Below are 271,514 nucleotides of genomic sequence, written 5' to 3' on the forward strand. Positions count from 1 at the left end.
GATGTATATCAAATGTTTCTTTTAATTTTTAATGATTATAACTGACAACTAATGAAAGTCCCAAATTCAGTATCTCGGAAAATTAGAATATTGTGAAAAGGTTCAATATTGAAGACACCTGGTGCTACACTCTAATCAGCTAATTAACTCAAAACACAAGCAAAAGCCTTTAAATGGTCTCTCAGTCTAGTTCTGTAGGCTACACAATCATGGGGAAGACTGCTGACTTGACAGTTGTCCAAAAGACGACCATTGACACCTTGCACAAGGAGGGCAAGACAGAAAAGGTCATTGCTAAAGAGGCTGGCTGTTCACAGAGCTCTGTGTCCAAGCACATTAATAGAGAGGCGAAGGGAAGGACAAGATGTGGTAGAAAAAAGTGTACAAGCAATAGGGATAACCGCACCCTGGAGAGGATTTTGAAACAAAACCCATTCAAAACTGTGGGGGAGATTCAGAAAGAGTGGACTGCAGCTGGAGTCAGTGCTTCAAGAACCACCACGCACAGACGTATGCAAGACGTGGGTTTCAGCTGTCGCATACCTTGTGTCAAGCCACTCTTGAACAAGAGACAGCGTCAGAAGCGTCTCGACTGAACTGCTGCTGTGTGGTCCAAAGTTATGTTCTCTGATGAAAGTAAATTTTGCATTTCCTTTGGAAATCAAGGTCCTAGAGTCTGGAGGAAGAGAGGAGAGGCACAGAATCCACGTTGCTTGTGTTCCAGTGTAAAGTTTCCACAGTCAGTGATGGTTTGGAGTGCCATGTCATCTGCTGGTGTTGGTCCATTATGTTTTCTGAGGTCCAAGGTCAACGCAGCCGTCTACCAGGAAGTTTTAGAGCACTTCATGCTTCCTGCTGCTGATGAACTTTATGGAGATGCAGATTTCATTTTCCAACAGGGTCTGGCACCTGCACAAAGTGCCAAAACTACCAGTACCTGGTTTAAGGACCATGGTATCCCTGTTCTTGATTGGCCAGCAAACTCGCCTGACCTTAACCCCATAGAAAATCTATGGGGTATTGTGAAGAGGAAGATGCAATACACCAGACCCAACAATTCAGAAGAGCTGAAGGCCACTATCAGAGCAACAATGGCTCTCATAACACCTGAGCAGTGCCACAGACTGATCGACTCCATGCCATGCCGCATTGCTGCAGTAATCCAGGCCAAAAAAGCCCCAACTAAATATTGAGTGCTGTAAATGCTCATACTTTTCATGTTCATACCTTTCAGTTGGCCAACATTTCTAAAAATCCTTTTTTTGCATTGGTCTTAATTGATATTCTAATTTTCTGAGATAATTAATTTGGGACTTTCATTAGTTGTCTGTTATAATCATCAAAATTAAAAGAAATAAACATTTGAAATACATCAGTCTGTGTGTAATGAATGAATCTAATATACAAGTTTCACTTTTGAATGGAATTGCTGAAACAAATCAACTTTGTCATGATTCTAATTTTATGACCGGCACCTGTATTTGGACAGAGACAACTTTTATCTAATTTTGGTTCTGTACATTACAACAATAAATTTTAAATGAAACAACTCAGATGCAGTTGAAGTGCAGACTTTCAGCTTTAATTCAGACTTGGATATCGATACGCCTACACCCTGGAGAGTGTTGTTCACTTGGTTGGCTGTTGCGAAGGGGTTTCTCTTCACCATGGAAATGATTCTGCGATCATCCACCACTGTTGTCTGCTGTGGACTTCCAGGTCTTTTTGCGTTGCTGAGTTCACCAGTGCTTGCTTTCTTTCTCAGGATGTACCAAACTGTAGATTTTGCCACTCGTAATATTGTAGCAATTTCTCGGATTGGGTTTTTTCTGTTTTCTCAGGTTAAGGGTGGCTTCTTTCACTTGCATGGAGAGCTCCTTTGACCGCATATTGTCTGTTCACAGCAAAATCTTCCACATGCAAGCACCACATCTCAAATCAACTCCAGGCCTTTTATCTGTTTAATTGATAATGACATAATGACAGACTTGCCCACACCTGCCCATGAAATAGCCTTTGAGTCAATTGTCCAATTACGTTTGAGCCCTTGACATGAAGGGATTGTGTTTAAAAAATGCTTTAGTTGCCTCACATTTTTATGCAATGGTTTAGTTCAACCCACTGAATTAAAGCTGAAAGTCTGCACTTCAACTGCATCGGAGTTGTTTCATTTAAAATTCATTGTGATAATGTACAGAACCAAAATTAGAAAAAAGTTGTCTCTGTCCAAATATTTATGTACCTAATTGTAATTAATATTATGGCTTACTGAACCAAAGTAAATGTTCAAAATACACAAAGTAATAATTGGACACAAAAGAAAGTGCAAATTCACAACACATGCAAAGAGTGACTGCAAATGTTCAGTTTGTGAATTGGAAAAACCAGATACAAAAAAGGGATTCTCAACTAGTGGCAGAAGATTTTTAACATTGGTGAGAAGCTTGGGTGCAACCCTTGCAATTCAAATATAACCTTGAAAAGGGTCAGTGACTTGCATTAATAAGAGTAGGGATGACGTCTTCCGATGGGAGGACTGACACCTACTGTTCAGCACAGATACTGCCTGTCTTTAGTGGAAAAGTATAGACTACAGCTTGTTATAAATCAGGACGATTTTAGGGATGCAAACTTGAAGATGTAAACATTGTTGATTGTATGAGGATTCCATATCTAGTCATTCTTAATGATGTCATTAGCAACATTAGTATCTTTTCAAGTTTTTTTAATACATACTAGAGCTATCTGTGTTGCCATGAACAGTACTTATTGAATGGTCTAATCCTAGACGAAATGCAGGTCTGAGTACATACTAGTGCTGTAAACCTAATATAGCTAAAATGTATTGGATAAGAAGGAAATCCAGTAATTACTCCAATACAGAAAATAATATTACATTGATCAGGTAGTTGTTGATAATGTTTAATAACCATTTTTAGGACTTCTAAAGCTGTTTACATTTCACATTCACATTTCTGAGATTTATAGAAGGGTAAAAATGTAGTTAATACCAATATAATACATATGATTATACAATTAGAAGCAGACAGGATTAAACTAGAAAATTAGATCAAATTTAAGTCATATTTAGTGGGACTTCTATGAAATCTAGTCACCCTTTGTTAATTTAACTACATGAACAACCACTGTTACCTTTTTATAAACTCTTCCAAAATAGCCCAAGCTCCTTAGATGATTTCTTTCACACTGGGCATAAACCCATTTACTCTTTAATAGTCCTTACCTTGCCTGCAGATAAAATATTTGTCCAGATTTGTCCAAAGGGTGGTGTGGGACTTTTTATTTTGGCCTTTGTTAACTGTTTACTCCAGACTTCTACAGCTACCCTGTTGCAGAAGATAAAGGGCAACAACAATTCATGCTCACATTAAAATGCTGATTCCAAATTAGGGTACATCTTATCAAAGTGATATAAGAGCACTGTTCTTTAACAATTATCACAATTATTTTTCTAGTTGGTAACAGGACTTACTCATAACAGCATCTGGGGTTCTTATTATTGTTGCTTTTATTTTAAAGAGGCTAAACTATATTTAATGAAATCTCTTTTTAAACCTAGACTTGGAATGCATCTGATAACTTTTATGATGATGTTAAAAACTTAGTTAAACACTGTGATTGGCTAAATGTTCTGAGAAAAGGAAGGAATTGTTGGAAAAACAGAAGAAAAAGTTTAAAACTGCCTGCCTATTTAACTATGACATCCTGACATGATTTGTACCATCACATTAAAATTAGAAAATAAGATCATATAAAATAACATTTTAATTTTATATTTTGATAATAGTTTACATATCAAAAGTCTTATTTCTTTGAATCAGGTATTTATCTGTGACTCTTAACAATTAACTATTTTGGACTTCACATAATACTCAATGACAGAAATGTGTTCCTAGATGTACCATTTGTTTGTATGCTGCTTGGTGTAATTGAAATGTTTCCTAGTTATTTAATATAAATGAACCTACATATAAGAGGAGCTGTTCTCTTAAAATGAACCAGTCATGCTATAGACAACTCTACTGTTCAAATGGCTGGGCTTCACTAGACAGCTGTAATAAAGGATGTCCATTTTGTTAATTTATAACAATTTTTTATTTTTTAATTCCTGAGTATCTTCCTCAACACCATGAGCCTCATGTATAATGCTGTGCATAGAATTCACACTATAACATGGCGTAAGCACAAAAGCCGAAATGTGCTTACGCACAGAACAATCCAGATGCAGGAATCTATGCGTACGCCAACTGCCACGTTCTTCCACTACATAAATCCCGATCAGCGTGAAAAGTAACGCTCGTGCACGCGCTTTATGTAACAACTCCTCCCAGAATTACGCCTCTTTGAATATGCAAATCAATATAAATTGCCCTTAAGCTCAGCCTTCTGTGAAAAGACAATGGGAAAAGCACAGGGGAAAATACAGTATAAGAATTTTAGGCAATACCAAGTGGAGGCAAAGGAAAAACATACTATTTGTTTAATTAAACCGTGGTATAATCAACAAAAGGAAGTTGATCGAGTGACATAGCGTGTTGGAGAAACTTGAAAGCTCACGTTCACAAAATCGCACTGTCCCGGAAATAAAAAAGAAGTCAAAGTCGCTGTGAAAAGGCGAGTTGTAGCCCACTGTCTGAGTGTCATATAAAAGCTTAATAGGGTACAGAGAAAAAAAAGGCACACAGTGGGGAAAAAGCACGAAATGTCAACTTCAATCTCGAAATTTCCACTTTAATCATGTAGTTTATTTTGTAATTAAAGTAGAACATCATAAACTTCATCTTAAAATCGTTTAATTAACCAGTTTCTCAAATCACATTGTAATTAAAGTAGCACGTTAAATGCTTTGTTTTGTATGTGATCTTCTATGTGTGTGAATCACTACTTGCTTCTTAAACGGGCTCTCTTCCTCCAACTGGACACAGAATCCATTACATTCGTGATATTACAGCTCTCTGAATAACTAAAAGACTGAGATGTATACATGATATCATTTTCATGATGATAGGAGTTAAAGCACGTTATTAAACATGGGTTTGACGGCGCAGTGATTGTGTGCGACCTTCGATGAAATAATTTATTGCAGCAGTACTCAGGGACGGCTCTAGGCTTGTGCCGGCCCTGGACAGAGGAAGAATCGGTGGCCCCTTCACCCGCGATGTCTTAGACATACTGTACTAGTACTGCAGCAGCTTGGATATATAATAACTGATAAAGCCTTTAAGGAGCACTACTTAAAGATAAGAATTTGCAGTATAGAACATTTAGAACCATCATTATTTAACCAAGACTCCCTCTAGCATTGGGAAATACTTGCAATGATGCTGTAGAGGGAAGAATGTATGAACCATTAAACATCTCTAAAGTGGCCGTTCTAGGACATGATCATCACAGTTCCTGGTTTCTCTGTCCGTCTGCTCTGATTAAAAAAGAAGTCAAAGACAGGTAACTGACAGATATGAGGTTGTAGATGATAACAACAGAGAGTGTTAGCAGTGTAGCTCTCTGCTTTGGTAGTTGAGGAGTCTTGATGCATCTCCTAGAATTCCACAAAATTATATCGGCTGTCTCGCTTCTGCTTTTGGCCTGCTTGGAGAGAGGGGCCTTTTTATCAACAATAAGGCTAAGCTAAGACACATAATCTGCACTGTGCCCTCTGTGGAAAATCATCAATGGTTGTGGCAACATAAAATATTTCTAGAAACAATGGAGTGATAAAAATGTGTTTAGTTTCTTCTTAAGGACTTGCAGTGTATTTGAGTATTATATTTTAGCACATGTTCCAACTTTGAATGTTTTACTATATCTTTTATAATATTTTATTTATTAGTTAAATGGGTAAATCCGCATCTGAAAGTGTGTACAGTATGCTGATCAATTTTACTACATTAAATGGATCAGATGGATGTACAGTGTCTATAAAATGAGCCCCTTGGAAGTTTTCACATTTTATTATTTTTATCCAACATTGAATCACAGTGGATTCTTTTGGCTTTTTTAACTCTGGTCAGCAGAAAAAATACTTTGTAATGTCAAAGTGAGAACAGATCTCTGCAAAATGCTCTAGATTAATTACAAATATTAAACACAAAATAATAAATCACATAACTTTTCAACCCCCTTTAAGTGAGTATTAGTAGATGCATCTTTGATATCTTTTAAAAAATATATTAAACCTAACTAGAAGATTGGGAATTCTGATACAGTCAGAGCAAAAGAATATAATGCAAGTTCTGAGAACTCTTTATGCAATTTTCTCATTTCTATATTTATAAAATCCAATATCTGTATGTCTGTCCGCTTTTCACAAGAGAACTACTTAATGGATTTAGATATTTTTTTTCTATAATTTGCTTGAACATTCTGATTGATTTTGCAACTTCTCTCATCATGCTAAGTATCATAGTTCGTGGTAGCATGAATCCAAGAGACAGGCTGCGGGGTGAGGGAAGGGGGAAGCATGATGTCAGGAGTGGAGAGCCAGGCAGGGCCCTCCTCACTCACTCACGCTCTAGCCTCCGTTCAAGTTGATGTACGTCTTGCCACGTGTTCGAGTGTACCCTTCCTCTGCTTAGCTAGGAATACCTGTTTGTTTAGCGGACATTATCATCTAGAGATTGTTAACACTAGAATTACCAGAGCCTACGAAAAAACTCGTAATTCTGTCCCACCTTAAATTGCTTCTTAAATCCCTTCACACCTCTCTGCCAGTGTCCTTTGTCATCTAAATGTGCTGATAAAGAGAATCTAGAAGCAGCCGGCTATTCCATCCCCCCACCAATTTAGAACGTGCACGAACTTCTCCCAGCTCATGCCTTGATTGAGTATCTGGGAGTGAAGTGGAGTTTTAGAGTGGAAATAATAGATTGTTGTTTGGAACACACGCATTTCATGTCTGTTCCGTTTCTACAGTAATCTGTGTACACACATTGTTAAAACAGAAACGTTTTTTATATTCTAGTAGTAGATGACAAAATGTAGACATAAACTATATAATGTATGAAGCCTGAAGTCCAAATATCAAAGAAACATTTTCACAAGAGGTACAAATATAACACAATAATTGCGCTTTTATTCAAAAATATAACTGCAGAAACAAAAAGCCGCCTTAACATGCGACATTGACACCTGACACCCTTTATTGTAATTGCCTCCGTGGTGCAATAGAATCAGTTCCTGCCTGGGAATCAAAAGTTCGTTAGTTCGATCCTGGACCACTCTGTTTTGAGAAGTAAACTGCTCTTACTCTTACTATTTTAGAATAAAAGCATACATTTGATTTCAGTCTGTAACAGCCGGTGCAATTTATGATCCTTGTAAAGGTTAGCTTTGTTTTTTTTTAAATTCACTTTTTATTCTCTCAGTCGCGTTCAGAATCAATCCATACAACCCCATCTGACACAGCTGGTTTCACAAGACGCTTCAAAGAAAACCATAGCTGATATGTTTGCAAAAAGACATGTACCTACTAAGTGATAAAATTATAAGGGACATAAATCCATAAAGTTCCGCCTGAAATTACATTAAATGCTCTTTGAGAGAAGTTTAACCATGTGCTATGAAAACAGCCCAGGCACATTAACTTTTTGGACAACGAGGGAGGTTTATCTTACTGGAAAAATTAACAAAATGTCAAATAGTAATAGGAATCAATTTTAACAATTTCTCAAAAGGCCAAGTACAACCACTATTAAGGTAGTAGTATTACGGGTAATTAATTATATTAGTTTGCTTACCAGTACCAAATGCTGCTGGAAACAAGGATGAGAGATGGCCGGTTAGATAATTTACTGTATAGGACACAGCTAAAGGGCCTGAATAAATGTAATACTACACCAGACCAGGGGGTGGCAGAGTGTGCTGACTGTCTCTCTCAGTTTCTTGCAGATCATTCCCGGGAATTCTTGCCAGGTTCCGGCATTCCGATCATTTCCGGCTCCAGCTCCTCTGATGATGTCACTTCTGGCTCCGGCACCTCTGATGACGTCACTTCCAGTTCTGGCATAGATTACACCATTTCCTTCCCCAGCGCTTAAAACCGCCATCTTACCTCCAAATATGCAGTTCTGTTTTGGACTCAGTCTTGTGAACATCTCTGTTCACTTACAAAACCGGATTCCAAAAAAGTTGGGACACTATACAAATCGTGAATAAAAACTGAATGCAATGATGTGGAGGTGCCAACTTCTAATATTTTATTCAGAATAGAACATAAATCACGGAACAAAAGTTTAAACTGAGAAAATGTATCATTTTAAGGGAAAAATATGTTGATTCAGAATTTCATGGTGTCAACAAATCCCAAAAAAGTTGGGACAAGGCCATTTTCACCACCCGGATCCTTCTCCTACGCAGCCATGATGTTGTGATTGATGCAGAATGTGGTCTGGCATTATCTTGTTAATAAATGCAGGGTCTTCCCTGAAAGAGATGACGTCTGGATGGGAGCATATGTTATTCTAGAACCTGAATATATTTTTCTGCATTGATGGTGCCTTTCCAGACATGCAAGCTGCCCATGCCACACGCACTCATGCAATCCCATACCATCAGAGATGCAGGCTTCTGAACTGAGCGTTGATAACAACTTGGGTTGTCCTTGTCCTCTTTGGTCCGGATGACATGGCGTCCCAGATTTCCAAAAAGAACTTCGAATCGTGACTCGTCTGACCACAGAACAGTCTTCCATTTTGCCACACTCCATTTTAAATGATCCCTGGCCCAGTGACAACGCCTGAGCTTGTGGATCTTGTTTAGAAATGGCTTCTTCTTTGCACTGTAGAGTTTCACCTGGCAACGGCGGATGGCACGGTGGATTGTGTTCACTGACAATGGTTTCTGGAAGTATTCCTGAGCCCATTCTGTGATTTTCTTTACAGTAGCATTCCTGTTTGTGGTGCAGTGTCGTTTAAGGGCCCAGAGATCACGGGCATCCAGTATGGTTTTACGGCTTTGACCCTTAAGCACAGAAATTGTTCCAGATTCTCTGAATCTTCGGATGATGTTATGCATAGTTGATGATGATAGATGCAAAGTCTTTGCAATTTTTCGCTGGGTAACACCTTTCTGATATTGCTCCACTATCTTTCTGCGCAACATTGTGGGAATTGGTGATCCTCTACCCATCTTGGCTTCTGAGAGACACTGCCACTCTGAGAAGCTCTTTTTATACCCAATCATGTTGTCAATTGACCTAATTAGTGTTTATTGGTCTTCCAGCTCTTCGTTATGCTCAAATTTACTTTTTCCAGCCTCTTATTGCTACTTGTCCCAACTTTTTTGGGATTTGTTGACACTGTGAAATTTTGAATCAACATATTTTTCCTTTAAAATGATACATTTACTCGGATTAAACGTTTGATCTGTCATCTACGTTCTATTCCAAATAAAATATTGACATTTGCCATCTCCACATCATTGCATTCAGTTTTTATTCACAATTTGTTTAGTGTCCCAACTTTTTTGGAATCCGGTTTTGTATTTCAAAACTTTTGCAGTTGGGGTATAATATATGGGTGGCTGCCCCAAACCTTTATAATGTCTGGAGACTCATTCTTGTTACAACACCTACAAGTATAATGGAGAAATTGCCCCCCCACAATATCAAAAAAACATTTCTGAAAAATAAGACTTGAATAGAATATAAAAGTAAGATTCAGTTCCATTGTACAAACCTAAATATTATGGTTTAAATCAATATCTTGCATGTTAAGTACATCTAATGCATATGTCCATAATAGATGAGATTATTGAGAAATTACAAGATTCTTAATTAATGTAGGGACATTATACTGTAAGAAATTAATGTGTTAAGTTTTACAAAGGAATTGAGCCTATTCAGTACACCAAGTGAATTTGCTTTTGAACATAGTTAAGCTGTTCCGGTATATCATCTACATATTTTTTTAATGGGTTCTGCTTTGATTTAGTAGTGTTTTCCAGATTCTCACAACTGTTTCTTTGAAGAAGTGCATCCAGGTTTACTTTGGTATTGATACTTTTAAGTATTAAGGCCTGGATTTGTTCCCCACTTGGCCTTTATTATTCAAGACTAAAGAGGTTTAATTCCCTTACCCGTTCATAGTATGTTGTGTGATTACCTGTAAACATACACTTTGGTTGCACCTCTCTACACAGCCCCTAATGCTGCTGTACATTTTTCTTTTAATAATGACTGAAACTATATTAAGCACTTCAGAAACAGTCTCAGGAGCATATTATATATTCTGAGGACAATGTTCCTTGATTTATATTGAACAGTCTATTTTTTTCAGTTTTCATTTGCTTCCGAGCTTGGTGGTAGAGAATATTGCAACAATATTAATCCCTAAATCCTTTTCAAATAGGTCCTGATGATCAACTATAGCTCAAGTCTTCTTCTATATATTGTATAACTAAGGTTCCATTTACCGACATCTGGCTGTTTGAATTTGTATGTATTTATTGGCCATTATCTTAAACATGTGTTCTTATTTGTGGGGCTCCAGCAGATGTGGTATAGATTGGTTAAGCTCCATAATTAATATAGCACAGATTATTTTCCACACACTAAAGGAGAGTAACCGCCACATTATTTTTTTATTCATTAAAGGGATCTTGGAAGCACTTGGTCAACAACAGAAAGAGGAAACTTGACATTTGAAAGATTGATACAATACTGAATTAGTCAAGAGTCATCAATAAGTAACAACTGTAAGTTTCAAAACAAGTTTAATTCTCAGTGGGAGCTTTTAATTTACCAGTCAATGTACATTTTCATCTTCATCTGCAGTCACAAGCTCTGGATGATGCCCAGCATAATGAAATTGTGAGCACAAGTAGCCAAAATTAGACTGGATCTCCAAGATAGCATAAGGAGCTTGGGAATATGGGGGACCTCAGAGAAAATACACTGCTTCATTGGATTAAGGTGGGTTACACATTTGATTAGTATGTCCCATGGGCAAACCTAGGCCACACTGAAGACATTACAGTCTGGAAGTTCCTGGAAATTCTCTGGGAAAATCGTTGGGTTAATTGAGCGCACTATGCTGTCACTGAAACCTTCACCATGAAAAACAGAATGAAAAGAGTTATGATGTCATATTTGTTAGGTTTCCTGAAATATTATGAGAAGACCATATTATACTTCTTTAGAGAGCTGTACAGTGAACAAAATTAATGTCACAACACACTATCATAGCTATATTATGGTTCCTTCAAACCAATCCTTTATAACACTTTCTTTCTTTATATCTTCCCAGGCAGATGTGTCAAAGGTGTACAGCTCAATTTAAGCCATTGAGAAAACAAAACATCCCATTCTGCTCCTGAATTATAGCAAGGTAAGTATGGTGTACTGTGAAAATTCACAGTAGTCACCCACTGCACGACAGGTTGCTGGAAATAACTAAATTTACCCACTGTTGATCTGAAATTTTCTTCATGACCTATATTACTAATAAACATAAAATCCTATATCTTGGTTGACCCATAAAATACACACATATTACCCCAAGTTTTACATTTTATTTTACCTAATTTAGATTATTTTTGGTAAGGAATCAGACTTATTATCTGCTTTAAGTCTTTTCAATCCTTTTCGTAGTAATAGCAGAGTGCATCGTTAAAGTGTGTTTGAAACTAATTTTTATCAATTTTATTGAGAATGTCTTTGGAATCTGCTTTCACTGCTTTCCATATTGTTTTTTCTTATTTGCTGGATATTAGTGCATTTCAAATTGCTCTTTTTATTACCTTTACACATAAGCCTTTTTTATCAAGATGAAAACCATGTCTTTTTCAAAAACAGTATTTCACATATGTCTATTTAGCAGCTAAGTAAATTATTTTTCTGCATATTTGCAATAGAAATTTTATTTAATTATATGAGATAAAAGAATCTAAAAGTTGTTAATTTTTGAACATCTTTAAGGAAATGAAAGAAAAAACTGACAATTGAACAGGAAAGATTCTAAATGTGTCACAGATAGTAGAATCTTTAAATGTATGAAATGATGAGCAGGGCAAGTGGAACAGTGAGCTAAATTTCCTGACAAGCAGAATGATTTTTTCATCTGTAATTAAAATGGCATCTGCATGAAAAAGAAGTGGAAGTGAAGAAACAGAGTAATTAAATTTAGAGTGCTGTCAGGGGCTTTTTGTTTTCAAGGAGTTTTTGAATTCATGAACCTTTAACAAGTGATCTGATTGATTTAAAAGTGTGTATCTGCATAAAGTTAAAATAACAGAAGAAAAACTAAAAAGATACAAACAGCTTTGTATCAGGGTTATGTGGCTTTAGAAAACATTGTTTATTATTAGTGCAAAGTCATATAGTAGGTGTATATTGTACTCAAAGACATAGCAATTACTGCTTAATAATGTCATTTACATATATACTTTCAAATAATCAAACTTTAGCAAAACCCACAGAGTATAGAATCATACGTGAACTAGAAAGACCAGGCACTGTATGGCCTACCTTTCACCCTGTCTGATTCAGTGGATGTCCTACCTTCATTTCTCGTCTGTGTCTCTTCTTCTCTAATCTAACAGATGATCTCCTGTTTTTACCATTCCTTTTTGACCACACTTTCTTACCTGACATAAAGTTTTCATCCTCTACCTCCCAAATGTCCTCTCATGTTTGCCAAGCAGGAATCCAATACTTGCTGTTCACTTTGGAGCTGCCACCCAAACTCACTTTCAGGGTCAGGGATAGTCCTCCAAAGCTATAACACTATTGGGTCACAGCATCCTCTTGTCAGATGTCTGACTGACTGGAGATTGACAAAGCAATGTTTATTAAATTTTAATGAACTTTGATGCTTTCTTGGGAAACTGATTGTTGCATTCATATCTTCTCCAGGGACCAGAGCCAAAAATACTGTAGCCACTAATGTAATTAATTTCTTATCTACTATAATCAACAGTGAAAACAATATTTTACTTCCTTGAAACCTATATCCTGAACGGATATAAGCACCAGCAAACTCACAATTATTCAGAATATATGCAAATCCTGCATTTCGAAGTTAGAAGACATGCAGATGATCCCATCATTTAATGTCACTTAACAAAACGTAATGTGAGCACATATTTCTAACTTCTTTAGCAATGACTTTCCCAGAATTTTGTCTAATTACTCTGCACTAAAGTTCAGTCATCTGGTTGTTACATTCCCATTAGTTTTTTCAATGGAAGATCTTTGTGTTATGGTTTGGTGTTCTGTATTTATATACAACTTTTCTAGGACAACATTTGAAGAAGGAATATAAACCCAATTGTTCCTGCAGAATGTGCATGTTAGAGAACAGCAGCCAAAACATAGCCATAGTGGTGTATGGCAGTGGTTCTCAAGTTCAGTCCTGGAGGCCCCCTTGGTAGCATATTTTCATCCCAACCAGTTTAGTTTTTAATTTTACTCCTACCATAGTTAAGCTGTTATTCCCAGTCTCTATGTTTTGTTTCAGTCCAGCAATTTGGTTTTTTTAAATGTATGCTGAATGGAGCAAGAATTTATGTGTCAGATGGGTAAGAATTCATCCTTTTTGCATTTCAATAATTTGTTCTTTTTAATGTTCTGCTTTTGTTAGACAAAATTTAATAATAAGAACATAAGTGGGTAACACAGAAATAGCTGCCCTTTAGCATTAGGTTTCATTTGCCTCGGTGCCTGCTCTGCAGGTTAATAACTGTCAGCATTCAGATGCAATTAAGCAAGCGAAATACACTGAACAAGTGTGAATTAAAAGAAAATGTCAAAACAGATTTAGGAAATTAAAGACATTGCAAAAAATATGAATATTTCTTATAAATATAATTCTCATGATAATTAAACAATTAGCTGTACTTTTACAATTACAATTTAAGGTATAAATAACTGATTATGGAGTCAGTAAAAAAAAACCCTGCAGCCACAGGGTGCCCCCAGGACTGAACTTGAGGACCATCTGCATATGGGATTAGGGATCATGACAATCTTTTATTACTTCTTTAATTTTTTGCTACATTGATGAACAAAAGGAGAAATTCTTTTCTTCTTCAGGCTTTTTAGAGTGCAGAGTTTTTTTTAGCTGTTTCAGCTTCAGTAGGACATGACTAGAAGTCATGGAGATTTATCTTTTTCTATACTTTTTGACTGCTTTCCTAATGGCCTTCATAGTGAATGGTAGATGACTGTGTGCCTTTTACTGCTGTTAATTCACTATTATCTCCAACTAAAAGAAGTCTATTGACATTTGAAGCCTAATTTATCATGACTTGTAAAAAAACAATCAAAAATGTTTTAATTTTTAATTTAAATTTTGGTAACCATTTCATGACCAACTAGCAATGTGATTTTGATTCTGCATATCTAATATCTAATTTGTGTATTGCAGGTACCATAAAGAACTTTTAATACAGTTTATACTCACTACTTGCCTTTTGGTAGACGAGGCAGAAGGATATAGGATCATAAATTACTGCAATTACTTAAGTGATCCATCTTTTTAATTAAACTACATCCTTAAACTAATTGGAAAATGCACACATGCATGCAAACAGAAAGCAAAGGTCACAATATAGGAAAATAAAAAACAAAACAACTAGAATTATCGCAGTGCTCTATATTGTTGTAAATGCTACCAACACCAACATTAAAATTGAGAAGGAACTGAAAGAAATATGTAGAATTGACAGGGAAAGAGACAGGGCTACAAATGATATCCATCACATGAATGCAATAAAAGAGAGCAAAGATATAAGAAAAGACATGTCAAACTATTAAAATTAAAAAACTATTTCAGACTGTTGATGAACAACGAATATTGGCAAGTGCAGCAAGTGCAATGGCAGGATATCGGTAGAGGAAATGTAAGAAGGGCGAAAAAAATATAGAGGAAAGGGTTAAAAAAGTATTAAAAACATGAATGATCAAAAAGCTAGGATACACAATATACAATATATTAACTTTCCTATATTATATTATATATATATATATATATATATATAGGGAGGTAGGATTTGATTACCTTATTAAGCTGCTATGTTATATGAGGGCGCACACTGGTGTACAAGGGAAATATCTAGAATTGCAACAACTATGGAAAAATAAAACTAAAAAAAGTCACACCATGAAACTGTGGAAAAAGCATTTGAGTGCCACAATAATTGTGGTGTTTTGCACATGAAAGGGACATCTGAAAAAGACATTTGATGGGAAAGCAGACCTGGGGCCTCATGCATAGCGGCATGCGTTGAATTCGCACTATAACTTGACTTAAGCACAAAAGCTGAAATGTGCTTACGCACAGAAAAATCCAGATGCAGGAACTGGTGCGTACTCCAACTTCCACATTCTTCCGCTACATAAATCCCGATCAGCGTGAAAAGTAACGCACGTGCATGCGCCTGCTGTCCCGCCCCATTTCCTCCCAGGATTACACCTCTTTGAATATGCAAATCAATATAAATAGCCCTTAAGCGCAGCGTTCTGTGAAAAGACAATGGGAAAAGCACGGGGGAAAATATAAGAATTTCAGCGAATACCAAGTGGAGACAAAGGAAAAACATACTATTTGTTGATTTAAATAGTGGTATAATCAACAAAAGGAAGTTGATCGAGTGACAGAGAAACTCGAAAGCTCAAGTTCACAAAGTCGCACAGTGCCAAAATAAAAAAGAAGTCACATATCAAAGAAAAGGCGAGTTGTAGCCCACTGTCTGAGCTTATTAGGGTACAGACAAAAAAAAATAGGCACACGGTGGGAAAAAAAGCACAAAATGTCAACTTTAATCTTGAAATTTCCACTTTAATCACATAGTTTATTTTGTCATTAAAATAGAACATGATAAAACTAGTTTTTAAATCCCATCGTAACTAAAGTAGCATGTTAAATGGTTTGTTTTGTATTTGATCTTCATTGTGCTCTATGTGTATGAATCACTACGTGCTTCTGTTCTTTCTCTTCCTCCGACATTACATTTGTGATATTACAGCTCTCTGAATAATTAAAATACTGAGATGTATACGTGATATCATTTTCATGAACATTGGCACAATGAATGTTCATGTTTCACACAAGATGCTGCTGCGCCATGCGCAACCTATGATGAAATAATTTATTGTAGCAGTACTGTCTCTTTCAAACGTACTAACCTCAAATTCCTGTCCTTACTTTTCTTTCCCCAAATACCCAATCGCCACACAATCAGCTCTGTAATAGACGTTAAGCCATCTGCAAGCTTACAACGACGATTCTTCAAAACTTTTAAGGAACATTGAAATATCTTCATTGTAAGTGTTCAATTATTCTATCTGTCTATCCTTCCAGTGTCATGCCAGCCTCAGTAAATATACAGCGCAAGGCAGGAACAATACGTGAACTTGCTGGCGCTGCAGCACCGTGCCCTCACATGTTTAATTATTAACAATACAGATTATTTAAATGAAGTTAAAGTTTTATCTGTATAATATAATCAACATATTTTTCTGCATTTCATTTTAAAAATGATATTGTCATCATATGTAAATACGCAGTTTATAAAGTGGCGCAGGTTGTGCAATATTATAACTGTAGTGCAAGTTTACAGTGTGGTGATTGTACTTATAAGTACAAACAGTTCTAGAAGGAGGAATTGATTGAGTGTATTTATAGTTCTTGGGATGAAACTGTTTCTGAACAGCGAGGTCCGTACAGGAAAGGTTTTGAAACGTTTTGCCATGGCTGAGGCAGCGTGTGCTAGATGCTGTATACCGATAATTCTCTTTGAGATCAGCTGCTGCTGTGATTCCCCAGTCAGATACAGTGATATAAATACTCCGAGTGGTGCAGTGAGAGTAATATGGAAAAAGGTGATACGCTGTGGCAACCCTTAAAGGGAGCAGCTGAAAGAAGAAAAAGAAGAAGAAGGTGCAGTGAGAGTAACACTAAAGCAGTTATGGTATTTGGAATACTATGGCTATTCCCTGTGCCATTATATTGTTACAGGTTAATCACAATCTGATGCATTACATTAATAAACACTATGCGGTTAGTTTCAGTGTATTTATAAAGCCGCGTCAGGAATGTGATTCTAAGAAATAAAGGGTAACCACACAGGAACAGTAGCACTGCTTTCACGCTGGGTGTCACCAGTCTGCAAAACCGAGCGGAGAACTTGCGTACGACAGGGTATGAGGTACCGTGGAAATGTGCGTGGCATTACGGCAAGTTTAGGTTTTATACATCGCAATTGAACGTGGAAACGTTCTTACGCAACATTTTTGTGCGTATGCACCGTTTATACATGAGGCCTCTGGTGTTCATTGTGCAGTAGGCATAAGCCCCATGTAGTTGAATTTGAATTAATAAACATCCAGGATCATAAACCACTTCCTGTCTGCGACTGTCATGTATAAGTTCATAGATGAGACAGCTGCTGATGAAATGTGATATGGTGATGGGGTGTTGGTAAATGAAAGCAAAGATGTGAACAATGAGTTGAAAAAATGGACTTCAGACTTGGAGAGAAGAGTTATGAAAGTCAGCATAACTAAGGCTACATATTTGTGTGTAAATGATTTAGAGAGAGAGGAGAGAGGATAGGAGCATGCACTGATGCAGGGCATTGCCGCACTCATCACACGACAAACCAACTCAGGATCCAGATTAGGACCCAAGAGCAGCCATGCAACAGGTGACAACTCAGCACCACACTAGTTCAGATGGAGAAGGGAACAGTGTGAGGTTTTTTATGGTGGCTGGAATTTTTCCTTGCAGGTTGGAGGGCCTACACGCTGGGCTTAATGCAGATTAATGTTAAGGGCTTTGCTCAAGGGCCCAACAGAGCAGAGTCCTTTTTGGCATTTACAGGATTCGAAATGGCAACCTTCTAATTCCCAGTGTAGATCCCTAGACTCAGAGCCACCACTCCACCCATTAAATGATTTAGAGGGAGAAAATTTCATAAGATTAACCATCACAGAAATAACTAAAGAACAGCAGTTTAAATACCTGGGCTTGACAGAAAGGGATGGAGACTGTTATAGGAAATAAAAACAACATATAAAGTAAGCAAAAATCTGGGAAAATATAACAGTAATGATTTGAGATAGAAAATATCACTGAGAAGGGAAAAGTCATTAATGAGACCAGTAATTATGTATCATTTAGACACATTAGCCACTCGTAAGATGTAGGTTACCAAGGGTTATGAAAAATTAACTCTAAATAAAATGATAAAAGTACTGACTCAAGCCCAACCCAAATTTGTCTGTTAGTAATGACACCACTCATTTGAATATTGATTAATTTTTACTAAATTAATTTAGGTTAATCCTAAGCCTATCCCTAACACTACCCCTAACCACAATCCAAATGAGGCTAATTTAGCTTAAAATTCCTGATGTAATGGGCAAGTCTTTACAATTCATTTAATGAAACAGAAAACAAGGGAGAAAATGCAATCATATAATCTTTGGTGCTTCTTTACATGAAAGTATTTTTGAATTAAATAGATTAAACTCTGTTACTGAGGCCTAAATAAACATGTCTTGTATTTGCTTTCAATTTACCGTTGATTTTTCACATTTTGCGGGATTCTTGCCAATACTGTAAACATAATAGTCCATGGTACTAGGATTCAGTCAGTTGCTTGTTGACTCAATAACATGACCCTCTTAGCTGAAGTTATGCTCTGTGCTAGCACTTGTTGCAGGAATGCCAGGAATTGCTTTCACAGGTTTGTATAGGTGGGAGAAAACTGTATGCTGCTTTTCTGAAAAAACAAGAAGATTGACCCATACACAGTCTTTGAGGGTAAGCCTGTCTCAGAAGCAGGCTACACTGCTGTCAATTTGCTTACTGCTTAAAATAAGTTTTTTTTTTCTTGGATATTGTATTGCATTTAATCATTCAATCATCATATTCTTTTAATTCTTCTTCTTCTTTCGGCTGATCCCGTTAGGTGTCGCCACAGCGGATCATCTTCTTCCATATCTTTCTGTCCTCTGCATTCTGTTCTTTTGCACCTGTCACCTGCATGTCCCCTCTCACCACATTTATAAACCTTCTCTTAGACCTTCCTCTTTTTCTCTTGCCTGGCAGCTCTATCTTTAACATCCTCCCAATATACTCAGCATCTCTCTTCTGCACATGTTCAAACCAATGCAATCTTGCCTCTCTGACTTTGTCTCCCAAGCGTCCAAATTGAGCTGTCCCTCTAATGAACTCATTTCTAATCCTATCCAATCTTGTCACACCCAGTGCAAATCTTAGCATCTTTAACTGTGCTGCCTCCAGCTCTGTCTCCTGCTTTCTGGTCAGTGCCACCGTTTCCAGCCCATATACCATAGCTTGTCTCACTACCATCCTGTACATCTTTCCTTTCACTCTTGCTGATACCCGTCTCACAAATCACTCCTCACACTCTTCTCCACCCATTCAACCCTGCCTGCACTCTCTTTTTCCCCTGTCTTCCACAATCCCCAATACTCTGTACTGTTGATCCCAAGTATTTAAACTCATCCACCTTTGCCAACTCTACTCCTTGCATCCTCACCATTCCACTGACCTCCCTCTCATTCACACACATTTATTCTGTCTTGTTTCTACTGACCTTCATTCCTCTCCTCTCTAGAGCCTATCTCCACATCTCCAGGGTCTCCTCAACCTGCTCCCTACTATCGCTACTGATCACAATGTCATAAGCAAACATCATAGTCCACGGGGACTCCTGTCTAATCTCGTCTGTCAACCTGTCCATCACCATTGCAAATAAGAAAGGGCTCAGAGCTGATCCCTGATGTAATCCCACCTCCAACTTAAAGGACATTTTTAGTAGAGAGTGGTTTACACCAGCACAGTTTTTTTTTTATTTTCATTTATTTTCAAGTGTCATCTGGTTGTTTGGCTGTCTCTATAATGTGTCACTCAGAGTTTATAGAGATGACTGCTGCTTCACACTTCAGCAATTAGTCTCTCTTTAAGTTCTCTATTTTTTATATTGTCTGTGCAAATAGTAAGATCATGACAGATGTTTGTGGTTCAGTGAAAGAGAGTCGCTTACATCCTTTGCTCAAGGATGTGTTAGCTCATATCGCAGTCCTCAAAACCCTTGTGGGAACATTGAGTATAAATCAACACTTTCATAGACCAAGCAAATTTTATTGCACCTAATAAAACTTCCCCATTTCTACAGGCTACAGGGGATATCTCCAAAACAAGAAATATGCATCCATGCACCAGGATAAGGCATGACTCACTTTGCTTTGCTCTCCTTTCCACATGCACTTGTGATGATTAGTGGTCACACTTATACCTAAAGACTTCTAACCAGCTTGCCTTGATCCTGTCTCCAGCATGTGTATTCTCATTGCTCCTCACTCTTTATTTAAACAGCTCATTTCCATACACAACAATAGCTGAATTGCTTTACAATAACAGATAAATCACAAGAGATAAAGACGTGGAAAAACAAAGAAATATTATTTATAATGTATTGTTTTTTAGCACTGTAAAAATTAAAAACTAAATAGCCAGGGTTGAATAAACAAATATGGTCAGATGGCCAGAGAGGAGAAGAAAAGAAAAACTCCAGCTTGTTTGGATGCTGGAGAAAATAATCCTCTAAGGCGGTGCTTCCCAAACTCGGTCCTGGGGATCCCCTGTGGCTACAGGTTTTTGTTCCAACCAGATTCACAATCAGTGATAAAAATCGATAACAACTGATCTCATTTAATTAGCTGGTCTATTTTTCTTCTCTTATTCTGCATACATAAAAATCACAGCAATGTTTTTTTTACATTTATAAGACATTTAGAGATATTTACATTTTTTCTAAAGTAAGAAATGCATACCTCTCTTTTGTTGTTTTCCTATTATTTTCCCTTGCAGTGCAGATATCCGGGATCATGGATGCTGTAACTATTTCAGAATCAGAATCGCTAATTAGAAAATAATTAATTAAATAACCAGAACATCTAGAAAAGCAGAATGAAAATCAGGATGATGAATATATAACCATATAACTGCTTAGTACATTTTAATAAAAATGTACTAAACTTAGTTTTGTAATTTCTACATTGACCCCAAAACATAGAAACTGGGAAGTAAGAGCTCACTTAATTAGGCTAGGAGTGCAATGAAAAATGGAAGTTGGCTGAAACAAAAACCTGCAGCCACAAGGGGTTCCCAGGACCAAGCTTGGGAACCATTGCTCTAAGGGTTTCGCGGCCAAAAGACTGCCCAGCCTCTTCCAGGCATTCTAACAAATGTAAATACAGTAATGTCAATGATTACTGATTATGAAGGCAGTTTCACACACACGTACATCGGGATCATCTAACTGCCTCTGGTAAGTCCACAAATAGTGTGATGGCTAGTAGTATCTCCTACTATCTTCACAGCTTCAAGCAGTCCCTGCTTGAGGCCTATAAATATGGAAGAATGGAGCTGGGATGTTCAATTTTTGATCCTGGAAAAGCCAAGAAAGAGAAAGAGAGTCAGAGATCTCAGTGCTACAGTGTTATTTGTTAGAAGCACATCACCAGGACAGAACACACTCATTTACATTTGTTTTGGACCTTTTTATTTTGAAAATTCCAATTAAAAGAAGAACTGCTGGCTTGGCACTCCAACAGTTGCACCAATGTCCAGAAACTTCATCATGGTAGTATTTTGTAGCTATCTTCGTTCTTACCACTGCCATAGGTGGCGCAATATAGTTTCACTTAGTAGCAGACTATCACTGAATACCCGAAAAGGAAGACACACAAAAGTAGTGATTAGTGTCTAATCTATAAAATGATAGCATGTTAAGACAGAGCCAATCATCGCCTCTCTTCTCCCAACTGGGTACATTAAAAAAGAAATTGAGGAAAGACTTTGGTTTTTAATAGCTTTTCAAAATGGTCAATCATGCTCACCATTAAGCAAAATAATATGTTTAAACAGTCACTGTAAAGGTGGTACCTGAAAAAGACATCATCCTTAGATTACATTAAATTCCAATTAAAAATGGAAGTTGGAGTAAAAAATTTAAGCCTCTGAGAACCTACAAAAACAGGATTAAGCACACCTGTGGGTTATTATAACATTCACACCCATAGATATTTATGCGTATGTGTAAAAAGAAATCGGAACACTCAGCGAAACATCTGTGTGGACATGGTGAGGACATCCAGACTCTATATAGTGTCTGGGCCACGATTTAAACCCAGGCCACTTGGAACTCTGAGACAGCAGCACTATCCACTGTGCCACCATCCCAGTCATATGTAGTGTTTTCTACATGCAGAATTACATGCAGTAGAGTAATTTTGGCAATACGATCTGAAGAACAACATTCAACATCTGTCTTCTGTAGTTTAAAAGGCAAGTAAGCATTTACAATTACTAAAAAGCAAAATTAGCTCTTACTTCTCCAAATCTCATGCAGTCCTTTCTAAAGGGAGCTGACCAGGTTGAGTACATTTCTAAGAGTAAGTAACCCTGATTGCCCCTTGCATTCAAAAACAACTATTCATATGAAGGTCACTTCAACCCTAAGATGAGCACCCTAACTGCAACCTTAATGTTTTCCAATTGTGAAACAACTAACCACAATAGTTTAGTTGTCCTTATTAGATGTAAAACACCAGATTTGTGAAAGTACCCCTAGATCTCTTTAATTAGCTGAGCAAACAAAAGTCTGTACATGGTATTTTAAACAAAAGTTGACTTTTTTGCTACATTATTGTTAATGTTTGGAATCTATAATATCATTCTAATTATTTGTTATTATATGGTTAAGAATAATTATCTTCGATACGATAATATTTAAGTTATACTGTTGTAGCTGTAACAGGGCACTTAACCAATGGAATATCTCTTGCTCCAGTCATTTTGTGGTTTTATTTAAAGAAGGTGTTTTATATTCATAGCCTCAGAATGCAAAGGTCTTAAAGGATTGTACAAAATATTGTACAAAGTAATCCATGCATACTGTAAGTGCCAAACTGTTGATTGAACCCTGAAGTCTTACTTTGTGATGAAGGAATGTATAATTAGCTATGCAGAGTGCTATAACTCAGAATATTCATATATTAAACAGATGAATCACTTCCTACATGGACACATATGCCCCCTTGTGCTCTTGCCCAACATAACACAGAACACCCACTTTCCTTTTGTTTCTTCATTCCGGCCATAAAACACCACCAAAATTTATACTAAGATAGAAGTACAAATGACATCTTTACTAAGACTGTATTAGGATACCTGTTGTATTGTGACCACACAATCATATCTATGCCAATTATATTTCCCCACAGACTAGCCAGTTATATTAACATGGGATTATGAAGAATGTTTTTATTTAATCCATTGAGCCAGATCCATTTAACCACAGCAAAGGTCACTTGCTGCCTTTCCTTCATAAGAAGAAGCTTCCCCATGTGAGACACCCCTCTGTAAGTGTACAGTTGTGTATAAAACTGTTAGCACTACCCATCTACCCCCACTTGCACAAGCACTCAGCAGAAGTCGGTAGTACGTAAAAACTCAAAATACTATATTATGGTGCATACGTGGTCTTTTGTTGCTGGTTTGTTAAGAGCTCAGACAAGTAAATCAACCAACAAAATAGCCATAAGCTATTACATTAGCTTAACCCATTAAACTCAGCCTCATTGTTTAGAACCCAAACAATGATGCTAAACTTTTTAAAAACTGCTTAAAATTATTCATTTTCTCATTGTTATAATTAAAGTATCATGTTTTTGCTGTTAAAATGCCATGTTGCATGCCACGCAATGTTTTTCTTTTCTTTTTTTTGCTACATCAAAACAACATTTGGACCAATTGTCTCCCATCACCCCAACCTTCTGATTCAAATGTGTACAATTTGATTATCTACTAAATAAGAGGGGTGTTTCAGCTTTCAAATGACACCACAATCCACTTTTTCAGTTTTTTTAAAGATGTTTTTAACTCTTGCAACTATTAGTGTTGTAATTTTATAATTTGTTTACCAACTATATATACTATGACAGTACGATCTGCTGTTCAAAATGATATAATGCAATTGGTCATCAATAATTGATTTGTATGTTATGGACACCTATTTGAAAACAGAAAAAGCAGAGAAAACAAAATCGGTTGTTTTTACAGTTTTATAGTAAAATTAGACACGTTACTTCTAGATAATTAATAACAATTCATTTTTGGGTGTTACTGACACCTTTATAGTATTTGGAAGCTTATTCTAACATGTATGGAAATAAGAACAACATTAGAAGTGCATATTTTGGTAAAAACATTACTGAATTTTGCAAATTATTCTGCTGCAGCTCACTTATAGAGCCCAGCATGGGCAGGCTCCTCAATAAAGTGTGGATCTCCTGCCCCTTTATACCACTAGTCGAGGCCAGCAAGGCATTCTTTCTGTCCCCCACTTCAGGCTAAAGACAAGTGGGGTGGAGTATTTCAATCTGTTGCTTCCAGACTGTGGAACCGTCTTCCTCCTGCACTGAGATTGGTGCAATCGATCGAACAGTTTAAATCCTAGCTTAAGGCTTAACCCTTTTTAGACAAGCTTTTGGGTAGTTTTTGTTAGGGTATTTTTACTTTATTTTATTTTTATTATAACTTCTTTGTACTTTTATTTTATTGTACAGCACTTTGTGATGCCTGTCTGAGAAAAGAGCTTTATAAATACATTTTACTCCAGCATACGTGTACATCGTAACTATATTCTCAAGTGTAAAAATTCTGAAAGACAAATGTCTGAACATGAATACTGAGTGAAGCATGATAAGGCTATATCCAGTTAAATCAAAGTAGCAGAAAACAGAAAAAAAATAAGGCGAAGTTTAAAGGGTTAATATCATCTTGCAAAGCATTTACATATTTAAATAGAATACAAAGCTGATAAAGCAGACAGACACACACAGGACCACCAAACAACAGCAGTCTTATACCTTCCTGTCCTGCTTCCAAAGTTTTGACTGGGAGATCAGACTGATGGAATCTTCTGGTGCAAATGAAGATTGCTCATCTATTTCTCTACACATTTAATTGAATGGATGCCTGTGCGTACCCTATTAAATAGGCTCAGAATTACTGTATTTTACGTTTCATGGTATTTATAATTGTTTAGAACATTCTTTATACTGTATTAGAAGCCAGTATCCATTATCCATGCCTCCATTTGATGACTTGTTTCCCATCCATATACCAGGGATGACATAGTTTGTTACCCATCTGTTTTCAAGGTCAGTGTCACTTGTGGCCTGTTCATATACCAAGGATGTTGTGATTTCTTATCTATCCATAGCCTCCTACTTATTATGCTGTTTTAGGATTAAGGTGGAATAACAAGGATACACACACAGCATTGCTTGATTCCATTGCACTACACTATAAATGTGGCCTTTCATTGTATGAATGTTGTGGAAGATCAGCCCGACAACAGACAGATACCTGGAGTCCAAAAGCATATGCTTTTAATTTCTTTTCTTTACCACACACAATACAGTGCACAAATTGCCTCAATTAGGCTATCTCGTTTTTACTTTTACTTCTTCTTCACTTCTGCCACCTCCACTCCGCTTCTGTCCTTCTCCTCCTGTCTCCGGCTCCCTGAATGGAGTGAGGCAGCCTCTTTTATACTGCACCTGAAAATGCTTCAGGTGCTCCTGATCATCTTCCGGCAGCACCTCTTGGTGTGGCGGAAGTGCTGCATGGGAACCCAGATCCTCATCTGACAGCAACTCTTGGTGTGGCGGAAGTGCTGTAGACCAAGGATCCAGAGCTGTCCAGGTGCTCCCTAGCAGTGGCCACGGGCCCCTGCAGGGTTGAGATTCTAAGCTCCAAGCCCATGGCCCGAGTGCAAACCAGGGAGGCTGCCCTTTCGTGTCCTGGGGGAGGTACTGCTGTTGACATGTTCTCTCCCCTGGTCCTCTCCTCAGATGGGCGTCCTGACCGGGAAGGACCCCCGGCTGCCTGCCACAATGTATAAATGCTGTTATTGTCACTGAGAAATCATATATAAGCACCTTCCTCTTCATAGCAAAATCACTTGTGTAGCCCATCCTGGATTAACCCAGGAAAACACAATCCATTCAAAGAAAATGTATACAAAATGTCATGATGTTAACATAAAAGAAGGAAATGATCACATATTGTACCACACCATACAGTCAAAAAAAATATTAATTCTGGGCTGACATGTTTCAGTAGGAATAAAAAGATTAGACAAAGAGAATTGAAAAGTGATATCTTTATTTGCTATTTCTTTCTTATATTAACTGACATTATTACTTAGAAATAAAGGGAAATGCTTTGTTAGTGAGAGGGAACAGGTAGAATATGTCATTTAGAGTGCCAATATGACACTAGACAACAGTACCTTTTTTATATGTATTTCTTATTTTATTGACAAAGTTTGGAAAATATTGCAAAAGAATCCTTGTTTTGTAAAAGTGAATTCTTCAGATTTCCCTTAATTCAAATAGATGAATTGCTCTGTCACTAGTATGCAGATACATAGAGTTAATAATGAAATATAAAATAATTAAAAATGTATAACAAATATCTACTTTTTAGAATAAGACAAAAGGGTCATTTGAATTAAATTAAAAGGCCATCAGCAATATGCCAGTATATAATATCAAGTATGCACACACCACAAAAGTGTAAAAACACAAGAAATTTTTACCGACAAAAGCAGGTCATTCAAGACTGACTAGTCAGCTTATAATTAAAATATTTCATGCAGATATCATTTTAAAAGCCATCAAATATCTCTGCTTCAACTGCATGACTTGGTACTTTGTTACTTCCTTTGTATGAAACAGCCTCTCCATGGCCATGTTTTATAATGTACATCTCATCCACAAGTACTTTATGTAACTTACTGTTTAACTATGTGATTTCTGAGGGATTACTTTAGCTGATGACTTGGAGAATTTTTAAGACCTGAGTTAGGCCTAGAGTAGGTCTCCAAAAAACTTCAGCTCCATTAACCTTTATCAGAGTTGGTTACCCATTACTCAAGGGATTAGAATCTTTCCTTTTCTCTGTCACCTACTGCTATGTCTTTTATAAATATGGTTATATCCAAAGCTTTCCAGTGTTAACAATGCACTCTTATTTGTGCATTTTAGACTTTCAACATAATGTGCCTTAATTTGTATTCAGTAGTTTTTATGTAAATTAACAAAATAACACACATCGAACAGATTCTACAGATTTCTCCTCTTATCTGTACTCTGTCCACTGGCCATTATCCAGCTCCAAATCAAATTTTGTAAATTACTGCTTATGCCAATGGCTTTTAGCATCAAGATTAATCTCTAGTGAAGAACAATATCAAATGCTTTTAGTAACTCTAAGTAAATTAGGCCATGTACAAATGCTTTCTCTACAACTGCCTGTCCAGAATTGTGTAACAATTATTTTGTCAGCATCTTCTCTTCAAAAACCATTTCTAATTGTTATTTAGAATATGTTAAATAAATATTCTAATGTCTTTTTGACTGTATTTTCCCTAATTTCCTTTGAGTAAACTTAATGGCCTATAATTATTACTGAGATTATTTCTATTTCCATTCTTGAGGAGAGTAGACCTCCTTGGCATTTTTCTGCCATCAAGTACTTCTTGCCAAATAATGAAATTGCAGGAATATATTTTTTTCACATTTTATAAATATTTTAAACATTTTGTTTAAGTAGTAAGTATAACATAACTTTGGAGACATTGGCCACTGTGCCACATACTTTCTAGCAGCAGATACCAATCTAAGCCAGTTCTGTTTTGTTGTAATTTTCCATAGGTTTCTAGAGCCAACTGGCTACTTTTTAATACAGTTTGTTCTTTGTGGAACCTGTAATGATTTGGATAATACGATGAGGCAGCACTGGTGACGTGATCGCTTACTGACTGTTTCTGGCTATGCCGTCATGTAGAGGAGAAGACTAAACTAGAAGCATTAAAATATTTTAACAATTTTAACGAGAACGGGACATTCAGCCCAAGAAAGCTCGTTGATCCTATACAACTAATTTCTCTAAAAGGTCACATATTTCGGAGTCGACGGATCCCAACATAGAACTATGTGCCACACTACCAGACACCTTTTCTTATTTGTCTATGCTTCAAATAATTTTTTAATGTTATGGAGAAATGTAGCCTTAAGCAGTTTCCATCTGTGTCCCCATAGTCATGTTACAAACTCATTTTAAAGTGAATGTTGCAATCTTCCATACTAATTCCCTTCAAACTTTAAACCCTTCAATGATGTCACCTCTTAATGTCTGTACCCTTGATATGAAAAAGTTAATCAATTTCAGTACTTCTTCATACCTCACAGACCTGGAATCAGCCAGCTAGTTGTTCTTTTCTTGACTTTCTCTAGACACTGCAATATCTGTTTTTGTAATATGAAGTATAAATCTGCACAGAGTATTTCAGATGAAGCCTCTCAAGTTCTTAAGTATACTGTAAGTGCTAAAGTGTATATCCCTTGACTTGCACTACATACATCATGTTATGTAGCCTAACATCCTTTTTGCCTTTTTAACTAAATGGATGTTAGTAGTGTTAGTAGTGATGAGTTCATTATTCATAACTTTACTTTCCTTCTTACAAGTTGTATGTGGAAGTTTTAGACCCTCCTCTCATTAAGTATTCAAATTTATTTTTTACTTCCTATGTGTAATATTTCATGTTTGCTTACATTAAGTATCACATGGCACACATGTTCCCAAGTCTGAATTCTGTCCAGGTCAGATTTATCTGATTTTAGATTATATGTCATTACATCCATCCATCCATCCATTTTCCAACCCATTGAATTCGAACACAGGGTCACGGGGGTCTGCTGGAGCCAATCCCAGCCAACACAGGGAACAAGGCAGGAACCAATCCTGGGCAGGGCGCCAACCCACCTCAGATGTCATTACATTTTTAATATTATCTTTATAACAATTTAACCAGCTTACTATTTGTACTTTTATTAAGATAATTGTGATAATTGCCACTTTTAAAATCACCCAATTAGGAAAAAGGTCCTTACATAAAAATAATTTTCTTCCTGTGTTTAAGCTATCTTTGCCCCCATGTACACACTGCCTCAATTTCCTCTTCTTTTAGTTTAATTACAAGCCTCTCATGTTCAACCTTATCAAAGGCTTTCCCGAAAATCACCATAAACAATATTATATTCACCTCTTTTAGTGTATGTTTGTGTTGTTTCCCCATAGAATTTCTGCATATTTTTGAAACATGACACCATTTCATCTAAACCCATTGGGGCTATTCACTAATATACCTGTTTTTGACATGTATTACTTGATTTTTTTTTTCTTAATAATTTCTTCTTTTAATTTTTCTGTGATGCATGTTAAGCTTACTAGCCTCCAATCTCTTGGATTAATCTAATCACATTTTTTATATTCAATGAGACAATATTTTCTAAAATTCAGTTTATAGGAATTTCTACCCAGTGTACTCCGATTTGTGAAAAATATGTATTAATGGTTGTAGTCACTAACGTCCTTAAGGAACTTCCCCATCCAAAAGAGATATTTTTTTTATATATTACTTGCCTTAAGTAGTTTTTAGTGCTGGCTACATGTTTTCATGGAGAATTGAATGAGACCCAATAGCGACTAACTCTGGACAACAGTAAGAGATGTGAAAAACGTTCATGGAAAAAAGAAAACAAAATTCTCACATACTTTGTGCCACATAAACCACATCTGTTATCTATTCATATGCTTAAAAGGTGCAAAATCAATGCATTTTTGCTAAATTATTATTAATACTTCTGGAAAAATCAGTGTAGAAGATAAACAGGAAAGACATTTTCCCATAATACTGTGCTTTTCCATGGATGTTTTTCACATTGTTTGCTGTTGTCCAGAATTGCATCTCTTTCTTTCACGGGGCGGGTGACATTCAGTTTACGCTGATCACTTGCAGTACGATTACATATTATCTGAGGGATGCAGCTACGCGTAATTTAACTACGTAATTTAATTCAGATTTTAACCCAAATGTGTTAAAGTTGTGTTTAAAATGCCGAAAAGAAATTGCAAATTTACGAATGAACTGCAAGAGGACTATCCATTTATAAAAAAGCTTTGTGGTGAGGATAGCAGAGTGAAGTGCCAGCAATTTCTCAGAATTTTCTATTGCACACAGTGGGTGAGCGGACATTAAGGATCACTTGAAGTGTACGAAACACAAGGCTGGTGTTACAGCGACTTGCAAGCACTTCATCTATAAAAACATTTTTTTAAAAACGATGATCCCATTCAAGATTATTTAGTTATTGCGGCCAAAGAGGCCACATTTGCTTTTCACACAGCAATGCATGGTATGAGCTTCAAAACTTCTGACTGTACCTCCAAATTGATGTCAAAGTTCTTTGAACCCAAATTTGGTGCCGCGAGAACCAAATGCGAAGTGATAATTTTAAATGTTCTGGCACCATTGTCTGTGGAAGAATTACATGCTGACTTACAGAAAAAAAGCTGCATTTTGTGGTGACAAATGTAACACAAATTTTGGAGGCGTACATAGAATAGGACAAAATAATGTTTACAGTCGGCTCAAACAAGAACTTGGAATTAATATTGTCGGCATTGGATGTGGCGCACATATTGTGCACAATACACTTCAAACTGCTGTGGATAGTCTGCCAATCAAAATTGAAGGTCTTGTGAAAATATACAAATATTTTCACAGTTACACCGTTAGAGTGACTCAATTAAAGGAATTCTGCGAATTTGCAGATGTAGAATACAAAAAACTAGTCCAGCATGGAAGTACAAGATTTCTTTCTCTGTTGCCAGCAGTCAAAAGAATTTTAAATATATTCGAAGGACTGAAATCATATTTCCTTGTGCAAGAGAACTATAAACGTGCAATGCGAGATTTTTTTGAAAGTGACACAGGTGAATTATATTTTTGGTTTGTGCATGGACAACTGAATAATTTTAACAAGACTGTGCTACTCATGGAAAAAAGTAAAGCAAGTGCAACAGACATTATTTTAGAGCTAAAACGATTGAAATATAATCTTCAGGAAAGGATGGATAGTAACTTTGTCTCACTAGGAGCGAAACAGTTGTTGAGACAACTCGGTAGCCAGGATGTTAATAGATTTATGATGGAGGTAACTGTATTTTACAGACGATGCATTTCTTACATTGAATTGTGATAAAACAGTTTCGGTGGCATTGAGATCTTCACATGGGTTGGATTGCAAAATTTTCTGAATAGGGATAAGATTGAACGATCTTCTGAAGCTATAAATGCAATACACGGTTCAGATGATCGACAAAAAATTAATACTGATAATCTTTTTGACAAGTTTTCACTCACAAAATCTTTTTTTGCGTCAAAAAATGAAGAGTGGAGTTCAACGACGACCCAAATTAAGTATGTTGACAAATGGGTCCAGTTATTCAAACATTTTCAAGATAAACCTATCGATGCACCTAATCTGGTTAAAATGATCCAATATATTTTATGTCTGCCAGGAACGTCCACACCTTTGGAGCGTGTTTTCTCGATAATGAAACACATTTGGTCGGATGACCGAAGCCACATGCTGGAGTCTACCATATGAGCGTTACTGTGCTGTAAATTAAACTTTGGCATAACATGCAACGACTTTTATGAAAAAATAAAAAAAAAATTATAAGGTATTGAAAAAAGTTCACTCCGGCGAGAAGTACGACTGGTACAATAAATAAACAAAATAATTTAAACTTCTGCTCTAGGCAGACTTTCTATATAAGTTATGTAATATGTAAAAAGATTTATAGGTACTTTTAATAAACAATTTTTGGTAGTTTTTGTTTCTTTTTTCTCTAGCGTCCGCTCCTGTCCCAGTTTAAAGCATCATGATTATGGTAAGCCTATGAATGGTGTACCATGAGTGGCATATCTTATTTTGATGGAAAGCCAAATACCTTACAGTGATTCTAAACCAATTATGCTCCCCTAAGTAACATGTACCCATTAGTTCCCGTTATAGTCAGTTTGTTAAATTTATACAACTTTGCTTTTATCTGCTTTTATGAAAATCATTTCAATGAGCATATTCATAAACATACATACATAGAAAAGGTAATTTTATATGTTGATATAATAATATACATTTTTACAAAGGGACATCCAATGCTTTCTCATTATTAAATACCTTGGACAAATACTGTACATATTTATAGAGTTAATATGCCATTTTTTGTATACTTCTTTATAGTTAATTGATAACTTAACACACAGCCTCTTAAGTGGAAAACAGTTTGTGATTATTCATTATTAAAAAATTAATAATAATGGTTATATCTATACTCAACAAAAATATGTTATAGCTCTTCTGTGATATTCTTTAACCATTTAGATTAAGTTCCATTTTGCCATCTTTTTCCAGAACCACTCACGGGCATCAAATCATTGTGATTTTTCTGTATAAATCATGCTGCAAGAGAGAACCCCTCATTGAACCGTCACCTTATCGTGGTGGAGGGGTTTGCGTGTTCCAATGATCCTAGGAGCTATGTTGTCCGGGGCTTTATGCCCCTGGTAGGGTCACCCAAGGCAAACTGGTCCTAGGTGAGGGATGAGACAAAGAGCGGTTCAACAAACCTCCGATGAAGAACAAAAACCTTGGACGACGTTTTCCCTTGCCCGTACACAGGTCAACGGGGCCCCCCTCTGGAGCCAGGCCATCGAGCTGGGGCTCGATGGTGAGCGCCTGGTGTCCGGGCCTGCACCCATGGGGTTCGGCTGGGCACAGCCCGAAGAGGTAACGTGGGTCCTCCTTCCCATGGGCTCACCACCTATGGGAGGGGCCAAGGAGGTTGGGTGCAGTGTGAGTTGGGTGGTGGCCGAAGACGGGGACCTTGGCAGTCTGATCCTCGGCTTCAGAAACTGGCTCTTGGGACGTGGAATGTCACCTCTCTGAAGGGGAAGGAGCCTGAGCTAGTGCGCGAGGTTGAGAGGTTCCGGCTAGATACAGTCGGACTCACCTCGACACACAGCTTGGACTCTGGAACCAATCGCCTTGAGAGGGGCTGGACTCTCTACCACTCTGGAGTTGTTCCCCAGTGAGAGGTGCCGAGCAGGTGTGGGCATGCCTATTGCCGCCCGACTTGGAGCCTGTGCATTGGGTTTTACCCCGGTGGACAAGAGGGTGGCCTCCCTTGTTGTTTGTGCGTATGCGCCGAACAGCAGTTTGGAGTACCCACCCTTTTTGGAGTCTCTGGAGGGGGTGCTAGAGGGCGTACCTTCTAGGGACTCCCTCGTTCTGCTGGGAGACTTCAGTGCTCACGTGGGCAATGACAGTGAGACCTGGAAGGGCGTGATTGGGAGGAATGGCCCCCCCGATGTGAACCCGAGCGGTGTTTTATTATTGGACTTCTGTGCTCGTCACGGATTGTCCGTAACGAACACCCTGTTCAAGCATAAGGGTGTTCATATGTGCACTTGGCACCAGGACACTCTAGGCCACAGTTCGATGATCGACTTTGTGGTCATGTCGTCGGACTTGCGGCCATATGTCTTGGACACTCGGGTGAAAAGAGGGGCGGAGCTGTCAACTGATCACCACCTGGTGGTGAGTTGGCTTCGATGGTGGGGGAAGATGCCGGTCAGGTCTGGTAGGCCCAAACGTGTTGTGAGGGTCTGCTGGGAACGGCTGGCGGAGTCCCCTGTAAGAAGTAGCTTCAACTCCCACCTTCAGCAGAACTTCGACCACGTCCCGAGGGAGGTGGGGGACATTGAGTCTGAGCTGTGGCTGTAAGGTGGTCGGTGCCTGTCATGGCGGCAATCCCCGAACCCGATGGTGGACACCGGCGGTGCGGGATGCTGTCGAGCTGAAGAAGGAATCCTATAGGACCTTTTTTGTCCTGTGGGTCTCTGGAGGCAGCTGACAGGTACCGGCAGGCCAAGCGGAATGCGGCTTCGGTGGTTGCTGAGGCAAAAACTCGAGCACGGGAGGAGTTTGGAGAGGACATGGAGAACGACTTTCGGACGGCTTCGAGGAGATTCTGGTGCACCTTCCGGCGTCTCAGGAGGGGGAAGCAGTGCAGTGTCAACACCGTATATGGTGGGGATTGTGCGCTGCAGACCTCGACTCGGGACGTTGTGGGTCGGTGGGGGGAGTACTTCGAAGACCTCCTCAATCCCACTAACATACCTTCCAATGAGGAAGCAGAGCCTGGGGACTCTGAGGTGGGCTCTCCCATCTCTTGGACTGAGGTCACTGAGGTGGTCAAAAAACTCCTTGGTGGCAGGGCCCCGGGGGTGGATGAGATACGCCCGGAGTTCCTTAAGGCTCTGGATGTTGTAGGACTGTCTTGGTTGACAAGTCTCTGCAACATTGCATGGATGGATTGGCAGACTGGGGTGGTGGTCCCCCTCTTTAAAAAGGAGGACCGGAGGGTGTGTTCCAACTATAGAGGGATCACACTCCTCAGCCTCCCTGGAAAAGTCTATTCGGGGGTTCTGGAGAGGAGGGTCCGTCGGATAGTCGAACCTCGGATTCAGGAGGAACAGTGTGGTTTTCGTCCTGGTCGCAGAACAGTGGACCAGCTCTACACCCTTAGCAGAGTCCTGGAGGGTGCATGGGAGTTTGCCCAACCAGTCTACATGTGTTTTGTGGACTTGGAAAAGGCGTTCGACCGTGTCGCTCGGGGAATCCTGTGGGGGGGTGCTCCGGGAGTATGGGGTACTGGACCCCCTGATAAGAGCTGTTCGGTTCCTGTACAAAAGGTGTCAGAGCTTGGTCCGCATTGCCGGCAGAAGTTGAGCCCATTTCCAGTGAGAGTTGTACTCCGCCAGGGCTGCCCTTTGTCACTGATTCTGTTCATAACTTTTATGGACAAAATTTCTAGGCGCAGCCAAAGTGTTGAAGGGGTCCGGTTTGGTGGACTCAGAATTGGGTCACTGCTTTTTGCAGATGATGTTGTCCTGTTTGCTTCATTAGGCCGTGATCTTCAGCTCTCTCTGGAGCGGTTCACAGCTGAGTGTGAAGCGGCTGGGATGAGAATCAGCACCTCCAAGTCCGAGACCATGGTCCTCAGCCGGAAAAGGGTGGAGTGCCTTCTCAGGGTTGGGAGAGAGATCCTGCCCCAAGTGGAGGAGTTCAAGTATCTCGGGGTCTTGTTCACGAGTGAGGGAAGAATGGACCGTGAGATCGACAGGCGGGCTCTGCATCGGTCTGTCGTGGTGAAAAAAGAGCTGAGCCGTAAGGCAAAGCTCTCAATTTTCCAGTCGATCTACGTTCCTACCCTCACCTATGGTCATGAGCTATGGGTAGTGACCGAAAGAACTAGATCGTGAATACAAGCGGCTGAAATGAGTTTCCTCCTCAGAGTGTCTGGGCTTTCCCTTAAAGATAGGGTGAGAAGCTCAGTCCTCCGGGAGGGGCTCAGAGTAGAGCCTCTACTCCTCCGCATCGAGAGGAGTCAGATGAGGTGGCTCGGGCATCTGATCAGGATGCCTCCTGGATGCCTCCCTGGTGAGGTGTTCCGGGCACGTCCAACCGGGAGGAGGCCCCGGGGAAGACCCAGGACACGCTGGAGGGACTATGTCTCCCGGCTGTCCTGGGAACGCCTTGGGATTCTCCCGGAAGAGCTGAAAGAAGTGGCCGGTGAGAGGGAAGTCTGGGCCTCTCTGCTTAAGCTGCTGCCCCCGCGACCCAACCCCAGATAAGCGGAAGAGGATGGATGGATGCAAGAGAGAATTCCTTGGGAAGCAGGGAATTGTCTAGCAGTAACAATTTACGTGGTCAGTGTCAAATAGTATTTGGATCTTCCCAAACTACCTCCATCCATTCATTGTCTAACCCGCTGAATCCGAATACAGGGTCACGGGGGTCTGCTGGAGCCAATCCCAGCCAACACAGGGCACAAGGCAGGAACCAATCCTGGGCAGGGTACCAACCCACCACAGGACACACACACACACCAAGCACACACTAGGGCCAATTTAGAATCGCCAATCCACCTAACCTGCATGTTTTTGGATTGTGAGAGGAAACCGGAGCACCCAGAGGAAACCCATGCAGACACAGGGAGAACATGCAAACTCCACACAGGGAGGATCTGGGAAGTGAACCCGGGTCTCCTAACTGCGAGGCAGCAGCACTACCACTGCGCCACCGTGCCACCCCTTCCCAAACTACCTGCTTTTTAAAATTTATTGAATAAATATATTCTTGATACAACAGATACATTGTAATTCTTTCTTTCACAAGTCTCAGAAATTGAAATTCAAACACTGAAACTTGTTCTTAATAAAAAATGAAATTTATACATTGGAAAAAAATCAGATGAATTAGGGCTTGGGAAAGGTGACTGGCATTTCATCCTGATAAAAAAAAGAAAAAAAACAGTGTTTCCAAATCATCTGTAAACTTTCTCTGACAAGTAAAGTAACAAATAATGTGATTAAAATGTTTAGTAATGTGGTAGCACATCTAATATGTAAAACTGAGTGTGTGTGTGTGAATATGTCCTGTATATAAATCCACAACATTGAATCTATCTTTGCCAAATTTTGCACACATTTCTCATTTGCACAGAGGAGTGCCATAGGCTACATTTAATTTGAAAATTTGACTGCACCTGAGCTTCATTTTCGAAATGCCTCTAGGAGGCATTTTTGGGAACTGGTGCAAGTATCTAAAGTTTTTCCCATGATGGGTTTACTCAGTGAAAGTGATTCAGGTCTAAATATTTTTCCCTCTGTGGAATTTACGTACCTCCACTTTATTCTACTCTGGGCAGCACTGAGTACCTTTGTTATTAAAATATTAAAATGAATAAATGTGTAATTTGAACAATCTAGACAAGAACAAACCATTCAGCCGTCCTGTCTACCATGCTACTTGGTAGATTAATCCATGTGTTTGTGGTTCTCTGTGTAAAGAAAAACTTTCTAATGTTTGTACGAAACTTACCCTCAACAAGTTTCCAACTGTGTCCACGTGTTCTTGATGAACTAATTTTAAAATGACAGTCTTTATCCACGGTACTAGTTTCCTTCATAATTTTAAACATTTCAATCATGCCTCCTCTTCATCTCATTTTGCTTAAACTTTAAAGGCTCAGCTCTTTTAATTCTTCCTCATAATTAATCCCCTGTAGCCCTGGAATCAGCCTAGTCGCTCTTTTCTGGACTTTTTCCTGCACTTCTATGTCCTTTTTGTAGCCCGGAGACCAAAACTGCACACAGTACTCCGATGAGGCCACACCAGTATGATATAAAGCCTGAGCATAACCTCCTTGGACTTGCCACTCCACACATCACGGCGCTATATAACCTAACACTCTGTTAGCCTTGTTAATGGATTCTAAACACTATCTGGAAAGCTCGACAGAGCCCCGCCCGCCAACTCTAACCCTCCTACCGTGTCATGGGATACGCACGACAGAGCCACGCACGCCAACTGTAACCGTCCTCCCGAGTCCAGCGTCGCTCTCGAGGCACGCAACAACTCACCAAACACAGCCTCAGTCACTTTTGTCTATGCACCTCTGAGCCACATTGACTTTACACCACACGCAAGACAGACAGCCACAATCGCCAACTCACAGAGCCCGGCCCGCCAACTCTAAGACCATGGGATACGCACGCATTTAGTGTATAAATAGCACGTAAACGATTCGCCAAAATCTGTTGTATGTAAACGATACTGTTTAAAACGTTATTGTTTTTTCATCAGAAAACCTGGTTTCCACGTCTGCCTGTATTAGTTTAAATGGCACTTTTACCACTCGCAATAGGGTGGACGCGCTGACTTATCGTGTCGACTGGGCAACACAGTGAATGCGGCGTCTATCTATATATGTCTATGTTTTCCATAGCCTGCTACAGGAAGGTACTCTCTCGACCATTGGAATTGGTTTCACCCCTTGCTATTTTCGTTATACTGTGACGGTGGTTTCCTAAGCCTTTGCTATACTGAATTCCTTTCTCACCCTTTTCTGTTCCTATTCTTATACCACCGTATGCTACGGCGGGCTTCGGCTAGTACATTATATTTGCTTACATTAAATTTCATCTAAAACAAATTTGACCAAATTTGTATGATGTCCATGTCCCTCTGTAATGATTCAAAAGATTCAAGATTATCTGCCACTTTATCTAGAATAAGAATCATTGTTGTTCCAGAGGTAAAATACCTGTTTAGATCTTCTACAAGCCATTGGCGCAGTGGTGTATTTGCATATAAGCCTCCTTCTAAACATTTATTCTCACCTGACATGAAACTAAAAGTTTGTAGGAATTCTGGAGCACAACACCATCAATATCTAAGACCCTTCAGTGTAAGCACTTTGCTACAGAAATGTGCAATATTGCATTCTATATATGATAAGTGGCTACCCTCTTTGAAATTTTAATAAGAATCAGCTATTAGGCAAATCTAAAGCCATAATACTGTGTTTTATCACTTTTGTTAAAATAACCAGTTATTGAAAGAAGATCAGAAAAGAATTCCAAAGGTCTCTTTGTTTGGAAAAAATTGCCTTTCTTTTTCTATGTGCCTGTTACCTACAATATATACAAAATACATTTATGCATGTGGTTACAGTACAGTATTTACCAAGTACATGAATGCATACATATATCTTGTTTTATATCAATAAAATAATTTAGTAAGTAAAATTGATTACTAGTTTATATCTTTATCTTAATAAGACTTTACCCTATCTGCAAAATGACTGACTACTTGTCAAAATACACCATTACTAAACACCCGGACAACAGAGCACTTTAATTTACACATTCATGATTTAATATAAATTGGCAATTCTGACAGGCAATACAGTGACATTATTGAAACACTTCTAAAATTGATTACCAATACGGTTTTGTTTTTGCTTCCACGTTTTCTTCACATTAATAACACAGCACAATTAAAAAATAGTTTGTAACAGTAGTTATCATTGACTATAAACAGACAACAGTTGATATCTGCAATTTGCATAACTAAGAAAACTATACATGAACCTTATTTCTTCTGTTTGTCATCTGTAGATAATACTTTTGCTGAGGTATACAAAGTTATTCTTATCAGTTCTACGTCTGCACAAGAATGAATTAATTGGATTTTTTATAACAATCCACTGGAAAGATTTTGACATGAGGATTTTCTATTTGAATATTCCCTCTCTTTCAGAAACTGAGTAGTGAACATTTTTGCACATTTTATTGGGCTCATGGTGTCTAACCATCAATTCTTTAATTATGAGTGATTTACTTCTTAAAATTCCATTACTTGATTTGCATTGACCTGTGTCAGTTCCATAACCATTTAATTTTTCCACTTTAGGCTTGACTAAACTCATTTCCTAAACCTATTATGATCAAACCATGGTCAAATACATTAAAAGCTGTATGCTGATTGACTGGTAAACCATTAACTTAATCTCTAGGGTCTGAGAATTTCTCAGAGTCCATACTTTTTTAAAAGTTCATTTTGCCACTGACGTTTACGTTGTGGAAATTCTTCTGGTATTTTGATCTTTTTAAAATCCTGAATGCACTGTTTCATTTCTTCCTCTGCACTTAATTTTTCATTGACTTTTTTTTTGTTTAGATTTGTCTCTCTAGGGGCACTTATTAGTGTCTGAAAAAGTTCACTGTTCCTACGCTTGTCTGGCGGTTGCATCCACTGAACAGACGCTTTCTTTGAAGGCCTGTCCAAGGTAAGTGTGCTTGGCTGGTGTGGAGGAAGCTGTGGTGTACAGGGGGCATTGTCTTGTGGAGTGGAGATTTCTGAATGAGTTTCGGAGCTAGAGGTAGAGAGCTCATTAAGTGAAGTTCCACTTTCGCTTCCTTTGTCTGGAATTTTCTCTGGTTTTCTTTCTTCACAATCTTGTTTTGGAGATACCATCCTTTGGGCTGGCCCTGTCAAGTAAGATAAAAGAAAAAAAATGTACAGTTGTGACTCATGACATAGTATTTAACATAAGGAGAAGTGTATTATAAGAAAAGAAGAGGAAAAACACAAGTTAAAAATCAGACTTATCACTGCATTATTTTTCACATTTACAGTATTTAAGGTATTTAATTGTATATTGTATCATTTGAAATAAAGGTAACATTTTACTTTAGGTACTGTAAAAATGTATCTGTTCCTCATTTATTTAAAAAGACCTCAACAAAGACTTCTTTTGGTGTTAATGACACTTACAAAGCATAATACAAAGCCCAGAGGAATAACTTTCACCATCCTTATGTATTCTAATTTGTTTAGAGGTGGAGTCCAAAAACAACCACTTTATTATGTATGCCCTTTCATCCTGTATAAGTGACTTAATCAATGACAGCATCATAGTGGTTTTACAAAAATGCTGCTTAAACAGGCACGTATTAGTAGATGGGGAGCTTTAATACACAGTAGTATCAATATTGTATTGAAAATGAACACAAAAAACCCATAAGGTCAGTGTGAATGCTGTGTTTGGAAGTAGATCATTTATGAAATCTAGCTGGCACCAATGCAATTGTGAACATTAAAAGTTATTTGGCTAAAAACATTGTAGTAGGTGGGAAAAGTGAAAAATCAAACATCTATCATTTCAAGGAATTAATATGAAAAGCTAAAGTTTAACAGCTATCAGCAAGCAACAAAGAGATGCAGTTGCTTTGAGTAACGTAACTCAAGCTCCCTGTGTTTTGAGGAAAGACTGAGCAAGTCTGATTAGTGTCAATGGCCATGATGGCCTTTTTCATCAGACAGTACAACATACATGGATGCTTAGACCCTCTAAAATTATGGTGATAAATCTATATTCATAATAAACAAACTGATTGGCTATGTATATACAGTATATTGTATGTATTGTATTTTGGGTTCATAGGTCTGAATCGCATGCTGGGCAGCAGTGATCTCTAACCCTCTCTCTCTTTCCCTTACAGACAACCTGAAGGAAATCCTGCCTGAACCTAACAACGTGAGCAATGCCATCCATAATCACATCACCTCTTCTAACCTGCCTATATAAACGCTATCTTGCCTTCAAAGAACTGTTATTGTTGATGACATGTTGTTAGGTCACTTTAAAGATGAAAAGAATGCAGCACGTGTGGGAAAACAAAACTGGCAAACTTTGACATTAGTTCAAAAACAGAAATTAAGAGAGGAAAATGTGAATCATGTCATATTTTAAAAATATGTATAGCACTCCTATGCAGTGATATATAGAGTTAATTTTAATTTTTTTATGGTATGCATTACATATTTGCACAGCTGCAAAAAGGAACACAGGTAAACGTGGAAGTGTGAATGACGTTTCAGGGAGCAGTATTCCTTTTTTTCACCTAAAAAAGCTTTTAAACCCCCCTCTACATTGATTTTCATGTTTAACAATTGGGAATTGCCTGCAAAACAAATTTTAGTGTCTTTTTTGTCTTGTCTGTGTGTGATCTGAAACTTGCCTGTTTCTCTAATCACAAATTTTAAGGTGATCATTTTTTACTTAATTTTATAAATTACTTTGAGATAATGGCTATTATTAAAAAATAAATGTATTTACTAAAGCAAGATTGTCTACATAGACAGTAGCTTTCAGCAGGAAAACTGTGAGCCTAAAGCAGTAATGAAAAAAAAATACAAAGAAAATGCACCCGTTTTACTGTATATTAAGCAGAACTTTATTTGTCCCCAAGAGGAAATTTGGCTTTTTTCAGAAACTTTTTAAATAAATAAATTCATAAATAGTTCATAAATAAATACTCAGTATCATCCCCATGAGACTAACACATCATTTCCCAGTCTGTCATTTGGAAGCAGTCATTCAGAGCAATTTCAGTCTCCAGGCTCCACTTTTCCACTGTTCTGGTGTTAACAGGTTGATGTCTAATAGCAGGCTTGTATTTCGGGATAAGATGAATCAGGTTGTGATCAGATTTGCCTAAAGGTGCCAATAGTTTACACTTAAAGGCAGCTTTAACATTTGAATACAGCAGGTCCCTCTTATTATTTCCTGGCATGGAACTCATCAAAAAGTGATAGAAATGTATCAATGTCCCTTCCTAAATCACATATTATAAATAATATAAACCACATATTATAACTTCAGGGTTGAAGTGAGTCATCATTTAAGTGTTTGTAACAGGATGAATCATTTCTGTTGCTAGGTTTCCATTTGCAGAAGTAGGAACATAAACCTTATAAAGGATGATGTAATTTATCTCCCTGGGCAAATGACCTGGACGAATTCCGACAGCCAGAAGTTCAACGTCTAAATTACAAACTGTATTTTAACTGTTATATGCTTACTTTTACACCATTACTCATTCACATAGATGACCATGTCCATCTCCAGTCTTTTTTTCCGCTCCACAGCATTAAACTAGCGTCAGGCACTGTATATCAGGTTTAAGCCTGCTCTCCATAAAGCACAAAATGCCGCTGTACTTGTCTGCTCAGTGACCTGCTATATGCACAGACAGTTTATCCATCTTATTTGATAGAAATCTAACATTCCCATTATAACAGATAGTAGACCAGTTCTAAAACCTTTTCACTTTGCTTTTAGTCTTAGCGTTAGCACGTTGCCCTCTCAGCCTGTGGACAGTCTTCGGTAAAGTGTAATAGAGCTGCTTAGGCATTCATGATCACAGTGCGAGTAGCTGTTTACCAGAGTGTTTAATATAAACCTTCTGTCATTTTCTCAATGTCTCTTACTGTTTCAGGTGTAGACATACAGTAAGGCAGCCTTCAGGTCCTCTTATGACTCCATCTAAGTTCGTAGTCCATTTGAAGTGCAGTCATGCCAAGTTGACACCTGGGTTTGCATGCATTGCCAAATGTCAGTAAATTTAAAAACCATTTATCTGATTTCTAGTGGTTACCATCAGTAGCAAGCATGAAGCAAGTTCAATTGTAACTTTAAATAAAATTATTGGTGCAGCATCAAGCCCTGTGCACATACCTACATTTACTTATATTGACTAAATTATATTCACTCATAAACCTAACATGAACATTTTTAGAATGTGGAAAAAACCCAAGTAGACATGGAGAGAATATGCAAACTACATACAGACAGTAACGGGGCTGGGATTTGTTCCCATTTTTTATTGCGTTATAGTTTGCCAAAGTTTTTCAGAGAAAGGGCATTTAGCAAGTGGTACAACACCATATATTTTCTAATCCATGCAGAAATACTCAATTTAAAAAAAATTCGGACATGAGCATCAGTAGCCTTTGCACCCTAGGAACCAAGTTACCTGAACTATTCCATAACATTTCAGTAATTATTTACTGCTCTGATGCTGATCTTTATGATCATAAAATAAGTCATTACAATAGCAAATGACAATAAGAATTCATAATTAATTGCAGAATTATGGTATTTGAGGGTTTCTCTAGAGTAGGGTTCCCAGTGGCTGGAGGTTTTCATTCTAACCTTTTTCTTAATTAGTAGCCTGTTTTTACTGATAATTAACTTCTTTTGAATTCTTTTCACTTGAGTAAAGGTGCTTTAGGGCTGCTTTGCCCAAACAGACTGGTGTGCATTCAAAACAGCCACCACCATCATACATGAGTGCACAAATACTATTACTTAATAAGTTAGTTTTTGTGAAGATTTTTGCATTCCAACAAAAACAATTGTGAAGTTTAGCAATGAGTAGCCTTAGTTCACCCCACAGCTCAGATGACTGCTTCAGGACAAAGATGTATGCTCTCAGATTTGACAGTCATGAGGAATACAGAAAGTCAAGTATATCTTGAAAAAAATGGATTAAAGGTGCCAAATGAATGCTGTAAGATAAGTTCCAGGAGCAAGTGACTGAAAACAACAGCACATAAATTTGGAGAGACCTTAAACAGCGCACTAACTACAAGAAAAAATACCAAACAACTCTATTGATCACGGTCTGGTTGCTTTGGAAGAAAACAGGATATAAATCAACCTGATGGCCTCACTGTTACCATGTCACAGTCTTCTTCATCCTCTTCCTTCTGTCATCACTGCAAAAGATGTCTGTAGCTTATTCAAGAAGAAAAAAGAAGCAAAAATGCTCCAAAAGACATCCCGGATAAGCCAGGTGCATTTGTGAGGAGCTTCTTTGTAGACTTATTTCTGCTTTCAATATTATTATACCAGAGCTTCTACACAAGAAATTCACCCAGTTCAACCTGTCAAGTTCAATCTGCCATTGGATTACAGATGTTCTTACAGAAAGGAAACAGTATGCGCAGTTGGGTAAAAACGGTAAATACATGTCTGACCCTTTAACCCCTAGTACTGGTGTGCTGCATGGCTGTGCCCTTTCCCCACTACTCATCTCACTATATACAAATGACTCTGTCTCTGGTGATACATCTGTCGAAATTGTTATATTTGCGGATGACATCACACTAATGGGCCTCATTTCAAACAATGCAGATGTAATAATTTGGATCTTAGTATTCATCAGATTTCAGAACACAGCCACCTGCTCTACTACCCTTTTGGTATAAATGGCTCAGCCATTTGAAATAGCAGTGTCATTTACGTTTCTGAGCACTGTGCTGTCTCAAAACCTGAAGTGACACAAAAAAATATTGAATGTATTATCAAGAAAGCCTGTCAGAGATTTTTTTTGTGCCAAATGAGAAAATTTGATCTCCACCAAGCAATACTGGTCTAGTTCTACACTACCATCATCGAGTCCATTCTGACCTCATCAATTAATGTCTGAGTTGACGCTGTCTCTGCTCAGGCTAAGGCCTATTTGTAGCATATCATTAGAGCCTGTGAAAAGCCTTTAGGCTGTAACTAACTACTCATTCAAGTTGTACATGTGTCCAGTGTAAGAAAGCAAGCTGCAAAGATCATTGCTGATCAGACACACTGAGGGTACCATCTATTTCAAATACTATACATTCCAGTAGCCAGCTCTGTCCGGTGAAAGCTACAAGACCATGTCAACTAAACAGTTTTTTTCTTTTGTAGTTATTCTGACTAATAGGCAGAATAACTTACACAACATGGACTTTTTTCCAACATATTTTATTCCATTTTATCTCTTTATATTTTGTGTTGTCCTTGTATGTGGTATCATATTTTATATTTTTATGTTTTATCTTTTTATATTTTGTATTGTCCTTATATGTAGCATCAATACTACCAAGATAAATTCTTAGTATAAGTTAGTGTACCTGGCCTAAAAGTGAATTTTGATTCTGATGTACAATATCTATAGGTACAACCAAGTTTAAAATATGCTTGTGGCAAGTAGACATTTTATAGATCTATAATTTGATAAGACGATTCTGCCATTGTGCTATGACAGCAAAACAGAGTAATGATTGACCATTGACATGGGGACAATTAGGAATAATCAGTTAACTTAACATGTGTTCCTTCAGGTTTATGAAGACAAAATCCTATATCTAAATTCACTTTGAAAAAATAAATTAACATCCTGCATTACATCAGAGTTAGCTAAATAGAAAACATTAATAGTAAGACACATGTTTAGCTTTATTATGTTAATTACTAAAGGCACAAGTTCCAGACTTTAAAGAGGGTTTTTTATATTCCAGAGAATAATTCAATTGTTAATGAATAACATTAGTTTGTAAGATCAGTTCTTAACTATGATAGTCCTTCTTGTCTTAAAATGCTAAATAAAGTTTTAATCAGAGTTGTCGCAAACAATAGTGGTGTTAAAATGATGTGGTGAAAAATACCACCATTATCAGTAAACTGTCCAACAGTCTGCTGCAGTTAGCGCATATAAACATAAATGTCAAATATATAAACCTGTACAGTGATAGGATCAAATCAATTATAACATATTGCTTTCTTAAGGAGGCATTGTCTCTCCCACATATTGCTTCTCCACACAATGTACTGTAATTTCTCCTTCCTGTGTACTTGACTATTTTATTTATTTTTGATAATAATACTTTACTTAATTTTATAAAGTACTTTGAGATAATGACCACTGTAGTGATTGCCTGCATATATTTGTGAGTAGGGAAATGTTGTGTTAATCCAAAGCAGTCATAAAAATGCATACAAGGAAAATGAACAGTATAGAAGTGCAGGTGTAATTTAATAATACATCCACAACAGCAAATAAGTCATTATTACAATTGCTGCACAGAAAGCGCACAGTAAAATCAACAGTTTTAAATTAAAAGTTTAAATATATATATGGGTCCAATCTTTCCATATACACACTTTGAGGGCGTACTTTATTACTGTATAAGTCCATTTAACTTTGAGGATGCTGCTGTGTGCAGATGTAGTTTAATAAAGAACTCATAGTAACAAATACATCTCTAGTTTAAGTATTATAAGTACACTCTTAATGCTATTGTAAGACAATACATTTTCCAATTTAAAATACATTTCTCAATTCTGCATAAAACTACCATGAACAGAGCTGTTTTTTTTTAATTCAAAATATATAACTTGACGCATAGCTCTAGTAATGCAGTATTATGCTATGTTCTGTTCTGTACTTAGGGGTGTTACACTTTTAAACAATATGAAAAATAATTTTAGTTTTTTGCTGGTTCCTTCTTTGTGAATACAGGTTGCAGTTCTTGATCTGTGATATGCTCCATGGTCCAACTTTTTAGTTTAAACATGATAGGCTATTGTGGCCATGATGCACTCAATTTATATGCAAACACTGCTCACTTCACACAAGACAGCAGACATTACATTATGCTAATTAAAAAAAAAACACTTTTTAGCCTAATTTGTACTGCAATACAGCATTTGCCCATGAAAAAGGCAAGCAAACACGCATTATACTATTAAAGTTTCTACCTAAGGTATGTGTGTTTCTGTGTTGCAAATATGTGTGTGGTTTAGCCCAAAGACTGCCTATGACTGACAGGCATCATATACATCTGGAATATCATGGCAATGTGGACCAATTATAATAAAGGTACTGGTTAAGGATGCAGAACACACTATCACTGGCAGACAGTGTTCAGAAGCCATTAAGAAGGCTAACAGAATGTTAGGTTATATAGTGCCCTGATGTGTGGAGTACAAATACAAGAGAGGTTATGCTCAAGCTTTATAATGCATTGGTGTGGCCTCATCTGGGGTACTGTCTGCAGTTTTGGTCTCTAGACTACAAAAAGGACATAGCAGCGCTAGAAAAGGTCCAGAGAAGAGCGATTAGGCTGATTTCAGGGCTAAAGGGGATGATTTATGAGGAAAAATTAAAACAGCTGAGCCCATACAGTTTAAGCAAAAGAAGTCTAAGAGGTGACATGATTGAAGTGTTTAAAATTATGAAGGAAATTAGTCCAGTGGATTGAGACTATTATTTTAAAATGAGTTCGTCAAGAACACAGTTTGAAACTTGTTAAGGGTAAATTTCACACAAACATTAGGAAGTTTTTCTTTGCACAGAGAACCATAGACAGATGGAATAAGCTACCAAGTAGTGTGGTAGACAGTAAGACTTTCAAAGCTAGACTTGATGTTTTTTTAGAAGAATTAAGTGGATAGGACTGGGGAGCTTTGTAGGGCTGAATGGCCTGTTCTCGTTTACATTATTCTAATGACATTGTCCCAATTCAGAGAGTGTACAGCATCAATTAACAAGGATAACTTAATCTGTACAGACAAAACAAAAACTATAAAGAATGTGCAATCTGCAAATAAAGACTAGGCGCAAACTACTCACAGGCTAGAATTTGTATCAGAGGCTGTTCACGTATGAGGAAGCAGCAATGAATATTTTTCCTAGTTTTCCTATAAGTACCCTAAACCCATAACAGTTAAGTACCATTAAATAAAAAGGAACAAATCAGAGATTATACCGAAACCCAGTATTCTCTTTTCAAATAAATGATTTACAGGAAATGTTCTACTCAAAAGTGAATTATTTAATACAACTGTTCCTTCTCTTCCAAGAATGAAACATGATAAACTAATTTTGTATTCCTTGCAGTATCTGCTATGCAAATACTAGAATTTAAGCACATCCTCTCAACAGAGCTTTAAGTTTATTTCAAAAATGTAAAACCAAAATTAACTAACACATGCATAGGATTAAATGTAGCTAGAGATCCTGGCCATTTCTTCATTCTGTATTAGAAAAACCGTATTACATAATATGGTCAATTTTCTAAGGAAAGTATTAGAAACGTCAGTGACATTTTTCATACACCAACAAATTTTATCTTATATTTCTCTTGTGATGTGTGTGTCTGAGACTTGCACAAGAGAGAAAGAGGTGAGCCCAGTTTCAATAAATTCACCTCCCCTCCACTCAAATGTGTTCATACTGGTGCGAATAAAGCAACAGTCTAAGCTGGGCTTGGCCAGACTCAAGAGGATGTCAGTATTGAGGTATGCAGACCCGAGATGATGGCGAATATCATAACCAAGTGGCTGCAAACTAATAAACCACCGAGTGAGCCAGGAGTTCATATCTTCCTGCCTGTAGAGCCACTGGAGTGGAACATGGTCACTCACCAGGGTAAACCACTTACCCCAGTCCTGGTACCACGTGTGAAGCGTGGGTCACAGACTTGAGAGAAGGAGGCGAGTCCAGGTTTCCAAAAAAGTCAGCTTTATTGTTGTGAGGACAAGAACAATTGAAAGAATTTTTAAACGGGAGCTGTTATTTCACCACAAGCAAACACAGCAAGCAAGCAGTCCTGTATTATCTGCCTTCGTCAGATTAAAAGAAATGATAGCCGTCCTTGGAGAGAAGACAGAAAGAACTGCACAAGGCCAGGACAGTGACCAGTTTTAAATGTTCCCTGTATCACCCATTGTGCGACAGATGCATTACGCAGTGAGCCTGAGAAACTGCTGTTGTACCAGTGGCGGACAACCAATACCTGCCTACATTAACAGAGTTGGGGGGTTGTCAGGGTCTCAAAAATCACACTCTTAACAACAAAAATGTTTAGCCTCTTCAGGAATGGAAAGAAATGCTGGTACTGTGATGAAGTAATGGCATACCTAAAACAGCCCTGATATACGAACATGCTGCAACAATCCATCCAGTAATTTTCTTATTTCTGGTGCTTCGGATGCTGATCTTAAGTTTCCAACTAAACACAAACAATTGATTTTGGATCACTTATGACATGAAATTATATTGCTTTAAAATTTTATTTTCTTGTCTAAAAATGTTTTTAAATAAGTTAACAGATGTTTTCTGCAGTTCGTCAGTCCCAGATTGTATACTAAGCATTTTTCAGAGTGAAAATATTTATTTATAGTTAGATTTTAATTCTCTGTAATCAGTTTTTAGATAATAAAAGATTTAAATAAATGATATCATTATTATAATATAAAATATTATTTTCTTTCCATCCCCTCCAGGAGGCGCTCTTTTGGAGCAATTTTAGCCACAGGCTCATTCCACCATGGTGTACTAAAAAGTGTCTCTGGGGGTCTTTTCTGTCCACTGCTATCAGGCAATTCAACGCTACCACCCAATGTACTTGTTAAGTTTGTTTACTGATTGATTGGCAATATTATCTGTCCTGTGAGACTGTATCCTTGTTTTGTATATTACTGCTGTTGTATGCATTTGAATTTACTTTGGGATTAATAAAGTTTATCTAATATCTAATCTAATCTGTATTAAGTGCATCTCCTCAGTGAGTAACATGTTAGAAAGTACTGTGTGAAAATCCATCCATCCATTATCCAACCCGCTATATCCTAACTACAGGGTCACGGGGGTCTGCTGGAGCCAATCACAGCCAACACAGGGCGCAAGGCAGGAAACAAACCCTGGGCAGGGCGCCAGCCCACCACTGGGCACACACACCCACACACCAAGCCCACACTAGGAACAATTTAGGATCGCTAATGCACCTAACCTGCATGTCTTTGGACTGTGGGAGGAAACCCATGCAGACACTGGGAGAACATGCAAACTCCACGCAGGGAGGACCCAGGAAGTGAACTGGGTCCCCTAACTGCGAGGCAGCAGTGCTACCACTGTGCCACCGCGCCACCCTCTATGTGAAAATGTAAGGGCAAAAATCCAAGATTGTCCTGAGGTTGAAAAAGAATAGCTGTACCCATGAAAGATCACTTTTGAGTCAATATTATTTTCTTACTTTTATGTCAAAGAAACATTACATTCTAGGTGCATACCATTTTAATTAACTGACACCTACACACACAGTACTGCACTTGGTATTTTGTTCATCTTATATACATTATATCTATCCTAATAAAGTCATAAAGAAATAATAAAAAAACACATTATGGAATAAGTGAGTTGGATGAATGTATAGATTAAAAGACATTTTCTTCAAAGGAATAATGTAAGAAAGTCCAAAAGATATCTGAAGCTGCAAATTATTTTCAAGTTTGTGCTGAACATGCATAGAGTTATTATGACAGAAAAGGATTTCAACAAAAATGCATAGTATTAAAAATTAATGAGCAACATATCGTCAGTGCATAACTGTATAAATTGAAAACTTTAGCAAATCTAAACAAATTGCAATCTCCTTGTAAACCCTGGGTCATTTCAATTTGTCTGCATTAATGTTCGGTCACCAAATGGCCATGCTTTCTTTTTCTGCCATAGGCTTAAAATTGACAGTATGTTACACTAGACCAGCATTCTATTCTGGATTTGATCCTGCAGGGTGCTGTTGCTATTTATTTCAATCGCCTTCACTACTTATTTTAAATGAAAGTCAACAAACTTTCATTAACGTCTTAGTTCAATTTCAGTGAAAAAATAACAGAATATGTAGAAAGATTACATATATGGCTGGTTCTTTCGAGGTTTCATGTGTGTAATCTGCAATTATTGATTTTTCATAGATAATGAATAATATGACACTGTGATTTTGTTTGATTTAAAGAAAAACACCACAGAAAGTGCAGCAATAAAAATTCTAAATTGCACAATCTTGCTAATAATTCAGATTCCCTTATTGATACCATAAATAAATGGCAAAACATTTCAGAAGACCAGGAATTCCCAAGTAAAAATTTGAATTTGGACACACGATTGAAATGCTTTACTAACTGTGAATGCGTATATGGATAGTAAAATAATTTTAGATTTAACATCAGCATGAACTTTTTAATGGATGTTTAAAATAATGCATTTGGTTCTTAAAAATGAGTGCATGTAAAATTAAAGTTTATCCTGATAGCACTATAAAATTCTTACTTGCATTGGGTTTTAGACATGTAAATTCAAACTTTACCAATGTCAGTTAGGTTATGAATCAAAAGTATATCAACAAATAGAAACATTATATAAGTTAAAACAAAAAATAATATATCAAAGAGCATCTTTGGGTACACACCCAACTATTTTAAATGAGCCAAAAAATATTTGAACAAATTCAGGAGATTGACACACTCGTGGTAGTAACACTAATTTCTGTAAATTTAATAATGCATCCCTGCATCCCTCAGCTTGATTAAATGGTTAGCAAACGAAAATAACTGCATTCTACTCTGAGAAAGGGGAAAAGTGGCATTGCTTCCTTTCTCCTGTAGTATGAGTGATATTGACAGGCAATACCTAAGCATGCCAAATAAGCCAAAAACAAAAGTGTCTCAAATACATACTGTATATTTCTACAGCTTAGGCCAGTTATTTAGTGCAGAGTCAGGTCAGTGGGAGGCAACTGAAGGTCATATGACATGGACAGAATAGCCACTGCCTCCCACAGTCCTACCCATGTCAGTCAGTCACATTTCTAACAAGCTTAGTTCAGAAAAGGGTTGAGTGGGTACTGCAGCCTATGCCAGCTTGTATATGGTGTAATGCAGAAACAAACCCTGCATAGGGTACCAGTCAAATCTCAGGTTGAGTGCACTCACACACACATACACACACACGCTCACACACATCCCAGCCACACACAGGGGCCAATTTAGTATCGTCTGTCCACCTAGCCTGCCTGTCTTTGAACTGTGGGAGGAAACCTACACATACATGGAGAGAACATGAAGATTTCACCCTCGGAGGACCTGGTATGCAAACTCCTGTCTCCTAACTGGGCAGCAGTGCCTACCACTGTATTGTCATGCTGCCCAGTCCTACCCATGTGTTAAACATTTTCATCTTATGTGTTAGCATACAGTGGTGGCTAATCCAGAAGTCCTGCAGAATTTTATGAAGGGGATTCAACCTTCAGCTCTTACTCTACGTAATGTTAACTTCACTGTTATAACCCCCTCTGATTTGTTTGATCACCATAATCTTCCCTATACAGTTTTCACTGCCCATGGGTGGTAGCCTATCTGACACATTAACATTTCCTGCACAAGGGTTGTTGTGATGAATTACTTACTTTCTTGCAGATCTAACTCTGGGATAATTTCATAGCACCATTAACAAATGCCACTGCTTACTTTACAGTATATATGTTACTGACCTAAATGTTTTTATAATTATTTTTTGTTTTGCATTCAGGTAGATATGAAAAGTCTGCAGTGGGTTGGCACCCTGCCCAGGATTGGTTCCTGCCTTGTGCCCTGTGTTGGCTGGGATTGGCTCCAGCAGACCCCCGTGACCCTGTATTCGGATTCAGCGGGTTGGAAAATGGATGGATGGATAGATATGAAAAGTATTTTAGGCTAGTAAATAAAGTGAATATTTGAAAAATGTTATCAACACCCGGAGCATTTCCAGGTGTCTTTTAAAGGAGCCAGCAGCCACCACTGAGCGGTCAGAGTCAGTAGGAGGAGGACGAGGTTGCCTGGGAGGAGTGGTGGAAGAAGAAGAGTGTGCTTTACTTTGTGTGGTGATTTACTTTAGTTTTGGGACTATGTTAGGGCTGAAGGACACGGGGAAGATGTGGACCTCAGCTGAAGAAAATAAAAATCATTTTGTTGATTTTAGCATGCCTCCATTGTCAGTCTGTGCCGGGTCGGGTGCATATATAGCGTCTTTTATCACAGAAGCTTTACAGGAACTGCTAGGAAGAACAGAATAAACTGCCAAATTCCAGGTGTGGAAAGCTTGTAGAGACTAACCTGAGAAGTCTCAGAGCTGTAATTTCTGCCAAAGGGGCTTCTATAAAGTTCTGAATTAAAGGTCTTAGTACTTATATGAAAGAGCAATTTCCTTTTATGATTTTTAATAAATTTACAAACCTTTCACTTTGTTACAATGGACTACTGAATCTATATTGATGGGCAAAAATGGCAAATTTATCCATTTAAAATTAAATCTACAATGCAATAAAGTGTGCAGAAGATGAAGGGGTCTGAATCCTTTCTGACTCTAATATTTTAAGACTGTTACAGTTGTGCTGTTTAGGGTGCTGCTGTTTCCATTGCCTCTTCTATCTTGTGACTACTGCCAAACTGTTAGATACAATAAAAATTGGCAAGGTCAGAAAGTAAAGCCAAACAAATGGATACGGCAGGGCTAGAGTAGTACCTTTATCAGGCCCATCGCGACAAGGCAGGCAAACCAAGCAATTGCTTGGGGCCCCGAGCTGGCCTGGGGCCCCAAGACAACGACTGGTTAAGAATAAAATGTAGCGACAAACTGTGTGAGCGCCCCATTGATAGTGAATGCAGTAAAGTGCAATGACACTGTTATCGGGATCCCCCTCAAAGGGGCCCCCCTCGCTGACAGCAGCCAGCCAACCATGCGATCTTTGCTGCCAGCAAAATACAAAACTTCCTCCTTTTAAACTGTATGGCTATGCTGTGGTTCCTTTGCGTGCGTGCGTGCGTGCGGGGGGCCTCCATGTCCATTTTGCTTGGGGCCCCCAAATTCCTTCAAACGGCCCTGACCTTTATCCATGGTGACATATAACATTAGAGACACAATTGGTTACATTACTTTTGCTATTTACAATAGAAGCACAGGCAGGAGAAGTGACTTGCTCATGGTCACACAGTGTCAGTAAGGGGATATGAACCCACCTTCCCTGGGTTTGAAGGCTTGAACTTCATAAAAAATCCATGGAGAGACCTGAAGATGGCAGTTTACAGATGCATAATGAGCTTCATAATTAGTATTGCTATATAATAACTTTACATTGTGTACATCAAGAAAGATACTAAGTAAGCTGAAATTAAAAAGACAAAATGGTCATTTCACCTAATGATGGTCTGATGCTTTCATGGTATATTAAATATGCTTTTCCTTTTTTTATGTTTAAGTTGTTAATAATATTCACATCTTAGATGCAAGCACAATTCAAACTGCCAGAACTGAAAACCTACGCACAAATGCAAAGTAAGCAAGCTAGCATTATATTTTCAAGATTACAAACACTAAATCATTTGAAAACTAAATATATTAAAATCCTTTCTTCACACTTTAATAGATGTAACATACATGTTTTTATTGTTGTCTAAAGTATGATTTGTTACATTTGTTAGAGGCTGGACTGAGACAGTCTTATACTGTTCTCTTTTAGGAAAACATCATTTTCCAAAGAGTACCTGTGGAGCCAACCACAAAAATTAAGTTGTTTAAAGAATATCTGTTATGACATGTGTCTATTGTAATTATTTCAGGAACATTGTTTTTTCCACACTGATAAGGAACACAAATTTTCAATGAGATCTAAAACCTTCAATTTGAAATGTGCCATTTATCCAGCATTAATAATATCAAAGCAAAGGAGTGAGGGACAAACAGTGTAAAATGCCATGATATTGAGAAAATATAAATTTTTTGATTATTGTATGCGTGGTGTGTAGGACAGTCAGGTCCCATGCCTAGCAGGGACGCCCCTGCTGCTTATGTTCCGGGGGAGCCACCATGGGCAGTCCAGTACCTCTCCCGAGATGCTTGGTGGCAGCCTCCCTGGCTGACGGTGATTCCCCAACCACCTGCAGGGCTCCATGGGAGATGGAGTCCTCCATAGCCTGGTTGGGCGCTCGGATGGCCGCTAGGGGGAGCTGCATGGACTCAGCAGCCTGGCTGGACGAATCTTCAGCCCCACCCAGAGGTGCAATTAGGACCAGGTGGTCAAGCACCTGGAACACTTTCGGGTGGGTTATAAAAAGGGCCAGCCACCACCACTCAAGGAGCCAGGGTCGGGAGGAGGAGGACTACGCTCGTGGAGGAGTGGTGGTAAAGGACAAGAGTGTTTGGTGCTGTTGTGATTGCTGCTTGGGACTGTGTATTGAATGTGGATCACGGGGAAGACGTGTGCCCATGGGTGAAGAAAAATAAAAGTTTGTGTTGATTTTATATGTGCCTCTGTGTCCTTCTGTGTCAGGTCAGGCACCTATATAGCACCTTTTTGTTACAGTGGTTTTCCTCCGGGTGCTCCGGTTTCCTCCTACAGTCCAAAGACATGCAGGTTAGGTGCATTGGTGTTTCTAAATTGTCCCTAGTGTGTGCTTGGTGTGTGTGTGTGTGTGTGTGTGTGCGCCCTGCGGTGGGCTGGCGCCCTGCCCAGGGTTTGTTTCCTGCCTTGCTCCCTGTATTGGCTGGGATTGGCTCCAGCAGACCCCCGTGACCCTGTAGTTAGGATATAGCGGGTTGAATAATGGATGGATGGATGGATGATTATTGTATTGCCTCTATTTAATAGAAGTACTCTTTAAACCAGTGTGTAATCCCAAGACAACTCTACTTTACAGAATATAAAAATAAAATAGTTTGCAATACTACGGTCCTAGTTAGCCATCTACTGTCTACTGGTGCTTTACTAATACCTAAAAGCTATAGTTGTGTACACAGTTTAAGATACGGTATGTATATTAAATCAATTTACATTTTACAAGATATTTCTTAGATATTTTTTGTGACCACATTTTTATTGAAGTTTGGCAAAACTGATGCAAGAGTCACAAAAATAAAAAATAAAAAATAAAGCCTAAACTGTGAACAAAGAAAGAGCAAAAAGAAGCAAATAAAATTAAGATCAGATCCCATCCTGCCTTACAAAGCCCCCAAGCAAGCCTCTCGCACCCCACCCATATGACAACTCTGAACAGTTTTAATAGGAAACATATAGGCCAGTAATGTCATTAACAATTAACAATGAGAATGGAAGAAAGGATCACAAGCTGCCCATCCCCAGGGTAACTGTACCATAAGATGCTATTTAGCCATGTTAGGGTATGTTAGGGCAAGATGAAATGGATTTTGACTGAAAGCACAACTGATAGAAAACTGGAAAAGAAAAATCCAAAATCCAAAAACCAGCCAGAAAATATGCAAAAATGTGCCAGGGACATTTGCCTATGAGAAGTGGCAGTTTGACTCCTAAGTCAGACCCAATGTAAAGTGCTTGTGGAGGGTAAAGATAAAGGTTATGAATGAACTTTACTTGAATGTTTTGAAGCAAATTGGAGGAGGCACAAGCATTCTTGAGGATCTATCCATATGAAAGATAGTTTGTGGTTAGGAGATCACAATGCCAGAAAGATCGAATGGGAAAGATTTATAAGATGGTTTGTGTAAAAGACTGTACATTGCTGTCACTGACTTTTAAGAGAAGGTTACCATTTGTTAGACAAGCCCCATTGCAGGTTGAGCATCCCTAATCCGAAATGTCTGGGATTTTGGTTTTCAGATATATTGGTATTTTAAAATATTTTCCACTTGTGGCATTATTTCGGTGATCAAAAAGTTTGGGATTTTGGAACATTTTGGATTTTTAAATTTTGGATTAAGGATGCTCAACTTGTATTTTGTATTTGGAGTTATAATTCAATCATTTGCATCCAAGTTACAGTTTGTTAATTAGCGGTACTGCAGATAGCTATATAATATTATTATTCATTGCCTTTTTTTATTTTACTTTGTTTATCATAATGGTGGAGAGTGGCAATCTGTTGCAGGCTGGTCAGATATGCAAGTAAGAATTTTACTGTATTCTGTAAAAGTGACAATATTATTACTGCTACTAATATTAATAAAAACTACTGGAACACTCTGGTCTTCAAATAAAAGGGGATGGAAAACAATTGAATTGACATGAGGGCTTAAAATGGATAGGGGTCAGTGTTTGTCTTCTTTGTAATACTGTAAATGACTACATTTTTTTGTGATGGTATTCAAGTTGTACTTCTTGAATATGTCTGCCCTGTCTTTGTGCTTTTTGTTTTTCTTCTTCTTGCTTGTCTCAGGCTTTAGGATCATTAGCATCCTGTAGTTTTCTGTTTTTACTGTCAGGTTTTGAACGTCTTTTTGTAAGCGTTTACTTATCTATAATACAAAAATTGGCATAGGTTGAAGGCTAATGTTTGCAGGATTGTAGTTCACTTATATAATGATAAACCTTGATTATGAATTTTGACTTGATTTTGAATTCTGAATACATAGGCACCATGTCGTGGGGGATTACCAACAGAAGCTCCCATATATGCAAAAGACGAGGAGCGGCTCATACTGTGTATGTGCTGTAAATAGTGGTGCCATGCACTTCTTGTGTAAGTTAGGACATCTTTTAGTATTTAGGCAGTTCTTATCAAATGTGCAAAGTACTGTGCATTATAATGGCATTGTTCTTTATTTTGTAAAGTGGTAAGGAAGTATTTTTTTTAACTTCTTGTACCTGTCTACCATCTGTCTGGGTCTGTAGTATTACATCTTCTCCAACATGCCTTTTATTTCAAAAGGTTTGGGCATAACAGTTGTTCGCATTAATGAAATCCTGTGAGGAGAGATGTCTATATATTCAGGCCATGAAAGTGTATGCTTAACCACTTCCACTGAACAGGAAGGTACATGATAAATTATTGAACACAGTCAGGCGTCTGTGTGTTTTTTTTTAGTCTCAACTTATGTTAACACGGTATGCATTGCATCCTGGGGGATTTATAACAGAGACTCTCATGGGTGCAAAATATAAAGAGCTGTTGATATTGTGTACATGCTGTAAATTATTTTTTCTTCAAACTTCCTATGAAAGTTGAGGATGATATATTACTTTGCTAAGTGTAGCAGGTTCCCATCTTTTCATCATTTGTCATCAGTGAAATGGCTCAACGGTGAGCTAAGATCACGAATCGTGTTGTTTTTGTTGGACAGTGTGTGTGACTTTGCTTTGCAATATGAGTTTTCAGTTTGCAGAAGTAGTTGTCAGTGTCTGTTGTGCCTGCATTCCATTTCCTGCAGTTTATGAACGTGTTACTGGTTTGTGCAATGTGCCTCTCTGTTAGCAGTGGTTGAGGGTATAGTTTCTTCTCAAAGTATGACAGTGTTTCTCTTTACTTTGCAATGAAGTTCATATTCTGTACTTGATGCTTGTATCAACACAGCTACTTGCAGTGAGAATGACTGAAAATTGCCTGTGCAATGTACTTCACAGTACCCAAGCCTCTGTTCTATTTTCATGCCAGTGGTGTGATCGCTTGGCCAATGTTTTTGTGTCAGCTAAGCTCAGTCTCTGTCACTTGAGGCCCACGGCTGTGAGAAGGAGTTGCAGTCCAATTTTGGAGCTTTTTTGGGCTGGGCTGGATGTCCAATTCGTTAGTTGTGTTGTGTGTGTCACGGCATAAACTGCCGATTAAGACCAAGATAGAGCTTCAAGGGTGCACTTCTTTGTGAAACCGACAGACAGTCGTTATTATTTTGTATATATATAGCTTATCAATATGCTACTTTGGCTTCTTAGAGATAGCGTACACAGCTTGGCATGAATTTTATTGACTATGCCAAATAATTGAAGACTGAATAGAAGATTTTCATTGCCAACATATATTGATTTTTAAAAGCAGAATAAGCTTTTTAAAAGAAAAAAAACACAAAAACACTGATCTGATGACTTTCCTCCTCACTTATATTTCTAATAAAAGCTTCATTCTTTTTTCTATTTTAATATAATAAGAAAACTATTTTACTGCATATATAAACCTGTAAATTATGTAGATGGGTTGCACCCTGATTTGCTTACATAAAGCTGCTAAGTGTTGTCAAAAAGGTGTCTAAAGCTCACAAAGAGGCCCTTACAAACAATAAGATATCACACAATAATGAAATAGAAATTTTTACAGGAGCAATAACATTTCAGGAAAAATCTGATGTATCCTTGAACTTGTAGCTGCCCTCACTAATGAAATCAAGACGACAGTTTAGAAACATGAGGTGGTTGCACCTGTCCTTGTTGACCTGAAAGCAACCTTTGTCACCAACATCTGGCATCAGTGCCTTTGGCATAAGCTATTTAAAACTAAACCAGATGCATGCCATTTTAGCTTCATTATGGAGATGATCTCCAACTGGTCTTTCACTCTGAGAACATCAGGCAGTAAATGATCTGTTGCGAGCTTCTAAAATAACAGAGTACCACTAGTTTCTGCCTTGGCTCCCACAATGTTTAATATTAACAACTCTGACTTTCCAGAGAAAGCATCAGCTGTTGAGATGTATTTATCTACCAACTGCAGAAATCTCACAGCTTTATCAGACATCCTCATGCATAATGTGACTGTCATGAACAACTGCCTCACACAATGGTCCCTAAAGCTCAGGTTATTGAGAAACATCACCATTATTTTACATTTGAAAAACAAAGCTGCTAACATAGTAATATGCATAGACATTTTAATGAACACATTTATCCTAAAGTTTGATTGTATCAAACTGGCTGTGGCGTGAAATTAAAAAATTCAAGAACATTGCATTTCTAATGATGCTAAAGGTAATAATTGAAACTGTAACAAGTATAAACCTAATAATAGTAATTATACTTGCATTCTGTTATTTGAGATCTACAATATGAAGTACAGAGAATAGAAATGTATTTAAGCAACAAAAATAAAATAAAAATGAGGAAGAATATGTCCCAGTAGTTTGCTTGTTTGTAATTTATTGTATAAGATGTTCTATAATATAGTTTGGTTTAATTTATTTTGTTACTCTTTCACAATATTAAGCAAAACTTTACTGTAGCCTTGAGGTCTGCAGACAATATTAGTCAGTTGTTCACTGCCCAAGTATGTTACATTATTATAATAAATCTCAATTAGGGCATTCTGAAGAGAATAATTATTATAATCATTAGGGGGAATGTAACATTTACAATTAGAAAACATAAGTATGTTTATTTGTGTGTACATATTGCATGTTTAATGTGTTTTGCTGCAACAAATAAAGTTCTATCTATCTATCTATCTATCTATCTATACTGTACTGTGTTATAATACTATATGTGGTAACTTTATTTTATGTGCATAAAGAGCTAAACCTGTTAATAAGGCACAAAGTTTATAAAAAATAGATTAACTTGAATAGTATTGTGTGTGACTAAGGAGAGCCCTTAATGTGCAAAGAGTTCAAGGGGCCAGCATGGGTTCTTTATAATTATAGCAGGGTGTCTAATGATTGGCATTAAAAATGTGCAGTGTAGATTCATTAACTGCATGTAATGTGTGAGCAATAATTATATGTCTAGAACTGTTTTTTCGCAGTGCTGTGGACTTATTTTTAAATGTTAGAGTGGGGCCTAATCTGTATGTTAAACTCATTTAGTTAGTTAATTGATGACAATTATAATGTTAATAAGAAAAGGTAAAGAAATTCGGGCATAGCTTTCCTTATTTACACTGCACATAATTTTTCTGTCATGTGTCAATTCAGTAATTATTTAGTGAATAACTAAAGTCAGACCCTATAAACCTACGTAATTATATATCACTTTATTTCATTAAATATGCCATATATTACTGAGAATTGATTAACATCTTTGCTAGGGAGAAAAAGATTACTTATACATCGAACAGTTTCATTTACTATACTTAAAGCCGTACATTCAGTTTTATTCAGATTTACCAATGTGGAAAAAAAATTTAGAAAGCAAAACTTTGAAATATAAGAAATTGTCAATCAAATTAAAATACTTTTTTAGGATCCTATATCATTTTTATTTCATTATTTTTTTTAGAAAATGACTCAATGGCAAGAAATGCACTGCCTGGTGTATATTGCTTCTAAGTCAAATGGTGATGTAAGAATATTCTACCATGTACTGTAAATAGAAACATTATAGGAGGTTTGACTTTATTTTTGCTACTTCTATATCTTATAAGGGATAGTTTTGACTGGATATTCTAATAAATTTGTAAAGAAAGCACTTAATAAAATTTTAAATGGTGAATTGGTATAGTTGTAGTTTTGTTAATTATAAGATTTATCCATCACCACATAAAGAAAGTATTGCTTTAGTGAGTCTGACCGCTTCTTTATGTCTTCCTTAAACACCATATGCATTAAAAGTTTTAATGCGATTAAAAATGCCTAATAAAAATATTGACTAATCTTGATGCTTGGGGCTTATAGGGAGGAACTCAGTTTCGTTAATTTATTATAAAAGCGCAATGAAACATAAATTTGAAATCCAATGTTGTCACCCAAATGAAGGAAGATATCTCAGTTTGAACAGGTGAAGTCCTTCAAATGTCACCAAGGACTATAAATGAAACATAAAGATCTACTCAAAACCTGGTGCCTACAAGAACAACCATCAGGTCTCTAACTCCCCTGTGGAAGCACCAGGCATTCAGCAGATACATCAAAGTGTGACCATTAGGTCAATGGTATAGTTGGTGGCAACTCTGGACCCTGATAATGGAAACCATCAACAAGATACTGAGTTGCACAAATATAGAAGAATACTCAGAGTTAGTTGGTAAGTGCAGCGTAGAAATATGTCCATCTTTGAAGATCTAAGGATTGAATGCCAACACCTGACCCTCATGAAATGACAACAGCTGCAGTACTTTGGCTATAAAATCCATGTAGAGAAACTATCCACCCTGCAGTTCCAAGGGAAAGTAGATGTTTAGGAATAGTAAGGAAGACAGAGAGGATGGTGGCAAGACAATGTGAAAGACTTAGCATGTTTGCTGCTGGAGGAATCCACCATGGTGGCCATAAACGGAAGCCATGGTTTCTGACTCGCAAATAATGAGGTAGGACACAGACTGAACTCACATATTATTGTATTAAAAATAAATCAACTTATTTTGTTTATTTTTTTTAAAACAAGGTTGGAAATGCACTAAAACTAAATAATGTACAGGAGACACAAGCATACTTAACATATCTGTATGTGAGTGTGACCTTGGATTTGTCATAATGATTGAGCCGCCTCTTGGCTCATGGAAAAAAATGAAAAAAAAAAAACATATTTCATTATACACGAGGTAATAATGAAAACTAAGAAAGCTTTTGAGTTGGTGGAATATTTAATTTCTCTTTTGTCATAATCTATGGAGTCGTTCTCAATAGTTACCTCAGCTTTGACTTTCACATATGAGTTTCATTTGAAACATCATTTTTGGTCTGTAAGACAATGATGCAGAAATTGAGTCTCACATTTGGATAACTGCCATGTCTCTTCAAAGTAACCTCTCTACTAGAACAATAGACTCGAGCTGGTCCAAAAGTTTTTGTTTGATCCTAATGCTAATCAGTTATCAGTATTTCATTACATAAGCTGATGTCCATTTCTTTGTTATTTCCAAGAACTTGTTAATCAGCGCCGGAAATTAACCACCCAGTATACCTCTGTATTCATCTACTTTCAGCAAAACCGCCACTCACTTTCTAGAGCTTCTTGTCAATGTCTGTCTTTGAAGCACATAGGTTCAACTCAGTAAGATGTATGAGATGTAAGATACCTTTATTGTCACTGTACAATACAATGAAATATCAATTGGAGGAAGCCTGTAGATGCCTTATATAAAGATGTATAAGAGTAGGCATTAAACTTCAAGAAGCACAAATGTAAAAGTAAGCATTAAACTATGTAAAGCAAAGTTACTATTAATAGTTCCAAATATAAATAGAGTAGAAAGTAAAGGTAAATATACAAGCATACTGCAAATAGATAAATAATCAATGAAGTCACAATTAAAATTACAATCAGTATAATGGTCATGATTTCCACATGGCTAATGTATAAGTATGTAAGTCTGGGTGGTTAATGCCGATGTTTAGTTCAATCAGTGGTGGTTTCAGTTATATGAAGGGGCCGTGATTGCTGTGCATTTAATGGACTGATTTGCCTGCAGGGTTCTTCAGCCTGGTAGTGCAGGCATGGAGGGCTCTGAAGTTCCTGCCAAAGGACAAAGGAGTAGCTGGGGTGAGTTGGTTCTTTACAAATGTTCTTTATTTTTCTGCAGCATTAGGTAGTGAAGGTATCATTCAGAAATGGTAGCTGAGTGTCAGTAATTCTCTGAGCCATTTTGATAATATGCTGGAGGGTCTTCCTGTTCTCAGAAGGTGCAGCCAGAGTACCATGCTGTAATGCAGTATGTGATAAAAGACTCTGTGGTGCACCTGTAGAAGTTAACCAGCAGCTTTTGTGGGAGTTGTGCTTTCTTTAGGAGAAAGTGAAGCCTCTGAAGATCTTTATTGTCCATTGCTGTTGTGTTTATTGTCCAAGACAGGTCCTGGCTAATCTAAAACTCTGGACTGTCTCCACCCCCTCACTGTTTTTTTTGTTTTTTTTTATTAATTTTATTGCAATCCATACAAAGCAATCAAGTTTTTACAAAAAGAAAAATTGAGTTAAGAACAGATCGATCCCCACCCTGAGAGAGAGAGCAAGCCAAACGGCGTAAAATTTAAGGCTTGTAAACATACCTAAATTAATAAATACTCTGTGCTTTATGAACTTATTTTAAAATATTACTGATTAGATCCTGCCATGTTTTGAAAAAATCTGTACGGATCCTCTAACTGAGTATTTGATTTTTCCCATTTCAAATAATATACTGTAACACATCGGTTTCCCACTGACTTAAAAGAGGAGAGTTTCGGTTCTTCCAGTTTATCAGAATAAGTCTGCGTGCCAACAGTGTAGTGAATGCAATCACAATTTGTTTGTCTTTCTCCACTTTAAGCCCCTCTGGAAGAACCCCAAACACAGCTGTTAATGGGTTAGGAGGGATTGTGAGTCCAAGGCTGTCTGAAGGTAATTAAAAATTTTTGTCCAGAATAATGCTAATTTGGTGCAGGCCCAGAACATGTGACCCAGTGAGGCTGGGACTTGGTTGCAACGTTCGCAGGTTGTATCATGCCCTGGAAACATTTTGAGAGTTTTAGTCGAGACAGATGTGCTCGATATATAATTTTGAGTTGTATAATTGTATGCTTTGCATATGGAGCTAGTGAATTCTCTGCATTGCTACTTTCCACTCCTTTTCTGATATATTAATTGAGAGATCTTTTCCCAGTGTCCTCTTGGATCTTTGAAAGGAAGGGATTGTAAAATGATTTTATATATTGTAGAGATGGAGTCTAAATCCTTGAGATTGAGCAATATTTTTCCAGCATGGATGAGGGTGCAAGATGAGGAAAATCTGGAAGGTTCTGTTTAACAAAGTTCCTGATTTGAAGATAGTGAAAGAAATGTGTAGCTGGAATGTTAAATTTGGAATGTAATTGTTCATAGGATGCAAAGACGTTGTCTATATAAAGATCTCTAAGCAAGTTAATTCCAAATTTTTCCAGATATTAAAACTGCATATGTTTGTGAAGGTTGAAAGAGGTGGTTCTCTTGCAGAGGTGCCACAGATAGAAGCTTCTCCGTCTTAAAATGCTTTCTACATTGGTTCCAGATTCTAAGTGAGTGGAGCACAATTGGGTTATTAGTGTATTGCCGATAACGTGTGTTTATTGGAGCACAGAGCAAGGAATACAAAGAAGTACTGCAGGATTTTACTTCTATTGCGGTCCAAGCCTGTGTATGTTCTTCTATTTGTGTCCAGGTTCTTATCGCCTGTATATTTGCTGCCCAGTAATAAAACTGGAAGTTAGGTAGAGCCATGCCGCCTTCTGCCTTTTGTCTTTGTAGGGTCGCTCTTTTGATGCGTGGATGTTTTGAATTCCAAATAAATGAGGTTATTGTTGAATCTAATTGCTTAAAGAATGATTTATTAATGTATATTGGATGTTTTGAAATAAAAAGGAGCTTAGGAAGAATATTCATCTTAACAGTGTTAATTCTTCCAGCTAGTGTGAGATGAAGGGTTGACCATCTATGCAAGTCTTGTTTAATTTTTTCCATGCAGACGAAATTTTGTTGATAAAGAGCTTTATGTTTACTTGTGATGTTTACCCTAGGTATTTAAACTGTTCTGCAATGATAAAAGGTAGGGTGTCTAATCTAATATTATATGCTTGAGAATTCACTGGAAAGAGTACACTTTTATTCAGATTAATTCTGAGACCAGAGATCTTTTGAAATTCTGTGAGTGCTGCTAAGACTGCAGGCACAGAATTTTCTGGGTCCGATATATACAGTACCATGTCATCTGCATATAATGAGATTTTCTGTTCCAGTCCTTCTCTGCTAATCCCCTTTATCTGATCAGTATTTCGACAATGTATTGCCAGTGGTTCAATGGCAATTGCAAACAGCAGCGGTGACAAGGGCATCCTTGTCTAGTGCCACGTTCTAGTTTAAAGTAGTCTGAGCAAATGTTATTGATGCAAACTGAAGCTTCTGGGTTAGTATACAGTAATTTAATCCATGCACAAATGTTCGGGCCAAACCCAAACTTCTCCAATGTAGTAAAAGGTATTTCCATTCAATCATGTGAATGCTTTTCTGCATCCAATGATAATAATATTTCTGGGGTGTTTGATTTAGTTGGTGAGTATATTACATTAAACAGGTGAAGATTTGAAGATAAGTGTGGCCCCTAATAAATCCAGTTTGGTCTTGTGATATTACAGGGAGCACTTTCTCCATCCTTCTAGCTATGATTTTAGAGAGTATTTTAACGTCGTTATTCAGAAGTGAAATTGGTCTGTATGATGCACATTGTAATAAGTCCTTATTTTGTTTTGGAAAGACAGTGATTAGTGCTTGGCGAAAGGTTTGTGGAAGAGATTGGTTATCTCTGGCTTCTGTAAATGTTGCTAATAGGAGGGAGCTAGCTGAGCGAGAATTTCTTGTAAAACTCTGCAGGGTAGCCATCAGGGCCTGCTGCTTTTCCACCTTGGAGTGACTTTATAGCATCTAGTAATTCTGATAATGCAGAGGTTTATCAAGTTCCTCCACACTAAAAGCGTCTATTTCTGGTATCTGTAATGTATCCAGAAATGCATTAGATTGTGTATTGTCTTCTTTAAACTCAGTAGTATATAGGGATTTATAGTAGTCTCTGAAAGTGTGCATTATATTTTTGTGTTCGATTTTATCTCCGTTAGTGTTAGTGATTACGAGATTGCGTTGCACTTCTTGCTTGTGAATTTGTTGAGCTAAAAGCTTATTAGCTTTCTCTCCATGTTCATAATAATGATGTCTGGATTTGTAAATTAGTTGTTCAGTTTCTTTAGTTGTCAAGAGGTTTAATTCTGAATGTAGAGCCTGCCTCCTCCTATGTAGAGTCTCGCTTGGTAGTCTGGCATGTTCTTCATCTATTTTAGTAATTTCGCTTTTTATCTCTGCTACTTTCTTGGCTTCGGATTTATTTCTGTGGGAAAGATATGAGATAATCTGTCCTCTTAAGAAGGCCTTAAGAGTTTCCCAGAGTATTCCTGCAGAGATCTCAGGGGATGTATTTGTCTCTAGAAAGAATTTGATTTGTTTGGATATAAATTCAGTACAATTCTCGTCAGCTAATAGAAGCGGGTTGAGGCCATCTGCGGGGTGAGTGTATGGGGCTTAGTAATTTCAGCTCCAAGATCATAGGTGCATGGTCAGAAATAACAATAGCATCGTATTTACAAGATTTAATCTTAGGCAAGAAGTTATTGTCTATAAAGAAGTAATCAATCCTTGAGTAGCAATGATGTACTGGTGAGTAGAAAGAATATGTTCTTGAATTTGGGTTTAAAAACCTCCAGGGATCTGATAAGTTGTGATCAGTTATAAACTTTGTAATTATCTTTGCGGTGTTAGATGCGTTCCCCTGTGGAGGAAGTCTTATCTAAAAGTGGATTTAGAACACAATTAAAGTCCCCAGCCATTATAACTTTATGAGTGTTCAGATTGGGAATGGATGCAAATAAATTTTGTATAAATTCCTTATCATCAACATTAGGTGCATAAACATTTATCAAAATCATTTTACAGTTAGATAAGTCTCCCATGACCATTACATATCTCCCTTCAGGATCCAATACTACATCTGATGCTACAAATGGTACTGTTCTATGTATGAGAATTCCCACACCTCTAGTTTTCTTTGTAAAACTAGAATGGAACATTTGGCCAGTCCAGTCTTTTGCAGCGGAACTGATCCTTGCTTAGTAAGTGGGTTTCCTGTAAAAATACTATTTTAGCATTTAGACCTGTTAGGTGAGAAGTACTTTCTTTCTCTTTAATTCGTGATTCAGGCCTTTAACATTCCAGCTTACGAAGTTAACTGTCCCATCATGGAGACACTGATTCTGAGTTTTTGATGTCATTTTATAGTCTTAACTGGAAGTGAAACAGTTTAGGTCTTAATTTCCTATTTCCCCCAAGAGTTGTTGCCATGCAGCTTATTATTACGTTGATAGTTATAATTATAAAGATTGAGATGATAGATTAGGTATAGATCAAGCCTGCTCTCTTTCTCTCCCCTTAACCCCCACCCTCCCTTTTGCCTCCCCAAGTGAGGCTAAAACCCACTTCACACAGTCCCAGTCCTCTGACATACCCAGAGACAGAGCACGTCCAAAGCAAAACAAGCCCCATGCAGCAGGGCTTTAGGGTTAAAAGATAGAGATATCTATTACCAATATAGTCTTAAAAAAATAAAAAAAGAATTTTGCACTTAAAAAAAAAGTCTTAATGCAGTAATAGCAATAACAATAAACCAAGGGTATGATATTGAACAGTCTCGTTTAGGGTAGAGATGAAATAATTAGAAAAGAAAAAAAGGAGAAAAAAGAATAATTAAGCACAATAAAACATAAACAGATAGCGCCCTAGTAATACTAAATAATAATGAGAATATATGCTGATAAAAACCTGTATGTTAAAACGAATAGATTAGACAGTAGATTATTAATCCTTGCTTTATCATTAACCGCCATGACTCACTATTATTTATGTATCAGAATAGTCCCAGGATCAGCTTTCTTAATTCCTTTTCTCCTTCTTTCTTGCTAGCGAAGACATAGAATTGACCCTGCCATTCCACTTTCAGTTTTGCCGGATACAAGAGGCTGTATTTGACGGTGGCTTGCCGTAACCGCTGTTTAATGTTGTAGAAGGCTGCGCGTTTAGTAGCTGTTGCTGGAGAGAAGTCAGGGAAGATACAAATGTTGTTATTTTCATATATAATATCTTCCTTGTTTCTGAGGAGTGCCATCACCTCTAGCTTAAATGATAATCGTTCAAAACGAACTATAAAAGATCTGGGTCTGGGTCTAACGGTGTTTGATCCGCGTACGCAGTAAGCCGCTGCTATCTCAGATTCTGCTTTAAAGTCGTCCCCGATTATTTTAGAAAAAAGTTCAGCTGTGAATTTCACAGGGTTTGAACTTTCTCGATTCTCAGGCAGACCTTCAATTCTGACATTATACCTTCTACTTCCATCTTCCAAAGCAGCCAGTCTGTCTCCGAGTTTTTTGCATTCGGAGCTGACATTTACTGCCTTTTCCTTGGCACTGGCAGCTAAATTTTCGGCCATTTCAATCTGATTCGTGAGATCTTCCAATTGATCAGTAAGAGTGCCCAGTTTAACCGAGTTTTCCTGAATGCGCTCTTCAATTTTACCCAGCACCTGTTGAAGCTCAAGTTGCACCTCTTGACGCTGCTTTTTGTTTGCCTGTTGGAATTCCTGTCGCAGCCATTCATTTGCCTGTTTCAACTCCTGTCTCACCTCCTGTCTCATTTTTTCGCTTACCCTTGCCCTTTGTTTTCTCATTAGCCTTCTCGCTTTTCTTTATATCTTGCATTAGCTCAGTGAGCAACGCCTTCAATTCAGACAGTTCAATTGTGCTTTCTTGTACCGTAGATGAAGCAGCAGACTCTGCTGTAGCCGGTGTCCCCGCTGCTCCCGGCTCGCGTGGAGTAATTGAAGCCGCGGACTCCAAGGCCTTTTCCAGTTTAAGGTGATCTTCTCTGATCGGCGAGCTATCCAGATCTACACTCACAATCGCACCTTCGCTCCCTTTTTAACTCTCAGCCGGCGACGATGTAATGGACCGTGGTCCCGAGGAGTCTGTACTTTTGCCCATCTGATCCAGGTCTGTCTCTGAAAGGCCGTATCTTGAACTAGGGCTTGCTGATCTTAGCTTAGCTTTCAATTCTTTCTGACCCCCCTTCTTGTTGGCCATGTTTATATGTGCTTACATATACTGTAGCAGTCCCTCTCGGGTTGAATAAATACAGGATATCTCAGGATAATAAGCAAATAATATGAAAAATAACACCGCTGCTAGTGGAGCTCCACTTCAAACATCCATCTCTCGCATCGGACGAGACCACCCCCTCACTGTTAATGCTGATGGGATGGTGGCTGCTGTATTTCAGTCTCCTGAAGTCCGGAATTAGTTCCTTTGATTTCTTGGAATTGAGTAAAAGGTAGTCGGCTTCTCATTATTGGAGATCAAGCCTATTGTAATGGTGTCATTTACAAACTTTATTATGATGTTAGTATCATGGGTAGCTTTGCAGTTGTTTGTGAAGGGGGAGTAAAGGAGAGGGTTCAGCATACAGCTCTGCAGTACCTCAGTGTTCAGTATTATTGTGTAAAAGACCTGAATAATTTGTAAAGCCTACATTGTTTCATGTTTTTTTTCAATTATTGGACCTTCAAGATGAACTCAAAAATGTTTCATTAAAGTATTCCTGCAATTCAGCAATCATTTTATAATCAATGCTGGCACAAAATGAATCTCTCAGTCATTGTGTAGTACAATATTAGGCACCACCACTGGCACATCACATTTAACTTGCAATAATAGTCACAAAGTAGGTCCTGAAAAGTGTATATTGTATGATAAAATTATTTTTCTGTGGGAAGAGAAAAGTAGCACATGCTGGGAGTGAACATTATATACTGTTGTGACACGAGAGGGCGCTGACGCTCCTCAGACCTCGCAGATAAATGTCCAGGACACCAAGTAAAAGTACTAGAAATATTTTTAATTTCTTCTCCCTTTGAAATGGTGCCACAATGCATCACAATCACCCCAATTAACAATAATCACACTACAATAAATCCATCCTCCTCTCCTCTCAGCAGCTCCGTCACTCTACCTCCCAACTCCGGCTCTGCTGAGTCTTCACCAGTCCTTTAAATAGTCCTTGACTCGGAAATGCTTCTGTTCTTCTGTCCATGTGATTCAATAGCACTTCCGGGTCAGAAGAAAACTTATATATTTTCTTCAGCCCGGAAGTACTTCTGTTCTTTCGTCCCTGTGACTTGGGAGTACTTCCGGGCTACAGGGAAAATAAAAATCCCTGCGTCTCCCTGCAGCGTCACACGATGGCACCCAGCAGGGCTGTGATGCCGAACTCCATCTCCCATGTTGCCCTGCAGGAATCCAAGGCACCTCCATGCTGCAGGGAAGACGCCATCTAGAATCTTGGATGCGTCAGCCGGGATGAGCTGCCAGCCGTCCATCACACTGTATAAAGAAGACTTACTTTATAATGTTTGTGTGTAGGTCTCACCCCAATCCAAAACTTTTAATTCTATTAACATAGTGATGTTAAGCCATAAACACAAAGCAAGTGAAATGTGTAAAGAGCAGGAAGTGTCAGCTTTAAATCTGTATGGTTCAACTATGGGTTCAGCTAGACCAATGTACTTTAGCAGCCTCTTCCATCCACATGGTTTTTAAAGATTACATGGAGGTTGTGAGAGTTTTCTGTGTTTCTAAAGACCGAGGGTTGGTCTTATTCAATTGGCAATGCAGATGAAGACTCAGGGAACATCCTCTTCATTCAAAAGAGATTAAAGGTGTAACCAAGCAAAACAGCAGAAGAAATTAGTCTGTGCAACTGTAATTAGAATAGCACAACTTCTCAAAGCAAGACAGAAGGGAGAAGATAAGTTGGAGAGGTATGCCAAAAAAAGAAGAAAGCATTAAGCGTTATGGTTCAATATGCTTTTTTAATTGTCCAGGTGTTCTCTTGGCTTGTGCCTGTAAGAAGAATATAAAAGCCTTTTCTACTTGTCTTTATTAAAATATAACAAATAAACACACTAATACCAATTCAAACAACATAATAATAAAACATAAAAAAACATTATATTTCCTAGTTATTCCTGAATATTTTTTACTAAAGCTTATTGTAAAATTGTAGCTTTCTGAACCATTAATGTATAATTCTTTTGAGGGAATTGCTGGGATTTATTATTCTCAATGATTAATGAAGGATAAATTGTTTAGCATGCTATTGTGGACTACAGAAGAATTTCAAGAATAAATTAGCATAAAAGATACAAAGAAAATAATCAGAAATCAAAAGCAGATTGTATGCAGAGATAAATCATGTGCTCCAAATAAAACTGCAAAGGATTTAATGATGATAAACTAGATCAAATGTAGTGCTGACTAATAGCAATAAATTTAAAAAATATATTAAGCTGCCAGATTTACATTTGATGCAGTTATGGCCAGTGATTTTTTGGCAAGCTGTTATTTATTTTGTGGATTTGTCTAATTTCATTATAGACAATGATTTAAACTGCTAGCAACAGTATTAATCTTTAATCGTACACCAACAGGTTTAGTTCACATTATGTCATTGAAGATCACAGGTTCATTTTTCCTTACACAGCAAAGGTTAATATATCAAAATTATTAATAATACATTGAGTTTTAATAATTTATTGATTCTTATTTATTTATACGGAAAAAATGTAACATGTTCCTTATTGCAGACGATGCAATCAAAATAAATTCTCAAGTTAAAAAGTATTTATCAGACCATATACTGGAAATGCAGGACATCATTAACATAGAACTTTATTTTTTCTTCTTCCACTGACATTCTGGATGCATTATGAGTTACACAAATTAGACTGGCCAATAATGTTAATCATATGAACACCAAAGACTGAAATATAATTTGTGCTCTCAGTCATTTACTACAGATGACATTTATATTTTCATATGGTGTTGTCTATTGTGAGTTCTTTGTAAGTTATTTAGTATAATGTAATCAGATTTTTAAGTAGTTGTTATTTGAAATATGCTAGAAAACACTATTAAAATAAGTGCTTAGTGGAACAACTGACGGTAAATATTGTGCATTATGCACTTATTATGACACCTACTCACTTCTCATCTATTGAGTCTGTTTGAAACCTTAATTTTTGCCTTTGGTAAAAAGGAGCCCTAATTGCATTTTTTAACACACTTCTGCTTAATTATTTTTTAGCTAAAAGTATGGGATGATTGTAAGGTACTCAGTTTTGTTTTATTCTCTCCTTCACAGCTACCTCCAGTGTGTCCAGACTGCATCCCATAACTGACCCTGCCCTTTTAATCATCCTGTTGATTCCATGGGACTTTCTTTAAAGTGATGTTTCTGGCCTAGCATACCGCAGCAAAGAAAACTGCACTGGCCATCACACACAACTGAGGATGTCACTTCTCACATTAAAGGAGCAAAGTCTAATAATAAAAAAAAGAGTTTGCTCTGCACTTTATTATATAGTTCCTCTGTCTTATTTGTTTTGATTTGACACCAGTTAGCCTGTGTGGATTTGTAGGTTTAAAAAGATGAGGTTCAGAATTACTCAGATTGTATTACAGACTTATTTTTAAATTCATAATCTTTTAAATAGAGGAGTTCATGCTTGTAGTATCCATTAATGGATCATGCTGATGGAAATCTGTTTATTTCCTTGAAGTCAACAACATTCACAATGATCGATCATTAAGATATTGGTACAGATTGAATCTTTTCTGTTTCTGCGTCAGCCAGGATGATGAACATATTTTCCTGGGCAGTAATATGTATGAACTTAGTCTGCATTTCAATGTCTGGATGTATGGAACACATTTAGTTTTAAATGTACTGTTCTCCATTTTTCACCATTGCTCATTCAACATAAATCTATAGTCCACCTTTTTCCACACTGATGAAACCCATTTAACATTAAAATAGCACCTGAAATATTAGGTTTAATCCAGTTCCCCACAGTACCCACAATTTTAGAGTATCTTGAACGTGCTATAACTTGCTTTGAGATGTAACAGTTGTGGTGGACGGTAGGCACCCTTGCCCGGCCATGACACCTTCTTAAAGTAAGGACTGGGGAAGAGAGCGTGCTCAGGTCATAATCTCCCACTCAGGGGCAGTCCCCCTGGGTAGCAGCTGTGCCTTGGATTCCCAGGTGGCACCATGGGACATGGATTTTTGCAACTCAGCCTTGATGGGCTCTGTGGGTGCCACCAGAGGGTGCTGCAGGGATCTACTTTGTGCTTCCGGATCATGCTATTGTAAAACTAGAAGTACTCCTGGGTGCAGCATAAAAGGATCCTGCTGCCTGCACTCCATGAGCCAGAGTTGGGAGGGAAAACAACATTTATTTATATAGCACATTTTCATGAAGTTTGTTTGAGGAGAAGTGAAGGCAGAGAGACAGAGACAAACAGAATGAAAGACAAATAGAAGAAGAGAAAGGCATTGCTATGTGCTTTACTGTGCTTGGTTCTGTGCTGTGGGAAGCAATTGAAAAGCATTTCCCACAAATAAAAATCCTGTGTGTGTTGCTGAAGTTGTGTTTATGTCTGTCTGTATTGGGTTTGGGGAGCTGGTGTGCTCCCTGCAGGCCACAAGTGGTGTAGGCAGAATTCCTGACTGTCTGGATGGCAGGAACCTGCAATTAAATTTCTTGTGGCAAAATCCTAACACAGTAGCACAGCAGCATGCACAGGGCTGGCTGATGAAGCTCGGCAGAAGAATCATCCCATCCACAATGGGAAGGAAAGGGAAATGGCAGACTAGAAAAATAGAGAGGAGCCATGCACACGCTATCGTCATCAGCAAGGGAGATGACGTGGGGAGCAACAAGGCCACCCGAGAGAACAGAACTTTGGAGGACAGGTTCCAAGCAGATGGATAATATGCCCTGGAAGTGTTTTCCTTGTCTGCCGTGCTCATGCCTCCTAGATGGTGAATGCCTGGATACTCACCTGTGGACGAAACATAACCCTAGGGAGTGTCGATGGAGGTTCAAACTTGGACAGGTCAAGTGATGAGGACCTCACCCAGTCTCTTTAAGGTTTCCCGATGAGGGTCACGAGCATGAGAAGACCGGAGTGGAGTCCAGCGGAGGAAAGCCCACAGAAGGGGAAGGTGATTGACAGATGGGCTGCCTCAGAAAAAGATAAGGAGGTACGGGAGTGTCTGAGGTGTCTGCCGACAATTCAATACATATGGAACCTAGGCAGCAATTAGTCAGCCCCCAAAACTCTCCTGTGAGCCTCTGGGACACCTGACTGAGCATGTGCCGGGGAGGTGCTTGCCCAATAACTCAAAGCCAACAGACAGGCATAACTGAAGCCTGAGTCCACCACTGGCAGAACTAACTAATGGTGGTTTGAGCATGCAGAAGCTGCAAACCATATACAATCTATTGCAGATCGTCAAGACCCTCAGGAACACAACAAGAGTTACGTCTGGAGAGAATGGCTGAAGGGCCATTGAAGATGGTGCAAGACAACCGAAGGAAGTTCGGCGCAGGACTCTCCAATAAGGAAGATGTGGCCGTACCGTACAGTAAAAGGGAACCCAATGTGAATAGGCCCTGGATGGTACAGAAGGGATACAAATAGCAGGAGTTCTGATAGTGGACATACACATGATGACCAACCACCCAGCTGTGGGAGAGAAATGGAGCAAATTTTGTTTTTAACCATTTCCCACAAATAAAAAGCCCTTGTGTGTTGCTGAACTTGCGTCTGCATCTGTTTGTGTCAGATTTGGGGAGCTAGTGCACTCCCTGCAGGCCACATAGGTCATATAGCTTATTTAAAAGCAATCGAGCATTTCTCATTCTGAAATCTTTTCACCTTACTTTTATGCCTGCTTCAGATCTTTGCCCTTTTGCCCTTTCCATCTTCAGACAAGCAGCTTCTCCAATAGATCATATTGGAGCTCTTTAGGAAAAAGTGATCAAAGATATACCAGGTAAATATGGGAATATTTAATATATCTATCTATCCTTCAGAGTCTCTTATATTCTCAGATTTTATAGATGTAGTCAGCCATCAGGTCCTTTACACTCATCCTGTGACATCTGTCAGATTTTCAGCTTGTCCCAAAGGCAGTTGAGATGAACTGGTATCCAGAAGTACCATTCCAGTCTTTGTCAGATAGGTTAACTGCAGTGTGTCCACGCAATCTTTCAAAAGAGGACTCAAATAATCCAGGACCAGTCTCTTTAAGGTCTTCAAGAAGGATCACAGTTCTATAATCATTAGGTGAACAGGTACCTGCCTTCTTTGAAACTGACATAATACTGGACAATACACTTATTGGAGCCTTACTGACACATGGGACTAGTAACAAAGATATCACAAAATTGATAAGCACAGACCTTAAGAACTTGAGGATTGACTCCATCTGGTTCAACGGCTTTTCCTATGCGTAGCCTTCTCATTTGTCTCCTCACTTTATCATCAGCTATAGACATCCCATACGGATGGCCAGAGGGAGACTCATCACCGCCCATGCAAGTTGAAGAGTTAGGGGTTGTTGATGCAGTAGGGATGTCATTGGCTGGATGGGTCATTGAAAGAAGGTGGTGGTGGAAGGAGGGAAAATCTAGGTTCAGGGCCTTAACTATGTGTGGTTCCTTTCTAGCTCCTTTCTGAGAACTAAATTACTTGACTCCAATAATTATGCCGTTTATTCCAGACATTGTCCATTATATTCTGAGTGAGTATCTTTCCGATATTATCTCTGTAAGCTTTCTTCCCTTTAGTTAGCTTTTTCTTCTGCACTTTCAGCCCTTTAGAACATTTTTGTCACCAGATCTCAATGCTCTTTTCTTCTTATTCAGGAGACCTTTTAGCTTCTTATAAATCCAACCACTGTACTGTACACTGTCTTTGAGGGCACAATAGCATTAACACAGAAGTTAGTATAGTCTGTGGCACAGTGACATACCCTTTTGATATTGCATCCATGTGACTTTGCATGTAATTGACTATCTGTCCATGGGAAACAGCAATTTAGAGATACTTCGGTCTCCAAGCCCCACTTCCTCACTATCCTGGTGGTAATAGGCTAATATTAGGTATTTGGGTAGCAGTAAGATAGATCAAATTGTGGTCAGATCTGCTCAAAGGTTCCGCAGGTTTAACTTTAAAAGAATCTTTAACTATTGAACAGAGCAGGTCCAGCTTGCTATTTCCTCAAGAGGAAGTTTGTAATTGTTGCTTTCAAAGCCCCCTTGTTGAAGTCACCAAATTTTAGAACTGCATGGTCAGAATGATTCATCATTAGAGTGTTGGTAACACAGTGAATCATTTCTGTTGCTGAGTCACCATTTGCAAAAGGATATAGGAATATCAAGATGTAACATCTCACTGGTGAAATAATATAGACAAATTCTGAAAAGCAAAATTTCAATGTCTGGATTGCAAATTTTAGTTTTAACTGGAATATTCCCTTTTACACCATTTCTCATTCACATAGATGACCAGACTCTATCTTTTTCCCAAAATGGATTCTCAAGGTCAAGAGCCCAGTGGGGGCACCAAAAGGAAAAAAAATTAATGAGGGAGAAGCTAAAGATGCTGTTTGCCAAAAACTGTACCTGACATCTGAATCTTTAAAAAAAAACCTAAATGATGGTTTGAACAAGCTGTAAATAATACAGTTGAGACTAATGAAACTGACTTTATGGAAAGACAGGAAACAGCTTCAACAGCTGTAGCAGCAATCTGTAGTTTGAATAACACTAGCATAGATGTGGAAGACAATGGGACCACTGCAGGAGATAAGATGCACCAAACATCATTTAACCCAAATGAAGGGCTACCTCTAGGCAGCATTTTATTTTATTTTGTGCCTTTTTTTAAGAAAGATTTTTTCCAAGCTTTAAAAATGTTTAATTGATGTTTGTCAACTGTGCTGTGAGAAGAAAGTTGATTTCCCATAGATCATCAATTCCTTTGTTACATTCATTGTTAATGTGCAAGTGAGTAAAAATGGATAGTGTCAAGTTCACAAGATATAAAGTTTATTCTTTCTACATCAGTGCATGTAATTGATTTATTAATAAGATATGTGTGAGTATATGTCTGTGCCTAGGACTTTTTGAGAATACCCTGGGGTGTCCTGGGTATAATGTTAAAATGCATCCGGCCCTGCAAGCGGTCCTCCAACTTGCAGGGAAATCATGGGGGTTGGTGGCAGGATTGGCACTCCAGCCACCGTAAAAAAAACTCAAAGCTCTGAGACTACAGAAAGGACTCCTTTTTGCTCTCCGTGGGAGTAGCTCTGGTGCAGCTGCCCATAGAAAGGCTGCTTGCATCATGAAGGGGATGGGGGAAAGCCCAAGGGAGCCCCATCCCCGGAAGATTCGAAACCGTTGGAGAGCCAGTAGGGTCAGGTCTGTTGGGGGTTGGAACAGGTGTGGTGCTGAGGCATCACCCGCTGCACGGCAGCACTCAGGTCCCAATTTGAGGCGGCCCATACGGGTGAGCACATGGAACGTCATGTCTTTCCGGTAAGATGATCACCTTCCTCTGCTGTCAGAGGAACTGCATAAACTTCACATTTCAGTGCAGTGACGTGCACAGATCGGGGACCGGCTAGATCTCTGTAGGTGGATACACCTTTTATTGGTCTGGTTGGTGTGATGGCTGTCATACTCGGGGAGTAGCTGTTGCTGTAATGGACTGGCTTCTTCCGATGGTGTCCGATGTCACTCCTTACAACGAGCATATTATGAGACTCAGATTACAACACTCCCTGGGTGCCTTGTCTGTTGTCTCAGTGTATGCTCTAACCGCTGTGAGCGATGTCTCGGTGAGGGAGACATTTATTCACAGCTTTGTTCGGTGGTTGATGGGTGCCCACGAGGTGACACTCCTCTGGTCAATGCAGCCACTGGCACTGACAGGGCTGGCTATAAGGATTGTCTCGGTCCCCATGGGTCTGGTGACCGTGGTGAAAGTGGCTCCATGTTCCTTGACTTTGCAAAAGCTTAGGGGCTGCAAATCGCTGGATCCTGGTTCCAGCACCCTAAACCCCATCGTTGGACTTGGTACTCCAATACTGGTGATGCAGTGAAGGAGATCAATCGCAACCTTGTGGGCAGATGCTGGAGGATCTTGCAAAACTACAGGGTCTTCAGAAGTGCCCAGTTTGTAAATTCTGACCACAAACTTGTTGTTGTTACTCTTAGGATCCAGCTTAGGTCCAGTAGGTTACCACCTACTAGGAAAATGAGCCTAGACTTGGCCAAACTCCAAGACCAGGCTGTTTCTAATGAGTTTGCATACTGTTTGTGTGAGGAATTTGGAGATTTGGGTATGACTGCCGATTCTAATGTGATGTGGGAGACCTTCCATGATAAGATCATGAGGTTGCTGAGGGTTGTGTTGGTGTTACTGGTGTTCCCAGAAGGAGGTGTTTCATCTCGCAGGGCACCCTGGATATCATCGAGAGGAGTCACAGCGTATGGCTCAATGGCAACTCTGGTCTGTACCGGGAACTGAGAAGGATGGCTGCGAGGGCTCTGAGGGCAGATAAAGAGGCATTTGTTAGAGGAATCTGTGAACAAGTGACACACCATCTGTGGTCTAGCGACCCACATCCTGCTTACAGAGGAATCGAAGAATTATGCACATCTGAATCTGTTCCTCGGAGAGTCGCAGTCAGGGCAGCTGATGGAACAGTCCTTACGGATGACACTGCAGTTGTGACCTGCTGGGCTGGCTACTTTGAGCAGTTGTTCAAAGCTGATCCTCCGGCTAGGACGTTGGATATCTCTGGATCCACGGTTCTTGAGGCTAATCCTCCAATTAGCTGCGAACAACCCAATCTCACTGAGATTGCACAGGTGGTGAACCAGCTGAGGGGGGTAAAGGCTACAGGGATCTGTGGTATCCAGGGTGAACTTCTCCAGACTGGTGGTAAGACTGCCCTCCTGGCATTGCAAGCAATCTTTGTCTCCATTTGGGAGACTGGCATCACCCCAACTGACTGGAAAACTGGGCTTGTCAACCCTATCTGGAAAGGGAAGGGTGATCACCTGGATTGCAGCAACTACAGGGGGATAACACTGCTCTTGGGCCAGGTAAGGTCCTTGCTAGGGTCGTCCTCAATAGGATCCGTGATCACTAACTCACCTAGCAGCGACCGGAACAGTCTGGTTTTACTTTGCTGACGATGCTGTGATCTTCGCAGAGTCAATGGAGGCTCTGATCGGGGAGCTCAAGAGACTGAGTGAGGGGTCTGAGTGTCTGGGCTTGTGAGTGTCATGGATAAAAACTAAGATCCAGGCCTTTAATGACCTCTTGGGCACAGCCATTAGCAGTGTGTCTGTCTGCGGAGAGAGTGTCAACCTTGTCGAGAGGTTTACTTACTTTGGCAGTGACATTCATGTCTCTGGTGACTCTTCCTATGAAGTCAGTAGATGGATTGGGAGAATGGAGGGGTCATGAGGTTGCTGGAAAGTAGTGTGTGGTGCTCCCAATATCTATGTAAAAGGACTAAGGTCCAAGTCTTTAGAGTCCTGGTGCTTCCTGACTTGCTATATGGTTGTGAGACATGGACACTATCCAGTGACCTGAGACAAAGACTGGACTTCTTTGGTACTGTGTCTCTCTGGAAAATCCTTGGGTACCGTTGGTTTGATTTTGTGTTGAATGAGCGGTTGCTCATGGAGTCCTGAATGAGACACATTACCTGCATTGTGAGGGAGCGTCGGTTACGGCACTATGGCCATGTGGCGCATGTCCCTGAGGGTGATCCAGCTCGTAAGATCCTCATTGTTGGGGACCCGAGTGGCTGGAACAGGCCAAGGGGCCGCCCACGTAACACCTGGCTGCGGCAGATAGAGGGTCATTTCCAGAGGTTGGGACTGGACTGCGTGTCTGCCTGGGGTGTTGCAAACTGGGTGCCCGAGTTGTTTCGTCGTGTAGTGGGTGCGGCAATGCACTGTACCAGTACATGCTCCCCAACTTGACTTTACTTGACCTGGGGGGTCATAATCCAGCCTTGGGTAACATGGTCACATTCATTTGAGTAGAAACTACTGAGGAGCAACCTTAATACCAGACTGTTCCTTGAATATGTGACACCTTTCTCTCAGTTTGATAGTGAAGAAACACAATCATATGTTAGACAAGAAGAATTAAAAATACTAGAATCACTTCATATATTCTTATAACCCATTTACCTCACCAGTTAATGGAGTTGTCACAAGAACAGTAAAGATGAACTAACATTATGCTCAAAATTATTCAGACTTGAATATGAAGGTAGCAACTTAGTGATACTGCATCTGTATTTGATGGAATAGAATGATGGTATTTTATTCTTAGGTACATCATAAGAAGAAATTAAGCATTATTAATTTTATTGTTTATTGGTTGGAGTTCTGCCAGTGGTGTTTAAATTTGTACTTTGTTTAACTTTGTGTGCAGCTTGAAAATTTTACAAGATTAATACTGCTGATAGTGGAGCTGTGCCTAGTGTACCAAACTGGGCAAAATGTGGCTGCAAGTTTAGAAGAAAGAGTGAGGCCAAGGAAATTCAGAAAAGAGGCTGGAAAGTGTTGCAGCATATGATCTCCTGCTAGGAACACTTAGAACATGTTGCCTTTTTAAGGGGTAAATAGCTGCAGGTCAGACATTTGCCTTCATTTTGCCTTCAACCGGCTAGTTGGCAGCATGTAAAGTATCATAGTGTAACTGTTATGCAAATATAGATGCCATTTTTGCATTGTGTCTGTATGGTTTCATCTGAATTTGGAGGTGATTTGCCTAAAAATAACCTTTGGAAGATGCTAAAAGCAGCTTTAGAGTGATTTGCATAAAAGTGACCACTGGAAGAGTTCTAAAAACAGCTTTAGAGCAGAGCCTATAATAATAATAATAATAATAATAATAATAATAAATTACATTTATATAGCGCTTTTCTCACTACTCAAAGCGCTACCCACACAGGGAGGAACCAGGAAGCAAACCCACAATCTTCCACAGTCTCACTTACTGCAAAGCTGCAGCACTACCACTGCACCACCTGTGAGGAGCCTATTAGTCCTAGCATCAAAACTTGAGTTGATGGCTTACTGGCAAGAGTGAAATATATTTGAGTTTTGAAAGAGAGTGCTTTTTCCTGCACTCAGCCAGTTAACCATCAACCAAATAGAAAGGGTTCAAGCCTGAACAAACCAGGCCAACTAAGTAGTTTAGGTTCACTTTCGCTTTATTTATTTATTGCCATTTTGTGTTCTTCCAGTGTTGATAACTCTCATTTCTCAGTAATAAACCTGAAGAGTGCTATCTTTTCACACTATGTAATCAAAGAAATGGACAATAAATTCTGTGTAGCAGTGACTGATACCTAATATAAAAATAATGTTAGCTTGCTTACCATAAAATTACACTCCTAATGACTATTGCATAAAAGCATCTGATTGAAAAATGGCATGTGGACCTCCCCCTCTTTCCAATAGTAGATGACTTCTTTAAAATGAGGTTCGGTTTGTATGGCAAACACATTATCATCACCAGGTTTCAGTCAGTGATAAAATGTCAATTTGTAATCTGACATAAAGTGATAAATCAAAAATGCCGCCGTTGACAGCAATCTAACATTAAAAGGAGCCATATGTATTTTCATTGTCAAAGCTAAACCAAGTGACAGATTACTAACAATCAGAATGTTCTGAAGGTTAACCAAATTCACAAAGGGTTAGAGAAGACTGATTGAGAATGACAGGATGACAAAAATTCTGTATTACTATCTTCCTGATGGAAAGCAGCTGAGGCAGAGATGATGTGAATGAATGAGGCATAACCTTCACAGAAATTCCAGGTCACTGACCTATACTAAACGAAATGTAAATGGCCTAAGATGAGTTTGAGTTTGATCTTTCTTTACATTATGGACAGCATATCATGAAAAGAGACAAAGTGAAATGCAGAATACTTCAGTTTTCACAATTCTTCTGTGTGACATTGTGCCTTTCAACCAATGTTTTATCTAGCCATTGTTACTGAACCATCTTAATCCAGTTTAGAGGGTTAGCAATTGTTATTATGTTTCTGGGTATATCTAATAATCTTCTATATTAGTCATTTAAAAAAACAGCATGTGTAACTTACTATAACACAATGATAAGGGACATGAACATCTAACATTTTATTTCTTTTCATTTCCAGTGGCTACGAATGTCTTACAATATTCCAAATGACACACCTTTATACCTACAAGGGAAAGACCGGTACCTGAGTATATAGTACTGTATATTAGAAGAAATGCACCATATAATATTTGTGTAGCGCGAAAGCAACATTGCTAACGCCCAAAAAGGATCCTATTAAAAATCTCCATTAGAAAAACACCAATTGACCAGCAAGGAGAGGGCAGGCCAATAATACAGAAAGTATAAGCAGTTGTCTAGGACCACTCTCCATGCGTTGTTCAGGTATGAAATATATAACATATGCAATTAATATAATGTATCTATCTAATCCTCATACAGTCATCTATATATTGTCATGCACGAGCATCAGTTTTACCATTTGGTCCTCCCAGGTATGTAATACCGCCATGGGCTGACAGGGGGTGCTGCAACTAACTGTGTTGTCTTCCTTTGCCTCCACAGTGCCAAAAAGCTGCACACTACACCCCTTCCAGTCCCAGGACCATAAAAGACCAGCTACCTGAAAGGAGGTGTCACTTGTTGACTAGAGAGCAGAAGAGATGGAGTTCCTTCAAGCCTAGAAGCAAGCCTTTAAAGAAGCCTTGATAGGCAGCAATCTGTTTGTTAGAACAGCAGAGGACGATAGTTTTGTTTGTATTCACACCATTGATTGCTGTTTCACTTACAGTCTGTGAGTAAAATGAAAAATCCAAGATGGCGCCCTGGACCTGTATCTTTGTTTTTTAACCCGTAATTACCTTAGATGACCTTAATATATATAATGTAAAGTGACTAACTGACTGGCTCACTTACTCACTCATCAACAAAAACAATATTTCCCATTCAGTTAAAAAGCTGAAATTTGGAAGGATGGTACATCGAACGCAGTTGGTATCCACTAAGAAAAGACATTTTGATATAAATTAGTTAGGGATAACCCCCTCATAACAGAAAATCTAAATACCCTTATAGCTGCTAATGTCAGCTAAATAATTGCTTAATCAATCAACCATTAATCATCGGGCAAAGATTTACACAAAAGTATAGGTTAACCATTTAACCTAACATGAACAGCTTTGGTGTGTAAGAGGAAAATGGTGTGAAAACCCCCAATAAGAATGACAAGACTGTGCAAGCATCACATATACAATACAAGGGCAGTGGAAATAACTTACTCCAGAGCTGTAAGGCAGCATCTCTAAACATTCTGCCACTATTACCATCACTCAATCAGTCAATCAATCTATCTTTGTTTTATAGATCACCTTTCACAAAGAGAACCACTGCTCAGTGGTTTACTGGAACACAAAAAGTGCTAATTTGTATTGTGTTCCTGCTGTCAACTAGTAGTGATGGATGCAGTGAAGGTCATTATACATAAAAACAAATGATTGGCTGACACTGAAAACTGTAGTATCTCTCATTTCAGAAAATACGGAATAGTATAAAATTAAAAAGTCTAACAAATAAATGCAGTTAATCTTTTCTGTACTAAAATGGATAAATTGCAACATTTTAACCTTCCATGGTGCTACATTAACAGTTAATTAAATTGGGTAGATACCAGCTCTGAACAGGGCACCAGTCTATCACAGGGTCCACTGACGCACACACACACACAAGGATAGTTTAGAGTTGAAAACAGCGTGCATGTCTTTAGGATGTACGTGGAAAAATTGGATACCAAAAGGACTTGCAGAAAATGTAAAAGCTCCTCAATGAAAATGAATGTGTGAGTCATCAGACCTCAGATAACAGGATTCACAAGGCAACAGCAGTAACCACTGTGCCACCAAGCTGTCCCAGTTATAGTAAGCTAATTATTCATAATCAACACACTGCTTGTGAAGAAACTACAATAAAAGAATTTTACAAAACTGAGATGAAAAAGTAAAACTATTAAAGTACTTGAAAAGACTAACTAAAATACAATAATAAATGAAAAAAAGAATAATTCAATCTGAACTTAAGCATGGGCTAACCTGGGCTGTAGCAGTCAGAAATGAAGCAAACTTGATGAATAAACATTTGTTCCTTGCATTTCAGAGAAAAATTCCCACCGCTAAACTTGCCAATCAAGTCCTCTTTTAACCCCTTTACTGCTATCTCTGAAGATCACACATCCACTGCTAGCCACCATCATACCCGGGTTTACTTGTCTCCAATGACTGAGGGAAGCTGCTAACACAGCATTTATGGCAACAGGGCAAGCTGGCTTTATTGACATTTCTTGTATAGCATGGTGTAATTTAAAAACCTAGAGTTGAAATGTGCTGGTCAACAAAATCTTTACCTTATGCACAGAATATAATGAGTGGAAAATATTTTAATTCATTTCTCAGGTGTATGAATTTTGTTCACAAACATTTACCTGTCACTTTACACAGAAGAAAATATTTTTTAAAAAAGAAACTAAACAAAACACTATAATAACTTATCCTGAAGGAATGATTACATGAATTGTGTTTCCTTGTTTAGACTGTAATGCAATTCTGACATTATTGGAATTTTATTAAAGTTTAATCATTTATTTTTAAATTGTAGTCATTGAAATGCTGTATTTGTATATTATTTGCTGGCCATTTTTCTTTAGAATAAGATAACAAGGTAACATGACTCAGTACTCACAGATTACATATTATTAACAAATATTATATTATTACTTATTATTATCAAATGGAACATTGAAACCATTTAGTAGTAATAGTTTAGCTAGTTATAAGAGATTGTCTTTTTTTCCATCTGACATTGACATAAGCTACTGTGAGTCTGCCTCTTGAGAGGTTCTGTAAATAAGAAACGTGCTGTTTAGACAAAGAATGATGACATTTTAAAACTGTCCAGGTTGTATACTTCTGCTTCTGCTTATGGTCTTACATGTATAACTGTTGTTTCTTGCTTGGTAATTAAGAGCTTATTATTAATTCCAGATCAGTAGAGCCCTCAATAGACAGTTTGTGCATAGTGCTTTCTTGGGTGAAACAACACTGTATAAGTAAGGGGGTACCTTAGTGGCTTAAACTTGTTAGTTGGTACATCATGGCTGACATTCCTTTAGAACAGTTGAAGGTGATATATATTACTACAGTTTGGAATATATGCTTCCACATAACAAATAACTTAAGGTTTAGGCTCAGTCTGAAAAGGAAACCATTTTCCACAACATAACATATTTTAAAGGGAAGGAACAATAGAGTGAGTGAGTGCAAACACAGAGAAAAGGAGACTATATAGAGGAATGTGTTATATTGGGGTACAAATGTCAGTGTAGGTGTGATTTTAAAAGCATAATTCAAGGAGGAATCAGCCAATTGCTGTCATATTTTCACATTTATTACAACACAACGAAAATCTACAATACTGCTGGTTTTCAATACAATTAGTTCATTAGGAACTTCTGTATTACTGAATACTGTACAATATCAGAGCAGAGGTGATCATAAAAGTTCCTTTCAAAAAAAGTTATAAAAATGAAAAAGTATACAAGTTGTATTTAATGAATTTTTCCAACTACTGTATGTCTGGCATTTTAGCTTTTCGTACTTTATGTCTTTGCAGTCTATTGCACTTTAGTTTTTTGAAAAATGTTTCAAATGAAAACAGCTGGGGTGTTTTTGTAAAACTTTTTTAGTCATTCTAAACCATTCTAAACCATTATTGAGCAATGGAAGAAATCCATCAAATTACTGGCTAATGGACCTGACGTGTTCATTCAGTGATACTCCATTCATCTTCAGTCTCCTGCAGTTAGTGAATGTTTATGCTTGCTTCTGTGAATACTTACATCAGTTTTGTTACTTATAAATAGTTTGCTGCCAAAGTGAGTTATCGGTGTGGAAAGAAAGATGTGCGACCACAGGCCAGAATTATTTAGATTTTTCTTGGGGCCTAGAAACAGTAAATAAGGGAGAGCTTGGGAGCATACACTGATACAGCACATTGACGCACCCACCATATGATGAACCACCTTAGGATCCCAATTTAGGCCACGGGTGCAGCCATGTAGTGAGTGACACCTCAGCACGACACTACTTTGAATGGAATGGAACAGTGTAAGGTATTTTAGAGTGGCTGGAGTGCTAATCCTGCCACCAACACCTGAGTTTTCCCTGCAAGTTGGAGGACCTATTTGCAGGGCTGGATGCAGGTTAATGTCATACCCAGGATGGAGTAACTGCAGGTTAAGGGCCTAGCTCAGAGGCCCAACGTCTGGTATTTACAGCGTTTGAACTGGCAACCACCTTCCTATTGCTGGCACAGATCCCTAGCCTCAGAGCCTCCACTCCACCCAGTGAATAAGTAATATCACAGAAAGGAAGCCACTCATTTTTAACATATGTAGTTCTGTGCCAGAACAGTCATATTAGCCATATAAATTTTGTTACTTTCAGTTTAAAATCTACAGAATACAGAAAATCTAGAAGAAAAAAAGAAAACAAGAACAAATCCAAGAACTACAAATCTAAGAAGACACTGCTCTAAAATAGGTGTCTAAATAGTAGATAATTGTCTGAAAATATTACTTTTACTCAGTGAACTCTGTGTATATAATACATTTATTCTTGTATACATTTTCTATTATTTTATTTAAATTGATATAACTACATAACAATAAGTAACAGTTCAAAAATACTGTAGGAGAATTTTGTTAACACTTATTTTTAAAAACAACAAAGTATTATTTGACACAGAATTCGTCTCCACTGCTCAGTTCAGAGGGCTTTGTAACCAGCAACTCCAATATGTGGATGTTCCTCATACTTTAAAACAAAAAACCTAAGTGGAGCAGCAGTATACTTCTTTTAGAGCAGCATTGATGAATTCTGCCAAATTGTGAAGATGGCTAACAAAATGCCTTGAAAAGAAATTTAGATTTTTTTTTTCTAGTTTTAAATAATATAAGACATTGCTTTTCTATTAATTTAAGGATGATGTGATGGAGTCTTCAAATTTAGTAAAAAAAAGTTGACCTTCGTAGTGCAGGATATCAACTTTCTTGTTGCAATATCTTAACCCATCTGCAGTTACTCCATGCGATGCTTTTAAAGGTTTTGGAGTAATTCTGAATCCATCTCTATGTGTTAGATAAGCAAATGTTGTTTTCCCAAAATTATGTGTGTGAAGCAGTCCCCTAATACAACTTATAAACTAGCAAAGCCTCATGTTAGTGGCATCATCAACACTTTGGAAATTGTCCCTGATAGGCTTTAGATCATTTTTTGTTAAGACAGATGTGCACAATGTATACTTTTCAGCTTTTGAACGGCAAGATTTCATTCCTTATCTGAGACTGAAACTGAGAAGTCTCATTTCTGATCATCGTGGCTGGACAACCTTGAAATGAGCCCAAAGAATCCATAAGTATTCTTGATATTTTCATATTACTACCTAATATAGTTTTAAATGTAGGTATTGTTTAAAAATTAGGAAAGGTGGGAAGGCTTCTTTTGACAAAGCTTCTGACTTGTTCATAAAAAATATGTTAAAGGGAAACAGGCACATTCTTAACTTATTGGTTTCTTTAAGAACATAATTGCCATGTATTAAATACAATTTAGATTAATAAAGCATGAACAATACAATAATTATGTCCTGAAGCTACTTTGGCACCACATCTTGAATAGATGATATACTACCACATTACTAGTAAATTAGTGATAGCAATGACTGGCACATAGAAGAAAATAACAAAAAGAAAAAAATCCTTTTCATAGCTAATTAAGAAAGTGCAGTTTCATTGCCTTCTTAGTTCTTCCATTGTATCAAAGTAGAATTATTTGGTATCCATTAACAAAACTGGAAGTAAAGTCATAACATGGTAACTTCTGCTTTAAATGTCTGCAGTTGTTATTTTCCAAATGAACTAAGTGACAGCAGTAACTACTTTTTTACATAAGGTTTTGCTAATATACAGTATAAAGGAGAACTCTGAATAAGATTAATATATATTTAATAAATATTATAATTTGTCTTCTGGTAAAATGCCAATGGTAAATAAGAAGTTAATGATAAGTATTTAAAGGAGTGAAACATTGAACAGTCATTCAATAATCAAGCTTGACGAAAAGCCTAGGGTACTGAATATGGATATCTGTAATGCATTAACACTTTAAGTAGTGATGCCGTATTTGCTAACATGAGAGTTAATCAATGTTTTACATTTCTGAATCATCTTCAGTGAGGCTAAAAGCCAGCAACATAAAGTATTTAATATTTGCATGAAGAACTAGCATATTATACAAAACATGACCACAGGCCATATTTTAAGAAAACAGCAGACGTTCCAGAAAAACACATGAAAAAATGGCAAATACTTTGTTCTGCAGTGAATTGTACAAAATGCTTTTAAATAAATTCTAAAATCAAACACAACGTTTATACACAACAATCATACACTCTGCCTTTTTATCAGCTTTTTCAGGATGTATTTCATGTTTCTTTATTATTATTGTTATTATTGTTGGTACAGCATATTTCATTACTTGTAGTATGCTGTTTTTTTGTTGACATCTTGATGCATTATGATGCCCAGAAAGAATCCCTAAAAAGCCAATAGCAAATTTCACTACATTTTAAACTTCATAGCATTTTTTATTCATTAAAGCCCATTCATGTTTTTATACTTATATATGTTTGCAGGAAAAAATTACATCATTCCATGCACCTACAATTTTTTGTGTTCATACACACTGCCATTTTTGGCAGGAAAATTCTGGTGGGGCCATTCCAGAATTTCCCTTTATGTGTGCATACTTCCCTGACATTGCTATCAACTTACCTAACTAATTGCATCGTTCCATCTTTTATTAATGACTAGCGAGATATGCAAGTTCACCTTTGACGTCAACCTCTGACATTGTCATCATTTGATAAAATGCAACAAAATGCATTTAAATATTATATTAACTGAAAGCCTTGCAAGCATCGAATGCCAAGTAAAATATATTTGCTATTAACTGCCTTAACTAAAACAACACCACCTCAAAGTAAGAGATGAACAGCTTTCAGGTGAAAAAGGACAATACAAAATTTAATGGAAAGACGACACACACTGTACAACTCAACAAAAGACTCTTGGGCTGTATAGTGGCAGCACTAACCACCATGGGGCCAGGTGTATTTTGAGCAAGTTTTGGCCAACAATTTTTGACATGCCACCATCAGGATCGTGTACTTCTTTTAAACAAGGGGGGCATCATAATTGTAACTTATTTTGTACCAATTTGGAGGAGCACAAGTGTCACTTCCTTTCTGAAACTTACCAGTGTCAAGTTGTCCGCCTCAGTGGTGGGTGTAGATTAAGATACAGTACCAGTTTCCTCCATTTTGTCTTGGGTTTGATTCATTCCAGACATTAATCTGCTCTCTTTTTTCACAAATTACTGTTCCTACCTTTAAGGGAGCAAATGTCACCATATTTTCCATACCTCTTCACAGGCTTGTGCTGCAAAGTCTTGACTGGGAAACACTCAGACTGGAAGTGCATAGATGCATTATTTTTTCAGTCCAACGTCCATATGAGGAGTGCTACGTACTGCTATGCTTCAGTCAGGGTATATTCACTGCCATATGTGTTTTGTTATTTATGAATTATTATTTTTTATGTAAAATTCTGTTATGCTTGTTTATTCCTTCTTATTTATGTACGGTGTCCTTAAGTATGTATATGTTCTTTTTGTTCTGTGGGATCAATTCCAAGAGGTGAGACCATTATAACTCAACACTTGAGGGACCACCCTCCACCTTTACATTCAAGTGGATGAGACGGTTTCCTGCAAGTTGTCATTCAATATTGTGGGAGTTCATTATAGTAAGTATTGTTTACTTCTGCTTTTCTGGGTTTATGGATTTTTCACTTCTGTTCTTGGATTCTTGATTACTGGTTTGTGGACTTGTATTTGTTAGCCTTGGATTATCTTTTAAGGAGTGGCTCTTTGTGCTATTTTCCATATTCTGGTCTTTTTTTGCTTATTTAAGTAATAATAGATACCTTGTTTGTGTTTGCCTGTTCAAAGAAAAGGATTACAGTAATCCTGACTCGAAGGATGCTTTTGAATATTTCTCTGACATTGGTGATATTTTGAGCTTTTAATACCAGCTCCCAATTTTTGCAGCCTGTGTAGGCTAAAGTCTGCAAGTAGTACTTGGTAGCTGGCTACCTGGTGTAAGGTTATATGTGAGCAGCTCTGTTAATTTCCTGGTGTGCTTTTGGGGACTTTCAGTAGTCCTTACACCATTCTATTATGTTTGTATTACAAGTTCCTAACATATACTGTATATCCATCCATCATTTTATTGAATCAGATTAATTCAGCTCAAAGAGCCATATTTCAAGCAAATAATCCACTTTTGGATGTGTTTAATGTGCACACACATATTTACAAATACTTGTATTCTGTTGAAATACATTTTTCCTAAGATGGACAACACTGCAACATAGCACAGGAAGTCTATGTACATATTACCCGTCCAATAACAACAAACCTTAAATGCTTCCAATACATAATCTTGGCTTGCACAGTAACCAGTACAATTACGGTATATGGTCATATATGTGTAAAACAAACTATACAGACTCTGCTTAAATGAAGTGTTGAGCTTTGCTATATAACAACTGCTTTTGTCAATGCCTCCACTCAAATAGTAGAGTCATTCATTCCAGAGCCTATCTTGGCAGGGAAGGATGAAAGGCAGAAACCCATCCTGAGTAGAATACCAGCCCATCACAGCATAAACTTGTGCAACCACCCACTCATATATAATATATATATTTAAAGGCAACTCAAGAGGATCCTGTAACACACTTGAAAAATTCAAACAGTGGACAGCAAGAACATAAGAAATTTGACAAGTGAGACTATTCAGTTCATCAAGCTTGCTTGTTTGGCTAACAGCTATGCTGTCCCAATATCTCATCCAGATCTGTCTTGAAGGTTTTAAAGGTTGCTGCTTCAACTACTTGACTAGGTAGTTGGATCCAGGTTTCCAAAACTCTTTAAGCAAACAAGGGCTTCGTGTCTTCAGTTTTAAATGCACTATTCCCTTATTTCCACTGGTGTCCACATGCTTGTTATTCAACATTTAATCAAAAGAATTCAGCTGGCTCTTCTATATCAATGCCTTTGAGGATTTTGAAAACCTGGATTAGGTCTGCTCGAGACTTAGCAGGTGTAACTCCCTGAGTCTGTCACCTTAGGACATGTCCTTTTAGCCCTATGATGCAATTAATTGCTCTCCTCTGCACAATATCAAGTGCTGTTTTGTCTTTTTGTAGCTTGGGTGAGAAGAACTGCACACAATACCACAATTTCCAAAGGGCATTACTGTATATACAGTAGTTTAAGCAGAACATCTGTCAATTTATATTCAACTATTTTTAATATCAATTTTATTTGCCTTACTTTCTTCTGATCATTGCTTAGACAATGACAATACTGTGTCAATATAAACCCTTAAATTCTTTTCAGAGTATGCTTCCTGTGGAACAGTGTCTCTCATCTTGTATTTCCCTACATGTAGCACTTTCTATGTAAAACTGAATTTTCCAAGTATTTGCCCAGTTCTTTGAACTGTTCAAGTCTTTCTGAATTATATTTTTGTCACCTCCTGTCTTTCCAACTTTAGTGTCATCTATAAATTTCACAAATTTACTAACTATGTCATTAATATAAATTAGAAAAAATAGCAGCCCTGAAAAACCCCACATAGAGCATTCTCCTGTTATCTGTACTTTTAGTCTCCTGCCGGTTAACCAACTTGAGATCCAGTTTTCTCTGTTACCTTTGATGCCAACAGCTTCTAGATTCAAAGTTATTTTCTTTGGTGTGGGACTGTGTTAAAGGATTTTTGAAAGTCTGATTAAATTATGTCATATGCTTTGCTTTTGATAACAATTCGCGTAACTTACTCAAAAAATCTAATAGATTGGTCGGGTAGTATCTTCCTTTCATAAATGTATGCTAGCTTTTATTTAGTATGTTTTCATACAGTTACCTTTCTAGTTTATATATTATGGTTTCCATAATTTTTCATGGTATAGAAGTAAGACTTCAAAGTCTGTAGTGCCAGGATTCATTTCATCTTCGTCTTGTAGACTGGAGTCCTATTTTCAGTTTTCCAGTCATCTGGAACCTCTCCCTTTCTGAAGTGACTACTCAAGTATGCCTAATAAAGGTTTATAAATTAAGCTAGGGTTTGGATCCAGAATTTTGGAATTGTCAGGAAGTATCACCAACCACTGTAATATCACACTGCCAACAAACAGGTTATGTACATGAGTAATTAAACAATGCCATCATATGAAATGTCTCAAGATTAGAATAAAATAGTGTAATAATAAAATTAAAACAGGAACTTTTTCAGTAGGTAAAATCATCTTGCCTGAAAAAGGGGCCTTAGCTGCCTTGAAAAGCTTGCATATTATAATCTGTTCAGTTAACCAATAAAAGCTGTCATTTTACTTGACTTTTCATTGCATCCATAATGGCTAACACGATACAACACCCTACCATTACTTACTGGAAATCTTAAAGATGCACGATGAAATAAACAGATAGATCTAACTGTCCTATATTATACCTGAAATATATACAGTGCATCCGGAAAGTATTCACAGCGCATCACTCTTTCCACATTTTGTTATGTTATAGCTTTATTCCAAAATGGATTGAATTCATTTTTTTCCTCAGAATTCTACACACAACACTCCATAATGACAACATGAAAAATGTTTACTTGAGGTTTTTGCAAATTTATTAAAAATAAAAAAACTGAGAAATCACATGGTCGTTAGTATTCACAGCCTTTGCTCAATACTTTGTCAATGCACCTTTGGCAGCAATTACAGCCTTTTTGAATATGACGCCACAGGCTTGGCACACCTATCCTTGGCCAGTTTCGCCCATTCCTCTTTACAGCACCTCTCAAGCTCTATCAGTTTGGATGGGACGCATCGGTGCACAGCCATTTTAAGATCTCTCCAGAGATGTTCAATCGGATTCAAGTCTGGGCTCTGGCTGGGCCACTCAAGGACATTCACAGAGTTGTCCTGAAGCCACTGCTTTGATATCTTGGCTGTGTGCCTTGGGTCGTTGTCCTGCTGAAAGATGAACCGTTGCCCCAGTCTGAGGTCAAGAGCGTTCTGAACAACAACAACAACATTTATTTATATAGCACATTTTCATACAAAAAGTAGCTCAAAGTGCTTTACATACTGAAGAAAAAAAAAAAAAAAGACAAAATAAGAAATTAAAATAAGACATTAGTTAACAGAAAAGGAGTAAGGTCCGATGGCCAGGGTGGACAGAAAAAACAGAAAAAAAACTCCAGACGGCTGGAGAAAAAAAAAAAATCTGCAGGGGTTCTAGGCCACGGGACCACCCAGTTTTCATCCAGGATGTCTCTGTACATTGCTGCAGTCATCTTTCCCTTTATCCTGACTAGTCTCCCAGTTCCTGCCGCTGAAAAACATCCCCACAGCATGATGCTGCCACCACCATGCTTCACTGTAGGGATGGTATTGGCCTGGTGATGAGCGGTGCCTGGTTTCCTCCAAACGTGACGCCTGGCATTCACACCAGAGTTCAATCTTTGTCTCATCAGACCAGAGAATTTTGTTTTTCATGGTCTGAAAGTCCTTCAGGGGCCTTTTGGCAAACTTCAGGTGGGCTGCCATGTGCCTTTTACTAAGGAGTGGCTTCTGTCTGGCCACTCTACCATACAGGCCTGATTGGTGGATTGCTGCAGATATGGTTGTCCTTCTGAAAGGTTCTCCTCTCTCCACAGAGGATCTCTGGAGCTCTGACAGAGTGACCATCGGGTTCTTGGTCACCTCCCTGACTAAGACCCTTCTCCCCCGATCGCTCAGTTTAGATGGCCGGCCAGCTCTAGGAAGACTCCTGGTGGTTTCGAACTTCTTCCACTTACGGGTAATGGAGGCCACCATGCTCATTGGGACCTTCAAAGCAGCAGAAATTTTTCTGTAACCTTCCCCAGATTTGTGCCTTGAGACAATCCTGTCTCGAAGGTCTACAGACAATTCCTTTGAATTCATGCTTGGTTTGTGCTCTGACATGAAATGCCAACTGTGGGACCTTATATAGACAGGTGTGTGCCTTTCCAAATCATGTCCAATCAACTGAATTTACCACAGGTGGACTCCAATTAAGCTGCAGAAACATCTCTAGGATGCACCTGAGCTCAATTTTGAGCTTCATGACAAAGACTGTTAATATTTACGTACATGTGATTTCTCAGTTTTTTTATTTTTAATAAATTTTCAAAAACCTCAAGTACATTTTTTCACGTTGTCATTATGGGGTGTTGTGTGTAGAATTCTAAGGAAAAAAATGAATTTAATCCATTTTGGAATAAGGCTGTAACATAACAAAATGTGGAAAAAGTGATGTGCTGTGAATAATTTCCAGATGCACTGTACATTTCACACTAACCATTGCATGCCCACCTGTTGGTACAGTTCACTGCAACAGAGCTTTACATAAATACTGTTGAATGAATATTAAGGTCCTCCCTGCGTGGAGTTTGCATGTTCTCCCTGTGTCTGCGTGGGTTTTCTCAGGGTGCTCCGGTTTCCTCCGACAGTCCAAAGACATGCAGGTTAGGTGCACTGGCGATTCTAAATTGTCCCTAGTGTGTGCTTGGTGTGTGGGTGTGTGTGGGTGTCCTGAGGTGGGCTGGCACCCTGCCTATGATTTGTTCCCTGCCTTGCACCCTGTGTTGGCTGGGATTGTGTTCAGCAAACCCCTGTAACCCTGTAGTTAGGATATAGCGGGTTGGATAATGGATGGATGGATGAATAATACAGTTGAGTAATTACTGATTAGAGTATTACTATACAAACCTTTACAATATTAACCCCTTAAAAAATGATTTTGACACAAATTTTGATTGTAATTATTTTAGGTAACTGTGTTTCCTCTACATGGCATACATAATGAAGCTACAAATGTTTTCCAATAAACTAGTCCATTTCACATATTCCAGTTTGCTGCTGTAATACTAGATTTATTGCCTAATTATCTTTACAATTTACTAAATATCCATAAGCAATTCATAGGTATTTGAAAATAAACAAATGACACTTCCCTCCGAAATAACATTTGAACTACACAGCAAATGTAAAAGTCCTGGCCACCCACAAGCTAAAAAGATAAAGCAATGTAGCTTATTCACTACTGTAACAGATCTCAAGTAATTAAAGAACAAAAAGTGTTTAATTTAATGTTTAAAGTAAATACTTAAATGTTTAAAGTATAATGTATTTTCTAATAAGTAGAAAATGTATCTTTTAAACATGTATAGTGATATTTTAGCATTAATTTAGGAGATCTTTATAATGAAAACAATCAGAGGAGAATCATTTTTAATCTTGATGAGCTCTGGCAATAAATTTTAAGCTTTGAGAGTAATGAGATAAAGAACACATTTTAATTGGTGATAAAATGTCAATATCCCAATAAAACTGTAGCAGCAGTCCATTAGATTTCATTAGACCAGCCTCCCAGCTGGCCATAAATCTTGTTAAGGACAGCATGGAGAAGAAATCAGCTGACTGCAGTGAAATTTTTCATGCTCTAAAGCTGGGGTTTAACAGCGCAAAGAAACAGGGATAAGCAGAGATACACTTACAAGTGTCATTTAGAAATGAAATCTGCACAGTCAAGATCAAATGTGCAATCAATTAGTCTGTTAGCAAAATAAAAATTTAATTTCTTGTTGTTTAGGGAATTAATAAAGATTCAAGTTAAAAGCATTTACACTTACTTATTTGGTTGACGCCTTTATCCAACAACGTTTTAGATAAAATTGGATTTTGTTTGGTTTTCTAATTGGAGAACTGGCAGGTCAAGTGACATGCACATGGTGACACAGTGTTAGTAACGGGATTTGAACTCACAACCTCAGAGTTTGAAGTTCAGAGCCTTAACCATTACACCCCACTGCCTGCATGTGGAAAAGCAGTTAAGAACAATCCAGAAAACATTTTAAATATCCGTTATTAAAATTAGCTATAGGCATATCAAGCAAGCAGGATGGTTTACGTGATTTTCTCTCATTGGTGAAGTTATTATGGCCTAAACTGTATTATATACACAGTATATGTAACATTGTACTTTCAGAGCATTTGAATAGACTTAGCCAAGCCACATCATTTAACTTCATTACTTAATAATTTGGCACAAGCTGCCAAAGTTTTATGTATAACATTAAATTTTATTTTAAATTAAATAAAAGTTTAGTTACAACACAGAGGGCTGCCATCTGCAGAAATTCTCTGATGACTCTGCAATAGTTGGTAGTATCAGACATGGAGACGAGACGGAATATAGGGAAGGTAGTGGACAGTTTTGTTGACTGGTGTGAGCTGAATCAACTGCAGATCAACACCAGTAAAACTAAAGAACTGGTAGTTGATTTAAGAAGATTGCGATCTCCACCCATTCCCCTGTCTATTAGGGATGTGGAAGTGGAGATAGTTGAGCAGTACAAGTATCTAGGGGTGCATATGAGCAATACGCTAGACTGGTCCAGGAACTCACTTGCCATATACAAGAAGGGTCAAAGTAGGCTATATTTCCTCAAACACACTATGTTGCGGATGTTCTATAATAACACTATGTTGCGGATGTTCTATAATAGCGTAGTTGCCAGTGCCATTTTCTTTGCACTAAACAAACTAATTCAGAAAGCTGCCTCTGTGGTAGGAGAGAAACTGGACAGCTTGGAAACTGTGGCAGATCAGAGAATGTTGTCTAGGCTTCAGTCTATTATTGAAAATGCTAATCACCCACTTCATAGTGTTGTGGTTGGACAGAGGAGCGTTTTCAGCAGACTGACTAGCATCAAGTGTTTCACTGAATGTCACAGGAAATCCTTCCTCCCCACAGTCATCAGACTCTATAACTCCTTTTCCAGTCACTCACCCCCACTTTAAGTTATTACCCTTTTTCTTTATTGGATATCCAGGTACAATTTTCCAAGTACTTGAAATGTGCAACATACTATCTGTTCTTGTGCAATAAATTGTCTGCTCTTCACATAAGAATAATCTTATTTGTTCTCAAAATGTGCAATATTAACATAAGGTGCAACACTCTGTACTTTAGTTTGATACTTACATTTATTATTATTATTATTATACTTTATATTTACATGATTACTCTATAATTGCTCTTAGTGTAACACGTCCCTTTTCTGTTGTTAAGTTGTAACATAAGTAATTTCCTTTGGGATTAATAAAGTTTTCTGATTCTGATTAAATGATGTTCCAGTCATTAATATGGACAGTCAATCTGGAATAATTATTACATTTGAACATTAATACATTTCCAAGGGGAATGTATATAATTAATCTGTCCATTTTCTGTTATCACTTAATGAGGGTCACAGAAGATTTTCTACAGTGTAATGAAGGAGTTAAGCATCAATTAGCTACACCACTTTGACTTTGTTTAAACTAATATTCCTGTAAATCTGAGTTAAGGAATCAATATTTAGAAATGTAGAGGATAATTAAAGATCTGTGAGGGGGCAAATCAAAAGTGATTTTAATGCATGTTGTCCCACTAGCACATATTGCTTTAAAACAGCCTCAGCTTCCTTTTGTTTTATGAGGGTGCATGAAAAAGCATTCAGGTAAAAAATATATATATATAATTTTTTTTTAAATAAATACCCGTAGATTTAGAAATATAGGTAAACATAATTAATATAAAATAATGAATGTAACATTATATTAATGCAGATCAATTGACTTCCAGAATATTGGACAAAACTAAGTTAAATCGTAATATTTTTTATTAATTATATGCATTTAACACTAAACAACTCTCAGCAACTGGCAAGTACAGCTAGTAAATAGGTTTAAAGCAAGTAAAATCAAAGATGCTGAGTTTTGATTAAGTGATAATATATACTTTCTTCACAATGTGACAGCAGAAGGAAATTTACAGTGGACAAAACAAAAATAAATCTCCATTTAATTAGAGCACAGAGTCATTAGTCATGAAGCCTTTTAGAATCCAGCTTACAAACTACAAAAAGAAAATTGTTCACTGTGCATCTCATTTAGTTGTTGAGATGTAAGAAAATGTTTTCATTCCTGAAATATCCATCTGGATGAGTTGAGAGTTTCTTCAAAAAAAAAAAACAAAAAAAAAAACAATACTGCTAAGTTAAATTTATGAATTTGAAGAAGAGATTGCACATGTTAACTAGATCGTCAGGTTTAATCAGACTTTCTTCCCACCAAGTACTCCTGATGAAGTAAACCTTTATGTGTTTATTTTGCATTGCAAGCAAACTCATAAGTGTATGAAAAAATAAGATATACAAATCATAAAGAAAATTGAAATACACATACCTTTCCAAATGAAGAAATCAGTGGATGTTAGGTTAATCTTAAACAAGTAAAACAACACTAACATTTAAGAGACAAACAAAAAAAAAATGGCAAGATAAGACAACATTCATCCCTCTATAGTCATCCTGAATCTCATTTTTTAAATGTTTAGGGATATTTGTGGCTGTTTACTTTTAAGTTAAATGTCTATAAAAAGATAATGTCGGAGCCATAAAGTTGCATCTACAGGAAATTTGACTATGTCCCTGCGCTTAGGATAAATAAATAATTGTGAAATAATAATTGCAAAAGTTCCGCATGTGTTATGCTCAAGTGTCAACAGCAACAGAAGTACAAATAAAATGGTAAAAAAGCAACAAATTATGAATGTACTGATAAACTGCAGTTAGAAACTGCAAATTTCCTCAAAACACATTAAAAGTATGTGTAAAAGCAAATGAAGAAAATGTTACAACGCATCATTATCACTCAAGCTCATGTGCAGTAAACTCATTTTACACCCAGCTCAAGGTTTGTTTCCTGGTCCTTGAAGCTCATAAACAACTGATTTATACAAAACACCCTGAAGTTCCATCTCTCCTAGCATACAATGCACTTCCATTCATTTTGACCATCCTCAGGCCAAAGGCCTATCTCCTGCCATCTGTCAACTAAGAAGTTAAAAGTATCGCTATACAGATGAACCCTAAGAGCTGCAAACCATATGTTAAAAACTGAGCGATTTAACTATGGCATATTTTGCATTTCTTTATTTTTTGTGCCTTAGAATAGTGTTAATGATGGGAAATTTTGCCAAGTGTTTGCAGGGAGGGTCCTTAAGAAGGACCACGTGAACACTTAAAGTTTCAGTTTTACTGTGTATAAAATTACTGAGAGCAGACAAAGTGTAGTATATGGGTAGCAGAGGGAGGGCTCCAAAGAAAAAGAGAAACTTTAAAAACAGATAATTAGAGAATAGGCTTATCCATTCTGGTAAGAAAAGAGTACATTGAGGGTTGGCAACTCCATTATATACATAATGTGCTAAAGAAGGTATCTCATTATATGCATTAATAGGAGAGGAAACAATAATATTGTAATAGCCTGACAAGTTGCATCAGTCTGGGGATGACTCGCCAATAGTATTAGCAGGCATTTCATCATGCAAATGAGTAGCTTCAGAACCCTAGACTTAGTTTGAAGCCATATACAAAATGCCATAATGCATTGCCAAATGTTTGTGGTGACCTGACTATCACACCTATACAGAGGTTGGAAGTAACGAATTACAAATACTTCGTTACTGTACTTAAGTAGAATTTTCAGGTATCTGTACTTTACTTGAGTATTTATTTTTCAGATGACTTTTTACTTTTACACCTTACATTTTAACACAGATATTTGTACTTTCTACTCCTTACATTTTCAATACAAGCCTGTTACTTTAGATTTAATATATTTATGGGGAATTAAGTATTTTTCTGTTTTTCATGCTTTCACATTCTCAGCATAAAGACCGATTTCAACTTAAATGAATGGGCCAGTGGTAGGAAAGACAATCAAGATAGAATATCAATCAGTGGAAATCACACATTACAGACATGACAAGATGGAAACGACATAACAAGAAAGAAGAACGGAGTGGGACTCGACTATGAAAACAAGGCAGGCATGTGTCTATTGAAAATGATTTCCATGACACTGTGAAGTTGTTGAAACATGGATGAAAGTGAACCAAATAACACTACAGATGGAGCAGATTCAGAGCAACAGGAAATTCCACGTCCATGGCCGTATTTAAGAGAAATGTTTGAAATTGTTGGCTCTAAAAATGATTCTTGGCGAATGCATTGTGTTTTGTGCAAACCTAAAAGTCACGAGCTTCTGGCATTCAAGAATTCTCCATCAAATCTGAAAAAACACATCAAGGTAAATAAAATTTTCTTGATCTAATTAATTATTTTCTTGTCAGTTTGTAAATGTAGCATCGATAGCATTAGTATAAAGGAACCTTTTTTTGCCATTAAAAAAGTTTTTCTTCGTTACAGAAGATCGTCATCTATGGAAAACACACCTGAATATAGATGATTTTACAAAATAAAACAATTACAATTATTCTGTGTATTTGCATGTTTTCATGTCCATATTTGTATTCATAGAGAAAGCACGTGAATCACCTGGGGCCTCATGTATAAACAGTGCGTACGCACAGAAATGTTGCGTAAAAACTTTTCCACGTTCAAATCGCAATGTATAAAACCTACACTTGGCGTAAAGCCACGCACTTTTCCACGGTACCTCATACCTTGTCGTACGCAAGTTCTCCGCTCGGTTTTGCAGACTGGCGGCACCCAGCGTCAAAGCAGTGCTACTGTTCCTGTGTGGTTACTCCTTATTTTCCTGATGCGGCTTTATAAATACGCTGAAACTAACGGCATATTGTTTATTACTGTAACGCATCTGATTGTAATTAACTTGTAACAATATAATGGTCCAGGTAATAGCCATAGTATTCCAAATACCATAACTGCTTTAGCGTTATTACTCTCACTGTATCTTCTTCTTCTTCTTTCAGCTCCTACCGTTAGGAGTTGCCACAGCAGATCATCTTTTTCCATATTACTCTCACTGCACGACTCGGAGTATTTATATCACTGTATCTGAGTGTGAATCACAGCAGCAGCTGATCGGAAAGAGAATTATCGGTATACAGCTTTAAGGACACGCTGTCTCAGCCACTGCAAAACGTTTTAAAGCCTTACAGGAGTACAGACCTCGCGGTTCAGAAACAGTTTCATCCCAAGAATTTTAAATGCACTCAATCAATTGCTCCTTGTAGAACTGTTTGTACTTATAAGTACAATCACCCCACTGTAAACTTGCACTACAGTTATAATATCGCACAACCTGAGCCACTTTATAAAGCTCGTATTTACATATGATGACGATATCATATTTAAGGTGAAATGCAACAAAATATTTTTATTAAATTATACAGATAAAACTTTAACTTCATTTAAATAATCTATATTCTTCACTGGAAGTGTCGTTAAGGATAGAATAATTAAACATGTACTACGAAGATATTTCAATGTTCCTTAAACGTTTTGAAGAATTGGCGCTAAGCTTACAGATGGCTTAATTTCTATTACAGAGCTGATTGTGTGGCGATCGGTTACTTGGGTAAAGAAAAGCACTGACTGCAGTGACGGCTATGCCAATACATATTGAATATAACACAGAAAGAGAAAATAACAACACAGCTAAAAACGCAGCGACAAATTTCGGCAAAAGTTAAATGCTTGTGTCATGAGCACGAGGCGGCTATGCAGTGTCTGCAACCGACGAGACCATCCACCGTGCATAAGATACTTTACTGACATTGGCGGGCGAAGGAGCCACCGATTCTTCCTCTGCCCAGTGCCACCACAAGCCTAGAGCCGCCCCTTAGGAACTGCTGCAATAAATTATTTCATCGAAGTGAAACACGTTTAATAACGTGCTTTAACTCCTATCATCATAAAAATGATATCACGTATACAGTACATCTCAGTATTTTAGTTATTCAGAGAGCTGTAATATCACAAATGTAATGGATTCTGTGTCCAGTTGGAGGAAGAGAGCCGGTTTAAGAAGCAAATAGTGATTCACACACATAGGCACATAGAAGATCAAATACAAAACAAAGCATTTAACATGCTACTTTAATTAAGATGTGATTTGAGAAACTGGTTAATTAAACGATTTTAAGATGAAGTTTATGATGTTCTACTTTAATGACAAAATAAACTACGTGATTAAAGTGGAACTGTCGAGATTGAAGTTGACATTTCGTGCTTTTTCCCCACTGTGTGCCTTTTTTTCTCTGAACCCTAATAAGCTTTCATATGACACTCAGACAGTGGGCTACAACTCGGCTTTTCACGGCAACTTTGATATGTGACTTCTTTTTTATTTCCGGCACTGTGCAATTTTGTGAACGTGAGCTTTCAAGTTTCTCCAACACGCTCTGTCACTCGATCAACTTCCTTTGGTTGATTATACCATGGTTTATTTGAACAAATAGTATGTTTTTCATTTGCCTCCGCTTGGTATTCGCTGAAATTCTTATATTTCCCCCGTGCTTTTCCCATTGTCTATTCACAGAAGGCTGAGTTTAAGGGCGATTTATATTGATTTGCATATTCAAAGAGGCATAATTCTGGGAGGAGTTGGGGCGTTACATAAAGCGCGTGCACGAGCGTTAGTTTTCACGCTGATCGGGATTTATGTAGCGGAAGAACGTGGAAGTTGGAGTACACAGATTCCTGCATCTGGATTTTTCTGTGCGTAAGCACATTTCGGCTTTTGTGCTTACGTCATGTTATAGTGCGAGTTCTACACACGGCGTTATACATGAGGCCCCTGGAGAGGTACACAAATTTCACTTTACCTTCTGTAAAAAGGAGATCAACATCAGAGGGAGGCCCTTCATCAAAGCAACTGAAATTGTGGCAAACCAAGAAAGTGTCACAGAAAAGTGTTGATGATGCCATCATTAACTTTGTCATTCAAGGTCTGCACGCTTTCAGTATTGTTGAACAGTAGGGTTTTAAAACTCTTGTGCATCATCTGCAACCAGATCTTGTTGTAATGTCACATGGTACATTGAAACACAAAGTGAAAAAAGCAACACTAGAAATGAAGGAAAATCTAAAGGCTGCTCTGAGTGAGATTGAGTTCATCGCTACCACAACTGATTGCTGGACAGCACACAGACGTAGTTTCATCGGTGTCACAGCACACTGGATAGAGCCCGAAACCCTGGAGAGGTGCTGTGCTGCTCTAGCTTGTAAACAGCTGAAAAGACCACATACAGTACCTTTACTGCTCTTGCTGGTGCCCTGAATGGCATACATTCAGAGTTCAACATTCGTCACAGATCAGATGTACAACAACTGATAATGGCTCCAATTTTATAAAAGCATTTTGAGTGTATGGTGAGCTGGATGAAAACTACAATGCAGAACCGTTCAAGGGGGCAAGGCAAAATCAAAAAGGTGAAGTGCTGGACTCTGGAACGAGAGCAGTAGATCTACTACAGCTGCAGAAATTATTGAAGAGAAATGCAAACTCCAGATGCTGAGACCAAATGAGACAAGGTGAAGTACTCTTTTTTTGGCTGTGGAGAGGATTGTAAGGATCATAAGAGAGCAAGGAGAAGGAGCTATTGCGGTAGTGTGCAGTACACTAAAAATTTGTATGTATGTATCTACCACTTTCTTTTTACAACTTATTGACTGCTGTATGAGGCAGGGTTTATTAATACATGACACAGTTAAGGACAGATTTTCATGGGGTAATTAACATTACAAAACAAGATTCTGAATACACATGCACTTATTTAAACAACTGTGTCAAAATACCAATTGTCCTTTTCAAAGATCATAATCTCTTAATTATGTGTGTGATTACATCAGCAGGTTTTTTTTCTTCTGCACAAGTATTAACAAAGCTGAAAATTCTTGATTGAGTAATAGTAGCTTGTGCGGGACATACTATATATTGATAAAATGTTGGCTTTGTATATGTTATAGTTAACACGTAATTCATCAATCCATTATATTTGACTTTTTCTAGCTATTGTTTTGCTTTAAATTTGTTTTGTTTTTTGTTTTCTGACAGGTTCAACTCAGCTGACCTCGGATTTCTTGCAGAATATGTGAAAACCATGAGTCCATTTGCAAAGGCAATCGATGTTCTTCAGGGAGACACCTGTGTGCAGATGGGATTGCTGATACCTACAGTGACACTACTCAAGACCAAACTACAGCACCTTTGCATTTCCTCTAAGTTCTGTTGGCATTTGGTGGATGCTCTTCAGGCAGGACTTGAAAGGCATTTTGCACATATACTTGGTGATCCAGAACTAATTGCAGCTGCCATTCTTGTTCCCAAGTCCAAGACATGCTGGACAAGTAATGAAGGAACCCTAAAACTTGGTAAGTGTTGCACCTTTTGCTTTATGATTTACATTTATTAAATATAAGAACATTAAATAAAGAAAAATTGCCATTTAAAGTGTCCATAAAATACTAAGCAATTGTATTTATCACTAGGCAAAAGTCATGGTCACCTGTGCAAACTTTGTGTATCAAAAACCATTTTACAAAATATTTTAGTATCATAATATTTTTGTATTACTGTTGTACTCTATTTTTAAAATCTGTAGTAGGAAACTCTTTGCTTTCATATTTCTTAGGCCTTGACTACATCAAAAGCCATCTGAAAGAGCAACCTGTGGTGTATCCAGGGTACAATTCCCATTCTTCTTCATAGGATGACTTCTTTTCCTTCATCAAGCAGTGTAACGCTCAAGAAAACACTAGGTGGATAGATAGATAGATAGATAGATAGATAGATAGATAGATAGATAGATAGATAGATAGATAGATACTTTATTAATCCCAAGGGGAAATTCACATACTCCAGCAGCAGCATACATAAAGAACAATATTAAATTAAAGAGTGTACTGTTTTTGTTTTGTTGGTAATTTAAAGTTATAGTGAATTGATATTTTTCAAGCTGTATTATTACACTGTGAGTTTTCAGTCAGCACTAAACAGAAATTGCATGTATAATCATTATTGAAGAGGCTACTTTTTACTTTTATATTTTGAGTATATTTCAGAGTCTGTACTTTTTTACTTTTACTTAAGTAAAAAAGTTGAATGAGTACTTGTACGTTTACCTGAGTCTTTTTTAACACAAGTATCTGTACTTTTACTTGAGTAAAAAGTACTTTTGTCACCTCTGCATCTATATGAGTTTGTTGAACATACCATAACAAAACCACAGGCATTAATATAGAGTTAGTTCATCATTTTTGGAATGTGTCTGTAGGATATTGTGACCATTCATGCCAAAAAAACATTTGTGAGATCAGGTACTGATGCTGGACATGAAGACCTGGCTGGTAAACAGCATTCTAGGTCAACCTAATGGTTGAGGTCAGGATACTATGCATACCACTGAAGTGTCCGCCACACCAAACTCATCAAGTGTTGTCTTTATGAAGATTGGCTTTGTGCACAGGGGCACAGTCTGCTGAAACAAAAAAGTGCCTTCCCGAAACTGCTGCTACAGAGTTGGAAGTACACAGCTGTATAAAATGTCTTTGTATGCGGTAACATTAACAGTAGCCTTCACTGCCACCAAAGGCCTTAGACCAATCCCTGAAAAATAGCCGCAGATCATTATCTCTCCTCCATCAGACTTACAATACAATACAATTTATTTTTTGTATAGCCCAAAATCACGCATGTGTACCGAGACGTTCGTGAACCGAGGTTCCACTGCATTGTGTTACTTATGTTTTAGTGCTAATGACTAACAACAGAGATGCAGTCTTTACAGTTAATCAGCAGCTCTAGTCAGGATATGCTAAACTAAAACTAAACTAAAACTAAAAAGTAGTGAGTCTTCAACCGGGATTTAAAAGCTGAGACCGAAGGGGCATCTCCTATAGTAGCAGGCAGACCATTCCACAGTTTAGGGGCCCTGTAACTAAAAGCTCGACCTCCCACTGTTATTTTATTAATTTTTGGAATCATAAGCAGACTGGCATCTTGAGATCTTAATGTGCGCTCTGGTTTGTAAGTCACGATAAGTTCAGACAAGTAAGCCAGACCTTGGCCATTTAATGCTTTATATGTTAAAAGGAGGATTTTGAAATCTGCCCTAAACTTAACCAGGAGTCAGTGTAAGGATTTAAGAACTAGAGTTATGTGTATTTTCTTGTTCTTGTAATAATTCCTGCAGCAGCATTTTGGTTTAACAGGAGGCTGTATAAAGAATAATTTGAACATCCAGTGAACACCGCATTGCAGTGGTCAATCCTACTAGAAATAAATGCATGAATTAATTTCTCAGAATCCTGTTTATTTAGAAAGCGCCTTAATTTCCTAATATTTTCAAGATGGAAGAAACATGTTTTGTACAACTTTGTAATATGTGCTTTAAATGACATGCTAGAGTCAAAGATAACTCCTAGATTACGAACTGATTCAGTAAAATTAATAGGGATTCCAACTGAGTTAAATGATGACAAAATATTGTTGTGATCAGCGTCATTCCCTCCAACAATTAACATCTCTGTTTTATCTGTATTTAAAGACAAGTAGTTCTCATTCATCCATTCCTTTAATTCACTAACACAACTAATTAAAGACAACATCTGAGAAACTTCACTTGATCTAAATGAAAGGTATAACTGGGTGTCATCTGCATACAAGTGAAAATTAACACTAATAATAGATTTCCTAATGATAGATCCCAGTGGAAGAATATAAAGTGAAAACAGTAAAGGTCCCAGTACTGAGCCCTGCGGGACCCCATATTGAACTTCTTTGTATAATGATGGAGTACTGTCAGCACATTTCTGTACATATTGGAATCGATTTGATAAATAAGAACTAAACCAAGCGAGCACAGGGCCTGTAAGCCCAACATCATTTTCTAGCTTGTACAGTAAAATAGAATGGTCAATGGTGTCAAATGCTGCACTTAATTCTAACAACATAATTACATTGGAGTTTCTTTCCTCACAAGATAACAGAATGTCGTGTACAACCCGTGTTAGTGCTGTTTCTGTATTATGACCAGTGCGGAAACCAGACTGGAATTTCTTAAATAAATTGTAATGTGTAAGATGTGACTGAAGCTGATTGGCGAATACTTCTTCTAGTATTTTAGAGAGAAAGGGTACATTTGAAATAGGCCTATAATTATTTAGTATGTGTGGGTCTAAGTCTGACTTTTTAAGTAATGGTTTAATGAGTGACACTTTTAGTACATCAGGTACTGTGCCGTGCAATAATGAACTATTGATAATCTTTAGAATAGGCGCTGCAAGAACATCCATTGCACTTTTTACTAGTTTAGTTGGCAGACATTTTGCACTCCAGAAGAATGCATTCCCCTCGCATCCACCAAATCCAGAATTTATCCGTCAGACAGCTAGGTAGTGAAGCATGATTAATCACTCCAGAAAACACTTTCCACTGCTCCATCCAATGCTTGGTGTTGTATATAGTGATCTTTGGCTTGTGTGCAGCTGCTCAGCCATGACATCCCATTTCATGACGCTCCAGCTGCACAATTCTTGTGCTTATGTTGCTTCCAGAGGCAGTTTTGGGTAATGCAACAGGGGGTAGGTGATTTGTGCCCATTTTGCACTTCAGTACTCGGCAGCTCCACTCTGTGAGTTTAAGTGTTCTACCATTTCATGGCTAAGCTGTTGTTGCTTTCAGATGCTTCCACTTCACAATAATAGCACATACAGTTGACTGGGGCAGATCCGGTAGAGCAGACATTGAACATACTGACTTGTAGCAATGGTCGCATCCTATCACTGAGTTTTTCAATAAAAGCCATTGCATGAATATGTGCTTTATTGAATGTGACTATTAACAATGCCTGTGGCTGAAACACCTACTGAACTCAGTAATTTGGAGGGTTGTCCACATACTTTTAGCCATATAGTATACGTGTATACATATACTTGCATGTTACACACTAGCATACAGTATGTGTTTCATTTATTCTAGTTATTTAGTTCAAGTTATTTTTACACTTTTATTTGTGAGTCTAAAACACGACAGAATAATTATGGACATAAAATAGAAAATGAAATGCGATATTCACATGAAGTATAATGTTAAAAAAAGAAAACTTTATGCAATACATGTAAAAATACTAATACCTCACTTTTATGTCAACATTCTTGCACTACAGTATAGACTCTCAGTTGTTGACAAGGCTTAAACACACTCCCTGTGTTATTTGTTACACTTTTACATTATTTGCTTTGCAATGTTGTGCTACATTCTGATATCTCCAGCTTCCACTCCATTCTACTAACTCCACACATGTAGACGTAAAATAGACTTAGACATTATGCCACCACTGAACTCTACCAGAGACAAACCCTGCTGTTTTCTGTGCTGGATACTCTCTTTTTGTTTCACTTTTACCTAATGAATTCTACTGACTGCCATTTTGTACTTGAGACTATTATCCAGTTATTTTTTACAACTACCCTTACTCTTCTATGTTACTGGGAGTAGCACAATTCATGCATAGACTCTGGTGCCTGGATATTAAAAAAAGTTGGGTTTTTTTTGTTTCTGCTATATTACAACACATTTAGATGATTTTCAAGATGATAATAAATGTGATAATCACTACCCAAGCTCATTTATTGTGTGCCACGTGATTGGATCAATACATTGAATTCCAACAATTTGTCAAATAACACCTAGCAGTATTGATTCCCATTCCCTCTAATATAAACTATTTGCTATTAAAAGTGACTTGAATTTTCTTCAGTAAAAAACTGCAAAACATTTCAATCTAATTTTGATAAGAATAAAATACACTTTGATTTGGATTACTCTCATACTACCAGTAGATAAGCATTTTTCCAGTGTAATTCAGTGACTGGTCAGTTTCAACAATACTTCAGTAATAAAGGATCTGGTAAAGGAAAAATGTACAGTGTGGCTGCCCTAAAGAAGAAACAGGAACTTGAGAACATCTGCATTCAAATGCCAGACCAAAATGAGATATTATTGCTAAGAGTGTGGCAGTATAGTGCCAGCTGGTGTGACTTACTTTTTAAAGGGAAAAGACATTCCACCAAAAACACAGCACTATGTAATATTGTCAAAGCAAAATTGTTGATTTTGAAACAGAGAGAAGGTAAGGAATTGAGAGAAGACTAACTTTCGATATTGTTTACAAGGTGGCATAGTGAATGACAGTGAAATTTGAGAAAATCACATTAGAAGGCAGAAGTAAAGAAGAATGTGTTTCATACGATGTGATTGTGCCAGTTCCTGTAGACATCAAATGAATGAGTTCTCTGCCCTTCTGTTTCTTTTACTTTCTGTTTCTTTTTATGTTCAGTAGCTATGCCTATATCCATAAAGGGTCTCTAACATTAGATAGAATGATGGAACACATCTAAAAACACAGAAAAATATATATATATACACATCATATATCTCAATAAAAAGCTTTAAGCAAATGTTCCAATATAAAGAATACTGACATCTTTGTTCATTACATTCGCATTTATTTTTCATTAACATCCAAAATACTTAGAATTGTGTATTATGTTATTAGTGACTTGCAAACATGTACAATAGTTAGAAATGAGTGACGCTCTTCAAATATATCTCTAACCTGCACATTTATATCGTAGAATTAAAATCCCATTTGTTAATTCAAAATTTTGTCTGTCGTCACACCAACAGGAAGTGAGCTTTTAAATATAATCTACTTCATCAAATAATAAGAATAAAGATAAAAAAACTTTAACATTTAAAATAAGTGAATGTTAGCATAGATGGGTGTCCCTAAAGTGCTAAGTAATGAGCTGAGTAAAGAGTAGTTGTAAGATGCATTTCCTTGCTCTTTGAATTTTTTGTTTGCATTGCAGAAATGAGCGCTTATACCCGTTTAAAGCCATGCTAGCAGTTTTTTGTTTATGTAATATCCTTCTAGGTAGTTCTCCAGAGAGATATCCCGCTAAAGTAAATTATACTCCTCCCTCTTCCGCCAACAACCTGTATTATTAATCATTTTCACCCATTGTTGTTCACTTTAGGTACAAGTTGAGAAGTATAAATAGTCATAAAATACAGACATAATATGGAAAATTCTTTAAGCTTCAGACATCTGATTAGGAAGTCCATTTAGGTTGAATTTTGAGAATCGGAATCATATTGTCATTAGGAACTAACAAATTCAGAGTTGTTTGTAAATTAGTTTTACTGAACAATTTATCATCAATTTACTGTAATGATGTAATTTCAGGCTAAATAATCGACATCCAGTCATGATGTATATATCGTATATATGGAAACATTTTTCATTATATTACTTTTTGTATTACATTATTATATAATATTATTATATTACTTATATGGAGCTGGACAGTTTGACATCCGTGGCAGAGCGACGGGCGCTAAGCAGGCTCCTGTCAATCATGGAGAATCCACTGTATCCACTGAACAGTATCAACTCCAGACAGAGGAGCAGCTTCAGCGACAGACTGCTGTCACTGTCCTGCCCCACTGACAGACTGAGGAGATCGCTCCTACCCCGACACTATGCAACTCTTCAGTTCCACCCGGGGAGGTAAACGTTAACGTTATACAAATTTATTGTCTGATATACATATATATATTTTTATCACTCTTTAAATTAATATTGTTTTTTATCAGTATGCTGCTGCTGGAGTATGTGAATTTCCCCTTGGGATTAATAAAGTATCTATCTATCTATCTATCTATCTATCTATCTATCTATCTATCTATCTATCTATCTATCTATCTATCTATCTATCTATCTATCTTATTGGTTCAGTAACACAAATAAAACTAATATTGGCTGGATCTGAAGTAAAAACATTAGTGTGTAAAGCCCCTGTTAAAACTTATAGATCATAAACTCACATTGTAGCTCCATATCTCATCTATGGGCTCAAGTCACTTAGGTATGCAGGTACTTGCCAGCATAAAATAGGCTCGGTTTCTTAAACAAGTTCCAGTCTCCCTGTTCTCATAAAGATTTGATTAGGTTTTATTGAACAGCAGTGTGGGAGACCTTTCCAACATTCACTTTTTCTCTTCTTACACCAGTGTGATATGGACAGTCCAACCAGAGACACAATGTTCCTAGAAACATAGGAGCTTGGACTTAAGGTGCTGTTCCTCTGAACTGAAATAAACCAATTGGAGTAATCTCATCACTTAATGAAAATGCACCCTAAGTGCATATGTAGTGTATCAGGCACAGCCAACTGTGGGAAGTCCTAGGACTGACCTAGGGCATGCTGAAGAGATTATGCTGTTCAGTTGGCCTTGGAGAGCATGACGATTCCCCAGAAGTTCCTGGAAAGTGTAAAGACTGGTCTAACCAAATTTTTTTGCATTTACTGTTACTTGTGCCTTGTACTCAAGTCTCTCACAGCCTCTGGGTATTGGTATACACATTCATAGCTGTATACATCACTTAAGTACTGTTATGTAACATCAAAGTTGCCATTTTTCTGAAATGTAATCAAAGGGACATAGATAAGCCATCACCTTTTACTGATCTAGTTAAGCTGGAATTCTTTTTAGTAATGTTTTTTGAAGGTATTGTATATAGTTAATTTGAGATCAGTTTGTTGTTTTACATATGTTTTTTTCAGTTTTCTTTGTATTGCTTGTGTACAATGATATGATATGCCCATACACTTAACACTTCCAATGCAAGGACTGGCAAGTGAAGTAAGTCCTTGCAGGCTCAATGTAGAATCTTTCATTTAACTTTTTCCTTGTTAGATTAGCTCTATGTCTGTAGGGAATTAACACAATATGTTGACCAAAACTCTCATTGTCACATTACTATTTAAAGTTTATGAGGCATATCTTTGTTTTTTTTTGTACCAGCTATGCCATTACATTACTGTGAACCTCATAAAGAAATATACATTTAAAATGAGATGAGATGGTACAAAATGTAAGAAGAATATAAATGGATATTCCCTTTCTGTAATAAACACAGTAAACAAATAAATAAATAGCTGGCCACAAAAGTACTATGTTGTCATAGGTAGTATTCAGCATATTTTTTCCAGGCAAAATTCATGAGAATTAGCTACGGGACAGGACAGGAAAGGCAGACAATTATCTACGGTCCCAAACTGGAAGGGGGCCCACAAAGGCATCCATTTATGTAGGAATTTATTGCAATGACAAACTGTGGAAACACACCCTTGGAGTATCATCAACACATTACAACACAGGGTTCAAATCTCTACTGTGAGATGACTATGATGAATTTTACTTTTTAGTAATGTTAAATGTAATTGGCGCCGTAATCAGGTCATTTTGGTAAATCATGAAGAGAATTTACAAAAAAACAGGATACAAGCAAGAACAGGAGGAAAGGACATGGTAGGTAGTAGAGAATGTTTCAGTGTGATTGATTCAATTACATATATCCACATTAACCAGGGTATACTTAATTAGATGGGGTTAGAACTGAACTGATCAATAGTAAGGACAGTCTGACATACTCTGAGTGTACTATTTTATAGCAACACAGGGGAACAGCTCATCATTTATTTGGAGTGAAAAAGTAATCAAATCCATCAGTAAAACAAAAAATATAGCTAGAATAAAAGCTGACAACCAGCTAAAAAAGAAAACAACAACATAAAGTCAATCATCCAGCTAGTGGTGAAAGATTGAACGTGAGTGTCTCACAGCAAACCAGCTAAACTCTGAAGACACAGAAGTCGCTGAAAACACTCAGACATTGAACTCAGTGCTAAACCTAACGTCAATTTATTCTCTGTCTGTTGAGGACACGTTTATATGTTTTTTTGCTCCTGACTGCTGCGCCACATACACCTTAGGTTTTAGGCACACAAACGGTAAATTTGAAAGTTACATAATAATTTTACATGAGATTTTTAGTTTTTTTTATTTTACACTACGTGCAGTTCACTTTTTTTAATATTATGATGTGCAATTTGTATTTATTTTTATTACCAAGTGCACTTTACATTTGTTTTTGTTTTGATTTCTTTTTTAAAAAATTTTCTGCAATTATTATTGCTTTTCAATTTTTTGCACAAATGTTTTCATTGTGTTGTTTTATTTATATCATATGTTTTTTACAAAATAAAAATAAAGTATTTGTGTTTATTCAATTCTCTGTTGATCTTAAGGCCCCCAGAGTCCTTAGAATTGCCTCTTCTTGGAAATGCCATTTCACTACTTTATAAAATATGTTTCACAAAACCTCTATAGACAGCAGTATTATGTAATGCAAATTTCTAATACAAAAAAAGTGACAGCACTGAAACCTTTATCTTGGTTTTTGTAGGTTATGGCTACATGTGACTTTTTTTGGTATAGTTTCACTTTCAGTTACATCATTAGACTTATAGATATACCCAATAGGACTACAGAAAACTGTTTAATTATCAAAAAGGGCAGAAAATATAGTGTATGAAATAAAAAGCATGCTACATGAACTAGACACTAGACTTATAAGAATAAACTAAAGGATGTCAGTCTTTTTTCCAAAGCCAACTCTTCTTATTATCATACAAGATATTTAATAATATATTATCTTCCAGACAGATTTCTTTTATACAACATTTTGTATGTTATTGTTAGTATATTACTGTGAGAAAGGCACTAAGATGATTAAAATTGTGCAAGCGTTTTTTATGTGATAGGATCTTCCCCAGGATAATAAAAACACTAGCTTTTCTTGATTACTTCTCTATTCTGTCCAGGATGAGGGGGCACTATATTTTAGACTAGATTACTGTAACGCACTCCTCTCAGGACTACCCAAAAAAGACATAAATCGGTTGCAACTAGGGCAGAATGCAGCTGCTAGAATCCTAACTAGGAAAAGAAAATCCAAACACAATTCTCCAGTTTTAATGTCACTACACTGGTTACCTGTGTCATTCAGAATTGACTTTAAAATTCTGCTTATGGTTTATAAAGCCTTAAATAATCTCGCCCCATCGTATATATCGGAATGTCTGACACCTTATATTCCAAATCGTAACCTCAGATCCTCAAATGAGTGTCTCCTTAGAATTCCAAGAACAAAACTTATAAGAAGTGGTGAGGCGGCCTTCTGCTGCTATGCACCTAAAATCTGGAATAGCCTGCCAAAAGGAATTCGCCTGGCTAATACAGTAGAGCAGTTTAAAACACTGCCGAAAACACATTACTTTAACATGGCCTTCTCATAACTTCAATTTAACTTAATTTAACTTAATCCTGATACTCTATATGTTCAATTCATCATAATAACTATTTATGGTGGCTCTAAAATCCGTATTGACCCCTACTCTCTTTTCTGTTTCTTTTTCCGGTTTCTTTGTGGTGGTGGCCTGTGCCACCTCCACCTACTCAAAGCTTCATGATGCTCCAACAATGATGGATGGATTAAAAGGCAGAACTCTACGTGACCATCATCATCATCAAGCCCTTCTGTGAGAATCCTAAATCCAAAGAGGACTGTTTCATTTATGTTAGGTAGAATGCCCAGAGGGGCCTGGGTGGTCTCATGGTCTGGAATCCCTCCAGATTTTCTTTTTTCTCCAGCCGTCTGGAGTTTTTTTGTTTTTTCTGTCCCCCCTGGCCATTGAACCTTACTCTTATTCGATGTTAATTAATGTTGATTTATTTTGTTTTCTTATTGTGTCTTTTATTTTTCTATTCTTTATTATGTAAAGCACTTTGAGCTACTGTTTGTATGAAAATGTGCTATATAAATAAATGTTGTTGTTGTTGTTGTAGATAGAGTGCTGTCAGACTCCCTTTTATGAGGAAGGGAGATGAGAGGTGTCACACACATGTGCTTAGGAGTCAGCCAAAGGGTCCAAATGGGAATGAAAGTACAAGAGATAGTGGGTTAGAAATAAGCACTAAGGCCTTTTTCCCTCTTTTGACAGAGCAATGGAAGAATAACTGTTAATTTCTACTTCCATCCCAGTTAGACGACCTCACTTTCGTCCCTCTGATGATATCACTTCCAGCTCGAGCGGATGATGTCACTCCCAACCCTCAGATGACATCACTTCCGGGTTTCAATCAATGACATCACTTCCAGCTCCGATAGATAACATCATTTCCACTTTCTCTAACTTTTCAAACTCCCTTCCTGCTGTTTCAAGATGAAAGCTCCACCTAGTCTGTATTTGACTGTCTATTGTAATCATTGTAAAGAGACCGTTAGCAGTCAATTTTGACTACTCAGAGCCCCAGACATTATATGGAGTGGCTTCCCCAAATCTTTATGTTTGTTTTTTCTATTTATTTCTTGACAGAGGTTAATAGTGTTCTATGAGTGAAATCAGTTTGGTACAGTGAATACACTAACCTAATAGGTGACATACTGTAGATGTTAGCCACGTAGGCTGTAGCTTCTGTGTCCCATCTGGAAGCAGGTGGGGTTTGAGCAATGGCAAAGTGCAAAGTGAAAAATCCTATCCTGGAGTAAAAGCAAATAAAAAGAAAAGTAAATACTCAGTTGTGAACACATACAAATAATTGACGTGCAAAGATAATTTCTACTATTTTATATTTGCTATGCTTGATTTTACCTTAAAGATTGCTAAGCAAGTTTCAGTTTAAAAATTTTCTTTAATAAGAGTTCGTATTTAAGTTTACATGACATAGTGACATACTGTAGCAGTTAGTCCTCTTCTGTAATTGATTATCTGCAACAATAAATTGCTCTTTGCACTAAACTTGCACTTCCTGCATGTCTTTGCATATCTGTTATGTCAGTGTGACATGTTCACCTCATAGTGCAGACAAATAGTGAACTGAAGTCATGTGCCACTTTTAAATGTTGCTGTCAGGTAGTTTGTACTGTTTGTACAGTTTTTCGTACAGCATAGTATGAGGCTGAAGCATAAGAGATTAAAGTTTGTTCTGAAATAATGGGGACATTTATATGTTTCTTAAATAAGCAGGGCAGTATGGAACTAATATACAAATTAGTCAACTGTAAGAGATAGTCTGTTAAATTTAATGTGACAGTACATTTATACCTTATGGTAATAGTGAGCAACTAATTATATTCAAATAGGCTTTGTTCATTACATTTTTCCAGTTGACATGAATTAATTATAACATAAAATGCAGCAATATTATTATTCTAATGAGTAGGTGAGCAAGCTTTTTTCATGTCTAAAAGATTATTGCACATTTCTCTTCCTTAAAATATTAATTCACTTGCCACAACATGTGGTATTAAATTGTTAATTATGACCTTCAGTATGAGTCAATATTTTCAACAGACGATTAGACCTGCTTTATGTGGAAAGAGGAACCCAGGAGAACAATTATGCTACTATTTCCAAATAAGTGAACACTTTGATAAACCTTTTATGTACAATCAACCATCATTAAACCATCATTTCTGCTAGTCATGTGATAGAGTACTCAAGTACTGTACACACATATAGTACGGGTAAAGCCAGCCAATTGAAAAGGAAACTTTAATAGCTGTTGCTGCTCCCAACTGAGATCAATATCAGCAAAATTACAAAGAGATTAAAGGAATGTGTAACCTGGGGTAGTGTGCTAGGAGCATTAATCAAAGCCCCGTATATATAAGAGCATTGTCAACATGTGCAATGGAGTGCAATATTCCTGCACCTTGCCCTCTGTGTTGCTAATATCCATTCAATCACAAGAGTATGTGCAGTGGTGTCCAGTATCATGACTAGACAGTAATATTCACAGAACAGATGGGTCTAGTAAATTTAGAAATAAACATATTCTCAAGCTTTGGTATCTGTCCCTTTAATATAATTAAACACAAAAGGTATAATACAATAACAGGCGAGTGTTTGTGTATCTGTCTGTGCATCTGTCCAGGAGCTATGTCTCTGTCATTCCAACAGATGACACATTATAAACAACACTGCTTTTACAACTCCCCCCCTTATACAGTATATATAACAGAGATATGTACATTGCACTGTGGTGGTTTGGCACCCTGCCCGGGGTTTGTTTCCTGCCTTGTGCCCGGTGTTGGCTGGGATTGGCTCCAGCAGACCCCTGTGACCCTGTAGTTAGGATATAGCGGGTTGGATAATGGATGGTTGGATGGATGTACATTGCATAGTGTACTGCAAAGTTCAATGATGAGGTAGACTGGTAGCACAGCTATTCATACAATAAAGAGTCTTCTGTAGGTACTGTTCACTGGCGCTGCTAGTATTTCTATCTCCTCATGCTCAACAACCCGCTTGGATACCCTACAGCACAGTCCCAGGATTGAACAGTAGGAAAAAGAAGGAAAGCTGTCCTTTAGAGCAACACTGGGCTCTTGACATAAGTGGGTACTATTGTGCTTTCCTTCTTTGTTTTTTTTTTTCTTTCCATCTATCTACTGTTTAAAATGTTACCAACTTTTTAAAATTAAACATCTTATTTTAAATACATCAGCGCTTATGGGTTTTACTGTTGTGCATGGACTGTTCAAGTCTCACTGACACTAACCTTCACACTACATTATTGTTTTTCTTTATTTCCCACAGTAGAGCTAGGTGGGGTCTGCACACTGATTCAAGCCCAAGAGTCCTGTTCTTCCTAAGACCCCATGCTTTTCATGATCACAACTGTCTATTTTCTGATTATTGATATATTTTCAGGCCTACAGGTGGCAAAATTTTGTCAATAAATTTTAGGTGCCTGAGATCAATATGGCTGGTAGAAAATAAAGCCCGACTTAGAAGATTTTTTAATGCAATATTGAAGGCATTTATTATAAGCACATTGTCTTGGAGCAGGATATGTTGTGTGCTGTAGACATTTAGAGTAAAAAACCATCAAACCTTAAAGTTCACCTAAATTTCAGTACAAATTGGCCCATTCTAGGCAATTAAAGATGAAAACAGTCAGTGCACATCAGTTGAGCACAAATGGCACAGAAAATATTTTTTAAAATATAAAAATTACATAAAATTGTTTAAATTCAGTGTCTGGTTTTGATTACGATTGTTTTTAATCAGAAAAAAACAACACCAGATAATAAACCATGTAGTGTAGAGCAGTAAGCTTTCACTAATATTAATACTAAACTCCATAGTAGCTTTTTAACCAAACTATAATCTATACTAATAAAAGGCAAAGCCCTCACTCACTGACTGACTGACTGATTGACTGACGGACTCACTCACTCACTCACTCATCACTAATTCTCCAACTATCCGTGTAGGTGGAAGGCTGAAATTTGGCAGGCTCATTCCTTACAACTTACTTACAAAAGTTAGGCCGGTTTCATTTCGAAATTCTACGCGTAATGGTCATAACTGGAACCTATTTTTTCGTCCATATACTGTAATAGACTGCAACTCGATGACCGTGGGAGGCGAAGATGCGCCTTGCGTCTCGCATCATCACGCCTCCCACGTAATTGAGTGCCTGCCCATATAAGGCCGTCCCTCAGCAGCAATCCAATAGAAACACTCTGCCACTAAATATTCAGACGAAGATGAGATGGTCAGGGTGGTGTTTGACACAAACTTTTAAATGCCGGGTCTTAGCTAACATTAAATAAAGCCGTGGACATCGTGAGATCGCATGAGATAGCACAGGCACAGCTCAGAAGCTTCGATGCATTTACTCCGAGCGGCTCATGTGAACTGACTATGAACGCAGTAAGCAGAGAACAAGCAAGACCTCTAAAGAGCGCGGAGACGTTTTGATCACGTGAATGTGTCTGCAAAAAGTGGCATTTCCTGCACTCCAAAAATACTATAAAAGTCGGGCAGCTGGCACGCGTGCGTGCGTGCGTAGCTTTGCCGGCCTTTGAGACGCTGACTGCGCTTCTGCATTAAGTGAAAGTAAACACTTTTAATTTTTTTCCTCCTTCCCATGAGCTATAACCCAGACAACTGTAAACACGGGATCCCATTTCTAGACCGCAGCAAACTAATATTAAGGCGCTTCGCACTTTCTTTTGCACGTATACGATTATGAGGTCGTCAGGTCGGATTATGAAGACACGCACAGGAGTGGAGGACCAACAGTGCCATCCCGGCCAGTTAATGGCAGGGCTGTCTCTCCAGTCTACATGAGACCCACCGCGACGCTCATATCATCAGCGAACACATCTCTCTACACTATATAAAAGAAAAAGGCAAGTTTCCTTTCTTTACACCTTTTTTCCTTTTATCCCAAACCAAAGCCTTTCTCTCTTAACACTGCAGAGGACATAAAACTATTTTCTTTAATTGCTGGTAATTCCGGTAAGGCACATTACCAGAGGCAGAAATTTGGACGTTCACATAGAAAATGTAATTTCTATACCACAGGCATCGTGTAGGGATCAACTACCGAGAGATGATCCATATACATTTTAGCTGCTGTTAGTACTACTTACCTGTTGTGTTATATCGTCTTTAAAATGTAGTTTACCCGAAACCACTCCAGTAGTGCTCAATGTATCTTTACTTCTTAAAACGTTAATGTTTTACTGTTTAATAACTTATAGACTACATTTTATTTTTTTTTCCTTGCACTCAGTGACCAAAGCTATACACACACATATAGACACATACTGTACATATATATACACATATATATATACCTGTGTGTATATATATATATACAGTATATATATACACACATACATACATACACACACACACATATATAATTTGTGTGTGTGTATGTATGTGTGTGTATAATAGGTATGTATATATATGTATATATGTATATATATATGAAGATATGTATGTGTATATATATATAGTGTATATATATCTATACTAATAAAAGGCAACGCCCTTACTGACTCACTCACTCACTGACTCACTCATCACTAATTCTCCAACTTCTCATGTAGGTAGAAGGCTGAAATTTGGCAGGCTTATTGCTTACAGCTTAATCACAAAAGTTAAGCAGGTTTCATTTCGAAATTCTATACGTAACGGTCATAGCGGTCGATAACGGTCGACAACGTCCGCCATGTTGAACTTTCTTATTTATGGCCCCATCTTCACAAAATTTGGTAGGCGGCTTCCCTGCGCTAACCAAAACCGATGTACATACTTATTTCGATGGTATGACGCCACTGTGGGCCGCCATATTGAACTTTCCAACGTCACTAATTTTCCAACTTCCCGTGTAGGTAGAAGGCTGAAATTTGGCAGGCTCATTCCTTACAGCTTACTTACAAAAGTTAAGCAGGTTTCATTTTGAAATTCTACGCGTAACGTTCATAATGCTCAACAAATTCCACCATTTTGAACTTTCTTTTTCATGGCCCCATCTTCACGAAATTTGATAGGCGGCTTCCCTGCGCTAACCGAAACCAATGTACGTGCTTATTTCAGTGGTATGATGCCACTGTCGGCCGCCATATTGAACTTTCCAACGTCACTAATTCTCCAACTTCCCGTGTAGGTAGAAGGCTGAAATTTCGCAGGCTCATTCCTTGCAGCTTACTTACAAAAGTTAAGCAGGTTTCATTTCGAAATTCTACACGTAACGGTCATAACGGTCAACAACTTCCGACATGTTGAACTTTCTTATTCATGGCCCCATCTTCACAAAATTTGGTAGGCGGCTTCCCTGCACTAACAGAAACCAATGTACGTACTTATTTTGGTGATATGACGCCACTGTCAGCCGCCATATTGAACTTTCCAACTTCACTAATTCTCCAACTTCCCGTGTAGGTAAAAGGCTGAAATTTGGTATTTATTTCGGTGGTATGATGCCACTGTCAGCCGCCATATTGAACTTTTCAACGGTCTTTGTTACTTATGGGTCCATCTTTAACAAATTTGGTACGTGGGTTCCCAACGCTAACTGAATCCTACTTACGTACATATATACGTCCATAGCTTGCAGCTCGGTCACCGTGTGAGGAGGCGTTGGGTCCCCTATCCCAACGCCTCCCATGTTGTTGGCTGCCTGTCTATATAAGGCCGTCCGTCGCTCCAGTCTCTACATTCCCTTCCTTGTTTCGCCACGGGATTCACGTCTCCCTGCTGATAACTGCAGCCTTTTTTTTTAATCCACGGCTTCTCCGCTGTTTTATTGTTCATTTATTACGATTATAGTTATTGTTTAGGTATTTTAGACTTACTTTACATTGTTCAGGTACCCATTTCCTTTATCATTCCAACCATACCCCCATTAATATGTCTATCGAGGTGATCACCATCGATCAAAGAACTGTCACTTACTGAGTGGTTTCCATGCCCAGAGATGGCACCTGCCTTTTCCATTGTCTTTGTTACATATTGCACGGCCATATCAGGCTCACTCTTGATATCCGGAGGAACATTGTGTCTTATGTATTGAATGACTGGGACAGGTTCAAGGTGTGGACTGATGACGGTACAGGAGATAATTATACTATACAGGAGCACTATAAGAGTGAAATGCATAAGCCCTTCACCTATGCATCTGCATGTGAGTTGATGGCTGCCGCTGAATTGTTCGGTTGTTGCTTTCAAGTGTACCGAAATGGCCAAATATTTTACACCTTTCGACAACCGCCAATGCCTCTTAAACATCTTAGATTGACAGGTGACAATTTCAGTAGTGGACACTTTGATGTTTATGAATGTTTAAACTCTCAAAAGCTGGATGTGAAGTTATCAATGAAACTGGTTGTATACTTACAACGCTTGACAGATGCCGAATGTCACTTCAACACAAGTTCTACAAATACTGTTGTAATTGAAACAAACCATGAAACTCAAACCGATTATGACAGCAGCAATCCAAGCTGTGAGATTTGAAACAAGATTACTGTTCACATTGCTAACTGTACGTTGCATGCTTAAGAGTAAGCTCAGCGCACAGCTTGGTCATATTACAACCGGAGGACCGAACTCACAATGTGGTATACAAAGAGATCCTTAACAAATAATTATTGGTATATTTTCCCTCAGTTTAAAAAGGTTTAATTTTCTTCTTAATAAACATTTTAAGGCAGTACTTCGCCACTGTGAAGCACAGGTATTTTGCTAGTATATATATATATGTATATGTAGACTCAAACCGATTATGACAGCAGCAATCCAAGCTGTAAGAAAAAACTAAAAAGGAGGTGTGTCAGACGTCGTGGTACATTTTCTGATGCAGCTTGACGCCAAATACACAAAACAATTACTTTGACAATCATGTTACGTTATTTTTTAAAATGTTTCCTTTTCTTTTTCATAAGTTCTTTAACACACAACTTTTACGCTGTGAAGCGCGGGTATTTTGCTATATATATATATATAGTCTTTGGGGTGCGAGCAACTGTTGCTGGGGGTGCCAGAATCCATGAAGGAAGAAAAATAAAAAACATTATTTGTACAAAATCTTAATTTATTTATCCATTCCTAAATAATTAAATGGGCAGGCTATTTCGTATCAGTGCAATACGCTGTTTGTTAAAACGGATGACTCCCGCTCTTACGTGCAAGTCTGCCTGGATATTATGAACTATCGTATCTGTTCAAGTTCTATTTAAATTTTTAATAGAAGGAATTTTTATTTAGTCGACAGAATATTATTCCGGAATAAATCAACTCAAACCTTAAATAACTTATAATATTTTGCTCTCCATAAAAATATATCCTGTCTAAATTATACAAGTTAGAAATAAAGTAAACGTTAAAAGAACAAACATTCAAATTTCTTTACTCTTATGTAATTTTATATAAAAATAAACTTAAATTTTAAATATCCCAAAAGATTTTGCTCTCCATAAAAATATATCCTGTCAAAATTATACAAATTCAAATATGAACATGGTGCATAACAAAACCTGGAAATATAAATAAAATTTGTTCTTTTCAGCAATAACAAATCAAATCATTCAGTTGTCTTTGCTCATATGTCATTTTATCAGAGCTGGACGCCTGGCATCTTTTTTTGGCAACAAGTTCGTTTCTGTTTGGTGTGAGGTTCTGTGTTGTGGAGATTCTCAGGATGGACTGCAGGTGCTCATCAGTGAGGCGACTCCTGTGTGCTGTTTTGTTAGTGTTCATGACTGAGATGAGCCGCATGTAGACGGAGCTGGAGCATTTTTGCGGGAATGGAGTGAATAAACTGTGCGGGCCGTGCAGGATCGTACTTTGCCTTCAGTGCGCCATTACACTGCAGCTCAATCACCTCCATCTGAATCTGCACAGATGCAGTTTCCACATCGACAGCAAATGGGTTGCGAAACAACTCAAAATTCTTTTTTTGTTCTTCAAAGCCACCAAAGCGCCGTGCGAACTCAGTGCGCAGTGCACTCAGTTTATCAGCAAAGTGCGTATTTGGGAACACCGTAGTGCCGACTTGGTTCAACATTACTTGGCAACAGGGAAAGTGGAGCAAGTTGCACTGGTGCATTTGTGTCTCCCATAAAAGTAGCTTCACTTGAAATCACTTTGTGATTTTGCATGGGTAAAAACATCTGCTGAAGTGTCAGATTCTTCTTTAACTCTATTTATTGCTTTTTTGTATCTTGCGCATTGCATTCAGGTCTTTCCGGTTATCTTGATGTTTTGTCTCATAGTACCGTCTTAGATTAAATTCTGTAATTACAGCCACATTAGCTCCACAAATGAGACACACGGGTTTACCGGCAATGTCAGTAAACATATACTCAGCCTCTCATCGGTTTTTAAAGGCTCTATGTTCAGAATCACCTTTTCTTCGGCATCGTGGGCTAGCTTCGCAATAACTTGCAGCATCATAAGCTAGACTTGATTAACGCGGTAAGTGTTCGGCAAGGCAGCTGAAGCGCTGCATTATGGGATCTGTAGTTTATTGTGTTACCAGCACTTCATATCCCTGGGCCATTAATAACATATAATATATAAAATGATCTCGCGGGCGGGATATAATTACACACCGGGCCGGATGTGGCCTGCGGGCCTTGAGTTTGACACATATGGACTAAATAGAACTTGAAAAGATATATTTTTTCAAATGTGATCGCGCAATTCAGATCGAGTTGACTGCCTGCGTGCCTCAATAAGTTACCCTCCCCTCGCTCTTACTTTTTTACCGTTCATCTAATGAATACACTGAGTATGGCTTTACCAAAACAATCATTGATCGCGAATAAAGTATCCATTATTCATAAAGCTTCAATTGGTGATCTGTCTTTCTGCGTTAACTGCATATTTTTTCATACGTCTCAAACCATGGGGATGCGAGGCTAAAATGAATCGTGAAGCGCACGTACATACTCAGTGCATCCCCTCTCGGGAATTGAACCTCAGACGCTGGAGGCGAAGACTCTACTATTGTGCCACGGCGTGTGGTTTGTCTATTTAAGCGTAGCAGTGTAATTCGGTTTTTGTTCAGCACTCTTTGGAACTGTTGTTTTTTGTCTGCGCACTGCGTCAGTTCACGTGAGCCACTGAATATGGTTTTATATGTCACTCGCTCGCTTGTAATTGTCACGCTGCCTTCTTAATTATATAATGTATGTTTTCTTCAGCAGTTTTTGGAGCTCTTCCTGGTTTTTTACGTACTGCGTGATTACGTGGGAGGCGTGATGATGTCACACGAAACTCCGTCCCCTACGGCTTTCAAGCTCAATTCCATTACAGTATATGCAGAAAAATAGCTTCCAGTTATGAGCATTACGCGTAGAATTTCAAAATGAAACCTGCCCAACTTTTGTAAGGAAGCTGTAAGGAATGAGCCTGCCAAATTTCAGCCTTCTACCTATACGGGAAGTTGGAGAATTAGTGATGAGTCAGTGAGTCAGTCAGTCAGTCAGGTCTTTGCCTTTTATTAGTATAGATATGACAGCAACATTCATAACAATGACAAAACAATTACATTGACAATCATGTTACGTTATTTTCAAAATGTTTCCTTTTCTTTTTCATTACTTCTTTAACACACTACTTCTCCACTGCGAAGCGCGGGTATTTTTGCTAGTTACTATAACTAAAACTGAAACTAATTGATATAAAAATAAAATTGAAATATCTTTGTGAAATAAAAACTAAAAATACATGATGAAGGAAAACTAAAATAAGGTGACCATTAGTGATGAGCGAGCACCAAAGTGTTCGGGTGTTCGGTCCGAACACATCGCGATGTTCGTGTGCTCTACCGAGCACCCGAGTATAATGTAAGTCAATGGGAGACAACCAGGCACCCCCTGTTCTGAAGAGGGGAGGGTGCCTGGTCCATTGGAAAAGGTCAGAAAGTGACAGAAACACCAGCCATGTTAATCGGAGTCGTGCAGGTCTGTCATGTGGAAGCCAACAATTAACAAGCGGAGAGGTATGTACTTGTGACAAGAACAAGTTGAGTAACGTGAGAAAAAAAGAGGACTGGGCAGTCCTAGGGGTGCCAGTCACCGGAGAGCATCATAGACATGTTCGGTGTGTTCTCCGAAAGCTCATTTTTAATGTTTTAAAAGTCCGGACACTTAGCACTGCTCCTGGTCATTCGCATTCCGTGATTGTCCTCCTGATCAGTGATGTGTGGTGAGGTTCATGGCTGGTAAGGTACTGACTCCTTTAGAGTTCGTTAGATTTACAAATATATGAACCCAAAAAAGCAGCTTATTCACTATTCGATTGCCAGCCAGCATGCACATTGACTACTGGTTACGTTTCATATCTCATCAGCATTTACATTTAGAGCGATAGGAGAGAGCGCATTTGATCCTCACCCTTCCGTGTGCTCTAAATTTGCCGTTGCAATTCCACAATTCATACTCATACAATACAAATGAAAGTATTGAGGACCATGGCTACTGGCATTACAGTGAGGGCAGTACTTACCTGCCCCTTGATTGGCTATCTCCAACCTGTGAAACGTGCGGGGCGGAGACTCGAGCATGGCGCACGAGCACATGTGGTGCTTGTTCGAGTAGCGCCATGCTCCGAGCATATCGATGCTCGAGCCTAACACATGTTCGGCCGAGCATGCTCATTCATCACTAGTGACCATCCGTCCCCATTTTCCGGGGACAGTCCCCTTTTTCGGACAACTGTCCCCACTCAGAAACATGTCTCCATTTTGTCCCCGGTTTAAGATTTCGTCCCCAGTTTCAACTGGTTCACTTTTTTGAATGTATCTCATCACCATGATAATTTGAACTCGGCGCGCGTGCACAGTGTTTTGACGGAGGTTATGCTTTACTGCATCCTGCAACTTTGGTGTGAAATCACGTGATAAGCTTTCGCTTTGTACTCTGTGGTGTTTAGAGACTGTAGTCTAGTCTCCTCCCCCCCCAAATGTCCCCGGATTGGCCCAAAAAATTCTGGTCACCTTAACTAAAAATAAAATGAATTTCCAAGTAAGGTCAGAAAATATATAGAAATAAAAACTAATATAAAAAGGAAAACTATAATAACCTTGTTTGACAGGCATTATAAGCATTTTAGCATCATTGATAAATAGGAAAATAATAAAAGAATTATAAGCTCATGATATAAATTAAAGTGTAAGACTGTAAGTTCTTTTTTATTTTTTTGCCTTGAACTTTTGACCTTTGAAATGTCAGCTTGCCTAAGCCTCACAGTTTAGGAGCAGATTAATAAGATTGGATTTTAAGAATAATCAAATTCTGAACATGGTAAAATGGCAATTTTCTGAATTAAAAAAAAACCCTTGCAGGGAAAAAAATGGGAAAAAATCTTGTGAAAGGCAATTCAGACAGAGGTCCCCTTCTAGGTAGGTTGGGCGTGCAATGGATGTCAAAAATAGGATAAATACAACACACAAAACAGAACACGAGTAATCCTATTCACAGACCTAGATGGCCAGTCTATCTTTGCCACCCCATAAATATTCACTGCCACCTCAGAAAATGAAGATTTATGCAATATGTATAAGAACAATTACATCCCAAATTTACATTAAATGTAGAGGCAGAAAATATAAAAAATATCAATAATATAATAATTCAATCTTTTGCAAAAATATTATTTTACCCACAAGTGTGCTGATACACTTCCTTTCAGACTTAGTGTGAGTCCCCAAGCACGTCACTTAATGCTCCTGTGTGCCACTTGTAAAGACTGTAAAAACTGTGCTATTTACTTGTTACATAAATATTCTCAATACAAAGGCAACCTTGTAGAATAAATGCTTAATCTGTGCATTATATGGGAGACCAGTAACGGTGCACTGCGAATACACTTGACATGAGCATTCATAGTTTTCATACTCTTTCTCTGTATATTTAGCATTAATTTGCTCAGAAGTTGATGCGCTGCTGCTTCCTGAGCAGCTTTTCTTTTCTCCACCCTAGCAGTCCACTTTTTCTCTTCTTTCGTCTGCAACTTTTTGCATTAAAACTGATTAAGTCAGTGTTTGTGTTGCAATTACTTGGTATGTTTTCTTTAATTTTTCACTTAAGCTGGCACTTAAGTCTTCATTCTGCCTCAAGAATGTTTTAAGATATGTAAAGGTAGGGGAAGTGACGGCGAAGGTGGTAGGGAATGAGAACGGCGCCTGTATGAATGCAGCGCATGGTTGCCCTGCTGGCCGCTGCCAAGAGTTGATTCTGCAATAAAATAAAATAAAAATAAAAAGAAGAATAACCTTGGAGGTCAATCATCACCCCAAAAGCAGATAGTAGACATCACGTAGCATATGTATACCAAATTTCACGTCAATAGTTCAAACAGTTTGCAAGCTAAAGGTGATTTAAAATCCTGGTCAGACAAACGAACAGCCACGGTAGCGTTTTATACTGTATATGAAGATAAGTTAACCTTTGTTGCTGACAGATGTCAAAAGTTTTGGCATGCTAAAGATAAGTGCAGTGAATTCTGGTAAAGCAGAAAGGCAAAGCCAGATTCAGAGTATTTTTCTTACTTAGAAAGTGCAGCTTTCAATTCCCATGGGAATCAGTCTTGAGCTTAGACATAATGAAATAGTACCATTTTCCAGGTTTTGAGGAGCTGTCCTCTCTCCATTATAGCGGAAAGAAAGCTAGGTGTGAGTACTTAATTTGGGTGTGAAGGAGAGGGGAGAGTGGCTGCCTTTTTATTAGAATTTTTCCAAAAGGAGTTCAGTTCAGTTTAGTTGGTATTTTCCTGCAAATGTGGAACATTTATTTCAGTTGCTTTCTGGTACATATGTAAAGAGCTCAGCTCAGCTGCACAAATCGACAATTGTGAAGAGCTTTTGTCAGCTACTGGAAAGACATCTTTCTCTTCATTTTTCATTTAAGGATATATAATCTGTAACTAAGAGCCTGGGAAATGTCATTTGATACTGAATGAAAACTGCATAGGACCACCCAGTCTGTATAATCCTTTCTATATTTGCTGCTATTAGTTATTATGCTATTATTCTATTAGCTGTCAGTACCTGTGTATATGGACACACTGGTTAGGAGCTATGCTGCTTCTTGCCCACTCAGGTCTCACTCAGTGAACAACGTCTGGTGTTGCCACCTCTGCCTGTCTCAATCCAGACTCTTTTCCTTTGTAGCTCCCAGTTGGCGGAGCGGGCTACCCACATCCATCTGTACTGCTGACTCCCTCAATGTATTTAAGAGAAATTAAAGACCCATCTGTTCTGTGAATATCTGTCTAATTGATTGAAGAGAAAAAAAACAAAACAATGCTCTGTGATATTTTATATTATTGGTTAATTTGTTATTTGAATTGTAATTGCTTTATCAATTACAGTCTATAATTGTAAATTATTAGTTATTACATCTTTTCACTTGTGGCAATCAACTTTAGTTACCTGTCCTATTATACTTGCTGAACAAACAGGCCCCAAGCCTAATGTTACTTGATTATGTTTTCCTCTGCTGTAAGTTGCTTTGCATAAAAGCATCAGCCGAACAAATAAATGTATAAATCTATAAATCTAATAAATGTATGCAAATAAACATGATATTTAAAGAAAAGCTTAATGTCTCTGTCCAATTGCTACAGCAAGCTGAGTGTTGATTGATCATTTCTTATCCAGCTATGGCGCTTTAACGGCATGAGAAGATGCTTTTGTAAATCCCTCTACTAGCGGTAAATTGGATTGAAATAAAGGAGTGAAAACAAAAACAGTCCCAGTCAGAGAAGCAGGCAGCTGGTAGAGGTCAATAGGGTTTGAATATGCAGGGTACAGTATGGACAGTGAGACAGCTTTTGACATTTCCTCCTGTCCTCTTAGACATTAGCTACTACCTTTCATGTTAGGTGCATTTCACAGGTGATCTGATAACAGGATCAAACATGCATTCAGAAAGCTAAGGAAATTTAAAGTATCATCTATATTTGTCATTTCTCATGAATGTTTTAATTTTACATTTTTATTATGAAATATTATGTAATAAATGTTAAAAATGAAGTAATACTGCAGATTGTTCATGGACATCTCATTTACTTTTGCCTTCTGAAATTTTTCAAATTATACCAGACCTTTTACATTTTCTATTCGGTTGCAAGGTTTCAAACAAGAAGATCTAGGTTTAAATTGTCCTCTTTCAACCTTTTTTTATGTTTGCAGTGCGTTCTTTCAATAAATGATTTTACCCTGGACATTAAAGAGCGTTAATTAATACCTTTAATAAGCATGCTTTGGCAGTTTATTTATGTGTAATGTTTTATTTTGGAAGAAAATCACACATTTGTCTAAAGCATTGAAAACACAGAAGTGATTCCATTGCTGTTAAAATGACTTCTGCTAAATAAGCAGTCAAAAGCATTAGCAGTTCAGTAGCAGGTTTGAACATTCCAGCTGCGTTCTGACTTACAGTAATACATTTTGACAGATTTGGTTCATCACTGAGCTGACAACTCCAGTCAATTCTAATGATAAATGCAAAATATTAAAAGCTTTCATCTTTAGTTAAGCTGTGATTTTATATTTTGGCATAAAATTTATGTTTTTGAAATGCTAAACTTACAGATTAAATTCTGAGAAAAGTCAGAAAAGATGTTTGAGTACACTGGTAGCTTGCTAGAGATATGTCGGGACAGCTCCTGTATAAGATGATTACAGATTTAAAAACCAAAGGCAATAAACAGATGGATTTTTTTTCGGTCAGAATGTATAATTGCTTGTGGAATAATTTATTTTTGTATAGTCCAAAATCACACAAGGAGTACCGCAATGGGCTTTAACAGGTCCTGTTTTTTGACAGCCCCCTAGCCTTGACTCTCTAAGAAAACAAGAATAAAAAAAAAACCTTGTAGGGAAAAAATTTAAGAAATTTCGAGAAAAGTGGATAACTTGGATTGTTACAATAATAGAAAAGGCTGTAAAAGAGTCTACAATCAAATCTAATCCTCGCAGTAAATTGACAATGACTATTGCTGATGCATTTACTTCCAAAAAAGAATCAGGAAATAGATCATTTCTAATTATAAAAGGAAAAAAATAAAAAGCAGCCTTCATTGCAGGACATTCACCTGAAATCAGCTGAGTTTCCATTGATAATGATGACTAAACTGAAAATCAAATAGAAGAAGCAAAATGTGTTTTCCACCATTTTATGTTCTACCCTCTTTACTCAGCACACTATTGTAACAAGACAGATTATAAACTAGACTGCCTAGGCTCACCACAGCTTAAAGTTTGACTGGTGAATGCAAAGTTCTTAATTTATTGGTAATTTAGATTGACTCAATAGCATATCTGCTAGAAATATGGCTTTAGCAATCTAGGCTTGAATCTCAGCACAATTACGGTAGGCTTTCCAGACGTTCCCCAAATTCTATACTAAGGCCTAGCTGTTTACTTTTTTATTTTCTGTGGGGAAATAACATGCTTGTTAACTTTTTTTATTTAGGTGTTGCTTATAATACAGAGATTTTTGTTTAAATCTGCCACCTGGTTTGAAATCCAGCAAAGTGGGTGCCAGCTGTAAACCCACGGTCAAAACAAAAAAAGGGAATGAAGAAGATAATCAAAAGGAAGAAGATAAAAATCAGATGGTGACCAGTTTAAAAAGTTTCTGCACTACAGTCTTTTGGACTAATGATTGTGGTAAACTCTGGTAAATCAGAGTGGCAATGAAAAGAATGCTGCTGGGTCTCAGAAGCTGAAGGTAAAGTTCATGGTTGGATGCTGGAATGTAAAATCCCAATGGCAAATTGGGAAATATGAAATACTGAAACAGGAAACAAGAGTGACATTATTAGCTTCCCTGAAGTAAGATGGAGTGGATGTGGAGAGATGGAAAACTGTAAATTGCTTTGGTCTGGAAACAGCAAGCATGAGAACAGAGTGGTTAAGAGGGCACCGAATGCATTGATGGATACAATCCTGTGAGTGAGCAAGCAATGGATACAAGATTACAAGGTTACCTAAGAAATGTTACTGTGTTGGTAGTGCGTGTATCGAAACATCTCACAGTGATGAGGAAATAGAGAATTTTACAATACACTTGAAGATGTACCATCAAAGGTTAAGAAAAATGACTTCAGCATGTTGGAGACTGGACCACAAAGAACACTAACATTGTATTTGAGGATAGTATAGAATTAGAGAAAAAAACAAAAGTTACTGGAATTTACTTAAAACAATAGACTGTATATTGCTAACACCAAAATGCAAGGAAGAAAGAAGTGGACACCCAACATCAAAATTCTGAACAGGACTGATATGATTCTCATTAAACAGAAATTGAAAAACTTGTAATAAATTTCAGAGCTTTATCAAGTATACATGTCAGGTCAGACCACTGATTTGTTACGTGCAACATCAAATTCAAAATACAAAGTAGCAAGAAAGATAAGAACAGTGCAGTGATAATAAGATATTTAAAGGAAATAAGATTAAATGTGGAGGATGTGGACAATATACAAAATACATTTGACAGTGAAATTAACTTTTTTAACTAAACTTTTGAAGTACATTAAGAGAAATCCGAGACAAAGATGGTAATACACTGATAGGCATACAGGCAATAAACAATGGATGCAGAAAATATGGAAAGGAACTCTACAAAGATATAAAAGTATGTAAAATGCAAACCCTGGAAAGACTAAAAGAAAGAAAGGTAATCAATGAAATTGAAGATGGAATCACACTTGAGGAAGTAGTAAAGGTGATCAAGTAGCTGAATAACATTAATATTACTGGAATACATGGAATACCAGCAGAACTGATTAAGGCAGAAAGAATAAGTATATCCAAAAAATTACACAAAATATGTGTGGAAATCAAGGATACAGGTTGGCTGCAAAAGACTTTTGTAGGTCAATTATGGTGATGCTACCACTCTGAGGCTAGGGTTCTGTGTCGGTATTCGGAAAAAAGATCTTAAATGAGAAGACAACAATGGGAACAATTTGAATTTTGTTTATTTGATCCTGACAGTTATTCATCTTTTTCTATTTTGTTTTTATTACATTTTACACTAGGTGTGAATTGTTTAAATAGAATAGGGAAATTCAGGTGAAAAACTGCTACAGCATTTTTACATGTCATAGTTATGTTCATTCATGGTTACTTTCCCACTTGACTATCAGATAATAAACACATTTTTTATTTGTATAACCTTTCAGGACTCTTGTGGGAGCAAGCATGTCGGTGCTCAATTTTCAGTAGTAAGTCTATATTAAGAGCTAATTTATTCAGATGACAGTATTTAAAGCTGATTGATGGTTTGTGTGAAGACATGCCTATATGTGTCAAAAACAAATAATATTGTGCCATTTTTAAATTTCCCTCATAGGACTGACTTCATTTTTGCCTGTGTTTGCTGCTCTTCAGTGAAACAAAACTCAGCTATTGAAATAAAATGGTAATGTTGTCAACCATTTACTCTGCTGCAGTGCTTCTCCTGTGGTTTTCGTAATTTGCAATTTATTTGAATGCAGCTGCAACTACATTCAAACAGCAAGACTGTACTTTTAAACTCTGACAATTAAAAAAAAAACACCTCTTATCAGCCAGCTAAGACTCAAGAATACTCATATTAGTTTAGTTTTGTTAAACCAACATTATAAAGCCATTGATAGATGCTCTGCGAAACCTGTACCAAAATGTTCAAAATTTACATTAAAACTGTTAAGTCTACTCAATTACTGGATACAAGTTAGAGCAGAAGCAGACACCAAAACCAATACATTTAATGTGACCCACTTTAAGCCCTACATTGAACACAGCGATGGGCTGGGTGTGGGGAATGTCTAACAGTGCCTTAGCTAAAGAATGCCTGCATCTAAACTGTGTTTTCTTAATGCATGGCAATATAATATGGACTGTGCCACCTCTCCTTATTAGAAAAAAGAAGAAGGGTACCTTTAAGAGGACCTCAACTGCTTGGTACTGGGCAATCATGACAAAGTTCAAAAGCATAAGAGGTATTTAAAAGGATAAATTACTTTGAGCAACAGGTTGAGGAAAACTGTAGTTTCTTGGTAAAGAACAACATTGCCTTTATAATAAGCTATGATGTTAAAATTGCCAAAAAATGTATTAGATTCTAACCCAGAAATGAAACGTTGAATAAAGGAAGATCCAAAAGAGTAGTCTAATACATGAGCAAAAAATTAAAATAAGGAAGTAAAAAAACAACATCAAAATCAAAACACCAGCCAACTAAATCAAAGTCAAAGAAAATAATAATACTAATAAGTCCTCATAATTCATGTTTGAATAATTCTAACCAAAAATTAATTGTTAATAATAATAAAATTGATCATTAAAAAATGGAATGCTGAGCATATCATATCACCATTTTAAATAATAATGACACCACAAATCACAAATGCTGGCAGTCATGTGTAGCAACTGACAAAATTATCAAACACAAGCACAAAATCATCGTTGACATGCTGTAACTGTCATAAACATAAAATTAAATAAAAAATGATAAAACAAAATATTCACACGTAAAAATGAAAAGTGACTAAACGCATGAAAATCCTACATAATCAGCTTCTGTGCTTGTGACTGCTTGGCAGTCAGTTTCATTAATGACTGGATGACCGTCATGCAGGATACTTCTTAGGAGTCATGTATCAACTGAAGATATTTCTTGGTGAGACTAGGTTATTGTGCTCTTCTGAACATGAACTTCAACTTTATGGCCATGAAACATAATTGCAAGGAATATCTCTTGGTTTTACATTCATACAAATAACAAAAGTAAAAGCAATTAAAAAGTCAGTCATTATCCAACCCACAATATCCTAACACAGGGTCACAAGGGTCTGCTGGAGCCAATCCCAGCCAGCAAAATTTAGGATCGCCAATGCACCTAACCTGCATGTCTTTGGACTGTGGGAGGAAACCAGAGTGCCTGGAGGAAACCCACACAGACACAGGGAGAACATGCAAACTCCATGCAGGGAGGACCTGGGAAGCGAACCCAGGTCTCCTTACTGCAAGGCAGTAATACTACCAGTGCACCACTAAATTAAAAAGTCCAATATATACTTTATGACAATGTTATATACAGGAATATTAAATAGTAATGTATTGCCCAAAAAGACAAATATGTAAGACAAACTGACAATACAGAATGGCTACTATGCCCTAAAATACTGTATATGAACTAAGTCTTTGAAAATTAAAGATATTTCAGGTTGGATGGAAGAGTTTGGAGATCAGGAAGAGACAGAAATTAATCAGAGATTGTATTGAACACAGAGTGAGTTCAGTCGGAAAGAAAATAATTATGTGCTGAGTTAGTTCTTGCTTTTAGAGAAGCAATCTTACAAGGATTTACTGTACTGATGGTATTCTCAGAATTTGCTTACTGATTTTGTTGCTTTAAATAATATATTGGATTGGAACGAAGGAGAAATTTGCAATATTATCATTAAAATGTATGTGTTCTAACTAAGGTGCTTATTTAATTGTTTTCCAACACATAATTGAGAAATGTTCTCTTTTTTTCCGCTTTTGCAGCTGTCAACTGATCACCACCTGGTGGTAAGTTAGATCAGATGGCGGGAGAGGCTGCCGGACAGACTAGGCAGACCCAAACGTATAAAGAAGGTCTCAATCCCACCTGTATGTCTTCCTTAGAGAAAGCAGAGCAGGAGGGGGGCCGTACATATCAAAAATAAGGGTGACCGGAGGATGTGCTCCAACTATAGGGGGATCATACTCCTCAGCCTCCCCGGTAAGGTCTATTCAGGGGTGCTGGAGAAAAGAGTTCAGTCGATGGTTGAATCTCAGATTCAAGAGGAACAATGCAGATTCCGTCCCGGCCATGGAACACTGGACCAACTCTACACCCTGGACAGGATCCTGGAGGGGGCATTATAGTTTGCCCAACCAGTCCACATATGTTTCGTGGATTTGGAGAAGGCATTCGACCATGTCCCTTGAAACATCCTGTGGGGTGTGTTCCAAGAGTACGGGGTACAAGGCTCGTTGTTACGAGCCATTCAGTCTCTGTACAGGAGGAGTAAGAGCTTGGTCCGTATTGCCAGTAATAAGTCGGACTAGTTTCCTGTTGAGGTTGGACTCCGCCAGGGCTGCTCTTTGTCACTGATTCTTTTCATAAGTTTTATGGCCAGAATTTCTAGGCACAGCCAAGGAGCGGAGGGGGCCTGGTTTGGTGACCGCAAAATCTCGTCTCTGCTATTTGCGGATGACGTGGTTCTTTTGGCTTCATTGGACAGTGACCTCCAGCCGAGTGTGAAGCGGCGGGGATGACAGTCAGCACCTGTAAATCCGAGGCCATGGTTCTCTGCCGGAAAAGGGTGGAATGCTCTCTTCGGGTTGGGAACACATTACTGCCTCAAGTGGAGGAGTTCAAGAATCTTGGGGTCTTGTTCACGAGTGAGGAAAGAGATTGACAGACGGATCGGTGTGGCATTTGCAGTAATGCGGTCTTTGCAATGGTCCGTCGTGGTGAAGAGAGAGCTGAGCCAAAAGATGAGGCTGTCGATTTACCAGTCGATCTACGTTCCTACCCTCTCATATGACCACAAGCACTGGGTAGTGACCGAAAGAGCAAGATCGCGGATACAAGTGGCCAGGGTGGCTGAACTATCCTTTAGAGATAGGGTGAGGAGTTCAGTTATCCGGGAGAGACTTGAAGTAGAGTCACTGCTCCTCCACATTGTGAGAAGTCACTTGAGGTGGTTCAGGCATCTGGTCAGGATGCCCCCTGGACGCCTCCCTGGGGGGGTGTTCCAGGCATGTCCCACTGGGAGAAGGCCACGGGTCAGACCCAGGACACGCTGGAGGGATTATATCTCCCGGTTGGCCTGGAAACACCTCAGGGTCTCCCCAGAAGAGCTGGAGGAGGTTGCCGGGGAGAGGGAGATATGCGCTTCCCTGCTTAGGGTGCTGACCCCACAACCCGACTTCGGATAAGCGGTGGACAATGGATGGGTGGATGGCTAATAATAATAATAATAATAATACATTTTATTTATACAAGGCACCTTTCTCAAGGACACAGAACAAACAATAAATAAATAAAAGACACATTATAAACAACTTAAAACATCAGAATATACAGAAGATATAAAACAAAACAAACAATCAATAAATGAATCAATAAAAATAAACTATGTCTTTATTAATGTAAACACATACAAGGAAAGAGAAAATTTTACATATCTTCATATGCAAATGACATAGGTTCTTAAAGAATTACACCAGGGTAATGGACAGGTCAAAAAAAGATTAAAGGGCAGTCAGCAGTAAGTGTGAATCAGTGTTGGATCCAAACAAAATTTAATTTTGAAATAAGTAGATTTCAGTTATGTATATAAATATGCAAAGCCAAATAAAACTAATTGCCAGTGAGAGTGTAATAAAACCAGTCAAGAGCTCAAATAAACATAAGACTTCAGGAAATAGCCATGTTAAATACGTGGGAACTCAAGCCACAGCCAATGTTCACCATCAAAAGAATGGCCCAGGGAGAGATTCACAGAAAGCTACAGGACATTGTGTTATTGTATACTCTACTGTATATTTTTTGAACTTCATATTACAGCTATCATGACATTAGGAGAAGATCTGCATTAATACGAGGAAATGTGATATATTTACATACTTATATATTATCAAAGTGTATTAAAATTTCTGAAACTGTAAAAAACATAAAACATTAAAAACATATTGTGGCTACTACCTAGATACTGCTTAGATAATATTTGGTTTCTTTTCCTCTCCCTCTCTCTCATATGGTTGTATTTTTTAGAGTGTTTTGACTTATAGGGATACAAATAGCAATATCCCTTTTAATAAGAGGGGAACTATGTTATTTGTGGAGGTACTGTTCTGCAGGCTTGTGTGTGTCTGACATTTACATCATATTTTACCGCTTTTTTTAAAAGGAAGGAAGAGGATGAATCAAGGATATGGTGTTTGGGATACAGCTGGTGAGAGAACCTAAAGTAACCTATTTCAGAGACTAATATTTTGGACTATTCTTGTGTTTTGTTGCTTATATGATTGTATTGATTATTTTTTTGTAGCTCATGCGTTGAGTGTGGATAAAAGATTTGGGGCATGTGGCATTGAGGAGGTACCAAGTGTTGAAATATGCATTTTTTAAAGTATATTCACCCCTTGTAAAGATGAGGAGTCTTAGGTGATGCGCTTGGTTCACTGTAAGGTGGGCAGGGTGTATTACAAGCAAACTAGAGAAAGCAGTTTGCAGTGACGGGTGATTGTATCTTTAACCCAGATTGTAACTGACTTTAACTGACAGCAAACCATACACAGATTGTACCGTATAAGGCTTTATGTTGTAAAGCAAAAACAAGAGGAATACTGCAAAATACTGCTTGCTCATCAAATTTTTATACATGTTCATATGTTCTTTTTGACACTGTATCTATTTAGATTCTTAAGTGGGTCCACTCACTAGACTGTACAGCCTGTAATAATCTTCTTACATAATCTGTTACAGTTAACCTAGACAATAGTTCACTATAATTATCATGTCTTTTTTCTGAAGTGAGAAAGATCGGATTAAATAGGTTTAAACCTTAGATAGGTGCAGAAAAGAGAGTAATTTGTGTCACCTCATGACTGCTTACCAATCAGCTAACAGTGTCAGACACACGGTATGTTTACTGAGGCCGTTCCAAGGTGATTAATTCCTGTTCTTGCCTGCCTCTCTAATTTCAGCATTACTTATTTTGCTTTAATGTTTATTGTTGCATGTGTACCATACAAAAACAAGTGCAGAGAACTCATTCTTTATTGATAAATTGATCGACATCTGTCAAGAAATTAGGAGGGGAAAGTGAGGGAGCAGCATACATACATTAATGTATTGGTTTTAATGAAAAGCATGCTGCATAATGTGTAGGGTAGATCCTTTTAATGCAAGCGTAAAGCAAAATTATATGTCACTTGATTAATTATCTTAAAATAACTGATATGTTTCAGAGCCAGTGGAACCATCAGCTAGAGATCTTGGATGGATAGTCAAACTTGTTGATCATTGCAGTAAAACAAATGCTCTTTTCAATGACAATCAACACATTTCCTAAGTGTAAACACAGTATTCAATTGGTTTTTGTATGTTCTGTATGAATTTAAGTGGTCCTCTACAATAGGAACTATAACAACTATAATCAAAATACATTGACAATCCAGTAGATTAGGATTTTAAGTATTTTTAAGAAATGTGTGTTATTTATAAAGTATTACAAGAAATTGTCTGATTAGATTATCAACACTGGAATATTTGTTGTGCATTCTATTCTCATGAGCCACATTGGTTTGAGTTTCCCTCACTTGGGGATCTGGTAAATAAACTGTGTTTTTCTTGATGCATTTTTCAATATTTGCAATACCGATGATCATATCTTATATGCTATTGGGTAGTATTTCTGTTTGTTGAGCTATTCAGAACTTTCAATACAAGACCTAACAAAATAATTTTAAGTAGGGTGTTTTTCTTCAATTATATATCAAACACATTTGTCAGTTGAGTTCATTGGGAAGAAAGATTAGTAACCAAAGTTTATGGGACAATATCATATTTGAAGTAGTTAACAAAGAGAAGTCAAAATTAAAATGATCCTAGAGAAGGTGGCATCTATGACAACAGGCATACGGTAGCATATGCACATGTCTAGTGGTTGGACTATTCAAAAATGTGGTGCCTGTATAGCAGAGCTACATAAATATAAAATTGTTCATGTTCAGTGTATAAATGTTGTTTATTCTGCAGCTTCCATTTTGCGTGTATATGCATGTATAAGCAAAGGTAATCTCCTGATGGAATGGGAAAGCAAAAACAAACAGTATTTAACTTCTCTGTTGATGGAAATTCTGATCTTGCCTCATATGTCTGTACTGGTCATTTGGATTTAAAACACTGTCTAGAAATGCATTTTTTCTTTCATCGACCTACATATTATCCATTTTCCACTTTGAAAGCATTTAGATATCAGCCATCCACATCCTAGGAATGTACCATTGTGCACCTCACCCATTGCTTGCAATCCCACTTAAGCAGTAAGTAAGGAGGCCACTTGAAATATCATTTTGGACAGGGCTCCAATAGCTTTCTGCATCAACACAAAGTGAATAGTCTATTCTCATGTTATACAATGACCTATGATATGCACCTAACATGAAAGAGTCCAGCTAAGCTCTTAGGTTCAATTCTTAATAGTGAATAGGAAGAAATGTCAAAACCACCTATACAGCTGTTACCTGTAACCTACCTGTCTCACTGAACATATTGTACTCTGTAAGTTCAATGCTAGCAACATCTATGAGCTGGCTGATTTACTGACCGGGACTGTCTTTACTTTCGCTCGTTTACTGCAGCCCAGTTTACCGTTAATAGATGGCCAAAAGCATCTTTTTCAGCTCTTAAGGGACTGCAGATATGCAAGGAATGATCACTCGCAGCGCCTGACTTGCTAATAATAATCAGGCATTGATTTAAATTTTTACTTAAATATAATTTTTATTTGTGTAACAACCAATAGCAGTAAATATAAACAATACAAAGAACAATATAACCTTGGTGGGTTCATGTAGATTTCATTCGTTCTCAGATGACGGCTCCTAGGGTGTTTCTTTACTGTAGGTGCAAATTATATATCCTTAATTGAAAAATGAAAAATAAAAGATTTCTTGCCAGAGAGAGAGAGGGAGTTTCTTTTCCAAGTGTCCATCAATTAAACAGCAACACGTTGCATGCTCTATTTAAGTATCTACATTCAACTGACAGGCTCCTTATAAACAGAAGCGATTTTAAAAGTGTCTGGCACTAACCCAGTGTCGAGGGATTTATTGATTATTGTTGTAACAGTCGGGATTATGGCATGAAGGCAGGATTTAAGAAGTGTGGTGGGGATGGAGTCCAGATCACAAGTAGTTTGCCTCATCTTACAAAGCAGGTCATTAACAAATGCTGATGTGACTGGTGAAAATTTAGAAAAGGAGCTAGATGGAGTGGGAAGACAGGGAAGGGGATTAGTGGATGATGGATTTATGTTAGTTGAATTATTTAGATCTTTAATTTTATTGCGGAAAAAGTGGAGGAATTTTTCACAGACTTCAGTAGAGGAGGTAATTGGGCCAGATGCGGACTGAAGTACAACAACAACAACAACATTTATTTATATAGAATTTTCATACAAAAAAGTAGCTCAAAGTGGTTTACATAATGAAGAAAAATAAAAGACAAAATAAGAAATTAAAATAAGACATTAGTTAACATAGAAAAAGTGTAAGGTCCGATGGCCAAGGAGGACAGAAAAAACAAAAATAAAAACTCCACACGGCTGGAGAAAAAAATAAAATCTGCAGGGGTTCCAGGCCACGAGACTGCCCAGTCCCCTCTGGACATTCTACCTAACATAAATGAAATAGTCCTCTTTGTATTTAGGGTTCTCACGGAAGGACTTGATGATGATGGTCATGCAGACTTCTGGCTTTTGATCTATTACTGTTGGAACATAATGGTGCTTTGCGCCACCACCAAAAGGACACCGGAAAAAGAAACAGAAGAGAGAGTAGGGGTTAGTACAGATTTTAGAGCCACCATAAATAGTTATAATGAATTGGATATACAGAGCATCAGGATTAAATTACAGTGAAGTTATGAGAAGGCCATGTTAAAATAATGTGTTTTCAGCAGTTTTTTGAAGTGCTTCACTGTATTAGCCTGGCGAATTCCTATTGGCAGGCTATTCCAGATTAGGTGCATAACAGCAGAAGGCCGCTTCACCACTTCTTTTAAGTTTTGCTCTTGGAATTCTAAGGAGACACTCATTTGAGGATCTGAGGTTACGATTTGGAATATAAGATGTCAGACATTCCGATATATAAGATGGGTTGAAATTATTTAAGGCTTTATAAACCATAAGCAGAATTTTAAAGTCAATCCTGAATGACACAGGTAACCAGTGTAGTGACATCAAAACTGGAGAAATGTGCTCGGATTTTCTTTTCCTGTTTAGGATTCTAGCAGCTGCATTCTGCACTAGTTGCAAATGATTTATGTCTTTTTTGGGTATTCCTGAGAGGATTGCATTACAGTAATCTAGTCGACTGAAAACAAATGCATGAACTAAGTTCTCAGCATCTTTCAGTGATATAAGAGGTCTAACTTTTGCTATGTTTCTTAAGTGAAAAAATGTTGTCCTAGTGATCTGATTAATATGCGATTTAAAATTCAGATTACAGTCAACAGTTACCCCTAAGCTTTTTACCTTCGTCTTGACTTTTAATTCTAATGTATCCAGTTTATTTCTAATAACATCATTGTATCCGTTATTGCCAATCATTAAGATTTTAGTTTTCTCTTTATTTAGCTTGAGAAAGTTACTATTCATCCATTCAGAAATATAAGTGAGACATTGTGTTAGAGAATCGGGGTCATCAGGTGCTATTTATAAATACAGTTGTGTGTCATCAGCATAGCTGTGGTAACTCACGTTGTGCCCTGAGATAATCTGACCTAACGGAAGCATGTAGATTGAGAAGAGCAGCAGACCCAGGATAGAGCCTTGTGGAACACCATATCGGATATCATGTCTCTTTGAGTTGTAATTACCACAACTAACAACTACCTGCCAGGTAGGAGTCAAACCAATTTAAGACACTGCCAGAGAGGCCCACCCATTGACTAAGGCGATTTCTAAGAATATTATGATCAATGGTGTCAAATATGGCACTCAGATCTAAGAGGATGAGAACAGATAAATGGCCTCTGTCTGCATTTACCCGTAAGTAATTTACTACTTTAACGAGTGCAGTTTCTGTGCTGTGATTTGCTCTAAAACCTGACTGAAATTTATCAAGAATAGCATGTTTATTGAGGTGGTCATTTAACTGCATAATGACTGCTTCTCTAGAATTTTACTTAAGAAAGGCAGGTTAGAGATGGGTCTAAAATTTTCAAGAGCAGAAGGGTCAAGATTATGTTTCTTAAGTAGGGATTTATCTACAGCAGTCTTAAGACAGTCTGGGAAGACTCCCGCATCTAATGACAAATTTACTATGTCAAGAATATTATCAATTAGCACGCCCGATACTTCTTTGAAAGAATTTGTTGGTATTGGGTCAAGGATGCAGGTGGAGGGTTTCAGTTGAGAAATTATTTTATGTAAATCAGGTAAATCTATCCTAGTGAAAGAGTTTAATTTGTTTATAACGGAGTACTGGGGTTTAGGAGGATCCTTAGTGTTGGGGAGATATACTATGTTATTTCTAATATCATAAATTTTTTGATTGAAAAATACAGCAATAGCCTCATAGGTTTTGCTGGAAGTACTTAGGAGGCATTCCTTTGAGTTACCTGGGTTTAGCAGACGATCAATCGTAGAAAATAAGACTCTGGGGTTACTAGCATTGTTATTTATAATCTTAGAGAAATAGCAGCGCCTCTCAAGACGGACAGTGTTATTGTATTCTGTTATTTTAACTTTTAATATTTCATAGTGGATAGTTAGTTTAGTCTTACTCCATTTATGCTCAGCTCTACAGCATGTTCTCCGTAAATCAGACACTCTTTGGGTCTTCCATGATATAACAATGCTAGAAGATTTTTTAACTGTCTTTTCAGGTGCAACTATGTCAACAGCAGCTCTCACTTTAATATTAAATCTCTCCACGTTATTATTTACATTATCCTCGCTATTATAGCTGGCACTATAAACAGACTGATTGCTTAGAATGTTTGTAAGTTTTAAAGCTACTGATGAGTCAAAGAAGCGTTTTTTAACAATATGCTTCTCATGAGTGTTTTCTATCATTATTTCTATACTAAAAAGTATAAGAAAATGGTCTGATAGACCAATATCAATGACCTGCTTTATATCAACTTTTGGTCCTTTAGTAATTATTAAGTCTAACGTATGACCTGCTTTATGTGTAGGCTGATTAACGAGCTGTCTCAAATCAAAAGAGTCCAGGAGGTTCATGAATTCTTTTACTTTTTGGTCACACTGATTATTGATATGAAAATTAAAGTCGCCGACTATTAAGAGTGTGTCATAGTTCGTAATTAAAATTGACATTAAGTCAGAAAATTCCTCAAAGAAAGACGCATTAAATTTAGGAGGTCTATACATGGATAATACTAGAACGTGAGAATCTCCATGAATAATAACGGCGAGGTACCCAAAGGACTTGAATTTACCAAAATTGACATCTTTACATTTTAACCGGCTTGAGTAAATGTTTGCTAGTCCGCCGCCTCTCTTTCCTTGGCGATCCAGACGAGTAAAACTGTAATCCGGAGGCACAGATTCGATTAAAACAGCTGCACCATCTGAGCTAAGCCACTCAGAAGTAGTTTACTAACTACAGAGAACAAAACTCTTGAGTTATCATGCCCACTTTCTATTATTCTGCCATAATGTGTGTTCTTGGCTGTTGTTAGCGTATTCCTGTAAGCCCTTTTATATTAGACTGCATCATTCAAGTCACCAAATCATACTAAGAATATGTAGTTTATATGTTGTAAATAAATGGTAACTCATGGTTAGAAACTTCCATATGCCAGGCTTGGTGCTATCAAAGTTTTATTAATTTATCCTCTTGAATATGAATTTGACACTTTGGTGTTATATTTTTGCACTAATAACATTCATTGTCAGCAATCTGAGGCCTTTTTTACACCTGGCATCATCATGTATTTGCATATGAAGTACTTTCCGCATATAATTTACCTAGATTACACTTAGACCAAACTTTAAAATGTGCTTCCAGTGTTCACATCATGTCTGCATAGACTCAATGTTGAATGCATTTACATTAAATGTGGTTGCATGTCCATATTTGGAAACCTTCAAATATGGTCTAAGTAATCTAATCACAGTCTGAGCAGAGGAGCAGATTTTTCAGATCATTGAAAATGTGTGGTACTGACAAGTGTTAAGGCAGCTGAATGCACTAAAAAGGCACTGTACATCAAATTTATATGAAAAGAAGCCAAAAGAATATGTCAGAATTTAATTGTATTGCCCCCTACCAAGATTATATAGAGATAACATAGTTTCTAGTTGACCGAATTCCTGAAACTGTTGATTAGAGACCTGGACAACATCCAAATGCATAGCCTATGCAAGTAATTGAAGCAATGCTTGAAATGCACTTTTTGAGAAATGTGATCTTTATCCTAACTTTTTTTTTCTCAAAATATGCCAACAAAATTAAACTGCCTCATTGATAACATAGAGCACCATCATGACCATAGCTGTATGATGTTTAATTGAATGCTAAAAACAGTCCAATGTATTTGGTTTTGCTTTAACATGCATATGTAATCCATGTGTATTCATTTTGCTTCTTATTTAAAAACAATTTCAAAGAAAAATGTGCCAGAGGTGTATGTCTAAACAATTTAGACAGAAGATGAACTCCTTCACTTCACAGCACATTAAAAGATTTTGTTTATCAAATTATTTTTGTTTAAAAATAAAGCAGTTCTACTTAATAACTACATTCAAGTAAAAAAGTCTCATGTTTCTTTTTTAACAACCTTGTCACAAGCCTCTGGTTAGCACTGTGAGAAAGGCAAGAATATGAAAACATTAAACTAGATCCTGTATTATGCTTGCGTCATTATAGCTGTAAATAACTCAAGTAAAGAGACCTTCCTGAAACATTAGATGCAAGTAAAAGGCAGACACCTGCTAAAAGCAGAAAATGACAAATAACAGACCCCGGATTTCATTTCAGACACAATCATTTGTACTTTATTCCCGGATGTATGGTAGACATAATAAGTGCCACATATAATACAATATGTAGAATTTTACAAAATTGTTTGAAAGTCCTATATCCTTCACTGTAGGTGGTGTTACTTTATTATCTTTAATCCAGTGTAAGGAAGAAAATTATTCTAGGTTAAACTAAGCTCCAAGAAAAGAAATAAAACAGAAGTCCGAATTTAGAATATTTACAGCATATAGAAATGACCTGCCTCTCTGCAATGAATGAGAAAAGATTGTTGCCATTACAGAGCAATTCAGGCATGGTGTAGCAAGCATTAGAAAATTGCCATATTTAAAACAGCAATTTTGTTGATAACTACGCAATATACCTTGAAAATGAAATTATCTTAAATCATATTCACATAGTTACAGAACTCTGGAAGAAGAGGTTTATAAAATAACATCTGCATGTAAATATTTTTTTCAGGGCTGATGTTTTAATTTTAAATGTTAATGATGTTTCTTGTGTACATCTCACTTAACCAAAAAAAATTATGTTTCCAAAAAATATGATAATGTTTTGAACTCCTCAAAATGACACAAAATGCGTAACACTGTAGACCTGTTTTCTAGTAATTTCCAGCTATTCAATTATAGAAAAGGGCAGTATGGTGGTGCATTGGTAGTGCTGCTGCCTCGCAGTAAAGAGACTTGGGTTTGCATCCCAGGTCCTCCCTGCATGGAGTTTGTATATTCTTCACGTGTCTATGTGGATTTCTTCCCACAGCCCAAAGACATTCAGGTTAGGTGGATTGGTGAACCTAAATTGGCTCTAGCATGTGTGTGCATTTGCCCTGCGATGGATCCCTGTGCAGGGTTTGTTCCTGCCTTGCTCCCTATGCTACCTGGGATAGGCTTGTGCACCTCCCTGCTGCCCTGTTCAGGACTAAGCGGGTTAGAAAATGACTGACTTAGTAACTGACTAACTAATGGGAAAGATCAGTTAAGCATGAATACCTCCACAGTTTTTGCTACAATGTCCACTGTGCCCCATCAAGCTCTAGCCAGCCATGTACGTTAATTATATAAACTGGTGAATCAGAAAATGGATTACTGGATGGGTGAATGAATTGAGTGAGAGTTGATTTTTTTTTTTAAACTAGAGTATAATTTGATCCAAGAAGTTGAATGCTTACAGAATAGTGTACAGAGTGAAATTCATCACAGAAGAAAATTTAACTACCCAAGGGGGAATAAATGGGAGTTAAAATAAAGGAAAGAAATAATATTTGAATTCAAAGTGATTTCAGTTCAATATGTAAGTTTAACTGGCTGCTGACAATGTAGGATTAAATCAAGTAAATCAAATGTTTCCAGCATAAAATGTGCCAAAGCAATATAAGTGATTTAAAATCTAACTTTTTGAGGTGAAAAAGTAAAAACAAGTTACTAACTGACTGCGGCCTTAATATTTTCCTTTAAGGTTTTTACACAGTATTTTGTATAATTTATACAATTATACTGGACTTAATTGCTGATAAAGGTGATTTCTGATAATAGTACTTCCATGTATCAACATTGTATCAGCTTTGGAAACTGGTGGCAAAACCTGGAAATGAACAGATGTATTTATAAAGAATTCCAGCAGCTTGAAACAGCAAGTGAAACAGTTATAATATCAAGTTGGATTTTTTTTCCTTAAGAAAATGCATTTGTTTCTGCTCACCATCTGTCATCATTAGACTTGCTGCACATTCACATGATTACTTTATATCAGACCATCATCCCTTTGGTCAAAGTGCCTACATTTTCCCTCACGTTGGACTTTTAGGAGTAAATAAGCATGACGTACATTTGACAGAAGCACATTGGTTAATAAAAGATTAGGCTTTGTTGACAGCCAGAGGACATGGAAAATATAGATAAACTGGATTAAGTCAGTGGCTCAAAAAGAGAAACAAAGCGGCAAAGAAACCACTCAAAACAAACATGGCTAAGAAATAAAAGGCAAAGGCCCGAGAAACCAAGAGCAAAAAACAATAAGCCAAAATGAAGCTGAGATGTAAAAAGTTGATATAAAGTTGAAGTGAAAAACAAAACTTAATATACTGCAAATAATGAAATAACCATTTTAAGCCATCTACTTTTATACAAGCTGAAATGAAGCTCTGTGGACCTCAGGGTATTGTAATATAATTGATGTTGAAACAAGAAGGGGGATAAACAACTTGTAGATGTTTTTTAGAAGTGTGATGTTGGACAAAAGGTACACAGAGGCCATAAAAAGCACTTAACCCTGGTGTTGTGTGTTGTTTCATTCTTAGTTCAAGGTGTTAATGCCTGGTTCTCCCATATTTGTCCTTTCTTCCTGTGTATCAACTTTTACCAATTCTGACCACATCTTGACACATTTCTGTGTTTGTTGCTCTTTGCTATTGGCGCTACACTTAAATTATACTGAAATCAATAGTTATGGTCCACACATCCAGATAGGTTATGGCATATATGAAAGGTAGAATACTAGTGATAGCTCTCACGCTTGTGACAATAGGTAGTATTAAATTCAATTGTGGTATTATAAGGCAGGGAGGCCAACTCTGATCTTGGGGAGCCACAGTGACTACAGGTTTTCATTCTAACCATTTTCTTAATTAGTCACTAGTTTTTGCTACAAATTAACTTCATTTAATGTATTTGCTATTTAAGACTCAGACCCTTTAAATCAGGGCTGAGCAACGTTGGTCATGGAGCCTGCAGTGGCTTGAGGTTTTTGTTCCAACCCAATTGCTTCTGTGAAATCAATCGTTGCTGATGAAGCCCTTTGCTCAAGTGACATTTTTCTGGTTCATTTTAGTTGTCTTGCTTGTTAAGACTTTGAATCCTTAATTGCTTATTTTAGTCTGAAACAGCTGTATTCATGATTTGAACTGCTCCTTATTAGCAATAATATGCAAATGACAAATGGACCAGCAGTTATGCATCTAGTTTTATCTTCATTTCCACCCAGGTATATTCATTATTCACTGTTTGGTTTAATTAAGTACCAGGTACTGAAGACTGAAAATTACTCATCTGTTTTAGCCTTCAAATCACTTTGATGATACATGTATCATTAGAAAGGAAAAAAAATTTGTGATTTAAGAATGAACTGACAATGTAGAGTTAAAACACTAACAAGCTATGAAATTAAAAAAGATATTTTATTTGTGAGGATAAGCCTCTAATCATCTGAGTTGGAACAAAAACCAGCAGCCATTGCGGCTCTTCAGGATTGGAGTTGGCCATCCCTGTTATAAGACATACAGCTTGCAATGATTAGTAAAGACTGAAGTGCTAGTTCATGTTGGTACAAACAGAACTAGAAGAATAGCTTAAATTAAACAAAAAGCAGATATCCAGGAAACATAACAATTATCTGATTTCCCTTTTATTCTGCTTGTGGAAGGAAAATGCATGATGACTTTGAGTTTCTAAAAATTTGTGAAACCTTTACCAAAAATCATCACACCTTTCGTGATGATTCTCAGATGTGACAAAAGAGACTCATACTTCAAGAAGCAAGCATCTGCAGTGAAATATCCAAGCATTTACATTTTAGCTACAGCTGGGGAGTTAGAAGACAGCAAGGAAAGGAGACAAAATCTATGAAAAGAAAATCTGACCCAGAAGAGAACCTCAGAAACACCGGTATTAAAATGCTTTCTTTTAAACAGAAGGAACATTAGAAACAGAGGTCAGGAGTTAAAGATCCCTGCATTATCTTGGTACTGCAACGAAAGTGGCATGGCTCATTGAAAAGGATGAAGACATTTACTGTACTAGCTAGCTGTACTACCCACCTAAGATGGATTGAAATCTAAGTAATCAACTCAGAGCTCAGTGTTAATGTTTGCAGTACAATATCTATTGGAATGCACTTTGTAATGCAAGTAGTAATATAATGCATTACTAGAAATGTTTGTGATGCACCATCTGCTGGACTGCCATTTGTCTTTGTTATCTGCCATTTGTCTTTGTTATCTGCCATTTGGTATGGGAATCATAAAAGCAGTGTTTATGTTTCTGATGCACCATCTTTTGGAATGAAAAATTCATTTAATTACTTCAAAAGTGTGTGATGTGCCATCTGTTTGAGTGGCAGAGATAAAATAGCTGGATAGACACACAGATACACAGACAATTATCTTTCTGTTAAGGTGGATAACCCCTATGTTTTAAAATAAATTAAGGAAAGACAGTGATGTAGAGAAAGATACATATCTGGCCTGCGGAAAAAAAACCAGGAATTAATCAGTCTTTTTAAGCCAATTTGGGAAGGAGGAATAAACAAGTAAATATATAATTTAATTAGTATGGTCTGCTGGAGATTTGCAAATTCCGATCATTAAAATAAAATCATTTTAATGAAGTAAGGCTTGCAATATAAACAACAAACAGCAAGCCGTGATTGTAGATATTTACATCCTCATTAAACTTGACCAGGAATTTGCTGCTTTAGCTTTGTAAGGTAGGCCTTCAGGGTGTCTTTGAATTGCTTCTCCTTGCAGCTCTGGGATTCTCTGGCCTTGACTTAGCAGCAAGTAGAGAACTTGTCTTGAGGAATAAATAGGACATTCTGGTACAAATGTTAGTTGTGTTTTCTTTAGTTAGGATCTTAAAGCTGATATTACCGTCCCAATTTGAATGTTTAATATTTTCTGTATTTATTCTGGTGCTACTGGATTGTAGTCTCATACTATAAATCAATTAAAATTGTGCACCATTAGTTCATATTTACCTAAAATATTTTTTTTCCTTATAAGGCATCATATACTGAATGATATTGCATTTGATTTTGATTGTTTAGCATTCCAGTTTGCTTTGTAAAGTGCCTTGTGATGATGTAGTTTGCAAAGGTTTCCATATAAATTAAAGAATGAATAATTTGGCTAAGTCTATGTCATATAGCAACAGTTACTCACACTGGGCAAAGCAAAACTTTACAGGAAGGCGCCACACTCACTCCACAACATAGTCATGCCCCAAGATAAATATAAGGAAAAGCTATTAAAAAATGTATTTAAACCTAGTACTGTAAATAACATTCAAACTAAAAAGTCATCTTGTATTGTTAAAAAAATAATTGACTTATTAGGGTATGTAAGAATAAAGATTTTATTTTGGTTTCTACAGTAAAACTGTAATTTTCTGAAATAGTCTGATAAATTGGTGGTATGATTTCATATTTTTAATGTGTTACTTTTAAAATTGCACTATAATACATATTACAGATGGGTAGAATAACCATTATTACAATAATAAAATCTAACAGCTACTTTATGTGATATGACACAATCCTTTAGCATCAGACTTTATTGTATCATTGTGCACAATGGTGAAGAATTCCTATAACTTCTGATATCATGAAATTTACAAGTAAACACATTTTATATCTTTTACTTTACTGAAAGTGGAGCAGTCAAATACTGTCATTTCCCTGATGCTGTTAGACTTTAAGTCGCATTTGACCAGAAGCAAAGAAAGGATTCATATCATATGATTTGTCACTCATCAGTAATGTCTGCAGTAAAGCACTAGAATGAAAAAATAGTAGAAAACACAATATGTTCATCTTTTGTGTATCCCACCGAAGCCTGCACATCTGCTGTTTTAACGCACACTAGGACATTCATTCCTTTTATCCTGGACAGAAATGTTGTTTTCATATTTTTACAAAGAAATCCACACAGATCTGTTGCAGTGCTTTTTTATACTGTAGACACAACTGCTAATATCTAGGCAGCTATTTTCAGCAACAGATGTCTTAATTATAATTTTTCAGATTTTAAGAATACCGTAATATTTATTGGCCATTTATTGTAATCACTGCATACAGTATATGTCTACACCTGCTTTTGGATTAGAGTAAAAGATTTACACAATTATTATACCTCTGTCTTGTTTCAGAGGATTGCAATATATATTACATTGTTCTTAGTAATCTGCACAAATGTAAATGATTAATTATCTTTACATTAAATAAAGTCTAGATACAAATACAGCTTGACAACCTTTCAGCATTGGAATATTTTCTGCAGAAAAGTGTTAATGGAAAGTTAGTTTATTCTATAAGCTGTGCTCAAGTTATTTCATAACCTCATAGCTGCATGAATTATGTACTAATTTCCTGTACTCCTGGTTAGTTTCATGTAAGATTAAAGAAATTAGAGGAGAACCAGTAGAACTCCATACCTTGTGCTACTCAGTTTTTGATAGAACTTTATTTGTCACCAGAGGGAAAGCTGGCCTTTTACTGAAGCTGTTTAAATAAAAAAATACATAAATAGGTGGATAAGTAAGTAAATAAATAAATTAATACACACACACTTTGTGTGAACAAAGAAGAAGAATAAAAACAATGTGAATTTGTGAATTTCCCCTTGGGATTAATAAAGTATCTATCTATCTATTTATCTAAATCAAAAAACATAATCCTCACAGTGCTGCCATCTTTGTCCAGGTGAGAATAAGCCTTGTGGAGCAGATAGATAATTGAATTATGACATAAATTTGTTCACACAACTAAGAATAAAATGTACACAGCCAGCATCAGTTCCCACTTGGAGAATGGAAAAGACAGCACAAAGTAAACAGAGCAAACTGCAGGTGAACAATGCAATTTTGGAAGGTGGCTCACTCACAACATTTTCAAACAGTAGAACCGATAATGCATAGAAATGTGTGAGTAAAGGGGCTGACACACATCTGAGATTGTACTATTCTTAAAAGTGGAAGGACCAATGCATTGTGGGACTTGACTACATGTGATGTGCCGTTTAGAAAAATAAAATTACAGGTAAAATTCTGTTACAACGGAAATCTTTACAATAAAATTTTCATTACAACAAAGTATTTTTATGGTCCCGACAGTTTCCCCATATGACACGAGTCTATAGAAATCTTGTTACTATGAAATACATTCAGCAGATATTTTCTTTACAATGAAGTGCCTAAAACACCCTGAAATGCCTGAATGAATCATCCACAGAGCAGTTAATTCTGTGGTCGCAGCTCAGTTGTGCACAACGATCCCCAAACAGAAACATTTAAATTTTTTTTTCTTTCTTCGAACTTTCCTCATACTGTTTCTTTTGCTATTTTTGTTTTTGGTGGTTGTCAATGATACCTTTACCTTATTGCTCATCAACATTTGAAAAACATCCATTGGAATTTAACTTATTTTCACCCTCCTATAGAAACGGCAGACACGAATAAATGATAACTTCATATTAGAGAAAAAAAAACTTTACATTTTTGAAGCCCTCGATTGCAGCAAAAAGAAAAAAGACGTTGCCAGTGAATTTGGAATTTCGCCATCGACACTGTCAACTTTCTTGAAAGACAGAGCAAAAAAAGAAGAATCTCAGGGTGCAAACATAATCGAACTGCCGCATTTGAATGCGTTGAAAAAGCAGTTTTTATGTGGTTCAGTGATGCTCGTTCAAGGAACATTCTTATTAATGCGGCACTCATTCAAGAAAATGTGAGGTTTCTAAACTCTCTTGGGACCTCCCCCAACTGGACAACATGCTGAAGAGCATCCTGAAGTGCGATCACCGTGTCTGTGGAAGACTGTTGTGACAGATAGGGGGCGCTATCGCTCCCTTGAACCCCTGTCCACGACTCCAGACACCAGGTAAAAGTCCCAATAATGACTTTATTCAATTGCCACAGTGCACAAAAAAACACCCTCTCCTCCTCTATACTCATTAAATAAACACAATCGCAACAATAAACAATTTCTCCACTCCCAGACGCATTGCCACCTTTCCACCCAGCTCAGCTCGCCGTCTGGGAGCTCTCACAGTCCTTTTATATTCCCTGACCCGGAAGTGTTCCCAATCCCCAGTCCATGTGATCCTGTATCACTTCCGGGTCAGGTAAAAGTTCTTTTTTTCACCCCGGAAGCCCGTCACTCTTTCCTTGACAAACTTCTGGGTCATAGGGCACAAATAAGTCTTTGGTCCTCCCTGCAGCTCCCTCTTGCAGCCCCTGTGGTATCCAGCAGGGCTGAGGATAAAAACTTCATAGTCCATGACTCCCTGCTGGTCTTCGGGCCACCTCCATACTGCAGGGAGGGCTCCATCTGGCGGCCTGGGGGTATTGGCCTGGATGACAAGCCGGCCACATCTCACACTGTTTATCCATTGCCGGTGCAACACCAGGCTCACAGCTGTGCTGCAGCTCTTCACTGAAGCAAACAGAAAAGATATCAATAGGTGATGCAAGGGACATTGTAAATGCAGGGAACAGTATTACTTGGCCACTAACCTGGCCATGACCCTGCCTAACTGCTGTGTCTGAGTAAATGAGAATGGCAGATCACGCTACAATAAATAACCCTCATGTTCTTGTTTCAAGCTGAATAAAGCTGGTTTTGCTAAAGTACTGAGACTCAGCCTCGTGTTTTGGGGTGCAAGACAGGTACTTATAGCACGAACCTGATCTTTTATGATTTTCTTCTGTGGTGCTTCACTGCACCGCTGTGAGCTTGCTGTTGCCCTGTCCCGGCAATGGACAAACAATCTTCCACAGATGCGGCAATCACGCTTTGGGACGCACTTCAGGATGTCATTCCCGTTGGGTGGGGGGGATCCCAAAAGAGTTCAGAAACCTCACAATATGAAGAAGAAGAAAAGGATGATTCGGTTTCTGATTGACAACTGTGCTGCTCACAGCATGCTTCCACATTTAGATAATGTTCACATCAAATTCCTCACACCCAATTGCACAGCAGTGCTTCAGCCATTGGATTTGGGCATCATTTGCACCCTGAAAGTGTATTATCACAAGGAAATGCTGAGAAAAATTCTCATCAGCATAACAAATCAAAAATGTATATTTTTATGTGCCGAGCAGAAGGAAAAGTTTTTATTTGCTGTTCAACATTAAATACTGAAGTGTTTTTTTTTTGTGCCACTGCATTTTAAATTATATCAGTACTCCAGCCAGCAGGTAGTTGCAGTAGTCCAGATGTGACAAGACCAAAACCTTGACAAGGAGTTGTGCTGCATACCCTTGTGAGATATGATCTGATCTTGTGGATGTTGTATAGAGTGAATCTGCAAGATTGACAGGCAGTTACATTGTGGTTAGTGAAGGGTTGCTGGTCATCCAATACCACCGTGATATTCAAAAGGGAATGAAATAGAAAGAGAGACAGCATTTATTCTTCTGCCCATTTTAACTGCATTACATGAGGTTACTTTTCTTCCACTTTGTCAAGAATATTTAGATAAAATAATGATTTCCCCATCTCCTTGTCATCCCCTTAGTGAATTTATATGAGTGTGTTGTTATATGAAGTAAACTAGGTAATGCTCAAATATGTAATAAATTACCTCTTTATTCTGAAGTTAAACTATAAAAAAGCCTTTTTTCTGCCAGTCATATTTTTGACATAATTGGCTCAGTTAAAATAAGAGAACACAGTATATAAAACTGTTAAGTAAACAAAGTAAAAGAAAACAACCTGACACCTTGAATTTCATAGAGTAAAATACCATCTGCTGAACATCAACATTTCAGCCTTTCTTTTTTTGCTGACAAGGTTTTCAAGTATTAGTAAATATTTTAATACCACACTCTATTTCATCATTTATTTGAACTCTTTTTTATTTCGCTAATGCCAATATATAAATAGATGAATGAATGTCATAAAATATAATTTAAAAAAATTGAATAACAAAATGTTGCATCCTCTTTTGAATTCATATTTCCAAAGAATCATTCAAGTGTTCTACTAATTAACTCTTAGTTATTCTGTAGAGCTAATAGTTAAAGCATTGAATAATACAATATTTTACACATTCTGTGCAGTAACAAGGGTTGGATTGTTATCCACTATGATGACTACTTCATGTCTGTCTGCCTTAGTACCAAAGACCTAAACTACTCTCTATATAAAAACAGTAAGATCAATAGATTAGTATCTTTTTATCTGGTTTCAATACATCAGAATATATTTGGTCAGTTATTAAAGTTTTGAATATGTACGTTGTCTGAACTATTTTGAGTCCTTTAGGTTAAAAAAAAATATTTTGTTTATACTCTTAGATATTATTATTTCTTTAGGAGAGGGCCTCTAATTTAATAGAAAATGTTTTATGCATATATTGCAGTTCAATGTGCCTTAAAAAATGTAAATATCAGGTACCATTGATGTATAGACATGAAAACAGATTATAGTAAGATGCTGCTGAAATTATTATAGTATTAACAACAATAATAAAAAATGTAGCAAAATAAAAATACAAAAAGATTATGCAGAGTAATTGAAAAGTTGCTAAAAATCATCTACAATTTTGTTAACCTAGATCAGATAGCCACCCAGCCTCTCCTTCTTTCTGCGTTTACCTTATTTAAGTCTCTTTCAATCATGACATTTTAGAGCTCTGATTCTGTTAGACTTGTGCAAGTGTTATCTTTCTGGATGATGATATATTCGTAAGAACATAGGAGACCATCAATGGTGCAGTGGTGCACAGCACCAAAGCAAGGTCCCAGTAAAGAAAAATAGTGGTTGAACTGGGAAACATCAAAGTGCAATTTGCAGCAGTGTCTGGTTTTCCAAATGTAATCAGAGCAATCAGCTGCACACACATAGCTATTGCAATGGTGCCAGACAAGTTACAACAGTCAGGAATGAATCACCAAAAGAATGAGTTGGCATTACATCATCTATAACAGGAGAGCCTATAAAAACAGTAAATCCGCACAGTCGCAGGTGCTTTTTCCAACTAGTGCTGCAAAAGGCAAGCAGTCCTTTTAAGGATAGCGAGTCACCTCAAAGGCATGTAAAGAGCTGAGAATCAATTTGTTGCGGCGTTTGGTGCTGATGCTACACTATAAGTATGCCTAAAGAAAATAAATTTGTAAATAGAAAGTATTGACACTCAATGTGCTGCTCTTTAGTGCACAGAACATGTGTCGCATTATGCAAGCACGTAGTATGCTACATAATGTGGCACACGATCATGGCTTGCCCCCATACCTGAAAGATGCAGTGTAATGAACCTGACCCTGACCCACCAAATGATCAGCCAAATTGGAAAGAGTTATAAGTTTGTTTGAATATAATTAGCAGAATGTAAAAAGAGGTAATCAGATGCATCATTTAGTTTTTTAAACAGTTCACTTAATTTGTAGTTAATATCACATAGTCCAGCGTTTATATTCCTTAATTCATTGGCCACATCTCTTACAACATCCACTATTGCTTTATGTGACTCCACAATAGCATCTGTCTGTACACAGCCAGATGGTCGCCAAGCAGTTTCTGAGGCAGAGGCGTTTGCGCAGCCTAGTGTCTGAGTATGTGCTGGGCACAGCAGCAGCTGGAGTCGCATCCTTGGCATGGGAGTCAGCTTATGTAATATTGTCTGAAACAGAATAAACAGATGGTGGGCTGCAACTCGGTTTTTAAGTTGACTTTGGTATCTGACTACTTTTTTTTTCAGGCACTGTGCAACTTTCTGAACTTGAACTTTTGAGTATCCCCGCCATGCTGTATCACTCCATCAACTTCCTTTTGTTGCTTACACCACTGCTTAAGCCAATAAATAGTAAGGTTTTCCTTGCCTCCACTTCGCATTCGCTGAAATTCTTTTTTCCACATGCTTTTGCCAATGTCTTTTAATAAAGCACTGAATGGAAGGGGCTATTTATATTGATTTGCGTATTCAAACGTGAAATTCTCAGAGGAGTCAGGGTGGGGCTGTAGATGCATGCATGTGAAGATTTGTACTGATTGCTTGTTGAAGGCCTGGTCTTCTCCTACAACACTGATATTTCTAAACTCCACTGAACTGTCTTTTAATTATAAAAGCTGCAGGTAAACACAGTTTCATAGAACCCCCAGACCCGATAAAATAATATAAAGACAGTGAGAGAGACAAAATGAGCTGGGGCGTCATGTATAAACGGTGCGCATGCACAGAAATGTTGCGTATGAACGTTTCCATGTTCAAATCGCGATGTATAAAACCTAAACTTGGCGTAAAGCCACGTGCATTTCCATGGTACCTCATACCCTGTCATACGCAAGTTCTGTGCTTGGTTTTGCAGACTGGCGGCACCCAGCATCAAAGCAGTGCTACTGTTCTTGTGTGGTTACCATTTCCTTCTTAGATCCACATTCCTGACATGGCTTTATAAATACACTGAAATTAACTGCATATTGTTTATTAGTGTAATGCATCTGATTGTAATTAACCTGTAACAATATAATGGTCCAGGGAATAGCCACAGTATTCCAAATACCATAACTGCTTTAGCGTTGTTACTGTCACTGCACCTTCTTTTTCTTCTTTCAGCTGCTCCCGTTAAGGGTTGCCACAGCGGATCATCTTTTTCCATATTACTCTCACTGTACCACTCAGAGTATTTATATCACTGTATCTGAGTGGGGAATCACAGCAGCAGCTGATCAGAAAGAGAATTATCGGGATACAGCATCAAGCAAACACTGCCTCAGCCATGACAAAACGCTTCAGAGACTTTCCTGTACAGTCCTCGCGGTTCAGAAACAGTTTCATCCCAAGAACGTTAAACACACTCAATCAGTCCATCAAGTGCTCCTTGTAGAACTGTTTGTACTTATAATTAGAATTACCTCACTGTAAAGTTGCATTACAGTTATAATATTGCACAACCCGCGCCACTTTATAAAGCACGTATTTACATATGATGACGATATTATTTTTAAGGTGAAATGCAGCAAAATATGTTAATTATGAAGAGAAAACCCATTTAAGAAGCACGTAGTGATTCACACCAATTGAACACATAGAAGATCAAATACAAAACAAAGCATTTAACGTGCTACTTTCGTTAGGATGGGATTTGAGAAACTAGTAAATTAAATGATTTTAAGATGAAGTTTATGATGTTCTACTTTAATGACAAAATAAACTACGTGATTAAAGTGGAAATTTCAAGACTAAAGTTGACATTTCGTGCTTTTTTTCCCATTGTGTGCCTATTTTTTTTTTCTCTGTACCCTAATAAGCTTTCATATGACACTCAGACGGTGGGCTACGCCTCAACTTTTCACGGCGACTTTGATATGTGATAACTTCCTTTTTATTTCGGGCACTGTGCAACTTTGTGAACTTGAGTTTTCAAGTTTCTCCGACACTCTGTCACTCGATCAACTTCCTTTTGTTGATTATACCACTATTTAAATCAACAAATAGTACGTTTTTCCTTTGCCTCCACTTGGTATTCGCTGAAATTCATATATTTTCCCCCGTGCTTTTCCCATTGTCTTTTCACAGAAGGCTGAGCTTAAGGGCTATTTATATTGATTTGCATATTCAAAGAGGTGTAATTCTGGGAGGAGTTGGGGCGGGACAGCAGGCGCGTGCACGAGCATTACTTTTCACGCTGATAGGGATTTATGTAGCTGAAGAACGTGGAAGTTTGCGTACACACAGATTCCTGCATCTGGATTTTTCTGTGTGTATGCACATTCCTGCTTTTGTGCTTACACCATGTTATAGTGTGAGTTCTATGCACTGAGTTATACATGAGACCCCTGGTGTTTGATAAGCTGATGAATCTGTTTCTACCAAAGATTCTCAGTTCTGGGCGGCACAATGGCGCAGTGGGTAGTGCTGCTGCCTCACAGTTAGGAGACCTGGGTTCGCTTCCTGCGTGGAGTTTGCATGTTTTCCCCGTGTCTGCGTGGGTTTTCTCCGGGTGCTCCGGTTTCCCCCCACAGTCCAAAGACATGCAGATTAGGTGCATTGGCGATTCTAAATTGTCCCTAGTGTGGGTGTGTGTGTGCCCTGCGGTGGGCTGGCACCCTGCCGGGGTTTGTTTCCTGCCTTGTGCCCTGTGTTAGCTGGGATTGGCTCCAGCAGACCCCCGTGACCCTGTAGTTAGGATATAGCGGGTTGGATAATGGATGGATTCTCAGTTCTTCAATTACACATTGAAGCTCAGATTGAGTTAACACTTGAATGGAGGTTTGTGTGCACAGAACCTTAACTGGTTCAACATTTTTAGCCGATCTATATTTTTTCTTCAGCTCCTTTAAGAAAACCAAAGATTGCTTCAGATCACAGTACTGATCTGAAGTTGTATTTTCAATATTTTTCCCATTTACAGTAACAGATTTGATTTTTCTTTTGTATATATATATCTGCTCGGTAGCATTTATTAAGTTTCATTTATGTATTTGCTAATTTTATGGAAAACTTACAGCCCATTCGTTTTAAAATATAGTTAAAAAGGATTAAAAAGTTTTATTTGTGATAATTTAATTTTATTTTAAAAATAGAATCTGTGGCTGAATATTATCTGGTTATTCCAAAGAACACAGCAAGTGTGTTCTTCCACAATTAAACCTCCAAATATGTGGGAAAAGTAACAACCCATGTTCAATTTTGGGCACAACTACACTAATTGTAGTTTATACAGTCTTTTAATTTAACAATTTGAAGGGCTCAGTGTGAAGCACATACACTAGCTGTTCATGGCCTGTGTATTTTCTTGTACATAATCCATCCATCCATTTTCTAACCTGCTGAATCCAGATACAGGGTCACAGGGGTCTGCTGGAGCCAATCCCAGCCAACACAGGGCACAAGGCAGGAACCAATCCTGGGCAGGGTGCCAACCCACCACAGGACACACACAAACACACCCAGCTCACACTAGGGCCAATTTAGAATTGCCAGTCCACCTAACCTGCATGTCTTTGGACTGTGGGAGGAAACCCACACAGACCCGGGGAGAACATGCAAACTCCACACAGGGAAGACCCAGGAAGCGAACCCGGGTCTCTAAACTGCGAGGCAGCAGTGCTACCACTGCGCCACCGTGCCGTCTTGTACATAATTCATTTGTTTATTTAAATTCATGACAAAATCCATCTATTCCTCTTTGTTTCAGTCTTACTAGAAAGCTGCCAGTGGCAGCAAAAATTAATTACTAATACTGTAATGAACACCAAAATAAGACTAAGGTGTACTGATTTATTTGGGCTGCTCTCCAACCCCCAAACTCCTAAAGAAATTACTGCTCTATTAAAGTAATTACAAACGCCATCAAAACAACAATGGAGCATTCCATCTTAACCTCTGTGTGCAGCATGAACAACGTAATGTCATGAGACACATTACACATGCATGATGTGTTTGTCAATCAGATGCACAAAAGACACACGAGAAATATATGTTTCAAAGGTGAAACTAAAAAAATTAAACCATTATCCAACACATTTCTGACAAGTCTATACAAAATATTCTGAATCTAATTAATAATTACTTAGTTTGAAATGAATACATTGATTTTTTTTAACTTTAATGTTGTTCATGATTGTAGTAGTGAAGGGTATGTTATGATTTTGATGTACATTTAAAGAAAGAGTTTCCTGCAATTTTTAAGCATCTTTATTCCACATCTGCCCTTTTTCAGACGAGCGAGCACAGCAAAGCTCCCTGCATCCCAATTTGAAAGCTGTAAAATAAATAATCCCATTTCATTATTGCATAATGTAGTGTATTTTGTTTCCAGTAGATACATGAGCAACAAAGGCATTTTTGTGGAATTAAGTTACCAGAAAATGTGTTTTGATTGGTCAAGAGTCTACTGTCGTCGAGAAATTAATGATTATGTACCTGAATAAAAAAGATAAAAGGAAAATTAACAATTAACATGGAGGAAGTCATCAAGGGTGCATTTTTATGCTTTTATTTAGTGTTATTTTATTTAGTTCATGCTATTTAAATTTATTTTATTTAGTGTTTTATACACTAGAACAATCTCGTGTGGTGTCAACTGATCTTCACCAGTAAAAACCATCCTTTTACTAATGGATGGTGATTTTTTGCAGTACTACTCATTAATATTGTAAACAGAATTAATGCAGTTTTGAACATTGGCTAAAGCTGACCACATCCTAAGAGTCATAAAATGCTACCATGTTCTAATGTTGATATATCAAATGCTGTTTTGCTTTGTAGCATACTGATACCTCCAAAGGGAGATTTATAACACGTGGAGATTACACCACATGCCACCGCCTACTCTGAAAGGGAAGACATAATGGTCATTTAGTCATGGCAATACAGTGTTACATTATAACAAAGTGAGGACAGGTGTGGCTTTTTCATTATGTTATTTATCATTGGCATGTGTGGTTTTTGGTAACTTTGTACAGTATACTATCATTCTAATTGGTTGTTTGTACAGTCTAACATGTCTTCTGTGAAATTCATTGATTTCTCTCAACACTTCAGCTTGCCTATAATTAAATAACTCACTTAGTTGATGAGATAGCCTGAGATAGATGATGTGAGTAAAATGCAGTAGGTGCTTGTTTTTGTTAGCATTTTGAACCAGCGATACAATCCCAATGTTAATGCCATTGCCCTATTGAAAAATGTTGCTGCAATGTATTATTTAACTTTTCTGTTTCATTGATATAAAATTTGTGAATTGTTCATATATTACCTAAAATAACATCTTTATTTATTTATCTTTATAATGAAAAATGAACAGTAATAGTAGATGTAAGCTGGGTAAATGAATAGTGTAGTGGTATAAAGTATTTTTTGTAGAAATGTCTTGTTCTAGGTGGGTAGGTAGACCAGGGTATAAGTAGGTACAAAAACACTAAATCAGAATGGAATAATGAAAAATGATTGCAAATATGTGTAAAAGCAGGTAATATAAATTACATTGTTAGTGGTTTGATTATCAATACGTCACAAGACTTTTTTCACAGTTCACATGGTTATGATGCAGTATTGAATAATAATAATAATACAGTAATCCCTCCTCGATCGCGGGGGTTGCGTTCCAGAACCCCCCGCGATAGGTGAAAATCTGCATAGTAGAAACCATATGTTTGTATGGTTATTTTTATATATTTTAAGCCCTTATAAACTCTCCCACACTGTTAACATTATTAGAGCCCTCTAGACATGAAATAACACCCTTTAGTCAAAAGTTTAAACTGTGCTCCATGACGAGACAGATATGACAGTTTTTTCTCACAATTGAAAGAATGCAAACATATCATCTCTTCAAAGGAGCGCGTGTAGCAGAGAATGTCAGAGAGAGAGAGCGAGCGTGACAGAAAAGCAAACAATCAAAAAATCAATAGTGCTGTTGGGCTTTTATGTATGTGAACTGTGATAAAGCAGCCGCAAGGAAGAGAGCAATCATTTGTTAGAGTAGCGTCCGTATCCTCTAGGCAAACAACCTCTGTGCAAACAGCCCCTCTGCTCACACCCCCTCCGTCAGGCACAGAGAATGTCAGAGAGAGTGAGAGAGACTGAGAAAAGCAATCAAGCACCGTGCAGGAAGCATATCGTATATCATTGAGGAGTTTTATTTAATACGTAATACATGCTCTGATTGGGTAGCTTCTAAGCCATCCGCCAATAGCGTCCCTTGTATGAAATCAACTGGGCAAACAAACTGAGGAAGCATGTACTTTAAATTAAAAGACCCATTGTCTGCAGAAATCCGCGAACCAGTGAAAAATCTGTGATATATATTTAGATATACTTACATTTAAAATCCGTGATGGAGTGAAGCCGCGAAAGTCGAAGCGCGATATAGCGAGGGATTACTGTAATTCTTTGCATTTATATAGTATATAGGTCTTTGTTTTCTTCTTCTTTTGGTTGCTCCCGTTAGGGTTTGCCACAGTGGATCATCTTGTTCCATATCGTAGTATCAAATATACAGGTCAATGCAGTAAAATCAAATTAGCAATGTAAATAAAACAAAATATTTAGTACAGGCAGCATGTGAGAACAAACAGAAAAAAGAGCTATTTAAATCAATTCAATTTGTCAAATAGTACTACAAAGAAACAATATAGGAGAAATGTATCAAATAAGGATAGACTAGTAGTCCAGGTTAGCAAAGCGTATTATATTGTGGTGTCACTACCATCTTAGTAAAGAGAAAAAACAGATAAAACTTGTAAATAAAGGATCAGCGCTTTAAAAATCAGAAAGAACATGTGGGTGTTTAGTCTGTATTTGAAAATCAAGCCATCAGAAACTTAACAACAAACTTAGGGGTTCATACATGAGCACTTCCGAAAATTATGAAAATTGATAGGTTTTTGAAACATTAAAAAGACCAGCTCTCTTACAGCTAAGACCAGCTCTCTTACAGCTTTATATGGTGTATAGCTCAGCAGGAGAATTAAACATTGAAAGTAATTTAGTGAAAGACAAGAAACTATAGTGCAGTTAGCCAAGTGAAGGGTGATGTCATCTCAGCATTTTATTCCAGTCTAGATCCTGGCAAAGGCATCCTTAACATATTATACCTTGCATCAAAAGTATATGAGTACTGAATCACTTAAATAACAGTAGTCCATCCGATGAGTGATAAAGTACAAAAAGGTTTCAGCTGAGGTTGATTTGAACGGTCAAGCCAATGTAAAAGATGGTTTGAAGGCTGATCAGAGCACATGTTATCATGTTGTGACAGAACTTACCAACTTACCTCTTACATTCTTTTGTTAATGAGGAATAGGAATACATTGTTAAACAACAGCTATACAACAGTTATATGTATCTTCATACTGTCTCACCGTCCACATTATGCCTCATGTTCTCAACCGTAGGGACCCCTAATGGCAGACTGTTTTCTGACTGGTAGTCTTTCATTCATTTACTTCAATCCAGTTTACCACCAACAGAGGATTTTACAAAGTATTCTTTGCTTCTTTAAGGGACCACAAGTTAGATGAGGGATGATCAATTATAGCACTCAAATTGCTAATAGCAATAATGTGACAGAGACATTGAGTTTAAGCTTTTATTTAAAAATCATATTTATTTGCGTAATAACCAAAGCAGCAAATATATGCGATACAATGAATTATAAAACCTGGATGGATTCATGCAGCATTCATGCATTCCCAAATAACATTTTCCAGATGATCCAGTTCCTTTGTTACAAATTATTATATATCCTTAATTAAATTATATTATGCAGTAATGGCGCACTGCACAGTAACATGTAGTGAATACACTTGACTCGAGTATTCATAGTTTTCATACTTTTTCTCTGTACGTTTAGCATTCGTTTGCTCAGATGTTGATGCGCTTGCTGCTTCCTGAGCAGCTCTTCTTTTCTCCACCCTAGCAGCCCACTTCTTCTCTTCTTTCATCGGCATCTTTTTGTGTTAAAACTGATTAAGTCTGTGTATGTGTTGCAATTACTTAGTACGTTTTCTTTAATTTTTCATTTAAGCTGGCACTTAAACCTTCAATTTGCCTCAAGAATGATTTAAGAAAAGAAGAAGTAGGGGAAGTGATGGTAAAGGTGGTGGGGATGAGAACGGCGCCCGTACACATGCACCGCACAGCCGTCCTGCTGGCTGCTGCCGAGAGTTGATTTTACAATAAAATAAAATACAAATAAAAAGAGGAATAACCTTGGAGGTCAATCATCATCCCGATGCGGATAGTAGACACCACGTAGTATATGCATACCAAATTTCAGGTCAATAGGTCAAATGGTTTCCGAGCTACAGGTGATTTAAAATCCTGGCCAGACAAATGAACAGCCATGGTAGCGTATTATATATAAAGACATCCTTAATTAAAAAATGAAACAAAAGATTTCTTGCCAGAGAGAGAGCTCCTTTCCAAGTGTCCACGTTTCCAGCTGATTTAAGGACTTTAGAAACATGTCAGAAAACAAATGAATCTAAACTGAGAGCACCCTTTTTGAAAAAAGTCTAATATAAGGCAGGCAATATCTCTCACCCATTTTCACCTAAATAAGTATACATATCTGGCTTTCCTTTCTGCTAACAAAGGGGGCACTTGGGTGTTTCTAGGATTGGATGGTATCAGGGGCTTAGTCCCCTTTATAGAAATTTAGGGGCATCCTTTTCTAAGCTCTTACAGTCTCATTTATCTTCAAAACATATCTTAATCATTGAAAAAATTAATGTCTAACTCATAAACTGATTTAGGTATTAATTGTTGTATTATGCATTTAGTATAACATTGGAAAAATTCAAATTTGTACAAATATAATCACTTATAAATAATTATTACAATTGGAAGAACTGCTGTTCGTTGGGCATTTAGGTATTCAAGTTGTGTATTATGTGGCAATACATCTCTACATTCATCTAAATAACTAGCATCTTAGTGTCTCTACCTCTAATCTCTTTCTCTTTTTAGTTGTACAATGTCTTTTTGTTGTAACTGTCCCTTCCTTTTACCTGTATGGTCCAATTCTGATACTTAAATGCTGTGTGGTGGCAGGGGCTGTTGACACTGGGTACTGATTTACATCAACCAACTGGAAGTAGACGCATTCTCACCGAACAAATCAGGTTTCCAGTGTGGATTGGGCGCAATATGCTGTCTTCGGTGATACAGAATACAATAACAGCCACAATTTTAAAAAAAAATTTAAATATGTAAATAAGATCATGGGCTTAGGCTTGGCACAATATATCTTGATGCCAGTGGCAGGCACTTTCTCAAACCACTGAAAATGGTAGTAATTCTTTATCACCAGGTCAAGTTTCAATTTGTAATGAAATTAAAAGCTATTGAAAGCTGCAAACATATTGACTATACAAAACATTCTAAGGTTCTGCTTTACCTTTTAGCTTTCCTAGAATACACTTTGCTTACATTCAGCTTGGCAAGACTCTTAGGCTTCAACTGTTTATCTGAACTCTGTCATTTGCAGATGTGGAACACAGTGGAAGATGGGATCATTTTGCAAAATTAATTTGCATCAATAATTGTAGATAAGGAAATATACTCGAAAAAAGTTAAAGAATACTGGATTGGATGACTGATGAAAGAAGGTTGCTTGTTGTGGTAAACAGAGACCCTTAGCTTTGTAGAATTCTCTGTTGAATAAAGAGTGCAGAATGTTTATCACACCCTCTTTATCTGTCCTCTGTTGTCTTTACACTGAGCAAGGAGATCATAACTCTCTATACACTGCTTTTGGAAGGGAGTCATAAAACATACTGCAGCTAAAATTTTTTTCTTCTTCAGGTCATAAGTGCCACAAAACAACAATAAATACTTTACAAAATAGGATATTTTAAGAAAATTAGTATATCTTTCTGACATCTTCCACTATCAAGACACAAGAAATGAACTGGTATCTGCCATTTTGACTTAATAGATTTATGTTTTTTTATTTAACGTATTATCTAAAAATATAGCAAGACTGAAAGATAATATAGGCATATAAAGCAGAGTTCAGAAAAAAAACAAAAAAGCAATAGTTTTCATTTTTCATAACAGTCTTATTTTATAAATACAAATAGAACAATAACTCATGTCAAAGGCGTCCTTAGGGCCTAGGGCTGACCAATCCCACGTGGGGCCAGTTACGTCAAATGCTGTTACCGGTATGTGTGGACTGTATAAACTTGCGTGCGAATTTAATAAAAATAATGTTAGCATACACTGGATTTTTGCAAGATAACACGCTGACTTTATCAAAATATAACCAGAGAATATAACTTGACAAATCCACATGAAAGGGACACGCAGACCTTAGGCGCGGGGCCTGGGGCGGTTGCCCCACTTGCCATCCCCAAACGCTGCTCTTGACTCATGTTTACATAAATGGGAACGATTTGAAGTTACCTTATTAATATGCTAAGTAAACACTTCAATCATTTAGTTTTTAGCCAGTCTTAACAAAATATTTTGCAGTGGCTGCTTCTTCAGAGTGTTTGAAAATTAAATAGATTTGCTAAGACATTTTATGGAAAACTTACATAAGTGGGGGGTGAGGAGGTGGGATTTGTTTTTGCGGCATTCAGTGCTTTAAAGACCAGGAAGCTGTGCTGGGGTGATTCACATTTCATTAATGGCTTCTGTCTTCAAATATTCTGTATCCCTGGTAGCAGCACAAAACCCACATACAAAACAGCTTCAATTTCATTTGGTAAAAATAAGCGTCGGTGTACATGTTTTTTATTTACATGGTTCCGTTTCAGAATGGGCAGTGCCATGTTCGGTCAGCCATAAATATACTGTTCTAAATGTTGATTTGTGTTTTAATTTCCGATTATGAAAAAAGAGAATTGGAAATAGATAAAACAAGCATTTGGATGCCATAAAACTAAATCTTTCATATTTAAATCTAATTTCAGTCTCAGTAAGAGACTGTAAGCTGATAGCTATCCCCTGAGGGTAAATGATTTTCAGATTATGACCAATAAGCTGAATGGGTAGGGGTTTGTTAGCTCTCTGTTGAGATGCAGTTTTAATCTACTTATTTGCTGTTGCAGATTTACTCCATGAAAGAATGTTGAAAGGAAATAGGCATGAAATTGAAATTGATTTGTCAACTGCAAATAAAGGTTATAGTTGTGGTTGTGCTTCTATATTTTTACTTAATGTTCATACTGAATATATTCACTTTAAACAATGCTGCATAGGTTTTAAACATTAGGGACATAATTTTGGCATGATTATAATAATATAATAAATACCAGTATACAAAAAATATTCTTTTTTGTTGTAGTAAATAGGCTGCATCACATGCTACATGACAGAAGTTGTAATAAAATGTAATCCATTAAAAATGTTGGGAAAGCAACATTAAAAATAGATAAAATTTTCAAATATGCTTAATGCACTACCTGATCTTGAAGGTTTGAGAGCCCATCCTGGCAACACTAGGCACAAAGCAGACTCCCACCCTATTCTTGTAGACAAACTGAGCCAATTTGGAATTGGCAGTTAACCTAACCTGCATGTCTTTGAGGATGAGAGAGGAAATGTCATCAATAATTAGTGTGTTACTGTGGTTTATACTTCACTTTGTTTATGTAGTGGCGCACAAATACACATGGGAGACAGAAGGGGGGTCTAGCTAATGCTGAAACGCAGGTACAGGGGGAAAGTCTTTTCTCACATTCTTACAGGAGCAATAAGCAATGAGACCTATTCTTCTACCTGTTCCAGCTTCAAACCACGCCCCCAGACAATCCCTCCGGATGATCCACCCCTTCCTTTCCCTCAGCTATAAGAACCCTCCACCTTTGCTCTGCAGTCAGTCCTTGTTGGTGACTCAGTCTGGACAGATTACTCTGCGGAGTATCACGCAGCTCTTTTTTCTTGACCCGAATCCTACAATATACGGGGTGGATCCCCAAACCTTTTTCTTTGTGTTTGTCTCATTACAGTATATGTATTTGATTTTCACTATACTTGAATATTTATATACAGATTTAGCTTGCTTACATGTACAAAAGTATTTTTATATTTAAGCATATAAAGATATTTTAGTTTGTATTGGGAATATGAAGTGTTACATGCATGCATCACCTTTCAGATTTGTGGGAAGTATGTACTTTCACTCCAGGGCAGGAATGAGTGATGTCACTAATCATTGCCAAGAAGATACTGCACGATGGCAACTGACTCTGCCCCTTCTGGTTGGACCTCTATAAAAGCTGTTGGCTTTCTCACTTGGATCAGAGGTAACCACAGGATGGCGCTCAACCACACCAGGCCCGATCTATTTTGCAATATTGATTTCTTTTCAATAGCAGCATTGCCTATTGTTTTGTTTTACTCTTGCACCATCACACTGTTGTTTTTTTTTCTGTACCCGAGACATCATGTTAAACGGGGTGGCCTGATTCGCACTCCAGCATTTTTTGGTCTTTCTGCATCTTCCCTTGTCCACAGGTACTATATGAATGAGAGAACAAAACTCTTTATAAGATGTAAACATGCAGAGAGAAAGTAGAAATCTGAATAAGATAATAAAAATTGGGAAGGTTGTAACCTTTGATTCTGCTGTTTGTCTTTAGGAATTAATGTCTGAGTGATGTAACCAGGGGACCATTTTCTCAACAATGCTGCCCTGGCCCAACTGAAGAGCCAGGAAGAAAACACAGCAACACACAAAAAAACCTGACTAAATATCTATTGTATTGTAGACTCTTGTCCTGAGTATGATGATAAAGTCTTGCTCATTGTCCCGCCAACTGTGTGTAAATAAGTTAAAATCACACTATAATCAAACTAAGAGCTATTTTCATGTAAATGTTTGAATGCTTTCTCCTCTGCCCCCTGTTTTGAGGTGTGCTTGGTGCTAGCATTAAGCTTGAGATAAAAGAAACTCATTTTCAGGTAGTACTCAGAGCACACCCAAATCTGAAAGCATATTCTATATCATTTAAAAGTAACAAGTAGCAAAGTCTCAAGCAGTGACATTGTGAAAAAACATATTATTTTTCAGGCAAATGCAGCATCTGCACAAGGAATAGGCAATAAATCCATTTTCAAGGTGCATCATTGTGGAAAGAATACCTAGACAAACAAATGGAGTATAGTATAGCATATCCTTTAAAAGCAGAACTATTCTGACAGGGACCTACTAAGTTCTTAGAACCTGAGATTGCAGCAAAGAGCAATGTACAGCCATGTATTGTCCAGAGTGACCTTATGCCTGCCTTTTATGGCCTTTCTCATTCTCTACCTCTGGCTCACAATGGGACCCTCATTCTGTCAAGCATTTCTTAAATGTGGTAGTCCCCGATATTTTACTTCTGTGATAAACACTATAGCTCCATTACACAGGCATGTTTCTCCACAACAACATGTAGAAATGCACCTCCTTTGTCAGAGTGAATGTTTATCTGTCTCATGCTTTGCGATTACCCCATTGTTTGTCTTTCAACTGCTGTAGTTGGTTCCGCCAGTACCCTGGCAGCTGGTTGAAAGTTTGTAAACTCTTTCTGCAATTCTTGCAATTTTAGTAAAAAAAATGATTTAAGATTATTTTATACTTTTCTAAAGGATTGGATTGAAATTCTTTATATTGGAAACAGGTATTAATTCAGCACAAGGTAAAACAGATAATAAATTGTAGCTCATGTCCAGAAATTAGTGGAACTGTTGCTTAATCTTCCCCAGAGCTGGCTTCAGTTTGAATTAGGAACACCAAATCATTACAGAGCAGGTTTAAGAGCCCACTTTTACAGAGAGGTCAGAAAGCTGTTGTAACTTGATCATAATAATTCAAATGTGAGGGTGATTTTTTTTTTTTTCTTGAATGGAAAGTTCATTTGGCCTTGTGAGTAGAAACTGATTAATGGAAAATATTAGACAAAGCAGAGAGAAGGTACAGAGTAAGATAAAAAAAAATGGAATTACTGAAATACAAATTCGCAGTTCATTTTGAGCTCCATTTTATCATTTAACAGTCTAACTATTGAATGTACAAATGATTTCTTAATTCCATTTTTTATCCTGTATAGCAAGACTTTTTCACATGTAAGACTACTGGAAAAGAATTTATAGTGCAGTGGATGAAAAGCATCATGGATCTGCATATAGCTGTTCCTCAGAGAGTGGATTGACCCCAGTGTCTGTGCTCGCTGCTTTAATCATATGTTGCTGTTTAACTTTATCTTGAGCAAGCATGTTTCCAAAACACAGTCACATTCAAGGACGGAGCACTTAGCAAAACATGTCAAGATCAAAAGAGCTTACAGAGACACTCAGAATTTAAGACTGTTGATCCTCATGTGTAACAAAATGATTTGTTCAAAGTGGTTGTTCAATTGTATGTTATATAAAGGAAGAAGAAATCAAATTTGTTAATTATCTTCTATTGGCACATTTTTTGCACCAAATACAGTCTAACCACTGATCAATAAAAGATTTAAAAGTCTGCAAAATGGACATGGACCATCTATGAGAATGACGCTGAGCGAACTGAATAGGGTATTAAGACAAATGCTGCCACACTACACTTATTCTGCATTTCTTTCCATTTTACTTTCAGGTGTGTAGAAAGCATTTCTATGTATATCACCCAATTATGCTTTCTGAATTTTTTCAAAGAACCTTCAATTGTTAATATTCCAGCTATATTCAGTATTTTTTTTTTTATTCAGAGAGTATCATATTTAGCTTTTGCCAGTCTCTAGATTACATAATAAACCAGCTTTTATTTTTTGAAGCCCTTGGGGCATCAAAAAGATTGGCAGCTTATTTTGCATTTCTTCATTGATATGGAAAGTAGGCAGTTTTGATGGAAACAGTGTGCATTTCCAACCTGCAGAGGTAAATTACCTACTCATTTTAAGTAAGACTAAAATCAGGCTGCACAGTTTGCACATTATATGAAATTTGCATGGCGTGGATCTATCCAGTACTCTGTCATTTCATGCAACAGTGTGACTTTATAAAAACTCAATCATGCCATCTTCTTTGCTGAACAAATACTAGAGTACAGAGTTTTTCCCCGTGCTTTCTACTTAATTCATACATTTAAATTGCTCTTTCTACTGTCATTTTGAAATTCATTCAATGAATAACCTGACAGGTCCTCAATATTCCATCATAGATTATGGCACTTATTTTCAGGGGTCTGCCAGCACATGAATAAGGCAGATGCCTATTCTTTTGTGTGACATTAGACTTGAAACAATGGATCAGAGGTCACTGAAATGTATACAGTACTGTGTTGCAACAATTGTCACATTTTTTCTCTACTCCACCAGTGATGGGATTGTGAATTTTTTCTGTTACCAATAAGGCCAGCAAGTGCCTGTTTTTAAGAGAATGGATGGTTGTAATGCACATCTCTGCTATAACAAACTGTCCTTTTCCCTGTCAGTTAGTACTAAATATTGTACCTAGATTATTAACAAGTTAAAATTGCTCTAAATCTTATAATTTATGTCTCTATAATGCCTCACCTAATGAAATAATCTATAATATATTATCCCTGACTTGTAATTATTTATAAACAAAAACAGGGATTTGACTAAAAAACATCAACAGCCTTGATGTTTTAATAATACCTTTTAGTTACAGAAGCCTAAAACTAGAAATTTATTTTAAGAGCCAGTGTAAGAAGTGTTATCTTTTACCGTATTTAACACAGATCATTCTCTTCATTTAGTATATTTCAGACCAAGCAATATCTTGTTTTGTTTTTATATTAACAGTATATGTGCCGCACCCAGACCTTATGAATCTAATATTCAACCCCCTCCAATAATACAAGGAAACTTAGGAAGAATTATATACTATGACTTGAAAAATGAGTCAGCCCCCACCACATAAATGATTGAACACAATCTGAGATTTTTCATTTGTAAATGCAACACTTTTGGGCGGCATGGTGGCGCAGTGGTAGCGCTGCTGCCTTGCAGCTAGAAGACCTAGGTTTGCTTCCCGGGTCCTCCCTGTGTGGAGTTTGCATGTTCTCTGCGTGGGTTTCCTCCCACAGTCCAAAGACATGCAGATTAGGTGGATTGGCGATTCTAAATTGGCCCTGGTTTGTGTGTGTCCTGCAGTGGGTTGGCACCCTGCCTGGGATTGGCTCTAGCAGACCCCAGTGTTTGGATTCAGTGGGTTGGAAAATGGATGGATGGAAATGCAACACACCTTTTTAACAGTGCAGTCAGGAAAAGAAAGAAAATTATATACCACTGAAAAAAATTAATTCAAAACTATTCACTCCCACCATTCAGTACTTGGTAGAACCATCCCTTGCAGCTATTACAGCAAGTAGTCTCAATAAATTTTGCACAATATGATGGAGCAAGATTTGCCCGTGTCTCCTTGCAAAATTGTTTAAGCTGTGCCAGGTTGGTTGGGGAGTGGCAACAAACACACATTTTTAAGTCTCTCCTTAGATATTGGTGATGACTTTTTTTCAATGCTCCTTTGTACTTCTTTTGGTTTACTTTGTGGAAAATCTCTACCTTATTGTTGGACATCAGCAGGAGAGGGGACATCTACCCATGTACAACACAATAAATATGGTGAATTGTTAAGGTAATACTCTGCACCTAATCAAAACTAGCCTTGTATTTACAAAGATTAAGAAAACTTTTTAAGCCTCACAGATTTGTTTTTTTTCTTTTATCAAATTTTTGACAGGTTTTCTATTTGTTTCTTTTCATTTGTGACACTGTTTGATGATACATATTATTCTGTAGATTAGCTAGAAACATTCTTACTTCAATATATTTGTAGTCCGACACAATCTGTATATACTATATATATACTGGGTCAAGGAGCTTGATCTTGTCATCGATCAAAAGCTTATAACCTAAAATTTTTGGTAATACAAAGTATTTGAGGTAGCAGCAACCTTGGTAAACAGACCTGCACTCATGGACTTCTTACAATAAAGTGATTGTCAAACAGTATCATAATGGAAAGAAAAAGAAGACCAGTCACATTTGCTCAACGTCAAGCAAATCACAAAGCCCAATGACGTGATGAAGAAATCCATAACAAGAAAAAGAAGAGCAGTACCCTCTGCTAATTATGTGTGGGACATAGAAAGCAAGAATGACAAAGGCAAAGAAATTCATGCGGCTGGAGGTCCATGTGTTTCACTAGTGAAACATGAAAATAGTTTTGGGGATTGAATGCTTTTTCAGGTACTGCTGGCCCTTGCTCTTTTCTACTTTAGTTACTCATAAAATAAACAGAGAGTCAAGTAAAAAAAAAAATATGGATCTCCAAAGATGTGCAACATTAAGTGTTGTTTATTCATTACTGGATAAGTTTCTTTGTAAAGTGCTTTTAGGCTTCTCAATTGCAATAGCTATGCATTTAAATTTAAATGAATTAAGCAGACCAATATGTCAATATCTAGGTAAGCCACCATTATACAAGTTAATTTATAGAGATATTTTCCTTTATAACCTGATAATCAAGCTATATATTTTGCAAAAGCAAAAATAGATTTTAAGGCCTTTTACACTGTATATCTTGTACAAATTACATAGCATATCATTTTACTTTTTACTTAGTAAGTATTGCCAAAATACAAGATTCAGTGCTAGGAAAAGGTAAGTATCAAAGAGTAATTAATTGTGAATCCAAGCAGACTGCTTCATGATTTTCCTTTTAAAATTCTTTCATTTATTCATTTTCTATTACATATCTGGGACCAGGTCATGGAGGCAACAGTCTTAGTAGTAGTGAGGCCTGTACATCCCTTTTCCCAACTACACTTGCCAACTTATGCTGTGGATTCCAACAGCACCCCAAGGCCATCTAAGAGATATAATCTTCTCAGATATAATCCTGGGTCTTCCCTGGGGTTTCCTCCCTGCTAGTTGTGCCTGTAATACTTAGTATGCTCCAGTATCAGATGCCCGAACAACCTCAATTTGCTCCTCTCAATATCTCTCTTCTGGATTTCTACAGTTCTCACCCTATCACTAAGAGAGAGCCCAGCCAACCTGTGGTGAAAGCTTATTTTAGCCACTTGTACCTGTGATCCTGTTGTTTCAGTTATTACCCAAACCTTAAGGCCGTAAGTGAGGATAAGAACATAGATCAACTGGTAAATCGAGAGCTTTACTTTCTGGCTCAGGTCCTTCTTTACCACTATGGATCGGTGTAGCAACAGCATAACTCCTAATGAAGGACCATGGCCTGAGATTTCAAGGTGCTGATCCTTATCCATGCCTTCTTCACATAGTCGCAAACCAACCTAATGCATATTAGAATTCGCAGTCCAATGAAGTCAAAAGGACCATTTAATCTGCAAAAAACACTGGGGCAGTTTTAAGGCTACCAAACTGTACACTCTTCCCTTCCCAGCTGCGTCTTGATATCCTGTCCATGAAAATCACAAACAAGATAGAAAACAAAGCACAGCCTTGGTGCAGTCCCACTTCCACTGAGAACAGTACTGATCTTTCTTCCCTGAGTATGCAGACACAGCTGTTATTGCAATAAAGGGATCAAATAGCTCTTATTACTTTCCCAGCACCCCCCACAGAAATCCTTGAGGATCAATGTTATATGACTTCTTTACGACCAGAAAACACATGTAGACCAATTCGGCGCACTCTTATGCACCCTCCAGGATCCTCATGAGGGTAAAAAGCTAGTTCACTGTTCCTTAGCCTGGATGGAATCCACAATGCTTCTCCTGGATTTGAGGTTCCAAGACTGAGCGGAGTCTCCTTTCCAGTTCCCTGTCCTAAGGTTCCCCAGGGAGACTGAGAATTGTGCTCCCCTGATAGTTGAAGAACGCCCTCTGGTTTCTCTTTTTAAAAATACAGACTACCACGCTAGTCTCCCAGTGTAGGGACACTGCTCCTGACACCCACACAACAATGAAAAGGCATGTCAGCCATGACAACCCAACAATGCCCAGGGCTTTCAACATTTCTAGGTGGATCTTATCCATCCCTGGGACCTTGCCAGTGTGGAGTTGCTGTGGACCCACCACCTGCAGAAGGAAAAGGGCTAGGTGTGATGTGACCTGGGCAGTGGTGAAAGGCAGAGGTCTTAGTAATTAGAGCCCAGACACATAAACTGACTCTTGGGATGTGGAATGTCACATCTCTTTGGGGAAAGGAGTCAGAATTGATGGGCGAGGCAGAGTATTACCAACCAGATATAGTTGGGCTATCTTCACCCACTCTCTGGATTCTAGAACCAAACCTTTTGAAAGAGGCTGAACTCTCTTTTGCTCTAGATTTGCCCAGGGGGAAAGGCATCGGGAGGTAGCTGGCTTCTTATTGAGCTCTTGCCTGATTGATGCCATGTTGAAGACTGTCCTAAACAACAACAGAGCTGCCTCTGTGCAACTGAAGGTCACAGAGCAGAGAGATATGACTACTTTATGTGATTATGTACCAAATGGCAGCTCAGATTACCAGGCCTTCTTGGAGTACCTGGAGGGGTCCTGGAAAGGATCCCAGCTGGGGGCTCCTTAGTTCTGCTCAGCGATTTCAACGCTGACGTGGGTAATGATGGAGATATCTGGAGTGTCATGGTTAGCAGAAATGGCCTTCCTGATCTAAACCCGAGCAGTGTTTTGATATTGGACATCTGTGCTAGGCTTGGTTTGTCCGCAAAAAACATCAAGTTCAGACATATGGTAGCTCATAAGTGTACCGGGCACCAGAGCACCTTAGGCCAAAGATCTATGATCAATTTTATATTCGTATCATCAGATTTACAGCCATATGTTCTGGACACCCAGGTGAAAAGAGGGGCAGAGCTGTCAACTGATCACCATCTGGTGGTGAGTTGGGTCAGATGGTTCAGGTGGTGCCTGGAGAGACCTAGATATCCCAAGGGAGTAGTGAAGGTGTGGACTGGGAATGTCTGGAGGAGGCCCCTGTCCCGAAGACATTCAACTGTCACCTCTGAAAGAGCTTTTCCCACATCTTGCGGGAAACTGGGTACACTGAGTCCAAATGGACCTTGTTTGGAGCCTCCATTTAAACTTGTGTTGTGAATTTTGTGTATGAGCGTGGCAAGATGCTCAGTGGTTAGTGCTGATGCCTCACAGCTCCAGGAGGCTGCTGGTTAGAATCCGGCCCAAAGTTATTCTCTTTATGAATTTTGCAACATTGACCAAGACTTTATGTTTTTTTTTCTGGATTCTGCCATTTTTTTCTTCTCAAAGATGTTCAAGATATTTAGTTTGATTAGTCTAAATTTGCCCTTATGAGTGTCAGTGTGTGAGCGTGTTCTATGAAGGAATGGCATCTCTTCTTGGGTGGGCTCCTAACATGAGTTCAGTGCTTCTGATACAGCCACTTGTGACCCTGAATTGGATAAAGCCAGTTGAACTGATGCAATGATCTTGTGTCCAGAGTGTAGCAGGGGTGAAATATTTTTTTCACCTTTGTAAAAATATTTCCAGTGCTGTTTCTGTTGCAACTTCAGACACCTTTCTCCCCACACCTTGGGTGTAAGTTGGATGTAGTGCACTTATCTTAGTTACAGCTATGACCATCTAATTATAACTCTTTTATTGGGGTTGTAAACCCCACCTCTGAACTTCAAAACATCAACAAAAGCTGTAATATTATATTGTATACCTTCCTGATACAATACGGGTTGCACTGTTTCCTGAAAGCTTGCATCAGGACTTGAGGCAAAAATCCTTAGAATTTCAAAGAATCAAAAAATGTAATGGTGTATTACCAATAAATCCTGAACAAAACAAAAAATCTAAAAGCTTCATTCATGTATTATTTATTGAGAATAAGTATACATTTGAATAGTCCATTAGCTAGTGCACTCGTTATAAAACATATTAGAACTGCCTCTGGGACTTATTTTGATAAGTGCTTTTTAAAACAGTTAGTTCCTATTGAACAATAGCTGCACGTGCATTTCATAAAATGCTCACCTTCAAAATTTACAGTTCATGCATCATTAAACAATCTGTTTTTATCTTTATTTATAATCCAATTGATATGTGTCTAATGATTCCCAGGGTTAAATGGAATGTTTAGACATTTTTATTTTATGAAATATTGGTGGCTTTATTACCCTTCCTTGTCTTTTAAATACAGTATGGGTCTTAAGAGAGTAACATGTGATGAGAATCAGTATATGTGCGTAAATATTAATTATATTACAGTCAGAGAAACGTGTTAAAGCTTTTTCTTATATTTTAGAACTTTATAAAAGTCCACAAAACCAAAAAGGGGTTGATTGCCTCAAATAAAATAAACAGAATTAGTAGCAATACTGTATGACTTCATAAGCATTAAATCTAGGATCCATTAAACAATATTTTTAGTTTATTTAAGACATGACTTCTATTTTTATTTTGATATCTCTGTGACTCTGTCATTGTCTATTCAGTTCATATGTTTATGCAAAAAAATGATTGAAATGAGAAAATTCAGAGATTCATGAGAAACAATTTAATGTAATATGACAGTGATATGAGAGTATTTTAACACTAGAAAACTGGATTATTTACCCACAGACCAATGCAAGAAAGTTTTTTTGGTCTAAAAGGATGAGTTTGGTATTTTTCAAGTGAAAGTTAGTTCTTCAAATCATGGTGTATATTAAGGTGCCACAACATTATGTTCTAAACTCAAACATTTTTTTATCAATAAAAAAAAATTAGGGTTATACTAAATACCAGGTTTTTGCTGTTCAGCCAAATACAAATATTCCTTTTCCAGTGAGGCTGAATACAAATGATACATAAATTGAAAAAGGAGCACTTTATGACAGTACTATGTACTGTATTTCATATGTCATTATTATTAAATTCTGGCTATTATTATTAATAGTAGTTTGGCAGTAAATAGAAATTTATGTTTCTATACTTCACTAAAGTAAAAATATACAGATTTCAAAAATTTTGTTTTATCTCAAAAACCTTAATCATAACTAAGCAGTCGTGCAATTTTTTTTTTTTTTTGGAATTTTATTAATTTTATTACAATCATTCCATACAAATCAATCAATTTTTACAAAAAGTACAATTGAGAACAAGTCGACCCCCACCCCTGAGAGAGAGAGCAAGGCCAACGAAGTAAAATTTAAGGCTTGTAAACATACCTAAATTGATAAGTTTGATAAGCCAATAGAGATGAATGGAGAAGAAAAAGAAATACAGAAATAATTGCTTCCTCTATGCTTTAAGAGCTTATTTTAAAATAAGCCATGTTTTGAAAAAAATCGGTACAGATCCTCTAACTGAGTATTTCAAATAGTATAAAACATCGGTTTCCCACAGACTTAGAAGAGGAGAGTTTGCGTTTTTCCAGTTTAGCAGAATAAGTCTGCGTGCCAAAAGTGTAGTGAATGCAATCACAGTTTGTTTGTCCTTCTCCACTTTAAACCCATCTGGAAGAACCCCAAACACAGCTGTTAATGGGTTAGGAGCGATTGTGAGACCAAGGCTGTCTGAAAGATAATTAAAAATTTTGGTTCAGAATGATGTCAATTTGGTGCAGGCCCAGAACATGTGACCCAGTGAGGCTGGGACTTGATTGCAGTGTTTGCAGGTTGGATCTTGCCCTTTACATATTTTGAGAGTTTTAGACGAGGCAGATGTGCTCGGTATATAATTTTGAGTTGAATAATTGTATGCTTTTGCGCATATGGAGCTTGAGTGAATTCTCTGCATTGCTACTTTCCACTCCTTTTCTGATATATTAATTGAGAGATCTTTTTCCCAGTGTCCTCTTGGATCTTTGAAAGGAGGGACTGTAAAATTATTTTATATATTGCAGAGATGGTGTCTGAGTCCTTGAAGTTGAGCAATATTTTTCCAGCATGAATGAGGGTGCAAGATGAGGAAAATTGGGTTTCTGTTTAACAAAGTTCCTAATTTGAAGATAGTGAAAGAAATGTGTAGCTGGAATGTTAAATTTGGAATGTAATTGTTCATAGGATGCAAAGACGTTGTCTATATAAAGATCTCTAAGCAAGTTAATCCCAAATTTTTTCCAGATATTAAAAACTGCATATGTTTACAAAGGTTGAAAGAGGTGGTTCTCTTGCAGAGGTGCCACAGATAAAAGCTTCTCCATCTTAAAATGCTTTCTACATTGGTTCCATATTCTAAGTGAGTGAAGCACAATTGGGTTATTAGTATATTGCCGATAACTTGTATTTATTGGGCACAGAGCGGGAATATAAAGAAGTACTGCAGGATTTTACTTCTATTGTGGACCAAGCCTGTGTTTGTTTTTCTATTTATGTCCAGGTTTTTATAGCTTGTATGTTTGCTGCCCAGTAATAAAACTGGAAGTTAGGTAGAGCCATGCCCTTCTGCCTTTTGTCTTTGTAGGGTCGCTCTTTGGACGTGGATGTTTTGAGTTCCAAATAAATGAGGTTATTGTTGAATCTAATTGCTTAAAAATGATTTATTAATGTATATTGGGATGTTTTGAAATAAAAAAGGAGCTTAGGAAGAATATTCATCTTAACAGTGTTAATTCTTCCAGCTAGAGTGAGATGAAGGGTTGACCATCTATGCAAGTCTTGCTTAATTTTTTCCTGCAGACGGTTACATTTTGTTGATAAAGAGCTTTATGTTTACTTGTGATGTTTACCCCTAGGTATTTAAACTGTTCTGCAATGATAAAAGGTAGGGTATCTAATCTAATATTATATGCTTGAGAATTCACTGGAAAGAGTACACTTTTATTCAGATTAATTCTGAGACCAGAGATCTTTTGAAATTCTGTGAGTGCTGTTAAGACTGCAGGCACAGAATTTTGTGGGTCTGATATATACAGTACCATATCATCTGCATATAGAGAAATTTTCTGTTCCAGTCCTTCTCTGATAATCCCCTTTATCTGATCAGTATTTTGACAGTGTATTGCCAGTGGTTCAATGGCGATTGCAAACAGTAGTGGTGACAAGGGGCATCCTTGTCTGGTACCACGTTCTAGTTTAAAGTAGTCTGAACAAATGTTGATACAAACTGAAGCTTCTGGATTGGTATACAGTAATTTGATCCATGCACAAATGTTCGGGCCAAACCCAAATTTCTCCAATGTAGTAAAAAGGTATTTCCATTCAATCATGTCAAATGCTTTTCTGCATCCAATGATAATAATATTTCTGGGGTGTTTGATTTAGTTGGTGAGTATATTACATTAAACAGGCATCGAAGATTTGAAGATAAGTGTCGACCCTGATAAATCCAGTTTGATCTTGTGATATTACTGAGGGGAGCACTTTCTCCATCCTTCTAGCTATGATTTTTGAGAGTATTTTAACGTCATTATTCACAAGTGAAATTGGTCTGTATGATACACATTGTAATAAGTCCTTATTTTGTTTTGGAAAAAAAGTGATTAGTGTTTGGCGAAAAGTTTGAGGAAGAGTTTGACTGTCTATGGCTTTTGTAAATGTTGCTAATAGGAGGGAGCTAGCTGAGAGAATTTCTTATAAAATTCTGCAGGGTAGCCATCACGGCCTGCTGCTTTCCTGCCTTGAAGTGACTTTATAGCATCTAGTAAGTCTGATAGCGCCAGAGGTTTATCGAGTTCCTACACACTAAAAGTGTTTATTTGTGGTATCTATAATGTATCCAGAAATGCATTAGATTGTGTATTGTCTTCTTTAAACTCAGTAAAATATAAGGATTTATAGTAGTCTCTGAATGTGTGCATTATATTTTTGTGTTATGATTTTATCTCTGTTCGTGTTGGTGATTACTGGGATTGAGTTGCGGAGTTCACTTGCTTGTGAATTTGTTGAGCTAAAAGCTTATTAGCTTTCACTCCATGTTCATAGTAATGATGTCTGGATTTATAAATTAGCTGTTCAGTTTCTTTAGTTGTCAAGAGGTTTAGTTCTGAGTGCAGAGCCTGCCTTTTCCTGGCATGTTCTTCATCTATTCTAGTAATTTCACTGTTTAGCTCTGCTACTTTCTTAATTCCTAACTTATTTCTGTGGGAAAGATATGAGATAATCTGTCCTCTTAAGAAGGCTTAAAAGTTTCCCAGAGTATTCCTGCAGAAATCTCTGAGGATGAAGTTTGTCTCTAGGAAGAAACTGATTTGTTTGGATATAAATTCTCTACAATTCTCGTCTGCTAAGAGAAGCGGTTGAGACGGCATCTGTGAGGTGAGTGTGGGGGCATAGTAACTTTAGCTCCAAGATCAGAGGTGCATGGTCAGAAATAACAATAGCATCGTATTTGCAAGATTTAAACAAAGGCAAGAAATTATTATCTATAAAGAAATAATCAATTCTTGAGTAGCAATGATGTATTGGTGAGCAGAAAGAATATGTTCTTGCGTTTGGGTTTAAAACCTCCAGTGATCTGATAAGTTGTGATCAGTTATAAACTTTGTAATTATCTTTGCAGTGTTAGATGTCATCCCCTGTGGAGAAGTCCTATCTAAGAGTGGATTTAAAACACAATTAAAGTCCCCAGCCATTATAATTTTATGAGTGTTCAGATTGGGAATGGATGCAAATAAATTTTGTATAAATTCCTTATCATCAACATTAGGTGCATAAACATTTATCAAAATCATTTTACAGTTAGATAAGTCTCCCATGACCATCATATATCTCCCTTCAGGATCCAATACTACATCTGATGCTACAAATGAGACTGTTCTATGTATGAGAATTCCCACACCTCTAGTTTTCTTTGTAAAGCTAGAATGGAACATTTGGCCAGTCCAGTCCTTTTGCAGCGGAACTGATCCTTGCTTAGTAAGTGGGTCTCCTGTAAAAATACTATTTTAGCATTTAAACCTGTTAGGTGAGAGAGTACTTTCTTTCTCTTTAATTCGTGATTCAGGCCTTTAACATTCCAGCTCACGAAGTTAACTGTCCCATCATGGAGACATTGATTCTGAATTTTTGATGTCATTTTATAGTCTTAACTGGAAGTGAGGCAGCTTTAGCCTTAACTTTCTTATTTCCCCAAGAGTTATTGCCATGCAGCCTATTATTACGTTGGTAGTTATAATTATAAAGATTAAAAGGATAGATTAGGTATAGATATAGCCTTCTATCTTTCTCTCCCCTTAACCCCCCACTGTCCCATTTAGCCTCCCCACGTGAGGCTAGACCCCACTTCATACAGTCCCGGTCCTCTGACATACCCAGAGACAGAGCACGTCCAAAGAAAAACAAGCCTCCATGCAGCGGTGTTTTAGGATTAAAAAATAGAGATATCTATTACCAATATAGTCTAAATACTATATGCCTAAAATTTAATCATTAACAAACTATGAACTTAAAATATATATAATCTTCAGCAATCTTAATGTATTAAGATAATACACCCGGATAATAAACTCGGGAATGGTGTTAGAAAGTGGTCCAGAATAAGCATAATAAATCTTAATACAATAATACCAATAACAATAAACCAAGGGTATGATGTTGAACAGTCTCGTTTAGAGTAGAGAAAAAATAATTCGATAAAAAAAAAAAGGAATTAAGCACAAACATCTATAACTGTAATTAAAACATAAACAGATAGTGTCCAAGTAATAATGAGTAATAATGAGGATATATAATGATAAAAATCCGTATCTTAACAAATAGATCAGACAGTAGGTTATTTATCCTTGCCATATCAAGAACGGCTATGACTCACTATTATGTTTCAGAATAGTGCCAGGAACAGCTTTCTTAATTCCTTTTCTGCTTCTTCCTTGCTAGCGAAGACATAGAATTTACCATACAATTCCACTTTCAGTTTGGCAGGATACAAGAGGCTGTATTTGATATTGGCTTGCCGTAACCGCTGTTCAATGTTGTAGAAGGCTGCGTTTAGTAGCTGTTGCTGGAGAGAAATCAGGGAAGATACGAATGTGGTTATTTTCATATATAATCTCTTGCTTGTGTCTGAGGAGTGCCATCACCTCTAGCTTAAATAATAATCTCTCAAAGCGAATAATAGAAGATCAAGGTCTAATGGTATTTGATCCGCGTACACGATAAGCCGCTGCTATCTCAGAATCTGCGTTAAAGTCCTCTCCAATTATTTTAGAAAATAGTTCGGCTGCGAATTTCACTGGGTTTGCACTTTCTCGATTCTCAGGCAGACCTTCAATTCTGATATTAATCCTTCTGCTTCCATCTTCCAAAGCAGTAAGTCTGTCTCCGAGTTTTTTGCATTCGGAGCTGACAGTTGTTGCTTTTTCTTCAGCAATGGCAGCTAGATTTTCGGCTATTTCAATCCGAGTCGTGAATGTCTCCTTGACATCCTCCAGTTGATCAGCAAGTGAGCTCAGTTTAAACGTCATGCAATTTAATAAGTTTAGAGATATCAGTGTTTCTAGCTTCTACTAGTGAAAATGTCCATGTTCCGCTTCAAAAATATCAACTGTTCAGCTCAATACAGAAGAAAATCAAATCTTCTCACTGAACAAAGGTTACTTGCTTACTGAATAATCTTTCACTTGCTACACGTGTAGCTGGTATTCCCAAATGGTCTTTGGGTGCTCTACAGAGGAAAGAAAATCTGAATTGATTCCCTTTCACTACAGATAGCTCTCTGAAATATATGTAGGTTGAATACTGTTAATGTTGTTGTCATTTAAAAAAATTCTATTATGCACTCCTGCACTGGTTTTTAGCTTTTTTACATGAGGTTCTGTTGTTGCATGTTCACTTTCATAATTGTTATTTATGGCTGCACTCTTGTATATCAGTCTTTTCAACAGCTTGTGAGACATGTTGTTTCGTTTCAGCTAATGTTATTTGTGAAGTGGAACGTTTTACTTTAAAACATGGGATGAGAACAGTTGAAACAATGTGGAGTGGATTTGTGTCGACATCCTGGGATCTTTTACATACAGTACAAACTACAAAAGTTCCTGAACCACTTGTTTTACTTCGTCACTACTGGTATTGGGCAAATGGTTGTTCAAATATTGAGGGAGGGCTTTACATGCTGGAATAACCATAGAAATGGAAGCTCTTTCACTTGAAACATCTCTAGTTAATTTCTCAAATGGCTTTAAAACAGATACAATTATTTGTATTAACAGCATTGCAATGGAGTAAAGGAAGTTAAATTCTTAATTAACTTTTCTTTATTCATAAAGAGAATAATTCTACAATGATTCTTCAATCATGTAATATGAAGAATTCCAACGTGTGACAAGATTTTGCGTAAGTTCATGTTCAGGTAATTTCAGCTCTTTTTGTATTTCAATCAGCCTAGCCATAGTATTTGTGGAATGTTTAAAATGGTCAATAGTTTTTCTTGATGTGGTAATGAGATTAACAGAATGCTGAATGAAAAGAGAGTCACAAATACAAAAGCTGAAGAATGTGAGCAAAGCAGCCTACACTTTTCTTGGTTTGCATCTTGAATAACCATGTTCATGTTTCTAGCATTGTCCCTGAAATGGTCTGAATTTGATCTTATTGTATTTGCCATCATTTCGCAGAAATATAATTTGCAAGTATTTCAGCAGTATGTCTACTAGCAGCATTTTCACATTTAGGCACAGAAAATTGTCTAATAAGACTGTCGTCAATCCACTGAGCAGTTAAACTCATTAAGGACAGTGTGCTGCACTGTGTGAGATGTTCATGTGTATTTTGTGAATGAGATGCCCTTTGCATCATGCAAATGAGTTTTAACCTTTTCATGAACATTTTCATATATATCTATAAGAATGTTTTTAGTATCAGGGCTCAGGAGCAGTAGTTAAGTTTCTAAAACCCACATCCTCAAGTATTTAAATAGGCTGTATATCTGGGCATATCCTCTGAGCTATTGCTTCATGAACCTTTAAAGCTTCAATGCTGCTGATTTCCCACACCTTGATTCTTTTTACTATATCAAACAATGTAAGATGTGTTTGTGAAGAACACATACTACCAGGCTCACTGATCCCATTGTCCATTAAACTGGACTGTTTCCATTTTACTATGCTCATTTCTACGAGATGCTTGAACTTTTAAAGGGGTGATGTTGTAAATAGTTTAGTCTTTGCTGATGAACCATGAGAAACTGCCAAATCACTGAGACTGCAAAAAGCCTTTGATTTATTAAATTAAGAAATTTTGAAAAACCTCCACACTCTGCATCACTTTCTGTATTTTTCAGTGAGAGGTAAGCAGTACAGAATTCTATTGTTGAAAATTTACAATATTCCCATGAATGAACCAAAATAAAATAAATAAATAAACAGCAAGTTATTATAAGCATTTGAACCTCGGGTTGGGTCCATGACTGAAAAATTAATTTGTTGTCACTATTGTGCAATCCCACAACCACAGAGTCCGGAACTGTGTGAGACATGCTGCTGAGGTGACCGAGGACTGCCCAATGGGGCAGGATACCTGGAGAAGCTGGATATAAAGTAGCCTAATGAGCAACAGGTAACAGGGGGTGGGGGGCAAATGCAGCATTTAAGAGAGCATTTCAGGTGCACCTCCTGGCAGCTAAAGTCCATTGGTCATTGGATCCTGACCTTGGCTCAACTCATGAAGCAAGGTAAAATGAAGTATATATAGTGATTCTGACACTAGGTGAGCAAAGTGATGAGAATCCGGAAGCCAGTTTGAGTGGACAAAGAGTCAAAGCAGCTAGGAGAGCGTACAACTGATGAAGACCGGAGTGGTGTGGCACAAGCAGCACTAAAAATACCAACAGTCATTCTAAAGGCCACTCACCAGCAATAAATCTGACTTGGGCTTATAAGCATAATAACATAGAATTCCAAGGCTGCTTCACACCTGGTGTTGATGCTAAAAAAGTTTTTAAAAAGTGCCATCCACGTTTCTAAGGCATGCTTGTAACAACAAAAGTAAACTGGAAGTAATACATTTTATCACAGATTCTTGCTATTTAGTACATTTCCTGTTTACTTGTCTGCTCACAGCACCTGCCATAGAGTTTTGGCATTTCCCCTTGTGGTGGCGCCCGTGCTGGATCATACTGAAGCTTATTCTCACGTTACTTACTAATTACGTTACTTTGCAAAGACATTGTCTACAACCACTATCGTTGTGCAAAAATGTGCTTCAGTAGTCTAGTGAGGTAGAGGTTAGGTTTACATGAAGTGTGCAATTAAGTGAACAGATGTTAAAGGCATACATTTAGTTTTAATCTAGTTAAAGCTTAGTACAGTTTAACACAGATATTTTATCATAAAGTAATAGTACAAGATTAGCATTCTTGCCTCACAGTGCCAGGGGCTTCATGGTTTGAACATTCTCTCTGTTTTTGTATTGTGACCAATAGGGGGCATACCAGCATGTAATCCCCACAAACAATAATACAAATACAAGACCCTGGTGCAAACAAATGATTTATTGTACAAATACCTTTCTATGTCAAATATAATCTCTCACAGCTCCCATGAGACCAAGTAGGGCTACTCATTGGATCTCCAATTCCCATAAAGCCCTGCAGGTATGTACTGTATATGGGAGTCTCCCCAGAGAGTTGCTGGCACTTGTCATACTTTGGGCTGCACATGTCCCCAGGTGGCAGTTTCCTTCCACCCTTTCAATACCTGAGTAGGAAACCATCTGTCCTGCCAGGCAACCCTTTTCTTCTATACCTCTCAGGCTGAAGGTTTGCCACTGTGGAAGATCACTAGTGAGGTGAAGCGCACAGGCTTTCATAATGGCTGAATCTCACAAAAATGTTTAGCCTTTCAATTTTTTTTTCTTTCCTAAAATGACATGGATACGCTGTTTTGCAATGTATGTGCAATCTCAAGACGTGGATAATACACTAGGCTTGAACAATTGATTTATTTGATACGTCTGAGGTTTTTGTGGTCACTTTTGGTCCACGGTACTCTTCATTTCTGTTTTAAAAATGCAAGAGCACACTAGGTATTGGGCTTTTTTTTAATTATAAACAATACTTCACTTTAAAACACAATTAGTGGAAAATTAATATAACATGATTGTGAACAAATAACTTCAACTTAACCAAAAAATACCAAATGTATCGTTTAAAGGATAAGCTTCTTAAAATGCAAAATGGTGAGCAACAATTATTATAGTTTTTTTTAAAAAGGGAAGATGATACATAATAGGGAATTGTAAATTTTCTGTTAAATCCCTTGTGCAATATGTACCCTCTGCTCCCTTATCTGTCTGCTTCTCTGGACTAAAATCTCCTCATGTGCTACTCTTGGAATGCCTACTATCTCACTAAATGTTGATAAGCACCTTTAATTATGCAGCTTAGTTCAGGTTAAAGAGCTTACCTTTGAATGTCAAGTGCTGAAAAGTTATAATCAGCTTTCAGATGACATCTTTCCAGAAGTCACCTTTAAGAAAGGTAACCATTAGATAGGATGCAGAAGGCTTTGGACTCACTAATGAATTCATTATTTTTTGTTTTGTTTAGGTTGTTTTTTTGTTTTGCTTTTGAAAAATATTGAATAGATAGATAAATCAAAGGACACAATATACATGCTGTGATAAAGGCGCTATATAGCGCCCGAGCCGGCACAGACTACGCAGAGGCACATGTTCACACTCAAAGGGCTTTTTATTTTCTTCAGCCGTGGTCACACGCCTTCCCTGTATCCCACAGGCCCAACACAGTCTAAAGCACAAAATAACCCACACAACCAACCGCTTCCTGGCACCACCACTCCTCCCAGGCAACCTCGTCCTCTTCCTCCCGATTCTGGCCTGGATTGCTGGGAGGCAGGTCCTTTTATACCCCACCCGGAAGTGTTCCAGGTGCCTGACCAGCTGGTCTTAATTGCACCTCCGGGTGGGACTGATAAACCGTCCAGCGTGGTGGCTGGTTGTCCGGGGCACCCCCTAGCGGCCACCCCATCTCCCATCCGGGCTGCTGTGGTGGACTCCATGTCCCATGGAGCCACGGGGAAGATTGAGGAGGGATCCACGGCCAGGGAGGCTGCCCCCAAGCGCCCCCAAGCGGGGGAAGGTACTGCAATGTCCATGATGGCTCCCCCGGGACGTATGCAGCAGAGGCGTCCCGGCCGGGGATGGGACCCGGCTATCCGTCACAATGCATATATCCATATATTCCCAAAGCTGCAAGGGGCTGAGGGACCCAATAATAATAATAATAATAAATTGTATTTATATTGCGCTTTATATTTAACAATCTCAAAGTGCTACAAAATAAGAATAAATTAACAAACAAGATAATCTATAGAAATAATTTAACAAAATGCCTTTCTAAAAAGATAAGTTTTTAGGTTTTGTTTAAAAGCATCAGTCGACTGTGGGGCTCTCAGGTAATCAGGGAGAGAATTCCACAGCCTCGGCACAACCAAGGAAAAGGCCCTATCACCCATACTGCTAAGCTTAGTTCTGGGAACTTAAAGAATGTTGGTATGCACAGAGCGGAGGGTGCGTGAGGAAGTATGAGGGATAAGGAGTTCCTGTAAATACAGGGGAGCAGATCCATAGATGCACTGATGGGTAAGTAGGGAAACCTTGTACTCTATTCGTATGGCGCTTTTCCACTGCATAGTACGGCACGACACGGTTCAGTTCCGCTCACTTTTGGGGGGTTTTCCACTGGGAACAGTACCTGGTACCTGATCCTTTTTTTAGTACCACCTCAGCCGAGGTTCCAAGCACGCCGAACCGTTACCAAAACGTGATGTGTAAACTCTGCTGGTCACTGGTTGGCCGGAGAAAATCGTCATTACTGCGTCACTGAACTTGCGACACGAGACACAACAGACCCGCTAGATTTTTAGCACAGCCAGCGAAGGTTCGGACGCACCATTTTGTTTTAACCAAAAATGGCTGTTTCGTGGTCTATTGAGGAAGTACAGACATTCCTCTCGTTGGTAGCCGAGGAGCAGATCCAGCGAGAGCTGGATGGGGTGACGCGGAATGAAAAAGTTTTTCAGGAGGTCGCTAGGCACGTTTACGATGATGTCACGGCAGTAGAGGCGGCAACTATAACGACACGTGAATAATCCGCCCACTCTAAAGCGGTACTAAACTGCAGTCGAAACGCAAACCGAGCCGAACTGAGCCGAACCAAGGTGAGCTGTACTGAACCGTGCTGTGCTGTACTATACAGTGGAAAAGCGCCATAAGTGGTACAGGGAGCCAGTGAAGGGTTTTCAAGATAGGAGTTATGTTGCTTTGCTTTCGCACCCTCTTCAGGATCCTGGCAGCGCTGTTCTGAATGTACTGGAGTCTCTGGATACTCTTGTCAGAAATCCCAATAAGGAGCACATTACAGTAATCCAGCCTGGATGAGACAAAGGCATGGACAAGCCTCTCTGCATCTGCCAGGGTAAGTGTTGGATGAATTTTAGCAATGTTCCTGAGATGGTAAAAAGATGACTTACAGAGATGTTTAATGTGGGTGTCAAAAGTAAGTTGAGAGTCCATTTTAACACTCAAATTGGTAACAAATGTAGAAAGAGGAATGTTTTCACCAGAGAAAGTGATACTGGTGAAAGTGACCCGGTGCATGTTCTAACAGCACTATATTTTGTATATATGAATCACACTTTTTTTGAAGCAATAGCTTTCAGTAGGGACACTTACCAGTCTGTCAATAGTTTTCCATTGTAGTGAAAAAACTATTTTTTTTTTTTGTAAAAATACAAAGGGAATTTACAAAGTGATAACTAACGCAACATAGAAATCTAAAAGGATAACACAGAGGTAAAAATAAAGACCTAATGGCCCACAGGTCATACCTATATATAAAGTTAGACCTTTCTACCACAAGGATTGACTGGTCCACTTACCCCCAATACTCCCCCAAGGTACCCTGCTCTCCTTCCACACTCTAGTCTCCTTTAGACCTTAACCTGCTTTCCTCCTGCCAGGCAAGTCTTTGTCTAGGCTCACCTACTAACTACAAAGTGAATGGCTGAATAGCCAGGAAACTGCTTCTGTGTATACCTTGGGAATCTCTCATTCGTTTCCAGATGGAGTGCAGATATAAGTATACCCAGCCCAAAAATATTGTCCTTCTCAGTAACTTAGGGTATCCCAATCACAATGCACCTAAATGATTAAAGGGATTCCTAATGTTTTAATAGAATTTCCCAGGGTACTGCAGTATTTTGCCTAGGGCTATTTTATGTGCTGGTATTTACCTGATATCTCCTCCAGTTGCCAAATAATAGGGTATCTACCTATACTATACTGAATTCACTATATTAAAATAACTGTTGTGACAGATTAGGGTTTTCTCACACCCTTGTACCCTCAGACCACACGTCAGACACCAGATAAAAAGCCCAATAATAATATTTATTATAATAATAATGTGCACAAAGCACGCTCCTCTCCACAATTCTCCAATAACCATAAACCAAATCACAAATAAACCAATCCTTCACTCCCAGATGCTTAGCCATCCTGCCTCCCAACTCAGCTCGTCTGTCTGGGATTTCCCACAGTCCTTTATAGTCCTTGATCTGGAGGCGTTTCACCCCCTCTGTCCATGTGACCTGGAATTCTTCCGGGTCAGATAAAAATCCTTCTTTTCTTCACCCAGGAAGCACATCGTTCCCATTGTCCATGTGACTATGATGTACATCCTGGGCGTAAGGCAAATAGTCTCTGGGCCTCCTTGCAGCGACTCCCGTCGGCCCCCATGGTATCCAGCAGGGCTATGCATTACAAGTACATTGTCCATAATTCCCTGCTGGCATTCGGGGCACCACTACAATATGCTGCATGAAGGGCTCCATCTGGCGGCCTGGTGGTACTGGCCGGGATGAACGGCCAGCCATGTACCACACTATATAAACCTATTTACTACTGAAGTATAAACATATATATGATGACCATTACCCAGCTGGGACACTAGCTAGGTGAAGGGACTGAGGGAGAAAACCTGTTTGGGACAGTATCTTCCCCGAGATGCTAGAGAATAGCCCCCTGGGTTGCTACGACACCACAGGATACTGCAGGGCATGCCAGGAGTTGTACTTTGGTGCAGCCCTGTTGGCCAGGGGGTGCTGCAGTCACAGCTGAGTCTTTTGTGGCACCGCTTCCACCACACCCGGAAGTGCAGCCTGAAGAAGGTCAAGAAACACCTGAAGCACTTCTGGGTGCACTGTAAAAGGAGCCGCCTCACCATCAGTCACTGAGCCAGAGTCGGGAGAAGGAGGACAAAGCTTGCGAGGAGGACTGAAGGCAACAGAAGAAGAGAGAGAGAGAGAAATAGAAAGAAAAGGAAGAAGGGTTGTGTTATTGTATTGTGTTGGGTACTTTCTGTGCTGTGAAGTTGGAAGCAACAGACAATGGTTCCTCACCAGAATAAAGCAAGTGCTGTGTTATATATATATTTATATTTATACTTTTTATATTTTTCACTTATTTTTTCCAATTGCAAAGTCTTTGATAAGGTCCTCAAAACTAATCTTACGGAACAAATCTGCTTCTATACTTAGTAGAGATAAGGCATTCAGTCTGCCTCTATTATTACTATTTTATTATTATTTCTATTATTGTATATATATGGTCCATGGTTAATCTGGCAATGGAAGATTTTTGTGGTGCCCCCACCCCCTTCCTTTTATGCCCTAAGCACATGCTTATTTAGCTTAATGGTTAATCCAGCCCTGATCATGATACCTAAAACAAAATGTATTTTTCATGTTTTCATGAAAATCTAGCTTGTACCTGCAAAACAAACTGTAATGTTTCATTTTATTCCCTGGCATCCTAAACAGTAACCTAGGCTGCAGGCTCTTAGTAAAAACCTGGATAGACAGCTAGATTAAATGTGTAAGGATTTGGGGCTTAAATGCTCTTTTAAAATGAGCATAAATTGTTCAGTATATCTTGAGCTTTTCATTTTTAATATTCTAGCAGCAGTCTTTGGTTACATGTTCTATAGTTGAAAAGATAAGCATGATTTAAAAGTTAGAGGAGATGCACAGTGACATATTTATTCAGTTTCCAATAAACGAGATAGCACAAGTCAAGTAGTTATTATTTGCTGTATAGGCAGAAAAAGAGGTGAAGAAATACCATCAATAATTGATTATACTAGCCAGGAAACTAATACAGATTGCTAATATGTTGTACTGCATGTATTGTATTTATTACATATGCTGTATGAGATGTGAAAACCTGGAAAGCTATGGTTGCTGAAATAAAATTTAAAAAAAAACAAGCAAAACAATTAGACTTAAAAATTCTGTTGTGTTAGATTTAAGATGGATCATTTAATAAGGAAATGCCTATTTGGATTACACCGTCGAAGAGCTTTACAAATAAAAAGAACACTGACCTCTGCTGAAAAGGAGGGCTCAAGAAGTCACATAAAATATAATTGAGGTCTGTGGTTGTAGCCTATGGTTGCCTTCCTGTCCACCCAGAATAGTAAGCCCGGCATTGTAGAGGCATTATCTGTACTATCTGAAGGAGAGAAAGGCTGAGGATTTAAAAGCAAATGAACAGAGATAAATGCAAGCTGCTCGAAGGGCTCTATAAAATATAGCAGATTTAAAAGAATAATAAAGGCACAAAAAAGGAGGATTTAAGCTTTATGTGGATATTCCAAAGCTCTCAGAACATGCTTTATTATGAGCTGGCATGCAGTCTTGCATTTAAAAAAAACAAACTTTGAAATCTAAATCCCACACCTGTTTGTGGTCAGCTTGAGTTTTTTTTTGGGCACTCCAGATTTTCTCCCTGGTTGGAAAGATCGGCAATTCCAAATTAGCCCTGTGCGATTGTCGTGATTGGGTGTGTGTTTGTGAGTGGGCTCAACAACAAGACTGGTGCCTTGTTCAGAGCAGTATTCTGTCTTGCAGTCAGCTCTTCTTGGATGGGCTCCATCCTCTGCAACCCTGATTTGGATTAAGTGGATCTGTAAATGTTATTTGATGCTATAAAGAAAACATAATTTTGCAAAAGCAATAGTGGTTTTGTTATATCCTTTGAAACTACACTGTTAACATGCCCGCCTTAAGAACTGTATTTATTGAAGTTGCAATGTGCCAGCCTTCTACCTTACTTTATTACTGTGACTTTTTGTAGCAATCATCCACACCGCATTGAAAGCAGTCTGGTTTTTAGCCAACTGGTGGAATGAATTTTCATGAAATTACTGCTGAAAATGAGTGATAATCTTTTCTAGCCATTCTTAGACTTAATGGCACTAAGGCTCACTGAGTATTATAGCACTGTTGTGAACATTCTGTGAAGAGCAACACACTAATAGCAGGTATGGGATTAAAACAAAATGTTTTCAAATGTGCTTAACAAAAGAGATCAGAAGAGAGCTACCAGCACTGACCTTGTATTTCATTAAAAAAAAGAACACATCACACCATTCTTTAAGTATTATAAAGAGACATATGGCTGAATATTTATGATTATATGCAAAATCAACACATTAAATGTGAACTTAGAATATTATGTGACTTCATTATATAACAAGTGAAAAAAACTATGATAAATTTACTTTATACAGAATACAAATATTTTTCCAGAAAGGAAAGGATTAAAATTAATGTGTCAGAGAACAGGCATTAAAACAGTTTTGATTATTTATGTAAAAAATACAGAACCTTTCAAAGCTTTAGTTGTAAGGAACCATAAAACACCACCTAAGCATGTACTACTTACAGTAAGAATACAAATGTCACTTTGCTTTGGGAATGAAAGACACTGGTTTGTTCAATGAGAGATGAACTTGTTCCTAGAAAAACATAGGGTAGGAATTAAAGAATTCTGTCATTTGAAAATGCAGGCTTTCCACAAACCATTGCATGAAACTTCTTTCTGAAGGACAGCAGTAATTTTTCTGAATCTGATCTCCCATTATTTTCCTGTGGCTTATTTCAAGCATGGGGTACCAGCTGAAGGGAGCTTCCTTACGCTACACTAGACTTTGGAGTCATCAGCTGTAAACACAGATGTCACCCACATCTCTGACTTCAGCTGTGATTAAATAAAGCTCTGTTCAGATTTGTCATCCAGTCAGTCTATAGATGTTTGTTTTTTGACTGAAGGCAGGCAGAAGATGCTAGGACTTTTATTCTTGAGAATTTAAAGTCAGCTGCTCCAACAAATTCAAGACAATATCCCATATTAAATTAAAGTGTAATTGCTTTAAGATAGTCTTAAGATACAGTTGTTTTTCCATCCATTCATTCATTGTTAAACCTATTTAATTCAGTCAGTCAGCCAGTCATTGTCCAACCCGCTATATCCTAACACAGGGGCACAGGGGTCTGCTGGAGTCAATCCCAGCCAACACAGGGCGCAAGGCAGGAACAAATCCCTGGGCAGGGCGCCAGCCAACCTCATGGCACACCCACACACCAAGCACACACTACGGACAATTTAGGATCGCCAATGCACCCAACCTGCATGTCATTGGACTGTGATAGGAAACTGGAGCACCTGGAGGAAACCCACGCAGACACGGGGAGAACATGCAAACTCCACGCAGGGAGGACCTGGGAAGCAAACCCAGCTCTCCTTACTGCGAGGCAGCAGCACTACCACTGTGCCACCGTGCTGCCCCTATTTTATTCAATAAAGAGCAATTCCTCTGCCCAGTGAAAAGAAGGTGATGATATTCAACAAAGCAAGCAGGCAACCAGCTATTTTTCCTGTCCTACATGTTTAAAGTTACCAGGGCAAATTCAGCTTTATTGCTTTAAATATATTTAACAAATACCAAGCTATTGATATCAAGATAATGAGTGACTTCTTTAAGATCTGGTTTTCCATATATTGATTGTAATATTGTTTATATTACAAATAGTGTGGAAATTTGAGATGCTGTCATCTTCAGTTAATGGCAGCCATTCCTTTATCTGCTTTTATATGGTATACTTATTGCACTGCATACATGTGGGTATTCTCTGGGTGGTCTGGCTTCCTCCCACAGCCCAAAGACATGAAGGGTAAGTGTATTGGTGATGCGAAATTGGCCCTAGTATGTGTGTGTGTGTGTGTGTGTGTGTGTCTGTGTTCACCTTGTGATAGACTGGTGTCTTGTTCAGTGATACACATAAGTATCAGTTTCTGCCTTGTATTCCAATGGGAATCCAACTTCCCTGCGAGCCTCCCCTGGATAAATGGGTTTGGAAAATGGATGGATGTTAGTGAAAAAAGTGCTTCAATTTAGGCTTCTATTAACAAAAAGTTGCTGCTGTTAATTTGTGTTTTAGTGTAATTTTCTGCTACCTGAGTATCCAATTGTTATTTTGAACTTTCACTTTCTTTTCTTCTTTTTATATTTTGCAAATACCGATGTATATTTAGATGTGACTGACATTGAATATTTTAATTGAAAAAAATATCTAATATTCTAGCAGTGTAAAAAAGAGAGGCACTAAAAATTAAACACTCATCAGCGCTGACTTGTGATAAGAATTGGGCTGTTAGCAATACACAAAAAGTTCAGCAGCCAACCACTGACAACACTTATTGCTTGAGTTTACAGAGTCATCATTGGTTTTTGATTTATAGGAAATATCTATACAACTCACGAATAACAAGAACAAATTGAGTTCTTCTGCGGTGGGTTGGCACCCTGCCCAGGATTGGTTCCTGCCTTGTGCCCTGTGTTGGCTGGGATTGGCTCCAGCAGACCCCCGTGACCCTGTATTTGGAATCAGCGGGTTAGAAAATGGATGGATGGATGGACAAATTGAGTTCTTTGCTTGAAACATGCACATGTAGTTTTTCATTTTTGATGAAACAAAAAACAACCATATCAGTACTACTATTATTATTAATAATCTTCTAACTGGAACAACACTGTAGACATAGACATGGCAAAATAAAACTGATTAATGAACACATGAACACAACTGTAATGCTAGGCTTTGAACACATTGCTTAAGATTCTTCCAAATGAACTTGTTATAAAAATTCAAAGAGTTAGTCTCTGTTGTGCACTGTCTATGAATTGATTGATGACACTCTTTATGCTCACTACTGGCTCACACAAAGGTTTTCTATATTCAGATTCTCTTTTACTGGCATTTTATCCTCTGCATGTGCTGAAGTGGACAAAGTAAAACTGAATCAATATTTAAAATGATTCTTATATTTTGATTGCATAAGACTCTGTGATTATATTGGCCTAGTCAGTTTATTTCAAGGACTTATGTCAAATGTATATGTTTAATAAGTTGTAATGCTCTTTTGGTTAAATTATCATTTTAATATCATCATTATTGTAGATTAACAGTTAGGCTGACAGGTTAAGGACTGATCTGTATTTATAAACAGTCAGTAGCAACATATAAACGGTGTGGACTTTTCAATTTAATTTTACCATTACAGCTTCTCTTTAGCATCACTCTGAGATTGAGGGTCATTGCCCACACTTAAAAGAAACCTATGGAACAATCTCTGCAAAAACTGACAGGTGCAATTTGAAATTGGCAGGCAATATCACTGATAATCAATGACCCTCTGACAGAGCTACTTTTTACTGTAAATAACTGCCATGTGCCAAAGTTTGATCCTGAAAAATGATGATGATATTTCTATAGCAGGGACAAAATGGAGCCAGCATATCACCCTGCTGAGTAGGGTTATTATTTATGATGTTATCTGTCCAGGAAACCCTCCGTTGTGTTAAAAAAGGAAACACTTGAAAAGTGCACACTATCATATTAACACCCTAAAGGTAAAAATAAACACACAGAAAACATTATAAGTATTTGATTATGTTGCTGCGGTAGTGAAATTATCACTGAAAATGTCAAGTAGAAAATACATTTGAGAGAAGAAAAACAACAATTTCTGCAAGGTTTTAAATTGCATGAATTGCTCTAAAACATTTCACATATTAAAATGCCTGAGGTACCAAATGGTTATTTAAAAAGGAATAGCAAGTGATTTATCCATGCAAAGCATCATAGCATTTTAGTGCTGTAAGGAGCAAAGAAAGGCACAAAGAGTGCTGTTTGCAGCATATTGCAGCAAAGAAATCAACCCCGATAGAATGTCAGTGTCTAAATGTTCAAACAAATTCACTTACACGCCTTTGAACAAAAATGAAGACACTCTAGCCATTATATTTGCCTTGAGATTTTATCTACTCTAGTGACATCTGAAAACAAGTGAAAAGTAGATAAATAAGAATTAGTAATCAGAAAGACTTCTACATATAGGAATGTTATTTTAAAAAATGCATAGACCAACAAACATTATATACAAAGTTTGCTTCATTTTTTATTGTAGTCATACAAAAACCTCTTTTTAGACTTGCATGCAAGGGGACTTAAGTCATTTGTCACATAAGTATCAGTTATCCTACATTAGCCCTGACTAAATACATCCAGACCAGACTGACATAAGCAATCAGGTAATAGATACAGTTTATTTTATTTATGTTAATTTTGAAGGCACATATTTTCTGAGACCTGTGGGATCAGATTAAGGCTTAACTCAAGATCAAACATTTAACAGTTATTATATATATATATATTGACAAGGGATAAGAAACAGGATGATATGTGGTATGACCTAAGAAGTGGAGAAGCAAGGTTGACCAAAGCTGAAGTAACATGTAGTTACACCCTTGACATGCACTGTATACCTCCAGTCCAATAGCCAGGGTAGGAGAGAGAAATACATGAAGAGCTGGATTCTCCATGACAACAAGCTGTGACAAAAGTCTAGAACACAAGGAACAAAAATGAAAGGGTGCAATATTTACACTTTTGCCAAGGGTACAAAAATGCTTATATCCAGACAGAGTGCACATGTAGTTCACAGTATTATTTCTTTCCTATAAGGTGCCATTTATGACTAATCCATCCTTCATGTTACAAACACTTACACATTTGTATTGAAACCAATACTATCCATCCATCCATTTTCTAACCCGCTGAATCCGAATACAGGGTCACAGGGGTCTGCTGGAGCCAATCCCAGCCAACACAGGGCACAAGGCAGGAACCAATCCTGGGCAGGGTGCCAACCCACCACAGGACACACACAAACACACCCACACACCAAGCACACACTAGGGCCAATTTAGAATCACCAGTCCACCTAACCTGCATGTCTTTGGATTGTGGGAGGAAACCCACGCAGGGAGGACCTGGGAAGCGAACCCGGGTCTCCTAACTGCGAGGCAGCAGCGCTACCACTGCGCCACCGTGCCGCCCCAATACTATCTGTTTTGTTAATAAATAGGCAACAGACTTTATTTCCTTTGCCAGTTATTTCTTCCTCAGACTGCGCCAACACATACAACATACAGTATGTTAATATTTTGTCTCATATACTGTACACTATATACAAACATCTAGTGACTTAACTGTAACAGACCTGTAACTAAAAAAGCAAGAAGGATGTGAATTTGTGTGTTAAATGCTGTAAACTATGTGCTGAGCAGCATCTAGATATGAGCATTAATCCGACTCACATTGTGTACTGAAAATCTCATGACACATATTATTCTTCTGATAACACAGAAAAATTGTAGCTTGAACATACAACTGATGAAGAACATAAATAGTAATGCTTAAGTGAACAATGATAACAATTAAAATCATTAACATATAATAATAATATTTATAACAATAGTGCATTTACAGTACATCCATTTTCTAAACCTGCTTAATCATGAGCAGGGATGCAGGGAAGCTGAAACCTATCCCATGAAGCAAAGGATTCAAGGCAGGTATATATAAATACTCAAAATTCCCATTATTCAACTTGTTACCTGTTTGAATTCAAAAGAATACAAATAAAATTGTGTTTCACACTGATCATCGATAGAAGCCAAGGGCAGTCAATAGTAAAAGCAGGAATTGATCGACAGCAAGAATTTTACTCGTGGACAACTTTATGTAATTTATTTAAGAGTAAGGAGCTCCAGTGAGCTAATCATTTTTACCACAGGTTAAAAAAAAAACTGAGGTCCATGGTCTTAAGAAATTTCCTGGGTTAACACATTTGGTATATACATACTGTATATACATATATTGTCACACACGTGCACTTAGGAGGTGGCTTAAGGGCCCTGCTGATGGTAATAACCTGCCAAGCGTGGGGTTGGTGCAGTGTACTAATACCTTCTTTCTTCTGGCAGAACAGAAGATTGACAGCCATTCCACGGCTGTCATCAGCCCTCCTGGACCCACCCCTTCCTGTCTGGATCTCACATGACCGGAACGTTGGCCATGTTTGAGTTAATACTATATTCTTTACATATAATCTAAAGGTAATCTGGTGAGGATTGTTATAAAATATTCCAATAATAAATTATAAAATGTTGCATCTGATAGCATATCACTTGACAATCTAAAGGACTTTAAACAAAACTTATACTTGTTCAAATAAAAGCTTAGCTGTAAGTAGAGTTACCAACTATATGTATAATGATCATGGTTTATCATTTATTTTCCAACAGTGGACTAATTAAAGGCTCAGAGTGTTGTAACAAGTTCACAGTTAAATACAATTACAAACTTAACTAATTTATAATACTCATGAATATGCATAAAGACAGATTTGTTTAAACACACAAGAAAACAATGCAACCTAAAAATTTCAATCCATTCATTAGTGGTTAAACTATGGCCAGATGAAAATATGGTTTTATTTACTGTGTACTTAGTTTTGGATTATTGCATAACTATTTAACTAGTATTTCTTGATTTTACTTAACTTTAAGGACTTTACTTGGCATATTTACTGTGTAAATTTGTAAATATTGGTACTCCATACATTACCATTGTTAAGATTCAACTTTGCCATGAAACGACTTTGATTCGACCTCCAACTAATCCCAAAATGATTTAGTTTTTGATAAACTCTAACATTTTTATTAGAAATTTAACATGTTCTAATGTACCTTAACTTTATCCAGTTTATATAGTGAAAATCTAATGTGAATGTCCTGCTTAAAGGTCCAAAATATTTTTAATTTAATTCAAATTGGATGTCATCTATGCAAACAGACAAACTGTAGATAATATTTTCAAAGCATGGTCTCATGCTGAACTGACAAATTGACAAAGAAATCATTTTAATTTCCGTCTTCTCAAAAATGAGTAATTAAAGATAGGTTTTTGAAAAATTGGAATAAATCTGTTCCTTTTGATGGAGTTCCACCATTCTATTCAGATTCTTTCATTGTCAGTTACTAATCTGAATTTATGGTCTTTGTCTGAATTATTATTGGAAGAAAAATAGTTTTTTTTAATTTGATTTTTAATGGGATATCACCTTTGAAATATTGCAACATTTTACTGAGTGATAAATAGCCTAATATAATATGTAGGAATTATTTATAGACCTAGCATACATGTTTGATTCCTTACCTAGGCAGATTAATAATGATAATACTAATATTGTGGTAAGGAAATTGTATTTACATTGATATAAAATTAGAGACAGTACATGTTAAACGGCCTGTTTTGTGTATATGATGAAATGGCATACTATCAAATGATTAATTCAACGTCATTGTGTGACTTTACAATGCTTTTCTTCTGATATTTGTGTTCAAATGGATTTATATTATTGTTTTTTTTTAAACTGTGATTAGTTTGTCTGTTTTAATTTATGGTCCATGTAATTTGGTGGTAAATATGACACCTGATTAAGCTAAAAACTAAACCAAACTAAACCATGCTTCTTTAAGAAATTTGTGAACTGATCAACCAAATTGACAGTTGTTTATATTAAAAATTGAGCTAAATGCTACTCTATAAAATTGGAATCCATAAACAAAGGAGGATTGCTCTCTAGGCCTCCTTCCTCCATTTCTGCAATAGCCTTACCCAATACCCAGCATCCATTGATGACAAGGGGAGTACAGCGTCTACAGCTAGAGGGCCAACAAAACTGGGCAGACACAGACTTAGAGACATAGACAGTAAGTTAGTCATAGAGACAGGGCATAAATGGAGAGAAAGACTTTCTGTTGGCATTATGATTGAGATGGTTACATTATGTGGTTATTTTGTGAATTTTCCATTGAGCATTTTGATGTTAAAGTGTTATATTAAATACGTTACCGTGTTTTGTAGGATTTCCACAGAGTATCAAAAGGTACAACTAATATAATTTTGGGGCACTGTATTTGCAAAATATGCAGTCACATCGCTAATGACTATGCTTTGTTATTTCATATGTTAGTTACTTGAAGGAAACAACATTTTGCAGAAGACTATTGTGTTGCAGCTACTAACACACAAATATATGAAAAGTTCAATTTCTCAACTGTTTCAACGAACAAGAGAAAACACTGGGGAGGCCATCTGACTCTCAAGAGCATCTAGCAGACATTTACACCAAACTGAGTGATCCTTCTGTCAAAAGGAAAGAGTTGGTTTATATATTCCTTGATTGATACTGTGACAGTTCAGATACCCTAAATATCACTGTTATCTGTTTCCAGGGTCATCATTTTTACTTTTAATTAATTTTCCAAATAGATGTTTTCATAACACAGGGTCACGGGGGTCTGCTGAAGCCAATCTCAGCGCGTAAAGCAGAAACAAATCCCGGATAGGGCGCAACGTCACTACAGGGCACACACACACACACACACACACACCAGGGACAATTTAGGATCACCAATGCACCTAATCTGCATGTCTTTGGACTGTGGGAGGAAAACGGAGCACCTGGAGGAAACCATGTAGACATGGGGAGAACATACAAACTCCACTCAGGGAGGACCCGGGAAGCAAACCCATGTCTCCTAACTGCGAGGCAGCAGCGCTACCACTGCACCATCATGCCACCCCATCCAGAATCCAATGAGCTAAATACCAGTTAAAACATACAGGACTCCCATAATGAAGATATGCCCATATTTGTTTTGCCCTTATTGTAACATTCCTTGACTCAGTCTGATAGATTGCAGTCTTCTGCTTTTAATTCTTTTATGCAGAATGCTGTTTCATAGTGCCCCATAATTCCCCAGACGGGTGCAGATTCTAAATTGGCGTCCTGTGATAGTCTGATCCATTGCTGGGTTCTGCCTTGTGAGCTGTGCTGCCAATCCAGGCTCCACCCCCTATAAACAATAATGCCCGTGCACATTTTTCTTCAAATCTCTTGTCACAAGTAGACATGTCTGATTCTTCACTGACCAGGCTTCTTTCTGTGCACATTTTTGCCTTTCTGAATTAAGTCTTTCTGTCATCTACAAACTGTCTTTTAACAAGAAACAAATTATACGTTTTGCTAAAAATAAAAAAATGCTTCAGGTGAGCTATTTTTTTCCCTAAGATTAAAATTAAACTCTTTTTTGCTTACTTTATATTCTAGGAGATAATGAACATTATTAAATTCTAAACCAGAGTCAATGCCCATTTGTAGCACATCATTTTCCCTTTTATCTATATTAGTAAACGAAGGTTGTATATATGCACGAATACCAGAGGTCAGACGCACTGAAAGCGCATGCGCACAGCGCCTCAACGCCCCAGAGTCAAACCCAGCGGCTTCCCAGAGTCAGTAGGTGGCACCCAAACAACACAATACAACCTGTAAAATAAACTTCAGGTAAAGCGTGCAATGTCAGCAGTCAGTGTGCCTCAACAGTGCCAGCAATACTCCACTACACAGTGCCAGCAGTATTCCACTCCACAGTAGCAGCAGCTACTACGCTAAACAGTGACAGCAGTCAGTGTGCTCAAATCCACTGTGCCATCAGTCAGTGTAGCAGCTGTCAGTGTGGCATATTTGAATCACATTAGGGTAATTCAGTGTTAAAAGTGAGTATGATTCCTAACAGCAAATGACTTCTAGCTAGGGTGACCATATTTTGATTTCCAAAAAAGAGGACGATCGGCACGGCCTCTAGACAAATTCAGACAAGCTTCTTGGTGGTTGATGAACATTATTTATTATACTTCAAGGGTGCAGAATTAACCTCTGTAATAAAATAAAAGGAAATCTGTAAAAACTTATAACAAAATAATAGCTCTCTTAGACTCTTCAAATAAATAATTAAATATTGTTCTAAATATGAATTATTCTGTTCCAGCTTCAACAATATATCTCTTAAATGTAATAAAATAAATAACAGAAGAGTCTCACAAAGACAAAAAAACTTAAACAAAAAGAATCTAGACTTTTCATCTTTAGTTTTCTTCTTCATCCTGCTTCTCTTCTTCATCCTTCTTGTCAGCCTATCCATATTTTGTTGTAGAGCTGATCTTTCCTAGCAGTTTTCGATATCTTAACAAATAAACATGAAAGTCTTTGCAAGACATGTCTTTGAAGTTGTACTAAACTAGTAGAATTCCCTTTAGTGACTCTATGGAGAGCTGGTTCCTCTCCTTGGTCCACTGGCTTTGCATTAGTGAAAAAACCCTCTCAACATTTGCATTGTGAGAGGGAAGTGCAAAGACAAACTGTGCAATTGTCAGTAGCTCTGAGTAACATTCAATGCTTTTTGCCTTTTCAAAATATTTGGTCCACTTCTGGTGTACCTGCAGGCCACTGAACTCTTCATCAGGGTTGCACGTTTCTGTGAATTCCTCAGATTGGTGACCTGGTCAAAACACTTAACATCATCAACTGCCACCCCCTTCTCTCCAAGGTAATTGATGCATGCCTCCACATCATTCCAGTTTGGTGGCTCACTCAGATCCATCCACATGAATGTTGAGAACTCTTCCATGGGAGTCATCCACTTCTCCAGATACTCCAGACATGCACTGTACATGCCATGCACCTCTGCACAGAACTAGTCACAGCCTTTGTCAAGTCCATCTTTGCGCTTCTGTGCCAGTAGTCCCTTAACTTTAAGGGACATGAAGTTGTTGCTCTTGCATTGAAGAAGAATGGTATGTATATTGTTTAATATCTTCTTCACTTCCATAATGGACATGTTCTCCTGTTCCATTTCTTGAATGTGGGTGTGGAACACAGACATGAGTGTGTGCATGTGCCAAAGGTAGATTTCAGCAAAATCATTTTCAAAAAAACTCTTGAGTGCTATGGGTGGCTTTTGCTGAGACAGAAAATATGCCTTTAAAACTGGAAACATCTGTAACATCCTCTCAATGCTTGGGAACAATGACAGCCACCTTGTCTTGCTGTGAGAAAGCATCCTTCTGTAATCAATCTCAAAAAAATCACAATACTCCTTCAGGCTCTCAGTGCGCACAGTGTAAATGTGAAAGTACTGGTAGATTTTGAATATGATATTCTCAATGTCAATTTCTATTGTGCCTGCCCCATGGTGTGCACAATTATTCAATATGTGTGCTGGGCAACCCACACAGATCAGAGTCTTGTTTTGCAGCAAACTCTTCAAATTTGCAAACACATTCTTTCCAGCTTCATCACGTTGGATTCCTCCAAAATTTGTGTTGCAATTGTCTCCAGTAAATGCAATGCATTTTTCCAACAGATTGTTTTTTGCCAGGGTTTCTGTGAAATATTTTGCAATGGTTTCTGCTGCCTCATTGGGTGTGTCTTTAACTTCAATCAATTTTGTTAGCACGCCACCCTTCTTCCAGTCAAAATACTGGATTATGACTGGTGTCACAGCTGGATGGAGGTGGTACCCAGCCGGGACGCCTGAGAAGACAGGAGGAGGGATGGTACCTCCTCCAGACCTTGAGGGGGCGAACGCCCTGGAGGCCTCGGGTAAAGAGCTGGCAAGCTCGACCCTGTAGGAACCCGGGGTTACCGCCAGGGTGACCCCAATACCTGGAAGACCCTAGACCTCAGCACTTCCGCCACACCAGGAATTGCTGGGGGGAAGAGAAAATAGGGACACCCGGAGTGCTTCTGGAGAGACAGCTGGCACTTCTGCCACACTGGGGCGTGTCGGTGGGAGATTGCCGGGAACACACCTGGAGCACATCCGGGTGCTTATTTAAAGGGACCGCCTCCCTCCAGTCGATGACAAGAGTCGGGTGGAAGAGTGACAAGGTTTGGAGGAGGCGGTCCAAAGAAAAAAGAGAAGAAAAGAGTGAAGAAAAGAGTGAAGAAAAGAGAGATGAGAAGAAGAAAGAGAAGGCATTGGATTGGCCTGGACTGAGGGGTATTGGGGGTTGGTGAGCAGAACTGTAAAAAGAAATGGAAAATAAACGTGTGTTTGTGGGTGACATTAACGTGTCTGCCTGTCTGTGTCCGGGGCAAGGTTCACACTGGGAATATTTTCACTGCTCCGTGGTTACTCCTGTCTGTGGAAACACCACAGTACTGGATTTCTTTGAGTGCTTCATGAGTGATTTCAACAGAGTGGGGGGCTATAACACCATTGATGATGGCTTCGGTCTTGGTGCGAGCACTATTAAACTTTTTTGCAATGTCAGAGTCAGGAAATGCTTTTTTAAGCAAAGTACTGGTGCAATCCATGGACCTGTAACTGTTGTGATGTTTCACTGTATGAAAAGCCATTGCACCTTCTGCTGCATTTACATCAGCCTCTGTTTTTCCTGGTCTGACAAAAAACTCTGTCAACTTTGCAGATGAACTCTCACCTCGCACAGCTTTTTTATGTTTCTCGGTGTCCATGTGGGCTTTCAGATCCCCAGTACCTTTATTGGATTGGATACCGAGACATATGTACCGGCTTTGCACACGGTGCACTCCGCCTCCCACTTGTCCCGACCGGGTCGGTATGTGGGAAATTTTCTTTGCAGTTCATCGGTGAAGCTGCACTTACGCTTCGGCATTTTCCCTGCTATACTGCTCCGCTCTCTGCTCTGATCCCAGTCTGCACTGCTCCCTGTCTGTGTGTTTGCATGCACAGTGCAGATCTGCCCACAAGGCAGCCTCCCGGTAATTATGTCGCGCAAAAAAGTAGTACCCTAGTATTGTGTGTAAAACGCCAGTCAATTTACGTACACGCGTAATGGTCCTATGTAAAAAGTGGACATGTCCGGGCAAAAGAGGACGCTTGGTCACCCTACTTCTAGCTAACGACACAGCCACAGAAAAACAAAAACGAGACTGCATGGATAAAAACAATAAACGAAGGCACCTACAACGCGCTTCTGAAACACCAGAAGCAAAGGAGTCATGGCTCCAAAAAGAAAGAGCTCAACAATCACAAATACAAAAACGAGCCCGTATGGATAAAAACAATGAACGAAGCCGCCTACAACGCGCTTCTGAAACAGCAGAAGCAAAGGAGTCATGGACCCAAAAAGAAAGAGCTCAGGTATCGGATAGGCGTGCAAATGTGAAAAACAGAACAACAGGAGAAGCGTTTGGAAGGCTTGCGCAATTGTTCATCACAAATTGTTCATCACAAATTGTTCATCACATTCAGAGGAAACTGCAGAAAGGCTAGAAAGTCGTTTAGAAGGTTTAAGACTTTCAGTGTTCCAACAAAGAAAAATCCAAAGAGAGGAACAACGGACAGCCGCTGAACAATTCCGCCAGTTAGCTGAGAACGCATTCTATAATGAGTTCACTGTTCATGAAAATTCATTGAGATTAATGAGTGTCATTTGCAGTCATTGTCATTCACTTTACTTCTTTGAGGAAAAAAACTGGCAATGCAACTAACGAGTTTACACATTGTTCTCAAAAGGGTCAAGTTAAGGTGCCTCCTTTGGATGAATATCCTGAATATTTACGAAATCCTTTCACTAACGATGTACCCGAAAGTAAAAGCTTTATGGAGTGCATTAGATGCTACAATAGTTCATTTGCTTTTGCACCTACTGGGGCAAATATGAAGCCACCACCTGGGAATGGCCCATACTGCTTTCACGTGTTGCATCGGATTGGAACAGTGCACTCTGAGCCAAATCACGACCGCAAATTTGCCCAAATTTACGTGTTAGATCTACAGTAGATGACGCAGTTTATCAATGACATGGACAACTTTATGTTGCCTTTTCAAGAGTCTGGTGTTCATGTGATGTTAAAGTAAAGGTTTTAACTACTCCATACCAGGGACAGCTAATTCAAGCACAGGAAACCATCTTTACCAAAAATGCTGTTTATATAGAAATTTTTGATTAACTATTTTGAATTTACCATTTTATGAATGTTTTGTTTCCAATTTACTTCATTTAAACCTTTGCACTCCGATATTTTTTTACTTATAAGTGCAGCAACTCAAAGACATTTTGGACTTAAATAATATAACAATTAAATTTCAATTTTAGTTTTAATAAACTGGTTAATTTTAGTACATATATATTTATTTAATTAAATGAAAACTTTCCCAGGACGCTCCCACCCTCCATCATTTTTCATCCCTCCAAAGATCGGAGGGAACAGAAAGTGATTGCCATTCTTGGATTTGCGATTCCTTAGAGAATCGAGGGTTTACTGGTAATTTTCTAAATGGTAAATTGGTTGTCATATTACTGTAATATTATCATAATATGAAACTTGATATGTCATCTGAAAATCATGTCTTAAAGATATCTGTCCATTATCAGCGTTTGCTTAATTTAATTGCAGTGTGATAGCAAAGTGGTGCTACTGCCTTGGCAGTACCAGGCAGAAGGCAGGGTAAATGCTAGACAGGCAGCAAAGCCACACATGGTTGCACGATTTTCTCATACCAGTTTTAGACTCACCAATAACAATCCCCACTGTAAACAGACAGTAACTGTGCTAGGATTCATGGAATTAGACTGAAACAACTGTTACCATCTACAGTTTTTTTTGTTTGGTTGTGCATACATGTCCAGTTTTCAATGCACTTGTCTGCCAACATGCATTCTTACACACATAAACACACTCATAAATGTAAAATATAAAAAGCGATAAAAATGAACGGTATTAAAACTACATGCAATAAAGAATCACTAGTTTGTAAAATGTTTTTACACTAAGGACTCACTAAAACTGCACATGAGGGGAGAAATTTACTTTAACAATAATTTTCTAAATATCCAATAGGCAGTTCCAAAAAGGGGAGAACCCCCAAACCAAAAACTCCAAAATGTAATAGTAAACACAAGCAAAAATCTAACAATCAATACACATACCTTAACTGACAAAACACAATGGTTAGAACAATACTAAATAAACAATAAAAAGACAACAGTTACCAATTAAATTAACAAAGGTTGTGGACAAATGGTTATGAAGCAAAAAACAAATAAAAAAAACTAAAACATTGAAATAATTAATATTGAACAAGAACAAATCATGTACGGTCTGTCAAGGTAGATAGGCAAAAAGCTGTGAAAAGGTGCAGGACATGGACAAACAATTTTATGATAGGAGATGCACTAGGGTCAAGTACCAGGAAATTAAAAGAAAAATTTGTAAATAAATAAGGAAAGTGAAATTAACACTCAAAAATTAGTTGCCAAATAATCTAAAGAAATCTCTCAGAACCACTAGCAAAGCTACCATAAATCCAGAAACTTGGACAACAAGAGATGCCCACTAGTGACCTTTATACTATTGTGCTAGTAATATTACAGGTCACAATCTTCTGTTGTAACGTGGTAGCAATGCGCATAACAACTTTAAGAAATGTAACTTGAAATGGTAGCACCCATAAGGAAAGCAAACTAATGGTGTGCCAACATGCAAAATATTGTTATCAAACTTGAAATGACCCCAGATAAGAAAACCAATAACAAAAACGGATAACACTTATTCCGAAACACCTAAAAAGAAACAAAATCTGGAAATATGTGGGATAATGGCAGCAGAAAATTAAAAAAAACTATGGATATTCATGATAAAACCCACAAAATTAAAATGAGAACAAAAGGTACTGATGAAGTCATGCATAGCCCTGAGATTTATATCTTTTGTTCAACATCCTTCTGAGATAATTCAAGCCTTAGGTGATTTTAAAGAATGCAACAAGTTCTCTTGTTCCAGTAAGAGGCACATCCCCTATTAATACAAAACAACAAGATTATTTGAACTGTTACTGTATGTGCCTCTGATTTATTTGGCACCTCATGCACTAACTGTTTTTACAAATAATGCAAATATGACATGACATTTGGATGTGTGGGAATGGAGATTTATTCTCCATTATTTCTTTCCTGCTGTTTCATGTTAATTGTGTTGAACAATTTACAGAGAAGGCAACACACTTTTAAAATATGCACTTTACTTTCTTAAATGTTTATCCATCCATCCATTTCCCAACCCGCTGAATCCGAACACAGGGTCACGGGGGGTCTGCTGGAGCCAAAACCAGCCAACACAGGGCACAAGGCAGGAACCAATCCTAGGCAGGGTGCCAACCCACCGCAGCAAATGTTTATCCATTAGAATATTGTTTCAAATTTCCACTGGAGTATTTTCATCTGTTACAGTATATAAGATTGAAATTATTCATAAACAGCAGTTTTAAAAACATGACATGTACTGTATTTGAAAAACAAATCAAATACTTAAAAATTTGTTGAGGTAATGCTACAAAAGAACAAGATTTGCATTTATTTGGCACTTGTTCTTTTACTAACAATTGTGGCAGAACAATGTGTCCATGCCCTCTTCAATTTGTTGACCCTTGAAAATTACATAATTAACCTACATTTCTGTTGTATCTTTTAAGTGTGCCTGTTGGAATAAGCAAATACTGCATATGAATCAAATAACTGATTTTGATTTTTCTAAGCCACACATGGGTATGCCAAAATGTTTGTGGTGTCACAGTAGGAGATATAGTTCTCAAAAATGTGGAAATACCTTCACCAGCTGGTGAAGACTGGGATATACCCATCAATTAAATGCAAATTTCAGCACAGAATTTGGCGTCCATGCTTTTAATAAAAATGAATGTCTGATAATGTCCTAAAATACACACTCTACAATACATAGAGCTTTAAAGTGCTATAAGAGCATTACAGGGGCATTCTAGCCCTTGCTCTACCATCCTTGGGCCATTTGTTGCCTTCAGTTGGCATCAAGGTTTTTTGACATTGGGCACAGCCCACTATGGATCCACCCTTTCCACCATTAACCCTCCTCCCTAACTTTCTTTCTCCTTCTACACTTTCTATTTCTCATTCATTCATTTTAACTTTCTCTGTCTCTGTCTCTATACATTTACACTCTTAAAAATAATGGTCATTTAATGGTAACTTTACGGTTCTTTAATGGGTTGTATGGTTGCTAGTTGAACCTTTGCCTGACAAAGCACCATTTCATTGTGGGAAAGAGTTTTTGTGTATGAAGCTGATTGTTTCTACTTTGAAAAACTTAATAAAATATAGAAAAAAAACTGAAATCTTTACAGTATGGAAGGCTACCTAGTAGGACACTAATAGATTAAGAAAACCTGAACTGAGCCTGTGTTATTGTATGCAGCAAGAGTCCATTTAAAATCATGATCCACTGATATTTCACAAAACTGTTATCATCTATTTGTGGTTATTTACTGTAAGGAGCTTGTTAGGGATCAAAATAAGTAAAGGTTCTTTCTGGAACCATCATGAGGATGAGCCTTTTGGGAACCAAAAATGATTCCAGTATGGCATCACTCTGAGGAACTTCTCCGGCACCTTTATTTTTAAAAGTGTAGGATTAAGTTAGGAGCAGCAGCTGAAGCAGGTTATTGCCTTAAGCTGAAGATTCTGGGAAAGTCCTAAAGAATACTTTTAATAGCATCTCATATTTTGACCAATGTTTCACTATAGCCTGTTTATCCTGTTTTAGGCACTAATCTTTGTGTGCTTTCTGGAGTGAATGTTGTGATCATGGTCCTTAAATCTGTATCAGTTAATGTGCAGGATAATCTTACTGCTGCCTCCTTCCAATTTTAAAAATGTGTGTACAGTACATTATATAGTTTATCTTTTAAATAAATGAAACAAATGATTATTCACCAAACTTCTTTGTTTTTGTGTGTTCTCTGTGCAATTGGATGTACTGTATGTACAATTACTTCATTAAACAGTAGTTTTGCTAAACCAACTGCCTTCACTGGATTTCCTCAGATCTTTCTACCTTTTACTATTAACATCACTGGTCCTTATACTTCTTTTCTACCTGATATTCTGCTTGATGGACTTTAACATTTTCTCTTTGTAAGCCATTATTTTAACCTTAAAAAGGGCTACACATTGAATAAATAGTTTATGAAAGATTAATACATTTGCTATACAGTTCATACAAATAGATTGTATTTTGCATCATTAAAACCATATTTCAGATCTTTTCATCCTACTTGATAGAAAAAGACTAAAACTACAGGAACATAAATAAGCCAACATGATGTAGAAATGAAGCTTCGTCTTTTAATTTAAATGTGGCCCACCTTGTGGGCCTGAATACTTCCAAAACCTAAATAAATTTGACACTACAGTTACTATAATAGAAACCTACAGAAAATGATTAAATGCATTCTCTTGTAAATGGTTAGCATATTAGGCTTAATCTGTATTACATCTGTGAGAATTAAATGTAACATTTGTGTTATAAATAAAACAACAATTTATAATCTGTATCTAAGAGAAACGTACAGCACAAAAATCAATGCAAGAAGATAAGTGAAATAAAATTAGCACTGTCAGTACCTCATCAATCTAGCTTTCTGGGTTCAAATATCATATCTTATTTTTGTCTGTCTGGAGTTTTTATGTACTCCTTAGGTCAACATTTTCTCTGGATATTATGGTTATTTTTCAGTAATGAACTGGCACTTAGTTGGTTCCTGCTTTATGCTCAATGTGGCTGAGTTTGGTTTATGTGCATCAGAACCCAGAATTATATAAAGCATGTTTGAAAAATGTAATATTATACAAACACATTATAGTGAAACTATAATAGACAACATAAAAGTGTAGCAGAAGTAAAACATAAAACATTTCATGTTGCTCTATGCCCTGTCTTCACCTGTTTGGTAGCTGGGTGCTGGGTAGGTAGTGGTAATTATGGGGTTTTAGTTTTGCATAAACTGTATTTCATTCTCCTTAGAACAACAAAATAGATGGTGGTAGAAACTCCTGAATCTCAGCTTTTTGAGTAATATTTATATCAGTTGGTCTACCTTTTAATTTCCTCACTATGTGTTTTTTGCAAATATTATGAATTGGAAAAATACATCTGCCATTTATACATTTTAATATTTTTGCAAATAAGAGTTCTTTGATAAACATTAATTACAAAACACTGCAAAGTAATACATTTTGTTTCCATTGTGCTCCCCGGCTGGGGCTGGAGCCTGGTCGGGACACCCAGGAGGACCGGAGGAGGGCTTGTGCCTCCTCCAGACCGTGAGGGGGCGTCCGTCCTTGTTATGTAGGGGGCCTCGGGTAAAGGGCTTGGAAGCCCAGCCCTGTAGGGACCCGTGGCCACTGCCAGGCGGCGCCCCAATGGCTGCATATCCCAGGAGCCCAGCACTTCCGCCACACCAGGAAGTGCTGGGGGGAAGATGACAGGGGACACCTGGACGGCTTCCGGGTGCGCAGCCGGCACTTCCGCCACACTGGGGTGTGGCCATGACTGATTGCCGGGAAGCAGCTGGAGCCCATCTGGTTCCCATATAAGGGTGCCGTCTCCCTCTAGTCTGCAGTGGATGTCGGGTGGAAGAGGACAGAACTGGAGAGAGGACGGGAGGCGGCCAGGAGAGAGGCATAGAGACTGTGTGGCCTGGACAGTTGGGGGAACGATGCAGAGGCACTGGGGGTGCGCGTGAGCCAAATTGTACATATTCTTGTAAATAAACGGTGTGTGGTGAAACTATGATGTCCGTCTGCCTGTGTCCGGGTCCCAGTTCACATGTATTCTATTAAGATACACTATATGGACAAAGTATTGGGACGCCTGACTATTACACCAATGGGAACTTTAATGACATCACATTCAAATACATAAACTTTAATATGGAGTTGCCCCCTCCCCACACCCTTTTTGCATCTTTCCACAAGATTTTGGAGTGTTTCTGTGGAAATTTTTGTCATTCTGTACAGCATTTGTGAGGTCAGGTACTGATGAGAAGGCCTTGCTCACAATCTCTGTTCCAGTTCATCCCAAAGGTGTTTTCAATGGGGTTGAGGTCAGTGGAGGCCAGTCAAGTTCTTCCATGCCAAACTCATCCAACCATATGTTTATGGACCTTGTTTTGTGCACTGGGGCTCAGTCATGCTGGAACAGAAAAGGGCCTTCCGCAAACTGTTTCTGCAAAGCTGGAAGCATAGCATTGTCCAAACTTTCTTGGTATGCTGAAGCATTAAGAATGCCTTTCACTGGAAGTATGGGGCCCAGACCCTGAAAAACAGCCCCACACCATTATCCCTCCTCCATCAAACGTCACAGTTAGCACAGTGCTGTCAGGCAGGTAACATTCTCCCAGCATCTGCCAACCCCAGACTCACCAATCTGACTACCAAATAGAGAATTGTGATTCATTACTCCATAGAACAGGTTTCCACCACTTCGTCCAATGCTTGGCATTGGTCTTGGTGATGTGAGGCTTGCATGCAGCTGTGCGTTCATGGAAACAAATTCCCTAATGCTCCCGCCACACAGTCTTTGTGCTTACAATAATGCTTGTAGAAGTTTGGAACTCTTCAGCTATGGAATCTGCAGAGCATTGGCGACTTTTACACACCAAAAACAACAACAACATTTATTTATATAGCACATTTTCATACAAACAGTAGCTCAAAGTGCTTTACATATTAAAGAATAGAAAAATGAAAGACACAATTATAAAACAAAATAAATCAACATTAACATCGAATAAGAGTAAGGTTCAATGGCCAGGGGGGACAGAAAAAACAAAAAAACTCCAGACGGCTGGAGAAAAAATAAAATCTGTAGGGATTCCAGACCATGAGACCGCCCAGTCCCCTCTTAACGGTTGTGACCCAGCTTTGTGACTTTATGTGGACTTCTGCTTCATGGCTGAGTTGCTGTTGTTCCTAAATGCTTCCACTTTCCAATAATTCCACTTACAGTTGACCATAGAATATCCAGCAGGGATGAAATTTCACCAACTTTTATTGCAAAGGTGGCATCATATCACAGTACCACACTTGAAGTCACTGCGCTCTTCAGAACACCTAGTTTGTTTCACAAATGTTAAAAAATTGAGACTGCATGGCTAGGTGCTTGATTTTATACACCTGTGGCAATGGATCTGAATTCAATAATTAAGAGGTGTGTTTGTCCATATAGTGTACATTTTGAAACTAGGAAAAGAGAGGAGTCTGTTCTGAAATGATTCAATATCAAATTTACTGTGCTATAGCTATCTGCAACTACAAAAGATACAAAATATGCTCATCTGAAAAGCTAAATCATGCAGTCATTGATTTTTACTGAAACATAAGATTGCTGACTGACTGTTGATCCTGCAAATATATTGTAAGGCCATATTTTTCATATACAAATATACACTGTAAAACTAATACATTACTGACATTAGTGGTCCTGCATTAATAGGAACTTCTATGAAATTGTATTTTCTTGTTCATTCTGACACTTCATGTTTTGCTAAAGTTTGCTAAATTGATGTTTATAATGTAAACATATAACGGTCTTAAGTATTCAGACATTGCTTTTTAAAAACACATAGGTTCCAATGGCATATACAGTATAATGATATAGTTCAAGAGAAAATGAATGAGAATGAGTGCTGTGAATAGTATGCCATACAACCATCTAGTACAACCAACTAGAGTTGTAGCTTTTGTGAAAGTATTTCTTTGATACTTGAACTTCAGGCTTCATACATTATATAGTTTATGCCTACATTTTGTCATCTACTAGTAGAATATAAAAAACGTTTCTGTTTTAACAATGTATTTACACAGATTACTGTAGAAACGGAACAGACATGAAATGCGTGTGTTCCAAACAACGATCTATTATTTCCACCCTAAAACTCCACTTCACTCCCAGAAAATCAATCAAGGCATGAGCTGGGAGAAGTTAGTGCACGTTCTAAGTCGGTGGGGGGATGGAATAGCTGGCTGCTTGCAGCCTGATTTTATCAGCACATTTAGATGACAAAAGATGCTGGTGGAGAGCTGTAAACGATTTTAAGAAGCGATTTAAGGTGGGACGGATTTACGAGTTTTTTTGTAGGCTCTGGTAATTCTAGTGTTAAAGAAACCAAGGTGTGTGCACTGTCACACACGTGTGCATAGGACGCAGCTGAAGGGCTTAGAAAGGACTGATTTTACATCTGCCCGGGGCGGGTACACTGACGCTCTTTCTAAGTTCCCTACAGGTCTTTCCCGGGAAATCCCAACAGGAGCCACCACCTCGAAGCGGGACACATCACTTCCGGCACCGAGAACAACATCACTTCCGGTCCCGAGGACGACGTCACTTCCGCACAACGTCCTATAAAGCCTCCCGCCTTTGCTCTGGGAGGCAGTTCTGTTTTGGACTCTGTCGTGTAAACTTGACTACATGAATCATTTGCTTCTGCAGCCAGGAAACCGCATTAAACGGGTGGCTGCCCCAAACCTTGCCCTGCCTTGAGTCTCTTCTTGTTACAGCACTTAATTTGGGAGTGAAGGGAGGCTGAATGAGTGACTGCCTTTTATTAGACCAATTTCAATAAGAGTTCTCTCTGGCAGTTTAGTTCAGTTGCCATTTGGAGCTTCCGGTTGCTATTTTTATACATTTATAAAGAGCTCAGCTCAGTTGCAAAAATGAACATTTACAAGAAGCATCTTAGCTCAATGTGGACATTTAAATGGAGATTGCTGGACACTCGGAAAAGGAGCTCTGCCTCCAATAAGAAATCTTTCTTTTAATTTTTCAAGTAATTATATTTATATATAATCTGTAACTAAAGTAAAGAAGCCATCTGGAAAATGCCATCTGAGAGTGAATGAAGACTACATGAACCCACTTAGGTTGTATATTTTTTAAATTATTTTTGTGCTCCTAATGGTATCTTTTAAGGAACAGTTTTGTTAATTTGAATTGTTAAAAACATGGCCATAATATATCTGTATAACTGCCACTTGTGTGTTTTTTGGGAAATCGTTTTTCGTATTTTTCATATATTGTCAAATTTGTTTTTTCTTTACATGAGTGATGTGATAATAATCTTGAGTATGAATTATGAAAAAAACACAGGCCACAATATGCTATGAAGTATTTTGAACATATTTTAAATTAAATGAACACCAATCTGTATTTAGTGTTTTTAAATTTAAACAATAGTGCAGTTATTAACTACAAAATATTTCTGTTTTTGAAGGAAACAGTTTTGGGGATTATTTTCTCTTAAATAATACAATTTGCTTATTTCATATTTACCATCCACAGTACCAAAAAATTAAAACTCATCTTTTCTTAAAAAAATGCAATCCTAAATTTGGCACAAGGCATCCTGAATAAAAAAATACAAAAAATACTAGAATTATTTTAAAATATGCATATAAATGCACAAGCCTTTAGGTAGTTCTCAGAAATATTTCTCTTATTTTGCAGTTAGTGTGTTGGTAAAAAAGTGTATTTTAGAGTTCCTTTTGTAAAAGTGAAGGAATATAATATGATATTTGAGTGTTCTTAAAGAAAGAAGCTAACATACAGTAATAACAGACCACTTTCTGGTGAGATTATTGCAGGCATACACCCCAGTGCTTGATTAACCAAATATTTTTATATAACCAACTACATAATGTGTAGGGTGAATCCAAGTGATTAACTGAAACAAAAATAAACTAGGCAAGAGACAACCATGCTGAAAAACTTCAAATCATACACAATGGCAAAAGTTAGTATAACAACAAGATACAAGGTGGTCATTCTGCATAAAGGTCTCTCCTAAGTAGAAATTAAATAGCAGACAGGGGTTTGAAGATGTGTTATCTATCAGGCAAGGCTGAGGGCCAAAAACTCATTGGTCAGTTATAGAAACTGAGTATATCAAATAAGAAATACATGCCTTCAAGATCGGAACACATCCAACACTAAAGTCAGTGCACACCTGGTACATATCTACAGTCTGGAACAGTTTTATCAGAAGTGGACTTCATGGAAAAGCTGCAACCAAAAAGCCATTCCTCTGAGGAAGAAATAAAGCCGAACGCTGTAACAGAAGGCTGTTTGTCTGCTGGTAACAATGAAGCACATGTCTGCTGGTAACAATGAAGCACATGTAGAGATTGTGATCTGATGAAAATTTATTGTTCCCTCACTGCTGAGAAGCCACTGTGCAGTATCATCAGGGAGATATCTGAATGGTCTCATCTTCATTCCTTAGCACTTAAATGATGCCAAATACATGGCCAAAATCATAAAAACTATCTGTGGTTAAAAGAGGATCAGGAAATCATGCAACAAATAGTATATCCCTAACATATTTATCATAGCAACCTTTGGTTTGAGTAGAGGAAGAAAGGAAGGCACAGTGGACAAGAGAAATAATAAACAAGTAGAACAGTTTATTTTCTTACAAATTTAAAAAAAAGAAGAAGAAAGGCACAGTGTGTTGATCTTGACAACAATATAATAATGCGTGTTAATTATTATACCTTTCTAACTAATGCTTCTCACTTCTCACTTGTTGCCAATTGCTAAATGCAAATATTGTGTCAGTCATATACACTTGCAGACAGGTCCTTGCATGGCCAAGACACTAAAAAATATATGAATACATATTTTTATGTCACCTTCAAAATTTTTAGGATTCAGCTCTGCTGATTTTTTGCATCACTGGACAAATAAGAAAAAAACACACATATTTGGTAACTCAAGTCCTGACAAAGTTATCAGATATGTATGGATAACAGGATAACACATCTCTGTTTAAATATTTACATTTGAACATAATTTGATCATCTTTTCTTCATATTAAAATGTATCCATCTAAAAATTGTGCAACACTGTTAGAATTATGGTTGAATAAGCTAACAGTATTCATAAGATTTATCCTTACAGCTTAATATAATAATGCAGTAACTGAAAATAAGGCAAATACTTTAAATGTAAGCAATTATATATGTGTTGAATTAGAACAAATGATACCTACTAGAATCCAATAAAGAGAGGTTTTAGGCTACTTTAATTCTTTTTAAAAGAAAACAAACTTTGATATATTTCTGAGGTATAATAAGAGCATGGAAATAAAAACAGCAAAATAAGGTTCTTGTTCATTTTATTTATATAAATAAAATCATAATCTGTTAGTCTGATCACCAATCATTTTAAAAGAGCTGAACTTATTTTCACAAAGTTTTGGCTATGCATTGCCATTGGTCCAGTTTAAAATATTGGCTAGATGACATATCAGGGTTATAGTGGGTGTAGGACTGCCAAAAAACCAGCAGCCACACAGGCTATGATTCCAATCAGGCAGCAGGAGCATGCTGGGGCTGATGGGCAGACCAACCCAAGCTCTTACCTGAAGCTGGAGGTACAACATTTTCTTCTCAACTAATTGAATAACAATATTTTTGTTTTGCTGGATGCCAACTTTTGTCTAGAACAGGGGTAGGCAAAGTTGTTCTTGGAGGGCTGCAGGTTTTTGCTCTATCCCAGTTGCTTAATAAGAAGCACTTATTGCTCAAGTAACAGTTCTGCTTCACTTTAGTTGTCTCGCTCGTTAAAAGTTTTAACCCTTATTGCTTATTTTAGTCTTAAACAGCTGTATTCCTGGTTTTTTAATTGCTCGTTATTAGCAATAACATGCAAATGACAAAAGACACCAGCATCTCTTCATTTAGCTTGTTACCATTTACACCTGTGAGTATTTATCATGCACTGTTGGGTTTAATTAAATACTTGGAAGGAAAGTGAAGAGAAAAAGTGAAGGACTGGGAATTACTCATCCATTTTAGATTTCAAATCATTTGGATGATATCCTTAGAAAGGGGAAAAATCTAGGATATGAGAAACACCTGACATAGCAGAGTTAAAGCACTAACAAGCCATGCAATTAAATTGTTGGCAAAAATTGCTTTCTAATTAAGCAATTGGGTTGGAACAAAAACCTGTAGCCACTGTGGCCCTCCAGGACTGACTTTGCCCACCCCTGGTCTAGAGGTTTTTGTCTTTTTGTCTGATCATGGGATGTGTTTAACCATATTTTTTCCCATTTATCTATGCCTGGGCAATGCCAGGTACTTTTGTTATTAAGTCTATGAAAACATCTATTTAAAGACTTTTTACTGCAATGAGAATTCAAGGAAAATTACATCTTTTATTGGCTAACTGAACCGATTACAGCTTTTGAGGCAACTGAGACTCCTGCCTTGAAAGTTTGCACATTGCAGTCATTTTAGTTAGCCAATAAAATGTGTCATTTTGTTTGACTTCTCATTGCATCCATAATGGCTAACATGGTACAACATGGTACAACATCCTACTACTAAAGGCATTTTACTGAAAACATTAAGCACTGGTTATTACAAGATAAGGCTAGTTTACAATATGCAACATGTGAATGTAAGCAACACACTCAAGACTCAATGAAACTTCTGGGATTTTGATCTGTTCAATTAAGTAGCAGAGGGGGATGTTAATCAGTTGCTTTGGTGTTAATGAAATTTACAGGTGCACTAGAGGGGCAACAATGAGACGACCCCCAAAACAGGAATGGTTTAACAGGTGGAGGCCACTGACATTTTTCCCCACTCATCTTTTCTGACTGTTTTTTTTCCCCACTAGTTTTGCATTTGGCTACAGTCAGTGTCACTACTGGTAGCATGAGGCGATACCTGGACCCTACACATACTTTCTGAAAAGTATTGACAATGAACAGTAAATATTTGCTAAATCATATCTGAAGTTTAATTGTTTAATTATGGACAGATCTATCATTCGTGTGACCTGCGTGCATGCCCTGGTGCCTTGGCATTTGCAAAAAAAGAAGTAATCCAGGCATTTTCTGTTTCAGCGGTACTTCACTGATTACTATTACATTATATTTTTGTCCCTCCATCTAATATTTGAATGCCCCATGGCCCATATCTATGAGGAAGACCCTCCACCCCTTCCCAGCTCTTTTTAGTTGTATGTGATGTATATATATATGTGATACCCTGGACTCTATGAGCCTCATTTACCAATTACGTGGATAATACAGAAGAGCTGATACCTGTCAGTCATAATGCACCCAGCTTTTCTTAATAACTGAATTTTTCCAACAGTTAAGTGTATAAAATACCTATTACAAGGTGGAACATTATTGATAAAGAATGCCTCAGAACAGCAGAAATGTAATAATAGAGCACAAGATCTACATAGTACATATTGTGAGAGCTCTCATATCAGATCTGGAGAACACACAATGCCTTCAAGTCACTCTGAAGAAACACAGCATGGATGAAACTGGCAACATTTTTCAATGTGCACTTTCCGAACTGGCAGTTGAGTGATTTCTTAACTAAGGACACCCACCCTGCCTCTTTGTACTGAAGAGGAATGCTTAAATGTATGTTGATCCTTATTTTTTTATTTCTTATATTACTCTATATAAATATTTCCAGCCATGGCTCATCTTTTTTCATGGACTTGAGTATATTTGATTCAGTATCATGCTACTCTTCAGTCCAAATATGAAATATTATTTATATGTTTTTGAAGGGCATATCTAATGCGTGAAGAATTAATTTTGTAACATTACCCCCTGTATTGTTATTTAAACCTGATCTCCAGTTGGTCTAAATTAGTACACAACTTTGTTCCCTGCCTTTGACTCTAAGAAGCATACTGTAACTGCATTTAGTCTTAGTCTTGTTCTGCTGCAAGTCTGCAGCTCTGGGTCATGCTACTATAAATACGTACTAAGACAAGATCAGCATGAGATCACCCTGAACCCATAGCACCCTGCAACTGACCCAGTATGATTACTAAATGTTTTTTTTACTATCATTGATCCATGAGGGACACTACTTTTAATATCACCTAATTCTAAAAAATGTTTTTCAAGCCTTATCTGTATGTCTAAGCCAATTTTGAACCCATCTACTCACTGCATTCTGCATTCAGAATTCCCACTTCTTTTAGTTTGAGCCCTGTATTGCTGTGGATTCACATCACAGCCATCTGAGTTTGCAGATTTGCACTATTTGTAACTGCAGATGGCCCACTGCAAATCTGTGATGTCTGGATTAAAATGACCCTCAGAAGCAGTCTCTTACCAGCCTGAGCTAACAGGAGAACTGTAGGCCTTGGCCAAGTGCTTCTTGGTGGCATCAGCTGAACTGTCTACTTAGCTGCACATCATCGCATCACAATCCCCAGCCACTCATGCTGTACATGAAATAGCTTTACGAAAATCAAGATTAATATTATTATGTGCACCTCTCTGATCAAACTTTTTTGCTGCTTACTTACAGAATTCCAGATTTTTCCATGTCTAAAATCATGCTGGCTGTTAACTAATACACCTATTTTTTTCCTTAATTTATTGTTTCAATTTATTTACCCATAATGGATGTTAACTTACTGGCCAATAGATGCTTGAATCAAAAATACCACAATTTATGTAATGGAATCCAATTTCTACATAACAATTTGTAACAACTTCTCCAGTGATAAGTGAAAAATACATGTCAACAGTTTATATACAATATGTACTGTATAGTCACTAACCTTCTTAAGCACTCTAGGATAAATATTATTTGGTTTTGGTGATTTGTTTGATGTTTAGCTTTTTTAATCTGAACAATGCTTCTATTTCTACAATTTGAAAATCCCTAAGCATCTTCTTGATAGTTCAGGTTATCATTTAACATTGATAGGGTATAGAAATAATTACTGATAACTTTATTTAGTTAAAATGTATTCAAAAAATGAAAAATTCAAAATGATAAAAATCAACAGATTTCGTATTACAACATTTCTAAGCTGCACATAAAAACAGTGTGCTGCTGAAATTTATTTTTTAATACAAAAGAAAAAAAATAAGTGAATTAAAATTTTTACATTTCCAAAATCCTAAATACTAAACACAAAAATACAAAGTAGAAAAAAGGCAATAACACAAGAAAGAAACTAATTACTGATAATAATAGCAAAATACAATATCTAGAATTCTAAAGTGAAAGCAAAATTCATAAAGTTATAATTATCAAAACAAAAATATTTGAGGTAACAAGAAGTAAAAGTGCAAAGCAAACCTAAACAACACTAAACAAGATTAATGCCACTGCAATCTGCAATAGCAGCAGGTGCTTCTTATACACACAGTAGTCCCCAGGTTCTACTGAACAAAAACTTAATTGCAACACCCTGGTGGCAAAATATCTAAATGAACAAGACACAGAATGGAGGAACTTGATAAATTAACACAAAATTATCAGTAATACAATTTAACAAAAACAGGAAAACCCCAATTCAAAAGAGGAACAAAATACAGAATCTTGGAGTAAAACCCATAGCAGACCATACTGTCAAAGAGATATCTAATTTAGTCTGACCTGCAAATTACTGAATGGGAAAGGTAAAGTATATTTTTGTAAAATTCTTCCTACATATTTAATACATTTGGTAATTATCAGTATGGATCTGTGATATACAGTACAGTGTTTTTAGCATAGATAGCTACGGGTTCTGTAGCAACTGACAAAATGCATTTACTATAATGGGCAACCCTTTAAAGTTCTACATTCTCATATGAAATAATATAAATCTGGATTTAAATAACAAGAAAATAAAAGAATTAGTGCTGTAACAGGGATGTGGAGTGTGTGTGCGTGTGTGTGAATAGCAAAAGGTCTCTGTGACATTTATACTTTAACAACTGGGTTATAAATAGAATTTCTAGTTCTTCAGCATTACCATTTCTAAGACTCCAACATAGGAGGTCACCAAATCTGTTATGATCAAGAAGGTTGTTCTTTCTGTGATATGTAAAAATTTGAAGTGTCATAGGAAGCAATGACTACAGGTTGATTTCTGAAATTGTTTTAACCTTCTCCATTACAATTTGGTAGGTCAGTGTCAGTGCAGAGGAGATGAAGCAGCTGGGGAGAGTAGTGTGCATCATTTCCAAAATCTTTGATAACCACCTTCCGACTGTGGACACATTTTGGTTTTTTGAACTGAAACATAGAGTTGTAAACATCTTTACTGACCAGTAACACCCTTCTCAATTAAGAACTGCAAGATTTCGTAAAACTACTTAACCACAAGCTGTGAGGCATATGGGCTTAACATCTTGACCTTCTGAGTCATCTACAATAATATGATGACTATCAAATTCCATTTATATTTCAGTGGCTGTTTCTGGGCTGTGGGTGAATGATGGTTGGTCACTGATATTCTTAATGCTGAATGTTTTCTGTTGACATTATATTTGCATTAACTTCATCAAAACAAATTGCATGCAAAAGAAGTTGTTATGGCAAGAAAGTGTGCATAGATTTTTAAAAATAATATTAACATAAAGTATATTAGGTTGGTGCAGTGACTGGCACTGCCTTCAGTAACCTGGATTTGATTACTGGTGCAGAACTTTGTGGTGTTTAAATGCTTTCAGCTTGGCTTTTCTCGGAGTTCTGTAGATTCCTCCAATACGCAAAAATGTGAATGTTAGTTTAATTGGCAAGTCAAACAGTTTAAATAAATGCATGTGTTGGTCTGTGAGTCAGCATGACCTGTAATGAGCTGGCTTTCTGTTTGTTTTATGTTCTTGCAACAGCTCTTTCTGACCCTATAAAGAAAAAGTGCACTCAGAAAATGTATGGATATTATACTTTACTAAGTCAGAAAAATGCAATGCATGCTACTGACTAATTCACAATCCAGGTACTATGTAGTCATAAACAAACATTTATCAAATAATGTGTATTTAATATACCATCTCTTTTGACATGCCCTTCAGGGACACTGTATCCTGGGTGTGAACTGACTGACATTCTGGAGCTCAGAAGTTCTCCCCATGCTTGTAGCTTTCCAAAGATGTGCATGGTGGGTAAATTGTCATTTCTAAATTTAGCATCCTGGTTTAGAATCCTACCCTAGATATTTTCTGTGTTGAATACGCATGTTCTCCCATAGAATATCCACTTTTCCAATTTTCAAAAGACTTTGGTGCTGTGTGAATGTGAGTGTTAGTGTATACAGTATGTGTGGGCCCTGTGGTTTTCTGCCTTGTGCCAATGTTGCTCTGATAGGCACATGCCCCCAGCAACCCTGAACTGGATAATGTTTGTATGAGAATGTGTATTTTTTTACAGTTGAAGCAAGATAAGAAGGTTGGTGAGAGTTATACAATAAGTCAGAGACAAGGACTGACCAGCCAGACACATACATCATAGTCCACAGCCTTAGACACTTAGCCAATTTAAATGTATTACTATTATATAGTTCAAGGAGCTTTCAGTTGGTTCAAATAGTAAATATTTTTTCTGTTTTCTCATTCTTTTTCTTTTTGACGCAATATAGTCTGTTTGCTTTAAATTTTTGTAAAGTAGATGACACCGCTGAAAGTTTTTGAATATATAGTGAACAGGCTAAACTTTCAGCATTATGTATTGCAAAGGATGATGCACCTTACCTGGACAGGAGGCCAGCCCTGTGGAAGCTCAAAAGGAAAGACAAGGTGTTCCCTACCCTTGCCAGGAAGATGGCAGAAGATGCCAGTTTAGAACTGGGTATGTTGTCAGTGGTATTCCTGGGTGGTACTACCTGAATAGACACCCACAAGGCATGCCTGTAACTGTAGTCCCATGGGGCAGCCTTGTTCATTTCTGGATGTGCTGCCAGAGGATGCTGTGTTTGTGATCCCTACATTTGGGGATTTCTGCTCAACCTGGAAGTGCTTCTATCAGCCTATGCCCTAGCACCAGTCATACTCATGAGTCTAAAATAAATCATACCTCATCCAGACGAGTCAGAGCTGGACAACATGTGCCTGGGAGAGGTAGAGGAATAAAAGAGAGAGTGAGAAAGATAGAGGAGAAGAGAATATTTGTGAAGAACCAACTTATAAGAACCTTGTTTTAGGGTACTTTTGTTAATACATCCTTTTTATTTTGAATTTATTTTTTAGATGTTTTATTTGAGCAGGCAGAGTGGTGTAGTGGTTAAGGCTTTGGACTTTAAAACTCTGAGGTTGTGGTTTCAAATCCTGCTACTGACACTGTGTGACCATGAGCGAGTCACTTCACCTGCTTGTGGTGGTCCAGTTGGAAAACCACAAAGAATGTAACAAATTGTATCAAAAATATTGCAAGTCACCTTGGATAAAGGTGTCAGCCAAATAAGTAAATGTAACTACTTAAGCATAAGTGTATTTGGGATGCTGCAATACCCCCTACTGGTCACAATGTTATCTACTGTTTATACATTACTTTAGTTCTTAAAGGCAGTTTTTGGTGGTTCAATATTTCTATGTTGTACAGAATGGATGTGGGCAATACTGGTGATGAAATGGTGTCCCATCAAATGTTGATTCTTCTCCTGTGTCTGCAGCTGCCAAGTTCTGCTCTGGCACTCCACAACCCAATTAAATACTAAGTGGATTAAAAAAATGGATGAACATATATATAATTGAATTATAGAAAGTAATACATGTTCAGCATATAGATAAAGGATGAACACGCATACTTCAAAATGTTATTTCCTATAATAAGCTAAAAGTTTGATTTGAAGAAAGTGTGAATTACACTATCCCTGAGCAGAAATCACTTCTGCCAACACAAATTCAATTCACTTTTAACATCTGAGAAATCATCTAACACCACTAATTGAATTTTACATAACACAGCAAGAGAGGGAATCATTGCCTGTCGGCACATAAAATCTGCTATTCCTGACAAGCAGCATGTACCCCAAGGGTAAACTCTGTTATGAAGCCAACTGCAAAAAAGTATCGCATTTGAAGTAAACAGATTGCCAGAGGCTGTCTACATGGAGTTTTAAAAGGTCAAATATAAAATTCAGTTGATGTATTTAGTATATAGTATACTGTATACAGTATATACTACACACCTATACACCAGAACTCAGAAAATGACTTATTACGTATTATAAAAAAAATACCGTAATAATGAGCTTTTCATATGGAACTGTATTAAAGCTACTGCTTCCATTTTTATCTTGCTATTTATCTATTCAGTTTTATTTATACAGTACTTAATCTATATATATGATTTGATTAAAATTGTGTGCAGTACATGTAGTTGCTAAAAAATCTGTAGAAAAGCATAGCACTTTCAAAACAATAAAAGAAAGTGAACATGCATAATATTATAAGAAGTTAAAACAAAGTATCTCGAAAGAAGTCAAAGCCAACACAGTATTTTCTGTGTAAGCAACATCTTAACAAAACAAACTGATGTGTTGAATGAGAGAGGAAGCTTAGTTGACGATTACATCTCCAAATAATGTAATACTGTAATGATTACTGTGAGAAAGAGTTAATAATAATTTTATAAAGACTGCACATAAACATTTTATAATTTATTGTTTTTCAGCCTAACTTGGAACCTGCTTTGTAAATTACTGGGTCAGAGGAAAGCTGAGCCAAAATGTAAAATATTGCAAACCAAGATCTTCACAGAGTACATTTATAAACACAATTTATCATATCAGATCAAAACAGATATGCAAGATAACTTAAGATACAGTTTTCTGAGGTGTGAGAGGACAATGGAGTGACCAATGAACTCCAGGCAGTCACACGGAAAACATGTAAACTCCAAGCAGACAGTGAGTGGACTGGTATTGGAAGCTTTTTCTGGAACACTGCTAACCATTGTGCCACAGTTTCAATATACAGTATTTTCTACTATATATTTTTTACATACTAACATACATCAGTCCATCCATCCATTATTGAACTTACTTAATCTATATTTATAAAAATAAAATGATAAGTGCATGCAAAGATGTACAGTTTATAAGGTAAACAACTTCTATAATCATTTTGTTATGCCTTAAAAGTTATGCATGTAGTGGACTAGTATCACTTTCAGCGCTGGTTCCTGTGTTATGCCTAACACTGGTGAATGGGCTCTGGCTCCAAGCAGAACATTCTGTAAGAACATAAGAAATTTGACAAACATCAGTCCATCAGACTAATAGCTAAATTGTCCCAAAATCCCATCCAGATACTTCTATACGGTTGTCAAGGTTTCTGCTTCAACCACATTACTCAGAAGTTTGTTCCATATTCCCACAAGTCTTTGAGTGTGGATTGGATAAGCAGAAATAGGATGGATGGATGGATGGATGAGTATGTTGAAAAGCATAATCATATGTTTGCACTTAGAAATCTGTGACAGAAATAAAGTGTTAAATATTTATAGGTCAATGAATTAGGATAGCTAGAACTACTTTTGTTGTTATTAGCACTAATGTTCCTAAATGTAGACATTTTTTTCTTTTTTTTTGATGGCCACATTAATGTGTTGTTCATTTTTTAATTGGATTTTTTTTTCCATTTTGTATTTACAAAAAAAAATAATAATTGATAGATAGATAGATAGATAGATAGATAGATAGATAGATAGATACTTTATTAATCCCAAGGGGACATTCACATAATCCAGCAGCAGTATACTGATACAAAGAAACAATATTAAATTAAATAGTAATAAAAATGAAAAAAATTAAAATAAAATTAATGTTAGCATAAAATTAATGTTAGCATCTTAATCATTAATTTTGGAATAACTTTCTTCAGATTAAGACAGCCCTTCAGATAAATGTTTCTTTACAACAAAAGTGTGTTTAGCTGGAAATTTGCTCTCCTAACTGGAGCCTTTTCACAATGTCATTAAATTTCTATGGAGAGTACATTAATTAGAAACAGGAAAATTGTGAATGGTATTGCATAGTATTTCTCCTGAATGTTAAAAATGAGTATTGGTTTAGTTTTCTTGGCACAACTTCAAAATATACAGTACTATACATTTTTAGGTTTTTTATAAAGGGTTAAAAATAGATTAATTAAGTCCGTAAGCAATAAACTGCAGATGGTTATCAATCTGTTGTTTAATTAAACTATTGTCTTCCTGATTTATCTGTAGTTCATTATTTACGTGCTTACTAGAATAATGTTATCATATTATTATTATTATCGATTAATACATAGATAGCAAAAATATAGTACATGTACATCAAATTTGAAAAAGAATTAGTTACCATCTTGATCTTAAACTGTAGCCCTAAGCAGTGGACACAAGCTGTTATGTATTTACTATTGAACAGATAATTAAGAAATGAGCTGAATTCAGAAGAACCTAACATCAAAGTATTAATGACATGATTGAAACAAACAAAAAGTATGCTAGTATATCAGAATTGTCCTGGAAACATACATTGAACAAAATGCATTATTTGCCAATTTAGATCTTAATAACCCGCACAGTCTTTTCTTTAATTACAGAACGGTTTCAGTTAAAATAATTGATTTTTTAATGCATCCAATATACTGTATACAGCATATTTGTTTTTTTCAGTCCTCTACTCAGGTTATTTCATAATGAGCTCTTCCCATTCAACAGGCTCAGAACCTGTGATAGACTTATGAGAATTCTATATTTTTACATAGAGAAAACTGAAAATAGACATCAGGATTAAAAAAGGTAGGTGCAATTTAATTTAACTTTTACGCTGGCCATCACTCAATTGCAGAATATTTAAATACGTCCTTTTACAAAAAATGAATGAAGTTAGTGTAACTCAAATAGCAAAAGAGATTTTGAAAAATGGCAGAACTGTAAAATGATGTTATGTTTCTGTTATTACAAAAATAAATACATTGTTTATGCCATAACTACAAGCAAAGTACCTGGAAAAGTACATGACTTGAAATAAAAAGTAAAGTGCTAAAAACTTACTAAAGAAGATGTATTCAGTGTAGCTGCTCCAGATTTTGTCATCTCTATACTGGTTGATAAAAGCAGCAGTCCCTGTAGAATTACAAGCCACCATATGAAAGCCCCCTTCAGACAGCTTGTCGAAAGCCTGCTCTAGGTAAGTAAACTTCAGGTAAAATCGTGAAGTATACTTCTCTGGTGGTCGATCCGGGTCTCTGCTCTCATTTAAAGTTTCACCAAACACTTCTTTTGCCAAGGCAATCCTGCCACACACCATAATCCTAGCCACTCGTCGAAATTTGGCATCAGCTTGGTTGTCTCTCACCATGGTATAAGAGCCTCTGTAGCCTATGGTAATAAATCCTGATCTTTTGTCAAGTGCAGCAGCCCTGGCCAGGTCACTGCTCTGAGAATTTTCTTCAATATCACTCTGGCATCCTTCATCATTCATAGAGCTTTGCTTCGTGACCTTGGGCGTTAGAAGTTTAAGCAGATCATTCAGCTGAAAATATTCTGCCTCTCGCAACAGCCTCTCCTTTTCAGGAAAGTGATCTGGAAGGACCAGTTGTTTGTCCCTTAGGAAATCCAAAATGTACCTGAAGAGGAAGCCATCTCGATCTATGAAGAAACGACCCCGATTGTCCCTGGGTAGTTCTTTCACCTGATTCTTGGTAAACATGCTGTGTAAAGTAGACTCAGGAACGCTAATGAGGGTAGAATGCTTAGTAACATACACCTGTCCTCCTACATTCAGCTCCACTACCTCTGGGAAAGGACTCGACATCTCACTGATGGGTAAAATGTTTTCTTTCAGTGCCATTTCTGATGAAGCAATTAGGAAAAATGGAAAAGCTTCTGGGAAAACTGGAGGAGACCCAGCGGCTGCTGCTGGCAGATTAGAAGTTTCTGCTCAGAGAATCTACATCCCTGCTCAAGAGAGGAAAAAAGCAAGCAAAAAAAAAAAATTAGAGTATCAGGTTCCCAAGACTGCACTCAGCCTTACAGAGAAAGAGAGAGAGAGAGAGAGAGAGAGAGGAAAAGCAGAGAGTGAACGAGGCTCACAGAGGCAAAAAAAAAGAAAGAAAAAAAAATCACTGCTGAGCAACTCCCAGCATCATTAGAGTCTGGGGAAGCCATGGTGACGTCATTACCTGACTGCAGGGAATGCTATTAGAAATTTACACATCAGTCATTTAAAGAGACAGTATTACATCTCATTAGGGGCTGGTCTATCTCTCACCCTGTTTATATATAGCAGTGTGCCATGCAGCTGTATTAGTTTACTAAATATCAATAAGCTGGGCAGACTGCAGCAGACCCCTCAGTAGATTAACAATTCCAAGAAGCAGTATGTTTTTATACTTTAACTGTTTGACTTTGAAGATATTTAAAAATGTGAAAGAAAATTAATCTTGGATTATAGAATACATTTGTAACCACTGAAAAATGAGTGTTTTCAATTTTTTCCAGTTAATACACAAATAAAGGGATAACCAACCTTTATACTACCTGTGTTGTATATGTGGAAGTTATATAATAAGCTTTATTTTACGTAAAGGCATATAAAGCTCCCAACATTTGATGCTTCTTACCTGCATGGGTCCACAATATAGCTTCATATTTGTGAAAGCATAAACAAGGTTAGTTAAAGGTTCATATTTCTCTGCCACTTGCCCCAGATATAAAATTAAATCTTTAAAGGAATACAATTGAGGGAAAGAAAAGCAGATTTTATTATCTCCTGCGGTGGGTATTATGAACTGCCATATGCAAGTAAAGTACATTGTTTCATTTACGGTTGCAGCAAAAAATTCTCTAAATCCTTTAAGCTATTGTACTGATGGATGTTGGTGAGATGATTAACCAAAATTATCAAATGCGCATCCATTTTAACTAAATGTGTAAACTGCAAACATTAAAATCGCAAGGATTTGGGAGTTGGAAAGCACAAAAAAAATATTACAAAGAAGAAATGAGTACAAAGACATTTAAATTATGCAATTTTATGCTGATAGAGTTTAGATTTCAGTCAGAGTCAGTGTGAACTATAATAGTTTTTAAATTGTATTTTTTTACATCAGATAAAAAAAATAAATAGATTAAATTGCCCCAAGTGTGCATGGGTGTATGCATAAAGTCAAGAGCAGGATCCTGTCTTGCACCTTAATCTTTGAACTGGATTAAGCAAGTTTGACAATCCTATGATATGTTTCTTTATTATTAATTAGGAAAATAAATATATTATCTCTCAGTTTACTAGAGATAGTGAAATATTTTATGTTGTTGTAAGTCATAAGTTAGTTTTTTGGCAGTGTCTTTTTTATTTATTACCTTAAACAAGGACTGGAATAGCCGACAGACTGGATAAAACATTACTAGTAAGTAAAGGCACATTCTCACAGCTATGGCACTAAGTTTCAACAGCACCATCTTATGGAAATAGAAGAGAACTAAAACTAAACATAGGTACAGTTTTACTATATACAACTGCGAATACAGTACATTATTAAAATTTACACTATTTAAGTATGTGAGTTTCAAGTATCTGTATAGATTTAATAATGAAATTTCATTTTTTTTTCATCTAAGCAATTCTTTAACCTGACTTTTTTTAAGAATCATTTTATTACAAGAGCCAGAACCTTTACTAAAACTAATGGGCATAAGGTAAGAGAAAGCTTTGGCTTACAGTGCCAGTCATCCACAGAATACACACGCACACACACATCCTGCTTCACTCATTCAAGTAACAAGAACCTAGTAATTACCAAGAGCTGGTTGTTTATTTTTAAGACTTATTAATGCTTTCATTCTGCCATGTTGGATCATTCTTATATAAAAAATGTGTTTTTTCCAAAAATATCACCCAAATAATTTGTGAACAATAACACCGTAGTAACTTTCAGTTTATCACATTTTTCCTTCTACCACTTTATCATCATTTCATTAAAACAGACAATTCATGATGAAAACACAAAGATGTACAGTTAGGTCCATAAATATTTGGACAGAGACAACTTTTTTCTAATTTTGGTTCTGTACATTACCACGATTAATTTTAAATGAAACAACTCAGATGCAGTTGAAGTGCAGACTTGCAGCTTTAATTCAGTGGGTTGAACAAAACGATTGCATAAAAATGTGAGGGAACAAAAGTATTTTTTAACACAATCCCTTTATTTCAGGGGCTCAAAAGTAATTGGACAAATTAAATAACTGGAAATAAAATGTTCATTTCTAATACTTGGTTGAAAACCCTTTGCTGGCAATGACAGCCTGAAGTCTTGAACTCATGGACATCACCAGATGCTGGGTTTCCTCCTTTTTAATGCTCTGCCAGGCCTTTACTGCAGCAGCTTTCAGTTGCTGTTTGTTTGTGGGCCTTTCTGTCCAAAGTTTAGTCTTCAACAAGTGAAATGCAAGCTCAATTGGGTTAAGATCAGGTGACTGACTTGGCCATTCAAGAATTTTCCACTTCTTTGCTTTAATAAACACCTGGGTTGCTTTGGATGTATGTTTTGGGTCATTGTCCATCTGTATCATGAAACGCTGCCCAATCAATTTGACTGCATTTAGCTGGATTTGAGCAGACAGCATATCTCTGAACACCTCAGAATTCATTCGGCTGCTTCTGTCCTGTGTCACATCATCAATAAACACTAGTGTCCCAGTGCCACTGGCAGCCATGCACGCCCAAGCCATCACATTCCCTCCACCGTGTTTTACAGATGATGTGGTATGCTTTGGGCAATGAGCTGTTCAATGCCTTCTCCATACTTTTTTCTTGCCATCATTCTGGTAGAGGTTGATCTTGGTTTCATCTGTCCAAAGAATGTTTTTCCAGAACTGTGCTGTCTTTTTTAGATGTTCTTAAACAAAGTCCAATCTAGCCTTTCTATTCTTGAGGTTAATGAGTGGTTTGCACCTTGCAGTGCATCCTCTGTATTTACTTTCATGCAGTCTTCTCTTTATGGTAGACTTGGATATCGATAAGCCTACCCCCTGGAGGGTGTTGTTCACTTGGTTGGCTGTTGTGAAGGGGTTTCTCTTCACCCTGGAAATGATTCTGCGATCATCCACAACTGTTGTCTTACGTGGATGTCCAGCTCTTTTTGCGTTGCTGAGTTCACCAGTGCTTGCTTTTTTTCTCAGGATGTACCAAACTGTAAATTTTGCTACTCGTAATATTGTAGCAATTTCTCGGAAGGGCTTTTTCTGTTTTCGCAGCTTAAGGATGGCTTCTTTCACCTGCAAGGAGAGCTCCTTTGACCGCATGTTGTCTGTTCACAGCAAAATCTTCCACATGCAAGCACCACACCTCAAATCAACTCCAGGCCTTTTATATGGTTAACTGATAATGACATAACAACAGACTTGCCCACACCTGCCCATGAAATAGCCTTTGAGTCAATTCTCCAATTACCTTTGAGCCCCTGAAATGAAGGGATTGTGTTAAAAAATGCTTTAGTTGCCTCACATTTTTATGCAATCATTTTGTTCACCCCACTGAATTGAAGCTGAAAGTCTGCACTTCAACTGCATTTGAATTGTTTCATTTAAAATTCATTGTGGTAATGTACAGAACCAAAATTAGAAAAAGTTGTCTCTGTCCAAATATTTATGGACCTATCTGTAAATGTGACCCACGTACTTGGTCAGCTCCTGGCTCTTTTGTCAATTGCATCTTGCTCTTAATTAGCAGCAGGGTAAGGAAACAAAAAGCAATTAAAACAAGTAAGGCAGATATTTAAGAAAGAAATAAGAGGTGGTGATATTAATAAGCAAGTTATCTAAAATGAAGCACAAAAATGACACTGGAATGATATCTGGTTCAGCAGAACTAACTGGCTACTAATTAATACATTTGATTGGAATGAAAAAAAAACAGCCATTGTGGGCCTCTGTAATCAAACTTATGGACCCCTGCATTACAGTGTGGTTGGGTAGTCTCTGCCAATCCTATTGGCACTAGACACATATGGGATACTGTTCTTGTGAATAACACACTCTGGCACAAACTCAAACTCTGTTAAAGTGTGATAGAGAAGACATGCAAGAAAGAGTTTTATTGTACTGATGTATAGAGATTAAAATATTCAAGTAAGAGGACTTTTTTGATTCTTAGACTGAAGTCATGATATGGAAGATGGAACACTAAACAGGACTTTAGATGTTTGTTTTATTTTAAGCTTTTGCTTACTTAGATGGGAATCTGACCTTGAGTCTTCTGATGATACCAATGTAATGTGCTGGGAAAACTGCAAAGATTAATGTCAACATGCCCTGCTACTGCTGTGTGTGTGCCCTGTTTGGGTGAGAAAAGGGCAAGACTTATACAGGAGACCCAGCAGTTGTTGTTTTAAAATTGGCAAAGAATTCTGTGTCTCCTGCTCACTAAATACTTGGTTTTCTTGAGAACACATAACCTGCAAGAATAGAGAACATCCATCCATTATCCAACCCGTTATATTCTAACTACAGGGTCTGCTGGAGCCAATCCCAGCCAGCACAGGGTGCAAGGCAGGAAGCAAACCCCGGGCAGGGCACCAGCCCACTGCAGATAGAGAACATCTGTGAGTGAAATGGTCATCAGCATTTTCATGTATTTGATATGGCTGAGGGTGGCACGGTGGTGCAGTGGGTAGCGCTACTGCCTCGCAGTTAGGAGACCTGGGTTCACTTTCCGGGTCCTCCCTGCGTAGAGTTTGCATGTTCTCCCCGTGTCTATGTGGGTTTCCTCTGGGTACTCCAGTTTCCTCCCAAAGACATGCAGGATAGGTGGATTGGCGATTCCAAATTGGCCTTTGTGTGTGTGTGTGTGTGTCCGTGCCCTGTGGTGGGCTGGCACCCTGCCTGGGGTTTGTTTCCTACCTTGTGCCCTGTGTTAGCTGGGATTGGCTCCAGCAGACCCCTGTGACCCTGTAGTTAGGATATAGTGGGTTGGATAATGGATGGATGAAATGGCTGAATACAGATTTAAAGGTTTTGTTATTCTGTGTATCGCTTTATATATGCTGTTATTGATTTTAATGCAAATAATTACAATTTACAAGTGATAGGATAAAAGTGAATGCCATTGTCTAATCATTATAACCAGCCTGGGGGTTGGGGGGTTGGCTGGATTGTCCATTCTTTGTCTAGATGTGGTCCTTTAAGGGCTCAAGGGTATACTTTTGAGAATCTCACTTTTTGTGCTAAAACAGGGTTGAAGTAAAGGTTTGAAAATGAAAGGCAGTCTCAGTTAGAAAAGCAGCTTACCATTAGAGGTATCTTCTTTCTATCCCCTAGTAGAAAAAATTCCTAAAGGGTTAGTCACTACCTTTCGTGTTAGGTGATCTGATAATATGAAGAAACTGAGTACACTTGACAATAAACTTGACTTGAGTTCATAGTTTAGAGTAGTCAGTCTGATCTAAGTAACATTAAAAGCACATATTCTTCAACTTGACAGTATAGTTGTTTATCAATTTTTCTATTTTGTTTATATTTAGATATAGACACATCACCAAAGTAACATTAAATTGAAAATAGTTTATCATTATGACTTACTTTCTCTTTTCAAAAATAACGACTAGTCTGTCTTGGTTACACTGAATTAAGTTAACCTCAAACCAAAACAATACCAATAGTGTACTGCAGTTTTCTAGCATGTTTGTACCTACTGACAGCATATTACATACTTAACACAAATAAATTGTTTCTGTTATTCACAGTTGTGTGTGTTAAAAAGTCACTAATTTAATTATACTTACTTTATATGTGCTTCAGTTATAACTTTTTCCAAATAATAATGCCATTTTGCAGTTTGCCACTCCAGAGTATTTTATAATGCAAAATTGCAATCACCTTAATTGTAAGCATAAATATACCATAATTAATAATGACCTTTACCAATTTTGTGACTAAAATCATATTCATTATATTTGTCAGTTTTAAAAAATTATGTTTTTTTACTTGAAGCTACAGTATAACCAATCTACTAAAAATTCCTTTTGTTCTGTAGTAAACAAGTGGCTTCCCAAAGCATTGGTGTTTTATTGTTCTATTACACTGCACAACGAATATCACATCAAAATTTACCCATAACGTACCGTTTCAGAGAAATCTTCAGTTTTGTCATGCTTTTTTCTTACATTTGTATCCAGACATTTTCGCTCCCGTAAGTGACTTATCAACAATGGTTTGTGCAGCCTGTGCATGTCCAGGCATGGAGTCAGGCCAGGTTGGAAGCTGTTCTGTGGAAGTTGACATTTGTGGGCATTTTTGTTGGCCCCCAGATCAGACATGTTATGAATGACAAGCAGTTTGAAGATCTGTTAGTTGGGCTAGAAAAAATTGCCAGGAAAGCCTTCAAAGATGTTTTTGACAATTTTCTGGGAAATTACAGAGCCCCAAACTACATTCAGCTGGTAGACAAACTTCTCAAAGCATACAAGACAATGAAGTGCAACATGTCACTCAAGATTCATTCCCTCCACTCACACTTCTTCCCAGCAAATCTCGGTGCTGTCAGTGACGAACATGTTGAAAGGTTTCATCAAGACATTGCTAAGATGGAGAAACGATATCAGGGCAACTGGAATCCGTCAATGCTTGCTGACTACTGTTGGACACCGCAACGTGATGCACCAGACATTGAATACAAAAGAATATCAGGAGCAAAACCCTTTTAATTCTGATGAATTTAATAGCTTATGCAAAACATAAACGTGACTAAATACGTTATTGTCAGTAAACATATAAATGTCTATTACTCAGAGTTCCAACGTGATGCAGTAAAACCAAAACTATATTTATGACTTTTCAAAAAAGTTATTGTGCCGTGTAATCGACCACTATTTTTTAAATAATACAAAAAGTATGAAAATATTTATGAATGGCATTGGCAAGAAGTTAATAATAATAAATAACCTCTATGTAACATTATTTGATTTTGCTAAAATCAGCTAGAAATCCATAGCCCATGTTTATCTATTAACTTTATTTCAAATAAACAAAACCTTTCCTAGAAATTTCATTAGAAGAAACAAGTGATTCAAAAGGTGACTTTAGAATCCCAAGCCATTCTAATACATGTCATTATTGTGACATAATTGCTATGAACTTCAAGCCCTTTAAATGTTTTCCATTGGCTGATTATATTTTATCAGGCACCTTGTATACTTGGACTAACCGGTTTGACACTTTTATGGTGACAGTCTGTGTTGTCCTAACTGAGGGGACTGCATACATGATTCCTATATATGAATTTATTTTAGTCATCAGAAGCCTTGTATTTCTATAATTGGTTAGTAGCCCTACAAAATCAGCTTGTCAAATCTTACATGCCACATTTTTAGCCTGATCTGATTTTAGCCTGTGCTGTACTTTTTCACAGCCATTTTCACACTCTTTTGCAGACAGGACATCCTTGTATTACTTCCTTCATCCATCTTTTAGTTACTACAGCTCTCTTTCTTTGACACCACACAGCCTTGATGCTCAGATGTCCTGTTTTTGTGGCTCCATTTAGCTACTGCTTTACTGTCTCTACCTGATGATTTGTGTCCTGGAGTGTCTCAGACCACTGTCTGATAGTTCATCTTATGCCCTCCATCAAGTTTGCCATTCTTATGCACATTACCATGTCCTTTGCACACATCACCTTGTAGACTTTGGTGCCAAATACTTTTCCTCTCCATATGGACTTACCTTTGATGAGCTATTGATCACCCTTCCTTTTTGTACACCACTGATGGTAAATACTGATACACAGTCCAACTGTCTGTGAATATGTACAGTGGTCGTCCATGTTCATTTTCCAGTGCAGAAGCTACTGGCCTTAGTTCTGCTCATTGATTGGATTTCCCCTGTTCTGACTCAATGTTTCCTGAACCAGGACACAAAGCTGTTCTTTCCACTTTCTGGCTGCATTGTACAATTGTGCTCTTCTGTCTACTGTATTAACCATGTGTTTTGTTTCTGTTCTTTGCTTAGTGAGCTGAAAGGGGGAGCTCCCCAAATGATAATGCAATTACTCTACAGTACCAGCCATGGTTCCTTCCTGTTCGCTTGACTCTTTCCTTTCCATTTCAGTCCTAGGCCTGTAGATACCGCTTCCATTTCATTAGAGTTTACTTTTGGGGCTTGTCCCTGCACTTTGTTGTTATGTATTGCTCACCCACTCCCTCTCATGTAGGCAATTAAGTGCCTACAACGTCCCTTTCACCTGATCCTCATTACAGTACTCCGAGTGAGCATCTACTTAATGAAAGAATGTGATGTTTTGGAAAGCTTCACACTTCTCTAAAGTATGTGCTACAAGACTGTAACATACCATAGGGCTATGCAGATAACCCTGTGGGTGGAATGTCTAGCCATGTGAATGTAAGTTGATCTTCAAATTCCAGAGTCAGAGAAAAGGAAAAGAAAGCATTAGCTATATCATGCCAGTCCCCAGATTTCTCTATGACTTTCTCAGTTATATTCATAATGCTTGGCAAGGCAAACAACCAAAGAAGGTTTTCCCATGAAATCTGTAATCCTCAGTGGTGTTTTTACAATTAACTACTTCTCATATAATAAGATCATTTCAGTCTCTAAGAATGCCACTGAACTCCTGTGGGGCCATTTTAATTAATTTACCCAAAGCACTAGGTGACGTCTTCTCTGTCTGGGTTACCAAATAACATTGCTCATTATCTCCAAAGGGGAAGATAGGCTGTAATATCCCATGCTCTCAAATCCATTCTACAGCTTCACCAAGGTCCTTTCAAGGTTTATCCCCTGGAGACATGTCATTTTTGTCTTGTCAACACAATTTCATAACCATAGCAGTCCAGTCTGTCAAGGGCCTCAATTTGGGGTTAGTAGCCATCATACCTAGTTATGCTGCTCAGTTTGCTTCAGCTGCACATTTTCACCTCCTTTATCCTGAATCTCTAACACCCAAGTGATCAGTTTCTCACCTGATTTTTTGTTTATTTGTCTTCATTTATGCAGTAATCCACTCTGTATAAAATCATGTACTGTTCTTTGTGCCTGAATGGCATGCTTTTGCTGCCGTCCTCCCATTGCGTATTTGTCTTTGAATATTGGACAGGAGTTGAATATATGATTAGATGGGGATGGTGCTGCTAATGCTAAAAGCTGTATTTCTCCTTATGCAGCCTTTTCCTCCCATTCCCACTTACTTTTCCTATTTTTTATCCAAATATTCCTCCAAATTTGGTACTTTACCTCTCCATGTGTTAGGGTTTCAGTTTGACTCTATTACCACAGCCCTAACGTTAAATGTAGACAGCTTATGCTTCATTTTAAAGCTCCATCACTTCCTCTTAATTTTAACGGTGGCTATTCTACACATTTACACCTCTCATTTTGCTCACCAACTATTACAGCTTTTGGACACTGATTTTTACCATTCACATACGTATTACCACATTATCACTTTCCATTTTGGCTATAGCTTTCTTCATATTTTTGTTTTCGTTGGTCAGTTTTTGACATTATTCTTCAATATTTCCTGTAACTCAAGACAATATCCACACTATGTCTGCTACAATCCTTTCTCCTGATGTCCCTTTATATAGCTTCAATGTGTGTAATACTTGGCTCATGTTCATTTGTGCTACATCTGGTACTCCTGCTGACTCAACGTGTGCATCCTCTAGTGCCTGAACAAGAGGTGTCTACTTCCCTGCTACAGGCTTAAAAGAGAAAGCTACTAGGGCTCTCTTGCCTGCTTACATTGGCTGCTCCACTGGTGTTGCATTGTTGTTAGGCCTTTGAAGAAAACATAGTCCCAAAATACTTCTAATACTCCCACTAGAGGAGAAGGAGAAACATCAAATCCCAGATAGTCATGGAAGGGTAAACACAGGATCTTTATTTAAAAAAAAACATGTATTATCATAAAATGCCCTGTGGCACAGAAAGCATTAAAAACACAGAAGGAATAACCTTTAAAATTTAGGCAAATCAGAAGCAAACAAGTCCCAATACACAAATCTCAAAAATGATCTAAAAACAGCACAGAGGTTAAATTCCAGCAAATCAATGATCAAAAAGAAGCAATAAATCACTAGAGAATTCACCAATTCCATCACATTTAATGAACTGCAAGGAACTATGTTTTCCCCCCATCATTTATATGGCTATGGGAAGTTCCTTGACAGTGATGGACAGGTAGCCCCACCTTTTGGGGAACCACCTGCAAAGCACAAAGAACATAATTGAAAACATATAGACATATAAAAACTAAATGATCAACAATACTAGAGAATACAAAATAATACAAATAACAAACAGGAGCAACAATATTATAATAAAAAAATTAAAAATGAACAAAAAAGACATTAAAAGGAAATGTGAATTCCTACTAGAGGAGGAACACTTGTTGACACATAACAACTGTAAGGTCTCTGGTGTGGGTTTAGATATTTCTGGGTCTGTGGTAATAATCCAATGTTATTTCTCTAATTCTTTTTGGGTTGAACTACTCTTGCTCTGTTTTACTAAATGCTAATACAAAAACTATTTGCTTAAAGCACTAATTATGAATAGTGTCTGCACCAGCGCAGTCCGACACTCTTCAATACTGGAGACTTACTACCCTTAGCAATGAATGCACAAAAGTATTTTCAAACACCATGTTTCTGTTAAGAATGTGTGTTTCATCCTGGCCTAGGTGCCCCTAAAATATTTACACACCAATGTTACTTAGAAATGTTATGTGAGACATGGTTTCCCCAAAACCCTGATCGTGCTGCCGACTGTTTTATCTTGGAAGGGTCTAATGATGATCCCATCCTCCCATTAGCACTTTCTTTGTAGATTTGAGTATCCTAGTCCTTTGACTTTTAATCTGTTTTGTGACACTTACCAGCCTATTGCTAAGATATAGCTGCTGTTTGCAGTTCCATTTGCGGTCACTGTCACCAGGGCTGATCGTACTGATGACTTTCTTATTTCTTTTCGCTTTTAACTCTCTAGTTCCCAGGCAGTAAAATAGATCATGAAGCAATCATAAGAGTGAATTCAAACTTTTATTTGCTCATTAAAACTTTAACATTTATATAGATTTTAGAATTCTTAAATGTGCATTAAGCAAAAGCAAAACAAATTGGCTGTGGTAATCACTCCATATAACCTGAATAAATGGCAGCTCTTTGTGCTGGAAGTCTAAAGCATTTTGGCTCTGAGGTAATTGATCTTTAATCCAGCCTGGTTTAGGATTGAATTGATGGACTGAGACCTCAAGCTCCTGGTGAGCCCCCATATTTATGCCAGTCTTGTTCTTCTGTGCTGTACTCCTTGGACCAATGGTCATCACAGTTTAGATGCCAACATCCTTCTCATGTGCCCTTGAACTAATTCTGAGTAATTTCTGATATTTTAGACCTTCTACCAATCGCTGTTCTACCCATGGCCATGGACTAGAATAAATAAATCATGTGTTTTGTTTCTCTTTGCAGCCTCTGACCTGTGGTTATCGTGTCTGTTTAGACAACTCCAAGTTGCTCTTGTTTACTGGTTCTGACTGGTTTTCCAGTAAACAGAATAAGCATAAAAGTACTTAATCTTTTACACATTAGGTTCTTCTTTTGACTACGTACTTTATCACTAGAGAAACGTATGTCTAGTATTATATGTGAAATGTAAACTGGCACACAAACAATTGTTCGAAGTCTGTCCCTGTATCACTTGTTATGGGAAATTTGATAGTGAGGAGAGACATCAAGGAGATCACCATTTGTATCACCTTTAATCTACTCATTGGCATTTTCAAATAGAGTAATGGCCAACCATAGATGGCCGCAATCCCTCAGGAACACTTGTATTATTTTAATACAATTTCCTTTTAACAATGGAGCATGCATAAAATGTAATGTGACCCAAACTACACTTCATGCTGTTTTGCCATCTATAGGAGTAATCACATATAGCTTCTGTGATGAAGCCTCATTTTTGCATCCTTAGATGTATATTATTACTATCAGTTTCACTGCAACACCATTTAATTTCTAGAGGCAACACTTTGTGCTCATTTTTCATAGTTGCTACCACATTGTTTATGGTGATTATGCATGTTGCCAGTCAGGACTTATGGAAGTTGTATGATGCATATATGAGTCATCATCCCCAACCATTTAAACTGACGTTTTTCTGATCATTGAATAAATTACAAAAAGTTAAGGAAAAGAATTATTGTTGGTATTGGAATCTTTTGCTTGTTTGTTTGTACTTGTGTTTTGTTGATTGACTCCATCTTGTATATAGACTACACATTTTCCAGCTCCTGGAGTCACCAGGCCACAATAACCCTAGAGTGGACTTCTATGCAAGATGTTCAATTTCATGACACTTTGCTGCAGATACTACGAGCTATTTGAGCTTTAAATGATATTAATGGTATCCACATACAGCTCTGCTTGGTCTCCAACAATATGTTACTCTGCTGATGTTTGCTGGTCATTGCTTTCAAATGTATACTGTAAGTTGTTTTGTTTGTCTGCTTTCATACAAATTGCACCATTGTTTCTGGGTTCAACTTTTTTTTTTCTTCTTTGTGTTTCTGGTTAAATATCTCACACCTTCTTCCTCTACTATACCTGTTCATGAATTTCTATTGCTTATAGAAAAGAATTTCTCCGGTTTTATATGAAGGGTTAACAGGTATGTCAAGTTCAGCCACAATCTCTGCCCCTTTTGTTCATGCTGTTATGGTATATAAAACATGACACATCAGACAGACAAGCTTCTCTTTTGTTTGGGAGGTCCAAAACAACTGTGTTTCTTATTACTCCTTGCTGCACTGTACAGTATGTATAATGTAGGTATCGTATTTCCAAATGAGCAGTCATTGGCTGTCAGCTCTCATGCATGAGGAATCTACCCCTACAACTAAAGAGACAATTAAATCTCTTTGATTTTATTGAAGCAAGTTGCAAACTAGTTGGAGTGAATTGCAGGGCATGTTACATTACGTGACTGACTTGAAAGAACCATGCTGCTGACTGCCTCCAACTCACTAAGTTTATGTATAAGAAGGCTATGACTGAAAATTGCTGAAATAAAGTTGTGTAATGTGACACTGCCTTTAATCAGCATGAGATAAAGATTACAATAAGAGGTGAATGTTCTGGTGAGGCTAGGTCATCAGTGGAGTTCCACAAGGGTCTGTCCTTTTTCTAATTTACATTTATGATGTAAAATCAAGTATATTTAGACAATAGGAATAACAGATTTTAAGGAGTCATCAAAAACAATTCCAAAAAATCTTCTGAACACTTGAAAATGCAGTTTAAAACAGAAAAGTGCAAAGCATTACACATAGGCAAAATTTTATGTTGATTATAAAAATAAGATTGGAGACATTGGTCCAGGTTCTCAATAAAAAATGTAAGAGATTTGTTTGCACTTTCTTCTTTTTCTTAATGACTTGTGAGAAGATCAGTTACAAAAGATAAGCTCACACCAGTGAAATAAAACCACTCCCAAGAAAAACTTACTTTTAAGAGACATTGTCGCCTAAAGCCTTTATGAAAGTTTCACTTAAAACAAGTCCTGATATAAAGCAATACAAATAAATAATTAAATAATGAGGGCACTTGACATATCAATATAGAAAATATTATAATAAATGAAATATGCTTGAAAAAGTCCAGTCTTTAGACACATACTTGAAAAACATCAATCCAGAAAAAAGTTAATACAGTGATGAACATGATGAATAACTTTTGTAACACATTGTTAAAGTTATATAAATAAATTACAGCAAGGGAGAGGGGATATTATGCAAAAGGAACTGTGCAATAGAAATGGAAAGGATAAGGAAAGTCTTACCAATGAGTGGTAAAGTTATTGAAGTAAAGCCAAACAGAGATATCACACTTTTTTTAAGAAAATACTATAGGACACCTTCTGACAGATATACCTCAATGACTTGTCTCTTTTGTTGAGGATGATGGCTGTTTCATAGGCTACAACAAGTAGAGAAAGAGAGGATACCTGCTGTCTCTCAAATGCCATGTAACATGAAACTCACCTTCTTCTGCCAGATGCTCAAATGTTGCATTTTGCTCATACTGTGGTATCTTATGTAGCTCCTGACAACTTGGACAGTGTTCTTTATAATGAGTTTGTTATCACAGATAATTTGTAGATTTTTCACGGTGACTTGTCGATGGGCGATTTAATGCAATATGTGTGCCAACAATAAAAGCAATCACATTTGGAAGCCCACAAATTACATGAAAAATCCTTTTTTTGCCTTTTGCACCCAATGTTATATACTGTGGTTTTACAGTGGCTATTTGGGCACATCACACACAAGTAAATGAGCAGATTACTAAGAAAATATTCATTCCTAGTGAAACTTCCCAGGATATTCCAAGAAGAGCATCTAGCAGGTATCTGCCAGGAATTGCACTTTTTTGTAAGGGGTACTATTATACCTTTTTCATTTAACAAATGATTGGAATTTAAATCCATACATCCATCCATTTTCCAAACCTGCACATTCTGAGCAGGGTAACGGGGAAGCCGGAGCCTAATCCAACATCACAGGTGAATACACACAGACGGGCTAATTTAACAATTCCAATTCAGCTAATCTGCATATCTCTGGACCATTGGAGGAAACCTGGAAATGTTGATTGGGGAGAACATGCAAACTACATGTAGGGAGCACCTGGAACACAAATCCTGGTCTCCTAGTTGTAAGGCAGCAATGCTACCATTGCACCACCATGCTGCCTGCTTTTTAAAAACAATACTTCTAAGAACGTGGCATGCAATAAAGCATCTGTTGTAAATTCCTTCTAACTAGTGATAGGTATGTGAGAAGCTCAGTTGATTTAAAAAGCAGCATCTAAAAAAGGATTTCAGGATTCACGTAAACAACAGTTTAATTGGAAATGTATAGAGGCAATTAAAAAAGATAAAATGTTAGGCTACATTTTACTAAAAACTGTTAAATATAAAACAAAGGATGTTTTGGTCAGACTATATAATGCACTAGTAAGATCATATCTGGAGTACTTTCTGCAGTTCTGGTCATGACACTATAAAATAACGTAGTACTTAAGGCTGTGCAGAGGACAGTAACTAAGTGCAATCTAGAACTAAAGGACATGTTCTACTTGGACAGGCTAAGGGAATGTAACTTGTTTAATTTTGAGAAGAGAAGGCTGCATGGGGGCTTAATCCAGGTCTTCACAATTCTCAAAGTCATAGATAAAGTTGATTCCATAAAAAGTCTTTCAACTAAATACTGAATCATCCAAAAGAGGACTTCAGATGAAATTAAGGGAAGTGTATTTAAGACTGATTTCAGGAAGTACTTCTTCACACAAAGTGTTGTGAAACTCTGGAACAAACTACTGAGTCAAGTACTCAGATTAGATATTGGGAAAACCTAGTGATTAACTAAAGAAACAAGCTTTAAAGACTGAATGGTTTCCTCTTATTTATCAAACTTCTTATGTTTTTAAGGTTCAATTAAACCACCTCATGTACTAAAACTTAATTGGCTGTAATATTTATTGAACAGTAAAGAACATAGCTGTCACAGTCCTTCAATCTTCTTGGAAGATCTTATAAATTAATGCTTCAAAAGTTAAAAAACTGTAAGAAGTGCAAATACACCATACAACAAAGCACAAGGATAAGCAATTAGAAGTTGTTGACCATCCATGGCTAGTGTAGCCACAAATATCTTTGAAGCTGACAGGCTGCACCATCCGATAACTATGACAGCCAAAACAATTCCAAAGATGCTTCTGTAATGATAAAAAAACAGATACTAAAGCAAATAACTAAGTTACTATTACTAAATATTTTGCTACTAATCTAAAGGTTTGACAAAATATATCATTAAGAATTCAGAAAACATAATTTTTAAATAACTTATAATGTTAAAGTGCTGAGACTGAGATATTCTTTAAATGTTATTAATACATTTTTGTATGTCAATGTCATTTTTTGTTGGATAAAAACAAATATTTAAATTAATCTAAACGAAAAGGTAGATGTAAAAAGTTACCTTTTTTACTTAGAAGAAGCTTATGTGTAGATTTATTTGTATACATAATGTATTATGATCTGTTGATTAATTTTAATATTTGGAAAAATGAGTGACTATATAGTGGTTTAGGGTTAAAATACTAGTTTTAAAGTTGCATAAAAGTCAAATAAACTGCAACTTATCTCCACACAGATTTTTTGGTTTTGTTTCTCTTTTACTGCTAGAAATCTTAATTTATGACCATGTGTCTGTTGTGGCAGCACTCAAGAATAAGTAGCAAAACACAGTTTTATGAAAGAACAAGTCTAATAACTGAACCTATTAATTTTTAGGTAATTAATGATGCTTCCATAGGACAGTTGAAAATGCAACCAAAAATTCAAAAGTGAATTTAAAATCACCAGAACAATGGCCCTGATTGAAAACATGTCTGACATCATTCAAAACATCTGTAAATAAACATACTCATTTAAGCAGGCTGAAATATAAATCAGGTAATAATTAAAGTTACGTCTCTCTATTATAAAAAAAATCTTGGAAGGAGACGAGATGTGATTTTCTTGGAGAGACACTTACACGTCCCGCGAGACGAGTCTTTATGCCAAGAGATTTAACCACACCCACGACCGGAAATAAAAGACAAAGAGTAGATGACAAAGTAGAACATCGTAAAGAATTCAAAAATGCTGGTGCAGTACACATGCAGAGCAGGTTAGAGATAATGGAAGTACGAAAATTTGAAAGTCTCAAAAAAAAAGATAGTAAAGATTGCTTTCGTGCAAACAAATGGAAATTATTACTCGGTGAAATAACGGAACAGCGTAAAGAGATCAAAGATATTGTTCAGATTTAAACTTTAAGTCGGAGACTTGTAGATCATCTATTTCATGTTGCCTTCAGGGAAAAAAAATATTGTTTCTTCCCAATGAAGAGGCTTATCAGTGAATTTAAAAGATTTGTTGTTTGGCGAAAGTGAAATCCCGCGAGAGAAAATTTCAAGCCCCACAAGGTAAGAGCTTATGCAAAGAGATTTGAAAAAGTCCTGCCCACATAACCACGCACACGGTTCAATCATTTCTCATTTGTGTGAATGCTATTGTGAAACACATTTCTTGTAGAGAGAAAGAAATGATAATCACTCACGGGCAGTTATACAGTGTGTTGTCACAATGTAATTCCAAACACAGAATCAAAATTCAATGCGATATTGCTGAAAAGGTAGAAGTAAAAAGAGATCTAATATGTGGACATAGGTGATACGACAGAAGTATGTAGATATTGTTTGGCTTTAAACTTTAAGTCTGAGACTTGTAGATTGTCTAAATCGTGTTGCCATCACGGAAAAGTAGTGTTTCGTCCCAATGAAGAGGTCTATCCTCGAGAATTAAAAGTTTAGTTGTTTGGTGAAAGTGAAATCCACATATGTGAGCGACAGAGACATGAATTTGCTGGTGCAAAGCACAGGTTTTGTTGTCGAGCAAAGCAAGCAGGGGGCGAAGCACTCCTGTTTATATATAATGATATGGGCGCAGGTCACTTAAACTTTTCATTTTCTTAAATAAAAATAAATCTGCTTTTAATTATAATTTATTTTGCAAAAATACGTTTCTGTTGTTTTACTACAGACTGGTAGTGACAAAAAATGCAATGAGATAGGCGGTGAGATAAGTTACAGTACTTACTGCAAAGAGAAGAACACAGCAAAACTAGATAGGCTGACCATAGGAAGAAGACAATATCCAAGCACACTGGCCACACAGCCACATGACACTTCAATTCTGCTCATCACGTTTAACAACGTGTACATCCCAAGGCATCCAATAGCGCTAATTCCATAAACATAACCAAAGTGAACTTTTCCAGCCTGCAAAAATGCATGAAACACATCATTTAAATTTTGATCATAATATCAAAGAGTGTTTGAGTTTAATTTAATGGTCTTCTTTCTGTGTATTTGAATTGTAGTGGAATGTGCTTAAAATAATTGCTTTAGGTCTAAATAAGTTCATTTGCATTATAAAATATTATTTAAGTAATAAAAAAGATCACTATTTAATGTGTCAATATGATTTGTGCTGCAGACATACATGATTCATTTTTTGGTATATATTTTCACATTGTTTGAGTTTGTATTAATAAACACATACTGTACAGTATCTACATATGTAGCTTGGACGAGTTTGGATTGTTGCCTGCTTACTTTACCAGTTGCAGCTTCATGGGGAAGGGGCAAAGAGTAAGACACTGTTTAAAAAACACAAACACACACACAGTTTGACAGAAGGCACCTGGGAGACTCTGAAGTCATCTGAAAGAAGTTTCTAAGGAGTGATGAGAAAAACATTGTTTTAGCCATCAGACTAAATGCCATGTTTGGTGTACGCCCAAATCACACTGTTATGGAATGTGAGTTTATTGTGTAGTAAAAGTGATCAAGAATGTTAAAATGTGTTTTAGTTATCTGTCTTGGTTGGATTTGTAGTTTGTTACTTTGTTAAAGGCATTTGCTGGATGGTAAGCGCAGCATAGAACTGAAACTTTTTACTCTTATTTTTTTTTGTTTTATTTTGTTATATGTGACCTCTGTAGCAGCAACTTATCAGTTAAAACAGGAAATGTTGGTAGCTGTGAAAGACAGGCTTGCAAATATAAAAACTTTCCACTTTAAGAAGGGACATTTGCAGACGCACAGGATTTAGACAATGATCCAAAGTTTAAACAGAAAAATGACATTTTTCCTATCATTCCACCTGCTTAAGACTTAGAAGCTTGACCTTTACATGTGTTCACGTGATATGTCAAATGACATTGGACACAGAGGGGATAGGCATGTTTACCTAGGCCCTGACAAACGTTTCAAAATTAGCAACTTCAGGCAAAAAAAGAGAAGGAGGAATAGGGAAGACTGAACACCAGATGACCCATGTTGTTAGATGTATGAGATAAAGCAATAATGAATCTTAAGAGACATTGTGTGTGGCTCTCATTGCCATTGTCGGTCATAGTTGCTGAAATATCTATGTTGTATGGTGATTTGACACATACATTTACCTTTTTCTTCTGCTGTAGGCACATTGATAATATTTAAGAATTTTGAAGACTATAATGACTGGATAAGGTATCTAAACTTGCTCCTTGTTTTGATGCCCTGTCTTATTACCCAGTATCTAGAGATTACAAGAGAGTAGGATATGGAGTTGCAGTAGCAGTAAGCTGTGGGTGAAATTAAACCAAAGTCACAGGTATAAGTGGCTTCCTTCCAGCAAAGTAAGTGCAAAGATAAGACGACAAGAGTCGGAATAGAGGACACACATGTGTGTCAACATAACACATTTAGAACATGGACACCCAAAAACGCTTGTATAAGAAAACTTTAACAATTCCCACAGTAAAGTAGGATGGTGAAAGCATCATGCAATGGAAATGCTTCTCTGCAGCAGGCCCTGGAGGGTTTAGTAGAAGGTAATATGAATGTAGCAAAGTACTTGAAGAAAACCCACAAGGCAATGACCCCTAGCATAAAGTCAAAGCTACACAGGATTTTCCTAAAAACAAACACTATTAATATCCTCAAGTGCTAGAATCCAGCTCTCATTCTAATTGAGAATGTGTGCCAGGGTTTGAAAAAGGCTGTTCACTCACAATCCCCATTCAATCTGACAGAGTTTTTAAAAGAAGAACAAGGAACAACTGCAGTGTTTAGATGTACAAAGCTGAGAAAGACCAGACTTAAGGTTGTCATTACTGACAAAGGTGCATCAACTAAATACTGACTTGAAGGGGGTGAACACTTATCTAATCAATTGCTTTGTGATTTATATTTGTATTTTAGACCGCTTTGCAGAGATCAAACTGGAAGGTTTCAGCTACCAAACTCTACAATCAGTATTATATCTGAGTGATAGCATGGACATAAATCAGGGGTGTCCAACTCCAATCCTGGAGGGCCATAGTGGCTGCAGGGTTTCAGTCTATCCATTCTCTTAATTAGTGACCAGGTTCTGCTGCTAATTAACTTATTTTACCTTATCTGTAATTGACTTTCTATTTAAGATCAGACCCCTTAATAATGAGACACAAAGTGAGCCAACACACAACCAGATAACCTGTTTACATCATACAATATCTTAAAATAGAGAAAGGTGAAGATCTCAATAATGTTGATCTGCTCAGGTCTAAAAAACATTTTGATGGTTCTCTTAGAAAAAAGAAAATCGACTGTTTTAGAAATGTCTGTTGTGGCAGAATGAGAGTACCAACAAGCCATGGAGGTAAAAAACTTGTTTAATTAACAACAAGAATAGTCTTCTAATTAAGCAAATAGTTTGAGAGAAATAGGTTGGACTTAGCTGGTCATCTGTTGGCTCACTTGCCATCCCATTTTTGTTTGGCTGCCATTTAAGAAAACAAAAATCAATTAGGAGGATAGAGTCTTTTAAAACAAGGCAATTAAAACAAAGGGAATAGAAGTCAATTAACAGCAGAAATGGGTCCCTGATTTAGAAAGTGACAGGATAGAAAACCAGCAGCCACTGTGACTTTCCAGAATCTGAATTAGACACACCTGACATAAAATAAAGTAAATCAAATTTGATGTCCCTTTCTGTTGCATTTCCTTATAAAGTACCAAATTCTTAACTCAAAATAGTCAAAGTCTGAAAGTATAATCCAAAGGTCTTAAAAGAATACTAAACCTTTATCAAAAGAAAAAGAGCACAAAAAAGTGCCAAAACAGCATAACATCGAAGCTTGGTAAGGCCACAGCAAAATGCCAGTGGTGGGCAGCTCTCTTAAATAAACGTCTCAGGTGATTGCACTCCTTATATGAGGCCCCATCTTTGAACACACAAAGCACAATGAGGGAGAAGGGCCAGTGAGAATTCAAAAGCCCAAGAAAAAGCCGACAAGAAGAAATGAAAAGAAAATTACAACCATGAGGAAAAATGAAAACAAGGACAAAACTATCCTGTAAATCTAACAATGAGATATCAGTAGTTACTAATTATCACAAAAACTCTTAATAAAAATTAATATTCAAATCTGACTGACTATTAGCTAAGTACTGTAGATACTGAATAACAATATCTGGTATGTAACATTTGTTTAATCCATATTCTGCTTTAACATAATGCTATATTTAATACAGTATGCTAATTAGGCATTTACAATTACTTGGTAGTCATTGCACATTTTCAACTGGCTACATCCTTATCTGTTTGATAGGTAAATTGTGGTTTGCTTTAGGCCCCATAAATCACCAAAGACATTGCCTTCATCCTTCTTTACCCTTGTTTTTAACTTAAATGCTCTCTCTGGGCTTAATCACTCATTGACTTGAATGTAACTAGATTTATAAATATGGGCTAACAAGTGAACAGAGATAGTATATAGTCTGAGCTGCCCAAATACTTAACTTTATACTAGAAACTTTTAAATGAACTATTCCTTTTTTTCATAACAGTTTATTACATCATGGTGGATTCAAAAACTATTCAGATCACCTTCTTCTTATTTTACTGTGTAGATTTAATTTTAAATGGATACTTTTGCCATTTTTGCCCATTAATCTACACTCAATAATTTATAATGACAAAGTAGAAACGTGTTCAGAAAAGTTTGCAAATTTATTAAAAATCAATAACTGAAATCTCTCACGGAGTCGAAATTTCAGTGAAGAACTCAGCTTCTTAATTCAGTACTCTGTAGAAGCTCTTTGGCAGCAATTACATCTTTAGGTCTTGTTGGGTAAGTCTTTAAAAGCTTTGCACACCCAGTTTTGGGCAGTTTATCCCATTCTTCCAGGCTGATCCTCTCAAGCTCTGATAAACTGAATGAGAAGTATCTGTAAACTGAAATCTTTAGGTCTCTACACAGATGTTATGTAGGATTTATGTCTGGGCTTTGGCTGGGTCATTCAAGGACAGTCAGAAACTTGTCCCAAAGCTACTTTAGCATTGTCTTGTCTATATGATTCGGATCAAAGATCTCTCTTTATTTGGCTACATTCACTCTTCCCTCAATTCTGACCAGGGTTCCTGTTCTTGTCAGTGAGATGCAATAAGGATGATATTATTAGGCAGGTAATGAGTAGTGTCTTGGTCTTCCCAAAAAAATCATAATAAATCTTTTTCATTATGCTTTCAGAGACATTTAAACTGACAAATACCTTTTATTTTTAAAGCGGATTCTGTCTAGCCACTCCATAAACAGCTGATTAATTGAGTACTGCAGAGATGGTTGTCCTTCTGACAGGTTCTGCCATCCTCCTGAAGCTGTATTAGAGGGACTGTTGGGTTCCTGGTCACTTCCCTGGGCAAATTCCTTCTTGCCCAGTTACTCAGTCTGGCCAAATGGCCAACTCTAGGAAGAGTCCTGGGGCCTCATGTTTAAACGGTGCGTACGCACAGAAATGTTGCGTAAGAACTTTTCCACGTTCCAATCGCGATGTATAAAACCTACACTTGGCGTAAAGCCACGCACTTTTCCACGGTACCTCATGCCTTGTCGTACGCAAGTTCTCCACTCGGTTTTGCAAACTGGCGGCACCCAGCGTCAAAGCAATGGTACTGTTCTTGTGTGATTACTCATTATTTTCATTACGCGGCTTTATAAATACACAGAAACTAACCGCATATTGTTTATTAGTGTAATGCATCTGATTGTAATTAACTCGTAACAATATAATGGTCCAGGGAACAGCCATAGTATTCCAAATACCATAACTGCTTTAGCGTTGTTACTCTCACTTCTCCTTCTTCTTCTTCTTCTTCTTTCAGCTCCTCCCGTTAGGAGTTGCCACAGCAGATCATCTTTTTCCATATTACTCTCACTGCACGACTTGGAGTATTTATATCACTGTATCTGAGTGTGAATCACAGCAGCAGCTGATCGGAAAGAGAATTATCGCTATACAGCTTTAAGGACACGCTGTCTCAGCCACTGCAAAACGTTTTAAAGCCTTTTCTGTACAGACCTCGCGGTTCAGAAACAGTTTTAATCCCAAGAACTTTAAATGCACTCAATCAATTGCTCCTTGTAGAATGGTTTGTACTTATAAGTACAATCACCACACTGTAAACTTGCACTACAGTTATAATATCTCACAACCTGGGCCACTTTATAAAGCGCGTATTTACATATGATGAAGATATCATTTTTAAGGTGAAATGCAGCAAAATATGTTTGTTAAATTATACACATAAAACTTTAACTTCATTTAAATAATCTATATTCTTCACTGGGAGTGTCGTTAAGGATAGAATAATTAAACATGTACTACGAAGATATTTCAATGTTCTTTAAATGTTTTGAAGAATCGGCGCTAAGCTTACAGATGGCTTAACGTCTATTACAGAGCTGATTGTATGGCGATCGGTTACTTGGGAAAGAAAAGCACTAACTGCAGGGCGCTACGCCAATATATATTGAATATAAAACAGAAAGAGAAAATAACAACACAGCTAAAAACGCAGCGACAAATTTCGACAAAAGATAAATGCTTGTCATGAGCACGAAGCTCATGAAACACATGTTTAATAATGTGCTTTAGCTCCTATCATCATGAAAATTACATCACGTATACATCTCAGTATTTTAGTTATTCAGAGAGCTGTACTATCACAAATGTAATGGACTCTGTGTCCAGTTGGAGGAAGAGAGCCAGTTTAAGAAGCAAGTAGTGATTCACACACATAGATCACATACGAGTAGAAGATCAAATACAAAACAAAGCATTTAACGTGCTACTTTAATTACGATGTGATTTGAGAAACTGGTTAATTAAACGATTTTAAGATGAAGTTTATAATGTTCTACTAAATGACAAAATAAACTACGTGATTAAAGTGGAAATGTCGAGATTGAAGTTAACATTTCGTGCTTTTTCCCCACCGTGTGCCTTTTTCTCTGTACCCTAATAAACTTTCATATGACACTCAGACAGTGGGCTTACAACTCTTCTTTTCACGGCAACTTTGATATGTGACTTCTTTTTTATTTCCGGCACTGTGCGATTTTGTGAATGTGAGCTTTCAAGTTTCTCCAACACGCTATGTCACTCGATCAACTTCATTTTGTTGATTATACCACGGTTTATTTGAACAAATAGTATGTTTTTCCTTTGCCTCCACTTGGTATTCGCTGAAATTCTTATATTTTCCCTGTGCTTTTCCCATTGTCTTTTCACAGAAGGCTGCGCTTAAGGGCGATTTATATTGATTTGCATATTCAAAGAGGCGTAATTCTGGGAGGATTTGGGGCGTTACATAATGCGCGTGCACGAGCGTTAGTTTTCACGCTGATCGGGATTTATGTAGCGGAAGAACGTGGAAGTTGGAATACGCACAGATTCCTGCATCTGGATTTTTCTGTGCGTAAACACATTTCGGCTTTTGTGCTTACACCATGTTATAGTGCGAGTTCTACGCACTGCGTTATACATGAGGCCCCTGGTGATTTGAAACTTCTTACATTTCACAATTATTTAGAACCCTGCAATACTCGGAACACTCAAAGCTTTAGAAAAGGTTTCTTTGGTCTATACCTCACCAAAACTGGACTGCAGAGGTCTACAGAGAGTTCATTGAACTTCATGGCTTGGTTTTTGTCCTGACATGCAGTGTGAATATGGGGACATATGTGTTTCTAAATTTTGTCCAACCAATTCAATTTGCCACAGGTAGACTCCAGTCAAGTTCTAGACCCATCTCAAGGATAATTAAAACACACAGGATGCACCTGAGCGCAATCTGTAGCGTAACAGCAAAGGGTCTAATATACTTATGAGAAATTTCAGTTTTTGGTTTTTAATAAAACTTTGTTTTCACTTTGTCATTATGAGTTATAGATTGTAGATTGAAGGGCAAAAATGGAAAATGTATCAATTTAAAATAAAATCTACAATGCAACACAATATGAAGAATTGAAGGCATCTGAATACTTTCTGAATCCAGGGTATGTTAACTTTCTTTTTTAGTTGGTGTTTAATGTGAGCCTGTTACATGTAACACATCACATATCTTACTGTTCATTTTATGAAACTACTCAATTTATTTAAGGGTTGTGGTGAACTAGTGATAATCCGAACAGCATTCAGTCCATGTTTGGAACCACTTAAAGAGGCCTATAGCAATTCATTTTAGATTGCCTCCTCACTCATTTGTTCTGCTTATGGAGTCTGACACATTCTTACCATGTTTGATTGGGTTTTCATCATATACTCCATTATCCTCTCATATCTTAAAGATGTTCATGTTCATTTAAATTAATTATTTAAAGATGACCCAGTAACCAGGTGTGAGAGTATGTGGGAGCATATTCTAAGACTGTCTGGCATCATATCCAGGGAAGTAATCAAGAGTGTATTCTCTTGATGTAAGTGATTTTTGAAGTAATAAGTAATGAAGGGCATTTAAAGAGCTGCTACTGTTACCTGAAAATATGCAGATAATTAAGATTTTTCAAAATATCTGTTATCACCTTTCATGTGTGTGGAAGCCATGCCACTGATCATTGCTGGAGGCAGCCAGATTTATTTATTGTGAAAATATAGAACTTCTAAATTAAGTAATTACTTAGTCTCATTATTAAGGTGTTTAAAGCTTATGACAACACAGTATTTTTTCTATCTTATTAAGTGCTGCTCAAACAAGCTGTGCTTTTAAATAATCCTGTTTTAAAAATTAATAAGAAATGTTTCCTTCAAATTGTTCTTAATTTTTGCACATCATGAATTAGCTAAAACATAACCTACAAATAAACTTTTACAAAGACAAGAAAAGATCAAATATATTTCAATTTACAGTGCATAACACTAGCAAAAAATATGTATTTTTTGTTTTTAAAGTCTTAATTTTACCTATTTAAAATAGGCAGTAATGTAAAACATCAGGAAATTCTGCAGTTTACACTTACGAGTAGCAATGTTGCTCCTAATGCCAAACAAAACACCACTGGTCCTGTTAGATCTGTCTCATTCATAATGCTTCCATCTGTTTGCTTCAATGGATTTAGTACTGTCAAGGTTTTTTGCTGTATATGCTGGAAGTTAATACCCAGCTCTTCAAAAACAAAATACATAAACAAATACTTAAATAAAATATGTAACTTATTAAAGGTGAAAAATGTGAAAAAGGTTAACGGATCACATTTATTAGAATCATAGTTATCTGAAACTAAATAGAGACATCTAGTGGCAAATAAACTAGTACAGCTGTTTCAGCTTGTAGTGCTTAGGCCTTTCTTTACGTGTATTTGTGCTGCTTAAAGTACACCATAGTATAATTTCAATTACTGTCATTTAAAGGTGTGTACAAAATGAAAATATGGTTATTAAAATATAATACTGGCAAATCATGTGAGAAAAGCTTTATCATATATTATGCATATATATAAGCTTGTGAACCAAACTGGCAAAACCAGGAGAGATTGCAGTAATCAGATGAAATTAAGGCAAATGAAATATGTTGCATTAGCATCAGTAATTGGCTACTCATTGAGGAAATTATTGGAATTAAAGCCTGCTATTACTGCATCCCTACAGGATCCGAGTTTGAAATTACAGCTTTAGAAGACTGAGGATTTTTTACTAGTATGATTTTTTAGCCATAGGTTGCCAGTGACAAGGACTTGACTATAATGAAACACACCTTGTACAACTCCTACAGAAAAAGCAAAAGAAACAAACACACTTACAAGGGAAAAGTTCTTTGTACAATATACCAATGTGGAATGACAACAACCACCAGGGAGTGGCAGTTTCTTTCAAGTGGGATGCTTGGGAAATTAGGAGCATTATGCAGTGAAGGCATGTGACACTGCTGATTCAAAGGGGGCTTGATGCTCTATTCAATATGGAGTGTCAGTATTGAGGAGTGGTGTCGATAGTATTTTCAGGTCACTAGATGGCACTAGAGTGTTCCAGATTGGGAAATAATGGACCATGTTGACTCATTAAAGGTATTACTGAGGCTCTAAATGGCGCACAGTCCCAAGTCATAATAGGCAGGAACATGCTGTCCATTAAGAGAATTGCCAATATGGAGGCTAACTAGGAAACCTGCTGCTTTATTGGAACTGAATGTTCAGGGTTGCAAGGTTAACACAGTTCATTAGCCTAGTGGCATAGTTACCAATGAAAAAGCAACTTGGATCTGAAAGTGATTCAGTGGCGTAGCTTGAAGTGACCCTGAGAGATGGTTCATTGTTGTCTCAGCTCAGAGGGGGGTTTGGGTAATTACTCAGTGATGAGTGTGTAAGAAGGCTGGAGAGAGAGGTATGAAGGAACAATACACACAAATTGTTTATACTTCACTTTATATTTTATTCATTCTTCAAAAATGAAGCTATAGCACAATAATACTGTAAACAGTATATTTTCTAACTATTGAAGTATTGCTATTGGAAGCAATGCAAAGAAGAACCTTAAAATAATTAAAATATAGTTATCACATCATCAGAAAATGAAAACGTACCTTCCAGTAATGGGGGTTCATCATCAAAGCTATCTGGGTCTGAATGAAGAGAGCCTGTGACACTCAAAGGATGTAAAATCTGACCCAGATAAGGCTGTTCAGGAAACATTAAATCTTCTGGTGGGGAAATGCTAATTCAGAGAAAAATACATAGCTACAGAATTAATTAGTTAAATGCAAATCGTAATATTCTGTCTAAAATCACCTACACCTGAACTGCACTTCCCTGAACTGCATAGTTCTAACTGCCTTAGAAAGTGCCTTAGAAGTGACTCTCAGTTTGAAATTGTGGCAATAATCCTGGTCTTATCAGGGAAATGGTGCCGCTCCAGTACTGTTTCCAACAATTTGTGGGGTATGAACCCATATGCAATGGTAAGGTTCAGCCACAGCACATTTCAGATCTCCTTTCATATCTTGTGCCTCTCAGATCACCTGTGCAACCTTCTGTGTGTTTCAGGAATAAACAAGAACATAGGGATGCCACTCTTCTGAATATAGGTATTGATGCACTAATTCTTTTAGTGGTATTATGTCAGCTGTTGGGCAGTGACACTAAAGTAGTGAGATTTCCTAAACTGGAAAATCTTCTGTGAATTTTCCTCCTTGGCAATCCAGACACCTTCTGGAAATCTCCGCTGCTGGGCTGCCTTACCTATCCTCCACATAACCCTCAAGATATTCCACAGTCATTGTATTAGCCTGGGGCATCTCTTGTGCACTATGTAGGGAAATCTGCTGGGTCTGGGAACTGAGTTGGCTCTGGCAAACTTTACAAATTCCTTCATCTCCTTTAAGTTAAGCTGCTTGATGTTACAGTTAATGGTAGGTCCAGATGGGCCTATCAAGCCTCTACATTCCCCTATGTCCACCTTCCTTTCTTCATTACTGTAGATGTTGTAGAGATGGTGGTCTCCTATGTGAGGAATGCGAGGGAGCTACTGCATTTCTGATCTAACACTTGCTTTATGAACCCAAATGGGTTTCATTTCCTGGCCCTGTCTCTTGACCACCTACTGTGTCATTCTGCTCTGAGTTTCAGCACTACCTTTCTACCATTCCTTTCTTCCTGGTCTGACTTTTGAACTGCTTCTTCAGTGTCTGCAGGAGACCAATCTTCAACGTTTGTTCCTTAGCTGACTATCTTTACCATATTGTTCTTCATATGGAGTCTTGGTGACAATAGTCTCCACCATACCAAACCTCTTCATCAAAAATCATGATAATGGTTGTCATTGTCTGAAATTTCCTGCAAACATCCTTTATGTGGAGGCATTTAGGATGTCCATATAATCATCAAACTAGAGCCACTCTTTTTTTTACTAGCTACATGTCACTTCATTTGCTGATGTTCCATTAATCTGCTTGGTGCTAGGGCTGCTGGGACAAGTAGGTTTTGGGTCTGTCTCCTCCTGTGTCTCACCTAGGTTATTCCCTGTGCATTATTATATTTTCTTTTAAGTTATTATGGAATATATACATCCCATTTTATGACAGATGCTCTTAGTCAGTACTTCAAGTCTATGTTATGCTACCAGAGAAATACATTACTGAAAAGCTTTTTACTACAAAACAGGTTGTAGCATTTGAATCTATTAACATAGAGAATGATCAGCATCTTTGCAAAGAATCTTAATATGGTTCCAACAGGTTCAACATTTTAGAACTAATATTGTTTGCATTTTGCAAAATATTTTTTATCTAGCAGGCTATGTCAATTTTATTTTTTCACTAAGACACAAGCAATGAAGAAATTTTAAAAATTATTGTGCATACTAAGGGATATTGTCAAAGCATTTAACAAGAACTTCTAAATAGCAACTTGAGCTTACACATCAAGTAACATACTAGCATTACTGTATAACATGACGAAAGTTCCACATTTCCCTCACAACTCCTATTTTTCACCTTTGCCATATAAACACCACTCTTACACAAAATTCTCTATTCATTTGTGCTTTGTTCTTGTATTTTCCAACTATTATTTTCTATAACAGCATGTTTGGCAAAATGAAATAAATAACAAATATAATGACAGCAATATTCATACAAATTGTATAGTCCTTGACTAACAGATTACTTACTTGCTGTGATAAGGATGACTGGATATACCATAGTTATACATGTCTTGTCCTTCATCGGTGTTAAAATTAGACTGATAAAAATCTTGATCAATGGGCTCAGAATATTCCATACTACAGAAAAAAGGTTGTGTTTTTTCATTACAATTATGGAGATGGATGGTCTAAAAGCATTGACAGTTTTTTTTCAATAATTTAAACCTCTTTGTGGTTATTTAATAAGTAGTAATGTAACATTGCACAATAAAACACTTTGTATAATTTGTTAGTCAGAAAAGACATAACACAATTTCTTTTAGTCCAGACTTTGATATATCCAACACGCATATTTACAAACGTCTAGGCATTATGCCTAACCTCAATAAAAAAGATGAAGAGGAAGCAAGAGAAAACAACATAGTGTTGTTCTTTTATCCTGACAATCATGCATAGTAAATTAATTCATGGTGGATTAATATAGTTAAACTTGAGACAGAACCACTCTCTGTGTCAGCCAGTAATCAGAAACATATTCAAATTAATATTTTATTGCTCTGTTCTTCCTGATAATTTTAAAATGCTGGTCTGCTGTATTTGGCATTTTGTTTCTATACTGTATATGGCTTTTCTAGTAATATTTCTATTAATGGTTTACATGTTCTGAGTGGCCAGCCCCTGCTTCCCACTTCCATAGTGACCAAAGTAGCCATTTAAGCTATTTTTCTCAAATCGTTAAATAAGATTAAAATTAGACTTTTGCCTGCTCCTTACAATTTTAAAAGACAAATTCCAACCGTAACAGTGGATCTACTTCATAACTCCTGTCTTTTTCTTCCATCTTTTCCATTTTCCTAAGAACAGATTCACTGATTCTAGCTGTCAGAGACACTCAGCTACCTTTATAGACCTTTGTTAAGCATTCCTCAAGAAAAAGACAACCAGAGGTAATAGGGGTGACCAAGAGAAAAAACATTAAACAGAGCAAGAATTAAAACCAAAGGTCTATTCTGTCATTTGTCAAAAACAAATCAAAGAATTATAGAAAGGAATACAGAAACAATAGTCAGGAACAAGGTAATCTAAAGCTGGTGACTTAACATATGTGCAAAAGGATATCTACAAATGTGAGTGATAATGCATCTGATGTAGAACTTTTCATAGCATTGCGCATTGACATTAGGCACGTCTCCTCCTGAGGTGCACTAAGTACCAGACAATGTAAAACAAAATGGTGCCAGAAATGGTACAGATTAATTTTCTAATTAATTGAAAATAACATAAAAAAAAAAAAAATCAAATAATATAATGCAGCACCACAATAAACTCTTATTAAGAAAGAACGATTAAGAAAAAAGCTGGAGCAAGCGTTACAAAAATTTCCACACATATAGAATCATAGCAGCCTTTACACTTAAAAGCAGTGGGGATCATGAAGGAACAATGCTGCCTTTTAGCTACAAGAATCTGACTCCCCACATTTGTATGGGTTTTCTCTATGCACACCAATTTCTTCTAGACATCTCAAAAACATGTTGTCTAGATTAGTTGTAACTTACACTGACATAAGACAGTGTGTCTGTGCATGTGCATGAGTGTTTCATATCTAGGACTGATAGGACAGTAGATATTGACATAGATTCTAGAGCCCATCAACCCTCCACTAGAGGTCTAGATGACACAAAATTTTAATGTCATTATATGATGTTTATATATTTTATTTCCAAAAGATTGGAAAAAGCAGAAAATATTGGTTAACAAGGAAAATATTTAAAGACAAAGTGAATGAAGGCATGCAAATATAAACAAAGATTTTTTATAACCTCATGGGACTGACTTTACCCACTTCTAACTATCACTCATTGGTCAAGAGTCCTGTCTTCAATTGAAAAAGCGACTTCAATGAGTCATTAGGTTTTCTGTATATGTACACACTGATAATTCAAGAAGTAACTATATAACAATATTTTAGAAAAAAAGAATTCATTTTTCATAATTTGTACAAGCGTTATATCCGCATAACAAAAATGTGAATTATGCAACACCAATAAAGTAAGATTTTTTTTTTACTTTTTTCATGAACATTTTGCCATTAAACAGCACTGGCCATCACTGATTTCTGTTATGGTATACAATTCTTTCTCTCCATTCTGCATGAACACATGAGATTTTTTTTTTTCACGACCACTGCAAAGTATATTGAGTAAGCAACATACAAAAAATAATTTATGGGTGGAGTATTTCTTTAGGAGACAGCAGCTTGCCTAAGAATGACAATCCAGCATTCAGCAACACTAGCAATCCAGAAATGCCAAATATAACATAATATATAATACTTAACCCAATTTATGGTCAAGACAGCAGCTCTCGGCACAGGGCAGGAATGCCATGGAAAGATGCCAGCCTATCACAGGGGTCACTCATCTGCACACCCTTGCAAGACCAGTTTGGAATAATCAATTTATCTATCCTTCATGAAGTACCTGAATACCTGGATGAAAACCCACACAGGCACATGCAGAAGTTGCAGACTTTATACAGGCAATATCCAGGGACAAACCAATGATGGTAGAACCATCAGGCAACAACTGTAACCACTTTAACACCACCCTTACTGTGTCCATGTTTAAGAAAGTATTTCAAAATGAAAGTGGCATCTCCTCTCCATTCACAGGTTTGAATACTTTTTGTGTATGTCCTCTCAGTCTCCATTTTTTAGGATACTGGAGAGATATATTTTCTTTAGTTTTACTATCACAGATCAAATTCTACATGCATAATTAAAATTGGTAGATGTTATCTTGACTCTCTCAAGAAATGTTATGTTTATTTCCTTTCTTGCCACAGCTGAAAAAAAGGACACAATATTGAGGTACTTTTAAGACTGGCATAGTGGCCTAAATTTGCTAATGTATTTTTTTGAATGATGCTACTGAAAGATATGCTAAAGTGCACTCAAGTAAATCAATATAAGGAATGTAGTGCACATTTAAAATGCACATCTTTTGTGAAAAATTAGATTATACATTAGATTATACAGGGTGAGGCAAAAAGAAGTACCACATTTCAAATGTTTATTCTACAAAAAACGCTACAAGATAAAATTAATTTCATTATGACGCAAGAAAGGATAAACAAAGTAGATTTTGTTCACTGTGTTTTAAAAATGATGTCTTCAAGGTGGTGGCCATCATTAGTGAGACAATTTCTGAATGCACGCTTGACTCATTCAGTCATTTCAAGGGGAATAGTGGCAATTTCGTGGCGAATAGCATGCTTGAGGGCTTCAAGGTTTTGATATTGGTGTGTGTGTATACCTTCAACTTGAGATAGCTCCACAAGAAGAAATTGCATAGAGCAAGATCATGCGAACATGTAGGCCATCCGACATCGCAGTTTGGCTTCCCCAGAAACATCTCCTGCAAAACTTGTATGGATCTCCATGGTCTGTTGAAACCAGGCATCCACGACATCCAGTTCTTCCAGTTGGGGCCGCAAAAAGTTCTGTAGCATATTAATGTAATGTTCTGAAGTGACGGTGACTGTTGCTCCCCATTCCTCAAAAAAGTAAGGGCCTATAATACCAAATTCATCAACTCAGCATCAAACTGGAACACGCTCACTGTGCAGGGTCCTGTGATGAAGTTCACGATGGTTGGTTTCAGCCCAATAGCGAAAGTTTTGCTTATTTACGTAACCATTCAAATGGACATGTGCATCGTCACTGTGCATGATGATGGCATCTCGATAAACGGTTTGCAGGCTGTTTGAACACAACTCTCTATGGCTCTCCCAGTCTCTCTCAGTGAGTTCCTGCACTGCCATTATTTTGTATGGATAAAATGTAAAGTCCTCATGCAAAATCCTCCTCAAAGACATGTTGAAAATGCCTTAGGCAGAAGCATGTTTAGGAGACTAAATTGATGCCTTACAGGTTGTATGTTTTCGTATAGTCCAAGGATGACTTGGAGATTTTCTGTTCAATGTTGTACCTGTCTGTCTAAATTTATCCACTCACAGAAGAACTGATTTTCCGATTTGGGACGTCACCGTTAGGAGGAATGCTGAAATGCATTTGGAAGGTGTGTTGCATAGTGATGAATGATTCATTGTTTTTGAAGAATGCTTCGACAGCAAAAGCACGGTGCACACCGGACTAAGGCATGTTGCCAACTGAAAACTACAAGGGATTGCCTATCAAAGGGCCCCCAATCCACTCGGCTGCCTCTACTTCGCACAATGACCTTGAGAAAAGTGGTACTTCATTTTGGCTCACCCTGTACATTGGCATTCAAAGACACCAAGACGAGTAGTAAACATGAACGACACATTGTGGAAGGTGCGCTTCCGTTACCTTGTGCTACTGAGCTCCTGAAATTAAAATAGCAAATTCAGCTTTTCTCAGTGTCAGGTCTTTTGTTCCGTTCCTTTTTCTCTCTCCCTGAAATTACTACAAACATTTTGACGGGTTTTCCCCAGAGGTGTATTCTCATTTGAGAATCACAATTGTCCATGCGAGGCTACATCAAGCCTCCACAAAAATGGCCACAGCAATATAATTTTAATTTTTGATAACAGAAATAGTATTTTGTGTAAGAGACAGGTGGATGTACTAATACCTAAAATATGCACAAGTTAGCTAGTATACAACAAAGAGTTATATCATAAGAAAAAGAAAATATCTAAGCACTGCTCATAGCAAGCAATTGGAACAATTAGCCATTGCAAAACTATACCAAAAATAACATCTATGTTTAAATCATCAGTATAAGAGTGAATTTTCGAAATGCTGCTAGTGCCTTCAGGTGAACTGAGAATCACAGAGAATTTAACAGAAGATGCTGTTTCTCCTTGTTCCAATTGTACATGGCCATGAGCTTTTTAATAAAAATGTGCCAAGAGACCTGACAAACCCAGACCCAGGCTATTTAAATAATGATATGCAGCATTGGAATAGAAACAAGTAAATAGTAACACTGGGATCTCAAAAAATGTAATTGTTATGTTAATTCCACTTCAGTTTTCCCCAATTTGCAATAAATTGACAGTGCATAGCATGGGGTAATTTATTCTCAAAAAAAAAACATTGGTTTGAAAAGTTTCTGATTTCACCCTATAAGCAGGTGAGTTTGAAATACAGTGTAACTTCAGTAGCAAAAACTGTTAAATGCATGAAATTGTCAATGATTTCTCATGGTCCCATTACTGCAGATATGGTAACACTGAGTTAATTAGTGCAGATATGGAATCTCTGTGTTAATGAATTTTTGTTGTTTTTTTTTTCTTTTTACTTTTACCCTTAGTTATTTTTATAATTAATTAGTATCCCAATTTAGTCTAATTGAGGAGTTAATATTGTTATTTTTGTTGTTTCAGGTTGTTTTTCCTTACATAGATTTGTTGTTGATAGCAGCTGTGCTGTTATTAAAGCATCAGAGCATGATGTCCAATTGTAGCTCACCACACCACATACAACCTTTTTCTCTGAAACCAAAAAAAGGCTATGTTCACTGCAGCCCAATTCCCATATTTCCCTTATGTGACAAAGATCTGATTTGTATTTAGCAAAAATGGAAAAAAAACTTTGCAGAAAAGGATTTAAACTACAGTTGTATTTAAATATGCTCAAACCAACTGTTCTGATCTTTTGTTGCCTATTTCTCTTCCTTGCCATCAAGAGCTGACAAATTCACAGACATCCTACACTTAAAAGTAGCTCAGCAACCTGCATATGTCTATTAGTTTGGGTCAATATCTGGCAAAATGTTTTTATTCATTATACATTGAAGACAGACATTTGGTCTCCTATCCGATTTGAAAAAAAAGATCAGATATGAGGTAAAAACCAGGACCAGGTCACTTTTAGCTGCAGTGAGAATGTAGCCTTAAAAGACTCAGGGTTCTTCAGGTTTTCTGTTTAACAACAGCATCCAAAACATGTTAAATGTGTAAAAACTCTAAATATGGGAATGTTAAATCGGGATCCTATTGAAAATGCTTTTGTTCAAGGAGCAATGTCAGATATCAGGTGTAAATGCAAAATCCACCTGACAATGATTGAAATTTGCATATAGTCTGAGTTAATATGATAGAAAGAGTTGAAGTAATTTGATGTATGGTCTGCTTTCTATTTCTTCAAAACTGGTGAAAATATTCCTCACAAAATAGTGACTCTTACTTTCCTTCAAATAACTAAAATCATGGAAATAGTCCTACAGGAAAACTATTTAATTGTTGAAAGTTTTCTGATGTGTTACCGATTATTTCTGATGTGCCATTGATATGTTTAGGGGAGTTTTTAACAGAAGGTAGAGAGAGAGGATTGGGTCCTTGGCTGAATATTATTAGTCCGTTTTCCTCGTGCCATATAAATGAATCCGCCTTTGAGCCAAAAGAAGGAACTAACCCAGGAGAGATAGGATACTAATCTTCTGCAGCCTCAAACAAAAATGGATACACACCAATACACTCCAGTTTACCTAAGAGTGTAATTCTAGACTACTACCTATGCAATACATGAAGAGACCTCATAGATATTAGAGAGGCACCTAAACTCAAAATTGAACCTGTAAACCAAACTATGTGGTGGGAACATATTTCACTTAATCAGCAATTAAATTATATTTATATTATGCGAATAGTAAGACAGAATATAAATAAAATATTTGAGTGAACTTACAGTACATGACTTTTCAATACATACAAAGAAATTTTCATGCACTTTATTGGAATTTACAACAGTTGGTTTTCCAAATAGTTTATAAGGATTCATATTATTCACACTAACACGGTATATGTTAGTATGGTTAAAATTTAAAGCTAAAATGTTTTGCATTTATGATTTCAATACAACTGATCAACATATTAAGCTATATAGAGGACATTTAAATGTTCATACCTTCACAGAAATGCAGGTATATGCAATAGTTCGCTTTCTTCATTTAACAAGAGGGGCTGAGTATACCAGGACACTGGCTGTAAGCAGAGTAAACAAGAGCTATTTAAAGAATTCTAATTTTAAATCGTGACAAGTGTTAACAGCAGTTGCCATGCTGTATAGAATTTCAGCTCTTTATTCCCAACATCTTTTTCATATGGAAAAAACACTGTGAATATATTTTTTTTCATATTGTATAAATCTGAATGAAATCAATAACTCAATTTAAAAGCATATTTTTAAATTCATCAAAAGGTTGCAACATTCACAAACTGAAAATACTTCTGTTTTAAATGTTTCCTTTTGAATATGTATTATTACATGCATTGTAGGATGGATCTTGAAAGAGAAGGTAATAGCTGAAGGACATTGAGGCCACGGGTGAGACTTTTTGGTCCTTTTCCCTCACTTCATTTTGCTTAAAAACTGCATTTATGATTTTATTAGCATTATTCATGTATCCAACCATCCATTCATTTTCAGAATTATTTTTCCATTTATAGGCTCATGGAAAACCACAGCTTATCTTTAAATGAGTACAAGAAAGGAACAGTCACTTGATAGGTAACCAAGTCATCCTAACACAGGTTCCATCATACTGAGATAATTCTGAGATACCTATCATTTTTAATGAGGTAGGAGGAAAATGGTGTAGGTGGAAATCATGTCCCAAGGGAAAAATGCACAAAATGCACAAAGCATTTCACTAGCTGGGGAACTACATCATGGTTACCTGAAGCAACAGCACTAATTATTGCACTAGAATTTTGCCACCTTATGAATATTATACCATTTCAGTCTTATTTAATATATTTTATGGATTTCCGTGAGCTAGAGCTCCTCCTGGTAGATTTAGGAACAAGGTAAGAACCAACCATGGATGATGTTAAGTGGACTGCAGGGTATTTATTCACACTCATATAGTTTAGCATCCTCGATCAAACTAACCTGCATGTCTCACAAACATGGAAGATATTAACCAGGTTAGGATTTGGATCCAGTTTGCAAGTTTCTTGTCACTGAAATAGGAAAAATCTCATTGTCTCTGAACTTCATAAAGATAATTTAAAAGCTAGGTATGTTACCAGTACCCCACCAAATAACTGTTCTACCACTCATATATGATTGTAGTAATGTGGCCAGAACATGATTTTCTATATTTATAACATGAGTTCAGTATATAGTGTGAATTACTATTTTTACATTTTAGTCTTCTTTAAAAGATTAAAAAATGTAATTCATATTTTTACTGAACTAAAAATGTAAACATAAGTTTTTTGGCAGGTTTACCTTTGTCACAGATGATATTGAAAGGGCCTAACATAGACTTGAAAACCTGTGTTTACATGGTATAATGCTGAAAGGCAGCACAAAATCGCATAACATGAAAATACAGTATATCAAACAATGCACCATTGTTCACATATATGGAGCTGGGTCAGTTCATACACTGACAAGCTACTTCAGTAATAAATGTATTTAACATGAAAAAGTTATCCATAATCAAGAAGGCAGAGTAAAGTAGTGGTTAGTGCTACCTCTCACAATGTCTGGGTTCATTCCTGGCCCGGCTTACTTTTAATCTAGTGTTTGTTCATTCTCCTCCTGTCCACATGAGCTTTCTTTGGATACACCCACTTCCTACAACCCAAAGATGTTTATGTATTTAAGGTTCATTGACAACTCTAAAATATTTGCAAGTGAAAAGCAGTTTTGTTTTGACCTGTTCTGTTTAGCTTCAGAATGGAATGGTATGGGAGTGGGTGTACACTACAAAAGGTATTTATTACATGTCAAAACCCAGCATTTCCAAATTTGTCATCAGAAAACAGTTTAGTCAGGATGGAAATGATAACATCAAGTATGACACACTAGTTTACAGAAAGTAAACTCTCTAACTCTCTTTAGAATGCCAAAAACACAAAATATTTAAGGGATATATACAGTATTCAACTTTTTAGTTGAGGGCTAATTAAACTAGGGTACGGGGGGCAGGGAGTTTATGACAGGCCAGGTTTAGAACTGTACATGAAGAAACAAACAATGGTGTAAAAATAAACATGCATAGTAATATTTTTTAACCCAATGTTTAAATGCAAAAGTAAAATAAGTAACCTATTAAAAAGAGCTTGCCTTTATCCTAGAAGTATGAAAAAAAACAAGTGAGTTGGAGTTATATGTAGCAGAGCATAATTATGATATTATAGCAATAACAGGAACCTGGCTAAATAGTAAAGATGAGGATGAGTGTAACACAGAGAAATACACAATTTTTAGAACAGAAAAGGAGGTGGGGTTGCTGTTTATGCCAAACAGAACTTAAATGCAAGTCCTCTTTAGTTGGATGATGAGCCCCATTTTACTGAAGGCATCAGGCTTCTTCTGGAAAACATTAGGGAAAGAGGACTCATTTTAGGAGTCTGCTACAGAACACCCAATGCAGACAACAATTTTTTAGTAATATTAAAAAGGAAAGTTTACAGGGTGATATTATAGTCATGGGGGACTTTATCTACCCAAATATTAACTGAGATAATGTTGCAAATAGCAGAGTACAATAGCAGGAGCTTTTAGAAGTAAACAGTGACTGTTATTTAACACAGTATGTTAAGGCATCGATGAAGAAGTGGTCCAGTGACCACAATATAATAAAAGTTCTCAGTGCTTTGAAAGAGTGCAGATCAAAGGCTAAAACTGATGTTTAACTTTAGTACGGCACATTTTGAATAGATCTGGCAAGGTATAAGCAGGATAGATTGGGATAAGGTTTTAAGTGTGTTTACTTCTTCTGTAAATAATTTTAGATTAAGGTTTCTGCCAAGCAAATAAATGTAGATGTAAATGTAAAAATATTTTACATATAATGCAGGACAAATACATACCTAAATTTGGAATTAATGGAAAATTAAAAAAGAAACTCTGCAGTGGGTTAATAAAGAATTGAAAAAGAACCTGCAAAGGAAAAAAAACAGCTGTATAAGGTTTATAAGATTAATAACTGCAGTGTGAATCACAGGGTGCATGAGAACATGGTGGTAACCATTAAGAAGGATATTAGAAAGCCTAAAAGACAGTTAAAGAGGAATATAGCAGATAATTGAAAGTTGACCCATTCTTTCAGTATTTTAGTAGTAAAAGAACAGTTAAAGAGGTGGTGAAGTGCATCAGGAATAGTAAAGTGGAATTAAAATACAGACAGTGAAATAGCAGGTCCTCTAAACTCACATTTTTCTAAGGTCTTCACATGTGAGGAAGTAGATAACCTCTCAACGGTAAAAGGGACTACTAAGGATACTGAGTGATTTGGAAATTGTAGAATTGTAGAGGGAGAGGTACTGCTTAGATTAAATATGTTGAAATCATACAACTCATCAGGACCAGATAATATTTACCCTTGAATTCTGTAGGAGATTAGTGAGAACATATACTGTATAAACCCTTCACACATATTTTTTAGGAAATCACTAAGCACTGGGGAAATTCCACAGGACTAGAAAAAGGCTTATGTCCCGTCATATAAAAAGGGTGACCGGGTAGATACAAGCAACTATAGGCCAGTAAAGCTTAGCATGTATTACAGGTAAATTAATTGAAGGAATTACTAAGGATAAGATTGAGCAACACATTGTAAGAACAGGTGTTTTACTGAACAGTCAGGGTTCAGTAGAGGGAGGTCATGTTTTATCAACATGCTGGAATTGTATGAGGAAGCAACAAAAGGGTATGATCAATGTCGAGCTTAAGCTACTATTTATCTTGCCTTTCAGAAAGCATTTGATAAGTGGCCAAATGAGAAGTTCGGCATCAAACGAAAAGAAGTGGGAGTTCAGGGTGTTGTTTACAGATGGATACAAAATTGGCTCAGACATAGGAAGCAGAAGATTATGGTGTGAGAAACCCTATTAGAACGTGCTGACATTAAGAGTTGTGTTCAATAGGGGTCAATGCTGGGGATGCTGTTATTTTATATATACATGGGTGGGCAAAAGTACGTTTACAGACAGGAAGGTTATGATTACCACAATAGTTTTATTAACTTTATTAACTTAAAAACAATGGCACAATGCACTTTTGATACAATTTTGTAAGTGCTCAAACCACCTAATAGAGTAATCATAACTGTAAACCTTCTTTTTCCCATCCCTGTATATAAATAATTTGGGTCGGAATATAAGTAAGAAGAAGGTTAAGCTTGCAGATGATACCAGGCTAGGCGGATCAGCAGATAACCTAGAATCCGTTGAATCATTACAGAGGGACTTAGACAGCATACAGGCTTGGGAAGATTTGTGGCAGATGAAATGTAATATCAGTAAATGTAAAGTATTACATGTAGGAAGTAAAAATATCAGGCCTGAATACACAATAGGAGGATCTGACAATCAAAAGTACACCTTATGAGAAGGATTTAGGAGTTGTAGTGGATTTGACACTATCAATTTCCAGACAGTGTTCATAAGCCATTAACAAAGCTAACAGAATGTTAAGTTATGTAGCATGATGTGTAGAGTACAAGTCCAATGATGTTATGGTGAAGATTTGTAATGCCCTGGTGAGACCTCTTCTGAAGTACTTATATATTTTTGGTCTCCAGGCTACGAAAAGGACATAGAAGTCATAGAAAAAGTCCATAGAAGAGCTACTAGGATAATTCCTGGACTAAAAGGGGTGAAATACGAGGGAAGATTAAAAGAGATGAGTTATTTCAGTTTAAGCAAAAGAAGATTAAGAGGAGACATGATTTAACTGTTTAAAATTATGAAGGGAATTAGTACAGAGACTGTTATTTTAAAATGAGTTCATCAAGAACACAGGGACACAGTTGGAAACTTGTTGAGGGTAAGTTTCGCACAAACATTAGTAAGTTTTTCTTTGCACAGAGAACCACAGACACAGGGAATAAGCTACAAAGTACTGTGGTAGACAGTATGATGTTAGGGACTTTCAAAACTCGACTTGATGTTTTCTTGAAGGAAACGACTGGATAGGACTGGCGAGCTTTGTTGGGCTGAATGGCCTGTTCTCGTCTAGATTGTTCTAATGTTCTAATATATGATGCCTGCCCAAGTTTTTCCATCAGATCGTCCACACACGGCATCGGGTATGCATCAAATTTGGAAATCTTATTCAAATGCCTAAAATCAATACAAAACTGAACCTATCCAGCTGTGAGACAAGTACAATTAGGAGGGTAGGGTTGC

General features: G+C 37.3%; 2 protein-coding genes across 3 annotated transcripts; both read right to left on the reverse strand.

The window, feature by feature from the left end:
• Nucleotides 1–38,321: 38,321 nt before the first annotated feature.
• LOC120527681 (BTB/POZ domain-containing protein KCTD8-like) lies at nucleotides 38,322–229,799 on the reverse strand. Its single transcript, XM_039751374.1, has 2 exons — nucleotides 228,862–229,799; nucleotides 38,322–39,882 (listed from the first exon to the last, which is right to left on the reverse strand). Exons 1-2 carry the CDS (start codon nucleotides 229,658–229,660, stop codon nucleotides 39,422–39,424), a joined length of 1,260 nt encoding a protein of 419 aa, XP_039607308.1. The 5' UTR covers nucleotides 229,661–229,799; the 3' UTR covers nucleotides 38,322–39,421.
• Nucleotides 229,800–239,686: 9,887 nt separating this feature from the next.
• Nucleotides 239,687–266,352, reverse strand: LOC120527682 (protein YIPF5-like). 2 transcript variants are annotated; one of them, XM_039751375.1, is made up of 6 exons: nucleotides 266,275–266,352; nucleotides 259,404–259,514; nucleotides 257,320–257,450; nucleotides 255,761–255,906; nucleotides 247,531–247,712; nucleotides 239,687–245,603 (listed from the first exon to the last, which is right to left on the reverse strand). In XM_039751375.1, the coding sequence occupies exons 2-6, from the start codon at nucleotides 259,511–259,513 to the stop codon at nucleotides 245,441–245,443; spliced, it is 732 nt and encodes a 243-aa protein (XP_039607309.1). In that variant the 5' UTR covers nucleotide 259,514; nucleotides 266,275–266,352; the 3' UTR covers nucleotides 239,687–245,440. The 2 variants fall into 2 exon arrangements, with proteins under 2 accessions (XP_039607309.1, XP_039607310.1); XM_039751376.1 differs by lacking the exon at nucleotides 266,275–266,352 and having other exon boundaries at nucleotides 257,320–257,473; nucleotides 259,404–259,485.
• Between the last annotated feature and the right edge of the window lie 5,162 nt (nucleotides 266,353–271,514).

The sequence above is a fragment of the Polypterus senegalus genome, chromosome 4 (genome assembly GCF_016835505.1).
Source record: "Polypterus senegalus isolate Bchr_013 chromosome 4, ASM1683550v1, whole genome shotgun sequence".
NCBI lineage: Eukaryota > Metazoa > Chordata > Cladistia > Polypteriformes > Polypteridae > Polypterus > Polypterus senegalus.

Excerpts from the sequence above, each read along its gene's own strand:
- LOC120527681 (XM_039751374.1), bottom strand. The coding sequence starts at position 229,660 with ATGGCACTGAAAGAAAACATTTTACCCATCAGTGAGATGTCGAGTCCT. Across the intron at positions 39,883-228,861 it reads CACTGAATACATCTTCTTTA|GGCCAGCCCAAAGGATGGTA; the intron begins GTAAGTTTTTAG and ends CTTACTTGACAG.
- LOC120527682 (XM_039751375.1), bottom strand. The coding sequence starts at position 259,513 with ATGGAATATTCTGAGCCCATTGATCAAGATTTTTATCAGTCTAATTTT. Across the intron at positions 257,451-259,403 it reads AGTCATCCTTATCACAGCAA|CATTTCCCCACCAGAAGATT; the intron begins GTAAGTAATCTG and ends TCTCTGAATTAG. Across the intron at positions 245,604-247,530 it reads GCTGTGTTCTTCTCTTTGCA|AAGCATCTTTGGAATTGTTT; the intron begins GTAAGTACTGTA and ends TTATCATTACAG.